At 44.9% G+C, this 244,667-nt stretch overlaps 4 protein-coding genes and 1 long non-coding RNA gene across 7 annotated transcripts; 2 read left to right on the forward strand and 3 right to left on the reverse strand.

Moving 5' to 3' along the window:
* Positions 1 to 19,770: 19,770 nt before the first annotated feature.
* On the reverse strand, positions 19,771 to 91,537 carry LMX1A (LIM homeobox transcription factor 1 alpha). 2 transcript variants are annotated; one of them, XM_053391374.1, is made up of 9 exons: positions 91,316 to 91,537; positions 90,586 to 90,714; positions 88,246 to 88,435; positions 41,072 to 41,304; positions 28,774 to 28,943; positions 25,761 to 25,838; positions 23,386 to 23,455; positions 21,529 to 21,702; positions 19,771 to 20,603 (listed from the first exon to the last, which is right to left on the reverse strand). In XM_053391374.1, the coding sequence occupies exons 2-9, from the start codon at positions 90,671 to 90,673 to the stop codon at positions 20,443 to 20,445; spliced, it is 1,164 nt and encodes a 387-aa protein (XP_053247349.1). In that variant the 5' UTR covers positions 90,674 to 90,714; positions 91,316 to 91,537; the 3' UTR covers positions 19,771 to 20,442. The 2 variants fall into 2 exon arrangements, with proteins under 2 accessions (XP_053247349.1, XP_053247348.1); XM_053391373.1 differs by lacking the exon at positions 91,316 to 91,537 and adding an exon at positions 90,972 to 91,219.
* LOC128415318 (uncharacterized) lies at positions 27,748 to 33,810 on the forward strand. The gene is made up of 2 exons (XR_008330912.1): positions 27,748 to 28,067; positions 33,483 to 33,810. It is a non-coding gene; the product is annotated as an uncharacterized LOC128415318 (long non-coding RNA).
* A 13,727-nt stretch (positions 91,538 to 105,264) lies between the features above and the next one.
* RXRG (retinoid X receptor gamma) lies at positions 105,265 to 187,697 on the reverse strand. Of its 2 annotated transcripts, none has more exons than XM_053391371.1 (10): positions 187,625 to 187,697; positions 135,278 to 135,534; positions 127,441 to 127,585; positions 124,813 to 124,992; positions 121,493 to 121,662; positions 116,391 to 116,520; positions 114,022 to 114,154; positions 111,379 to 111,470; positions 109,856 to 109,961; positions 105,265 to 105,514 (listed from the first exon to the last, which is right to left on the reverse strand). In XM_053391371.1, the coding sequence occupies exons 1-10, from the start codon at positions 187,689 to 187,691 to the stop codon at positions 105,367 to 105,369; spliced, it is 1,428 nt and encodes a 475-aa protein (XP_053247346.1). In that variant the 5' UTR covers positions 187,692 to 187,697; the 3' UTR covers positions 105,265 to 105,366. The 2 variants fall into 2 exon arrangements, with proteins under 2 accessions (XP_053247346.1, XP_053247347.1); XM_053391372.1 differs by lacking the exon at positions 187,625 to 187,697 and adding an exon at positions 156,089 to 156,381.
* Positions 187,698 to 203,338: 15,641 nt separating this feature from the next.
* Positions 203,339 to 217,925, reverse strand: SELE (selectin E). The gene is made up of 14 exons (XM_053391369.1): positions 217,277 to 217,925; positions 215,866 to 215,967; positions 213,835 to 214,221; positions 212,226 to 212,333; positions 211,915 to 212,100; positions 210,762 to 210,947; positions 210,443 to 210,628; positions 209,382 to 209,567; positions 209,083 to 209,268; positions 207,916 to 208,101; positions 207,021 to 207,131; positions 205,689 to 205,710; positions 205,516 to 205,573; positions 203,339 to 204,234 (listed from the first exon to the last, which is right to left on the reverse strand). The coding sequence occupies exons 2-13, from the start codon at positions 215,900 to 215,902 to the stop codon at positions 205,525 to 205,527; spliced, it is 1,830 nt and encodes a 609-aa protein (XP_053247344.1). The 5' UTR covers positions 215,903 to 215,967; positions 217,277 to 217,925; the 3' UTR covers positions 203,339 to 204,234; positions 205,516 to 205,524.
* Positions 217,926 to 229,085: 11,160 nt separating this feature from the next.
* LOC128415316 (14 kDa phosphohistidine phosphatase-like) lies at positions 229,086 to 233,970 on the forward strand. The gene is made up of 3 exons (XM_053391379.1): positions 229,086 to 229,490; positions 232,487 to 232,611; positions 233,758 to 233,970. Exons 1-3 carry the CDS (start codon positions 229,232 to 229,234, stop codon positions 233,842 to 233,844), a joined length of 471 nt encoding a protein of 156 aa, XP_053247354.1. The 5' UTR covers positions 229,086 to 229,231; the 3' UTR covers positions 233,845 to 233,970.
* Positions 233,971 to 244,667: the final 10,697 nt, after the last annotated feature.

Here is a 244,667-nt window from a genome sequence, read left to right on the forward strand (position 1 = left end):
CCTTTTTACCTATGTGCCAGTTGTAAGGAGTAACATTTTATTCCTCACTCAGTCTTGTGCCCAAGTCAGAACAGATTTAACTGATTTTATCTGGGAAAGGTTTGGCACAGGGGTAGGCAACCTAAGGCCCGGGGGCCGGATGCGACCCAATCACCTTCTCAATCCGGCCCGCGGACAGTCCGGAATCAGTGCGTTTTTACATGAGTAGAATGTGTCCTCTTTTTTTCTTTTTTTTTATAAGATATTTATTAAGATTTTTTAAGGTATTACAATAAAGTGGAAAAAAAGAAAAAAGATAAATAACAAAAATACAAAATAACAATAATTAAAAACACATAAATTTTCCATTACATATTTTCCTTTAACTTGTTTCCCGGACCTCCTCATACCTCCCTTTTTTGTATTCCACCACAAATTGTTGGTTCAGCAAATCCTTACCATTATATCATTACCTATTTATAATCCTTTTTCCATATTCTCTTAAAGCATTACAGCTGGAAACCACTTAATTTCAATCCAACATCATTCTAGCATTCATTAATTTTACAATATTTCTGTAGATAGTCTTTAAATTTCTTCCAATCTTCTTCCACCGACTCTTCTCCCTGGTCTCGGATTCTGCCAGTCATTTCTGCCAATCCCATATAGTCCAGAATGTGTCCTTTTATTTAAAATGCATCTCTGGGTTATTTGTGGGGCCTGCCTGGTGTTTTTACATGAGTAGAATGTGTGCTTTTATTTAAAATGCATCTCTGGGTTATTTGTGGGGCATAGGAATTTGTTCATTTCCCCCCAAAAAATATAGTCCGGCCCACCTCATGGTCTGAGGAACAGTGGACCAGCCCATGGCTGGAAAAGGTTGCTGACCCCTGGTTTAGCAAATTGGTTGCAGTATGATGCCGAGGGCTAAATTTAATTGATTAGTTGGAAAGCAGATACAACCCTCTGTTAATAACCCCAATAAATATAAAATCTTATCACCTGGTGGTGCAGTGAAATTAAAGGTCATCACTGAAAAAATAATAAAGAGAGTTGGCCTGTTGATTCTATTGCATCTTAAATTAATTTTATAAAATTATTGTCAGACCACAGGTAATCTGCAGAACAAATCCTCCAGTTTGGTTGGACTCTACTTGGGCTACAGTTGACCCCTGCGGCCAGGGACTGAGAGAGTACACTTAAGAGAAAGGAACAAAGTTCCACGCCTGGTGTGTCAACCTTCTGCGGACAGAAGCCTTGAACCACCCAGGAGAGATACTTTGAAATCAATTGGGCACTAGGACACTGGCTAAGGACTGGGCACGATGGCTAGGAATCACCGTAAGGACAAGTGACGAAAGAGGCAGCTAAGATTTCGAGTCCATTCTTATTTAATGCGGTCTTTACTTACCCCTTGCTTTGTTCTTGCCATTTTGCACTCTGCCTCCACTGACATTTTCCCAAGAAACAGGATCCTTGCAGACATACAATGCTTCTTCTGTACCGGGGACGATGTTATCGGAGCGAGCTTGGCCTGGAGCACACAGTCAGACAGCCGCTAAGCTGGGGTGGCCAAGGCTGACAGACTGAAACAAGACTCCTGATCCTCCGTCTAATACACTCTGGGCTTTGTGAGGCCTTTTGGGAGCCAAACACATTTCTGTTTGTGTGTTGTTGGTATTTAGGGTCACCAACTCGCCCGAGAGAGTGAAATATTTTTTTGTTGGGTGGGTGTGTGCGCACACATGTATACATACGTATGTGATAACCATAGCTGTCAACCTTCCCTTTTTTTTGCAGGAAATTCCCTTATTCTAGCGCTGTTTCCCGCTGCTTCCCGCTGCTGTTCCAGATTGTTAGATATCCCGTAGACTGTCCCTGGGACGGGTGAGGCTGCTGATCCCTTATTTTCAAATCTGAAAGTTGACAGCTATGGTGATAACCAATGGCTGCACTGCGCATGTTGATCCATTTAAGCCTTTGCACATGGAACAAGGCTATTCCCCCAAATCAAGCTACTCCACACACTCCACTGGAAAAAACCATTAGCATGATTAATATAACATTAGTCAATTTCGTTTAGTCTGACAGAAGCCTGCCTTTAAAGCTCTTTTGTTCTAGACCCCCCCCCCCATCTGTTTGTGTTACACGTACTGCATTTTATCACCCATCGCCAGAGAAACGTTCAATCTGTCTTTTTGCTCTCCTACTACACATGCTTGATAAATGCAATTACTTCTGTTTACACCATCTCAATCCTCTCTGCGTTTTCTGTTTCTCGTTGCCCTGGCTCAGCTATAAAGGGAAGCCAAGGCTTCACATTCCCCTCCTTCGTACATGAGAAGTAAGGATAAAAGCTGTTAGGACTATGGAATATTTGGTGCTTTTTTTCCTGTTTCTAGACAAGGGTTTCCCATAGTGCTCAATATTGACCCCTGAGGTCTATGGGACTGTGCAGGGGGTGAATAAGAAGCCAGGGACTGAAAGGGGGTTGAAAACAGTCTGGGGGTAAAAAAAAGAAGTTTACGAGGTACAGCGTGAAAAAATGTAATTAGGTACTATGAGCTTCAGAAATAAAGGGCATTCACAGGTACTGAATGCACCTCCTTTGCCAATGAAGAACACCTGTAAGATTCCACAATACAACAGTAGCCTTATTTTTTATGATTCCTAGTTATGGTAATTGATGATTAATAAATGTTGATAGTACATGGATTTTTCTTGACCATTTTACTATTTAATTTTAAAGGCTACTCGGTTTTGTTTGTGTGCTCCATTGGCAAAATCAAAGCTATGCTAGCTTGTAGCTCCATTTGTAGCAAAAACTTTAAATAATAAATTTAATTATTGACTGAATAACCTGTACTTTTAATACAGCTGACATTATAATTGAATGCAAAAGCAAACGTAATGCATTTCCTCCCCAAAGTAAATTTTCTGGAATAATTGCCTCTCTGCATCAGAGATTAGTGTTTAGGATTGCCGCCTTAGCTTTATGGAATTGTGTATCGAATTATGGGCAAGGAAACAATCACACACACACACACACACACACATCACAACAGATATGTTAATTCAGAATTGTTGATCCCATTCATACCTGAAGACTGAATTTTACCTGTTTTGAAAATGAACTACTCTTGCTGTAAGCTGTCCAGAGTGGTTGGGGAAGCCCAGTTGGATGGGCGGGATATAAATAATAAAAATTATTATTATTATTATTTCTAAGAATTTGGAATCAATGATGAGGTATAAGTTCATCAAGGGGTCAATGAACTCAGAAGTTTGAGAAGCCCTGATCTAGACCATCTCCCTGGCCTGGTGCAGATATAACGGGAATCTGTGGTTTTCCATGATGAAGGCATGCCCCAAACCCTGGCAGCCTTCTGTGTTCATAGTTTCCTATTACATCTGGACCAAGACTCTAAAGAACTGGATGACGTGGCCGCACCTGCCAAAGGCTATTGACTATCCATCCAACAGCTGAAACGAACACTACAAACAGTTAGTCTTGCCTCAAAAGCCGGCAGCCCTGACCCATATGGCTAGCACTATAAAAACTGCCCATTAAAGGAATCAAATTATTCACAGGCAATGTCATCCAACAAGCAGTAACGCATATGAGCGATCATGATCAGATACTGCATGTAAAACGATGCTCTTAAACAATGGGAATGAATCGTGCATGTGAATCAATTTGAATAAAATATCAGGGGGAGGGGCAGGTAAGCCCCGCCCCGCATAATCAATAACAACACACGATGCACCATTTGAATGGCAATGCCCCTCAATTATTTTATGGGCTGGGGAGAGACTCTAGGAGCTGGCTCCTATGAATTGTGCTTCAAGCTTGTGAAAGGATCTGTAAACGCAATGGAAAGGAAGATGTTCAAAAGCTGAGCAAAAGGGATGTGAGACAAACTGCTTGCTTGCTGGGGGAGTCCCTTGGCACAGATGTAGACATCAGGGGGTTGGGCAGCCGCCCCCTGATATTTTAAAGAAGGGCGTCACCTCCCCCCAAAGATCTGCAGTGGTCCTTAAAAAGACGTGCCACGATGAAGATGTTTGGCCTACCACGTCCTTTTGAGGATTGCCAGGGATGAGGCAGGGGAAAACATTTTCACCCCTCACATCCTTTCCACAAGGTAAGGCAGTGGCTGGGTGGGGGATGGCGGGCCGAGCTGGCCTGACTGGACTGGGGTGGGGGGCGTTGTACGTACGACATCATGCACATGCGATGTTAGGTAAAGGGTAAAGGGACCCCTGACCATTAGGCCCAGTCGTGACTGACTCTGGGGTTGCGGCGCTCATCTTGCTTTACTGGCCGAGGGAGCCAGCGTACAGCTTCCAGGTCATGTGGCCAGCATGACTAAGCTGCTTCTGGTGAACCAGAGCAGCACACGGAAACGGCGTTTACCTTCCCGCTGGAGCAGTACCTATTTATCTACTTGCACTTTGAGGTGCTTTTGAACTGCTAGGTTGGCAGGAGCAGGGACGGAGCAACAGGAGCTCACCCCGTCGCGGGGATTCGAACCGCCGGCCTTCTGATCGGCAAGTCCTAGCCTCTGTGGTTTAACCCACAGCACCACCCGCGTCCTGACATGGGATGTTACTTCTCCAAAAATGTTGGGCACAGCTTGGTGTGCCTGGTAGACATGTACCCCCCTCCCCGTCTCCCTATGTACAACCTTTCCCTTCAACCACCCATCCCACATCAATCAGGCATCAAAATAAGCCTTTTCTAGCTCCTTGCAAGTACTGGCCTGAGGTGAGTGGGGCTGTATGAGAGCTGGTACTCAAGAGAAACAGATGTGAAACTGCAGGAGCAATTAATTAAGTGATAGCCCCATCTTCTTTAATAGGCCTGTTTGCGTTTAAAAGCATTCTGGAATAAGCGATAATTACTTGATTGATGGTAATTTCTCCTGCTAAGGGATGCTAGGATATGGTACCCTGAAGAATATCAGCTAAGTAAATGGTTGCCAGCCTGAGCTATGGCTATCATGCACATTATGTTATTTATCTGGGCTTATTAGCTGTCGTTACAATTTTTTTTAAAAAAAGTCCAAAGTAGCTACAAAAGCAATGAGGGAAAAGAGTGCCATAGAACATTGGCACAGGAATAGAAGAGAAAGATGCCCTGATGTAATAGGATGCTACATATGACCTCATATGATCTTCAAGAGGCCAAACACCGGGTAAGAAATAAAATCAATTAATCAATAGTATGTGTGAAAGATTCTATTTGAGAAGGCATTTTGTTGTTGTTGTTGTTTAGTTGTGTCCGATTCTTCGTAACCCCATGGACCAGAGCACGCCAGGCACTCCTGTCTTCCACTGCCTCCCGCAGTTTAGTCAGACTCATGCTGGTCGCTTCGAGAACACTGTCCAACCATCTCGTCCTCTGTCCTCCCCTTCTCCTTGTGCCCTCCATCTTTCCCAACATCAGGGTCTTTTCCAGGGAGTCTTCTCTTCTCATGAGGGCCAAAGTATTGAAGCCTCAGACTTCCGGAGGCGGCGCAAAACCGTGATGGCGGACCTCTTCGAGCTCTGAAGAGGGGCACCGCAGGAAAGGGTTGCTCGCGACGGCGCAGCGGCAACCCATTAAGATAAACCACGGGCAGAGTGAGTCCGTGGCCGTGGGACCCGGCGGGCACCTGGAGCGACCCCGAAATCACGAAAGGAACCCCGTAAGGGGCTCCGGAGTGAAGGAGGGGGAGCGGTGCTGTGGGTTCATCGCTCTTTCTGCGGAGGCGAAGCCGCGCGGCTGTCACGGATGAGCGCTGACCTTTCTTCCAAGAAACATCGGGCTGAAACATCAAACCCGTGAGTAAGGACTTAAGACTTTACAAATTAAATCGGAAAATTCGGCTAAAAACGGGAGACGAGAAAGAGGAAGTCCGTCTTCCGACACTGCTTTCAAGATCAAAGCAGACGGTCTAAAGAGCGGAAAGCGCTGTGAACAGGGAAGCTTTGAAGCTTTAAATCGGGACTTTCGTGCACATTTGAATTTCACTTTTAAAGAATAAATACAGCATAAAATTGACCTGGAGCGGACACCCCAAGGGCAAGGGAAGACTCTAACCCCAAATTCCCGGGTGGCCGGGCAAAGTTGTTTAAACTGCGGAACTGTTGCAAGCTTCCAGATACTTTTGTAACTTTTGAGCTCATCTAGCTGAAGTGGATACAATTGCAGGCACCTTGCTGGAACTTTGTTATATGTTGAGAAGGGCTCTGCAGGACTTTTTTTTTTTTTTTTTTTTTAGCGTGCTGGAACTAATTTGCTTTTAAAATTGTTTTTAAAGTTGGAACAAAGAGACTTTAATTGTGGAAGGTTACCTTCTTCTTACTAAAATTTTGGTGGCACTCCCCCTAGAGGACATTGGGAATACAGAGGCCTGGGAAAGTTTTTTTTGTTTACCTTCTCTCAATAGACTGTTTTTAATTCTGGACTTGCCTTTCCCATGGGATTACAACACTTGACCTTGAACGTTGACTGATGAGTGGCACAGGAAAGACAAGAGCAGCCAAAGCTAAGGAAGCTAAGGAGAAAGAGAAAGCAAAAAAGCAAGCACAGCTTTTGCAAACAACTCTAACTCAGGGACGTAGATTATCAGTTCCAGCTGTGCTTGCGACACAAAAAGTAGAAACCGAAAAGCCTGAAAAATCTGAAGAGGAAGATATGGCAGCAGGAGGAGCGGAGGCAGTACTGAAACAAGTTTTGGAACAACTGTCAGCAATAAATCAAAAAATTGATAATCAATCAACAAAAATTGACCAAGCAACATCCTCGATTCAGAAATTGACAGATCAGGTTTCCCAACATACTCAAGCAATTGAAAAATTGCAAGGAGCAACAGAAGAGAATCGTAAACTGGCAGGGGAAGCCGTCCAAATTGCAACATCAGCTAAAAAAGAAGTCGAGGAAGTTAAAGCGGAAGTCAAGCCTCTTCATAAACAGATAGGGGACCAACAAACCTATCTCTCGTTGGTGGAATTGAAAAATCGCGAGACCAACCTTAGACTAAGGGCAGTCCCAGAAATTGAACAAGAAGATTTGAAAGGACTTTTGACAACAGAGTTTACAAAGTTCTGGGACTTAAAAGAAGAAATTGATTTTAAAATTGTATCGGCTTTTCGGTTGGGAAGATTAGTAAGAAAAGATAGATCCAGAGATTGCTTAATAGCTTTGAGATCAAGGGAGGAGAGAGACAAAATACTAGGCCTACACTTCAAAAACTCAATTGTGATACAAGAGAAAAGGGTGGAAATTTATCGAGATATTCCTAAACAGTTATTGGACTTGAGAGCCACCTACTCAGATTTGGCTAAGTTACTGAGACTCAACACAATTCCTTATAGGTGGGAGTTCCCACAAGGGCTATCATTCACTTACAAACAGAAGAAGGTTAAAATAAGATCACCAGAGGACTTACAAAAGTTCCAGCACGACCACGGAGAAGACCTCCAAAAAGAAGCAGCAGCTAATTGGCCTATACCCAACCCAGGTGGAGCAATACCTGCACCTTCGGAACCAGAAGAGAAAGAAGATACACCGCTCTAGGAGTAGCAGAATAGTTCAGGATGTCTCTGCGGCTACTCAGTTGGAATATAAATGGCGGAAATTCCCCGGAGAAAAGAAGGAAGTTATTTTACATATTGAAGAAAGAACAATTGGACATTATTTGCCTACAAGAAACCCATGTGACCAGGCTCCACAGGAAGGTTTTGGTAAATAAAAGATTAGGCCAGGAATTTATTTCGTCTGACAAAGTAAAGAAAAGAGGAGTGGTGATCTATGCTAAGGAGAGCCTGATACCTAAATTTCTATTTAAGGATGAACAAGGAAGAATTTTGGCAATTGAAATTCAAACCCAAGGAGAAAAAATATTGATATTAGGAATTTATGCCCCAAATGACGGGAAATCAGAATTTTTCAAGAAGCTGCATGAGACGTTGCTGGACTATCTGGACTATGCTAACATCATAATGATGGGAGATATGAATGGAGTGGTGTCTACACATATGGATAAGTCTTACAACCAAAACTTAACATCTGATGGCAGACTGCCCAAAACTTTTTTCGAACTGACTGACAATCTGGATTTGATCGACATATGGAGGACAAAGAACCCCCTAGGTAAAGAAGGAACTTTTTTCTCTGAGGCCCACCTGTCTTGGTCAAGGATCGACCAAATCTGGACCTCCAGGGGGCTGGCACCCAAGACTAAAAAGGTGGAAATCTGCCCAAAAACATGCTCCGACCACAACGCCTTGAAAATAGAACTTAGATTAACTCAACCCGGTTCCTTCAGATGGAGAATGAATGACACACTACTAAGAGATCAAGAGATTGTGAAAAAGGCCCAAAAAACATTAAAGGACTATTTTGAGATAAATCTGAATACTACAGTTGAAAAAAGAACGATCTGGGACGCAAGTAAAGCTGTTATGAGAGGGTTTCTGATACAACAGAATTCAATCAAGAAAAAACTCTGGAACGGAAAGAAGGACAAAATATTGGAGAAAATACACCAAGGAGAAAAAAAACTGAGAACCAAACCAAAGTCCAAGGAGGTGCTGAGAGAAATTAAATTCCACCAAGCAGAATACTCAAAATTGATCAATCAGGAGATTGAATGGAAAATAAAACAGATGAAGCAAAGATCTTTTGAATCAGCAAATAAATGTGGAAAGCTGCTAGCTTGGCAGCTGAAAAAAAGACAAAAGCTAAACACGATAACAAATCTAGAGATTGATGGAAGGACCGTACAGAAACCAGAAGAAATTAGGAGGTGCTTCCACAGATACTTCAAAGAACTGTATGCACAGGGGCCCCAGAAAGAATCAGAGATAGATCAATTTTTAAAGATAAATGGACTATCAAAAATAACTCAGGATAAAAGATCAATCTTGAACTCTATAATAACCACACAGGAAATTGAAGGTGCCATTCAGAATATGCAACTAGGCAAATCTCCAGGCCCGGATGGACTTACCTCCAAATATTACAAGGTTCTGAAGGACTATTTGATACAACCTTTGTTGGAGGTATGTAACCAGATTATGGATGGGAAGAGGGCACCAGAAACGTGGAAAGAAGCCTTCATCACATTGATACCTAAGTCAGAATCTGAAAAGACTCAGCTTAAAAACTACCGTCCCATCTCACTCCTAAATGTGGATTACAAAATATTTGCAGACATTTTGGCAAATAGACTTAAAAAAGTCTTAAATGAAGTAATTCATAAAGACCAATCTGGCTTTCTCCCTGGTAGACATTTATATGAGAACACTAGAAACATCATTGACATTTTAGAACTTTTGCAGACTAACAGGAACACAAGGGCGGTGTTAATCTTTATTGATGCGGAGAAAGCATTTGACAATATATCTTGGATGTTTATGAAGAAGAACTTGGAGGGGATGGGAGTGGGACGGGGGTTTGAGAATGGATTATATGCAATCTATTCAGAACAAAAAGCTAAATTAATAGTGAACAATGTGGTGACGGAGGAATTTAAAATTGAAAAAGGGACACGACAAGGGTGCCCTCTATCCCCTCTGTTATTTATTTCAGTCCTGGAGGTGCTATTGAATATGATCAGAGAGGACCGGTTGGTACAAGGGATAGAGGTCGGAGTGAAACAATATAAACTGAAAGCTTTTGCAGATGACCTAGTTTTGACACTGCAGGAGCCAGAATCCAGTACAAAAAGAGTTCTCGAACTTATATCTGAATTTGGTCGGGTGGCGGGATTTAGGTTGAATAAACAAAAAACTAAGGTTCTGACCAAAAATTTAACAATTACAGAAACAGAGGGGTTTCAGAGAGAAACAGAACTGAATGTGGTTAAAAAAGTGAAATACCTTGGGATCTATTTGTCCTCCAAGAATTTGAATTTATTTAAGGATAATTATGAGAAATGTTGGTTGGAAGTTAAAAAGGATTTAGAAATTTGGTCAAGATTGAAACTTTCCTTGTTGGGAAGAATTGCAGCTATAAAAATGAATGTGTTGCCGAAAATGTTATTCTTGTTTCAAACCTTACAGATCGTAGACAGAGTGGATTGCTTTGGAAAATGGCAGAAGGATATATCTAGATTTATCTGGCAGGGCAAAAAGCCCCGAATAAAGTTTAAAATATTAACAGATTCGAAAGAAAGAGGGGGGTTTGCCCTGCCGGACTTGAGGTTGTATTATGAAGTTGCAGCCTTCTGCTGGCTGAAAGATTGGTTTTTGTTGGAAAACACCGATGTCCTAGATCTGGAAGGTTTTAATAATGCTTTTGGATGGCACGCATACCTATGGTACGACAAGGTTAAAGCACATAAATTGTTTAAAAGCCACATTGTCAGAAAAGCAATTTTTGCAGTCTGGATGAAATATAAAGACTTACTAGAGAGTAAAACTCCGAGGTGGCTATCACCAGTGGAGGCCAAGGCCCGAAAAAGACCCAATATGGAGGCCTATTGGCCGAAATATTGGGAATTGACTGAAAAAATTGGAGACAATTGGAAGTTGCAGAGCCAGGACAAACTAAAAAATAAGGTGCGAGATTGGCTACATTATGCTCAAATTCAAGAGGTTTTCAAAATGGACAAAAAAGTTGGTTTCCAGGTGGAAAAGTCGAAACTAGAGACAGAATTGTTAGAACCAAAGACAAAGCTGTTATCTAGAATGTATAACTTGCTGCTTATGTGGAATTTACAGGATGAGACAGTTAAATCTGCTATGATTAAATGGGCACAGGATGTTGGACACAACATTATGTTTGAAGACTGGGAAAGGTTATGGAACACCGGAATGAAATTCACGGCCAGTACGGCCTTGAAGGAAAACATTATGAAAATGATATACCGGTGGTACATGACCCCAGTCAAGTTAGCTAAGATACATCACCTGTCTGACAATAAATGTTGGAAGTGTAAGGAAGCAGAGGGGACTTTCTTTCACCTCTGGTGGACATGCCCAAAGGTTAAGGCTTTCTGGGAAATGATTTACAATGAGTTGAAAAAGGTATTTAGGTATACCTTTCCCAAGAAACCAGAGGCCTTCCTGTTGGGCATGGTAGACCAGAAAGTGTTAAAGAAGGACAGAACTTTGTTTATGTATGCTAGTACAGCAGCAAGAATACTCATCGCAAAGAACTGGAAGACACAAGATTTACCCACGCTGGAGGAATGGCAGATGCAGTTGATGGACTACATGGAGATAGCTGAACTGACCGGCAGAATCCGAGATTTGGATGTAGAAACAATTGAGGTGGACTGGAAAAAGTTTAAAGATTACTTGCAAAAGTATTACAAACTGTATGAATCTTAAGACGGTGCATGATTTGGAAATGATACGCTTTAGCAATTATGATTAAGTAAATAGTAAACTAAGTGATAAAAGAGAAAAGGAGATAATATGAAATTGAACATGTTATGTTTATTTTAAAGGTATAAAAATTGTGACATAATATAGATACATAACATGTAAAAGTTACAATAAGGTATGACATAAGGTAACAAATTGCTGACATTGTTAATATAAAGAACGCAGAATCGGAAGGGGTGGGGAAGTCCAAGTTGGGATTTTTGTTAAAAAAAAAAAAAAATGGTTTCTTGTAAACTCTTTATTTGTTTGTAATGTATAAAATTTGGAAAGAAACGTAATAAAAAATATTATAAAAAAAAAAAAAAAAAACAAAGTATTGAAGCCTCAGCTTCAGGATCTGTCCTTCCAGGGAGCACTCAGGGCTGATTTCCTTAAGAATTGAGAGGTTTGATCTTCTTGCAGTCCATGGGACTCTCAAGAGTCTCCTCCAGCACCATAATTCAAAAGCATCAATTCTTCGGCGATCAGCCTTCTTTATGGTCCAGCTCTCACTTCCATACATCACTACTGGGGAAGCCATAGCTTTAGCTATACGGACCTTTGTTGGCAAGGTGATGTCTCTGCTTTTTAAGATGCTGTCTAGGTTTGTCATTGCTTTGAAGGCATTTTAAGCCTAGCCGAATTTCAAAGGATGCCTTACACTGTGTGAGAGAATAGGCTATCTTAAGACCTGTACAAATGTGCATTTATATTATCATGGCAGATACCATACTTGGAGATTCTTCCTTATCAGCTGATAGGCAATTGATGCCAGGTATAAGCAGGAAAATACTTTGTGGGCATTTTTAGGGAACGTGACACCTGGTCTGTCCTTCAAAGGACAGATTTTATGATTTTATTGTTTTTACTCGTTATTTTAAGGGTACTCAGCAGAGTTGCTACAAGTTTACTGGCACTGGAGCGAGCTTTGCTAAACAGAGTGAGATGATCGTATCACAAATATTTGATGGTGTTATTATTTTATTGCTTAACTGTAAAAAAGATTGTCGTGTGTGTGTTTTATTTGTGTTTTCTTTGGCTTAACTGTAAAAATCTATCTCTCTGTGTGTGTGTCCCGTCATGACTAATGCCTAAAAACAATAAAATGAGCTGAAGTTTGAAATTCTCATAATGTTATGTAACAATATACAATGCAAACAATATGTATCCTCACCTCTCTTTGTGGTGAATGCAAGTGAAGTGACTTGTCTGATTCTGTATTTATGTGTTCTTGTCCATTTTAACCACTGCAACAACCCTGTGTATTTGTGTGGGCATGCATGCCCTTTACCTGATTAAACAAACAAACAAACTTAAAAGTGAAAAATCACTATTAGAGTTGGAAACTAAAAGCTAATGGTGAAGAGAGCCTTTCTAGGAGGTGGAGCTCTGCTATAGTAAAAAGATGCAAACTTTATTCATAAATACCTGGAGGGAAGAGGCACATTTATCCCTGACCCCAAGGTCACGCAACAATTTGAGCCCCTCTTGTGATGAGTGTGAACTTCTGTAGCAAGGAGCCTTCTGAATCCATGGCAGCTCCCTGTGTGACTAGGTACCCTAGAAGACAAGGTTTAAATATCAAGACCCCCACCTTAAATTGTCCCCAGTAACTAGTGAGGTGATGTTGCTGCGAAACTGGAACTTCCAGGTGAGTCCTGGACCAGCTATAATTTCTGAGCATGTTTTAAATACAGCCACGCTTAAAGCATGTTGCAGTAACCTAAGGCATATGTTCATACATTACCAATACATGAGTAAACATAGAGAGACTAGTGCCATTCGCGTCTTCCAGGTTACAGAATGATGAACTGCCGAGAGGTTGGAGAAACAGTGAAGCAGAGGGTCTAGCCCAAAAGAAGATGTGCGCATACAGTCGAATCTTATGTCAATACCAGCAACATGATAGTGTCGCCTAGCACACTTGAGAGGAGCAGAGTAGTGATGGGGATTCATGACAGGGTTATGGCACCCAGAGCTTTGATCTCCATCAGAGGAGAATGGCCACAGGACTTGTGGGAAGAAGAAGAAGAAGAGTTTGGATTTGATATCCCGCTTTATCACTACCCGAAGGAGTCTCAAAGCGGCTAACAATCTCCTTTCCCTTCCTCCCCCACAACAAACACTCTGTGAGGTGAGGGGGCCTGAGAGACTTCAAAGAAGTGTGACTAGCCCAAGGTCACCCAGCAGCTGCATGTGGAGGAGCGGAGACGCAAACCCAGTTCACCAGATTACGAGTCTACCACTCTTAACCACTACACCACACTGGCACTGGGGGGGGGGATGGCTGGAAGTGGGGCTGCTGCCATCGCTGCCCCCAGGATCTGGCACCTGGGGTGTTTGCTTCACTCTCTCTAATGGCAGGACTTCCCCAGTGTTGACACATGTTCAGGTAAGGGCAGCCAGATGTTTCAAATCAAGCAGTTTCTGCACTTCAAGGAATCCCAAAGCAGGGAACTGACCCAGGGGACAGGTAGCTTAGCTCTTGGCCTTGTTTTGCCTTTCCTGCTACATACTTGGGCAAAAGTATTTAGACAGGATAGCAAAGGCAATGACAATGCAGCTATGGTTTGCAAGGAATCTGCAGGTGTCCTGGCAAAGGTGAGGCGCCTTATAAGGTCCGGTGCTCCTTTTCTGAGGTTTCAAACCTCCAAATGGAGTCTTGAAATACAAAGCTTTGGCCTAAAACTACTTGAACATATAGTTTTACATTTCTTTTCAGAGTTTTGGCACATCCACATACTAGTGTAGTATGTTAAGTGTATTGGGAATTGTAGCTTCATGAGAGGTAAACTACAGTTCCTATGATTCTTTGGGCGATGCCATTATCTGAGTCCGACTTCGGCTGGGGAGGGCAGGATATAAATAAATTATTATTATTATTATTATTATTATTATTATTATCCTTTAAATATACAGTGAAGGGGCTGATTTTACAAGATCTCTGACAAACCCAGTCCAAGGACTCCAGGTAAGCAGGAAGGTCTCTGGTTTAGCTCTGCCTAGCTTAATTTGATTTATAATCTTCCCAGCAATGATATTTTATTTTTTTTAAGGGGGTTGGGAATCCTTTCTTCCGACCATTCCTCTCTTTCCATAAGTCTTTTCATCATTAACTATCCTAATGTCAGCCCATGTCAGTGGTTGACTTTGGCCCAGTCTCGATTTCCAGGTTCTTTCTCTTCTCCCTCTTGCCAAGATGTGGCATAATCTCTTTTGCTGGAAGCAACTTAAAATTAACATAATATTAGTTAGAGCAAGCTTGTTCCTCCCTATCAATAGCATCTAATCAGCATCCTTACCTGAAAGGTAATCTCTGCTGATCTCCCCTTGGCCATCACACAGCTTCCAGGAATAATGGATGCTTTGTTTATTCAATGTTACAGCTGATACAGGAAGGTCAGATCCCTCAGGCCCCCCCCCTCCTTGTCCTTGGCTGCCGCAGCAAAGCAAGCAATGTCCAGGTATCTGCAAAGATACGGCCCATGCCCCCCCCCCACAGTTCCCAGTACGGACCCATGGACGATACCCTTGCAGGGAAAACGAGAGCTGATGATGTACATCACAGAAGAAAGCACCAGGTTTCCAAAATAGTGTCACTCCTGTTACTGAGGCATCTGTTGCAGAGCCCAATTTCCAGTGTCTTGTGGAACAGGAGAGGGGCATGAGCTTTCCTGAATCTATTATTTGTTTTCCTTTGGGCCCTGCTGCTCAGAGCCTGGTAAATGGCTCCCTGAGCTCTATTAAAGGTAAAGTGACCCCTGACCATTAGGTCCAGTCGTGGCCGACTCTGGAGTTGCGGCGCTCATCTCGCTTTATTGGCTGAGGGAGCCAGCGTACAGCTTTCAAGTCATGTGGCCAGCATGACTAAGCCGCTTCTGGTGAACTAGAGCAGCACACGGAAACGCCGTTTACTTTCCCACCGGAGCAGTACCTATTTATCTACTTGCACTGTGACGTGCTTTCGAACTGTCCTGATGAGGAGATAAGGCTACATAGACCAGATGAACAGAAAATGTTGGTACTGGCAGCCCAGTTTCCTGGAAGCTTTGTCCCCCGAGAGATACCGTATTTTCCATGTATAAGACTCCCCCAGTATAAGACGCCCCCTATGTTTTAAAGACAACCCCTATGGGACACGGGTGGCATTGTGGGTTAAACCACAGAGCCTAGGACTTGGCAATCAGAAGGTCGGCGGTTCGAATCCCCACAACAGGGTGAACTCCCGTTGCTCGGTCCCTGCTCCTGCCAACCTAGCAGTTCGAAAGCACATCAAAGTGCAAGTAGATAAATAGGTACTGCTCCAGCGGGAAGGTAAACGGCGTTTCCGTGTGCTGCTCTGATTCACCAGAAGCAGTTTAGTCATGCTGGCCACAGGACCTGGAAGCTGTACGCCAGCTCCCTCGGCCCATAAAGCGAGATGAGCGCCGCAACCCCAGAGTCGGTCACGACTGGACCTAACGGTCAGGGGTCCCTTTACCTTTACCTTTAGGTATGTTTTATGTTATGAAAATAAGGTAGTGTGTTGTGTATGTGCATTGTATAAATGTAAATGTATGTGTTTTATATGTTAATAAAAAAAATCAAAAATCAAATAAAATTGAAAAGACACTCTGTTCCATTGAGGTTTGAGCGATTGAGAGCAAAGCTACAACACTCCTGGGGTGTGGTCAGTTTCCCCCGGTCTGTGGATTATCCTTTAGCAACAAGTAGCAACAAGAGATTCTCCAGAAACTGTTTTCAGCAGCACAAATATTCATGTTTCCTATGTAATATCAGCATTCACTGAGACTTCCGCCTCGCAGCTGCAGGCTTGCTAGAGAGACATGTAGGTCTGGCCATGTGCAAAATGCATTTGTTTCACCACTGAGTACTGAGTAGCCATTTTTGTTTAAATCTATAGTTGCACTGGATGCTGTAACACATCTGATGTGATGTGCAAACTGGCACAGAAACCACCTAGATAATTCATTCTGCTGTGAACTTTGAACCGGGGACTTCTGGGCTCAGAGTCTTAGCTACTATTCTACATCAACTGTTCTACAAACTTTCACAACAGATCAGTCTTTTTCATATTCTTTATTCTCATACCCCTCATTTAATCTCATAATCTTACTTCCATTGATGCAGCAATTCCAACAACTTGTCACATTCTGTTACATTCAGTGTATAATCTTTAGCATGGCCCAAACCTATAGCATCACAACTACTTTTCATTCAGTTTCTTTTCTTTACATAATTTATTAATGAAGAGCATAATATTTTTATACAACACAAACTATGATAGGGACAACGAGGCTGTGTGTGCAACTAACCTTGGCAAAGGCTTTAAAGGGACATGACTCATGAGTCCCATGAGAAATTTCTGTTTTAAGAGAAGACAATTTCCTTGTATGTATGGCTTTGCGTGGACAAATGTTTGCAAGTTCATTCTGTGTGGTTCCAAAAAATTACCACTACTGAGCAATAATAGATTTTTCATGTATGCTTTCACAGTGTTCACAGTAATTTCCCTAAGTTAGTGTCAGGGACAGGGCAGAGGAAGAATAGTGGAGACCGCCTCCCAATCCTGACCCTTCCAGGGAAGAGGAAGAGGAAGACAGTATAGATTTACAACAGGGGTTTGAGGGAGGTAGCAGCTCAGAGGCAGATGAGGGGGAAATAATGGGAGAGGAGGAGGCAGAACCAGGTTAGCAGCTGGCTAACATAGTGTCATTAGAAAGCATCCCAGACCTCCCATCTCCCAGAACCTGGCGAGCCTTGAAAGTAGGAGAGCAAAGAGATCAAAGACAGAGGGCGCGTAGCAGGACCCGTAGAGGACAGGATGAGAATGATGAACAAGGAAGTGGGAGAGACGGGGGTGGAGATTCACTTGGGACAACACCATTATCCAAGAGGCTGGGTTCTATAGCCTCTGTCTGTGAAGACTGAAATAAAAAAATAATGGTAAGATACTTTTCATTGTCTTTATACTTTCCTGGGCAATGAGCCGGAAGTTGCTGACAGCATCCTGACAGTAAGGGCTGCAACCCTGTTGTCCCTACATGGGTAGAAAAGTAGAGAGACACCCCACACCAAAGTAGTAGAGTCCTTTGGTCTCCTACCAGGCCAACCCCATGCAGCTGGGCTTGACAGTGAACCAGTGCATTCATTTCTAACTTCCTCTGAACTGCGTTCAGTGGCTCATTCTTCCTCAGATGCTGTGTCCGACTCCTCTTCTGCTTCCACCATGAGACACATCTTTGTACTAGGGCTCTGAGGAAGAAAAAGCTGCAGGATACAAGACCTCACCTTGGAGAGCACAGGGAGGTTGCAATACTGCATGCCTAACAGCGCGATGGCCAGCAGAGAAGTAATCTGGTGAGGAAGGGAGAGCTATACTGTTATTATGGGGTGCCTTAGCATCTTCCAAGATAGCCCGCCTTGTCATTCTGAAAATGGACTTACCATGTGAGCGCTGCAATCATTACTTGGAAAACATGATGATGAGAACCCATGCTAGGTCTTATTATCCCAAAGTCTCAAAGTTGAGAGTTGCTAACTCAACTATCCATATACCTCTATGCCATTCTTGGTCATTCCAGTGGACCACCAGTGGCCTCAGGATCACAGTGGAGATATCATTTCCTGGAGCTGGAACCTGACACCTGGTAGTCATTGACAGACCTGTCTCCACATGTTCACCCAATCTGTTGGGGGTGGGGGTAACCTTTATACTCATTTGCCTCATGGCATCTTATCTTATGGTAGATTGCTTGTGAAGTACTACGTTCTTTTAGACTGGAGATAGACCGTTATTTTTCAAGAGCTGAAAGTGATCTGAGAGAAGCTTCATATCTTATAGTATTACTTTTGTTCTATTGTTGACATGGATCAAGCAGGTTTTTGAAGCAACACCTAAACTTGCAAGGCATGTTTCAGTAGAGAAAAAAGAAGGGTCAGGGCACACATTATGGGCAGTGCTCCCTCTTATCATGATCAGCTCTGAAATATTGTCTGTCTCCAGTTTTAGACAAACTGAATATTACTGATCACCATGTTTTAGGGAAGCTGGGGGAGAAATGTTACGTGCTTCCTCCTACTACACAGAGGAGCATGGTCAAGTCAGCACCATCAGCACAGAAGGACGTCAGGCCCACCAACAGAGACAGGGAAGAAGAGCAGGGAGCTGGATTCCTACAGCTCCATGTCAGAGGAACTTGAATCTGCCTGGGTCCTCTCCAGTTCCCTCTCAGTCAGCCCATTATGAGTCTTCTCTAAATAAGAGGTGGAACTCAGCATGTTAAAGACATATATGTAGCGATCCTTCACTCCGGCCAGTTCAACAGAAGATTTCTTGGTTACATTGGAAGACTCCATTATTTAAGTGGCAGAAGAATAAGCTAGTCTAACTCATCTGGAAGGCACATGAAGACCAATGTCCATTGCCTATGGAGTTCACCGGAAGTCCTTTCTATTGCAACAAAGGACTTTAGAATGGATACCCATGACAATTGTCGATGTTATTTTCTCAAATTCTTTGTGGTGTTTTGTAGATCCATCTATTCTATTCTTCACCAACAGCAGTGGAGGTTCTGGTTTCTGAAAGGAGTCAACCATTTAGTTTCTTAAGTGTTCCTACATCATCCCCTTGCGAATCTTGATAGTGGGGTTCTTAAACTCTCCACAGCCCATGAATGTACTCTGGAATTGTTAGAAAATCCAGAGGCAGCTTTTCCATTGCTTTGAAAGATGCCTTCATTTAGAATAAGGGCTTCCTCTACGTGTATGTACAAGGCTAACCTCTGTGCTGCTGATGGGACACGAAGCATGATGCGTCTCTTTCTTGGGATGACAATTCTCTTGTATAGAACTAATGTTGGCTGCAACCCGAATTGCACTGAAGTCAACAGCAGAGTTTTCCTTTATTCTAATGGAACTAGATTGCATGCATAAGGGAGGATGGGTAACCCTGATATTTTCAGACGTGGATTTTCATTTGAAAACCAATGAAGAAATGGAAAGAAGCATCAAATTGCCTCCAGCTGAGACTGCTACTCTAACTCTGCTTTTCCGACTTTGCAAACCAAATGTGATATTTTAGAAAACCCAGTTCTTTCGTTTCATAATTTAAGTGCATTGAGCAATTTCTTAAATATAGTTCACTCAGAAAATAAAGTTATTTTTTGCTGTGCAGAACTTTTCTATCATTAGGGATAAACCTGATGCAACATTAGGTGCGCTTGTATCTTGTATATAAATGCACACGCCCTTACATGAACACACTCAAACATCTTGACACACATGTTTGCCAGGCACCAAGAGCTTACAGCTTTCTAAATTGATAGCTATATGAACAAACCATGAACCTTCCCATCCCCCCATACATTTTTTGGCAGTGTCAAAAATGCCTCCCATGTCAATTATTTTCTGTCACTCATTGCAAAATAATAATAATAATGTTCATTTATTAGTTTAAATTGCTCTCACTCTCACATGCCCAGATCTAATTGACTTCATTCTGATATCATCCTGTTCACTGTGTGATTCTGATAGGGTGGGTTCACTTACGTGATTAATCCAGGAAGGAGAAAGAAATAGCAATCAAGGAAGAAATGATAGCAATGCAGAAACCGCAGAAGCCACCAGGAGGAACCACGTTGCCAAAAAGGATTGCAAAATGCGCGAATTATTGAAAATTATCTAAGTTTTTGTTTTCCCCAGAAGGGTAGTCCACCCAAATGAGGAACTTTTGTTTCAGCCCCAAAGTTCAAAGTGGGAAATATTGCTTGCCTATCTAGTCTAAGCCTAAAGTACTGATTTTTGCAACTTGCCTTCAAGACAGCCTTAAATAAAACACGGGGGGGGGGGATAAGTTTTTGTCTTCTTTCATGCATTCCTTGACACTTCAAAATTTAAAACTCAGTTTCAAAAAGTCGTTCCATAAATGGGTTCGCGAAAGGAGAACGGAGTTTTGAATTCTTCCTTCACAAATGTTCCTGATTTCCGCTGAATTTTTCAAATGGGAAACGAAGCTAGCAACTTCAAAATCCTTTCCTCTCCTTCTCTCCAGGTGGCACCTGCAGTGAGCCCAGCCGTGGTCTGCTCAGAGCCTCAAATGCCTCAAGATGTGAAGTAGGAGCTCTGCATGGAGTACAGGTGGTCAATGGGGTTGCCGACTCTGGACTGCAAGGGCCCAGGTTCCACAGTTGTTAAGAAACAGTCGCCCAGGTTGCTGAGGGAGGTGTCGTCACTGTCCATCTCACACAAAAGGTGCTCAGAACCTTCAGAACAGAGAGAAAGATTTGTTCCACTCAGGCACAATCCACTCACACAACACTGAAATGAGCGGGAGCTGCTTGGGTGCACAGTCGAGCACTTGCGCCAATCTTTTTATTGGCGCTTGCACGTGAGAACTTCTTTCAGAAGTGTCATCAGAATTTTGACTAAGCAACTGTAATGATGATGATGATGATGATAATAATAATAATAATAATAATAATAATAATAATAATAATAATAAAACAGTGGTACCTTGGGTTACATACGCTTCAGGTTATATACGCTTCAGGTTACAGACTCCGCTAACCCAGAAATAGTGCTTCAGGTTAAGAACTTTGCTTCAGGATGAGAACAGAAATTGTGCTCCGGTGGCGCGGCAGCAGCAGGAGGCCCCATTAGCTAAAGTGGTGCTTCAGATTAAGAACAGTTTCAGGTTAAGTACGGACCTCCGGAACGAATTAAGTACTTAACCCGAGGTACCACTGTATCTCTCATGTGTTTGAGGTAGCTAAACAGACATACAATCTGAATCAAGGATCTAGACCAGGCATAGGCAAACTCCAGCCCTCCAGATGTTTGGGACTACAATTCCCATCATCCCTGGCTAACAGGACCAGTGGTCAGGGATGATGGGAATTGTAGTCCCAAACATCTGGAGGGCCGGAGTTTGTCTATGCCTGATTTAGATGGAAACCAGAGACGTTTAAAATCTCAAGCTCCACTAGCTTAAGCCTGGAAGCCCAAGCCCAGCACGGATATTGTCTTCGAGGGCTATGGGCTCTTGACATCCTAAATTCACATTGCTAAGGGGTTCCTCTTAGTCTGTCTGAGACGTTGCAATGGGACATGCAGAAAGAAGCCGTTTCAAACTCTGACTCAATTTACGGCTCCCTCAAAATGTGCAATATGCAGGGTTTCCGTTCTTACCATAAGGGTGCATGTGGTCTCCTGGCATTTGTGGCGGAGTGAGCCCTTGCCGGAAGGGGTCTGAGCTGTAAACACTTTGATCAATGACCAATACTTGTTGTGGAGGTGGTTGCAAGGTGGTATAAGAGTTCATGATTCCTTCAAGGCCTGTGTTGTTGCCACTGTTTGTCTGAGCTGGAAGACAATGGCAAATAAAATGCATGAGTTCATAAGATCAGTCTCCCAATACCTTATTATTTCACTTATGTCAGCAAGACCTGGCTTTTCTATACTGGTGCCTTTTTTCTTAATGAACTTTTTTCTCCAGTCCCAGGAGGTGTGAACTCTTTCCCAGCTCCCCTATTTTCAAAGCCATACCCAACCAACCCATATACGACTTCTCATTTTTCAGTCTCGGAATAAATGAATTAAACCATCAGTCGACTCAAATATATGAGCTGCTTAAAGGGTCACAGCCAGCCAGACCTACATATTATCAAGTTCATGAAAAATATAACTATAAGCTCCTTTGGAACTCGGATGCCAAGTTCACTGTAAGACAGGACTCCTGTGATGATGATGATGATGATGATGATGATGATATTTATACCCCGCCCATCTGGCTGGGTTTCCCCAGCCACTCTGGGCGGCTTACAGCACACACAAAAATGTAAACCATTAGATATTAAAAACTTCTGTAAACAGGGCTGCCTTCAGGTGTCTTCTAAAAGTTAGATAACTGTTTATTTCCTTGACATCTGATGGGAGGGCATTCCACAGGGTGGGTGCCACTACCGAGAAGGCCCTCTGTTGCACAATTTCCCCCCCCCCCCATGTTCAACCCCCTTCTCTCTCCCCCCCTCTCTTTCTTTCATTCTTTGACATGCAAAAGAACCCTCAACATGTTCAGTCTTAGAGTCAATCCAGAAAAGATGCTGAAAGATAAATGTATGGATCTCAGACTTGTGGGGGGGGGGGTTTGGTTTTTTAGTTCAGTACATCTGAGGGGGTTTCGGGACATTGGATCAGGAAACTCCTCTGCTTTTTGTCTTGCAGAAGGAAGTGTACACACTTTAAAGTAGATGGATGGCGGCTAACAGACTGAGGTTGAATCCTGACAAGACAGAAGTACTGTTTTGGGGGGACAAGGGGTGGGCAGGTATGGGGACTCCCTGATCCTGAATGGAGTAACTGTGCCCCTGAAGGACCAGGTGCACATCATGCAAAAGAGGGGCCATTGTGCTAGAAGAATGATCTAAGCATGGAAAGAAGAGTTGAGATGGGAAGCATGTTCAGCCTTGTATAGTAAAGGGAAATTGGGAAGCAAAGCTAAGGACTGAAAAGTTATGGAGATTACAGTGGAAAACCAACAACAATCTGAGGAGAGTTCCCAGGTAGGACATGGCAGCCGAGATGTCCTAGGAGCCAAGGAGAAGTGAATCATAACTTTTCCATATCAATAAATTCTAGTTTTTCAAGGTAACACCCAAGAACTGAGTGTTGACAAAACCATGGGATAAGTCAAATCAATATTGTGGGGAGGACCATAGCTGTTCATGGCATACTATTAAAGACTCCAAGGAAATGAAGTCTTGCCCATTGCAGAGGACTGGTTCACTGGCCGCCATATATTGTTGTTGCCCTCCCTCCTACAGCATGGCATATTCCGCCTTCTGGCTCAAGTAGGATGCACAGAACCTGCATTTGAAAGGAGGGGAGCTAGGAAAGTATTTGGTCCTCCTGTCCAGCAACTCCTGGTGCCTCCATGGAAAGAGAATCCACTTTCCATTTTCAGAATCCTGGCTGTAGGTGGTGGAGTTTCAAGGAAGAGGGAACTGGCAGGTCCTGTGACAGAAGCGGGTTAGGAGACAGGCTTACCAGAAGTGAGCCTCTGTGTGGTTTGTTGATCTTGCTGTTGCTGCTGTTGTCGTCTTGCTAATTTCTTCATCTGTTACAGAAAGGGAGGAAAAGTTAGAACAAGCCAATATCCCCTCCTCTTCTTTTCCTAAATGGTGGAAAAGCATCGACAGGGTTAGCAGAAGCACGATGCTGCCGTTACACTTTGATAGTTATTAAGATGGGCATCTTAAGATGGGCTGAGAGAGAGCCCTGTCTGAGAGAGCCACTTCCGCCCTAAGGAGGAGGTGGGGTTGCGGGCTTCATGGCCCCTCCACACGTGTGGTGGGTGAAGGCCAGCCCCTGCGTGATTGGGGGGATTCCCAGCCACGTCACCCCCTGGCCGACCAATTGGCTGGTTCAGGGGGCCTATAAAGGCAGGACGTGGCCGGGGGTCTCTCTCTTTGCCGCTCGCCAGCTGTTCCTGCTTTTCCAACCCTCCCGCCCTATAAGGTTGTCGTTCTTTGACCTTGCTATGGACCTTTGTTGGTCGCTGTTGAGGAATTTTTCCACTTGGCAAATTGGCACCAGCCACTTGGTTTTCACCTAAAAGGTAAAGGTAAAGGGACCCCTGACCATTAGGTCTAGTCGTGGCCGACTCTGGGGTTGCGGCGCTCATCTCGCTTTATTGGCCGAGGGAGCTGGCGTACAGCTTCGGGGTCATGGGGCGAGCATGACTAAGCAGCTTCTGGTGAACCAGAGTAGCGCACGGAAATGTCGTTTACCTTCCTGCCGGAGCGGTACCTATTTATCTACTTGCACTTTGACGTGCTTTCAAACTGCTAGGTGGGCAGGATCTGGGACCGAGCAACCAGAGCTCACCCCGTCGCAGGGATTCGAACCGCCGACCTTCTGATCAGCAACTCCTAGGCTCTGTGGTTTAACCCACAGTGCCACCCGCGTCCCCTACCTCGTAGTTTTCATCTACCTCGTAGCAAATCATCACAACTTTTCGGGTATTGGCGGTTAGGCTTTGGTATAGTTCTGTAGATGGAAGAGGGGAGGTAGCACCATCACCTGCCCCACATATTGAAGGGTAGTCCGTTAAAGGATTCTGGGGGGCGTGGCCCTGTCTGAAGCCTAGGAAGGTGAGGGCCTAAGGCACGCCCCCTAGTGGTGACCCCGGGGGGAGTTCCTAGTTGATGTGCATCAGCAGGACTCCCCCTATTGGTGGTTAACCCTTCCCGGGCTTCGAGCGGACGGGCTGAAGTCGGATATACCGTATTTTTCACTTTATAGGACGCACTTTTCCCCCTCCAAAAATTAAGGAGAAATGATTGTGCTTCCTATGGAGTGAATGCAGGTTCCTTGGCTTCAGCGAAAGCAACACGAAGCCTCCAAAGTGCAGAGGGAGTGCTCCCTCCGCGCTCCGAAGGCTACGCATTGCTTTCGCTGAAGCCTGGAGAGCAAGAGCGGTCGGTGCGCACCGACCCCTCTCACTCTCCAGGCTTCAGGGATAGCCGCCTGAAGCCTTTGGAGTGCAGAGCGAGGTCCCGCTGCACTCCAAAGGCTTCGGGTGGCTATCCCTGAAGCCTTTGGAGCACAGCGGGAACTCGCGCTGTGCTCCAAAGGCTTCGGGGTTAGCTGCGCAAAGCCTCTGCAGAGCAGCAGGGTGCCTTCACCCCGCTGCCCTGCAGAGGCTTCACAGGCTGTCCCAGAAGCCAGAACAGCGACACGGAGCTGCACAAAGCCTCCCCAGGGCAGCGGGGTGCCTTTATCCCGCCGCCCTCTGGAGGCTTCATGGGCTGTCCCAGAAGCCTCTGCAGGGCACGGGGATGAAGGCTTGCCGTACCCTGTGGAGGCTTTGCACGAAGCTAGAACAGCTAGAGGGAGCGCTGCGCAGCTCCCGGCGGCTATCCCAGAAGCCAGAACAGCAAGAGGCTATCCCAGAAGCCAGATCCCTCTTGCTGTTCTGGCTTCTGGGATTCAGATTTCCCCCCCTTGTTTCCTCCCCCCCCAAACTAGGTGCGTCCTATAGAGCGAAAAGTACGGTAGTCAGCTAGGACCAATGCCTAAGCCAATACTGCTCATCACCTGTAACCAATAAAGTTGTGGCCTTTTTTAGCCCATTAACCTTAATAATTGTGTCATGTGTCATTATTTCCACCTGGGGGGGGGGGTGTCGGGAACTCACCATGCAACTTCTGCCAGCCTGTGCAGCTCAGTGCAACTATGTAGACGGACCAATGGTCGCTTAGACAGCTTCCCAAATCCAAAAATGCAGTCTGCAAATTGCCTATTCCTACTCCAAACTAGGACTACATTTTCTGTTTAGATAGGTAGCCCTCCTATCTAAAAATGGATGAAAGGCCCCATCGTCATTATGTAGTAAGTGATTCAAGGAGAAATGTTGTTACCTTAGCTCTTTGATTCTGGAACCAGACCTGAACAACTCGGACACTCAGACCCGTCTCGGCCGCTAACGTTTCCCTTACCTTCATGAAATGTCAGAACAGCAGACATGATTATTCGTTTAAAACAGAGGCAAAAGGATCAGCAAAATACGAAATGTGTAGGACTCTCAACACAAATTTCAACATTTTCATAAAGGGTTTTTTCATTTTTCAGCACAAAATCTCAGTGTTTGCAGTTGCTCCCTAGATTTCTCACCAAAATCCAAAACCACCAGAACTGGAAGTTTTTGGAGTTCGGCAGTCGGATTTCAAGCATGTGTCTCCAAACAGGGGAGCTGTGAAAACACGCAGAATACTGATCAGTGCGTATCAAAAGTGATCACGGGGATGAAGCAACTCCCCTAGGGAGGAAAGTTGCAGCATTTGGGACTTTTTGGTTTAGAGCAAAGGCTAGTAGCAGGTGACAGGATAGAAGTTTTAAAAATTATGCATGGCGTGGAGAAAGCGGGTGAAGAAAGGTTTTCCTTACTGTCTCATAACACTGAATGTTGGAAGATGCAGGACAGTCAAAAGAAAGCGCTTCTTTGCTCAGTGCGTAAACTATGGAATTTTATCCCACAAGAGGTAGCAATGGACACCAACTTGGATGGCTTTAGAGAAATGGCTATTAGCTACAATGACTATGTCCTATCCAGGGGCAATATGCCTCTGAAGAGTAGCGGCTAGGGAACTGAAGTGGGCGAGGACTTGCCACGGGCTCCTCATTAAAGAAATTGGAGTTCTTGTTGGAAATACACTAAAAAGGATATACCAAGAGCTCAGGCCACAAGTTTCAATATAAGGAATAATTCCTACTCGAGAGTTGAAAAGAAAAACGTGTATATTCTGCTAAGAATAACAGTTTGAAGCTAATAGTAAATTTAAACACAACGTGTAACTACGATAGTTTTAAGGTAAAACGTTTAAGTACAGAAATAATGTAGTTTCAAATATGCAGTGATATAGTATAAAGGTACATAAAATATCAGTACACAACAATTATTTTGTACAAGTCTCAATGGCAGTCAAAATAAGTCCATATTATATAGAATCAGAATAAAGAATAAAGAATCAAATTGGGCCGAAAAGGAGTATCCGGAGTGTGAATCAGATGTACGACTCAGTCTGATTCTATATAATATGGACTTATTTTGACTGCCATTGAGACTTGTACAAAATAATTGTTGTGTACTGGTATTTTATGTACCTTTATACTATATCACTGCATATTTGAAACTACATTATTTCTGTACTTAAACCTTTTACCTTAAAACTATCGTAGTTACACGTTGTGTTTAAATTTACTACGGGCTCCTCATTGGCCATTGTGAGAACAAGATGCAGGAATAGCTCAGCCTTTGGTTTGATCCAGCAGGGATCTTATGGTTTAATGTGGGATTATTATTTTTCTAAAGAACCCACAACTCTTTAGCTTTTTCCTGTAAAGGTAAAAAAGGTAAAGGACCCCATGACAGTTAAGCCCAGTCAAAGGCGACTAGGGGGTTGCAGTGCTCATCTCGCTTTCAGGCAGAGGGAGCCGGCGTTTGCCAGCTTTCCGGGTCATGTGGCTAGCATGACTAAACCGCTTCTGGCGCAACGGGACACCATGACGGAAACCAGAGCACACAGAAATGCCGTTTACCTTCCCGCCACAGCAGCACCTATTTATCTACTTGCACTGGTGTGCTTTTGAACTGCTAGGTTGGCAGGAGCTGAGACAGAACAATGGAGCTCATCCTGTTGCAGAGAATCAAACCACTGACCTTCTGATTGGCAAGACCAAGAGGCTCAATGGTTTAGACCACAGCGCCACCCACATCCTCTGAACAGTAGCTGCTGGGGAAATGAAGTGGGGGAGTGTGCTGTGCTGCTCAAATCCTGTTTGGGGCTTTCCACGGACATGTGGGGTGTGAAACATAGAGCAGTCAAATACAACATTCCTAGAGTGGACATGTTGAGACATAAAGAGGGATGTTTGTCCAGACAGTAAATAAACTTCCTGTTTCCTCCTGTGCTGGGACAAACTTCCTCTACATGTGACCAGAGGTGGGCGTGACCTTACCTGTGCAGGTAACAAAATAGCACAGGGCAGGCAGGCATCTCTCTCTCTGACTCCATTCCTCAAAGAAGCAACATCTCCTTAGCCTGAGATGCTCTCTTGGCTTCCAGCCAAGAGAGGACAAAGGAACTATCTCCTTATGGGATAGATTCCATGTGTATATATTTTGTAACTTAAGTCTGCCTTCTGGGATCCATTTGTGAACAGAATGTGTGAGTAAACTCTTTTTATACTTTTCTACAAGACTGTGCTGTGTCTATTCTTTTTAGGAGAGAATAAAAGGGGTATTACCAGGAAACTTATTTTAGAGGCTTATGCAAGCTTGGCAAACCGATCCGCTGTGTAAGTTTAAAGAGGGAATGTTACTCTGCTAAATCATAGAACTGGTTAGGAAGGATATTATTAAACAATATATCCTTTCCTGCCTCCCTGAACATTCCCACAGGGCACCTCACTGGTCATTGTGAGAACAGGATGTGGGAATAGTTGGGCCTTTGGTTTGATCCAGCAGGGAATCTTTTTTCTAAACTAAACAACCCACAATTATTGAGTTTTCCCAGCAGGTAAGGGGCTCTCAGACTTGAGTAGGGCTACACAACTTGCAGTCCATCAGCCTTTCATTTACATACAGTGGCTCATGCCTGGGTCATTAAATCTCTCTTGTCCTTTTGCTGACTTCTCAGGAGTGATGGTCAAGTGCCTGGGAAATCACAACACTTGTCTGTTGGGCTGCATTCTGTTTAGCGGACCACACGCCTGAATCTGACTGCCACCGACAGAGCACAATGTCTAGGAGTTATTAAGACAGGAGTCACTCTACGGCCATGGAATTCAACAACATCCTAGGCAGTGTAAACTGGCTACCTCTGGTGATTCCAGTGTTCATGGTGCCAGTTTCTTCTTATGATCAAACTGTACCTTCCTGCATGGTTTAGAAGACACTTCAAACGATGCCTTGAATGCCCGGCGCTGCTGGGTTGTCAAGATGGTCCGGGGTCGTTTCGGCCGCTTGTGGTCCTTGCTCTCCTCGGATGTTTTCCCACTGCCATCTCCCATTTTGCATAGGCTCCCTTCATCATCACTTTTACCTTGAAAGATTGGGGAAGGGGATAAAATCCCACACAGTGCAATTCACAAGCCAGCCTTTGCTTAAAACGAAATCACCCCAAATTGAGAAGACGCATGGAAAAGCTCCATACTAACAGGAAGATGCTCAAAATTCCTTTCAGAATTTGCACAAGTAGGGCTACAAAGCACTCAGAAGCATTTGGTAAGGAAAGGAAAGACAGTGGAGAGAAACCAGGGATCCTGTGCTGCAACTTTTACAGGGGTGTGGCTGGGGTGGTTGTAAGGAAATAACAAAGCAGTCAAAAGATTTTAAGTTCAACTCAAATCTGGTTACACAACAAGTCAGCAGCCATCTCCCAGGGGCCGAAATGCCAGTGTGGTGTAGTGGTTAAGAGCGGTGGACTCGTAATCTGGTGAACCAGGTTTGCTTCCCCACTCCTCCACATGCAGCTGCTGGGTGACCTTGGGCCAGTCACACTTCTTTGAAGTCTCTCAGCCCCACTCACCTCACAGTGTTTGTTATGGGGGAGGAAGGGAAAGGAGAATGTTAGTTGCTTTGAGACTCCTTCGGGTAGTGATAAAGCGGGATATCAAATCCAAACTCTTCTTCTTTCTAAAGAAGGATATTTAAACATCCTTCTGCAAACTAGAAACAAGATGGCCAGACAGGCTTCTCTGGGCAAAGGTTTCAAAGGTTTCAAAGTGGGAATTAGCCTTGCTCCAGTTGCCACTAATGGAACCTCAGACAGCCTAATCCTAACCCTAGATTCAGACCATTTCAAACGTTTAAAGTCAATAGTAACACTTTGAATTAAGCCCAGAGATTATATGTACAGGTATCATATGGTGTTTTTAGCTAACACCCAACCTATAGCACAGCTCCAAATGATCTTTAAAAATGTCCCCATTGCACTGGAGAAATCTCACCTCAAGGCTCTCAAAGCAGGCATCATGACAGCCAGAACTCCACTGAAGAGTAATTAAGCAGGCTTTTCAATTAGCATGTGTGTGAAACACCGGGACACTTTGCCTGGGAGGTGTAGAAGCTCTTAAGCCATCGGCCTCCATTACTCTAAGTAAATGTCTGGAATAAGGTAGTCCTAATTGGCAAGGTTAGCATTCCAGTAAAATGTTTGGCACTAGAGTGTGTGCCTTCAATACTATGCCGCTTCAGGTTGCACATGGAGCGGGGCGCGCCATTTTTAAAAAATGTTCCCTCATATTAACAGTTCCTTGCAAACAGAAAATGAGCACAGCAATGGAGAATGGTTCTGGCCCTAAACCAAGACCCGGCTGCGATAATTTTCAGCTTGCACGGTGCATTTAAAAACGGTAACAAATCTGTGGAGTGGTAAAAGCTTTCTGGGAAATGATATATAATGAGTTAAAGAAACTGTTTAAGAAAACTTTTGTTAAAAAACCCAGAAGGTTTTTTTGTTAGGTATACAGTGGTACCTCTAGTTACGAACTTAATTCGTCCCAGAGCTCCATTCTTAACCTGAAACTGTTCTTAACTAGAGGCGTGCTTTCGCTAATGGGGCCTCTTGCTGCCACCAGCACACGATTTTCATTCTCATCCTGGGGCAAAGTTCTCAACTAGAGGTACCTCTTCCAGGTTAGTGGAGTTTGTAACCTGAATCATTTGTAACCTGAGGTGTTTGTAACTCAAGGTACCACTGTAAAAGGTGAAGAGATACCAAAAGAAGACATAATACTTTTAATGTACGCAAGGACAGCAGCAAGAATACTACTAGACCAGAGATGGAAGGAGGGAAAGGGTCAACTAGAGAAGAATGGCAGACTAAATTGATGGAGTACGCAGAGATGGCAAGACTGATAGGAAATATCAGAAACCAGGAAGACCAAGTATTTCTAAAGACTGGAAGAAAATTTTAATGTATTTAAAAGACCACTGTAAACGGTTAAAATCATTGGCAGGGATACAATGACACTTGTAATGTGAAATGAACGGTGGTAACTATGGATATATAACAGATAAAGGTAAAGGTAAAGGTAAAGGTACCCCTGCCCGTACGGGCCAGTCGTGACCGACTCTAGGGTTGCGCGCTCATCTCACTTAAGAGGCCGGGAGCCAGCGCCGTCCGAAGACACTTCCGGGTCACGTGGCCAGCGTGACGAAGCTGCAACTGGCGAGCCAGCACCAGTGCCGCACACGGAAACGCCGTTTACCTTCCCGCTATAAAGCGGTCCCTATTTATAATAATAATAATATCTTTATTGTCATTGCCCCCTCTCAGGGACAACGAAATTACTTCTTGCACTTAGGGGTGCTTTCGAACTGCTAGGTGGGCAGGAGCTGGGACCGGACGATGGGAGCTCACCCTGCCGCGGGGATTCGAACCACCAACCTTACGATCAGCAAGTCCTAGGCACTGAGGTTTTACCCAAAGCACCACCCGCGTCCCTATATAACAGATAGATAACAGTAAAAGATGCAGAATATTTTTTTTTTTAATATGGAACTTTTGAAGGGAGAGAAGAGGGTCTGAAAGTTTGAAAGAACCTTTTACTTTAATGTTTTGAAATGGTTAAAGTTAAAATGTATAAAAGTATGTAAAACCAATACATTTTTTTTTTATAAAAAATAAATAAAATAAAAACAACAAATCCTCACTTGCAGTCTGGACTAAGTATGGTCCATACTTCCACCGCAGTCCCATCTCCTGATGTGTTGCATGTATGGAATAGGCCTCAGTAGAGTGCAAAATAGTAGCATTTTATCAGTGAATAGTATTTGAAAACAATGAGTCGATTGCTCTAATAAAGCCAGTGCATGCAAGACTTATAGCTCCTGAGTCTGAATATCTTTTTTAAAAGGCACCTCACACTATGTTGTGCATGTGTTTTCATACATCCTACAGTTTATTTTACAGTGCATAATATGGGATAAATGGAGGCAATGAGACAAAAAGGAGTCAAGTTTGCATTGTGCAAACACATGTTGTGCATTCCCACACGTTTCAGAAACTAGGCAGACTCCTAGTTTGGACCAACTTCTGAAAATGCTCTGTATTTTGCAACTTTTAATTGAAACGGCAACAAGTCCCAAGACTTGGAGTCTATTCAGAATATACGCCAACTGAACCCATTTTCTAGTTGCTGGCAAATCACGGTCTCATTTTTACCAGTGGATGATGTTTTGGTCAAATATAGTGTGAATATTGTTATTGTTCAGGATTTTGTTCCCTCCACAGAGTCTCTTGAACTTAGAACTCCAAGTGGGCAACAGTGAATGTATCTTGTCCCTATGTTTGCTGCAGGAAACAGCACAAGTGCTCGATAAACACATCTGATTGCTGTATGTAGTGTGACACTGTTCCTAGACAAAGGTGCTTAAGATTTTTTCTGAGCCTTCTGGCACTTTACAACACAGGTTCCTCAACTGCTAAATTTGCAATGAATTTATGATTCAAGAAAATGCCTACTGAATTTTTCAAATTCTGATACCCCACGTTGGACTTCAAATTATTATGTTGGCCACTCTGAAATCAATCGCATTGGAGAAGTGACAATTGGTTGGTTTGTGTTTGGGGGCCAATCATTTGGGTAAGCATGAGATTTCAGAACTCGGCACTGTCTCCATGCGCCTGTCTGGGCTCCTGTCTGGGTTTGTGCCGTATTTTTCGCTCCAAAAGACGCACCAGACCATAAGGCGCACCTAGTTTTGGGAGGAGGAAAACAAGAAAAAAATTTCTGAATCCCAGAAGCCAGAACAGCAAGAGGGATCTGGCTTCTGGGATACTGTGTGGCTGTTTTGGCATCTGGGATAACCGCGCCAAGCCTCTTCAGGGCAGCGGGATGAAGGCTCCCCCTGCCCAAAGAGGCTGCGCAGGGCTAAGGCAGAAGCCAGGACGGTGCGTCGCTGAAGGGGCGCTGCACAGTTCTCCCTCTCTGAGAGGGAGAAGTGCGCAGCGCCCCTTCAGTGAAGCTGGAGTAGGAACAGAAGGAGTCTCTTCTGTCCCTCCTCTGGCTTCGCATGACAGGTGCGTCGCTGAAGGGGCGCTGCGCAGTTCTCTCTCTCTGCGCAGCACCTCTCCTTCACTGTTCCTCCTCTGGCTTCGCAGGACAGGCACTACGCAGAGAGGGAGAGCTGCGCAGCACCCCTTCAGCGAAGCGGGAGGAGGAACAGAAGGGGCTCCATAAGACGCACTCACATTTCCCCTTACTTTTTAGAAGGAAAAATGTGCGTCTTATGGAGCGAAAAATACGGTAGTTCAGTGTCTACAATGTTGCCAGATTCTTAACTAGAGCAAAACACCTCCCTGATGCTGCGTTTGCCCCTCAGTGCATTATTGATAGGTGGCATTCCTGTTTCTCTTTCGCAGGATGACTAGAGAAACGGGCGGATCAGAAGGAACATTTTATCATATGCGGTGGGAATGTAAGAAAGTAAAAAACTTCTGGGAAATGATATATAATGAGATGAAAAAGATGTTGAAATATACATTTCTTTAAAAAACCAGAAGCATTTTTACTTGGCACTATGGGTGGGGAGATTAATAGAAAGGATGTAAAATTGTTTTTATATCCAACAACAGCGGCAAGAGTATTGTTGGCTCAGAAATGGAAACAAGAAGAAATACCGACGAAAGAAGAATGGCAGACAAAATTCATGGACTACGCAGAATTGGATAAAATGACAGGAAGGGTTTGAAACCTGTGGAACCAGAGATTTACAAAAGATTGGAAGAAATATACAAACTATTTGAACAGCAACTGTAATCAGCAAATTACGCTACAAGAAGTTCTGTAAGGAGAAATATATGAAATATTGCAAAGAAGAGAAAGAAGAGAGATATTAGTTATGAGATTTAAATGTAATAATGAAAATAAGAAATGTAAATCAAATAAATAGATTGGAAAATTTTCAGATGTGATAGAAGTCAAAAAAATTGTATAAGATGTTAAAGTACGTTTAATTATTGTTGAAAATGATATGTTGAAAATTAATTTTAAAATTATATACGGGAAAAAGAGAGAGAAATGGGCTGATCAAATATTTCCCACATCTATCCACATAGGAGAATGAAATAGGGAAATGCTTTGAAATGGATGGGGAAGGGGGGAGAAAACAGTGCAGAGAAGTCTGGGGGAATCCCATCCCATGAAAGAAGAGTGGCCGTGTTCCCCCGCCACCCCAGACACCTGCTCGCCAAATCCCTCCAAATGATGGAAAGTTGATTCTGCTTTAGCGTGGCAATGCTTTTAATTAACTCTGCCTTTCAAGCCTTCCTCGAACAGGGTAGGAATTAATTAATCTTTAAGACTCCTCCTGGTGTCACATGGGAAAGGACTACAGGCGGTTTATATTGTCTGCTGTGACCTCTGCGCAACCCCAAGGCTCACTGGGGGAATGATGAAGAACCGGCTTCGTGTATGAAGATGAAGAAATTCTTTGGTTAGAGGGAATTAGGAAAAGGAGGGATGTTAGTACACTTTTAATTGGAAAGGGGGCTCCTCTTTCACAGGCGCCTGTTTACTTAGGCTTGGACACTGGGGCTCAAGGGAAGGAGTCATTGAACTGAGGGCTTTGCAGATTATGGGCAGCATATGGCTTCCAGTGCTTTGCTCTTTATTTTCATTTTCTCATAAAGTGGTCCTAAGTTTGCATTGTGCTCCTTGTTCCCTTATGTTTCTGACTGGGTCTTTAAAGATACATCTATGCTGACTGGTCAAGTATATGCCATAATCTCATAGCCTCAGAATTAAATGTCTCAGGGAAATAGTCTGTCCTTCCTCTTAGGCACAGAATGATAGAACCGTAGAATTGCTGAGTTGGAAGGGACCACAAGGGTAATCTAGTCCAACACATTTAGTCTAGTTTCCACGTTTATTTTGCTTTTTAGAAAACTTACATTCTGCCAGTCAACCAAACAGGTTCTCAGGCCAGCTTGTAGCAAATCAGGACAGCCCTTTGAGAAGTTAAGCTGAGAGGATTAGACTGCAATATAGAAAATATACTGGTGCTTTTAGTTTACATGTGAGAGCTTAATGGCCCAATCCTACTTATGACTAGACTGTACTGAAGATAGTGAGACTTATTTTTGAGTAAATGTGGTTTAGGGTTGGATTACACAACTCTGTTGTTTATCATCAGCATCTACGTAAGAAACAACAACCCCAATCTCTATTCAGGCCCAAATAAACAGAACTGGACTCCTTGATTAATTGTAATTCAGCAGCTTCACACCAGAGAAGCCTTTAAAATGTCTTTGTTCAAGTATGATTACCTTAAGAGTGTGGGGTGTGAAACACAGGGCAGTCAAATACAACATTCCTAGAGTGGACATGTTTAGACATGAAGAGGAATGTTTGTCCAGACAGTAGATAAACTTCCTGTTTCCTCCTGTGCTGGAACAAACTTCCTCTACATGTGACCAGAGGTGGGCGTGACTTTACCTGTGCAGGTAACAAAAGCACAGGACTGACCACCACTTCTCTCTCTCCTCCATTTTGCTTTCGTCGAAGAAGCATCAGCCTGAGATACTCTCTTGGCTTCCAGCCAAGGAACAAAGGACAAAGGAACAAAGGACAAAGGAACTATCTCCCTATGGGATAGATTCCAGGTGTATATATTTTGTAACTTAAGTCTGCCTTCTGGGATCCATCTGTGAACAGAATGAGTGAGTAAACTATTTTATACCTTTATACAAACTGTGTCTCATCTATTCTTTTTTAGGAGGGAATAAAAGGGGAATTACCAGGAAACTTATTTTAGTGGCTTAAGCAAGCCTGGCAAACCTATCCGCTGTGTAAGCTTAAAAGGGGACTGTTACTCTGCTAAACTGTAGAACTTCTTAACACGTGTTGGGAAGGATATAATTAAACAATATATCCTCTCCTGCCTCCCTGAACATTCCCACAAAGAGTGCTCTGATTTCTGGATGCTGCCATTTCTCATGTCAGATTTGGGTTCGTTTATTCCAGAGGTAGCGAACCTTTCTGTTCCAATGGGAACTACCGCAAGCCAGCTTTGACAGGCAGACAGGGCCACCCAGCTCTCAACCAACTGAAGTCATAAGTGTGTCAGGTGATTCACAGGTAGGTCACTCACCTGCCAAAAGTAGTCCATGGGGCTGGGGGGGATGGCTTTAAAGCACCGTACAAGACTTGCAAAGAGCACTGTGCAGTGCTTTTAAGTGCCAATGATCAGCAGGCTTGAATTGCCTACTCATCAGCAAATGGGCAGGAAGTTCAAGTCTGCAAGGATCGGCTGTGTGCAAGTTGCGCATGAAGAACTCAGTCGCACAGCCAAACCAAGCATTCCTTGAACTGATGGGTGGAAGGTCCAAGCCTGTTTCCTGCACAGATCAGCTGCACAGAACTTGCTCTTGCAGCCAAATTATCCACACCTCTCCCTGGCCAATTTTGCTCCATTGGTCTATCGCATGAAGACAGGTCTGTTTCTCCATTCCTGGCAGGTGATAGCACATATCACAGAGGAAGATGAGCAAGTGAAGCAATCTGTGATGCTGTGGCTGACACTGTTAGGTCCTGTAATAGTGTTGCCCGAGTAGATATGGGAGCAAACATGGCATCTTGGTTTGTGGTGGGGTTTAGTCTCTGTGTTTGTGCCTTTGTTATGTGGTCTGTATGTGGTCCAACTAGCAATGGAAAGAGTCTGAGGCTCAAGGGAGACTAGCTGTCTACAACCAAGTACAGGTCAACTACCCAAGACCTGCAAGAGGGAAGTGTCATTGGCAAGTATTGGCTATAGACCACTGGAAGTATGTTGGAGCAACTTCGGCTTTGAGCTGTAGATGACATCAAGTTGTGCTCCATTGTCTTCTCTTCTAGGTCTGTAGTGTAGCAGAGATCTAGGTTTGTGCAATGAAAGTGGATTAAAGCACATTTTCTTTCTTTAGTGGGAAAGAAAGGTCAGATTGTCCTTAGGAAAGGGACACAGATGGAATAGATATAAGATATATGTTCAAAAACACAGTAAAGGTTTGCTATCTATGCTAGCATTCGATTGACGTTGGAGAGAGACTGAGTTGAGAAATAAGACCAAGGGTACATATTGATAGAGGAATGTATTAGATAAAATGTAAAGAAATATACAATAATAAGAGTACATTCATTTGTAAAAAAAAGGAATATACAATGGGATAGACAGGAAGTCCAACGTGTTGGTGTATATGTGATTTTGGAATAGTTTTTTGTCCTTGTGTTTTGTTTTCCTTTAAGTATATAAACTTTGTATACATGCTGAAAATTACAGTATAATAAGCCTTGTGATGTAATATGATAATGTTTACTGATGTAACATAAGAACTTTAATAAATAAATAAAACTGCAAGCAAAAAAATAAAAGGAAAGGGACACAGACAAAAAAATGTGCGATAATGACACCACCAGGCAGATAAATCAAAATAAATACCTGTTGTCACATGATCTCCTCACTAACAAATCAGAAGCAATGCTCTGTAATGAGGAGACACCACATAACCTCGACATGAAGCTTTGTGCAAGCAAATCAGGACAAATGCTCCCTGAACAGGTCGTCTGGAGGAGTCCTTAATGTCTATTGTTTTTGCATTTCATTTCCATTTGGCTTCCCTCCTTTACTTTTTCAACCACCATATCTTTCCAATTTAGAATTACAATACATGCATCTGATGAAATGGACTGTGGTCCTCAAAAGTTTCTGCCATAATCCATTTCTGCCACAAGACTCTTTACTGCTTTTGCCTCATTCTACTCAGTGCTCGGCGTGATATCAGAGTTGGGGCGTTGTGTTCAATTTCAGGAAATATTCCTGGAAGAAACCTGTGAATGGTACCTCTAAGGGGCAATCAGAGACGCATGACAACCTGGCAACTAGCCATGGAATGGGCCTGAGGCTCAATAGGCCAAGTCTGGCAGTCTCGGTCTTCTGCTCCACTGAGCCCAGTCTCCTTCACAGAGAACGTGATGCAACTGCTCTCACTTCTGAGAACTATCTGGGCAGAGCAACTGAGTCTTTTCAATCAAACCTGGCTCTTTCTCATTGCGTATCTAGTTACTTCACTCTATTTACCGCCCGTCTGCCAGAAGATGGCAGCATTTTGCTGGTTTTGTTCTACATGGCAGCTGTATTTTCTAATGTCACCTCTCTGTCAAAACTGTCATTATCAAAGCCATCACGGTGCTGTTTGTGATGTGGGTGAGTGTGTGAGAGAGTCCGGTCCGTCCTACAATCCTAACCTTTCTCTGAAAAAGGTCTCATCCCCACTCTTGGATTGTTGTTGTTGTTGTTTAGTCGTTTAGTCGTGTCCGACTCTTCGTGACCCCATGGACCAGAGCACGCCAGGCACTTCTGTCTTCCACTGCCTCCCGCAGTTTGGTCAGATTCATGTTTGTAGCTTCGAAGACACTATCCAACCATCTTGTCCTCTGTCCCCTTCTCCTTGTGCCCTCCATCTTTCCCAACAACAGGGTCTTTTCCAGGGAGTCTTCTCTTCTCATGAGGTGGCCAAAGTCTTGGAGCCTCAGCTTCAGGATCTGTCCTTCCAGTGAGCACTCAGGGCTGATTTCCTTCAGAATGGATAGGTTTGATTTTCTTGCAGTCCATGGGACTCTCAAGAGTCTCCTCCAGCACCAGAATTCAAAAGCATCAATTCTTCGACGATCAGCCTTCTTTATGGTCCAGCTCTCACTTCCATACATCACTACTGGGAAAACCATAGCTTTTACTATACAGACCTTTGTTGGCAAGGTGATGTCTCTACTTTTTAAGATGCTGTCTAGGTTGGTCATTGCTTTCCTCCCAAGAAGCAGGCGTCTCTTAATTTCGTGGCTGCTGTCACCAGCTGACAAAAGAAGAAAACTTTTCCTATGTACACTCTTACTCAATCCTGCTCTCTGCCTCTTATCTCTCTCGTTGCTCCAGCCAGACCCAAGACTCTGACATGGAGGGAGAGGAATGCCAGGAGGGCCAGTGGCAGAGACTGCACAAGTGTTAAGCCACCAGCACCCAAGCAAACAGTCTTTCAAGCCAGAGACTGGTACCTCTGAAGGCAGCACCCACTGAATCAGATTCTCCCAAGGGACTGGCACCCTCAGAACCACAGGGGGTATGGAAAAGCTCATGAGGTGCCAAGAACCTGCTGAAATTGTCTGTTCCTTGTGATCTGTCCAGGGTACTGAAGGACCAGTTGCTAACTTTGTTTCCACGTTTCTTGGTTTCTGATTGGATGTGCGGTTCCTGCCCACTGCTCAGCACTGCCCGCCCCTGACCCCAACCAAAGATTTGGAAGGTGATCTTGAGATGGAGGAAGAAATCAAGGAGATGACTAAAGGATAAAGTGTTGCAACAATGAATCTCACACTGAACGGATAGATGCATGCTTGAGTCATGACAAAGAAACAAAGGAAATCGTAAGAGGCAAGAAGGCTTCCTTTGGAAAATGCGAGTCTTGACCGAATGAGAACAAAAAAGGGTACAAACTCAAGGAAAACATATAACAGCTGAAAATAAGGCAAGCAAATAAGAAAAAAATAGGAGGATATTGATAAAAACACTAAGACCAATATTTAAAAAAATTAAATACATGAGAAGTAGTAAAGAGGTCAGGAAGACCATTGGGACATTAGATAACAAGGGACTGGCTTTGTTGATTGTGCCGCAATTTGTGGAACATCATCTGGTCACCGTATAAAAGTGAGTGTTCTCTATAGTTGTGCCTGTCCTCTGAGATACCTTCCATCCTTGGACTCAGGAGGCATCAACCTTTGGGTGCTTCTGGCATTTATTAAAAGCTCGTTTGTTTGTTCAGGCTTCCCCTGATTTGTAGCACTCATCCTACTGCCTTGAATGGTATAAGATACCTGTACTATTTTTGAAACTGAAATGGCTTTGAATACATTTTAAATTACTTCTTTATAAACTGCTTCAAGATTTATTCGCAATGATAAGTGGAGGGGGGTAATTGGGCAGTTCAAGACAATGCATGAGACTTGACAGAGTCCGAGACCTAGTTTTAACTGAGTTTACAAAACTACCTTTGGGCTGAGGCTGGGCTGCTTCAGAACTCGGACACAGTCCAGAAACAGGTTAACTGCTTGCGAGGGAACATTCTCCACAGAGTTTTTTGATGGATTAAGCAGATATGGAGTTATTTTAATCAGATACAGGTTTGTTTGTTTCCTTGTTTCCTTCCTTGTTTCCTTCCTTGCTTGCTTGCTTGCTTGCTTGTTTTAAAGTTAAGTGTATTTTATTCTATTGCTTTTAAATATTGCTCCCTAGAGCTTCAGCTGAAGCTCAACATCAAAAAAACAAAGATCATGGCCATTGGACCCATCACCTCCTGGCAAATAGAAGGGGAAGAAATGGAGGCAGTGAGAGATTTTACTTTCTTGGGCTCCATGACCACTGCAGATGGTGACAGCAGTCACGAAATTAAAAGACGCCTGCTTCTTGGGAGAAAAGCAATGACAAACCTAGACAGCATCTTAAAAAGCAGAGACATCACCTTGCCAACAAAGGTCCGTATAGTTAAAGCTATGGTTTTCCCAGTAGTGATGTATGGAAGTGAGAGCTGGACCATAAAGGAGGCTGATCGCTGAAACGATTGATGCTTTTGAATTATGGTGCTGGAGGAGACTCTTGAGAGTCCCATGGACTGCAAGAAGACCCAACCTATCCATTCTGAAGGAAATCAGCCCTGAGTGCTCACTGGAAGGACAGATCCTGAAGCTGAGGCTCCAAGACTTTGGCCGCCTCATGAGAAGAGAAGACTCCCTGGAAAAGACCCTGATGTTGGGAAAGATGGAGGGCACAAGGAGAAGGGGGCGACAGAGGAGGAGATGGTTGGATAGTGTTCTCGAAGCTACCAGCATGAGTTTGACCAAACTGCGGGAGGCAATGGAAGACAGGAGAGCCTGGCGTGCTCTGGTCCATGGGGTCACGAAGAGGCGGACACGACTAAATGACTAAACAACAACAACATTCCTCCCTTCCCCTGGGGTTGGTGTGAATCAGAAATAAAGAACAGATATTTTGCAGCCCAGAGGATTTCGAATTATGAAACTAAGAGCAGATTGGGGAATGTCACCGGGGAACATTTGATATCCTGACCCCCAAATATCACAACAAGAGCCCTTCTGTGGCAGACAGTAACCAGCAGCACCCTTAAGACTCCCTTACCAGAATCAGACGCAGTTGGGCTCACTAGGCTGAGTAGTTCACGCTCCTTCTCATAGTCGCTCTTGCAAAGCAGCTGGTCCTCCTTCAGGACAAATTCGTCCCCCTTCTGAAGCTGCTTCTCGCAGACGCAACAGCAGAAGCAGCCCACGTGGTAGACACTTTTTTGGGCTCGCATGACGAACTCGCTGGGGGCAATGACTCCAAAGCAGCTGCTGCACTTCACTGCAAAGAGTCTGCCATGCAAAAGGCCCAAAGCAGAGTGTTAGGTTTAGGCCTCGATTGGGGTGGTCAGCTCAGCAGTGGGTTTTGGAACAGACCCCATTACTCCCTTACGTTGCCCCCCAAAAGTGAAGGCTATCTTGTGCTGGAAACGGAAGGCAGAAATTGCTTGTTTTTCTTTCTCTGCGTTGACATTGCCCCAAGCTTGTGCTTTAATCTCGCTTTTACTGACAATTTTTTGTGTCACTGAATTTCCGTTCAGGGCAACTAGGGTGCCCTCTGGCTTTCTGAGGAAAATCTCACTCTAGAACACAACTAGCCAAACACCCACCAGTTTGTAGCCCTTATGTCATGGGTTGGAGGGAATATCAACCTTTGAGCTTCTTGAACCTTGCAACAGCCATGTTGCAAGGTGGCAAAGCCCTGAACTAGTCTGAACTAAGGCGCTAAAATATTTCCTGGACTGTGTGGCGGGGCAGAAGGGGTGGGGAATGACCCAAAGTTTCTCCACTTTAAACGACACACAGCTTTCTCATAAGAGGCAAGCAGGCCACAGAGAAGAGAAGGGCTCGTCTTGCAGAGACAGGGTTGCCATTGCAAACTTTTGATTTCGAACATTCTGGCAAGTGGGCTGAACCTGTGACAGGTTGAGGGTTGAGGCAAAACAGGTGTGAGAGTAATCTCTGTGATCTACTGCTGCCCGATCACCATATAGCTTTGCCCTCCCAGCACAACAAACACACATACAGTGCGTGTATTTGGCAGCTCACGAGAGCCAATGGGAGAAATCACAAACCTGCAGACTTCAGTCTCACATGCAGCAATGTGTGAAAGTATCACAGTGGCTGAGCTCAGAAACCTGAAGGGGCCGTAACATGTCTACCCAGAAGCAAAAGGTTGCAGCAAAGACAGGAGTTCATGACTGACTGTTGGACATGTACTGATCACATTTCAGAAATTATTATGAAGTATAAATAAAGAGCACAACAAAATTTCTTAGAATACACTGCTTGCCTTCTAGTTAGATCTTGAATTTATCCAGACCTGGGCACCTAAACACTGGTTGCCGTAAATCTCTGCTGACTTAAAACACTTCCCTGCCACCTGAAATATCGCACATGATCTTGTACTGGATTGCCAGCCTAAGATCAACTGATGAAAGACCTACAACTAGTTTAAGACTCAAGAAACCTGAATTCTTGACATGGTTTAAGGTTGCCAAGGCGAGAGAGCAGGGCTCTTGTTTCTTTAACAGCTGTGTGACTGGCAGAAATTCAACCGGTTGGCCCTTTTTCTAGATTTCGTTTATGGGTTTGCCTGTAGACATGCTGTGCCTATCAATCATATTGCTCATGTTCAGCTCCTGGTTGATCCCCTCCAGCCCATAAGTCAACGACCCTTTATGGGGACCCTTTATGGGGTGGGCACTGGGGATGGCTTCCTATCCCTGCCATATGCTTACTGAAACCAAGAGGGTCCAAATGGGGATTAGAGGGGATCTCACCTGGTTACGGGATGTGGGTGGTGCTGTGGGTTAAACCACAGAGCCTAGGACTTGCCGATCAGAAGGTCGGCAGTTCGAATCCCCGCGACGGGGTGAGTTCCTGTTTCTCGGTCCCTGCTCCTGCCAACCTAGCAGTTCGAAAGCACGTCAAAGTGCAAGCAGATTAATAGGTACCGCTCTGGCGGGAAGGTAAACAGCGTTTTCGTGCGCTGCTCTGGTTCGCCAGAAGTGGCTTAGTCATCTCGCTTTATTGGCCGAGGGAGCTGGCGTACAGCTTCCGGGTCATGTGGCCAACATGACTAAGCCGCTTCTGGCGAACCAAAGCAGTGCACGGAAACACCGTTTACCTTCCCGCCGGAGTGGTACCTATTTATCTACTTGCACTTTGACATGCTTTTGAACTGCTAGGTTGACAGGAGCAGGGACCGAGCAACGGGAGCTCACCCCATTGCAGGGATTCGAACCGCCGACCTTCTGATCGGCAAGTCCTAGGCTCTGTGGTTTAACCCACAGCGCCACCCGCGTCCAACGGGAGCATAATTTATTGTAATTATTGTAAGTTCTTTTCTTCCTGATGATTATTAGTGTTGAGCTGAACATAGCATGCACAAACTTTTGTGGAGCCATTTCCAGCACCTTGGGCGGGGGCTTAGCAAATGCTTATACTTGTCTATTAGGTGGGGGTCTTACCATGACTGAGGCAGCAGAAGCCCCCCCCCCATCCAGTAAAAACGCTTTCCTACTCCTTCAAACTGTGGCAGAGCAGCACAGCAGAGTGCCCTTAGTTTTGATGGCAATGTCCGAGGCGGGAGAAGAGCAGACATTAGATGGTAATGTTTTCATTGTGGAAAAGCAAATCAAAAACCACGGCAGCCTTGTCAATAACGCCCCCCGCCCCTGAAAAGTATTCAAGTTTTCACCAAGCTCTCCAAAATCATTCCAGTCTTGGGGTGCATTTTCAGCTTACCCACCAAAACAGCCTAGGCCAAATACTCCAGCCTTACCCCATGGTATGTATAGTGGCACCGTGGTTTACGAACTTAATCTGTTCTGGAAGTCCGTTCTTAAACCAAAGCGTTTTTAAACCAAGGCGTGCCATCCGCATAGCAGCGGGAACTCAATTTACAAATAGAACACAATCAAGAGAAAGCAAAGCATTTTCTTATTCCAAGGCAAGGTTCACAAACCAAAACACCTACTTCCAAGTTGTTTATAAACAAAGCTGTTCTCAAACCAAGGTACCACTGTATCTGCTTTTTCATATTTAAAGTGCCCCCCAGACCTTCATTTCATCTATTATTTATTGTTCCCAATAATGAAAAATTGAAATATATTACTGATTGAAACAACAAGAAGAAGCCGGGCTGATTAAGAAAGGGGGCTTCTTGTCCCTGCAAAATGGACCACCAGTGGTTGTTGCTGGAAGAAAAGAACAATGAAAATGTAGACAGACAGCCGCAAGGCGCTGCACCACATCATATCTCAAATTCAGCCCAGGGAGGAAGAAAAGATAATCTTCCAGTCCTGGCCAGGGATAGCAGCAGGAGGAGGTACGATCCTGTGGTAGACGCAGCACTGAGCTGCCTGGTAACAGGAGACATGAGAACGAGCTTGACCCACTGACGGATGGGAGATTCCTTCGCTGACTTTCTGAAGCACCACTTAACTCTGACAAGCCTGTGGTTTTTGTAAGATGAGCTAACACCACACTGGATATTGTGCTATGCCAGATATTTGGCTCTTATTCTGCCGAGAAGATGCAGAAAACAAAGCCCACCATATGGGGAAGCTAATTGCAAACACTTGCTGCTCTTACTGAGGGTCCTATTTTTCAAAGGTCTGCTGAGATCCAGCAACAGCAGCAGTGAGAGCATCCAGCAAAGATGCATGCTCTTTTCATGCAGCCGGGGCCCTGCCACACCGGAGACAGAGATCAGCACTCCGAATGGTTCATAAGGACAAAATGTACCGTATTTTTCGCTCTATAGGGCGCACTCTATAGGACGGATAGCAGCCTGAAGCCCGGGGAGTGCAGTGCCAACTCCCACTGCGCTCCCCGGGCTTCAGGCAGCTATCCGCAAATCTTCGGAGCACGCCCCCAGCCCCGCAAGCTCCGGGAGCGGCGGCAAGGCTGCGCGCAACCTTGCCGCCGCTCCCGGACCTGTTCTGGGGGATGGGGTCTTGGGAAGCTCGGGCTTCCCCTGCCCCAGCCCCACAGCTAAAAATGAAGCCAAGACAGCAAGTGGCACTGAGCCATGGAAAGCCACCTAGACCTACAGAACGCAGGTCATGGTTTGTTGCGTCAACCAGTATTGCATCGAGCTCCGGTTTTCTTCTGTAACCCTGTGTGTATGTGGTACCTTGTGCCTTACCTGTCAAGCTATCAGCTACTAGCAGCCCTGACAGACAGAGGACTTCATTCCCTCCTTTGCTTCCTTGAGCCTCTTATTCTTGCGTCGCCCCAGCCCGCCATTCCCAGAAACATTCCCGGCTGGAGAGGTTGTGCGTGGCTAAAGAGAAAGCCAAGACAGCCAGCGGGATCCGTCCCCTTTCCCCCCTTTTCCCCCTTTATTTCCCCCCCTAAAAACTAGGTGCACCCTATGGTCTGGTGCGCCCTATGGAGCGAAAAATACGGTATCTCCTCTCCCTTCCTGACCCTCTCAAAACACAGATGGACGAGTGCTGCTACAGAATCTTCACTAATAGTGACTTCACAGACTACTTGAGGGTGAGATGAGAAGTCAACTAGCCTATTCCTCTCTGCCCCCCAGGCCTCGTTTTCATTTCATTATTTCATTACTTGATAGGATAGAGGCCACAGGCTATCACCAAATCGAACACCTGATATAAAACTATCCAGAGCAACTGAAGGAGTTGCAATCAGGTGCGGCTGATGAGACATTTGCCTTCTTTAACTGACTTTCCTTGGCACGGAGCATTAATTGTGAAGTTATCACAGATGGAAGGGGGTGTGTGGAAATAGATGGGATTTGCAGGGCTGCCGCTCCCAACGAACAACATTTTTCTGACATGACAGAACAGAAAGGAACGTGATTGACAGGGGCTTCTAGATTGTTGTTTGTTACCATGATAGTTGCATGTGACGCATTTGAATAATGACCTTCAAATCCCTCCAGAACATGCTGTGGAGAGTCAGGGATTCCATGATAAATACTGGACGGACACAAGAACTCCCTCCATCTCCTTATCCCACAGCTTTAGCTGCTGTTAATGTGCATAATGCGTTTTCCCCATCTAAAAGGAAATGGAAACGGGGGGGGGAGAGGAGAAACAAACTGCTCCCCCCAAATCAGGTTGCTTGGAGGGTGGTCCCCCTGCCCCCCCCACCAGTGCAGTGCTTAGAAAAACATAGAAGCCCAGGCTGAGAAAGAGGCAGTTGGTGGGTGATCCTATCCTGTGAGCTCTGGGCAGCTTATAGCAATTGCATCAGAATCCATTGCTGTCTCCAAAGGACTCACCGTTTATTAAGTTTGAAGGCTTAAGGAAACAAAGACGGGCAAAGAGAAAACAATAAATTCCACCCACACCCTATTCCTTCCTTGCTGTGCTGATTCTCTTAAGTTTCTTTCAAAACACAAAATTTCTTCTACGGTAGTTTCATTTCCTCATCTAATTTTTTTTTTACCACAAATGCGCAATTAAAAGGAAATGAAATAATACATTAAAACGATGATAAAACTTTGGTTCGTTTATGCTTCTTTTACCATGTTGGAACGATCAACGATGTGGACATACCGTAAACAATGCCGTCAACCTTTCTTTCTGATATTTGGTAAGTCTTGAGGTGAATCTGAGTTTGAGATAATAACAGCTTGCGTTGGTAATACCCTGGTTGGTTTTATGGATTGTGGATTGGAGGTACAGTGGTACCTCGGGTTAAGAACTTAATTCGTTCCGGAGGTCCGTTCTTAACCTGAAACTGTTCTTAACCTGAAGCACCACTTTAGCTAATGGGGCCTCCTGCTGCTGCTGGAGATACACTGATAGCACCCATCTTTATCTGTGTTCCCAAGCTGAGCCAAGTTTGGCACAGGGGACATGTTTGGAAGCAATAATGCCCCAGATGAGAGTAAAATAATACTGAAACTCAATCTTGACAAGGCGGAGGTTCTGTTGGTTGGTGGCTTGTCTGGCCAGAGATGTGATATGCAACCAACTCTGGAAGGGCCTTTCCTTGAATAATAAGGAGTGCAATCTGGGAGTGCTGTTAGGTTAGAAAACCACTCATGTTCCACAAATTTGTCAAATCCTCTTTTAAACATTCTAAGTCAGGATCACCACAATGTCTTTTTGGCAATTAATTCTGAAAGTTAATTATGCACAGTGTGAAGAAGCATATTATCTCGTCCATCCAGAATTTACTGCGAATCAACTTCATTGGTGACTGTGAGTTCCAGTACAGTGGTACCTCATGTTAAGAACTTAATTCGTTCTAGGGGTCCGTTCTTAACCTGAAACTGTTCTTAACCTGAGGTATCACTGCTGCCGCCGTGTGATTTCTGTTCTCATCCTGAAGCAAAGTTCTTAACCCGAGGTACTATTTCTGGGTTAGTGGAGTCTGTAACCTGAAGCGTCTGTAACCTGAAGCTTCTGTAACCCGAGGTACCACTGTATTAAGAAAGGGAGGGAGAGAACATTACTCTGCTCCTTTTTTGCACTTCATGCCTAATGCTGTGACCTTATGAATACTATTTATTATTTTATGTTTCTGTACCCCGCCTTTCCATCAAATGGTGCTCAAGGCAGCTAACAAACACGATAAAACCAAAGGAGGCAAAACACCACTAAAATCCAATTTTAAAATCAATTGCAACATCTTTTTCAAGTCAGCCTATGGGCCAAAGTCCTGTCTAAATAAAAGCATGTTTATTCTGCCAACAGAAGGTGAGCAAAGGTATGGCCAGCCTTCCTTGCAAAGCTGATGACAACACAAACAACATAACAGGCTGTATGCAACTATATAAATTCTTTTCAAATGCAATTCAACATATCATATCAAAATATATGGTTCTACAGACCAACTTATCATATAAACAAAACATATTATGATAAATTAAAGTCCAGCAGATAGATCAGGAAATAAAATCTATTCAGTTCTTACGTTGGCAATATCCATGGTGTGGAATTCTTGTATCAATCTTGTAGCGTTCCTTTGAAAGCTGGCAGGGGAGGAAATGCTCCTCTTCAGGTACATATGAGGATCACACCAGGGTTGGAGAGGGAGAGGGGCAGATCACCTTATCAAGCCCCCCCCCCCCCCGCTTACATTCACTAGACCAGGCTTCCTCAACCTCGGCCCTCCAGATGTTTTTAGCCTACAACTCCCATGTTCCCTAGCTAGCAGGACCAGTGGTCAGGGATGATGGGAATTGTACTCTCAAAAACATCCGGAGGGCTGAGGTTGAGGAAGCCTGCACCAGATTATGTGTACAGACCCTGCAAGGATACTAACTGTATGTGTTTAGCCTCTGGTGCATGGTTGAGAGCTCACTGAATGCTTTTTGCTTTTTGCTTTTACAGAGGTCTTGGCCGTGAGTACAGTGGACGCTCAGGTTGCGAATGTGATCCGTGCGGGATGCATGTTCACAACCTGCAGCAGGCGCATCTGCACACACGCGGGTTGCGATTTGATCTTCTGTGCATGCGCAAAGCGCGATTTAGCACTTCTACACATGCGCAACCGCCGAAACCCAGAAGTAACCAGTTCCGGTACTTCCGGGTTACGGCGGGTGCGTAACTTGAAAAAACACAACCTGAAGCGGCTGTAACCCGAGGTATGACTGTACAGAGTTTATATATGTCCCACTTGTATACGCTGTGGATTTGTGCAGACAGTACGTCAGAGGGGGCGATGCTGCCATCACAATCCTGCTCCCGCTCGCTTGCTTGCATGTGTTCACACCAGTGCTATTTTTCTATAATAATAAAAGAGGTGGTGGAACTCACCATGAACTCACCTTGTTCTCTTATAATGGCAAGGGTGCCCACCTGAGAGGTGCCAGAACTGAGTTCTGGCTGGGGGGGAAAGCCCCGGTTCACAACTACAGGTTTGAAAAAGCCGTTCTGTTTTAAGAAGGGTGGACCCAAGCTAGACAGAGAGGCTCTGTCATTGCTGGCGAGGTCTCCCTGTTTTGTTTTCTTCTTCTTCTTTTACAGAACGAAAGTACAGCAAAATTAAAAGGTCCCTCTTTTACCTCTCCAACCATGGTCATGAGGCAAATAGTCTCAGTCTTGAACCATCAATGGAACATTTCGAGATTTAGATATCTGAGGCTTGCCATAGTCATTCCTTTAAACCTTTGTAGTGTGCTCTTTCTGTAAATAAAATATCGCCATTGTCAAGTAAACAGATTGAAGAGGGACAATTTCTGAGGTTGTTAGCACAACCCTTATCTCCCTTTGCCTTTCCTACCTCCTCCCCCCCCCCCCCCCCCGGTGGTGGACAAACGTCCATTTTACTGCCTGGCAACGGGTTAGGGGCTAAGCCTGCAAAAATATGAGTGTTTTTTGGCTGGAGTACCGGAGGGCCTGCAGCCCTACCGAGAGAGAAAAATTAAACACCCCATGCCATGGCTCCAGAAAGGGGAAGAATTAGGTTTCATACCGTGAAGGCTGGACCATGGCATTCTTTAGCTAATGCTTAACAAACCCTTCAACAAAAGGAGCCAACTTAGCTGCATGTTTGTAAAATGTATTCTCAGCAGAATCAGGTTTATTGGAGAATTTTGTGGTCCACCCACCCCTTTCTCTGCATCCCTTCCTTGACTAAATTCATGCCCATTCATGCCAACAGCGCAACATTGAATGCTCTCAGAGGTTTAGCTACCAGGGCAAAAATTAGGTATATCGGAAAAACTCCATTAATTTCAGCTAATGCCCTAGCACATGGATGCACTGCAAAGAAGACAAGAAATAACACCTGTATAAAAACCACTTTATGTTTCCCTACTTGTGGCTTGAAATGATGCATGAAGAAATATTAGAAAACAAATAACACTATTGCCGCTAATAGGCCATGTTATGCTGGGAAGAACTCCTGCACTCACCACACTGGAAAATAAAGAGAATATATGCGTGAGGTGTTTGTGGAAGGGCAGGTATTGAAGCCTCCCATCCCCAAATCAAAGACATAAAATGCACACCAGCTGAAGACAGACAATAGATTTTAAGGGAGAGGACAATGTTACAATAAAGCCGCCATTGCCTGGATTATACCTACTCATTTGGGTAGGGAATTTATGTGTGTATGCCCATGTCCTATGAGCCTCTCTTGTAAAATAAGTCATGCAGGTTTGTACAATAATAGGGAAACCTAAAGAACCTATTGAAACCATAGTAAGGCAAAATAAACATTCAGGACAACTTCCTAGAAAGATTATGGTTCTTCATTTGCATGCACGGTGATTAAGCTGTTCTCGTTTAGTTCAGACTGAAGTCCTGGCCTCTCCCTAATTACAGTGGTACCTCGGGTTAAGAACTTAATTTGTTCTGGAGGTCCGTTCTTAACCTGAAACTGTTCTTAACCTGAAGCACCACTTTAGCTAATGGGGCCTCCCGCTGCTGCCACACTGGTGGAGCATGATTTCTGTTCTCACCCTGAAGCAAAGTTCTAAACCCAAGGAACTATTTCTGGGTTAGCGGAGTCTGTAACCTGAAGCATCTGTAACCTGAGCTACCACTATAGTATCCAAACTTCCCCCCAGCCCCACAATCCCTGCTACAGTGAGCAGGAGGTAAGTTTCATGCCCCCTTAATTTAATTGGGGGGGGGGGGCAATCTGTTGCCAAGAAAACAAAGATAACTGGAAAATATAACACCGCTAGTCAAATTTATTATCAGAAAACAGGGAAGAAGCTGGCGGTCAGAATTAATTACTCCCAGGCAATTTGCAGCATAGCACAGCATAAAAATGCCCTTCCAGGGTGGCGCTGGGGGCTGTCCAAGAGCGTACAAAGGGAGTCCAACAGGCCTTGCTAATTATTAAGTCCTAGTTTAAACGTATCCCCAGAAGCTTTTGAATGCTCTTCTCAGAGCTTCTGCTTCTGCTGAGATTTACAATTAGGCAGAAGATATAATCAAAGTGGCCCATTTAGGAGGCTGAGTGTCCCTTCAGTCGGATCATAGAATCACAGAAGGGTAGACTTTGAGGAGACCCTAAGAGTCCTTTGGTCCAGCCCCCTGCGATGCAGGAATCTCAGCTAAAGCATCCATGACAGATGGTCACCCAACCTCTGCTTAAAAACCTTTAAGGAAGGAGAATCCCATAACCTCCAAAGTGAGGGGGGAGTTGCTTGGGGGGGGCAAAGAAGGCACACAAGAGTTACACACAGAACTGTGTTGAGAGCAGCCTTGACATTACAGCCTTTAACAGATTAACTGGAATAAATAACCTTTGTGAGGAATTTGAGTGAAAGTGTTTTGATAGCTATTTTGAATCACTGGAACTGGATCTAGTGGAAAATCTGGGTGATTTGCAGTAGTTCAGCCAGGATTTCTGATAATAGCAGCAGCAAAACAGCTACCTCCTGACTAAATTATAGTGATAAAATAAAGAAAGCTTGGGGTAACCAAGAGTAGATTCACATACGGAAGGGCTGGCAGTTCAGTTCTGGTACACAAAGTAAATTGCTGGGCTCAGAATTCTTGAGATATATGCTTTGGTGGATGTGTGTTTTTATTTCATTCATTTGGGATGTTAATCCTGCAAAACTACACCAGTACCACTAGAAGAGAGCCAACTTTTAAAATTTCTATTTCTGTATCAAAATATGCACATTTGATAAGGGAGGAACATTCATTTACCAGCTGAACAAGACAAATTTAATAAAAACATTAACAGCTGGAAGGCATGCAGAAATATAAGAGGTAGTGCGAGGTTGGGGAAAGGGTATGCTGCCGTGGGGGTTTACACATGCCAAAATTTCTTCTTTTACTTAGTTATTAAATGAGCAGGAGCTCAGCCTTCCTTAAGATCTAAAGCAGGGGTCAGCAAACTTTTTCAGCAGGGGGCTGGTCCACTGTCCCTCAGACCATGTGGTGGGCCAGACTGTATTTTGAAGACGAAAAAATGAACAAATTCCTATGCCCCACAAATAACCCAGAAATGCATTTTAAATAAAAGGACACCGGGGAAGTAACAGAGGTGGGGTAGGGGGTTGCCACCGTTCATGCATGCGCAGAAGCGGGCAATCGCCACCCGCACCTGCGCACAAAGAAACCTCTCCCAGTGACCCATTTTGACGTCCGAACGGGCCACCGGAACGGATTGTGGTCATGAGTAGAGGTTCCATTGTACAGTGGTACCTCGGGTTAAGTACTTAATTCGTTCCAGAGGTCCGTTCTTAACCTGAAACTGTTCTTAACCTGAAGCACCACTTTAGCTAATGGGGCCTCCTGCTGCCGCCGTGCCGCTGGAGCACGATTTCTGTTCTCATCCTGAAGCAAAGTTCTTAACCCGAGGTAATATTTCTGGCTTAGCGGAGTCTGTAACCTGAAGCGTATGTAACCTGAAGTGTATGTAACCCGAGGTACCACTGTACTGAAATTCTGATGCAGGGGTCTTGCACGGGACCTTTGCATTATAATTTTTTAAAAGTCCAGATGGTTGTACTGCGATTCCTATCTCCTAGGTAAAGGTAAAAGGACCCCTGACCATTAGGCCCAGTCGTGGCCGACTCTAGGGTTGCAGCGCTCATCTCGCTTTATTGGCCGAGGGAGCCGGCGTACAGCTTCCGGGTCATGTGGCCAGCATGACTAAGCTGCTTCTGGCAAACCAGAGCAGCACACGGAAACGCCGTTTACCTTCCCGCCGGAGCGGTACCTATTTATCTACTTGCACTTTGACGTGCTTTCGAACTGCTAGGTTGGCAGGAGCAGGGACTGAGCAACGGGAGCTCACCCCGTCACAGGGATTCGAACCGCCAGCTTCTGATTGGCAAGTCCTAGGCTCTGTGGTTTAACCCACAGCGCCACCCGCGTCCCGAGATAACCCTCCACAAATGCGGACATCTTGAAAGAATAGCTTCACTGGGTTCAAACATACCTCCAGCATGCAGTCAGCAGAAATTGGCACACAGATGTTGTTTCGGCTGCCACAAAGCACCGAGGTTGTGCTCCAGTGAGGAGCAAAGGGAATCAAGGGTGTGGAAATAGGGGCTACCCACTAGAATCACCACCACACACGGCAAAAAGAAAAATGTTCTAATGAGCCGCCACACCAGTGCTGACTGCAGATGTATAACTGACTGTTTTTTCTTAGCAGCTTTGCTGTGGTAAGAGGAAATCTGAATTAAGTGTTGTTCTTTTAATTATTGAAGATTTTCATGAATTACAAAAGAGCGTGCAATGTCTCTTTCTGTTGTTGTTCAGATTATAAAGTCTTTTGGTTACGTTTGACATAAGACAATGCAGTTGAATTACTGTATTTTTCGCTCTATAAGATGCACAAGGCGCACCTAGTTTTTGGAGGAGGAAAACAAGAAAAAAAAAATATTCTGAATCTCAGAAGCCAGAACAGCAAGATGGATCACTGCGCAGCCTGCATTCGCTCCATAAGATGCACACACATTTCCCCTTACTTTTTAGGAGGGAAAAAGTGAGTCTTATAGAGCAAAAAATACGGTAAATGTTTTTAAAAAGCAGCCTGACATTTTGGTGACAATGATGTCATGTAGGCAGCCTGTGAGCAGCACTGATTGCGCAAGAAAACCCCATCTGGAAGCCCCCACAGAGGTGCCAGATGGCTGTATCATTTTTTGATTAAGCAACGCAAACTGTATTATTTGCTGGGTATATTGTTTGAGGGATTAGGCGGAGATAACTTGAGCGAGTGGCTAGTAGGAAGCAGATATATTGGAGCAGATCAGTCCTCCAACTGGGGTCTAAGCGGTGCTTTGTCTCCTCAGCTGCAGTCAAGGACTCTCATTTCCCTTCCTTATGACCGGAAGCCAGTTGGGGAGAGCTGGAAAAGGACATAGCACTTTACAGATGCTCAGTCTGTGTACAGGTGTGCCAGTAAAGAAGCTGTCAGGTGCATTCAAGGTGCCGGTTCCTTGTCAATCTTGGTCTCCCATCACTGATAATTCTAAGTAGCTCAAAGGCAATATCCTTTTAGGACGAGGCATGGTTTGTTATATTTCCGTAGGAATTAGCTGCCGTAAAATCAGTGGGCAATATAGCACTGAATCAGAGTAAACTATACTCAATGAGCAAAGCGGCTGACAAACAGAGTTGCGGGGGGGGGGGGCTGAGATTGTAAAATGGAGTTATCCGTTTCCAGTTAGACTCTGACTTCATGATCTAATCTTTCATCTTTTCATTTATCAGCTCATTCCCCTGTGGCAGGTGGGAAATTATTTTTGTTGATCCTCCTCCTCCTTTTTTTTTAAAGCTCTATAGCCGAAACGTGCAATCCACTGGTTTTCAAAATTTAATTTATAAAATGAAAAACAGCTGTTGTGGTATCAGTTACAAGCCAGATGAGAATCTCCCAAACCCCAACTGGACAGTGGATCTAAGTGTCTCAAAAGAGGCATTCCTCATTCATACAACCCTTTGCTCCCTCATCTACGTGCATGCGCTTCCTCTATCCTGCTCAGGATTTGCTGAAGAAATGTATCTCGAATGAGCAGGAAATGCTCAGCCAAAAGGAAACGGGCTTTGTATTTTTACTCAGGAGTCAGCCCCACTGAACTGAGTGAGCACGCTCAGTTATGGAGCAAAAAGATTTCCACAGAATATTACCATTGTTGTCTACCTGTTCAAACACAGTCAGATAGTCTCGCAATAAGCTTGCCTTCAAATGTGTAACAGTACTTCGTGGGGTGAATGGTGCAAGAGTTGCTAGTGGTACATACTGCACAAAACTCAAAGGTGACCAAATAATGTAGTGGTGTCACATATCATTCGCAGAGCAGTTGTTGGTTATGACTCAGATGTGCTGGAATTGCCTTGTGCCCATAACGAAGACTAGAGATGCAAGAAGTGTCATCAAAAGAGGTTATATTTCTTAAATTATAACAGCTTAGGATCTGTTTTTTAAAAAAAGTTTTTTAGAAAAACAAAACAGTTAGCCAAATTAGTCAAATCAAAATAGTCCAGGAAGCAGTTACCTAGGAAAGTGTGTTCTGTGTCAGAGGGCAAGGGGAGACACCAATAATATGATTTCTTCCCCCCCCCTTTTCTTTAAAGACACTTTGTCCTGCTTCAATCCACACGTGACAGAACTGAACAGGGCATAGTGTACTGTACAGCATGGTAGGCAAACTAAGACCCGGGGGCCAGATCCAGCCAAATTGCCTTCTCAATCCGGCCCGTGGATGGTCCGGGAATCAGTGTGCTTTTATTTAAAATGTATCTCTGGGTTATTTGTGGGGCATAGGAATTCATTTTTCCCCCTTCAAAATATAGTCCGGCCCCCCACAAGGTCTGAGGGACAGTGGACCGGCCCCCTGCTGAAAAAGTTTGCTGACCCCTGGTGTACAGTTTAGGTGGTTTCGTTGGGGGGAGGGGGACAGGTGATTGCTGCTGCTGCTAATTTTTTTGTACCTTTATTTTGGATCTTATGATTTATGTAGAAATTGTTCCAGTTGCTTGTGCCCTCTTTGCCAACAAAGGTCCGTATAGTTAAAGCTATGGTTTTCCCAGTAGTGATGTATGGAAGTGAGAGCTGGACCATAAAGAAGGCTGATCACCGAAAAATTGATGCTTTTGAATTATGGTGCTGGAGGAGACTCTTGAGAGTCCCATGGACTGCAAGAAGATCAAACCTCTCCATTCTGAAGGAAATCAGCCCTGAGTGCTCCCTGGAAGGACAGATCATGAAGCTGAGGCTCCAATACTTTGGCCACCTCATGAAAAGAGAAGACTCCCTGGAAAAGACCCTGATGGGGACAAGGAGAAGGGGACAACAGAGGACGAGATGGTTGGATAGTGTTCTCGAAGCTACCAGCATGAGTTTGACTAAACTGTGGGAGGCAGTGGAAGACAGGAGTGCCTGGCGTGCTCTGGTCCATGGGGTCACGAAGAGCTGGACACGACTAAACGACTAAACAACAACAACAATGTTCATATTTCCTTAATATGTTGTAAGCTGCCTTGAATATGGTTTTAACTCTGTAAAGGCTGCAGTCAAATAAAATGACTGATCGTCTGATCAGATGTCATATAAGTCAAAGGGAGGATTCAATAGGAAATCACTGAATTCATTTCTATCATCTGTAGCTTGAATCAGAAAAAGATGTGTTTTTTAATTCAATCACACTCTATGTGTGTAAATTAGCTAACCAATGCCTGGACGTCATCGAAAACTGTTCTGTGAATGACTGCTAATAATATAATTATTCCGGTATGTACTTTTTGCATTTCATTTTCCCCGACCTTGCTGTTTAAAAATTCCCACCAATCATGGGTTATGCTGAAATTCAGAATAACACTTCATGTATCTCATGAAATGGAGTGTAATCCATGGAAGTTTATCACAGAACAGATCTCTTAATCTTTGAAGTAGCACAACTCTTTTTTTATTGATAATTTGGGATCTGTGATTGTGTGTACAGAATATGGACAGCCCTATTTTATAGCTGTTCAGAGCCAGAGCAGAACAACTTGTACCAGTGATGAGCAGCATGAGTTTGTCTATGCCACCAGGGTGAAGAATCTGGTCCATTTATTGTTGCGTGAGATGTAAAGACTGTTCATACAAGCAACTCAGAGAGAGGATATTACCTTTAAACCTATTCGTTTTATTGCTTCTGCTCTGCAAATGTTTGCTCAGCAAAGGAAAGGTTTCTTTCCATGGTATCTGTGTCAAAACAGGCCCCATTAATTTCTGATTCTCTTAAATCTTTCTTTCCCATAATTTCAGCTTACAAGGCAAATATTGATCATACCAATTAACTGCTAGCTAAATAATGTAAAGTTGCATAATGTTTTCCATTCTGCATGGATGGCAACATGAACGTTGAGCACGACACCAAAAACTAGCCTCACAAACACATCTGGTGCAACGAAGGGCTGCCTTGTTCAATTCAGGAAAAGATGCCCTTAGAAGATCCCTAGCAACTATTTCCTGCCCAACACCAGGAAGAGTTTATCTTGCAATCTCTGACAAAGGCAAACGTCTTCTTCCATTCTTTCACTCGTGTAACTGCATGTAGGGAAATACTGGGCCTACTATACTTCTGCTGAGCACAGCTTCTCAAATAGCAGGAGCAACATCTGCATTCTCAAAAGCCACAGTATTTTCTAGGTAGGAAACCCCGGCCTGTGAGGCTCACAGATCAACCACCTCATGCAAGGTCAAGACTCTGTTATGAAACTGATGCCATCTAGCAGTGTTTTATAATTGTGAACCACACAAGTGCAGGCATGTTATTTACAAATAACCTCCTTCCCTGGCTTTGAACTTGAAGCCATTGGTTTTGTAAAGGTAAAGGGACCCCTGACCATTAGGTCCAGTCGTGGCCGACTCTGGGGTTGCGGTGCTCGTCTCGCTTTATTGGCTGAGGGAGCCGGCGTACAGCTTCCGGGTCATGTGGCCAGCATGACTAAGCCGCTTCTGGCGAACCAGAGCAGCGCATGGAAATGCCATTTACTTTCCCGCCGGAGCGGTACCTATTTATCTACTTGCACTTTGATGTGCTTTCGAACTGCTAGGTGGGCAGGAGCAGGGACCGAGCAACGGGAGCTCAACCCATCACGGGGATTCGAACCGCCGACCTTCTGATCAGCAAGTCCTAGGATCTGTGGTTTAACCCATAGCGCCACCTGCGTCCCCCATTGGTTTGAGTCATACCCAATTCCTCCTTGAATTGTTTCCAGGATCTTGAGCATTTTGGTTGCCCCCCTCTGCACATGTTCCAGCTGGTCAACATCCTTCTTAGACTGTGGTGCCCAGAATTGGACACAGTATTCCTGGAGGGGTCTGATCAAGGCAGAATAGAGTGGCACCATTACTTCCCTTGAACTGGACACTATACTTCTGTTGATAGGGACATGGGTGGTGCTGTAGTCTAAACCATCGCACCTCTTGGGCTTGCCAATCAGAAGGTCGTCAGTTTGAATTTGTGCAACAGGGTGAGCTCCTTTTGCTTTGTCCCAGCTCCTGCCAACCTAGCAGTTCGAAAGCACGCCAGTGCAAGTAGATAAATAGGTACCGCTGTGGCGGAAACGTAAACAGTGTTTCGGTGCACTCTAGTTTCCATCACGGTGTCCCGTTGCTCCAGATGCGGTTTAGCCATGCTGGCCACATGACCTGGAAAACTTTCTGCGGACAAATGCTGGCTCCCTTAGCCTGAAAGCAAGATGAGCGCCACAACCCCATAGTACCTTTTCCTGGACTTAACCATCCAGGGGTTCTTTAGCTTTACCTTTTACTTCTGTTGATGCAGCCTAGAATAGCATCAGCCTTTTTTTGATGCTGCATCACACTATTGACTCATGTGAAGTTTGTGGTCCACCAAGACCCCTAGATCCTTTTCACATGTACTACAGGTGTTCCCCATCTTATTTTTGTGCCGCTCGTTATTCCTGCCTAAGTGTATAACCTTGCTTATAATCTATCTCATCCACACTTACATTTTCCCCTGCGCTTCCTAGGCACAGGTCCATGCTTTAAAGCGCTGTGTCCGAACACTGTTGGTTTTTTTTTTTGCCACAGAGCTGTCCGCCTGCTCTTTAATGCCACATTGGAACAAACAGCAATTTGTGTTTTCCTCATATTTGCTCCCATTTGCCATTAGCTCTAGCTGAGTTGTAAAGAGTGGGTTTTCATAGGGAAAACATTGCGGGGGGGGTGAGGTGCTTGGACATGGCCCTATAAAGCATGGATCTTTGGCTAGAAATGCACCACAAATGGAAGTTTGGATGGACCACATAAGGCAACTTTGTGTGCTCACTGTTGGGTGTAAGCAACCTTGCATGTTTCCATTTAGTAGAGGGCAGGGTTGAGACCAACAGATAACCCCCAAGCTTGCTCTCCCTCTCTGCCTCTTGCATGAGGCAGCTACAAAACCAGCTTCTACCATGTAGGCTTAGAATCCAAAGCCATCCTTGTAAATATTAAGAAACTGCAAGTATAGAACCTTTTATTTACCTTTTCAAGCAAGCAGTGGTGGACCTGGTCCAGGTTCCAAGCTTTTTAATGCTGCTATTTAAACTATAAAACCAACCAATTTTATTTCTAAAAACACAAGAATCACAAGGGAAAGAGCCAAGATAAAATGAGGCGTGCATTTGGGATTTTGCATTTGGAAGTCAAACCTACTTGTTGCTACTGTATTTTAATATTTTGTTGGAAGCTGCCCAGAGTGGCTGGGGAAGCCTAGCCAGATGGGCAGGGTATAAATAATAAATTATTATTATTATTATTATTATTATTATTATTATTATTATTATCATCATCATCATCATCATCATCATCATCAAATAGAACTAGTAAAATGAAATGGTCTCCATCCACTAAAGAGGTGCTTTGAGACATAAAATATGCCAGGTTTGAAATTATCTAGGTGGAATTTAGAAGAGGAAAAATGAAACAAAGAATAGAAATACACTGCTAAATATGTACAACTGGTGTCAAAACTCACAGCATAATTCAAAGGTGTCCTTGGAAGGTTTTATAAAACCTCCACTAAATTTATCTCCAGAAGCAGAGGATGTGAAAAGCAAAATGTTAAACACTATAATACTTGTTACAAGATCACTACAGAGTATTTCTCCCTCTTCCAGACTCAGTCACAAAATGATAACTTAATGATGTCGACTCCCAGTGAAAAGTAACGAGTCTGTCCACCCACAATGCCAGTGAACAGCCAGCTTGGGCAGATATCCTATGTGGGTTGACTTTGTAAGAACAGCTGATTCAAGAGTTGAAGCCAAAATATACCCATTGTGCAAGATAGTGACTTCATTCAAACAACACATTTCTAGCCCTCCAATCCAAACCATGGTTTGCAGGATCAGAAACAAGACCTGAGTTTTCCTAGCCCCCTCACTCTTGCCTCTTCCCTTGTACCCTCACATATTTATCCACTTATTATTTTATTTATTTGCAGTGTTGATAGCCCACTCTTCATGGAATGTTTTCAGTCCCGGAATGCAGAACAAAGTAATAAAATTAAAGACAGAAAGACAATACTGTATACAAAAATTGCAAAATCATGTAAACAGGTCTAATAAACATCTTAACAATTCTATCATAAGGTAAACAAGCAACCAAAATATATTTTCAATTTCACCAGCTTATCTTAATCAGTTTTATTTTTGCTTCATGGAACACTTCCAGTTTGCTCAAACCACAGTTTACTCTTACATCGGAGCTTGCAAACTGCAGTTTGAGCGAGTTGTCCAAACTGAGATTTGCAATCCTAGTTCAGAGGATTTCCTTGGATATGATAGCAAACTTTGGTATGATCAAATGGGGAAGAATTTCTGTAAGCAACGCAAGTGGGGGAAGCAGGAAAGGGATGCGGAAGGAGGGAAGTAACAAACTGGGGTCTCATTCCTGATCCTGGTTTGGGGGTTCAAAAATATGAAACAGAAATGCAACCACTAGATGGCCTAGTCTCCATGTATGCCTCTCTCATGGGGTGTACATCTGCAATGCATCTCGATGCCCATTGCAATATGCAATATGTAGACCCTCAACGCATAGCACACCCACAATAAATGAGTGATGTTTCAGTCTAAAACAAACCAGAATGTGATTCTATTTTTTGTATTATTTTTTCCAAAGTTTAGCTAGATTCTGTATTAATCCTAAAGTGATTTTTTTTAAAAAAAGGAAGTAAAAAGGAAGAAATACCAAGGATACTTTAGGCTGCTGTTGGTCCTGTCTGGCAATCTCCTTTTAATCTGTAACTTGATTAGGTAAGGTTGTTATATTATACGTGACATTAACTGATGCTCCCCAATATCCTGTACGCTATTCCCAAATCCGGCTTGGAACTGTAAATTCTCTTTAACTACTGAGCATCCCGGCCAAATATAGCACTTGCTCAGATTTCTAGGAGCAGCAGAACCATTTGGAAATGATTAGTGTTGCACTATAACTAAAGACTGATGGGAAAATATTAATCTGGATAATGACGAGTGATCACAGGACTCAACATATACCCGCACAGCCCTTGCTTCCACAACTGTTCGGTTTGCATTTTTCCTATTGTATTCAGCAATGGCACACATATGGGGAATCTGGCTAAGTTTTTGAATTTATAATACTGCATCCATTCAGTAGTTATCTCTGACCATGTGCAGTTGCAAGGTTTTTCCTGGGTGTTTGTGTTGTCTGACTCAAATAGTTGCTCAGCAGGATGAAGACAAAGCAAGAAACTGGAGAGAAAGGACAGAAAAGAAATAAAAATGAAGTAAGTTATGAGAAAGAGGGGAAACCAGAAAGTGGTGTTATCTAGCTTGTGGGAGTGGGTTAAAAAAAATAATCAAGGTCAAAATCAGAGTCAAGATACAGAAGTTTGTAAGACCAAGCGCTTTCATGTTGTAAACCAGTCATTTTTAAATGTTCTACCTTGAGGAAGAAGCTTCCAAGTTACCGTATTTTTCGTTCCATAAGACGCACCTGAGAATAAGACGCACCTAGCTTTTAGAGGGGGAATGCAAGAAAAAAATATATTTAAAGGGAACGCTGAGCAGAGCCTGTATGCATTCCAGGCTCTGCACAGCGCTCCTTTTCACGAGCCGTGAGGAGCGTGTGTGCGGCGCTTGCAGGCTTTTCCCCAAGGAGGGAGAAGGGCAGCCCCTCACTGACAGGCTGCCTTTCTCCCTCCTCGGGGAAAAGCCCCCAAGAGCAGCACACACGCTCCGCACGGCTCTTTAAAGGGAGCGTGGCTCTTGGGGGCTTTTCTGGGAGGTGGGGGAACGGACAGAGTTGCGAGCTCTGTCGCAAAAGCCAAGGATGGCTGCGTGAAGCCTCTGCTGTGCCCTGCGGAGGCTTTGCGCAGCTAAGCCAGAAGCTAGAACAACTAGGGGGAGCACTGCGCAGTGCTCCTTCTAGCTGTTCTGGCTTCTGGGATAGCCTGCAAAGCCTCCTCAAAGCAGCAGGATGAAGGCTCCCTGTGCCCTGAGGAGGCTTCATGCGAAGCTAGAACAGCTAGAGGGAGCGTTGCGCAGTGCTCCCTCTTGCTGTTCTGGCTTCCGGGATAGCCATGCAGCCTGCATTCGCTCCATAAGATGCACACACATTTCCCTTACTTTTTAGGAGGGAAAAGGTGCGTCTTATACAGCGAAAAATACGGTAACCCAATCGCTTAAATACCCCTGTGGGCAAACCAGGAAATCAGCAGATGCATCAGCAGAGTGGAGTGTGGCAGATGGGGGCAGAGAAGCAGAGTGGCAGATGGTGATGCCAACCTGAGGCTTCCTGATTTTGCCACCACCTTACCCTGCCCCATCAAATGCCCTGAGCCAAGGGTATCCCATAGAACACACCCAACACTCTGCTACAGTTCCTCGGAAAGTTCTGCCTGCCACTTGTGAACTTCCCGTTGAAGGACCATCCGATAAGCTTAGAAGTTTTTTTGAAACATGGTTGAAAATCGTTGTGGTAGAATGTATGAACTGGCCGATACATATTTTTTCTTGGAAACTACACTTCTTGACAATGTGAAAGAAGCATCTTCCAAAATACTTTTGGGTTTAGTCACTGCATCCTGCATTTTCCCCTCCAAGATGGCCTTCAAACCGTCGTGATGCTGGGGTCAGAGTTCCCTTTTTCTTCCAGGGATGAGTACTTCCCAAAATGATACTTCCCAAAATGATACTTTGGTACTCCCCAAAATGATACTCCCACAAAAAATTGCAGACTGTGATTTTAAGGCAAGCAGTGTTTGTGTTTCCCCGCCAATCATTCCAAGCTGTAGATCCTTACAAACGGCTGGAAACATACTGTTCTGATCTCTGCCTGCTTTGAAATTCATAGCTACCTGCCAAGTATCTTCCCAAACACCCCAAACCCTTGTTACTCTGCACACCTTCATGTCAATGTTCTCAGCTCCTTGTGATTTGAATGGCTGCTCCACATTCTCGTCTGCTGCTTCTCCTCCAGTGTGCCTCTGAACATCTTTTACCACATCATCCTCAAACGTCCCAGTACAATTGTCCCCCAGTTTCAACTAGCCTGGAAGTGAGGTGGTCAGCTATGATCCGAGGCCTCTTCTCTTCCAGGCCTTGTGCAAATTCATCCAGAGAGGTGGACTTACAGGAGTTAAAGGCCTCATTCTCAGAGGGAGCAAAACTGTTTCAGACTGCAGGACAGAGTGCACATGGCAATGCTCTTCTAAACTCTCCAGTTCACTGCACACTGAAAAGTGGCTGCCAGGGCATCTCCTCCTCCCAGAGGGGAGGAGTTGTGAGCGGGAGCAACTTCCCGCAGTGGCAGAGAGGCGTATTCGGCTCCCTGCTCCTGATTGCCTCTGCTGCTGCGGCCAAGCCTTCCAGCCGACCAATAGGGCTGGCTGGTGGGCGGGGCTAGCCACATTTAAACAGCCACGGCAGCGCTCAGTTCCCAGTCGGTTCCTGCTTGCATCAGATCTCCCGCCCGCCCTCCCTCCCTTTTAGGTCAGCTTCCTTTGCATATTGACCTTACTATGGACTTCAGTTGGTTGCCTTGGTTGCCCAAGGGGCCTGGTAGGACTTTTTTATCCATTTGGCAAATTAGCACCAGCCTCTTGGGGTTTTTTGCCTACCTCGTAGCAATTCGTCACAACTTTCTGGTATTGGCGGTTAGGCATTGGAATAGGTGTGCTGTGTTGGAGGATTGGGTATGTGCCATCATCTACCCCTCCTCTTTTGGGTATTCCAGTAAAGGAATCTGGCGGTCATGGATCCTGTCCGATGCCTTGCTAGTGGCTAGGGCTGTTATGTACTGAAGTTCTCACCCTGGGCCAGCAGGGGGATACTGTAGATAGTTATGCAAATGAAGGATCGAAAAGTGACGTTCAGTGATTGGATAGTTTTTGTATGCAAATGAAGGATCGAAAAGTGACGTTCAGTGATTGGATAGTTTTAGAAAATGGCAACAGTTACATTGTTCTGGAGCTCTATATAAGCAGGCTGACTGAGCTCCTCAGCTCAGTTCTATTACAGCTTACAAATAAAGAGCTGCTTTGGAAGAATTGCTGTGTCGTCTGATATGTTCGCCCACAACTTAACACTGGCGACGAGGATGGGATCGATGGACATCAGAGCACAGCCAGATGCGGCCATCCTCTGAACTGAGCTGAATCACAGAGCGAAATCACTGAGCGAAATCACTGGACAGAACCAATTCAGAGCTGACTGTTCTGGCTAGAGCACTGTGTTCCATCCATCGCCCTTCTCTCCGGTATCGGAATCATGGCTTCACTTGTGCCTCTACCACCGTTTGCGCCAGCCTCTGAATCATGGGACTCCTACCTCGCTCGGTTCGACTGCTACCTCCAAGCCAACGAGCTGACAGTAGTATCAAAGGAACGGAAGCGGGGCCTATTCCTCAGCCTCTGTGGGCCTGAGGTGTTTGAGACGGCCCAAGCATTGGTTGCGCCTGAAGCAGTCCAGGCAACACCATGGGACACGATCCAAGAGAAGCTCCGCAACCACTACGTGCCAAAGCCGTCCAAGATTGCTGCCCGCCATGCGTTCTACCACCGGAACCAGGCAGAGGGGGAGTCAATCAGCAACTACACCACTCCCCTCAGACAGGCTGCCATGCACTGCGAGTTCCGAGACTTAGACGATGCCCTGATGGATCGAATCGCCTGTGGGGTCCGGGACATCCATCTGCAACGGCGTCTCCTCGCCAAGCCAGACCTCACGCTACAGAAAGCCATTGAGGAGGCTGTGGCCTCAGAAGCTGCTGAACGCTCTGCCCAGGAGATCCACAAGTCCAGCAGCCCGCATCTTGCTAGGAAGCCAGTTCCAGTGCATCACGAAGAGGCCAGCAGTGATGAGGCATCCTCCAGTGAAGACAATGACGTGCACCAGACAAAGCGGGAGCGCAGGAAGTTCCAACAGAAGTCCAAGGGCCAACCGGAATGTGCCGGCTGCGGAGGCAACCATTCCCGTGCCAAGTGTTGATTCAGAGACGACATCTGTCGGACGTGTTCCAGAAGGGGCCACATCGCTAAGGTCTGCCGATCGGCTCCGTCTGACAAGGGCCATGGCATGACCCCCAGTGACATCATGGGGGAGCTTCCAGTTGTATTTGCATCACCAAGCTCCTCCCATTGGTTGTTAACCCTGATATGACTCCCGGCTGAGCGGGGTGAAGTCTGGTATTGCTGTTCCCTCCAATGCCTAAGCCAATACTACTCACATGCTGTAACCAATAAAAGTTGTGGCCTAAAATAATGTGTCTTTGTGTCTTATTATAATCCTATGCGGGTGGCGGGTCCTCGACTCACAACCTGGCTGTATCCCTGACATGCAATTCCCTTCCATATACTCCCTGTTCTATAGGACATATAAATAAAACACCCAAACGTTCATCTGTGGGCACAACATTAAGATCATCAGTGTCGAAGCAATGACAACTTCATTGTTCAGATGCCTGATTATCGTCTTCCTAAGCAACTACTCCATTCCGAACTTAAAAATGGAAAGCGTAATGCTGGTGGTCAACAAAAGAGGTTTAAAGACGCTCCCAAGGCAAATCTAAAAAATGTAGTAGAAACACCGACAACTGGGAAACACTGGCCTGCAAGCGCTCCAATTGGAGAATAGCCTTTTCCAGAGGTGTCATGGGCTTTGAAGACTCAGGACAAAAGGGAGACATGTGCTAAGAGGAAGGCACGCTTGGCAAACACTCACCATGATCACTCACCACAGGTTGAGAAAGGCTGCGTTAAAGGAATCTGGGTGTGTGGATCTCGTCCGAAGCCTAGGAAAGGGCTAGGGCCATTCCCCGACCCCATCAGAACCCAGGGGATGCTTGAGTCGATCCACATTGGCGGGGCTCCCCCTACTGTTGGTTTGCCCTTACCAGACTTCCTGCAAGGCGGGCAGGAGTCAGATATAGTCTGTTGATGCCAGTGCCTAAGCCAATACCGCTCACATTCTGTAACCAATAAAGCTGTGGCCTAAATTTTGCCCATTAACACTTAACCTAAAATTCTGTGTCCTTGTATCTTTATTCTGCTGGGGGTGGCTTGGGGGCCTTGACACGCAAAGGAGATTTTAACTAAACATCATGGAGAACTTTCTGTCGGAAGGAGCTGTTTGACAGTGGAACGGACTCCCTTGAAAAGGTTGTGGGCTATCTTCCACTGGAGGTTTTTAAGCAGAGGTTGGATGGCCATCTGTCAGGGATGAATGGCAGGGGGTTGGACTAGATGTCCTTTGGGGTCCCCTCCAACTCTTCAATTCTATGATTTTGCCACACTGCAACAAAAGGCACAGGCGCCCTAGTCAAGTTATGCAGGGTCAGGAAATGTTCACAATTTTAGCTTGTTAAACTGCTGCTCATTTTTAGAAGAACTGGCTCCTGTTTGCTTTTCATTGTGGTATTAAATTAACATACCTTGGCTTCAAATAGTAAATAGGCCTCAGCTCTATCAAATCTAATAATAATAATAATAATAATAATAATAATAATAATAATAATACTTTATTATTTATACCCAACCCATGTGGCTGGGTTTCCCCAGCCACTCTGGGCAGCTTCCAACAAAATATTAAAATACAGTAATGCATCAAACATTAAAAGCTTCCCTAAACAGGGCTGCCTTCAGATGTCTTCTAAAAGTCTGGTAGTTGCTGTTCTCTTTGACATCTGGTGGGAGGGCATTCCACAGGGCAGGTGCCACCACCGAGAAGGCCCTCTGCCTGGTTCCCTGTAACCTCACTTCTCGCAGTGAGGGAACCGCCAGAAGGCCCTCGGCGCTGGACCTCAGTGTCCGGGCTGAACGATGGGGGTGGAGACGCTCCTTCAGGTATACTGGACCGAGGCCATCTATCAATTAAAAATTGTTCCCATCAATCAGTCAAGGTTTTGCTGTTTAATCTATCAGTTGCACTGATGTACATGTTAAGCCCTATGATGGTTACAGTGTTTTTGTGTGTCAACCTGGGAGGTTGACACACAAAAACACTGTAACCTAATTGAATCCATCATAGGGCTTAACACGTACATCTGTTTAGCAGAGAAGCAATGGGAGAACTTCCCCCGGAAATGTCAGGCTGATGGAAAGGAATCTCTGTCTGTCTCATGCACAGCTGGGAACCATTGTATTCCATTCTGCCAGACACAGATACACCTCTCTTCTATTGGGTCAGTCATTTTCCTCTCCATTTTTAGGCATGGTAACGGTTTCCTCGACTGCTGTTGCATCATATGTTCATTGCATTCACTCTGGGAAACAGTAGCTTTCTACTGAAGTTATTGGGTGCGTGCAGATAGCAGGGGTTTGGTAACTGCTCTTTTGAACCAGAAAGAGAAAAGGGTAGCAGCAAACCATCAGATTTGGTGAGCAAGCACAAGGGGCTTTCTGCTGGCAGCAAACAGAACCACACGCCGCCACCCACCTGTGAAATAACTCTGCAGCAAGTTGGCGTGGTAGTGGGTGTCAGAGATAGCAATGAAATGAGAGCATATACTTCAGACTTCCTAAAGACTTTTTAGGTAACAGATGAAAGGGCAAAATAGCCATGCCCCAAGTTAACTGAATCACAGGACCCAAAGGCATCAGATGTTAAATTTACTATTTTAAGATGGGATCTGACTAAAGCCGCTTTTCAGCTGGACGTTCCTCAAAGTAGTTTACAATAAAATTGTGTTGTAATAGCAATTATAATATAATACTATTCTACAGTAAAAAGGTATAGGTAAAGGACCACTGACAGTTAAGTCCAGTCGCGAACGACTCTGGGGTTGTGGCCCTCATCTCGCTTTACTGGCCAAGGGAGCCGATGTTTGTCCACAGACAGTTATTCCAGGTTATATGGTCAGCTTTATTTATTTATTTATTTATTTATTTATTTATACCCCGCCCATCTGGCTGGGTTTCCCCAGCCACTCTGGGCGGCTTCCGACAAAATATTCCCTAAACAGGGCTACCTTCAGATGTTTTCTAAAAGTCAGGTAGTTGTTTTTCTCTTTGACATCTGGTGGGAGGGCGTTCCACAGGGCGGGTGCCACTACCGAGAAAGCCCTCTGCCTGGTTCCCTGTAACTTGGTTTCTCACAGAGAGGGAACTGCCAGAAGGCCCTCGGCGCTGACTTCAGTGTCCGGGCTGAATGATGGGGGTGGAGAAGCTCCTTCAGGTATACTGGACTGAGGCATGACTCTGGTGAAACCAGAGCAGCGCATGGAAACGCCGTTTACCTTCCCGTCAGAGCGGTACCTATTTATCTACTTGCACTTTGGCGTGCTTTGGAACTGCTAGATTGGCAGGAGCTGGGACACAGCAACAGGAGCTCACTTCATTGTGGGGATTCGAACCGCCAACCTTCCGATCGGCAAGCCCTAGCTCTGTGGTTTAGACCACAGCGCCACCCGCATCCCGATACTGTACTACACTAGAAGTTTTTAAAAGTTGGTTTTAATGGAATAAAAGTATATTTACATCAGTCTTCAAGATCACAATCAACTGAGCTTGCTGGATATTCCCAGGAACAAAAACCCACAGTATAGATATCAGGAAAGTGAATTCACTACAGCTGAAACAAATAATCGCAAATATTGAAACATGAACTAACATTGCAGTTTCATGGCTTAGATTGTGATTGAGACCATTTCAAAATCAAAATCCGAATTCACACCTTGTATGTGAATGCTTGCTTTAAAAATAAATCAATCAAAACGCTGATGTTTTAGAGTTGTTGGCATTCTTGGTTGTTATTGCAAATATACACTGAACCACCATGGGGAATAGTAGGTAGAATGCTGGACATGGACAACTTTCAAATTGTTACTCAGCCATGTAGCTCATTCAATGACCTTGGGCCAGACATGTTCACTCTAAGAAACCCACCTCAAACAGCTGTCATGGATAAACTATGTACAGCATCCAAAAAGCTTATTGGAGGGGTGCTGGATTAAAATGAATGAAATCTACCATTTACCAATACGTTCCATTTCAGCTTTCAGATACAATCTGGTACTAAATGCTGTTGCATGCCAGCTACGATATGCTGTGATTCCTGTATTGCAGGGGATCGAACTAGATGATCTTTGGAGTCACCTCCAATTCTAAAATTCTACGATTCAATATTCCATCAAATACTAAAGCACAACCCTTCAGATGTTGTTGGACCCAACTCCCATCAGTCCAGCATGGCCACAAGTCAGAGATGGGGAGAGATGTGGTCGAGAAAAATCGGGACAGGCCAAAGGTTAGTCACCCCAGCTATATGCTTGGAAGGAAGTCAGCTTTCCGGGTCATGTGGCCAGCATGACTAAATAATAATAATAATAATTTATTATTTGTACCCCGCCCATCTGGCTGGGTTTCCCCAGCCACTCTGGGCGGCTTCCACAGAGACCAAAAGTACACTAAAATGTCACACATTAAAAACTTCCCTGAACAGCGCTGCCTTAAGATGTCTTCTGAATGTCAGGTAGTTGTTTATCACTTTGACATCTGATGGGAGGGCGTTCCACAGGGCGGGTGCCACTACCGAGAAGGCCCTCTGCCTGGTTCCCTGTAGCTTTGCTTCTTGCAATGAGGGAACCGCCAGAAGGCCCTCGGCGCTGGACCTCAGCGTCCGGGCAGAACGATGGGGGTGGAGATGCTCCTTCAGGTATACTGGGCTGAGGCCGTTTAGGGCTTTAAAGGTCAATGCCAACACTTTGAATTGTGCTCGGAAACATACTGGGAGCCAGTGTAGGTCTTTCAAGACCAGTGTTATGTGTCATAAAGATCAAGCGGGATTCCTCCCTAACAGGCAATTAAAAGATAACGTTCGGCATATACTGGACATTATTGAGTACTTGGATCTTAGGACCGACATTCCTGCGGCGATGATTTTTATCGATGCCGAAAAGGCTTTCGATAATGTTTCTTGGAGGTTTTTAATACAATGTATGAAAACAGTAGGAATAGAAGGACCATTTTTGGAAGGTATTAAAGCCCCACATAGAGCGCATTGCAGTAGTCCAAGCGGGAGATAACTAGAGCATGCACACCTCTGGCGAGACAGTCCACAGGCAGGTAGGGTCTCAGCCTGCGTAAACCGCTTCTGGCACAATGGGACACCATGACGGAAGCCAGAGTGCACTGAAACACCATTTACCTTCCCGCCACAGAGGTACCTACCGTATTGGCCCAAATATAAGCTGCACCTGAATATAAGCCATACCTTTAAAATTCAAGGGGGGGTAGAGAAAAGACAATACCTGAATATAAGCCGCTCCCTTAAAATTCTGCAGGCACTCACACCCATTCCGTTTTACCGTATGTCTGTTGCAGCAGCGATATCGTAAAAGTCAATTTTTGTAAGATCATGAATTTAAGCCACACTTTAACTTTTCACGGTCAGAATTTTGGGGGAAAGTAAGGCTTATATTCAGGCCAATATGGTATTTATCTACTTCCACTGGCGTGCTTTCGAACTGCTAGGTTGGCAGGAGCTGGGACAGAGCAACTGGAGCTCACCCCGTCGCGGGGATTCGAACTGCTGACCTTCTGATCGGCAAGCCCAAGAGGCACAGTAGTTTAGACCTCAGCACTACCTGCAAGCTAAGCACTAAAACTCACTACATAAATCACTCTTTGGTGAATTCGCTACACCTAAAAGTAATGAAGGAAAGAATTGGGGGTGGAAAGGCGGTAAAACTGTTGCAGGATTGGTGCAGCCATCAGTCTGGAAAGTAGAGAACTGCTGCTCATTTAAGATTTTCCATTCCGAAGAAAGGAAAGTGCTTTGAGGTTTATTCTTGTAATGTTTATACAGTGTGCATCACTTAGTGCATAAAATCCACTGTGAGTTTCTGGTGAACACCACAGGCAAAAAAAACACAGTATCACAATGCCACATTTATAGCAGTTGAAAGGTTTTCAGAAAAGCTTGTGCCCAGAAGGTTTACTGCAAACTATTATCTAATCCACTTTCATGCATCAAATTACTTAAAGATTTACAGTGGACACCTCTTGCTGAAAAGCTTTCTGGTAAATCTGTTGAGAGAGCTCTGTTGCATCCACAAGGTTCAGGGTCAACAATGCATTAACAACAGCAAAGTATTCAGTGACTGGCTAACTTGTTCCCAAGCAAACTATTTTATTCATGTGTTTTAACTTCAGGAAGCAATTAATCGTTGCCACAAAGGTAGCATGCACCTCTGGAAAGAGAAGAGATGGAGGCAGACAGGAGAGCAATGCATCCATCACTTTGCCCTAGGAGTGAGCAAAAAGATCAGAGAGATTTGGAAAGGGCTTCTTCTAAAAAATTGCAATTTTCACAGTTTATCCCTATACATCCTTAGAAGAAAGACCAACTGAGTTCAGCGAGACTTACTCTGAAATGAGTGTGCATAGGATTGCAACCAGGATGTGGAAGCAAGTTGGCATCTGTTTAAAGGTTATGACAATTCTTTATCTCATTAGCCATTACACATCACCCTACCCCACAGTTTGTGTTTCTCCAATTAAACAAATTAAGAAAATGAGAGGATGCGACTTGTCACCTCATACAAGGTGCAGACCCCACTCAGCTACAATTGTGGAAGGAGAACGTGAAAGCAGGCCTTCTTAGGTAAAAAGGTAAAGGACCCCTGGATGGTTAAGTCCAGTCAAAGGCAACTATGGGGTTGCGGCCCTCATCTCACTTCAGGCCGAGGGAGCTGGCATTTGTGCACAGACAGCATGACTAAACCGCTTCTGCTGCAACAGAACACCGTGACGGAAACCAGAGCACACAGAAACGCCGTTTACCTTCCCGCCAGAGTGGTACCTATTTATCTACTTGCACTGGCGTGCTTTCGAACTGCTAGGTTGGCAGGAGCCGGTACTGAGCAACGGAAGCTCACCCCGTCGCGGGGATTTGAACCGCCAACCTTCCGATCAGCAAGCCAAGAGGCTCTTTGGTTTAACCCACAGTGCTACCCACGTCCCTCAAGGGTGTAGTAAATGGCATATAAAGCTGGGTGTTTTCAACCATGAGATGTTAGAGAATACTGTCACTATCACAAGTATTTTTGACAGAAGGGACCACGGCTCACCAAATAACGCCTGCATGTGTGCATGCAATTGTACGTAGAATATCATTTTGCCGTCAGACCCTTGAAGAGATCTTTCTTCATTCTCGAAGTGAACTGCACTTTCTTTAGAGCTCCCTAGCTCTGCCGGCCAACCTCTCTTCCATTACTTCCTCCATCCATCTGTCTCTATGATACAAGCCCTCATTGAGCAACCATTTGTGGCTTCCCTACAGGTAATGTGTGGGTGTACGATAAAAACTCTTTCCTTTCTTTCTGGTTAACCAGCATTCTCAGGGCCAGATCAGAAACAAGCCCAGTCCTAATAGTCCAACGTATAAGCATTTTAAAGCGTCATTAAAGTTTTAAGCCGGTCCGTCGAGATCGTCCCGTAAGCTTCTAATTATTATGGATGGAAGCGGGGAAAGAGAGCTTTTACCTGAGCTTGTCTTAAGTAGATTTGCCCCCTAATGGTTTTCATACCATTGCACCGTGTCCATGTTGCTGCTTAAAAGGACGTCTCCATTTCATATGCCCGCCCGCCCGCCCCCCCCCCCCCAAGCTCTTTAACTGTCAGCGGAGAATTCAAAAGATATAAATAATTAAATCTTTTCTCTCTTCCCCCAAGCGGTGAGTATTCTTAGTATTCCTATCAGCCGAGCAGCTTTGCACTGCAGAGTAAAATAAAGAAGTTAAGTTGCATCTGCGAGGTGTTGGGGAGCTTTAGGTAAAAAGGTAAAGGGACCCCTGCCCGTACGGGCCAGTCTTGCCAGACTCTAGGGTTGTGCGCTCATCTCACTCTATAGGCCGGGAGCCAGCGCTGTCCGCAGACACTTCTGGGTCACGTGGCCAGCGTGACAAGCTGCATCTGGCGAGCCAGCGCAGCACACAGAACGCCGTTTACCTTCCCGCTGGTAAGCGGTCCCTATTTATCTACTTGCACCCAGGGGTGCTTTCGAACTGCTAGGTTGGCAGGCGCTGGGACCGAGCAGCGGGAGCGCACCCCGCCGCGGGGATTCGAACCGCCGAGCTTTCGATCGGCAAGCCCTAGGCGCTGAGGCTTTTACCCACAGCGCCACCCGCGTCCCGTTGGGGAGCTTTACAGACATGCAACTCTGCGAGAAGGTAAGAAAAAAGTCTGCTTTGTAGACTTTGTAGACGGCCCTCTGTTTGACAAAGTCCTGTATCTGTTCCAAGACAGATTTAAGCCTAAAGCACCAAAGGATGGCAGCAGGCGAGCAGGTCAGCTGACCACAGCTTTCCCCGCTAGGATGAGATGTATTGCATTTTTAGTTAAATTATAGCAATTGCTTCAACATATGCACTTATTCAGACAAAAAGAATCAGGGAACCCCCACCCACACAAAGAGTCTTCAGAGAGAAAAACGAAAGCAAGTAACGCACAAAACGTTAGGTGGGTGGTTAGGTTAGGTGGGAGGTGGGTGGGAGGAGTGCAATTTGGATCATGGCAGCAGTCCCAGAACAACGAACGTTTAAACCACACTCACACACACAAAATTCCCTGGAACGAACCCATACCCCCAAAGCTTCGATCAGTGCTACTTGGGAGGAAAAACAGCTAACCCTTATTGTACTTGCCTACAGTTTGTGCATGGTGAACAGCTAACTGCCCACACCCAAGGCAATCCTATGATCAATCAGCCATAAAACAAGCAAATTATTTGAAATTTGGGAGATAAAAAGTGGCCATACAATCATAGAATTGTAGAGCTGGAAAGAGTCCCGGGAGTCCAGCCCCCTGCGATGCATCTAAACCACTGAGTTTCTTGGGCTTGCCAATCGGAGGGTCAGCGGTTCGAATCCCTGCAACGGAGTGAGCTTCCTTTGCTCCGTCCCAGCTCCTGCCAACCTAACAGTTTGAAAGCATGACAGTGCAAGTAGATAAATAGGTACCACTGCAGTGGGAAGGTAAATGGCGTTTCCGTGCGCTCTGGTTTCCATCATGGTGTTCCGTTGTACCAGAAGCGGTTTAGTCCTGCCGGAAAGCTGTCTGTGGACGAACGCTGGCTCCTTCAGCCTGAAAGCAAGATGAGTGCCATAACCCCTTAGTTGCCTTTGACTGGACTTAACCGTTCAGGGGTCCTTTACCTCTTTACCTTCATCAGGCAACAGTGGCTGGTTTTGACCAGAGGGGTCTGGCTGCTTTGGGAGACAAGTATTGCTCAGCTGGGGGACGCGGGTGGCGGTGTGGTCTAAACCACAGAGCCTAGGGCTTGCCGATCGGAAGGTCAGCAGTTCAAATCCCCACGATGGGGTGAGCTCCCGTTGCTCGGTCCCTGCTCCTGCCAACCTAGCAGTTCGAAAGCACATCAAAGTGCAAGTAGATAAATAGGTACCACTCCGGCAAGAAGGTAAACAGCGTTTCCGTGCGCTGCTCTGGTTCACCAGAAGCGGCTTTGTCATGCTGGCCACATGACCCGGAAGCTGTCTGCGGACAAACGCCGGCTCCCTCGGCCTATAGAGTGAGATGAGCGCACAACCCCAGAGTCGTCCACGACTGGACCTAATGGTCAGGGGTACCTTTACCTTTACCTATTGCTCAGCTGAGAGGATTTGTGGTCCTGCTTCTTCAGTAAATGTGGGTGTAGTACTCTGGAGCGAGCTTCTCCCATGGGAGGAAACAGACAGACAGGCTTGATTTTCATGGCTATCACTGAGGGTGAGGGAGAAGGGACAGTGGGAAGAGGAATGATGGCTCTGTTCAAAGCGATTTGTTCCGCTGTCAACAAGAGAAAGCTCTCCCTAAGAGTAGCATTAGGAGACAGAGCCCACAGGGGGAAGACTGGGACAGACAGTGTATAGTCAACCATGACAGGTCAGCAGCTGGGCAGAATCAATACAGGGGCCTGAAGGACTGCAAGAGCACAATTAGTGTCTTGGGGACAGGCAGCAAACACGCTAAGCTCATCTCGGAATTTGTGCCTTAAAAGTTGCACAGTGACAACCGACAGAGGAACCCAGGAAATCCTTCTCAGAAGAGCACGAAGGAGGATCGATTAGCATACTGAACGGTTCGAGCAAACGCTGTTCTTTCCTCATCAAACTAGTAGCAATCTGCTTTTTCAACTCCAGTAACAAAAGAGGGGAAACAGAGAGAGTGGGAGAAGGAACCGTGGCATATATTCAAAACATCAACTGGCTGTAGCATGATTTTGTAACGCTACCCATATGATATGACTTAATATCACCATGTAATATTATAATAGAAGTTTTTCTGAGCAACTAAAATTCACAAAGTGGTGAGTAAGCTCTCAGTTCACCACATCCCTTCTTCAAGGGAGGAGATTAAACAAACCAAAGAGCAAAAAGGAAGGGAGCAGAGAAAAAAGAAACTCTTTCTTGGCGTGATGAAAACCTTCGTTTTCAGTCTATAACAATCTTAAAATGGGAGGAGGATTTTTGCTGAATTCCTAAAACTGGATCATCTGTGTCTGGCACAAAAAGATCTCAAGAGTCACCTAGAAACGCATGAGGAATTTGTTCAGTTCGTATTCAGGTATGAATTCACCTGATCTGCCTCTCCTGGAATATAATGTACATCAGAACATCCTTGTCCCTCAGTTCCACACACTGGCGGGTGGGTGTTAGGCCTCTTCCATGGGCTGCCTTTTAAAAATTATTTCCCTTCTTGTTTTATAAGTAATAGCTACTCCAGGCGGCTAGAATGCCCAACTGCCACCACAACTGAGGCATTAATAATGGGGTGCAGATGCTTGTGTGAGTGGCAGTACATCATGGGCCCACCATACATTTGCAAAGGAGGTGGATGGGGAGATGATCAGAACCTGGTGTTGCCCCCATAACCTCCTAGCAGTCCTGTTGTTGGTCCAGATGCCACTGGACTTTTCTGTAGAACTCAGCAATACGAGAAGCAACAGACAATTATCCTTCAGAGAGCTGTAGGTGGTATGATTGAGTCATCATCACCTGTGGTGCATAAACTCCTTCCTTTTGTCTCTGGTTAAACAGGGATAGGGGGGCCGCTGCAAAAGCTGTTTGACCTGAGGTGATACAGTGGTACCTCTGGATATGAACGGGATCCGTTCCAGAGCCCCGTTCGCATCCTGAAGTAAACGTAAGACGCGTCTGTGCATGCGCATGACATCATTTTGAGCATCTGCACACGCAAGCCACAAAACCCGGAAGTAACGCGCTCCGTTACTTCCGAGTCACCGCAGAGCGCAACCCGAAAATACTTAACTTGAAGCTACTTCAACCCGAGGTATGACTGTACAGTGGAAACTCGGTTTTCGAACATCTCAGAAGTCGAAAGTTTCGGCTTTCGAACACAGAAAACCCGGAAGTAATTGCTTTGGTTTTCAAACACATGCCACGCGACTTCTGTATTGAGTTTTCTGGACGTAAATGTTTCCAGAAATGCCTGCTTCAGTTTCCAAACATTTTGGAAGTCGAACGATCTTCTGGAACGGATTATGTTCGAAAACCGAGGTTCTACTGTACTGGGATAAATAGGCAGCTTGTTGTAACTTCTTCAACACTCTTCAAAAGAAAAAAGGGGATGAAAGAACCTATTGATCCCCACACACACACACAACCTAGCTGTAGTTTAGTACGTCACAACTATACCATCCAAAACCACTCTCAGCTTAAGTCCTAGCTGAGTCCTATGCCTGTCAACATGGGACACAGCTGAGGTGTTTGCTTGGCCTGTCTGCCTCATCCATGGGACTAAGCCAAACACTGAGGCTGCCAAATATCCATCATCTCTGCTCCTTCCTATACAATGATAATTGCTAGACACAAATATAATCAGGGATGAAGTGAATGGCGGGAATCCAGGGCTATTCTTTGCTCTTTCTAAAATAGAGTTCTTAAACTGGGTGAGAGCAGCCCGTGTTCCATATGCCCTTCAACCAAATGATTTAGAAGCCTGTAACTCCATCCAGAAGGGACGCGGGTGGCACTGTGAGTTAAACCACAGAGCCTTGGGCTTGCTGATCAGAAGGTCGGTGGTTCGAATCCCTGCGACAGGGTAAGCTCCCATTGTTCGGTCCCTGCTCCTGCCAAAGCACGAAGTACAAGTAGATAAATAGGTACCGCTCCAGCGGGAAGGTAAACGGCGTTTCTGTGCGCTGCTGTGGTTCACCAGAAGTGGCTTGGTCATGCTGGCCACATGACCTGGAAGCTGTATGCCGGCTCCCTCAGCCAATAAAGCGAAATGAGCACCGCAACCCCAGAGTCGGCCACGACTGGACCTAATGGTCAGGGGTGCCTTTACCTTTAACTCCATCCAGATTTTTGGAGGGCCTTGAGGGACAGAACTTCACTGAGCCCCTTACTGCAGTGGTTAGAAAGAGGTGGGTAACCTATATCTATTCCTAGCCTTAAACATGTACCGTATTTTTTGCTCTATATGACACACTTTTTCCCTCCTAAAAAGTAAGGGGAAATGTGTGTGCGTCTTATGGAGCGAATGCAGGCTGCGCAGCTATCCCAGAAGCCAGAACAGCAAGAGGGATTGCTGCTTTCACTGCACAGCGATCCCTCTTGCTGTTCTGGCTTCTGAGATTCAGAATATTTTTTTCTTGTTTTCCTCCTCCAAAAACTAGGTGCATCCTGTGGTCTGGTGCGTCTTATAGAGCGAAAAATACAGTAGGTTCCTAGGAAAGGCAAAGAGCCGAAATACCGTATTTTTCTTTTTTTCTTTTTAAATAATCTTTATTGGTTTAAAATACAGACATAAAATATCATTTACAGCAGAAACTAAGAAGAAAAAGGAAAGAAAGAAGAGTCAAGATAAAGAGAGAAAAGAAAAAACTATATACAAAAAGAAACTGCAACTTCTCAAATAACAATCAAATAAAAAAAATGGATATAAAACTTCCAGTTGTTCTCATTATACTGTTTATACTGTCATTGTTTTCTCGCACAGCTTTACGTTATATCATATTTTTTTCCATATAATCCAACAAAATATTTATTACTTTTTTTACTTACAGGTATCATTCAAGTTCTGCTAGTATGGTGTTATTTGTACAGTATAGTCTTAAATATTTCTTAAATATTCTCCATTCTCCATATACTTTCTGATTTAAAGCTCCTCTAACTCTTCCCATCAGTTTTGCTAGTTGCAAATACTCTATCGTAAGTGTCTGCCACTCTCTTATTCTTGGTGTTGTTTCACATTTCCAGTTTCTCGCCACGAGCATTCTAGCTGCTGTAATTGCATACGTGAAATACCGTATTTTTCCATTTATAAGACTAGGTTTTTCCCCTAAAAAATAAGGTCAAATATCAGGGGGCATCTTATACACGGATACTGCCAAGGGTGGACAGGCGATTGGTTGTTGCCGCGAGCAAGGGGTGCGTCTTATACATGGGGGCATCTTGCAGACAGAAAAATACGGTATATTTCATTTATTTCTCAACAAATCTTGATATAGATAGGAATGATTGAATGAAAGGTTGGAAAAAGGTCCTGGATGTATGAATCTGTGAGGGCTTGTGCATTTGTATGAGTATGAGGTGCAGGGCTTTTTTTCGGCTAGAACTCTCCAGAACTCAGTTCCGGCACCTCTCAAGTGGGCGCCATTGCCACTCTACGAGAACAAGGGAGGCGTTCATGGTGAGTTCCAGTACCTCTATTCCTAGGAAAAATAGCCCTGATTATGAGTTCTTGTTTACTTGTGAATCCTTTGGGTGTGTGCTTTTGTATTCGTGAGCTTGTGCGAAGTGTTCCCATGTGTTGGCGTGAAGTTTATGGGTGTGTGTGTGTTTGTATGAAGTCCTTGCGGTTTTGTGAGGTGCTTTTCAGTTTGGGTTTGTGATGAACTGCTCACATCCTTGGTTTATTAGATGAAAGCCAGAAAGAAGATGCAGTGTCCTTCAGTGAAAGAATGGTGTCGGGATATGGATGCCTTCAATCTTCTGCTTTACTTGTTCTGTTTTAATTCATTGTATTCTGCGCAGGCACTGAGTTAAAAAAAAATCTTGGTCAATCATTCATCCAAAGCATAGCTGTCAAACGTCCCTTATTTGGCGGGACAGTCCCTTATCCCAGCGCTGTGTCCCACTGCTGTCCCTTATTAATGATGTCCCTTAAATTTCCCGGGTTTCAAAGGAAGCAGCTCCTCTCCCTCCCTCCCTGCCGGCCAGGGAGGAGGGAGGCTCCAACTGTGTTGCTTGGCTGTGTTGCTCACCCAATAAGGAGTCTAAGAACGACTGCGGGGTGGAGCTTGCATGCTTTGTGCTGATCAAATCGGCCGCGTTGCCTGGGGACTCGCCTTTGCTCAGCGCTTTCCAGCGGAGAGGTGACGGTGGTTTTCCTTGCTGCATCCCCTTTGCCGGGTTGCTGTGCTGTGGGAACCACCGCTTGAGGCTTCGTTTGGCTGCTGGTTGACTAAAATCCCTTATTTTGGCTGCTGATCCCTTATTTTTGATGCTGCTGGTCCCTTATTTTCAAATCTGTAAGTTCTGTAAGTTGACAGCTATGATCCAAAGAGCATTCAGAACTGAACCAACAATTGACTAAACCGGAACTCAAGATCCTGCTCTCTACCTTCACAAGGGCTCTGGGACAGCATGCTTCAAATCATCTGGAACCTTAGCTACAAGTGACTAAAACTTACAAATGTGGTTTTTATTTTATTCCCCCCCCCCAGTAAAATGGAAGCCTGAGTAAATGATTGTGATTGCGGTTTTGTAAAAGCAGTTCTCGGAAAAGCAGTCACAGCTGTCATTTTTATCTCCAAGTTGGTACCCAAACTTCATTCCCGCTCACACAAAAACCGACCGCGATGAAACACAGCCCTGTTCCATCTTCGTTCCTTCTGCTGCAAAACGTAAGCGTTGCCAGTGGAGGGTTTGATCGAACAATGTTGGCAAAGGCACACTGCACTGCAATGGAATCATTCGTTTATCATGAAACAACATATTACATTTCCCAAACCACTTCTTTGGCAGTTAGCCAGCTGAACTCAACAGTAGAGCAGCTCCAAAGTATTTGGTGCAAGAACTGCAGACAGTGCCAGTCCAACGACAGGCAAAGAGGCAGCTGTTTCAAGAGCTCAATGTTGGCCGCCATTAACAAAGTGGCAGCTCCCCATCAAAGTGATCACCCAAAGGGTTCATAGCAGTCTATTTTTTTTATTTTATATACAGTGGTACCTTGGTTCTCAGGGATGCGGGTGGCACTGTGAGTTAAACTACAGAGCCCAGGACTTGCCGATCAGAAGGTTGGCAGTTCGAATCCCCGTGACGGGGTGAGCTCCCATTGCTCGGTCCCAGCTCCTACCAACCCAGCAGTTCAAAAGCACGTCAAAGTGCAAGTAGATCAATAGGTACTGCTCCGGCAGGAAGGTAAACGGCATTTCCGTGCACTGCTCTGGTTCGCCAGAAGCGGCTTAGTCATGCTGGCCCATGACCCGGAAGCTGTACTCCGGCTCCCCTGGCCAATAAAGCGAGATGAGCTCCGCAACCCCAGAGTCGGTCATGACTGGACCTAATGGTCAGGGGTCCCTTTACCTTTTATACTAATATGGGGATGCGGGTGGTGCAGTGGTCTAAACCTAGGGCTTGCCGATCAGAAGGTCGGCAGTTCGACTCCCCGCGACGGGGTGAGTTTCCCTTGTTCAGTCCCAGCTCCTGCCTACCTAGCAGTTTGAAAGCAAGTTAAATGCAAGTAGATAAATAGGTACTGCTCTGGCGGGAAGGTAAACGGCGTTTCCGTGCACTGCTCTGGTTCGCCAGAAGCGGCTTAGTCATGCTGGCCACATGACCCGGAAGCTGTACTCCGGCTCCCTTGGCCAATAAAGTGAGATGAGCTCCGCAACCCCAGAGTCGGTCACGACTGGACCTAATGGTCAGGGACCCCTTTACCTTTACCTTTTTACCTTTGTTCTCAAACTTTATCCATTCTGGAAGTCCGTTCCAAAACCAAAGCATTCCAAAACCAAGGCACGTTTTCCCATAGAAAGTAATGCAAAACGGATTAATCCTTTAAGACTTTTAAAAACAACCCCTAAAACAGAAATTTAACATGAATTTTACTATCTAACGATACCATTGATCCATAAAATGAAAGCAACAAACAATGTACTGTACTATGAAACATGATCCAGCCAAAGCTGAGGACTTTCAAATAACATCGATTTCAATGGGCGTGCCAAACATGCCTTTTAATATGCTGCATTGAAATTGGTGGGACTTTAAAAAAAATAAAAGCTTAACTTCAGCAGAATTTGTATTTATTTATTAGTTAATGCTTAGCATTGTTTATTTCAGGTCTGTGTTACTCTTGCGTGTTTTCATGGCTAAGCCCATTTCATTCTCTTTTTGCATTAATCTGCAAGGTTTTCTGTTTTTTTTAAAAAAAGAAATCAGTTTAAATGCCATTTAAACACAAACTTTTCAACCTATATTGCCCTAAATTTGCCGTGTAATTTCTCTCTGTCTGCATTTTTAAAGGCACTTTATCTTAAAATATACATTTTTAAAAGCAGCTTTTTAAAAAGTTAACATTTTATTGATTTGTTAGGGGGGAAAGTAAAAACATTACTAAAAGAAAGTAAACCAAAAAAAAAATCTGAAATTCAAATCATGAAGTGACAAAAATACAAAGATACAGCACAGTTGCAAAGGGATAATAGCAAAGATTCCCTTTACAAATGATACAGATATATAAAAATAAAAGTACGCCCTGCCTTTATTGAGAAAAAAGGTTCTATATAGTCTTAAATAAGCCAGACATTTGCATATACCGGTGTGACCATGTGCCTCGATATATGAGAAATAAAATCATTCAGTATAGGTCATTTGAGCTCTGCCCTTTAGATACTTTTAGTATATGAGGTGTTTTTTTCAAGGAGGGCAGTAAACCAAACCCTGTTATGCCCGCAATCCAAGCAGCTTTCTGAGTGAAGAACTGCATTGCACAATATGGAGAAGTTTGAAATCTGAAGGATACCTATGTTTCAAACCAGGAGGCCAGCTCAAAGTGGAATTTGGCAAGAACCAATATTTTGAGCATCCCTACATTAGTTGCTTTAATATTTGATTCTGTGGCCTGTGTAATTAATTTCAGCTCAACTGCTTCGTTCAATCTGGCATGTAGCCTTTATCTAACTCTTGTGCAAATGAATATGCTGTCTTCTATTACCTTTGCACTGTTTATGTCCCATATCGTCTAAACCACTGTAACCAAATCTGTCTCGTGGAAGGAACCAAAACTAAAATCCGAAAGTTGCTATGAACTAGTTATCTAAACTATACAGCTGAGTCATTAGCAAAGAAACCAAAGGCGACAGAAATCAAAGACCATTGGGCTGCCTCTGCGACTCAAACGACGCGCGATCTTAATCCCCACCAACAGAACTTAATTTTCATTTTTCCTATCTAAAGAAGACACCAGGCTGCAGTCTCCTGCTCCTCAGCCAGCCTTTGCTGTTTCAGCCCTGACCATGTAAAATAAAACAGTAATTACAACAAACAGAACATTCACAACAGCAGTTAAATCTAATCTGTTTGCAATGCTGCTGGGAAAGCAGAAAAGTGGTTCAAACTTTAGAAGACGCCAAGTCGAATCCTGCCACTGTTAAGAGAGTCAATAAGCCAGCAGAATATCAATCTGGTTTCACCCTGGATAAACTTGCTTGCATTTTTGTAAAGTAGTTCCCATTTCCATTCTTATCACATCCCACACACCCCTTTGCTTAATGGGTGGTTAAACGGGCAAATAATAATAATAATAATAATAATAATAATAATAATAATAATAATAATAATAATTTATTTGTACCCTGCCCATCTGGCTGGGTCTCCCCAGCCAGTCTGGGCAGCTACCAACAAAGATTAAAAATACATTAAAATGTCACACATTAAAAACTTCCCTGAACAGGGCTGCCTTGAAAGAACAATCCGAGAAGAGTGGTCCCAAAACAGCTTCACAGTCACAATCGTCAACCTGTTTAATTCTCACGTCCCGCTGAACGCGTAGGAACAGAACGTTTTTCCAATTGCTTGAGGGCTAGGTTATATCTTACTGTAAATATATATATATATGAGTAAAAGAAGACATAAAGAAAGAAAAGAGGAATACTCTTTCCTTCACTCTAATAACCAATGGCATATAATTAACAATATATCATGGGGCAGTGTGGGTATAGGGAGCACAGCATAAACCCTGCAACTGGAAAACTATAAGGTTTTGGGAATCAGAGGCAGTTCTACCACACAATAAGATTATCTGAGGCACAGAGGTGTAGGAAGGTCAGGTGGTACCCGGTGTGTGAAATTTCTTGTCACCCCCCCCAATTGATTTTTTATTTTTATTTTTTGCCTGCAAAAATGGTTTTACGTTATTTCATATTTTCTTACAAAGGAATGTGGATTCTGAGCCACTGATAACAAGAGTAGTTGACTATGGACAGATACTTAAATCTACAGGATGGATTGTGTTTTGGCTTGTGTTATTTTATTTATATTTATCGTTTATTTATTTAACAAAATTTATTTTTAAAAACCTGCAAAGCGGTTTACCAAAACAAAACAAAAAATACCACAGCAGTAAAATCAAGAAAAATGAACAATCCTACTTTAAAACATACAAAAGCTAAAACGTTAAGATTAAAATTACTTCAACTTCCTAAGCATCTAGGTATGTTTGCCTAAAGAAGGATGCTTTCAGCAGGTGTCCGAAAAGAGTCTAGCAAAGGCACGTGCTTTGTTGAAATTTCAGCCTTCACGACATAGGAAAACGGCCAAGTAAACAGCTATTTTCGTGGAGGAGGGTCAAGATATTAACTGATATGCATGAAATTTCACATGTAGCTATATAATCCCTGGTGTAGTAAGATAAGACCTTTGGAGCAGGCATTTTTTTTTAAAAAAGTTTTTAATGTAATTTTTTAGTTTTTTAGTAATTGTTCCTTGATAATTTGTCACCCCTCTCCATGATGGCACTTGGGGCAGCCCGCCCCCCCCCACCCTTTCCTACAGCCCTGCTGAGGCAGACACCTCAGCTAGCAGATTTGGGGCACCTTTGAGAGTGGCAGAATGGAAGAGACAGATCTGACTCACCACTAGGAAGCTGTCATTTGTTTCTTTGTTTGTTTGTTTGTTTGATTGATTGATTGATTGTTTTTGCACAAGCCCTGTAGACATGGCAGCGCTTTCGCAGAGCCATTGCTCATTTCAATGAAGTTTCCACAGGAAAACTTTCTGTTTGTAGATCGTTCCCCAGCATGCCAGTTAGTGGAAGCAAAAGGGCCATCTAGATTTTCTGTATCAGATACCAAAATGTCCCAGGCCAGTTGATGGAAGTAATCATAGTGGTATAATTACAGATATGAGATAAGTTAGGGGTTTTTTTAATTTATTTTTTTATGCTGGAAGCCTCCCAGAGTTGCCGGGGCGACCCAGTCAGATGGGTGAGGTGCAAATAATAAAATTATTATTTATTATTATTATAGGTTTGTTCTGAAGCTAGTCACCATAACTCAAAATAAACAAATAGTGAGAGTTTAGCCAGAAGCAGGAGAAGAGAAAATTATTCTTTTTTATCATACAGCACAGAAAGTTGATCCTGCAATCAATGGGGAAAAGTGAAAATTTCAGACAATGGGAAACAGGCAAAAGGTGCAATAGTACATCTTAACAACATTACCCTTTTGTCTAATTATTTGGTTCATACAGAAGGCACACTGCCTTTCTTTTTTCTCACAAGCATTATGCTTTAATTATCACTTGCAAACATATATACCTGCCATGTGACATTTGAAGGCCATGCCTCACAGGCAGAGAATGTCCTTGAGCAACAACTGTCTGTTGCAGTGGCCCCTCAAATGAGTGAACTTTCCCTGCACTCTCAATTCACTGTCTACATTTCCCAGCACCTGCTCAAGGTCTCTTTGCAATCTGGCTCTGCAAAGGAACTCAGGTCGAGAGAGAACAGAACGAGTAACAGTATAACTCTGACCCAAGAACATGCCAATTTCCCAGCTACACGGAGCTCATTCGCAAGCCAAATGGAACTAAATCTCTTGCTGCACACACAGCAAAGATATTGACAAATGCTATTTTGAACAACAACAACAACCAGGTATTCACAAAACGTTCGTCCATTCTAATACTTCCAAAGGGGTAGTCATGTTACTCCATTGCAGCAAACACAACATAAGAGTATTGTAGGCACCAAGCTTTCCTATGCGAAATAGCAATGGACATAAACTCACACAGAACAGCAGGCCTTTAATGGAGGCAAGCACCCACAAATTATGAGTGATAGGTTCTCCCTCTACCATGCCCACTGCAAATCCAGCCCTTAATCTAACCAGGAGAACTACCATTTGGATAAGTCTACAAAAAAGGGGTACAAGCTGGGTTGCGCTATGTCAGGAGAGGGGAAGAACCCCAAAGCAGGAACAAAATATTTACTAAAAAAAAAAATTCACGCCAACACAGATGTTATTAATAGCTGTAATTCCATTACAATTAAATGCAAATCGACATTACATATTTATATCAGTTTTATGTCACTTTAATGGTAGTGACCTCCTGCAAAGAATGCTGAGGGTTGTAATTTGGCAAGGTGCTGAACATTTTCTGTTAGCAATCCCTACATTTCCCTCAGATTCTTTTGGGAGACAATACCAGGGTTAAATTCAGTGTATGGCGCAGAGCTTAATGACAAGCCCTCTGGCTAAGATTTAGAGGCCTTCCTAAACATTACTTTCTCTCTGTAAAGAAAGTATTCTGCCACAAAAGTGGCTTCTGGGTTAAAATGGGTTGTTACTCCTTTTTAAAAAAACAACTATCATTTTCTTAGTATGGAAACACAAAGGATTACTGGTGCTACCCGCTCCTTCTTATTCAGCTGCCTGCAATTGCATCTGCTCAGCATCACCAAAACCGCCACTGTCTCCTCAGTCTAAACCACTGAGCCTCTTGGCTTGCTGATCGGAGGGTCGGCGGTTCAAATCCCCGTGACGGGGTGAGCTCCCGTTGCTTGGTCCCAGCTCCTGCCAATCTAGCAGTTCGAACGCACGTCAAAGTACAAGTAGATAAATAGGTACCGCTCCAGCGGGAAGGTAAACGGCGTTTCCGTGCACTGCTCTGGTTCACCAGAAGCGGCTTAGCCATGCTGGCCACATGACCCAGAAAAACTGCCTGCGGACAAATGCCAGCTCCCTTGGCCAGTAAAGCAAGATGAGCGCTTCAACCTCAGAGTCATTCGCAACTGGACTTAACTGTCAGGGGTCCTTTACCTTTAAGTGCTTTAAAAGGACAATCTCAGGTTGCCTCCAGGCTGTCAATATTTTGCAGGAGGGATTCAACTGCATACCAGAAAATTTAGGTTGCGCAATTAAAGTGGATTCAAGTGCTCTGGCACAACACGTCCACTTTTTTTAGAAAGTGCATTTTGTGGTTAAGAAAGTAGCAAGGGAGTGCATTAAAAAGTGTGGGGTAGCAGCAATTTGATGGAAATGCATATTCCTCCCCCAAAAAAATCAGGATGAATACTCACTGTCATATAACCTCCCTGCAAACAAATAAGAATCTATGCTCAATAAATAGCAGACATCATATAACCCCAGTGTAAGCTTTGTGCAAGTAAATCAGGGTGAATACCCAGCAAACAGGTAATCTGGAGAAGTCCTAAATCTCTTATTATTACAACCGTTGTGCACATGGTTTTAGTCAGAGGAGACCCATTGAAATAAGTTCACCTAAGCAAGTAAAACTTAGTTGAATACCACCCATTCTTGCCAATCCACATTAACTCTGTAAAGCCATGGGAGAAAACCCAGGTTTCTTGTAGGTGTGTCTGGGCATTCAGTTACGCCAGATGTTTCAACACTATGATATGAGCAAAACACTTCCACAAATCACTGAATGAAACCAGTTAAGGAAATTCTAACACAAACCCTTTCCAATTCAGGGCTACAGAATATGATACCAGTTTTGACACAACCCCCACTATTCTGAAAAACTGCTTTGTTTCTCACAGATAAATCCGTCGTAGAACCATGTGCCTTGGAAGGACAGGAGTCAGCCTTGGCAGAGTTTGAAACTGGGTGCCTCCCTTGTCCCACCCTGTAAAACTCCACTAATGGATGGGTGGGTAGGGGCTTTCTGTTTAAAGCACTTAGCTAAGGTGGAAGGCAATTTGACAGATTAACAGAGAACTGCTATATAAATAAATCACTATAGGTAACTGGAACATCCATTTTGGAGGCAGTTCTTGGGGAGGGGGGAATGTGTGAGGATGGTTGCCCCCATCCTCTGCTTGTGGGTTTCCTGGAGGAGTTTGGATGTAGCAGGATGCTGGACCCACATGACCCAACAGGGCTCTATTATGGGTTGCAATGAGAGACAGCTCAACACTGAAGTGAGGAACATAATGGGGCCATCCGCCCAGTAGGGCTTTGAAGGAAACAGGAAAGAATGCGGCTATATATATATATATATATATATATATATATATATATATAGGCACCGTTTTAGCTGATCCCTCCCTTTGAGAGTTGCACCCTTGCCTCAGTCTGGGCACTCTCCTTCACAAAAGACATGGGTATCACTTAGATACAGAAGCTGTATACAGAGGATAACTTGCAGCAAGATCACATGTCTGCAGTGTGAAGCCATGAGCCAAATTGTGACTCCTGTTTATTCTCAAGCTGCCCTTAATATGAAAGGGCAGCATTCATTCACCAGCACTCACTCAAACCGTGGGGTGGGGAGCTGTTATCCCCCCCACTCAGTTTCAGTGAGTTCCAGAGAGTTTTGCCCCATTGTCCTAGAGAAGATTTGCTGAGGTGTTGTTGGGTGGGCACCTGTCTATCTGCAACTGCCAAGTTGGTCCTTACTGGGGGGGGGGGTGCAGGGACTCCAGCCACGACGAGAAACCTTTTCCTTCCCTCTAAAGCGAGATGCGCCGCGTTCAACCGGGAGCGCGAAGAGGCCCGCAGGATGCCGGCACAGGCCATCCCTCATCACACTCCTGGTTTTGCAACTGGCAGACCAAGCTGTGCCTCGAGTCTAAGACTGCAATCCCGCGTCTCCTGGCAGCCTGACCCTATTCATATCCAAGTCCTCCCGCTGCTTTGGCCCGCCAAGTCTCCTAGGACTGCAGCCTTGAGAGGAAATGCGAGCGCTCCGGGCGGGTCTGGGCGCCTGGACCCCACTGGCCGCCCGGGTTTCCTCGGCTGCAGCCCCGCGCCTTCGCTGCGCTTCGCTCGTGGGAACAGGCTCCGACGCGCCTTCCGCTCGCGGGTCTTGGGTTAAGGTGAGCGCGGGGCCCCGCTGCCCGCCCCGACGGCGCGCACTTACTTCTCGTAGTCGAGGCGGCAGTAGAGCTTCTGGTCGCGGAAGAAGCAGGTGCCTCGCAGGGGATCCTGGCAGACGGCGCAGCGCACGCAGCGCTCGTGCCACAGGCGCTCGTTGAGGCGCAGCAGGAACCTCTCTGCGATGATGCCGCCGCAGCCCTCGCACACCGAGCGCGCCCGCGCCGGGGCTCCCCCTGCAAGGAACGCGAGGGCCGTGAGGAGCCGTCCCGGGATCGCCCCATCCCCTCAGCCTCGCCATCCAAGGCGCACCTCAGCCCGACGGCCAAGCAGGCCCCCTGCTCCCGCTGCCGTCCCCTCGCGGCAAGCACCATTTCCTTGCCCCCGGCGCAAGGGAGCTGAAAAGTGGCGCCCGCCCCTCCGCCGCCCGCTTTCCCTGCGCGCTACAGACTGGAGAACGAGGCGCGCGGCTCTCTAGGCGCGGGGCGGCTGCGGAAGGCCGCTTGTACAGGCTCCGCACGAACGAACTACTCCAGCCTGCGGAAGGGACAGCCCTTGGCAGCCGCCATTCGGGGACTCAAACCCGTTTTCTCCGATGGGGCGGAGGCGCTTGCGGTTCCTCGGACGCGCCAGGACGCGCCTCCTCCCCACCTCCCGTGCGCCCCGGCCTTAGTTCCACGGAGCCCGACGGGACTCCCGGCTAAGAACGTGCGTTAGGATCGGGCTGTGGCTCGGAAGTAAACACCGGCCTGAGGGCAGTCCGAGAAAACAAGGCTATGGCCTTGAGGTGGGAATCTGCGCAGCCCCAAATGAACTTGCGACGGGCGCCTTCGAACGCCGATCCCTCTCAACCCACAAGCTTTATCTCGTTTCCCTACATCTCCCAAACTAATCGCGTGCCTTGCTAACCCCGACGGGGATTTCTCTCTTCCTAAAGATGTCTGTTTTCAGCAAGGGGCGAGCTGATCTTTAATGTCCTTTCAAAACAAAGGCGCGGGATCCTGAGCCGCTGTCGAAACCCTCTTTGGTTTAGATGCAAAGCATCCCGCCCGCCATCGTGGCGTTATGAAAAGAAAGTTTATTTTTTTAAAAAAATGCAGTTGGATTTTAGACAACAAAAACGGGGCTCTGTGGTTTTCTTTTTTGTTCGTTTGATTTTCTTTTTTCTAAGGCTGTGACTAATAAAATCCTATTACACTTGAAGAAAGGAGGCAAGATTCAGGCTGAGCGAATGTTTGCCGCCCCCGGGCCAAAGCGAAGCGAAAACGAAAAAGGCCTCGAATTCTAAACGAAAAATTCTTTTAAAATAAGGTGTCTTATTCATATCTGCTTCTCTTTCGAAATATAATGTGAAATATACTTCTGAGATTCGGTCATTTGAACAAACGATTCAAAGGCGCGCTTCTCCCCGAAGTCCCCTTCCGCCCCTTTCAGGCTGGAAAATATTGGGCACCAGGGGCTGTATATTTGGAAGGGCAAAGGCAGAACCACGATTTTGCTCCCTGGAAGGGGCGAAATATTTCAAAATTTATCCATGTTTTCTTAGGTACAGAATCGATCTTTCCAGCCTAGAATTTGCGTCCTGTTATATTACCATTTAGAGATGATTCGTCGAGACAAAAGTTGCTTTTTGTCCTCGGGTGGGACACCTGTGGTCGCGATGTTCTCCATCTGCCCACTGCGCGACCCTCGAAACTTGAAACGCGCAACGTCCAGGACAAAGAGGCTTTCATTGCGCGGCGCTGCTGAGTGAGCCGACGGAGAAGATGCGCCGACGACGACGGCAGAGGAACAACTGCCGTGCAATGTGCGGGCACACAGAAGCGGAGGAAAGAAGTTCTCCGCTATTCCCTTCCAAGAAACGTTATTAGCCCTGGCGCGATGATTATCCGCTCCAGCTCCATGCAGCGTGTACAGAACAAGATTTCTGTACTAGTTATTACCCTCATAGATCTCTCTATGTTTGTGGGCTTGGGTAAGTAAACTAATAAAGACATAGATATTGCTATTTGGGCAGGTTCGTTCTTAAATTCTATGGGTGATGGTGAAGATTGCAAGGGGTCCCTTCTCTCTCTCCTTCCTCGCGAAGGCACTTGGGCCGCTTCTTTTCTTCCCACTACGGAGAAAACCGCTCCCCCCGCCCTCTTTTCCTCCCACCTAAGACGCACCCCAGAGCTGGTCGTTTGAACCCCGCCGGGCTGGCGAGACTGCAGGCGCCGCCTGTCCTCCGTTTCTTCCTTCGGGATCGGGATCAAACGGGCAGCTCCCGCTGGACAGAAAGGCAGGCGGAGCAACTCCGGCACCCGAAGGGATCCGGCACGGAAGCAGAGCTCGCTTTGGGAAGGGGCTGCCTCGGCGGCGTTGCGCGGGAAACTTTGGCACTCACCCAGCAGCGAGGAGAGGGAGGTCGGCTGCGGCGGAGGCGGCTCGAGCGCGTCGTGCAGAGTCTCCTCCATTTTCAGGCCGTCCAACATGGCCCACAGAGACAGGGTGGGCAGGTGCGCCCGCGACTCCGCTTTAAAAAGGGCCGGAGGGGGGAAAGTCAGGGCCAGGGCGCTTGGGATCTCACCCTCCACGCCTCCCGGTAAGCTGGGGCCTGCAGCTCCCTCCCGCCGCGCGCAGCTTCTTCCCTCTAGCGGTTGCTGGACGCCCCGAAGGCGTCCGCGGGAACTGGCGGACCCCGCAACCCGGCAAGCCGCGGAGAGGGGCCGGGTTCCGGGTGCCTCCTGGCTTCTCCGTGCGCGCGGGGCGCACGCGGCAGAAAGCGCTTACCTGGCTGCTGCAGCGGGCCGAGGCTGCCGTCGGAGCCCGGGTTGGGAAGCCCCCTGCGCCCAGCCTTCACAAGGGCGCCACGTCCTTCGCTGCGCTCCGAGGCGGGAGGTGGGCGCCGCCAGCAAGGGGCGGCGGGCGGTCCCCAGCGGCCCGGAGCTCGGCCCGAGGTAGCCGCGGTGCCATCCCCGGCTTGCGGAAGCCGGGCCAGGCGCGCGGGTCTCCTGCAGGTGGGCTCGGCTCGGCTCGGACTGGGCTCTGCCCCCTCCCCGCTGGGCGAGCCCCGCAGTCGGAGGACGGAGGTTTCCTCCCCCCGGTGCGAGGCGCATCCCTGCCCCCCACCTCACCTCAAGCCGGCAAACCCGGCGCTGGAGCAGGACAGGAGCCCGTGCCGCTTGGAGGAGACGCGTTCACACGTCAGGGCGGGGAGGGGTTGTCCTTAGCCGGCCAAAAAGATCGACAGAGGCCCCAAGTTGAGATGAGGGAGTGACGGAGGGAGGAGGGCAAGGGCGATCTGCAACTTGCAGAAGCCGAAGTATTTCTGAGACCGACGTCGCAAGGCGACGTATTGTTTAGAAAAACGCATACTTTGGCTCAACAGGGTTAGCGCTATATTTGCTTTGTTGTTACTGCTATTGCTGCCGCTCCTGGGACGATTCTCACCCGTTCTTCCCTCTAGATCCGGCGACGCGACCGGGTGGGGCGGCGCTGAGCCGTCGGGAAAGGCAAGAGTTCTTCGCTGCGCCAAGCGCTTTACGCCCGAGGCACCTTTACTCAGGAGTAAATGCCGCTGATTTCAGGATGCATCGAATGGGAGCCTTAGCTTCGCTGTGACTGTGACCCACAGCCCAGTTAAGGCTACATTGGCTTCGACCCCTATCCACGTGCGAAGGAACCGGTATGCGAAGACCTCTGCACCAGGGATTCCTGGTTTTGGGGAGACCCAGCCCTAGGCACCCTAATATACGCATTTCGCAGGAACCGGGGGTGATCAGAATCCGACCTTCCTTCCCAAGGCAAGCAAAACACCCCCACACACATAAAGACAAAGAAAGCAGGCAACCTCCGCAGCCCACCGAAAAATCAAGAAACTCCGCCTCAAACCAACCGTGGAAAAAAGTTTAACACCCCTATATCTTTTTAACAGATAAAACGGGGCTTTGGCAAGCACCAAGGCTGCCCGACGTTGGTATGATGCCCGTAGACGCCACCATGGGCGTAGCCAGGAATTTTGTTGTGGGGGGCAGCCAAAGTGGTTGAGATTTTTTTCCTTTTTTATCTCTCTTTTAAATCAAAGTTGTTGGGCAGTTGCTGCAGGAACGTCGACGCCACCGGGTTTCGCGTCAGTCCAGGAACTCACGCAAGCCTTTAGGAGGGCTCATGCATACGACCAAGTTCTACCTTGAGGTGCAGTCACGTGTGGATGCGCGCGCCAGGCGCTTTAATGTTGATTCACAAGGAAGTCCCATTCATTCCCATGGGGCTTCCTTCGTTCCAAGTAACAGCAGGGAATCTAAGTGCGCTTTTGGAAACGCCAAACACCTCAACAAAGAGATGCTAATAGTTCATGATCATGATGATTGCGTGATAAAAGCATTATGTTGTTGTTGTTGTTTATTTCTTGCATTTATATCCTGTCTTTTCTGCACCAGGAGCATGGGCGTAGCCAAGGGGGCAGCTGCCCTCCAAAGTCCATCAAAATCAATACAAGGTTCTGCCGCCCCAACAAAAGCCTGCCCCCCTAACAAAAACCCTGGCTACGCCCATGACCAAGGTGGCACACATGGTTCTCCCCCTCTTCATTTAATCCCCACAACAAACCTGTGAGGTACGTAAAGGTAAAGGACCCCTGACAGTTAAGTCCACTCAGGAACGACTCTGGGGTTGCGATGCTCATCTCCCTTTACTGGCCGAGGGAGCTGACGTTTGTCCGCAGTTTTTCCGGGTCATGTGGCCAGCAGTGAGGTAGGTTAGGCTGCGGCATTGACTGGCCCAAGGCCAGTGAGGATTCCAACCGTGGCCTCCCAGGGCCTAATCCCACACTTTAACCACTGCACCCCCACTGCCATCGCAGCTTGCCACGATAAGTGACTGACTGAGACTTGAAATGCATTGCTTTTTCAGCTCCCATCCTCTCTCCTGCTCCATCATTTCCCGCTTTGATTGTTCTTGACCAACAATCTCACAGAATCCAACTCCTAGGGTCACTTCGGCCCTCGCAATAAAAGCCATTCCAGTGGTGCGCGTGGGCCAAGTCGTGTGATCCATAACGGGAGGCGGGGCTTACCTGCCCCCACCCTATATTTTGTTCAAGCTGGCGCCCCTGAACAATATAGACGCTTACTCAGAAGTAAGTTCCCACTGATTGCAATGGGATGTATTCACCTGTGAAGTGTGCAGAGCAATAGACTCCAACACGCTCTAATGAGGGCGTTTTAACAGCAGGTTTGGCCCAATATACGAAAGAGGGATGTGTGCCGGAGCGAGGTTGGGACTGGAGGAGCCTTGTTGCCTCTCGTGTGGCCTTGGAGCAGGGATGGCCACGCTGGCTGGTGCTTGGAGTCCAGCACCCGAGGGGGAGGGCACCGCACTGTCTACCTCTGGCCTCGCCTTTGCGTTATAGCTGATTCTGGGGAAGGGGAAGGCAGGGGAGTTGAGAAGAGCTCTCCAGGAAGAATTGCGCGATGGCGCGAGAGACCTCGGGAAACTTTGCTCCTCTCCTCCTCTTGGCTATTGCGCGCAAAACCTCCAAGGGTGCTTCCAGACAACCAAGTCAACCCTCGCTCTTTCCTTCTCTGTTTCCACATCCTGCCATCTGCAGCGCGCGAGGCGGTATACCAACTGGCAAAAGTAATTTAAAGAGCAGAGGGGGGCCACTAGGTGGCGCATCGGAAGATGGCTGACAATAACATCACTCCGACACACACGAGGTAATTTGGAGGCTATGATGGGGGTAATTAGCCTCCTTAACCCCCCCAGGATTGGGGGGCGGCCCTTGCCTGCTGTGCCCTATACCACCCCCGAATTTGTGGGGGTGGGGGCACTAGGCACAAAGCCCTCCTGTGGGTTTCCGGCACTCCTGGACGCCGTCCCTGATCTGCGCCACTAGTTGCAAGAATCTTCAAAAGAAACAATTTGGACGAGATAAATTGCACATACTTCAAGGAAAAAGGGGGAGTAAAGACTGCTGACAGAAGAGATCTCTGATAACAAGACAAGAATAAAATATGAGAAGATACGTCAAGATACGGTACGACAAATGACTGAGGGGGGAGGGGGGGAAAACCTGCCTTTCCTTTTTTTTATGTGATTAAACAAGAATCCCCTCCCCTAATGAGTCAGAAAAGGACTTAAGCTGTGGATTTAAGGCTGTGTGGAGATAAACTTTCGAACCAAAGCAATGTTTCAAGACGAAGCTGGAAAGCTAAGAGTTTTGGAATGACGCAGTTAAAAATGCCGTCGCCATTTTGGGAGGCATTGTTGGAGCTCTTGGGTCTGGGAGGAGAAAGAGAGAAATAGAGCTGTTTATCAACTCCTCGGTGGGACTTAAGAGTGACAAATGCCTAATTTATGATGGAAAGAGCGATGTTATCTACGAAGGAGATATATGGAAACCATCTGAACTTAGACTGGAGGAACGGGAAATTCACACAGGATTATTATATTTGCTTATCGGCTTAAGGAGACTAACAGAAGAGATCGTAAAGGAAAAAGAGAAATTATATGAACAAGATATGATGTGGAAACACCAAGATAAGACTGGATAGAATTAGGAACTTTGTCTGGACTGATTGGGACTGATTTGGACATTAACGCAGTAATAAGAAGATGATCTGAATCCCCCTTTAGATCTTGAAGTATGGGTTCCCCCAGCAAAATTTAAAAATTTGGCTTTGTAATTTGGAATTTATGTGATGTGATTTAATTTGATGTGATTGGCCAGTTAATAAAAATTATTTTTTTTTAAAAAAGTAATTTAAAGAGCAGAGTTCTGTTATCGGCTGCCCGTGGGTATGCAGCCAGTCCCCGCGCCGCATCAGTGGCGTGGCGCGTGGACCACAACCAAGCCACGCCGTTTACGCAGCAGGGCGGCGCAGCTTTGGGGAAAGCGACGCCTCCCCTTCGCCATGCACGGCGTCAAGCATCCACAAAGCATTGTTGCAACGAGGAGGTGGGGGGGCGGAGATTCTGGGGAAACGTGGGAACTGAGAAGCAGAGCAGCGCTTTGCGCGCAGAGAGTTGGGGCTCTGGCTGAAACATCTCAGGCAGCAAGTCTAGGGTAGCTCCACGGGAGCCTCTGCCACGCCAGGCAATACCGGGCGAAAAGGACCAAGGCGCAAGGTGGCTTCAGGGGTAGCTTTTAGAGCTTTTGAGAAGGAAGAGGTGCTCCAGCCGCTGCTTGGGCTGGGCTGCCCCTTCTCAACATCTTGAGGAATGTCCGCAATTCGCTTGCTGACTCATCAGAGGAGTCTTTGGGTGCCTCCATGTGGGCAATGATGGAACTTGGGAAAGGAAGAACCGGCTCTGGTCAATTGCGCCACCAGCAGCAGGTAAAGGTAAAGGGACCCCTGACCATTAGGTCCAGTTGCGCACGACTCTGAGGTTGTGACGCTCATCTCGCTTTATTGGACGAGGGAGCCGGCATACAGCTTCCGGGTCATGTGGCCAGCAAGACTAAGCCGCTTCTGGCGAACCAGAGCAGCACACGGAAACGCCGTTTACCTTCCCGCTGAAGCGGTACCAATTTATCTGCTTGCACTTTGATGTGCTTTCGAACTGCTAGGTTGGCAGGAGCAGGGACCGAGCAATGGGAGCTCACCCCGATGTGGGGATTCGAACCGCCGACCTTCTGATCGGCAAGCCCTAGGCTCTGTGGTTTAACCCACAGCACTACCCATTCAACAAGTGGACATTTACTGAACAGGGTCGTGGTAAAACAACAACAACAACAACATACAGCTATTTAAAGAAAGCCAACAAGGCGGGGAAATGCATATAATTGGGTAGTCATCAAAAGACACATTCCTATATTGCAATGCAACAGGTTCCTTTTTCTCTCCTCAGCTGTTTCTAGACTGGAAAAAAAGGGAACCCAGACTTTGAGAAAGTTGCCTGAACCTGAGAAGGACCAGCTTGGCTGCCTCTTAGGCAAGACCCAGGTCATCAGCCTGAGTTTCCACAGCCCCCACCAAGCTTGAACCACAATTGGTAGCAAGTCCAGCAGATATGTTCTGTGCCTAAGATAATATTTCATTTTCTTGCTAATGATGCTGTTTTAAATGTACCTTTTATATTTGACTTCCTTTGGTGAAATGTTTCATTTTGAAGTGTTTGAGATTTTTTAAAATTAACTTTGCTGCATTAAATGTGCATTCTGCAGTTGGCCTTGGTAATGTTTTGTTTTTAAATCTTTAAGATAAGATTTTAGTTTCCTTCTAATTGTACTGCTTTGAATGTATACTTTATATCTGACTTGCTTCTTGCAATATTTTATGTTGGATTGTTTTATTTGGTGTTTTCATGTAGGTTGCAAACCAATTTTAGATTTCTTTCTTAAAAATGTAAAGCAGTATAGAACTGAAATGAGTAATAATAATAATAATAATAATAATAATAATAATAATAATGGACTTTTGCCATAGTTATAATTTTTCAAACTTTACTAATTCAGTCCCTGTAAGAGGGTGTAACCAAGGTCTACAGTGTGCTTGACCATACAGTTTTGGCTGGGAGAAATACCACAAAACTTTTTGAGAATATGGCTGTGAAAACAATACATTTTGTTCTAGAATCCATGGAGACTGGGCACTTTTTTTCCCTATGTGGTCCTCACACATTTTAGATTTATTGTATATTTTTTGCTCCTGAACAGCAGTAAACTGGTTTCATTCCAAAAACAAAAGCTCACTGCACTGTGTCCATGGATGACCTAATCAAGGGGAAGGTCTAGACTCAATCTAGATGTACACAAACATTTCTGTATTGAGAAAAACTACATTCTGTGCTACAGACATGTTAGTGTGTACACAGCCTACAGTGCAAGATGTGGTTTCAAGATGTGTAAGCCACTGATCCCCAAATTTTGGAGTTTTAGGGTGTTTCCATGTAGGCATTTTTGTGGAATTCATGCTGGTCACGCGCACAAGTTTTTTGCACTGATTTCTAAGGTGCTACTGGAAGGAATTTTCTTATTTTGTTTACATAAAACTCTCACCATCAAAATGCCATAGGTAAAGGTAAAGGGACCCCTGACCATTAGGTCCAGTCGTGGCCGACTCTGGGGTTGCGGCGCTCATCTTGCTTTATTGGCCGAGGGAGCCGGCGTACAGCTTCCAGGTCATGTGGCCAGCATGACTAAGCCGCTTCTGGCGAACCAGAGCAGCGCACAGAAACGCTGTTTACCTTCCTGCTGGAGCAGTACCTATTTATCTACTTGCACTTTGACGTGCTTTCGAACTGCTAGGTTGGCAGGAGCTGGGACCGAGCAACAGGAGCTCACCCCGTCGCAGGGATTCGAACTGCTGACCTTCTGATCGGCAAGCTCTAGGCTCTGTGGTTTAACCCACAGCGCCACCCGCGTCCCTCAAAATGCCATACTGTACCTTAAAAAATTTAATCTGGATTTTCCTCTTCCTGCAGGAAGTCCATGGAGTGAAAAATAGCCTGTTATACATCTGCAGTTCCCTCTGCTGTGGAAACTTGTTTGCACGTTTTTATTTTTTGTCATAAGTATGATGTTTTGGAAGGTCACTGCAGTCTGCAATATTTTCTCACCTGTTGCAAGCTCTGTCATCCAAAAATCTTGCACTCGTGGGCATTCATGACAGTGTGAAACTGCTTGACCACAATGTTTTCCACATTAGGAGAATATACCACAGGGATTCTGTTTTGTATTCCCACCATCGCAATATACCAACTGAGACATCGATTTAAAATTGTGCTTCTTAGAAATTCTTTAAAATAGTGCTTGAAAGTAAATTCCAAAGGTTCCCCCCCCTAAGCACTATTTTTCAATCACTTCTTTTGTATTAATTGTATTTTCCTGCTGTGCTTTCATCCCATAGCACTGGTGTGAGACCTAAAGGCTAGCAAGACCAACTATATGAGTCTTTCCCATCAGATGGTTGTCTGCAACCCCAGACAGGTGACAACTGTGCATGTTAAGGACCCAACCTGTATGGTGCTTATCCTTTAAATTTTGCATGGGGTAAAATATGGGAGGGCCGCTTTCATGCTGCTTTTGTGACGTACCTTAGGCTGCAATCCTAAACAAACTTAGCCGAGAATATGGCCCGTGGACATTTGAAAAACAGGTAAAGACTGGATTCCCAGTGTAAAGCTGTGGAGAAAAACACAAGCCACCAAGTGGTGGAGGTTGGTAGTGCACTCATTGTAAGTGACCAAAGAAGCATCACCAAGACAGAGCCAGAATGTTTGCATATTATTATTATTATTATTATTATTATTATTATTATTATTATACCCTGCCCATATGGCTGGGTTTCCCCAGCCACTCTGGGCAGCTTCCAACAAAATATTAAAAATACGATAAAACATTACAAACTTCCCTAAACAGGGCTGCCTTCAGATGTCTTCTAAAAGTCAGAAAGTTGTTTATTTCCTTGACATGTGATGGGAAGGCGTTCCATCTGCCTGGTTCCCTGTAACATCACTTCTCGCAGTGAGGGAACTGCCAGAAGGCCCTCGGAGCTGGACCTCAGTGTTCAGGTTGAACGATGGGGAGAGAGGGAACCTTCTTCTCTGAGGCCAAAATGACATGGACAAGAATTGACCAAATTTGGATAACTAGAGGGCTGGCTCCAAAGACTAGAAAGGCAGAAATATGCCCCAAAATGTGCTCCGACCATAATGCTGTAAAGATGGAATTGAAATTAACACCAACTGGTTCCTTCAGGTGGAGGATGAATGACACATTGTTTAGGAACAAAGAAGTGACCAAGTGACCAAGAAGGCCCAAAAAACTTTGAGAGACTATTTTGAGATAAATATGAATACCACTGTAGAAAAAAGAGTAATTTGGGACGCAAGTAAAGCGGTCATGAGAGGATTCTCGATACAACAGAATGCGATCCAAAAGAGAGTCCAAAATGAGAAAAAAGACAAGATTTTGGAGAAAATAAAGGAAGGAGAGAAGAAACTGAGAGCGAAGCCAAAATCGCAGGAGATTTTGAAAGAGATAAAGTTACATCAAGTACAATATATGTAAATGATACATCAGGAAATAGAATGGAAAATTAAACAGATGAGACAAAAGACATTTGAATCGGCAAACAAATGTGGAAAACTATTGGCTTGGCAAATGAAAAAAAGACAGAAACTTAACACTATTACAAATTTGGATGTAGAAGGGAAAAACATACAGAATCCAGCGGAGATTAGAAAGTGCTTCCAGAGGTATTTTAAACAACTATATACACAGGAAACTCAGAAACAAATGGATATAGACAGTTTTTTTGAAAATAAATGGACTACAAAAAATCTCTCAAGAAAATAAGTTAATGTTGAATTATACAATAACGGAGCAAGAGATAGAAGGGGCCATACAGAATATGCAATTGGGTAAATCCCCAGGACCAGACGGTTTGACTTCAAGATATTACAGAACCTTGAAAGAATGGATAATACAGCCTTTAATGGAAGTGTGTAATGGAATATTGGAAGGGAAAAAGGCACCAGAGTCGTGGAAGGAAGCTTATATCACACTTATACCGAAAACAGAGTCTGAGAAGACACAGCTTAAGAATTACCGCCCCATATCTTTGCTTAACATCTTGGCTTAACTATAAAATCTTTGCAGACATCTTGGCTAAGAGACTAAAAAAGGTATTAGTAGAAGAAATCCATAAAGACCAAGCTGGCTTTCTCCCGGGTAGACACTTGTCTGATAACACGAGGAACATAATTAACATTTTAGAAAAGTTACAAGTGAATATTAATACCAAAGCAGTTTTGATATTTGTGGACGCGGAGAAAGCTTTCGACAACATTTCTTGGAGTTTTATGAAGAAAAATTTACAGGGGATGGGGGTTGGTCAAGGTTTTGAAAATGGTATAGGTGCAATTTATTCAGAACAAAAGGCCAAATTAATTGTGAATAATGTGGTGACGGAAGAATTTGAGATAGAGAAAGGAACACGACAAGGTTGCCCAATCTCTCCATTGCTTTTTATATCGGTCCTGGAGGTTCTTCTGAACATGATTAGAAGGGACCAAACAGTTAAAGGTATACAAGTTGGAGCTAAACAGTACAAACTGAAAGCATTTGCTGACGATTTGGTATTGACATTACAGGAGCCAGAATCTAGTACTAAAAGAGTACTGGAATTGATTCAAGAATTCGGACAAGTAGCGGGATTTAAGTTGAATAAGATGAAAACTAAAGTCTTAGAGAAAAATCTAACAGTGATGGAGAGAGAAAGGTTTCAGAAGGAGACAGGGTTAACACTGGTTAAGAAAGTGAAATACTGAGGGGTTAATATGACTGCCAAGAATGTGAATCTGTTTAAGGATAACTATGAAAAATGTTGGATGGAAGTGAAAAAGGATCTAGAAATATGGTCAAACCTGAAGTTATCATTGCTAGGCCGAATTGCTGCGATAAAATGAATGTATTGCCAAGGATGTTGTTTTTGTTTCAAACATTGCAAATACTAGATAAAACGGAGTGTTTCAAGAAGTGGCAGAGAGATATCTCTAGATTTGTCTGGCAGGGCAAGAAACCTCGAATAAAATTTAAGATATTAACCAATGCTAAGGAAAGAGGTGGATTTGCCCTGCCAGACTTAAAACTTTATTATGAATCAGCCGCTTTTTGCTGGCTGAGAGAATGGATGCTTCTTGAGAACACTGATGTGTTGGATTTAGAAGGTTTTAACAAAGTTTTTGGGTGGCATGCATATTTGTGGTATGATAAGGTCAAAGCACATAAAGCGTTTAAAAACCATATTGTCAGAAAAGCACTGTTTAATGTTTGGATAAGATACAAGGATTTGCTTGAAAATAAAACCCCAAGGTGGCTGTCACCAATGGAAGCAAAGGCTCAGAAAAAGCTCAATATGGAGGCCAAATGGCCGAAATATTGGGAAATTTTGGAACAAGAGGGAGACAGATTAAAACTGCAGAGTTTTGAAAAATTAAAAAATAGAGTGCGAGATTGGCTTCACTATTATCAGATAATGGATGCATATAATTTGGATAAAAAAATTGGCTTCCAGGTGGAAAAATCAAAATTGGAAACAGAACTGTTAGATCCCAAAACTAAGAATTTGTCAAGAATGTATAACTTGCTGTTGAAATGGAATACTCAGGATGAAACGGTGAAATCTGCTATGATTAAATGGGCACAAGATGTTGGACACAATATCATGATGGCTGACTGGGAACAGTTATGGACCACAGGTATGAAGTTCACGGCATGCAATGCCTTAAGAGAGAATATAATGAAAATGATATACAGGTGGTACATGACACCAGTCAAGCTTGCGAAAATTTATCATCTGCCCGATAATAAATGTTGGAAATGTAAAGAAACTGAAGGTACATTCTTTCACCTTTGGTGGACATGCCCAAGGATTAAGGCTTTCTGGGAGATGATCTATAATGAAATGAAAAAGGTATTTAAATATACCTTCCTGAAGAAACCAGAGGCCTTCCTCCTGGGCATGGTCGGCCAATTGGTGCCAAAGAAGGATAGAACTTTCTTTATGTATGCTACAACAGCAGCAAGAATACTTATTGCAAAGTATTGGAAGACACAAGATCTACCCACCCTGGAAGAATGGCAGATGAAGGTGATGGACTATATGGAATTGGCGGAAATGACTGGCAGAATCCGAGACCAGGGAGAAGAGTCGGTGGAAGAAGATTGGAAGAAATTTAAAGACTATTTACAGAAATACTGCAAAATTAATGAATGTTAGAATGATGTTGGAATGAATTTGTGTGACTAGCAGAAATGTTATAAAGGTTTAGGAAAAAACAGACTGTTAATTGGTGAAAGGAGGGAAAGTAAAGTTATATTAATATCAAGATAAATTTACAGGACAAAAATTTGAAAGGAGGGAAAGGATTTGCTGAAATGGAAAAGTGACCTAGAATACAAAAAAGGGAGGTGTGAGGAGGTCAAGGAAATAAGCTAATGAAAAAAAACAAATGGGAAGAGTTGCTGTATTTTTTTTTCTTGACTTTTCTTTTTGTTTAAATGGATTTTAATTCTTTGTTTTTTTTTCTTTTTGATCTTTCTTTTTTCTTTTTTGTATTTCATCTTGTTTTGTTTAAAAGGATGGTTTTTTTGATGTTGCTTTTTGTACTTTAAAAAAAAACTTTAATAAATATCTTATTAAAAAAAAACAAAAAAACAGGTTGAACGATGGGGGTGGAGACGCTCCTTCAGGTATACTAGGCCAAGGCCATTTAGGGCTTTAAAGGTCAGCACCAACACTTTGAATTGTGCTCGGAAACGTACTGGGAACCAATGTAGGTCTTTCAGGACTGGTGTTATATGGTCTTGGCAGCCATTCCCAGTCACCAGTCTAGCTGCCGCATTCTGGATTAGTTGTAGTTTCTGGATCACCTTCAAAGGTAGCCCCACGTAGAGCACATTGCAGTAGTCCAAGCTGTAACTGTTATAATACGTTGGCCAACAAATGGCTGCTGCAACAATTGTGCCTCCTCCCCAGATACCCCCAGTAAGTAAGAAAAGAGCCTGTTTCACCTTGAACACAAGCAATACTGGGAGCTCAGAGGTGCAGTCAGAAATGGAGATTAATATTTTAAGATTAAGACTGAAACTTTCTTCCCCTTTGTGGAGTGAAGCACTGAATGGTTGCTGTTAGACTTATTTGCAACTACAGTGGTACCTCAGGTTAAGTACTTAATTCGTTCCAGAGGTCCGTTCTTAACCTGAAACTGTTCTTAACCTGAAGCACCACTTTAGCTAATGGGGCCTCCTGCTGCTGCCGCGCCACTGGAGCACGATTTCTGTTCTCATTCCGAAACAAAGTTCTTAACCTGAAGCACTATTTCTGGGTTAGTGGCGTCTGTTACCTGAAGCGTCTGAAACCTGAAGTGTCTGTCACCCGAGGTACCACTGTATGTAGTAAGGTACTTGCAGCAGAGTCAGCCCCTACTGGCTGAAATTGTCCATGTGCAGCCCCAGAGTTCCTGGCTGAAATCACTACTGGGGTGGAGTATTTCTTTGCCACACGAATAATCAGGGTCCTACTTGCACTTCTGATTGGCTGGTGCTATGGAGAACAGAAGGAGCTACAAGCAGCCTTCAATTTTGCTGAAGTTCCTTGAGAAATAAAAGACCCAAATTCACTCTTGCCGCCTGCTGGAGAGTTTACAACACAACACTCTTACATGTTTGCATTATGTATTTGTGGGATGTGAACAGGGCTGGATTTAGGTTTGATGAGGCCCTAAGCTACTGAAGGTAATGGGGCCCTTTATATGTCCAGCTGTCCTTTGTCAACAACAAAATGCCGCTGTTTTTTGTGTTGAATATACGCAATATGGTAATTTGTGGACCTAATAGGTATCTAAAGCGGTAGTCTCGTAATCTGGGGAACCGGGTTCGCTTCCCCGCTCCTCCACATGCAGCTGCTGGGTGACCTTGGGCTAGTCACACTTCTCTGAAGTCTCTCAGCCCCACTCACCTCACAGAGTGTTTGTTGTGGGGGAGGAAGGGAAAGGAGAATGTTAGCCGCTTTGAGACTCCTTAAAGGGAGTGAAAGGCGGGATATCAAATCCTAACTCCTCCTCCTCCTCCTCTTCTTCTTCTTCTTCTTCTTCTTCTTCTTCTAAAGCCATTTGCACATAACAAAATATGTATTTTATCAAAGTACAGTGATACCTTGGTTTACAACCATAATCCATTCTGGAGGTCCGGTTGTAAACCAAAACAGGTTGTAACCCAAGGCGCACTTTTGCCAATGGGGCCTCAAAAAAAAAAAATTGGTTTGTAATCCAAAAAAAAATGGGTTGTAATCCAAAAAAAGGGACACACACTTCAGGGTTTGACGTGATTGTAACCCAAAATGGTTGTAATCCAAAACGGTTGCAAACCAAGGTACCACTGTAGTTGATATAGAAATGAGCAAAGCAGTGATATTTTAGGGAGCAGGCTAGCAGGCGGGGCCCATTACTTACATCATAGGAGCCTGCACAACACAAAACACTGCTGCTGTATGTAAGTTTTATTTGATTTTTATCTTATATTTTGGAAATGTACATCCAGTTTTTTCCCCTTTAATTTTTTTGGGGGGGCTCCAAGAGAGTGGGGCCCTAAGATATAACTTGTTTAGCTTATACGTAAATCCGGCACCAGATGTGCAAAGAACAAAACAAATCCAATCAAACACACACACACAGCAAAAAAAGAGAAGAAGCTCCATTTTGAAAATAAATAATGGGGGTGTGGTGCCTGAGGGTGGGTGCCATAGTGTCCACAGGCACAACTTTAAGGATCCCATGCTGCATACCAGCCAGAGCTGGCTCAAGACATTTGGGCATCTGAGGCGAACCACAAAATGGTGCCCGCCCGCCGCTAAGGAAAGAAGGGGTGAGTGAATTATCTTTGGCGATCACTCGTCGCCAAGTGAGATTGTCTTCCATAAACACGGTTTGAACAACGAGTCCGTAAGGGACTGTGGAGGCCAGTTCTGGATCCACACGTCCTTCCACAGTGGGGACATTGGTTCCTGGGTGGGAGTTGATCACGGTGTGGATTTGCCAAGCATGCCTTCCTCTTAGCATGTTTCTCCCTTTCGTCCTGAGTTCGAGCGTCTTCAAAGCTCATGACACCTTTGGTAAAGGCTGTTCTCCAACTGGAGCGCTCGCAGGCCAGTGTTTCTTAGTTTCCCACTTAGGCGTACTGACACTTCAGCCTGAAAGTGAGATGAGTGCTGCAACCCCATAGTCTCCTTTTGACTGGACTTAACCGTCCAGGGCTCCTTTACCTTTACCTTTTTACCTTCCTCCTTCCTTCCTTGGGTAAGAAGGAACCCCAAGCAACAGCAGCAATTTCCACACCAGTTCCTCATATATTATTTTATTTCTCATTTTTATTGGAAGTGAAAAAATAATTTAAACTCATTTATTTGTACAGGTGGCACCAGTTTTGTGACTGACAAGCTGCAGGATGTCCTGGCCCACCTTGCTCCCAGCCAGGGGTAAAAGCAACACAGCCACAGCCACAAAGGATCCTGTCTTTTGGAGACTAAATGCTCGCAGAGATGCCACCATCCCCTTATTACTCCCCCCACCCTGGGCACAAGTAGACCAGGACCACACCATCCTAAGTGGAAACCATCATTAGCCTTCAACCTCTCTGTCTCATCCTTCATTTCCACACCTCCTCAATCCGTTTTCAGGGTCAAGTAATCTGCAGAGGTGTCTCCAACATTTCCATGAGGAAAGTGTCGATGGGGGTGTCACCAATCAGCTTGAAGAAGAAGAGGTGCTCCAGGCATTTCAGGCCGATAGATCGCAAGGCCGGCAGCCTCAGAAGGAGCTTGGCAAACCTGAAGGAACCAGAGATGTAGAAAACCTGAAGTTAATGACAATTGGGGAATGCCAAGGGGTGTGCTATGTTGAGAGACAAAAAAAAGAGCTCCACCTCATTCGCTGGATCTGAAGTAGGGCCTCACGCAAGGCTCTTACTGCACCTGGGCCCACATCAGCCGAAGTCAAATGTGTTGCTTGGAACTTTGGATGCCACAAGTTTTGTTACCCACAACACACACACACAGAGCCAGCATACATGATTACAATTGTGGACAGAAACAGCTGTTTCAGCATTTTAGGCTTTCCTTTGAACTACATTGGGACGCGGGTGGCGCTGTGGGTTAAACCACAGAGCCTAGGACTTGCCAATCAGAAGGTCAGTGGTTCGAAGCCCCGTGATGGGGTGAGCTCACGTTGCTCGGTCCCTGCTCCTGCCAACCTAGCAGTTCAAAAGCACGTCAAAGTGCAAGTAGATAAATAGGTACTGCTCCAGCAGGAAGGTAAACGGCGTTTCTGTGCGCTGCTCTGGTTCGCCAGAAGCGGCTTAGTCATGCTGGCCACATTATAAAGGTAAAGGTAAAGGGACCCCTAACCATTAGGTCCAGCCATGACCGACTCTGGGGTTGCGGTGCTCATCTCGCTTTATTGGCCGAGGGAGCTGGCGTACAGCTTCTGGGTCATGTGGCCAGCATGACTAAGCCGCTTCCGGCGAACCAGAGCAGCGCACAGAAACGCCGTTTACCTTCCCGCCGGAGCAGTACCTATTTATCTACTTGCACTTTGACGTGCTTTCAAACTGCTAGGTTGGCAGGAGCAGGGACCGAGCAACGGGAGCTCATCCCGTCGCGGGGATTCAAACCGCCGACCTTCTGATCGGCAAGTCCTAGGCTCTGTGGTTTAACCCACAGCGCCACCCGCATCCCATCCTCGGACTTATAGGATGCACCAATTGCCATATCTCCAGTTCCCCAGCCTTTCAGGGCACACCAACTTTAAAATCAGGCAAGAGCCTTTTAACAACCCAGCCAACTCCTCTGGGGATGTGGAACCAACCGCAGGACGGGTCTTGTCAGCCTACAGTTGGCTGCATTTCCCTGCCAAGACCACAACTTCCTACAACTACAGCAGGAGAGAGCTTTAGCTAGCAGGCCTCATTTTGAGCTATCCAAGGTCCTGGTCTTCCACAAACGCTGCCTAAGAGAGCTTGAACAGGCTTTATCTGTTTGATGTGACCTTGACCCAACTTCACCAGATACTGGATGTTTCCTCTGTGCGCCTCAAGCACCCACAGAACAGGATATAGCTAAACTCTGGTGGAATTAAATTTGGTTTTTGAATAGTTTAATGCTGGTTATTTTTACTGTGCACTTTTGAAAATGTCTTGATATTGTGATATGTGACTTGTTGGGCTGTGTGTGTGTGTGTGTGTGTAAATAGCTCTGAGCAGGATATATATACAGAAAGGTACCATATCAATTCCTGCCAACCTAGCAGTTCGAAAGCATGTCAAAGTGCAAGTAGATAAATAGGTACCGCTCCGGCGGGAAGGTAAACGGCATTTCCGTGCACTGCTCTGATTCGCCAGAAGCGGCTTAGTCATGCTGGCCAAATGACCCAGAAGCTGTCTGCGGACAAACGGCGGCTCCCTCGGCCAATAAAGCAAGATGAGCGCCGCAACCCCAGAGTCGGTCACGACTGAACCTAATGGTCAGGAGTCCCTTTACCTTTACTATATCAATAAAATGCCAATGTAACAGGGAGGAAGCAGGTTGTGTGATGGTCTCTAGTCTAGGTTTTTCATTTTAGCTTTAAATCCACTGCAGATCACAGGAAGACGTAGGAAAAGAAACTAAACTTCATTTCACTCAGAAACGATACCCCCCCCCCCCGCTTTCACCAAAACATTTATCCATGTTTTAGAGCTTAAAATGGGTCAGCCTTCTTAGACTGACAACTGCATAATGTACCTAACATGGGGTTGGACTTAAAGAGAACTCAGGTGCTTCCTGACTTTCTTTTGGATATTGGTAATAATAATAATAGTAATAATAGTAATAATAGTAATAATATTTATACCCTGCCCATCTGGCTGGGTTTCCCCAGACACTCTGGGCGGTTCCCAGCAGAACACTAAAAGCAGAATAAAACTTCAAACATTAAAAACTTCCCTAAACAGGGTTGCCTTCAGATGTCTTCTAAAAGTCAAAGAGTTGTTTATTTCCTTGACATCAGATGGGAGGGCGTTCCACGGGGAAGGTGCCACTACCAAGAAGGCCCTCTGCCCGGTAACCTCACTTCTCGCTGTGAGGGACCCGCCAGAAGGCCCTCGGTGAATGTATCCCACCACACTAGTTACCAGAGTTTGCTTTCAGGCCCAAATCCAAGGCACTGAATCCCCTCCTGCAAGTTTTTCACACCTTGGATACACATTATTTATAAATTCCACTTTTCTCCACATGAATCCCATTGGCATTTACATCCTGTGGACCAGGCCCTGCCAACATATGTGGCCAGGAGCAGAACCTTGACTGCAGTTGCTTTTTAATGGAACGGCAAAAGGGCACCCACGAGGTGGAGAGTTGTCCCACTCGTGACCTCTTGGGGGGTATAAAATTCACCTTTCCCCAAAAATGTTTGGGTGACCATTTAGGGACATCTGGTGGCCTCAGCTGTGTGCTGTTGGTTTTGCTGTACTGTTGGTCTTTACACTGTTAATTTAAAATATTCTACTTCATCCCTTCCAGCCTAGAGGCAGCTGACAAAGCATTAAAGCCATTAAACAGCATACACAATATAAATAACCACCGTTCCACATTTGCCCCAATTCCTATCAAATCTATTCCATACCAAAATCACCCAAAAAGGGGTGGCAGAGGAGGAGAGAGGAAGATGTAGGAGAAATACACAGAAGATAACTTTTAATGACTTCCCATTTGCATGTTAACCAGCAGATGGCAGAATTGGATAACGTAGTTATTCCAAAGGCTACTGGAAGGAAAGAGAAAGTGAGATCCAGAAGAAAAGTCACATCCAAAGTTGCCTCTCCACTGTCAGCCTGTACTTCCTCCCCTCTCAGTCATTTCCTTATCTAGAGGTTTGACAGAGACAGGAGGGCACTGCAGTCTTCTTAAAGAGAGATTGCCAACTTGGGAGTGGCTGAGATCAGGAGGCAAAGGCTCTGATCTCCGGCCACCAGAACAGAAAGTTGCTCCATCTAACTCATGGGTATGCAAACTAAGGCCCGGGGGCCGGATCTGGCCCAATCACCTTCTAAATTCAGCCCACAGGTGGTCAGGGAATCAGAGTGTTTTTACATGAGTAGAATGTGTGCTTTTATTTAAAATGCATCTCTGGGTTATTTGTGGGGCATAGGAATTTGTTCATTATTTTCCTTCAAAATATAGTCTGGCCCCCCACAAGGTCTGAGGGACCAGCCCCCTGCTGAAAAAGTTTGCTGACCCCTGATCTAACTTCTCATTTCCCTGCTGAAATCCATGTCCCTGGTTCATTTCTAACTTGTTGCTCTGGAGTAAATAAACGAATGAGATGTTGGATAATTCCAACAGAAACAGAAAAACAACCAGTGTTTGTTCACATTGCTGTTGGCTTTTTCAGTTCAAAGGTGACTGTTTTTCTGTTGTTTTGACATTAGCTTCCTTTCCACTGAGATGAATGTAAGTTACCTTAAAGAGAGACGTGCAAGACTCAGGGCTCACTCAGACTTCCTTTCACACTGTTCTTTCCAGGCACAGATCTGGGCTTTAAAGGTCTGCATCTGAACAGTTCCTTTTTCATCCTGACACTTTCCCTGGGAAAACCCGATGGTTGTTTGCTAGGATCGGTGGTAAAACACAGGTTTTCCTAGGGAAAACAGTGGGTGCGTGTGTGTGTAGAGTGCTCAGACACGGAGCTTTAAAGTCCAGACCTGTGCCTAGAAATGAGCCAAGTGAATGTCATATTTGGTGGAAACCAAACCGCAGCAGAAAGTAAGCGGCGGTGATTGTGATGGATACAGGTTGGAACAGAAACAGCTGCCTTCTCACATCCCTATTTGGGATTGGCGGTCAATTCTGGATCTAAGAAACATAGACTTTTTATTTGTTTAATAAATTTAGATCTCGTTTTTCCTCTAGGAAATTCAATGTGATGTTCAAGGGGTTTTAGGTTGTTACTGATCCAAGTACAGGTCATCTCTAGATCTAAATCTATAACGGTTGTTGCCCACTACTGATTTTGGATCTCTTTTGGATCTCTTGTCCTCTGAATGTTTCCGAGCCAACCAAACACACAGAAGCACCATCATTGGTATTCTGCACTTTCCAACATCATTCTGTGGTGCTGAGCCTCTTTCTATTTACCTTCCCGGTTGATCAGGATACTTTTGTTTGGTGTACGCCTCCAGAGCTGCATAAACTTTCTCACGTAGTGATTCCACCTCTGCAGGACTAGACAGACCCTTGGCATCTGACGGGGTGAGAAAGCAAGGAGGGGAGGGGAATCATGATTAAAAAACAGCACAGCTATTGCCCACTCCTTATCTGTAGGTTGCAGAATGGCCAAGTGAACTGTAATAGCATCGTACTCCATGGTGTATGTTAGCTGTGAAACCGTAATTAACTGGAAAAACAGGCAGTGCAATAATATTACCCATCTACCTGAAAGAGACCTCTGAGAAGACACACTGCTGTCCCTAATATATACTATGTGGTAAAGATGGACACGGGTGGCGCTGTGGTCTAAACCACTGAGCCTCTTGGGCAGGCTTCCTCAACCTCGGCCCTCCAGATGTTTTTGGCCTATAACTCCCATGATCCCTAGCTAGCAGGACCAGTGGACAGGGATGATGGGAACTGTAGTCTCAAAACATCTGGAGGGCCAAGGTTGAGGAAGCCTGCTTTTGGGCTTGCAGATCAGAAAGTTGGCGGTTCGAATTCCTGCAATGGGGTGAGCTCCCATGGCTCTGTCCCAGCTCCTGCCAACCTAGCAATTCAAAAGCACACCAGTGTAAGTAGATCAATAGGTACCACTGTGGCGGGAAGGTAAATGGCATTTCCATGCGCTGTGGTTTCCGTCACGGTGTTCCATTGTCATGCTGGCTACATGACCCAGAAAGCTATGGACAAACACCAGCTCCCTCGGCCTGAAGTGAGATAAGTGCCACAACCCATAGTCACCTTTGACTGGACTTAACCGTCCAGGGGTCCTTTATCTTTTTTACTTTACTATGTGGTACTGGCCAGAAACCAAAAAAGACTGCCTCATGGCCATTACATGGCAACAGGATGGCCTTAAAAAGGTAAAGGGACCCCTGACCATTAGGTCCAGTCGTGACCGACTCTGGGGTTGCGGCGCTCATCTCGCTTTATTGGCCGAGGGAGCCGGCGTACAGCTTCCGGGTCATGTGGCCAGCATGACTAAGCCGCTTCTGGCGAACCAGAGCAGCGCACGGAAACGCCGTTTACCTTCCCGCCAGAGCAGTACCTATTTATCTACTTGCACTTTGACGTGCTTTTGAACTGCTAGGTTGGCAGGAGCAGGAACCGAGGAACGGGAGCTCACCCCGTCGCGGGGATTCGAACCGCCGACCTTCTGATTGGCAAGTCCTAGGCTCTGTGGTTTAACCTACAGCGCCACCCGTGTCCCTTAGGATGGCCTTAGGCAGGCTTAAAGTGGTATCCCCTTCCTTACAATATGAGGCCTACACATTTTATTCATCTTTTCTACTGCCATCCCCATTCATCTTTTCTACTGCCATCCCCATTCATCTTTTCTACTGCCATCCCCATTCATCTTTTCTACTGCCATCCCCATCACCCAGCATTTCTCCCCATTCACGAGTTGATTTGACCCTGGACCAGCTTCCCCAGGCATCCACACATACCTGGGTTGAACAGGACAATGGCTCGTAGGCACCCCAGCTCGGATTTGTCCATCTGCATGTCTTTCATTTTGGATACCAGCTCAGTAAGGACCCTGTATTAGAGACACGAGAGGGAATTGGGGAATCAAAGTCTGCAGTGATGCACTCAGTGTGCAAATAGCAGTCCGAGAAGAAGAAGAAGCACCGGGGGAGAGACAGCTAAGAGATTCAGTGTCTTGGAAAGCATTCCTGACCCCCCTCTCCCAGGACCCGGCGTGCATTGAGAGTAGTAGAACAGAAAGCTCAGAGGCAAAAGGCTCCGATTAGCTGGCGCAGGTCTCTTAGGGGCAGTGCCGGATTTATATATAAGCTAAACATGCTATAGCTTAGGGTCCCACGCTCTTGGGAAGCCCCCAAAAAAATTAAAGGAAAAAAACTAGATGTACATTTCCAAAATATAAAATAAAATTAAAATTAAATAAAATAAAACCTACATACAGCCACAGTATTTTGTGTTGTGTAGGCTCCTATGTGCAAATGGCTTTAGATACCTATTAGGTCTATAAATTACCATATAGCATATATTCAACACAAAAAACAGGGACAATTTGTTGTTGACAAAGGACAGCTGGACATATAAAGGGCCCCATTACCTTCAGTAGCTTAGGGCCTCATCAAACCTAAATCCGGCCCTGAATAGGGGAGATGAAGGGGGGTGGGACTTGACTTGGGACAACACCGTCATGGCATAGAGACTACATCTCTTTGTCACTCTGTGAATACTGAATAAATTACATGGTAAGGACTCTTCATTTTATCTGCTTGTGGAGGGCTGGCTGCCACTGGGGGAGGGATAGTATTCCCTAAGCCTTGACACATATAGAGCCATCATCCAATCATCATTATCCTGTGTTTTCCATCTTGTTCTTCCACCTTTTCTCAGAGCACAGAAAGCTCACTTTCTTTTGAATTAAAGAGTGGCACAATGTCTCCAGGTGCAGGTGGCTTATCCCATCATTCTTGACCATTGGCCATGCTGAACAGGGCAAATGGGGAGGTGTTGTTCAATGTGGTTGGCACGAAGGCACTGAGTGACTTTTCCTAAGCACTACCCTTCTTCCGTTCAAAAGGCAGTGGCCTAGCAGGAAAGTGAACTATCACAGCTCAGCACACATTAATCAGGTCCATTTCTGCAGGCGTCATTTTACACTCTGCTCATTTTTAAATTAGTCTTCTGATTAACACTAAAAATGTTTTTTAAAAATTTGCTTTCTTGTTGTTGTTTAGTCATTTAGTCGTGTCCAACTCTTCGTGATCCCATGGACTAGAGCATGCCAGGCACTCCTGTCTTCCACTGCCTCTCGCAGTTTGGTCAGACTCATGCTGGTAGCTTCAAGAACACTGTCCAACCTTCTCATCCTCTGTCGTCCCCTTCTCCTTGTGCCCTCAATCTTTCCCAACATCAGGGTCTTTTCCAGGGAGTCTTTTCTCTTCTCATGAGGTGGCCAAAGTATTGGAGCCTCAGCTTCAGGATCTGTCCTTCCAGTGAGCACTCAGGGCTGATTTCCTTAAGGATGGATAGGTTTGATCTTCTTGCAGTCCATGGGACTCTTCCAGCACCATAATTCAAAAGCATCCATTTTTCGGCGATCAGCCTTCTTTATGGTCCAGCTCTCGCTTCCATACATCACTACTGGGAAAACCATAGCTTTAACTATACGGACCTTTGTTGGCAAGGTTATGTCTCTGCTTTTTAAGATGCTGTCTAGGCTTGTCATTGCTTTTCTCCCAAGAAGCAGGCATCTTTTAATTTTATGACTGCTGTCACCATCTGCAGTGAACTGCATATAGCATTTATTTTTTTTGCTATAATTCCTTAAATGAAATAAAGTTATAACATTCCTTTACAAAAAAATGATGGAAGAAATCCTTGCCCACCATATTGTTAAAAATTGTTTTCTCATCTTTTTTTTTTTAATCGAATGATATAACCAGAAAACCATTTAAGCAGTAATTAAAAGAATGATTAAAAATAAATAAATTGGGTGATAAAATAGCATCCGCCACCCTAAAGTTTATGGTGAAGGTGTATTTTGTTTCAAAAGCCGACTCAGGTGATTTTTTCCCCTTTTTTTTGCTCGTTATTAAATTAAATTAATGATTAATCATACATAAATAAGCAGGAAAATGTGCACCCCACCACCAAAACCATTCCATTATAACTCCAACCACCCAAAATTTCAACACCTCTCGTGCCTCCATTTTAGCAATACACATTCTACAAACACCCATCATATCTCTTTAAGATCATTTCTCCTACATATTCCCCGTCTTACCTTAATTGCACATGTTAATTTATCATTAATAGCTATATTTCCAAACCTCTTTGTACGATTCTTCCATGTTATATTCTGCTTGCCTTTTCCACTTCCTGGCTATAATAATTCGTGCAGCTGTCAATAAATTTGTGAGCAAGTCCTTCGTCGCCTGTGAACCTTCCACCCCATCGTAAATGGATAAAAATGCTACCTCTGGACTTTTGGTCAGCTTTAACCCCGTGATTTCTGCTATCTCCTAACCGAGCTTTTTATTCCACCAAATCAACTCAAAGAAGCCGTGAACGTAGGAAAGTGCAAACGTCAAAACAAGAGTTCAGAAACATGCCTGTCGAAAATGGAGCCCACTCCGGCGCTGTGCGCACTGCTCCGCTGCACATGTAAGCCTGTGGCCAGCAGGATGCCGTCCTGCACGGAGACAGAGCGATGGGAAAAAGAGGCAATCAGCAGCTCATTCCAACCTGGAAGAGAAAACAGGAGTGAAACAGATGCATATTATGGGACTTGCCTCTTACAAGCCCTTAATGTGAGCTGGTTTTATTTGTGTTGGGTGTAGGAAAGCTATCGCCTGCTTGCTTGCTTGCTTGTTTATTATTCAGTTCTTAAATTTGTATACTGCCCTGTGACATTAACATATGAGAGTGCTGTTAGTTTAACTTAACAAATCAGTTAAACTAACTGGAAATAGCTTGCAGATACTTAATGGGCTTAGGATTTTATTTATGTTAAGTGATGAATTAATATGTTTAATTCTATAAGGTGAAGATTTAAGGGTGTTAATGTTTAAGTTAAATTTCATAAAAATTGGGATTTGGAAAACCGTTAAAAGGACATGCAATGAAATTCAACCAAGGGGAAGCGAGGAAGTCACTTAACAAATTTAATAACTGTAATTTTCAATAAGGCTATAATTTATGTTTGTCTTGTTTGTTTGTCTTGTGTGTTTGTGTGTTTGTGTGTTTGTTTGTGTGTTTGTTTGTTTATAATATTGTGAAAACCAATAAAAAAAATTGGGGGGGAAACATATGAGAGTGCTGGAGGTGAATTAGTTAAACAGGTTACCCAATCAGAACCCAGGGGGTGAAGTCAGAGGGACTATAAAACCAGCTCTGGAAGGCGTGAAAGGAGAGTTTGTTGGGAGTTGGGTGGTTGGTTGGAGTGGGAGTGAATTGGGATAGAGTCTGTGGGTAGCTTGAGCTAGTGTAGCAAAGTAAGTTGAGTCAGGAACAGTTAGGAGCTAGGAAGACAAGTAAATATCTGAGAGGTGGTTTAGTGAGTGAGAGCAGGTAGCGGAAGTTATAGGTCTGGATAGGCACCCCGTGACTGTAATTGACCAATACCGTTTATGAAACCACACGCTTGTTAAACTGCAATAAATAAACAGAAGTTTATGTTCCAATTTAAACTTGACTGGACACAGTATTGTCCCAGGTAGGGCCTGGGTGGTGGCAGCGAGAAATAAAGTGGTGGCACAAGGATCAATAGATGGTGAAACGTCCGGGGACCCTGTGTAATCGCCACATGACCTTCCTCTCAAAATCACAGGGTGGTCAACAACATAAAAACACAAAATAGCAGCACAAAATACATAATAAAACAAAAGCAAACAATAACTCACTTCCCACAAAGATGTTTAAAAGACAATATAAGGATTTATACAATTTTACAGTATGCAGAGAATAACATGTGTTGAGAAATCAGGCAGAGGAGCTGAGGGAGGTCTTGGGGGGGAGGGAGGGTTCGATGGGGAGGTGGGGGGAAAGGGAAAAAATAATGAATATGATATGTTTTGATATTTTGTTATGTTGAAATTGTTAATAATTTTTTATATATAAAAAAATGAATACAGTGGTACCACTGGAACAGTACCAAACTCAATAAAATATCCAATGGAACAGTACCAAACTCAGTAAAATATTGCCATCGAGAACTCTGTTGCCAGATTATTAAACTTTCTCCGTAAAGAAGTGGTAATGGAGTAGGAAACAGAAAGAAGTGGGAAAAGTGTGATTAGGAAGCACAGCAAGGCAGTTTAGGAGCACTGCCAGGCAAGGAAAAAGGAGATAAAAACATATTTGTGGCCATCTACACCTAGACCATTTTGCTTTGCTGCATAGAAGCTGGGGAGATTTTCTCCCAAATTGCTGGCACTCTAGTATTAAACCTGTTTGATCCCATGATCCATGTGAAGATTGAAGTTGCTGCCTTACAAAAAAATATATGAAATTGATGTTTTTCTAACCAAGGTAAATCCGCATGTAACTTGCCCCCAACAAAGCCATGTATCAGAAGATTCATGCAGCACATTTGTCACAGCTACGTGATGATGCTTAAAAGCCAAATCAGAGTGAGAGGAATGAGTCAGGATTTTCTCCCCATTTTGCAACCTGGATCCCCTGCCCAGTCCCTCCTCCTCTAAAAAAAATAAACCCTATTGCCAAAACAGAGTGGCTTATTTCATGGGGGCAAAGGTGTCCACAGAATGCCCTCTTCCTTTTCGACACATCCCTATTTATTTATTTTCAAACGAGGGAATGGTTAAAGTGCAATCTCATCGTCACCTGCAGTCTGAAATGGTGCAAAGCAGTAAAATCAGCATTACATGAGCCCTCTGGATGTTGGGTTCTTAATAAAAACTTGCCTCAAGTGATTGAAGGAAGTACAGCAGTGGCAAGGTGAGAGGGCCAAGATCCATACCTGCTCGGAGGAGGATAACTTGGTCTTCCAGCGTTAAGTCTGAGAAGTGTGGGATTCGCTTGGCCCATTCCACCAGCGTGAAGAGTTGCTTGTCAGCCGCGTGGCATATGTTGGTGACAGGATCATTGGTCTAAGTGAGAAGCAGGCATGTGGGTGAGTAAATTCAACCGCCGCCACCTCGTCGTCATAGCCATCCTGCTCCCCGTTACTGAAAGCAAATACTGAACCCATAAAAATGCTTGCAGGCAAAAATGTTTTTGAATCAGGCATTGGTGTCCATAGGACGGACACAGTGATCCTAGAATGCCTCCAGTATACCTGAAGGAGCGTCTCCATCCCCATCATTTAACCCAGGCACTGAGGTCCAGCTCCGAGGGCCTTCTGGCGGTTCCCTCACAGCGAGGAGCAAAGTTACAGGGAACCAGGCAGAGGGCCTTCTCGGTAGTGGCGCCCGCCCTGTGGAACGCCCTCGCATCAGATATCAAGGAAATAAACAAATACCTGACTTTTAGAAGACATTTGAAGGCAGCCCTGTTTAGGGAAGTTTTTAATGTTTGATGTTTTATTGTGTTTGTAATATTCTGGGAGCCGTCCCGAGTGGCTAGGGGAAACCCAGCCAGATGGGCGGGGTATAAATAATAAATTATTATTATTATTATTATTATTATTATTATTATTACTACTCCAATAAACAGCATCTGCAAGTTTCTGCAGTGCTTCAGAAGCCCACAAAATCTCTTTGACTAAAAGTGGCCGTAGAACAAAAGTGATTTGTGTACACAACATAGGGAGGAATGCTTTCATTTTATCGCTTTTTGCTCTCATTTAAAACTCTTGACTGTTGCCACCTTATCAGCACTTTTTTCATCCTCTGTTTATTGGACAATAGCGGAGCACTTTCTCTCAGGCACTTTACAGGCAATGACCAGCAGAGGAAGCTTTCCTCTCTGTTATCCGTTTTAGCAGCGACACAGGCTGCAACCCCTTGGAATATTGGTAGGTGTCACTCACGACCATGTTTTGGTAATGGCCATTTAATAATTTGCAGGCAAAAGACTCTATACGTGGAGACTGTGCAAACCAGAAATCATTGGTGTTAATCCTGCCAACCTAGCAGTTCGAAAGCATGTCAGAATGCAAGTAGATAAATAGGTACCGCTCCGGCTGGAAGGTAAATGGCATTTCCGTGCACTGCTCTGGTTTTGCCAGAAGCGGCTTAGTCATGCTGGCCACATGACCTGGAAGCTGAACGCCGGCTCCCTCGGCCAATAAAGCGAGATGAGCGCCGCAACCCCAGAGTCGGTCACAACTGGACCTAATGGTCAGGGGTCCCTTTACCCTTTACCTTTAATCCAAAATCTAGTGGTTGTTTGTAATGCACACCTGCTAGGGTCTTTATTTTCATAGTACACACCATTTCTGATTGGTAACTCCAGCAAAGCTAAATAATACTGCAACTCAATCAAGTAATTCTTACCTGGATAGATGAATGTGCATATTGCATTTGCAATATGGACTGAATATGGACCCGCCCTGTGGAACTCCCTCCCACCAGATGTCAAAGAGAACAACAACTACCAGACTTTTAGAAGACATCTAAAGGCAGCCCTGTTTAGGGAAGCTTTTAATGTTGATGCATTACTGTATTTTAATATTTTGTTGGAAACCGTCCAGAGTGGCTGAGGAAGCCCAGCCAGATGGGCGGGGTATAAAATTATTATTATTATTATTATTATTATTATTATTATTATTATTATTATTATTATTATTTTAATTTAGACACTACTGAAGGCACACTTTTCAGTGCCTAGCTCTAAGATGAACATAGCTGGGTGCCACTATTGAGTTCTCTGAAGGAAGGCGGTTCTGAAAGGTCCTTTTTGGGAGAAGGAAATATGTCCTTGGCTTTTACCGCCTGCTCTTCTGCACCACCAAGAGTGCTCTGTTCCCACTGGAATTCAAACCGGGAGTACCTATAGCATCATCTCTGTCCCCAGCATAGCTGTCAACCGCCCCTTATTTGGCGGGAAACTCCCTTATCCCAGTGCCATGTTCCGCTGCTGTCCCTTATTGATGATGTCCCTTAAATTTCCTGGGTTTCATACTCGCCCGGCTCAGGAGGGAAGCAGCAGCTCGGGATCCTCCGCCACGTGAGAGAGTGCGCACACGAGCTGCCGCGTCTCCATCTCTCCCTTTTCCCCCTCAGGGGTGCATCGTGAGGAGACGGGTGGCGGTGGGTGGGCAGGCAGCCCCTCTCTTGTGAGACTTCCGCCACACTGCCAGGGGAAGCCAGAGGCGGCGGAGGCGCTGAGGAGGCGGCCTGAGGAAGGAGGAAGAGGAGGGGATGGGGAGGGACGCAGAAGGGCGCTGCCGCAACCGCCTCATGCCGGGCTCGCGGGCGGCGTGGGAGAGAGTCTCCCTCCCTCTCTCCCTCCCTCTCTCTCAGGCAGGAAGGGCCGATGGAACTCCTCGCGCCAGGACGACGGCAGCCCCGACGTGCTGTTTAGCATACCCTCCAACCAGTGCAGCATCTTAATGTAGTGATTTCCCCCTCTGCATCCCTTTCATAATTCTATTTTTATAAATCATTTGTCCATCCATAGTTCAAATTTTTACTACAAGTTATCTGTCAATCCTACCAATGTATGTAACTCTTTACAACAGCTTTTCAAATAAATTATAAACTTTCCCCATTCTTTATTAAAGAGGTCCTCTTCCTGGTTTCTGCCTGTAAGCTTTGCCACCTCGACGTCGTTCATCAGTTTTGTCTGCCCCTCTTCTTTGGTCGGAGTTGGAGACCCTAGGATCATCTAGTCCAACCCCCTGCAAAACACAGTCAGTTGCAGCAAAAGCAGCATGGCTCCATGAGTGGCGGATTTATGCATAAGCTAAGCCAAAATCCCTTATTTTGGCTGCTGATCCCTTATTTTCCAGGCTGCTGGTCCCTTATTTTCAAATCTGTACGTTGACAGCTATGTGTTCCCAGAGAGTCACATATTCAGGCAGCGGTGGTGGCTTTTGGTTGAACCTGAAGCAAGAACGTGGGCTTTTGTCTGCCTTTGTTTTGTGAACTCTCTACCCCCTCAGACAAGGTCATAGGATTAAAGGCCCTGTGTTGCGGCTGCTGACAGCCAACACCGGCCACAAAGGCACGCATGGGGGAAGCAAAATGTCAGCCCTGAACTGCCACCAGCATGACTGTTGTCCTCCGAGTCCTCCATCTCCCACCCCAACCGTCCCTCCCCCTCTTTCCTTTTTCCTTTCTCCTTCTGTGATGGAACTCCTATTTGGGGACTTCCCTGGCTTTTTTTCTGGCCCACGTACGACCAGTCTGGATAGTTGGCCTTGGTGAAGATTTGACGTTTTCATTCCCAAAAAAGTTTTTGAATTGAGTTTCTACTGAAATGAGGCTGCATTTTAATGTATTTTAATTTTGTTTTTAAGTTGTATTTGAATCAATTGTTTTTAAACCTGGTGTTAGCCGCCCTGAGCCCGGTCTTGGCTGGGGAGGGCGGGGTATAAATAAAATTATTATTATTATTATTATTATTATTATTATTATTATTATTATTATATCCAGTCGGTTCCTCAGGGAGAAGACTGGAGGCAAAATGGTCAGAATTCTCTGAAAAACAACCAGACCCCCCTTGCTGCTATTCTTTGCCAAAGAATACCATTTATACCCAGCCTAAGTTCTCAACACAACCGATCAACCATCTCCCCTTTAGACTGCAAATCTGCAGTGCATATGCCAAAAGAGGCCATGCCGTAAGTGTTTATTCTTTGTAAAGCTCAACAGGCACTTCACATAGAACTGCTGGCACCTTGCCCAGCTTAAATCAAGTCTGGTCTGCGCACAATGGTTCAAATGCGGCATATTCGTCAAACCCAGCATAGCTCTGGACTGGGGCAACTTCTGCCATTGACATAGGATGGCTCTGCAGGTTTAAGCTCCCCAGCATTAGGTGGGCTGTGCCTTGACCTGGCAGGATCAGGCCAACGGCATGTTATGTTAAACCTGCTTTTTAAGAAGTGGGTGCTTAAGCGGACCGCTTTTATGCTGGTGCAAAAGAAGCCACGTGGGTGCTCGGCCCCCAAATTCCCCCCGTCTGCTATTTATTTTGTGAACCACCCTGAGACCTGTGGGTACAAATTTAATAAATAATACTAATATTAATAATAGTTCCGCACCACAAGGGTGCAATTTAGTGCAAACAGTACCTTCGAGACAAACAGAAGTCAGGGGTTATGTACTGAGTTGAATAGGATCCAAAATGCAGCAGTCTGATTGGTCCTAGAACAGTAGGATTCAGAATGCAGCAGTCTGATTGGTCCTAGAACAATAGGATCCAGAATGCAGCAGTCTGATTGGTCCACAGGAGCCACCCAATCCAGCTCCAGGTGGAAGTGAATCTGCAACCTGATTGGCCTACAGGAGAATCCCAGAATTAGCCAATCACGTGGGGCCCATTGCGTAAATAATGTATATAAAGCAGAAATTCTGGGGGAACTCCCGTTCCTCCTCACCACTAAGAGCTGAATAAAGAGCATGAAATCCACTCTCGACTCCGAGTATATTTCATCAGGGGTGTGTGAATTTCAGCAGGGTCCTAGTTTGGATCAGCGGCTTTACTTTGCTTTTTAAAAAAGGCCAGCTTAAGCACTTTTTTAAAAGCCTGTTTAGCAAAACATGTAGTTTGGCCCTCTGGGCATGCATGTCTGAATCACTCTCATTATTCTTCACTCTCAAATTTACCGTATTTTTCATTCTATAAGACGCACCAGACCGCAAGACGCACCTAGTTTTTGGAGGAGGAAAACAAGAAAAAAAAAATTCTGAATCTCAGAAGCCAGAACAGCAAGAGGGATCGCTGTGCAGTGAAAGCAGCAATCCCTCTTGCTGTTCTGGCTTCTGGGATAGCTGTGCAGCCTGCATTCGCTCCATAAGACGCACACACATTTCCCCTTACTTTTTAGGAGGGAAAAAGTGAGTCTTATAGAGCAAAAAATACGGTAATAAACAGAAATTTAATTAATACTACTACTACTAATAGTAATAATAAGTTGTCCAAGTAACAGCCCAGTCCCAAGCAGCCACCTACTGAATTGTCAGCGTTCACATCACTGTAAGATTCGGTTTTCGGCTCAACAGCCATTTCAGCCTCTAAAATCCTTTCCACAGGCATGTCTTCATTGCTGCTGCCACAGCTGCTTGTAGACTCAGCTTCATTCTCACTCCGCTCTCTGCTTCTCTGCCTCTCCTCTTGAACCGCTGAGTAGGAAAATATATATATATATATATTTTTAAAAAAACAGGTTTTGCCCCAGTCCAAAGTTGTGGGTGAACATATCAGACGACACAGCGATTCTTCAGACAGCTCTTGTTTATTCAGAAGGCCAGAACAGAACTGAACTGAAGGGTTCAGCCAGCCTGCTTATATAGAGCTCAACTACAACGCAACAGTAACAACTTTCTGTAACTATCCAATCACTGAACGTCACTTTCAATTCCTTATTTGCATATGCGGGCCTGAGTGAAAACTATCTACAGTATCCCCCTGCTGGCCCAGGGTGAGAACTTCAGTACATAACAAGGCACCCCACCCCCGTGCCTCTAAATACACCCGCTCCTTTTTCCTCCTCCCTTTCAGCTTGTGCCACGAACAACCTTCCTCTGTCCACCATGTTTCTTCCCTTTCTGTCTTCAAACAGGTCTTCTACAAGGCCTTTCCTGGACGAGGATATATATTTTGTGACACAGAGAAAAGTAGAGTTTTAGAAACCCGCATGAGTTAGGTCAGGGGTCAGCAAGGTTTATCTTGCCTGGGCTAGATCGGTCCCATGGAGATCCCTTTGTGGGCCAGATCTCTCTTGTGTGTGAGCATGCGTGCCCGCAATTTCCAGCGTCTGCGCGTGCACTGACGCGATTTTCGGTGCCGCAGAAATGAGCTGGTTTAGCGCAGCACGAGAGCGGGCAACTCAGTTCGGAGCCGGCTAGTGAGCTGGTCAAATGACCTCCGTGGGCCACTTCCGGCCCATGGGCCTTAAGTTGCTGACCCCTGAGTTAGGTAAAGGTAAAGGGACCCCTGACCATTAGGTCCAGTCGTGACCGACTCTGGGGTTGCGGCGCTCATCTCGCTTTATTGGCCGAGGGAGCCGGCGTACAGCTTCCGGGTCATGTGGCCAGCATGACTAAGCCGCTTCTGGTGAACCAGAGCAGCGCACGGAAACGCCGTTTACCTTCCCGCCAGAGCGGTACCTATTTATCTACTTGCACTTTGACATGCTTTCGAACTGCTAGGTTGGCAGGAGCAGGGACCGAGCAGGGGGAGCTCACCCTTTTGCGGGGATTCGAACCGCCGACCTTCTGATCAGCAAGTCCTAGGCTCTGTGGTTTAACCCACAGCGCCACCCGCGTCCCTTCCTGAGTTAGGTAAATCAAGCCAATTCACATTAGCTTGCTTATTTCGCACGATTTCTTCCTCTTTGCTAGTCGTGGGGAGAGGAGGAGGAAATCTGTGTTGACGTATAGGTAAAACTCACCGACAAGGCTGCTGATGTCTAGTTTGACACTTGAAAGTAGAGAGTAGGCAAAAGACAAGGCAGAAATAGCAATGCAACCTCCTTGTCTACTAGTAGGCTTGGAGATTGCAAGGCTCGGCTGCCGTCGCCACCGTGCGAGTGCAGCAATGCTGCCGTGAGGTTGTACTGAAGCTACAACTCAAAGCAAATCTCAGGCTCTTCTCCATGTCAAAACCTTGGGAGGAATTAAGCCAACCCAATTAGAAAGGGTGGGTGGGTGGGTGTGTGTACAATACATTCTCCCTTTCTCTTCGCATATACAACTCAAGAAGCACCAAATCCCTATTGTGAGAAATGTTACTGCGGCTTCAACATCGACGCCCTCCCATCAGATGTCAAGGAAATAAAGAACTATTTGACTTTTAGAAGACATCTGAAGGCAGCCCTGATTATGGAAGTTTTTAGTGTTTGATCTTTTATCGCTAATAATAATAATAATAATAATAATAATAATAATATTTTGTTGGGAGCCACCCAGAGTGGCTGGGGAAACCCAGCCAGATGAGTGGGGTATAAATAAATTATTATTATTATTATTATTATTATTATTATTATTAGACTGATTATTTGGGCTCCATCCTGGATCCTCATGGAAACCCTGAGCCAGTGGCGTAGCGTGGGTTGTCAGCACCCGGGGCAAGGCAAGTAATTTGCGCCCCCTAACCCGTGGATTTGCGCCCCCTAACCCTAACCCCCAGATGTTGCGGCCAGTGTGGCCGCCCCCCCCCCCCGCATCCCCCATGCTATGCCACTGCCCTGAGCGGAACTGCTTATTTTTTTGGAAGAAACCAGCCTCGGTTTAACACCTGGCAATTCACTTTGCACTCTTGCAAGAAATGAGTGCTCTGGTTGGAATGAGATTTTTGGTTTGCAATTTGCATTTTGTTTCCTGCTACTAGCAGAGGGAGCCTAAGGTGGGACAGCCAATAGCTTTCCTGTTCTCTTCTGTACAGACAGTGTGGAGGACTGAAGTGTCTGCTTCTATTTTAGCTGTACACCACCTTGATTCCCTGTCAGGGGAAAAGGTAGGATATAAATACAGTCATACCTCGGGTTACAGCCGCTTCAGGTTGCGTTTCTTTGGGTCGTGGACTGCTGAAACCCAGAAGTACCAGAACGAGTTACTTCCAGGATTCGGGGGGTCACGCATGCGCAGAAGCGCTAAATTGTGCTTTGCGCATGCACAGAAGCGCCGAATTGCAACCCGCGCCTGCACAGACGCACAGACGTGGGTTGCGAATGCTGCGGGTTACGAATGTGCATCCCACACGGATCACATTCGCAACCCGAGCATCCACTGTATAAATATCTCTGGCCCAGAGATGGAAAGAAGATAAAGTGTCTACCAGAGAAGAATGGCAGATCAAGTTGATGGGTTATGCCGAAAAGGGGAAAATGACCGGAAAAATCAGAAATCAGGAAGACCAAAATTTTAGTAAGCAAAAGGGAAAATTTATAATTATATAAAATATAAATATAACTGTGCTTTTTTCTGGGGGGATGCAGGGGTATGCATACCCCTAAACATTCTGTGAATCTTTGTACTTTTGTCCATTTACTGTGTTTATTTTTCCAGATTTGAACTAAAAAATGGTGATTTTCTAGAGTCAAAATGAGAGTACCCCTAAACATTTTTAAAGAAAAAAGCACTAAATAATAGAAATAATAGAAATAATAGAAATATGTTTGCCCCACTGTGAATTCACTCCCAACTGCTGTGGGACTGGTTCATCCAGTGCAGTGATAGAGCAGGAATTCTGGGCTACCAATTGTCCAGATTATTCTGGCCAGCGCAACCAAGGATGGAGTGTGTGTGTTGTGCCTCCCCAAACGGACATACCTTCCCTCTTCATCCCCATCGCTAGACATTTCTGGTAGCGGCAGTACTGGCAGCGATTCCGTTGGCGCTTGTCAATTAGGCAGTCCTTGTTATCGCGGCATGTGTAGATGAGGTCCTTCCTGATGGTCCGCTTGAAGAAGCCTTTGCAGCCTTCGCAGCTGTATACCCCATAGTGCTTCCCTGGCAAGAAGGCAGAAGCACATGTCAGGAGACGAGAGCAAGCGATTCGAGGGAGGTGCAGAGAGGCAGTGGTGGACTTTGGGCTCTCAAATTTCAGCGGCACCCTGGGCAACACTAAAATTCACCTCCCTCGCTCCATTCTATGGAGTTGATTTAGCAACCCCTGCCCATGGAGTAACGAAGAGTCGGACATGACTAAACGACTAAACAATGTGAAAGCCACTGTCAGGGAACTGCCATCGGAACTAGGGGAGGAGGCGAGGCTCCACAGCAATGCTGGAGAGGGGCCAAGCAGGGAGAGAGGCAGGTCTCCGGCTGGGGAAGAAAATCAGCGCAACACCAGGGATAGAGGGGGGCCGATGGGGGAAGCAGAGAGGAGGCTCCAGGACTCTTCGCAGGAGACCAGCGAGGAGAGCACAGGTCCTCCGCTGCCCACACCCACCCTGCGCAGAAGACTTCCGCGCAGGGAAAGTAGGCGGTGACTGGGCGTCAAAGAACTTCTTTGCTGGAAGAGGTTCAAGAAACACCCACTGACGGATTCTGCCAGCGACTGAATAGCCACGGAGTGGATGGCTGTCCAGAGAGAAACGGTTTAACCAGGCAACCTAGCCCAGAGCGGCGGTAACTTACGCACAAGCAACCCCTAAAGCCATTACAGCCACCATGGAGTTTTGCGTTCTAGCAACGTTTTATATCTATTCCATACCTCATAAATTGATTTCCTTATAGTGTGGTTTAAGAAGCCTCTATGAATTTTAACCTTATCATACCACAAATAGGCGTGCCATCCGAATCTGTTATCATATCCTTCTAAATCCAATACATCTGTATTGTCCAAAAGTATCCAATCCTTTAACCAGCAGAAACAGGATGCCTCATAGTATATTTCTCATCTTGAGAAACCCCAATTCCTGGCAACATTCAACCTGTCTGCCAAGCCAAACTAAGGTTGGGGACAGAAAGTAGTTTTTAAGAGACTTAAGAACATTAGAGACCACCCTCCCCCCCCTTGCTGGATTAAGCAAAAAGATCCGTCCAGTCCAGTTTCCCAAAATAAGATCAAACAGATGCCTCCAACTAGCCCACTAAAAGCAAGGCCTGGAGGCCATAGCCCCTGAACATGTTGGCTCCATTTGGCAATGGGTTTGTTAAATCACCCTTTTAAGGAGAAGGCCCCATGGAACTCAATGGGACTTGATTCTCAGAAGAAACGTATAGGACTCTGCTATAAAGTCATCTAAGATGGTGCCTGTCACCATGGGTGTAGCCAGGGGGCAAGGGGACAGCTGCCACCCTAAATCAAGTAAATAAATAAAAATATTTAACTAACTGACCAAATGCATCACAGCTCAGTTTTGCCCCGCTCCCCAACGTAAATCCTGGCTACACCCATGTCTATCACCTTGTCTTGTGGCAGTGAATTCAATAAATTAATTGTTTGTTGTTTGGTGGGGGGGATGCTTGTCTGTCCTCAATCCATCAATCAGAAAGTTTGTGTGTAACATGCCGAATATGCATTGCTGAATACTGTGCTTTCAAAGAGTTTGGTCTTTGGGGAGAAGATTTTTTAAAAGGCCAGGAGCAGGAATTACTGACCTCAACTAGAAAATCAATGAGGCAAGGTCATGTAGAATGAAATAGCCAAGGCTTCTGGCTGCTTCCATATATTATACAGCTCAGGGGAGCCTGAAATTTGCCTTGACAAAAATTTAAGTGTGAGATTCTCAAGTTCCCATGTTAACACCCAATTCCATAAAGAATGACAGTGCTCAGAACTGTAATACCCTGGAATATCTGACTACAGATTAGGCATAAAAGTAAAAAAAGGTAAAGGACCCCATCCAGCCTCAGTTGTTGGAGCTAAGGGCCCTTTTTCTTTAAGATGATGGCAGGGGCAGGTAGTGCACAGGCTTTGCAAGCGAAAGGCTGCAGGTTCAATCCCAGGTTCAACCTCTTTTAAGGTAAAAGGTAAAAGACTCCTGGATGGTTAAGTCCAGTCAAAGGCGACTATGGGGTTGCAGTGCTCATCTCGCTTCAGACCGAGGGAGCCAGCGTTTGTCCACAGACAGCTTTCTAGGTCATGTGGCTAGCAGGACTGAACCGCTTCTGGTGCAACGGAACACCGTGATGGAAACCAGAGTGCATGGAAATGCCGTTCACCTTCCCGCCGCAGTGGTACCTATTTATCTACTTGCACAGGTGTGCTTTCGGAGTACTAGGTTGGCAGGAGCTGGGACAGAGCAACGGGAGCTCACCCCGTCGCGGGGATTCGAACTGCCGACCTTCTGATCGGCAAGCCCAAGGGGCTCCATGGTTTAGACCACAGCGCCACGCGCACCAAAACCAATCAATACAATCTTATTTTGTGGGGGTGGACACAATGCCCTTAAAGATGCCAAGTATCTTCATATACAAGCTGCTGTCAAGAGCTTAAAATAGGTTTGGTACCTGATGACCTGTCCCCACAAATCGCACAGATGTGCTTGGTCAGCGATCCTGGGCTTGTGGATGCGTAATTCATGGCTCCCATCCCTTGCAGTCCCGGCAGAGGCTTGACGTCTTCAGAGCTACTGACACTATTCATGACATTAAGCTAAAAAGAGAAGGTGGACACACAGAGAGAACGAGAGAGAGATGCTTCTTTGGGTTGATGCTATGACCGTGACCCAACATTCACATTAACAGTTCTCATGGAAAGGATTCAGCCAGCACCTCTTCCCCATGGGAGCTGTACGCACGACCACCCTGATTTCCATGATCGGGTGGCAAGTTCTGAAGCTGTTGCAGCCACTTATGTCCATGTGTAAGTGCCTGCCCGTTCACCAGCAAGATCGTAGAAGCAGAGTCTGGCTGTGAGCCTGCAAGCACACGTTCAACTATTTGACTATTTGAGGCAGCGCAACCAGACATTTCTAAGCTTAGTTGCCAAGCCGCTGCCACAGATTCAATGCATAACATCAAGTGGGAAGAGGGGACATAGCACAACTCACTTCTCTCTAAGACTCTTGGTGAAAGTGCTTCTTGGGAGAAGGTTGAGTGCCTCCTGAGATTCTGGGCTTCTGAGCTGCAACCAGCTAAGCTGTGTCTTAGAATCATTTTCCCCCCCAAAAAAGAAAATGATAAGCATCCTTCCCTCGTGTGATACCCACCATTTCCAAATCTTTCGTTTACAAACCTTGCTATCTGGGGACTCTGGGAAGTGAAATTTCTTCAGATTCTGCCTATGCACCTTTGCAAATATCTCTTTGTAAGGTCGTGTGTCTTCTGCTGATCGTATTTGCTTTAGTTCTGACATTTCTGCACACTTTCCAATTATACTTCTTCATTTGCTATGTGTGCTAGTGATTTGTGCATCCTTCAAATAGCCTTATATGGTAGTAAAAGCACCAGCCTTCTATGTTTGATTTTGTATGTATATTCCAGTAGAGAATTTGATCATCCAAATACTTAAAGGTAAAGGGACCCCTGACCATTAGGTTCAGTCGTGACCGACTCTGGGGTTGCGGCGCTCATCTCGCTTTACTGGCCAAGGGAGCCGGCGTACAGCTTCCGGGTCATGTGGTCAGCATGACTAAGCTGCTTCTGGCAAACCAGAGCAGCACACGGAAATGCCGTTTACCTTCCTGCCTGAGTGGTACCTATTTATCTACTTGCACTTTGATGTGCTTTCGAACTGCTAGGTTGGCAGGGGCAGGGACCGAGCAACAGGAGCTCACCCCATAACGGAGATTTGAACCGCCCACCTTCTGATCGCCAAGTCCTAGGCTCTGTGGTTTAACCCACAGCGCCACCCGCGTCCCCATCCAAATACTTAGTGATGTATAATAACCATGTGATGTTCAAAAACTCATACACATGTTTCCTATAGGGGTCTGCTGAAGCCTCCTGCAAAATATCCTTAATGTGAAATCTCCAAACACATCCACTGGAATTCCTTGGTAGTTTTGCTGAACCTCAGAGGTTTCCCTTCAGACAAGAATTGAGAGAACTTTTAACATGCTTACAAGGAACTCCAGCATTCCCTGGAACTGCTCCAACCTAATAAGTTTCCATATTGGGGCCAGATGCAACTTTAGAAAAGCTCCTGACTGATATCCAATTATACTGCTGGAAGTGGTATTAAGATCAATCTACTGCTTTAATGCAAGATCCTTCATGCACCAATTAACCCATTAATCAATCCATAGGCCATGAAGCACAAACAACATTGATCAAGGTATGAAAACCATTTGTTCAGAGCATGTAAGCCAAAGAAAGTTCCCAAGACTTCTAGACACTTTGGTCAGCTCCAGAACGCTCTGAAAGTTTTCAGCACTCAAATGTATGACCGTGAATGTCTCCAAATGGTGCTTATCCCATTTTTACTAGTGTATTCCTTTGGGCTTAGAAAAGTTTGATGTGGGGGGGGGGGTTTAACTGAAAAAGCACCAGTAGAAGGGAAGTCAAGAAGTCTAGCCAAATCTGTTGCACTTTGCTGGTTTGGGGCAAGCCTCATCTTGTGGCTTTTGCCGTTCAACTGGTTTCCTAATATTATTTCAGCTCTATAAATTACTCTTGTAGACTTACACACATACCTCTCAAGAACAAAGGATAGCGATATTTTGGTGTTTTTTATGTATTTTTTAAAAGCCAAACCCATGAAAGATCAAAATCTACATCCAAGCATGTAGCAGCTCATCAAGAAACTTATATTGATGCTTTGGAAAAGATCTAACATCCCCTCTGGCCAGGGAGGGCGGGGTATAAATAAAAATTATTATTATTATTATTATTATTATTATTATTATTATTATTATTATTATTTTATTACAACCTTGCAAGAGATTTTAAGCAGGCGAAGTTTCCTAGGAGTACGGGTGTTCGTTCCTCTTCCTGCCCTTTGTCTCTGCTCAAAATGGCACACCCAAGGAAATTCCCCTCGCTCAGCAGAGCTCAAAAATGTCCTGTGTCTGAAGATGCAATTTGCAGTCCACCTAAAAGAAAGTCTTGTGAAGGGGACGAGTGATACTGGAAAAACAGCAGGCAGGGAAAGATGAAGCCCCCATCACCAACACATGGCTACTCCAACTTCCCCTAGCTTCACCTCTTCTATAAAGTGTGGGGGGGTGTTACATGAATTCATACAGTTTAGGTAAAGGTAAAGGGACCCCTGACCATTAGGTCCAGTTGTGACCGACTCTGGGGTTGCGGCGCTCATCTTGCTTTATTGGCTGAGGGAGTCGGCGTACAGCTTCCGGGTCATGTGGCCAGCATGACTAAGCCGCTTCTGGCGAACCAGAGCAGCGCACGGAAACGCCGTTTACCTTCCTGCCGGAGTGGTACCTATTTATCTACTTGCACTTGCACTTGGACAAGTCAAGGACAAATAGACTGAAAAACAGTTTTTACCCGAGAGCTGTGGCCCTTTTGAATGCTGTAACTCGATAGTGTGACCTGGGAGATTGATGGGTGTGGGTGTGGCTGGAATGTGGTTTGTTGGTTGTTGTTGTTGTTTTGCTTTTGTTGTTTTTAAGGGATGGCATCCAATTTCGTTGCACTTGTGCAATGTTGCACGTGTGTAATGACAATAAAGAATCTATCTATCTATCTTTCAAACTGCTAGGTTGGCAGGAGCAGGGACCAAGCAACGGGAGCTCACCCCGTCGCAGGGATTTGAACCGCCGACCTTCTAATCGGCAAGTCCTAGGCTCTGTGGTTTAAGCCACAGCACAACCCATGTCCCTATATTCATGCAGTTTACTGTACTGTTTAATTTCTGGAAACGAAGGGAGATCACATTCCAGGGTGTCCTTTTTGTTTTTTAATTAGGGAAGCAGAAATCATTGGTGCATATAAGACATAAGCTCTTCTTCAGGGAGAAAGGCTGATGAGAACAGTAGTATAATCAGGATGTACTTATTGGCTGTGTCTATTAGTTACTAAATAGCTAAAGTTCTCTAGGTATCGGGCAGCTGAATAATAATAATAATAAAAACACCCCACAAAATAGGAAATCTGGACACAGCCTGGGCAGGGAAACAAAATGACAACAATTTTGCAATGTAGTTAGTTATTGTTTGAAAAATAATTCTTGTGGCATATTTGGTATGGAATAGTTAAGTGTGTTTTCAAGGTGGCAGATTAAAAGGCCAGAGACAGCTTGCTCAGAAGCCCCAGTGAGGGCAATGAGCTTTCGGAGACTGACACCACTATGCTGTGCTGCAGCCTAACTCAGTACAGTGCATATAATAATTATTATTTATTTATACCCCGCACATCTGGCTGAGTTTCCCCAGCTGCTCTGGGTGGCTCCCAAAAGAATATTACAAACACGATTAAACATCAAACATTAAAAACTTTCCTAAACAGGGCTGCCTTCAGACGTCTTCTAAAAGTCAGATAGTTGTTTATTTCCTTGACGTGTGATGGGAAGATGTTCCACAGGGCAGGTGCCACCACCAAGACGGCCCTCTGCCTGGTCCCCTGTAACCTCACTTCTCACAGTGAAGGAACTGCCAGAAGACCCTCGGCGCTGGACCTCAATGAATGTATCCCACCACACTAGTTACCAGAGTTTGCTTTCAGGCACAAATCCAAGGTGCTGAATCTCCAGAAGGCCCTCGGCGCTGGACCTCAGTGTCTGGGCTGAATGATGGGGGTGGAGACGTTCCTTCAGGTATACTGGGCCGAGGCTGTTTAGGGCTTTAAAGGTCAACACCAACACTTTGAATTGTGCTCAGAAATGTCCTGGGAGCCAATGTAGGTCTTTCAAGACCGGTGTGATGTGGTCTCGGCCGCCACTCCCAGTCACCAGTCTAGCTGCCGCATTCTGGGTTAGTTGTAGTTTCCAGGTCACCTTCAAAGGTAGCCCCACGTAGAGCGCATTGCCATTGAATTTGGACAATGCAATTGCACTCATGAACTGCTGTTGTTTGGAGGGAGGGGGGGGATCAGAGACAGATCACGCTGAAGAGCAACAACAGTCAGAAGATGTGGGGGTTTTTTGCACCACAGCTTACCAGGAGCACTCTAGTGATCAGCAGTTGCCTCACGAGTCCACCACACATTCCACTTTGAAGAGCAGGATACAGAATCAGCAGCCACTGAAGGATAACCCTTCTACCTGAGGCAGCTCAGTGCCATGAGGCACCTTAACCTTCTGAGCATAGCTGTCAACTTACAGATTTGAAAATAAGGGACCATCAGCCTCGAAAATAAGGGATCATCAGCCAAAATAAGGGATTTTCAGAGCACAGGTAGGTTAAACTTCTGAGCCCCACCGAGCCAAAGGCCCAAAGGCAGAAAGCCCAGCCAGCAGCCAAACGAAGCCTCAAGCGGTGGTTCCCACAGCACAGCAACCCGGCAAAGGGGATGCAGCAAGGAAAACCACCGTCACCTCTCCACTGGGAAGCGCTGAGCAAAGGCGAGTCCCCAGGCAATGCAGCCGATTTGATCGGCACAAGGCATGCAAGCTCCACCCCCCAGTCGTTCTTAGACTCCTTATTGGGTGAGCAACGCAGCCAAGCAACACAGTTGGAGCCTCCCTCCTCCCTGGCCGGCAGGGAGGGAGGGAGAGGAGCTGCTTCCTTTGAAACCCGGGAAGTTTAAGGGACATCATCAATAAGGGACAGCAGCGGGACACGGCGCTGGAATAAGGGACTTCCCGCCAAATAAGGGACGGTTGGCAGCTATGCTTCTGAGCATTGCCTTAAGGAAATGCTCACTTGGCTAGTGCTGAAACCCGGTCAATTTTTGTGGAGTTTGGGTTGCTGCCCTCTTGCTGCACAGTTTCTGGGAAGCAGTTCGTTGTTTTGGGAGGAGGAAGAGGAGGAAGAAGAGCAAATATTGTCTCCAAGCGCTCTGAGTTGTAAAAGCAAATGCGAAAACCCAGCCGACCACCCTCTTAGCTCCAGGGACTTCTGGAACAGCATCTCCACGCTATGAGAGTAGACCTGCAATCTTGCCACCCACTTGCAAGTTGGGGGGATAAGGGCCACATAATTTGGGCAGGGCTTCCTTCAAAAACAAAAGCAGAATTTGGTAAGCAGGTCTAGCACCTTCCCCTCCCATATTCCCCAGCCAAAGTACAGGGTAGGGGGAACCGGCGTCTCCTTAAAAGTCTTTGGAGTTTGGTTCCTGCACATTAAGCTCAGTGATGTATGATACTTGGGACAGCTGCTTGAACCCAAATCCATTAGCTGACTGCTTGCTAATCCCCAAAGACCAGCTGCCTCATCCCATTAGCAGGAAAGCAAGTGAACCGCACTCCTTCGAGCTACTCAGCACGACAGCTTGGAACTGCAGCCCCTGTTCAGAGTCCATGTTTTGCAAAAGGGTTTGGGGGGGGGTTGTTCACATTTTACCAGATGATCTGCCCCAGCCAGGTGATACCGGGGCAGCAAAAGCAACATTTGAACACCTCTTCTAAATCTCACGTCGCAAACCACACAAAGAATGTGAGAACAAGGGCTTGTTCACACTTCTGCTTGTTGCAGCCGCTTTTTCCAAGGGAAAAATCACTCTTCACTGCTGAATAGCATCAAACATCCATCTGGTTTTCTGCGTATCATTGTTTGCTCTGATTCAGTGAGAAAGGGCAGGTTTTCCCAGGGAAAGCTCTCTGGCCCTGGGACAAGTGGAAGTGTGGATGAGCTCTAATAATTCAGTCAACACTTGGGATATATCATGGAGGCCTGTTGAAAGGCAGGTAGGCACTTCTTCCCTTTCACACCTGGGGATGCAAAGATTTTAATACTCCTTCAGACCACCCTGGTGCAAAGCCCATCTTAAGCAGCAGCAGCACTCTTTGTAAAAGGAACCCAGTTCTTCCAGGCCAGGTAGAAACGGCCAGTTGCCAGATTGAGAGACAGGGACATTGTTCTTACAGGACTCACAGCCAACAGCAAACTGCCTAATCTTGGCTTAAGGGGGGTGGAATATGCTTCACGGAGGACAGAGAATGGTTGCAAAAGGAGAGAACAAAATTTCCAAGGCTGGGTTTGGATTTGTTACATCTGTGGTTAGCAAGAAGGCAGCGTAATCTGTTACAGCCTTATAAATAAATGCTTTGTGAGACCTGCAATGAATTGTTTCACTGTGCGCCCATCCCTCACTGCCATGTACATTCGTGGCATGCAGCTCCTCTGCCTCTGAGTGTGCCGGCTGGGGCTGAAGGCGGGGGCACCAGATTTGCAAAGGGTGCACCATACACAGAGATGAAGTTGAGTGGGGGCTGCTAAACATGCTGAGAGGGGGAATCAAATCTCTTAGGGAGGCATCCAACCAAACAGTTCCTTGCAGCAATGGGAGTGGCCGCCGAGACAATATAATACTGGTCCTGAAAGACCTACATAGGCTCCCAGTACATTTCCGAGCACAATTCATAGTGTTGGTGCTTACCTTTAAAGAACTAAACAACCTCGGCCCAGGATACCTGAAGGAGCATCTCCACCCCCATCGTTCAGCACTGAGGTCCAGCGCCGAGGGCCTTCTGGCGGTTCCCTCATTGCGAGAAGCGAGGTTATAGGGAACCAGGCAGAGGGCCTTCTCGGTGGTGGCACCCACCCTGTTGGAACGCCCTCCCATCAGATGTCAAGGAAATAAACAACTACCTGACTTTTAGAAGACATCTGAAGACAACCCTGTTTAGGGAAGTTTTTAATGTTCGATTTTTTATCGTATTTGTAATATTCTGTTGGGAGCCATCCAGAGTGGCTGGGGAAACCCAGCCAGATGGGCGGGGTATAAATTATTATTATTATTGCATTATTATTGCAAGTGCAAGGAGTTTTAGTTGTCTGTTAGAACTTCTCCTCCCTCTCCTTTCCCCAAACAACTTCTAAATCTGTTTCAGCATTTCCCCCTGACTTTCTAGAAGAGATTTACTTGGTGCACTCCTGAAGCTAGCTGAACTTCTTTAGCTTTTATTTCCAAATTTCAAACTGGGGCAATCTGTAGAACAGCAATGTGGAATCTATAGTCCTTCAGATCTTATTGGATCACAGCTCCAGTCACTCCTGCTTCTCCATCATGCTGCCTGCATCTGATGCATCTGAATTTAACCACATCTGGAGGGCCACTAGTCTCTAGAACATAGCAGAAGTGTTCTGGAATATCTGGAGCAGAATATCTGTCTGTCTGGAACACAATAGGGACGTCAACTGCTTTATTCATCTATTGCAGAAAAACCTCCTGCCACATGCAAGAAATTCCACAAATAATTGAGAACTGGGCCTAACATACGGCATATTCATGAAAGCTCCAGTTTACCAAACTGCATAAAAAAAGAATATCAGTTGATACCGACCTGGGGGCTAGTGTGTGCAGCAAAATTCACGCCCGCTGGTGAAGACAAAGGAACGGAATGCGCTCCCATAGAGGACGTGAGCACTCTGTACGGAGAGCTCATTGTATTAACAGATGCTGCTGAGCTCATAGGCGACGAGAGAGTCCTTGAAGCACTGAGGGGAGACTCAAGGTAGTTGGACGTGCCATCTAAGGAATTCCCTGTGGGAAGGCCTGATCCCAGATTTGCAGGTGCAGAATTGCTGTGAACTGGAGAATCTGAAATGAAAGGAGAGACTCCATGAAGGTGGGAAACAAAAAGGTAAATGCAGAGCACTTTGGAGGTAATAGGTAAAGGTAAAGGTACGGGCCAGTCGTGTCCAACTCTAGGGTTGTGCGCCCATCTCACTTAAGAGGCCGGGGGCCAGCGCTGTCCGGAGACACTTCCGGGTCACGTGGCCAGCGTGACGAAGCTGCTCTGGCGAGCCAGCACCAGTGCAGCACACAGAAACGCCGTTTACCTTCCCACTATAAAGCGGTACCTATTTATCTACTTGCACTTAAGGGTGCTTTCGAACTGCTAGGTGGGCAGGAGCTGGGACCGAACGACGGGAGCTCACCCCGCCGCGGGGATTCGAACCGCCGACCACGCGATCGGCAAGCCCTAGGCACTGAGGTTTTACCCACAGCGCCACCCGCATCCCTTTTGGAGGTAATGGCCCCCATCAAATGGCGCCCCTTTTGCATGGCGCGTGCAGCCCCCCCCCCATCCCATGCAGCTCCCAGCAGTACAGCCTGGATTCGCCCCCCCCCCCAGGCAGACACCTGGAGGTAGCCACCTACCTCTGCCAGTTAACCAATCCCAGCTGGGGAGGTGTTGCCAGAAGAGAGTTGGCCAGGTAAGGGGAGGTATCACCCAGCCCACACAATATTGGGTGGAACTTACCTGGGGGTTCTCAGTCGGCTTCAGAGCTTCTCCCACTCTGCCCCCCCCCTCAGTTAAGCCTTCTTTTGCAGGTTAACCTCTTCTCCACAGGTATGCGGGCGCTGCTACATCAGGGTCGCTGTTGAAGGGCAGGAAAGGAATTTTCCTGCATTGGCAGGTTTGCCTTTCCCGTAGCAAAACATCACAACTTTGGCGGTTTCAGGCCTTGGGCGGAACCCTTTAGTCTATCTTCTCTAAATTGGGGGGGGTCTCTAAATTTGGGGCGTGAAGCGGTAACCCACGCCCCCCCCCCCTGCGGCGGCAATCCCAGGGTTCCCCGCTAAAGGGGTTGTTTTGAGGGGAGGCATTGGCCATACGCCTGGAGGTTGTCATTGCTCTCCCGTGCGACGGCGGCAAAATGGGGGGCAGGCTCTCTGCTTAGACATTCTCCAGAGCCAGCCCAATCCCCACACATTCTGGATAACCCTGATGTTCCCCAGATCCCCAGCCGGGGACTGGGAGGGATAAACGCCCAATGCCTAAGCCAAGGTCTTCCTACATCTGAAGCTTTAATAAAGTTGTGGCCAAATTTTAATCCCATAACACGTTTTCTTGAGTCGTTATTCCACTTGGGTGTCTCCCAGGGTTGGGGGGTCTCCGCCTGTCCACGCAAACATAATCCTACAGCAGGCAGCGAAACTACTAATTTTGCAACAGATTCCCAAACAGCAGCAACTACATGCCAGCTTTCACCCAACTACAGCTTAAATGCATAACTTTTACCATTCTTTCTGTGTGTCTGAATTCAAAACTACAAACTCTTCCAGTTGTCTCTCTGTCCTTTTTCCTCCCCCCCCCCCGCTCTTTCCAGGCACATATCTGCTCTTTAAAGCTCCATGTCCAAATGCTCTATCTCTCTTTCTCACCCCAGAGCTTTCCCCACGTAAACCTGCTCTTTAAATCGGAAGCACAGCAAACAGCAATTCAGGTTTTCTGGGGAGTTCCCATTTGCTCTGATTCAGCTTTAAAGAGCGAGTTTTCACAGGGAAAGCTCTGGAGCAAAAAAAAAAAGTGCTCAGACACTGAGCTTCAAGTGTGGACTATGCCTGGAAAGGGGATGCGGGTGGCGCTGTGGGTTAAACCACAGAGCCTAGGACTTGCCAATCAGAAGGTCAGTGGTTCGAAGCCCCGCGATGGGGTGAGCTCCCGTTGCTCGGTCCCTGCTCCTGCCAACCTAGCAGTTCGAAAGCACGTCAAAGTGCAAGTAGATAAATAGGTACCGCTCCAGCGGGAAGGTAAACAGTGTTTCCGTGCGCTGCTCTGGTTCGCCAGAAGCGGCTTAGTCATGCTGGCCACATGACCCGGAAGCTGTATGCCGGCTCCCTTGGCCAGTAAAGCGAGATGAGCGCCACAACCCCAGAGTTGGTCACGACTGGACCTAATGGTTAGGGGTCCCTTTACCCTTTACCTTTATGCCTGGAAAGAGCAAAGGAAAGGTAAGTCTGGACAAGCCCTTCCTTCCCCCCGCCCACCCCCAAAAGAAACTTTTCAAGGACCGTACAAAATAGTTGCCATGCAGAAGTCACTTTTGTTTTTGTTTTTGAGATGAGCTTCTTGTGGTGCATGCATCCTCACGAGTCATTTGTGCACAATGGCTCATCGTGAAGATAATGCTATTTTTTACCCCTAAAAACCAGCCACCGTTAAATAGGTTTATCAGATAAGGAGGATTTGATCAGTTTTCTATCGTTCACTGTTGCCGGATATTTGCAAACTAGAGGGGACAATTGTCAGCTAGAAAACAATGAGAGAGGAAAGGCTTCTGTCTACCTCTGCCCCCCAATTCAATCTCAATCTCAATGGTGCCTATGGCTTCAAAGGTTTAAAACAAGCATCTTAATTGGAGTCACCAAGTTAAAGGGCACTGACTGAAGTTTGCAGAACCCTGCGAACATCAGTTTATTACAAAGAAGCATTTATCCGATGCACATGCTTCATATAACAGCCCAAATGGTGAAAATAACAGGGCTCTCTGAAAGGCCATTGTGGTTCGATTCCTTTGCCATTCCATGCCTAGTGGGAGAGCTGATTCAAAGGGAGAAAGACAGACAGACGAGGACCTTTTCCATTCCATGCACAGAATTAAACCTGAAATGGGTTGATCGCAGGAGAATCTGGACTCCATTGACTCTGACAAATGTCTTTAACGTTATTCAAGAAGCTGACCTTTTGTTATCTTTTATTGTGCATCTTCCCTTTGAATCAGATTTGACTGTTACTTCAGGTAAAATAACAAACACTGTCACAGGAACCATCTTTGCAATAAATAAATATTGAAGTTGTGGGGGAGAGGGAGGGGGAGAGGCAAATCGGACTGGCGTGCCATCACAGCAACTTCGCGGCAGCTACAGAGAGCAAGTGGTGACCTTTCTGCTGAGCAACTTCTCCTCTGCAGACCGAACTAGACAATATGCTAGATGTGTAATTGTATTTAATGTGCCTAGCTCCCCTCCCCTCCTTTTAAGAACAGCTATGAGGATACTGGAAGGACAGATTGTGAAGCTGAGGCTCCAATACTTTGGCCACCTCATGAGAAGAGAAGACTCCCTGGAAAAGACCCTGATGTTGGGAAAGATGGAGGGCACAAGGAGAAGGGGACGACAGAGGATGAGATGGTTGGACAGTGTTCTTGAAGCTACCAGCAACTGTGGGAGGCAGTGGAAGACAGGAGTGCCTGGTGTGCTCTGGTTGATGGGGCCACAAAGAGTTGGGCACGACTAAACAACAACAACATGAGGATGGGGAGGAGCATCTGCAGAATCTTTTCCACCCTGAAACCATCTCCCTCTCTCTGAAGCTGCTATTTGACTCAAGAGCGAAGCCACAAGACAAGGCCATGATGGCATTCTTCACTCATAAAATCAAGCGAAGGAAATACTGCTTGATGGAAATTGCCAGGGCAGGACAAAGGCCTATATGGTGGGGGGGGGGGTTGAATTTCAATAGGGAGGAATGTAAGGTTCTGCACTTAGGCAGGAAGAACCAGTGGCACAAATATAAGACATGGGACACCTGGATTGCCAGTGGCACATGTGAAAATGATCTAGGGGTCTTAGTAGGCCACACGCTTAACATGAGCCAACAGTGTGATGCAGCAGCAAAAAAAGCTAACACTACAGAAGTATGGGTTGCGGGTGGCGCTGTGGGTTAAACCACAGAGCCTAGGACTTGTCAATCAGAAGGTCGGCGGTTCGAATCCCCGCGCTGGGGTGAGCTCCCATTGCTCGCTCCCTGCTCCTGCCAACCTAGCAGTTCGAAAGCACATCAAATTGCAAGTAGATAAATAGGGACCGCTCTGGCGGGAAGGTAAACGGCGTTTCGGTGCCCTGCTCTGGTTCGCCAGAAGCGGCTTAGTCATGCTGGCCACATGACCCGGAAGCTGTACGCCGGCTCCCTCAGCCAATAAAGCGAGATGAGCGCCGCAACCCCAGAGTCAGCCACAACTGGACCTAATGGTCAGGGGTCCCTTTACCTTTACCTTTACAGAAGCATAGTGTCAAGATCAAGGGAAGTAATAGTACCACTCTATTCTGCCTTGGTCAGATCACACCTGGAAAACTGTGTGCAGTTCTGGGCACCACAATTTAAGAAGGATGTTGGCAAGCTAGAACATGCGCAGAGGAGGGCAACCAGAATGACCAAGGTTCTGGAAACGATTGAGGGGAAAGAGGAGACTGAGAGTGGATATGACAGCCATCTTCACATATCTCAAAGGCTGTCACATGGAAGATGGAGCAAGCTTGTTTTCTCCTGCTCTGGAGGGTAGGACACAAACCAATGGATTCAAGTTTCAAGAAAGGAGATTCCGACTAAACATCAGGAAGAACTTTCAGCCAGTAACAGCTGTTTGACAGCGGAGTAGACTCCCTGAAGAGGTTGTGGACTCTCCTTCCATGGAGGTTTTTAAGCAGAGGTTGGATAGACATCTGTCATGGATTCTTTAGCTGAGATTCCCGAATTGCAGAGTGGGGTCCCTTCCAACTCTACAATTCTGATTCTATTAGCTTTCAAGAGGTTTGCACTGAGACGAGGAGCAATTTTGGAAACAGCACTCTCTCCTCAGAAAAGATGTTGTGTGGTCTCAATAAAAAGCTAGTGTCTTTCTGAATTCCTCAGATGTTTTGCCTTAGAAGGAAACCCAAACTTTCCTTCAAATTTCTTATGCAAAATGCAGCAATACATCAATGTGCAGAACTCTGAGGAAATTTTCTATCCTTATGGAAGCCTTTTGTTTAAGAATGACTAGACTTTATACCAGGAGAGCCACCCTCCACATTTCCCCCTTCGAAGTTAAAAGCAACTGAAATGTACTCTGATGGATGAGGGTTGGTCACAATCCATTCATACATCCAGTGATACAAACACTCACACACACACACATCCATCTAACTATGCCCTGCAGAGGACCTTAAGGTCCATGAATAATCATAGTTTAGAGGTCCCAGGCCCTAAGGAAGTCAGATTATCCTCCACCAGGGCCAGGGCCTTCTCAGTGATGGCTCCAACCTGGTGGAATGCTCTGTCCCATGAGACCAGGGCCCTGCAGGATTTAACTTCCTTCTGCAGGGCCTGTAATAAAGAGCTATTCCACCTGGCTTTCCATTTGAACTTAGCCTGATCTTTTATTCCCCTTCCTTCCCTCCCCCTCCCCTTTTTATGAAGATTACCCGCTCTGGGATCCCACAGCTAATTCTTCCCTGGTCTCCTCGCTGGCCCAAATAGGACTCATTTAGCCAGCAAGCCCTGGTGAGATCATCCAATGTTTATTGGATGGATTTCCCCCCTAAATTGATTTTTGATTTTTGAATTTATTGTTATTCATGTTTTATACTGTACAATGGTACCTCTAGATACGAACGGGATCTGTTCCGGAGCCCCGTTCGCATCTAGAAGTAAATGTAAGTAGCAATGGCACGTCTGCGCACGCACGCATCGCTTTTCGCTGCTTCTGCGCATGCGCGTGATGTCATTTTGAGCGTCTACGCATGTGCAAGAGGTGAAACCCAAAAGTAAGGCGCTCCATTACTTCTGGGTTGCCGAGGAGCGCAACTCGAACGCGCTCAACTTGAAGCGTATTCAACCCAAGGTATAACTGTATTTTATGCTGTTTTTTGTTGCATCAATTAAGTGTTTTAAATTTGTTGTTAGCCGCCCTGAGCCCGGTTTTCTGAACTGGGAAGGGCGGGGTATAAATGAAAATTTATTATTTATTATTATTAACTGGCCACTGGCCAGACAAAAACAAAACTGATACCTGTCGTCTCCCCCACAACCCCAAGGCACTTTTCCCCATTAATTTTTCACTTCTGCATCCAGACATTCGCTGTCCCACGTTCCCTAGCCTTTTGCCCCAAATGCAGCGAAACCCACCCACAACATATTCAGTTCTCCATTTTCCACCCAGACACTCCGCAGCCTGGATACGTACTTGTCATGTGAATACAGGCAAATTTAAGAACTCTACATCTAGCCCCAACAACAACAAGGAAAATACTGTACCCTCCATGCAGAAATATCTGCAAAATCTCCCTTCCCCAAAGATCCCTTTTCTTTATGGCTGCAGGGAGAGCCAGTGTGGTGTAGTGGTTAGAGCAGTAGACTCGTAATCTGGTGAACCGGGTTCGATTCCCCGCTCCTCCACATGCAGCTGCTGGGTGACCTTGGGCCAGTCACACTTCTTTGAAGTCTCTCAGCCCCACTCACCTCACAGAGTGTTTGTTGTGGGGGAGGAAGGGAAAAGAGATTGTTAGCCGCTTTGAGACTCCCTAGGGTAGTGATAAAGCGGGATATCAAATCCAAACTCTCTTCTTCTTCTCCTTCTTCTTCTTCTTCTTCTTCTTCTTCTTCTTCTTCTTCTGGTCCCCTTTGATCCTGCCCAAGCGCTGTCGATGAACACGGTGTACCCCAAAAGCTTAGCCTAGTTTTCTTTGCCAAGCTCTGCAGAAGGGCATGCGGGTGACCAAGACAGGGAGGTGGGGACTGTGTGTGCAGCAGCAAACAGCCTCTTGGGTTTCCTATCACTGCTGCCACAAGATTGCTGTGAAAAACCTGGGGGAAGGGAGTGGGACTACGAAGAGGGCAGAGAAACTACTGGGCCAGTTAGAAAGGATTCAAGGGCCATATCCAGTCCATGGGTCACCAGCTTCCCATCTCTCTTAGAATATTGATGCACAGCACCCCATTCTCTAAGCAGCAAAGATTCCAGGGGCCCAGGCAGTTACCCAGGGTTTGCGATTGGAGACTGTGGTTCCTTTATGATATATGGTTTATTTACACATATATACAGTGGTACCTCGCAAGACGAATGCCTCGCAAGACAAAAAACTCGCTAGACGAAAGGGTTTTTTGTTTTTTGAGCTGCTTCGCAAGACGATTTCCCCTATGGGCTTGCTTGCAAGTTTGTTTCCTTTTTCTTAACACCGTTAATACAGTTGCGACTTGACTTCGAGGAGCAACTCATAGAACGCGGTGTGGTAGCCTTTTTTGAGGTTTTTAAAGACTTTGGTGATTTTTGAAGCTTTTCCAAAACTTTCCCGACACCGTGCATCGCAAGACGAAAAAAATCGCAAGACGACAAAACTCGCGGAACAAATTCATTTCGTCTTGCGAGGCACCACTGTAGACAGCATCTTAAAAAGCAGAGACATCACCTTGCCGACAAAGGTCTGTATAGTTAAAGCTATGGTTTTCCCAGTAGTGATGTATGGAAGTGAGAGCTGGACCATCAGGAAGGCTGATCGCCAAAGAATTGATGCTTTTGAATTATGGTGCTGGAGGAGACTCTTGAGAGTCCCATGGACTGCAAGAAGGTCAAACCTCTCCATTCTGAAGAAAATCAGCCCTGAGTGCTCACTGGAAGGACAGATCCTGAAGCTGAGGCTCCAATACTTTGGCCAACTCATGAGAAGAGAAGACTTTCTGGAAAAGACCCTGATGTTGGGAAAGATGGAGGGCACAAGGAGAAGGGGACGACAGAGGACGAGATGGTTGGATAGTGTTCTCGAAGCTACCAGCATGAGTTTGACCAAACTGCGGGAGGCAGTGGAAGACAGGAGTGCCTGGCGTGCTCTGGTCCATGGGGTCACGAAGAGGCGGACACGACTAAATGACTAAACAACAACAAACACTATGAAGTCTGAGCCTGTGATGGAGGGGCTTACAGAATTGACACCCCAATATGTTCTTGTTTCTCCCCTAGCCGCAGCAGTCTTGGAGCCACAAAGACACCAGTCATGGCTCGGACTCCCTCCAGCTTGCCGAGTTTCACAGACTGCAGCTGTTTTCCTCCAGCTCACAGCATCCCCAATTGCAACCCTAAACTCTCCAATCAGCTTTTTCTCTGCTAAATATCGTAAAGTGGAGTGGAGAGCACAGAGCCTGATGGCCCATTAGCTTCCCTTTGCCTTTGATTAATGGCTGGCCTCCCAGGCGATTTCCTGAATACAGGAAGTCGGTTTGGCTGGTATTTTAATGTTTTGCTAAATCCAGTGTCTGGCAGCCTTATTAACACTTCAAGAATTGATTAAATTCTAACACCTATCAGGCCCAGGAATTTAGGGAAATCTGCCACCCACAAACCCTGGCACCCATAACTCGTAACAATAGGTTATGCTATGTTTATGATGTGCTGTGTGTCTTATATGATGAGCAATGAGATATGTTGAACTGCAATTATATGCATGCACAAAGGCTTCACAAGTTCAACACAGAAAAAGCAGCAGAGGAAGGCACTGAAACAAGGGTAAACGGGGAATATGCTATTGTTTCATTTTAATGATTTTTCAATTTTATACAGTTCACTAACTTTACAATCATTTTACCTTTTCAGAACTTGACTTCCTTCCCCCCTCTTTCTGCAGTTTCTTAAATTTATTTTTAATATCTTCTGCATATCCAAATGAACTTAATTTGCTCATTTATTCATCTACTTTAAATATATACTCTTATAAAACTGCAGGTTATTACAATAATCCTGCCAATGTTCTTCTCTGTTTACAGTTTATCTGTAAATATTCTAGGAACCATTTCCATCCTTTTATAAAAAGTTTGTTATCTTGATTTCTTGTTTTTCTGGCAAGTTTCGCCATTTCTGCATGCAGGAATATGCTATTGTTTCAGTTATGTGTGCTGAACAAAACCTTCCTAGAAAAGATGGGTTTTGAGGAAGGATTTGAAGGGCCTAGCATTGTGTGGGTACTTGGGAGGCAGTTCCAAGCATAGGGCTGCAACTAAGGGCGGATTCAATTGACGGAAATGAAAGGTGATGCTACTCAGAGTGGCATGTAAGCAGCCAGAGAGAAGAAAACTATAGCACTACTCTAAGGATTAACAGAGGTGAGCTTTGGAAACCCTGTGGGAGAAAGGAGCTTCACTTGGCATGCGTTACAAACCTGGACCAGTATCATGGTAGTTTTTAAAAAAGGGGGTGGTGCTGTTGTCTAAACCACAGAGCCTAGGACTTGCCGATCAGAAGGTCGGTGGTTCGAATCCCCGCGACGGGGTGAGCTCCCGTTGCTCGGTCCCTGCACCTGCCCACCTAGCAGTTCGAAAGCACGTCAAAGTGCAGGTAGAAAAATAGGTACCGCTCTGGCGGGAAGGTAAACGGTGTTTCCGTGCACTTCTCTGGTTTTGCCAGAAGGGGCTTAGTCATGCTGGCCACATGACCCGGAAGCTGTGAACAAATGCCGGCTCCCTCGGCCAGTAAAGGAAGATAAACACCACAACCCCAGAGTCGTTCATGACTGGACTTAACTTTCAGGGGTCCTTTACCATTTTAAAGGACCCCTGGACGGTTCAGTCAAAAGGGGCTATGGGGGGTTGCAGCGCTCATCTAGCTTTCACCAAGGGAGCCGGCGTTTGTCAACAGACAGCTTTCTGGGTCATGTGGCCAGCATGACTAAACCACTTCTAGTGAAACGGGACATCGTGATAGAAACCAGAGTGCATAGAAACATTGTTTACCTTCCCGCCACAGCGGTACCTATTTATCTACTTGCACTGGTCTGCTTTCAAACTGCTAGGTTGGCAGGAGCTGGGACAGAGCAATGGGAGCTCACTCGGTTGTGGGGATTCGAACCGCCAACCTTCCGATCAGCAAGCCCAAGAAGCTCAGTGATTTAGACCACAGCACCACCGGCATCCCTTTTCTTGCTACTACAAGTGTAGATTGAGCCTGCACCCAACAGCAAAGTAATCTCTGTGGAGGAAGTGCACCAAGTTTAATGGTGATCAATCAACCCAATGAAAATAATTGTAGTGGTCAAGGCTGTGGAAGGTTCAGGTGCTGACCAATTGCCTAGTCAGAATATTTAACTATTACACTTCTCTTGGGAACCATTGTTCCAGGAGTGGGATAGTAATCATCAGTGAAAATTATGTTGGAGCTCACCAACCCCACTTCAAAGACCTATAGTTCTCAAAAGAAAAAAGACTGTAATGTGACTATATTACCACTTACGTTCCGTTTAACTGCATGCCTTGCAATGTCAACGTGCTCCTTGCAGTTACTGCAATGTATAGAGAAAGACCTTTCTATTAAATAAGAGTTCTTTTGGAATGTTTGCTTGGCAGATAATGATGTTGTTATCCTGAGAGTGAACAGAAGCCGTCTTCAGAATCCACAGCAGCGGCCCAGAGGAACTGAAATCCAGTCTTTGCAGAAGGCTCCAGCACACATGACATTTAAAAATGGGCTATCACATTCTTAGTACCTGTCAAGTAATGCAACGTGACAGATGAATCCGGTTCCTGGTGCACTGCATCAGCGCAAAAAGAGGGAGAGTTTCTCCCACTAAATCCAGATTTGTTGCACTTCCTGTCTTGGGGACAAACTTTTCTCATTTGTTCCTAACAATGCTTTCTAATGGGCTCTAGAGAGGCTTGATCTCAGCACTGTGCTATTGCACACCCTTAATCACAAGTTGCACGCAAACATGCACATGCATTCCACTGTACCGACGCATGTAATAATATATTTAGCTCAGAGTCAAAGGGTATCACACGGAGATTCCACACATACAGTGCCGGATTTACATATAAGCTAAAGAAGCTATAGCTTAGGGCCCCACTCTCCTGGGGGCCCCAAAAAAATTTAAAGGAAAAAAACCTGGATGTACATTTCCAAAATATAAGATAAAAAAAACAAATAAAATAAAACCTACATACAGCAATAGTGTTTTGTGTTGTGTAGGCTCTTATTTGTTATGTGCAAATGGCTTTAGATACCTGTTAGGTCCATAAATTACCATATTCAACACAAGAAACGGTGACAATTTGTTGCTGACAAAGGACAGCTGGACATATAGAGGGCCCCATTACCTTCAGTAGCTTAGGGCCTCATCAAACCTAAATCCTGCATATATATGGGGGTAACTGGGTGGCGCTGTGGGTTAAACCACAGAGCCTAGGACTTGCTGATCAGAAGGTTGGCGGTTTGAATCCCCACGACGGGGTGAGCTCCCATTGCTCAGTCCCTGCTCCTGCCAACCCAGCAGTTCGAAAGCACGTCAAAGTGCAAGTAGATAAATAGGTACTGCTCCAGCAGGAAGGTAAACGGCATTTCTGTGTGCTGCTCTGGTTTGCCAGAAGCAGCTTAGTCATGCTGACCACATGACCCGGAAGCTGTACGCCGGCTCCCTCGGCCAATAAAGCGAGATGAGCGCCGCAACCCCAGAGTCGGCCACGACTGGACCTAATGGTCAGGGGTCCCTTTACTTTTACTAAAGGCAATAGACCAGAGGTTGGAATAAAGGAACATACAGGTTGCTGTTTGTTTGTTTTTATACACAGGTTGTTATAGAATGAAAAAAGGTTGGTTAAATAAACAGCACCCAAGTCGGGATGGCAGCTTGGTTATACCTGTGGCAGTGTGAGATAGGCTGAGCTACTTTCATTCCGGAAGACCATTCGACTTCCGAAACGTTTGAAAACCAAGGCTCAAAGGGCGGCCTGCAAAATCAATTGAGAAAATTGAAAAACACACAGCGGAAGCTGTTCAACTTCTGAGGAGCGTTCGAAAATGGAAGCATTTATTCCCGAGTTTTCGGCGTTTGGATTCCAAAACGTTTGTCAATGGAGACGTTCGAGAACCGAGGTACCACTGTACTTAAATAACTGGCCAATCACATCGGTTCTGCCCCCCCCCCACAAAAGTCCTGCCCCCTCAACCAACATAGCCACTTCCCAAATATGGAGGGAAAAGGGCAATGAAAGATGTAAGATAAGCAAGCAAAACTCAGTTTGTGTAAGGAGAGGAATTTGGTAAATGAGACTAAACTCAGAAAGAGGTAGGAAAAAGCAAGGTTGAATAAGTTAAGAGAAGTGCCAATATCACCTCTCCCTGAATCTGAGAGTCTAAAGATCATCCTTGGTACAAACTTCCTGGAATTTCCCCACTTGGCTGATTGGCTGTTGCCATTTGGGTTTCGCCTGCAAATCGTCACAACTTGTGAAGGGTATAGCAAAGATATATCATAACTGTGACAATCTATGTTGGAAATGTAAAGAAAAGGAAGGAACCTCTTATCATATGTGGTGGACCTGTCCCAAGGTGAAAGACTTCTGGGGAAAGATTTATAACGAATTGAAAAAAATGTTGAAATATACATTTATAAAGAAACCAGAGGCCTTTCTTCTTGGAATAACAGGTTTGGAATTGCCCGAGAAAGATATTAAATTATTTTTGTATGCCACAACTGCTGCTTGTATTTTGTTAGCTAAAAAGTGGAAAACCCAAGAATTACCAACGATAGGAGAATGGCAGATGAAGATGATGGATTTTTCAGAGCTAGCTGACCTAACTGGAAGAGTCTGCGACCAGAAGGAAGGAGGAGTACAGTGGTGCCTCGCAAGACGAAATTAATTCGTTCCGCGAGTTTTTTCGTCTTGCGATTTTTTTCGTCTTGCGAAGCATGGTGTCGGAAAAGTTTTGGAAAAGCTTCAAAAATCACCAAAGTCTTCAAAAACCTCAAAAAAGGCTACCACACCGCGTGCTATGAGTTGCTCCTCAAAGTCAAGTCGCAACTGTATTAATGCTGTTAAGAAAAAGGAAACAAACTTGCAAGACGTTTCTGTCTTGCGAAGCAAGCCCATAGGGAAAATCGTCTTGCGAAGCAGCTCAAAAAACAAAAAACCCTTTCGTCTTCCGAGTTTTCCGTCTTGCGAGGCATTCGTCTTGCGAGGTACCACTGTATCAGGAACAATTGATTAAATTTAATGATTATTTAGTTAAATATGTTAAGTTAAATTAAATGAAAACAGCTTGCAGATACTCAATTGGCTTAGGATTTTATTTATGTTAAGTGATGAATTAATATGTTTAATTTCATAATGTGAAGATCTGAGGATGTTAATGTTTAAGTTAAATTTTATAAGAACTGTGATTTGGAAAACCGTTAAAAGGATATGCAATGAAATTCAACCAAGGGGAAGCGAGGAAGTCACCTAACAATGTTAATAAGTGTAATTTTCAATAAGGCTATGATTTATGTTTGTTTGTCTTATGTGTTTGTTTGTTTATAATGTTGTGAAAACCAATAAAAAATTTTTTTGGAAAAAAACAACAACTTGTGAAAGGCATTCCATTAAAGGAGTCCAGGGACTCAACTTGGTTTGGTCAACCCTTGAGAGGGGGTTATGACCATGCCTGAGTCCAGGGGAGCATCTGGGGAGTGGACATACTCTGTTCCTGAGCTTTTCACCTCCCTCAGGTGTTCACCCTTGGCTGACCTATGATGGAGCCCTGGGTCAGCGCTACCTGCAAGGGTGCTAGTCAAACCAGAGCCTATGCAACCACTCACTTTTCTGTAATCAATAAAGTTGTGGCCTAAATTCTGCCAAAATATGAAACTAAAATTTGAGTCAATTGTGCGTTTATTTAGGGGGAGGTCTCTGGGTCTGAACACGCCAACAGATGAAAACACTAGCAGGATTGCAATAACACCTGTAATGTGGCAAGTCCTATGGAGATAATGGAGTTATATAAAACATGGACTATTGAAAAAGATGTGGAGGGGATGTGGTTGGCTGTGCCTGCCCCTCCAATGCTGCTGCTGCAAGGATATTCCATTAAAGGAATCCAGGGGCTCGCCATGCTTTTGTCCGAACCCCTGTCAAGGGGCCAGGGCCACGCAAGAGCCCCTGGGAGCATTTGGGGAGAGGCGAGAGCCTGACGCCCAGCTCTATTCTCTCCCCAAAAATGTTTACCCTTACTGACTTCCGCAGGGGTGTGGTTGTCAGTTCTGTTCCTACCTCCAAGTGGGAACAGATACTGTATTTTTTGCTCTATAAGACTCACTTTTCCCCTCCTAAAAAGTAAGGGGAAATGTGTGTGCGTCTTATGGAGCGAATGCAGGCTGTGCAGCTATCCCAGAAGCCAGAACAACAAGAGGGATTACTGCCTTGACTGCGCAGTGATCCCTTTTGCTGTTCTGGCTTCTGAGATTCATAATATATATATATATATATATATATATATATATATATATATTTGTTTTCCTCCTCCAAAAACTAGGTGCGTCTTTTGGTCTGGTGCGTCTTATAGAGCGAAAAATACGGTAGTTGCTAACCAATGCCTAAGCAACCACTCACATACTGTAATTCAATAAAGCCGTGGCCAAAATTATGCCAAAAACCAAAACAAAAATGATGTGTGAACCGTGTTTTTATTCAGGGGTGTCTTGGGGGTCCTTGACACGCAAGTAGAGGTTTTCCCAAGTGATGTCCTTATTTTTATCTGCTAAATGTCAGAATCGGAGCTATAAACCCATCTATAAAAGTGTGAAGACTGAGAAAAAGAGTTGGGAGGGAGACACACTAAGGAATATTTGCACATAAGAAGAGGAGGAGCAGGTGATGAAGGCTACCACAGCCTCTCTAAGCATATGTAAGGCTGATAAATGACTCCAGTTTCTCAATTGCCTCAATTTTTATCCAAGCTTCAATGTTTCAACTACACATCACATGCAAGAGTGTGTAAGGAAAGCCCAGTGGCCCATTTATTTGCTGCAAAGCAGCGCTGGGAAGGGACAATTTGGAGAGGGAAAGCAAGGGGCAGGGCGATTGCTTAACTCTTCCAGCCCACCACTTATTTCTTCATAACTAGCAAACTACTCGAATCATAACATGCAAATTATACTGACCCGATTTGGGGAACTGAAAAAGCCAGCTCATTCACAGGCTGCCACTGGTTACGCTCTGAAAGCATCCTTCGAGTCCCACATTTCTTTCGGTTTCATTGGGAACGGCGGTGGGTCTTTCTACCATCACACAGATGGAGTTTGGGCTTCATTTCAGACCTATCCATTGGCTTCAGTTTAGACTATGGGCAGGCAACCTAAGGGGACGTGGGTGGCGCTGTGGGTTAAACCACAGAGCCTAGGACTTGCCGATCAGAAGGTCAGCGGTGCGAATCCCTGCGACGGGGTGAGCTCCCATTGCTCGGTCCCTGCTCCTGCCAACCTAGCAGTTCAAAAGCACGTCAAAGTGCAAGTAGATAAATAGGTACCACTCCGGCGGGAAGGTAAACGGTGTTTCCGTGCACTGCTTTGGTTCGCCAGAAGCGGCTTAGTCATGCTGGCCACATGACCCGGAAGCTGTACGCCGGCTCCCTCGGCCAATAAAGCGAGATGAGCATCGCAACCCCAGAGTTGGTCATGACTGGACCTAATGGGACCTAACTGGATGCAACCTAACCAGTTTTAGAACCAGCAACTTCTATGTACTGGCCCTGTTCTTGTGCCTTGAACGGAAACCTGACACACAGAAATTCAGCAAGCGTAGCTTTTCCTTCCGTTTTAGGCACAGAAAAGCTTTACCTGTTGAATCTCTGCGCGTGCCGGTCTGCTGATAAGAGTACAGGAACAGTACAAAGACACGATGGAGTTGATGGGACTTATTTCCCAGGGTCGACGGCAGCAACTCTTTGCAGCCAAGGGAAGAGCTTGATGAAATCCTGAAGCGTTGCATGAGCTGAACGACAGGGAGCACGGCCCTTTCTCAATCGCAGTGCATGTCCCAGAGTAACATTGGGAGCAAGCAGCCTTGCAAAATGTTTTATTTGTATTTAAGCAAATAGAAGAATGCTCCATCCGGCACTTCTGTGCCTCTAACAAACATGCCTACGTATGTAAAAAGAATTAGGGAACTTGCATCTATTGTACCCAGAAGGACAGGGCACAGTGGCTGTAGCTCCCACCAGTTGAGGGTCAAACTTGGAGGAAGGTGATGAAAAGAGGAGGGACAGGGCAGGAGGTATAGCTCAGCATACTACCTGCCTTCATGCCAATATAACTATCTGAATGAATGAATGAATGTTTTTTAATTTTTTAATATTTTAATGTTGTATTTTAATCTTGTTTTTTATTGGTTGTTAGCCACCCTGAGCCTGGTCTTGGCTGGGGAGGGCAGGGTATAAATTATTATTATTATTATTATTATTATTATTATTATTATTATTATTATTATTATCACGGCCAAACAGCCAGCAGCTATCTGAAACTACCAGACATTTACTTTCCAAAACTCCCAGTCACCAGAATATTTGAGTGTCAAATGACCCATATTTTAATTTCATTTCCAAAGACATAGTGGCAGGTGGGTTTCACCCAGCCAGAACCAAACATCGCATGCAACTTACCCGCTCTCTTTCAAGCAGGGCACCCATGCATTTCAAAACTGAATGAGAAGCAGGATTTTAGCAAAGGAAGCTTCCTCCTGTCACTGTATTTACATTCCAAGAGGAGTTTTACATGCAGAATTTCCTGTAACTGCTAACATTACAGGAAATCCCGACAAGGAGAAAAAGTTGGCTACTCTATTAGACCAACATTATCCATCACTGGATACACAAATGTATTTTTTTAGTGGTGCGGGGGCATGGAATTACTACTGAACAGTTGCTGGTCCTGTATTATTCTACCTCTTTTACCTTTTAGCCACCCTATGATCAGATTAACACCCCCCCATTATCACCCCACAGCCAATAATATGGGTGAACTTCAGGATAGAAGACTTCTGCTGAAATCTCTTGCCTGACTCTGCCATCACGTGCAGTACTGATTCCAATAACTCTGGCTTATCTGTGCCTCACACAATATCCCCAACTCTTGTTAACTGAGAACATCCATTTAATGAGTATCTTACAGTGTTTTTCCCCCTGGAGGTATTCAATGGTAATATAATAATAATAATAATAATAATAATAATAATAATAATAATTTATTACTTACAGTATACCCCGCCCATCTGACTGGGCCTCCCCAGCCACTCTGAGTGGCTTCCAAAAGGATATTAAAAACACAATAAAACATCAAACATTAAAAACTTCCCTAAAGAAGGCTGCCTTCAGATGTCTTCTTAAAGTCAGATACAGTGGACGCTCGGGTTGCGAATGTGATCCGTGCAGGAGGCACGTTCGCAACCCGCAGCGCCTCATCTGTGCAAGCGCGGGTCAATCAATCAATTTCCTTTATTCGACCGATAGTCAGAAATAACATTACACAATAATTATAAACTATAACATCATAGGGGTACATAAATAAGGTAGGGCCACAGTACTAGACCTCTCACAGATAACCCACATCAAAGCAATCAGTTATACGTTTCCGACACTTAAGTGCCAGGAAAAGGAATTTAGCCACTGACAAAGTTGTTTTCCCAGAAGACTTATTTAGCAGATACGCTGTCTGCTTTCCTCTTTGTCGGGAACTGAGCTGGGGTAAGTGTGGAGTTATAAGGTACTGTCTTAAATCGTTGTAAATGGGACAGCTCAGTAAAATGTGCTCTGTGGATTCTACCTCACCCAATGCACAGTGGCATAATCTCTGGTCATATGGGACTCCTCCATATCTTCCCTTCAGAACCGCCGAGTCAAGAACATTCAGCCTAGCCGCAGTAAATAGTCTGCGGTATTCCACGTAGTGGATATCCGCCAGGTAGCGAGCTGGAGCAGCCCGATACAACTGCTCCCCCAGAAACAACCCAGGTTTCACACAGGCTATGTCCTCCTGCCTGGCAATATCCCTTAATCTTTGAGCGATCACCGCCTTTGCGTGGCTATACGTCATGGACTCTATATAAAGGGAGGACAACCCGCACTTCTGCACTTCCTCCACTATCTCCCCTTCCCATGGAGATTTAAAGTTATCCCTCAGAATTAAGGGGGCCAAACCCACCGGTCTGAAACAGAGCCTGAGCCATAGCCATAACTTCGCTTTCAGGGCCACATACCTAAAGGCTTGACAACCGGTTTCCAATCTCATGATCGCGCCTGCCACGGAGGGGGGGATCCTGAGTATGGCCCTGAGGAATTGGGTTTGGATAGATTCCAATTTTTCAAAGTCCCTACGTGAGCCCAAGGCAATGCCCACCAGCAGAAGAGGGAGGACTTTCATTTTAAAGAGTCGCAAGGCAACTTTGACATTTTGTGCCTGTTTCTTGGAGTACAGGGTTCTAATCAAGCGCGGGTCACGATTCAGCGCTTCTGCACATGCGCAGAGCGCGATTTAGCGCTTCTGCGCATGCGCGAGTGTCGAAACCCAGAAGTAACCCGTTCCAGTACTTCCAGGTTCGGCGTGGTGTGCAACCCAAAAACACACAACTGGAAGCGTCTGTAACCCGAGGTACTTGTTTATTTCCTTGACTTCTGGTGGAAGGATGTTCCACAGGGCGGGTGCCACTACAGAGAAGGCCCTGTGCCTGGTATACAGTACCAGCACAGTTCTTTTCTGGAAGGAAAACACTGAGTATCTAACATTTTATGAAGCACATGCTCCTCCAAACAGTCATCTGAGGCAGGTCATTAGCATTCTCAATGGAGACATCATCAGGGCCCCAGGACAGGATGGAGATGAGCCAAAAGTCACCTTCCTAAGCTGCTTAAGGATCCCTTGAAAGGCACTCCTGCCACTGCTCCAGGCCTCTCTGCCCCCTGGTCCCCATAAAACCCAAATGTAAATGCAATGAGTGGTACGTGACATCACTGTGCTTTGTCGCCTCATTTGTTGACTGGGGGAAACACAAGGCGCAATGACGCCTTGCCACGCTGTATCCAAGGCAGCGCTAAATAACACGCTCTGTCGGCGCAAGGATTTCAATTTGTGCAGTCAAACTCTCCCCCTTCTCCCTCTCCCTACACACCACCTAAATCTGTTCTGGGGTTTCCCACAACCCTTCGGAGCATATTTTGGGAGTGCAAGGGGATGTGAGAGGTGGGAAAGTTCTGTTGCTCGTGCAGGAATCCTCGCACGGACAGAACGAATTGGATACAACCCTATGCACGACAGAACGTGTTAGCTGGATATTGCCTAGTAAGTTTGATCACATTTTAAGAGGAAAGAGAGGCAGAAACACATGGCCGAGATGGCTTGGACTACTGCAATGCACTCTACGTGGGGCTACCTTTGAAGGTGACCTGGAAACTACAACTAATCCAGAATGCGGCAGCTAGACTGGTGACTGGGAGTGGCCGCCGAGACCATATAACACCGGTCTTGAAAGACCTACATTGGCTCCCAGCACGTTTCCGAGCACAATTCAAAGTGCTGGTGCTGACCTTTAAAGCCCTAAATGGCCTCAGTCCAGTATACCTGAAGGAGCGTCTCCACCCCCATCGTTCTACCCGGACACTGAGATCCAGCTCTGAGGGCCTTCTGGCGGTTCCCTCACTGCGAGAAGCCAAGTTACAGGGAACCAGGCAGAGGGCCTTCTCGGTAGTGGCGCCCTCCCTGTGGAATGCCCTCCCACCAGATGTCAAAGAGAACAACAACTACCAGACTTTTAGAAGACATCTGAAGGCAGCCCTGTTTAGGGAAGCTTTTAATGTTTGATGCATTACAGTATTTTAATATTTTTTTGGAAGCCGCCCAGAGTGGCTGGGGAAGCCCAGCCAGATGGGTGGGGTATAAATAATAAATTATTATTATTATTATTATGATGATGATGATGATGATGATGATGCAAGCCCACATCTCTCCTATTGTCTGAGTAAGCCCAGAGAAAGAAGGCTGGGGAGCATCCAAACACAGGACTTTGATGCTCTCAGTCCAAAAATACTTTGGCGCTCTCTGCCTCTCTCTCCATATTATATTTAGTGCTCCACTATGTACTTCCTGTGGCAAGTAGGTCACATATAAATATAGCACCTTTACTTACCTCACTAAATCTAAATGCAACAAATCCATGGTACGCTCTCTTACTTTGCCCAAAGTCTAGTGTCTAGTCCTCAGTAAGGGGATAAATGTGTCCTTAGGCCAGCCAGGCTGCAGGTTTGGCACTCGCAAGATTACAGGCTGCTCCATTTAACAATAACAGCAACTCTGTACATAGAAAACTAGGCTTTTTGCCCTTCTCTTGCCACATACCAGTTTTCTTTGTGAAGATAAGTTTTTGAGGCCTCCCGTATACAATCTGAGGCAGTACGCTGGTTCACTATTTCCATGAGACGGTTGTGGTTCTTGCGGGTGCCCGCCCCCCAGTCTGAATTTGTTTAGCACAAAAGAAGCTAAGAGATGGCTTTCATTCACCTGTTTCTGACAAGCAAGTATTTGGTAAAATCGCTGTAAGATGCTGCAACATCACTCTATCACACTGACTATTTGCATAACAAACTCACCATATACAAGCCAAAAGCTCTCATCAAACTTTAAAGAAACCCCACAGAAACACCCTCTAGGAATGCATTGCCTTCCCCGTTAGAAAGCAGCTTCTGATTTAACAATGCATAAATTTAATTCTCTTCTCTTCTGCTCCCGACCCCCGCGCCACCTCTGCATTTTTTTTCCTGTGCCTAGGTTGTTCAATTGCTATTTGCATCCAAAACCAGAAATCTGAAACCATTCGTGAAATACTTACTCCCAAAGCCTGTGGGAAACTTAATGAAGTGTGGATAATTCCCGTACATCTTTAATCTTCAGTTCATCTCTTCATTGCAATGGCAAAGGGTGCCTCCAAGATCCTTAAAGTGTTCCGTTTTGCTTAGCAAACCTGAAACTCTCTCCGGCGATTCCAGGCAAGCTGCCTCCTCAAGTGGAGAAGAAATCGTGTAGAGAAGCTCTGCTTACCCTGAAGACAGTGGCTGGAAGAATCAGGCAGTTTTCAGCTGCTGTTCCTTTTCCATTCTGTTATGGGCAGGGCTTCTCTCTGTGTGTGTGTGTGTGTGTGTTCTCTGCAAACTTGCAGTGTGTTATATTGGTAGCTTAATCCATCAGCGACAAGACCAATCAATGCATCACAGCACTGGTATAGGTCACAAATCAAAAGCTGGGGGAATTAAATGGGGAAGGGGAGGATGAGGGTATTATTTGAAGTATGTACTAATAAAAAAAAATCAATGCTGTGTGGAGTAATTAATTGAGGGGGCGACATATGGCTACACTTACAGGCAGCTGTTTCTGTGTTGATGTCAGAGAACAACTGTCATACAAAATTGGCAATATTTATCAGTTATGATTAAACCAAACTTTTCTTGATGTAATGCATTGTGTGAGTTCCACCTATGTTAGGGCTGCTGCCTTTATTTTGGCATGTTTTCCATGTCCTTAACACATGCCTGAAAGGCACAAATTGAACAAGAAAAGCCATCTCCATTTTTGGGGAAAGGCAGACATGTTGGAGGTGTTAATATACTGTTCAGGTGTTAAAAGTACAGGAATCCTGTCCAGATTTTTTTTTTTAAAGTGGGGATTAAAGTGCTTCTGTGCATTTACATTAAAAAAGTGTTACACGGAAATCTAAAATTTGGTAGAATGCAAACAAGGAAAATGGATTTTATTGGCCAGTTGTTCATGTATTTATGTTACTATTCTAAATTGGGCAAAATGGAAATACGGCTCATTTTCATCTAAAGAAAGATATTAACTGCTAATATTTAGAAATCAGTAAACCTGCTGGCTGATGTATTGTAAATATTTGTAGTACAGTGGTACCTCGGGTTAAGTACTTGATTTGTTCCGGAGGTCCGTTCTTAACCTGAAACTGTTCTTAACCTGAGGTACCACTTTAGCTAATGCGGCCTCCTGCTGCCGCCGCGCCGCTGGAGCACGATTTCTGTTCTCACCCTGAAGCAAAGTTCTTAACCTGAGGTAATATTTCTGGGTTAGCGGAGTCTATAACCTGAAGCGTATGTAACCTGAAGCGTATGTAACCCGAGGTACAACTGTACTAATGATCTATGCTTGAAGTGATTTAAAAACATTTGCATTTAGAAAGTTACTTTCTGCCATGTGGCAGAGATGTACATAACATCAAAGTTCTCAACCAGGAGATCTCTACCTATGCTTTAAACATATCAGGCACCAGGGCAGAATGTGATGGTTGTTCTTTGATTATCTGGCTCATCCTCTAGGGGAGGCATGTCCAAAGTCCGTTCCGGGGGCCTAATCCAGCCCGCCAGTCAGTTTAGGTAAAATCCTAAAAAAACTTCAACAACTTCAACCCTGAAAAAAGCTCAACAAGTTTGGTCGGCCCTCATGGCCCTTCACTTCATCAAATCTGGCCCTCTAGGGCATGGGTAGGCAAACTAAGGCCCAGGGTCCAGATCCGGCCCAATCGCCTTCTAAATCCGGCCTGCGGACGGTCCGGGAATCAGCGTGTTTTTACATGAGTAGAATGTGTCCTTTTCTTTAAAATGCATCTCTGGGTTATTTGTGGGGCCTGCCTGGTGTTTTGACATGAGTAGAATGTGTGCTTCTATTTAAAATGCATCTCTGGGTTTTTTGTGGGGCATAGAAATTCCTTCATTCCCTCCCCCTTCAAAATATAGTCCGGCCCCCCACATGGTCTGAGGGATGGTGGATCGTCCCCCTGCTGAAAAAGTTTGCTGACCCCTGCTCTAGGGCTACGGTTTTGCCCCATGGGAGGCAGGAGAGGACTGGGGGAATAAGGAACTGATGAAATAATGGGTCAAGAAATGTAGGTGCCATACCCTAACCTGTTGCTTCAAAAGCATAACACAAGGATCATTTGTCACGCCAAACTTGTCCTCCATCATCTAAAGGTTACAAAAGCAAACAAATATCGCTTCAACAAATGATGTCATCTCTCATGCTGTGAAAAAAAGGACTTGCCCAGTTATCCTGCAGGACAAGAGAAACCACCAGCACTCTGTGGTCCCTCCGCTTCCGAGTCAGTTGACCTGACTGCTGCTGAAGACCAGGGCGATCACATGCTTATTCCTTGCAAATGTCCCAGGTGAAAGGACAGAACATAACATCTGCAACTCCTGGCTAGCTCTCCCATTGGCTCCTTCCCTTATCTTCCTCTTAACTTTTTTTTTCTATTAACAATGCTATTGTCTGGTTGGTTGACATTCATCTGTTTTGGGAGACCACGGAAGAGTAACACCTTCAAGGGTGAAGTCAAATAGTTGGAGGGTGACAAGTGTACAGAACAAGTTAATAACAAGTTTACAGAAATAACTTTCAAATGGTTATATATCAAGCAATATATTCTGGCTAACATCTAGGCAATTTAGGGACACGGGTGGCGCTGTGGGTTAGACCACTGAGCCTCTTCAGCTTGCCGATCAGAAGGTTGGCGGTTCGAATCCCCACAACGGGGTGAGCTCCCGTTGCTCGGTCCCTGCTCCTGCCCACCTAGCAGTTTGAAAGCACGTCAAAGTGCAAGTAGATAAATAGGTATTCCATTTTATTCCATCTCAAGCCCTCCCACAAAAAACCCTGTTGAGATAAAAACTTTTTTTAAAAAAAAACCCTAAACCTCTGGAAGCCGCCCAGAGTGGCTGGGGAGGCCCAGCCAGATGGGTGGGGTATAAATAATAAATTATTATTATTATTATTATAAACATGTCACAAAGATAAATTATTATTAATGATACACTATAACAAACATAAAATAAATAATAACGACATTCAGAAACATCTGAAAAAAGGGAAAAGGCACTTCCTTGCCAAAATAAGCAAGAAATTGTCTAATAATCCAAAAACATACTTCTAATTTCAGCTGTAGTAATTTCAACTTGTATGCATTTCTGAGGCCTCCAATAAACTCTGTGAATAATTTCAAACTATATTCATTGCAGTCTTATATCAAGACTTTCATCAGCAGCAGTAATATTTACCTCCATTGATTAGGATGAATGACCTTATTAAAGTCCTTATTCCAAACCTCTATATTCTTCCCTAGAGATTTCATGCTACCACCAATCAGAAATTTATAATAATTGAAAGTGGGAGAAGTAACTTCGAAATGTCCTGAAACAATAGGCGCTGATGGAGTCTCCAAAACTGTGCAGTCCACATTTTGTTATCAGTAGGTCCCTACTGCCACCAGGCCAAGTTCAAAGTTCTTGGATTGATGTACTAGTCCCTTAACAACTTTGGTGTAGGATAGGATTGCAGATTGTTACAGTTGCTTATCTAGACCTTGTGCAAAGTAGATGTGATTTCCTCCCCACCAGCTTCAAAGCTTTGCTGGAAACAGTCTTAAAATAGTTGCAAATACAGTAAATGTTCCAGAATACAAAGTAGCACATTGCTCTTAAACAATCAACCAATGCAGTCCAGGCTTCTTTTTAGTCCTTAATACAGTTCAATATTGTTTTCTCTCTCTGGTACCAGACAGAGATCCTAAGCAACTTGCTTGTTAAAGCACTGAGCTGAGCTCAATTGACTGACAAAGGCGCTGAGTTCTCAGCTTTCACCTTCCTGATGTGAGAGATCCCTCAGGATTCCAGTGACAATGCAAACCTCTCTGCAAAGCGTGTTTTTTTTAAATACAGTGCATTCAAGCATAGCACTTTATGCATATTAAACTTACATCTTTGACTGATTTTATCTTTTCTCTCTCTTTTGTAACCTCATTGTAAGCCACTTAGAAACTAAGTTAAGTGTTGAATAAGTTGTTGAAATAAGCAAATAATATAAGAAAAACTTGCGAGTAATGTAAGTTTTCCTGATATGAGAAAGAACCCCACCTGCCAAAACTTAGAAGTTGCCAAGATAGTGCCATTATCATTCATACCCTCCAAACATTGTATCCCAAATCAAAGATATATATTTCCAACTAAAGTCTGCATATACACCATACATTTAAAGCACACCCACCCATACCCAAGAACCTAGAAACTGTAGTTTGTTAAGGGTGCTGGGAATTGTAGCTCTGTGAAGGATAAACTACAGTTCCCAAGATTCTTTATGGGAGCGGATTGTGCTTTAAAAATAGGGTGCGTCTCACAATTTTCATATAGGATCAAAATTAGGGAAATACCTATATCCCGTTGCTACCTGCGTTCATATGTCCCTTCCAGCATCAATTGTTGGAGCTAAGGGCCCTTTTTCTTTAAAACGATGGCAGGGGCAGGTAGTGCACAGGCTTTGCAAGTGAAAGGTTGCAGGTTTGATCCCTGTTAAAGTCTCTCATTTAAGGTAAAAGGTAAAGGACTCCTGGACAGTTAAGTCCAGTCAAAGGTGACTATGGGGCGGTGGCACTCATCTCACTTTTAGGTCAAGGGAGTGGCGTTTGTCCACAGACAGCTTTCCGGGTCATGTGGCCAGCATGACTAAACTACTTCTGGCACAACAGAAACACCATGACGGAAACCAGAGAGCATGGAAATGCTGTTTGCCTTCCCGCCATAGTGGTACCTATTTATCTACTTGCACTGGCGTGCTTTTGAACTGCTAGGTGGTCAGGAGCTGGGACAGAGCAACGGGAGCAGGGCCAGATTTACCTAAGCTACTGAAGGTAATGGGGCCCTTTATATGTCCAGCTGTCCTTTGTCAACAACAAATTGTCACTGTTTGTTGAGCAAACCAGTGATATTTTAGGGAGCAGGCTAGCAGGCAGGGCCCATTACTTACATCATAGGAGCCTACACAACACAAAACACTGTTGCTGTATGTAGGTTTTGTTTTATTTGTTTTTTAGCTTATATTTTGGAAATGTACATCCAGGTGTTTTTTTCCTTTAAATTTTTTGGGGGGTCTCCAAGAAAGTGGGGCCCTAAGATATAGCTTGTTTAGCTTATATGTAAATCTGGCACTGAATGGGAGCTAACCCCATTGTGGGCATTCGAACCGCTGACCTTCTGATCGGCAAGCCCAAGAGGCTCAGTGCTTTTATGCTCACCCAGTGAGCATAGCCAATGCTGAACTAGTTGGACCAGTGAACATCAGTTTCCTATGGTCATCGTCTTCCCATTTACTTGTTTGTGTCAAAACAAATTCTTCATTATAATCTCATAAACCTGGCACAGCCATCCCATCTTGCTTGACTGTCAGTTGTAAATTGGCATAAACTATGCTATATCTTGGGATGCGGGTGGTGCTGTGGGTTAAACCACAGAGCCTAGGACTTGCTGATCAGAAGGTTGGCAGTTTGAATCCCCACAACGGGGTGAGCTCCTGTTGCTCTGTCCCAGCTCCTGCCAACCTAGCAGTTCGAAAGCATGTCAAAGTGCAAGTAGATAAATAGGTACCGCTCTGGCGGGAAGGTAAACAGTGTTTCCGTGTGCTGCTTTGGTTCACCAGAAGTGGCTTAGTCATGCTGGCCACATTCCCTCGGTGAGATGAGCGCCGGAACCCCAGAGTCGGCCACAACTGGACCTAATGGTCAGGAGTCCCTTTACCTATGCTATATCTTACAGTAGTCCGAGAGAGAGAGAAAGAGAGAGAGAGAGAGAACAGGAAAAGGAGAGAGAAAATGGATGAAACCGCTCTTTTGACCTATAAGCATATAGACTCCCCAAAATCATTTTGGCATCAGTAAGGCATTGCTTCATGTCGTTTCTTATGACTTTTTTTTTTAAAGGACGCCTGGTGAGAATTTGGACTTTTTACATTTCACCCTTAATTTAACTGCATGAGTGCTCTGCAGCATGTGACCCGTGTTCATCCAATTGGGTTTCCAGGTGTTAAGACCATTAGACAAGGACTTTAGTACAGGACCTGAGGGATAGTGTTTGGGCAGGCAGTGAGTGGGTGCAATTTAGACAGGCACGGAGCCTGGAGGAGGTGGAACCAAGAGCACAAGCCGAAGCCCAACAGTATTGCATGATTCGAATGCTCTTTCGGTTCACCTCTTTGGGAGTGTGGTGCTGCAAAGGGGGTGGGCTGTCAAGAAAAACAGCTTGCCTCTTGCTGACAAGAGATTTTATTCCTTGACCTGCAGACTCTAAATATGTAGAGTGTCTAACCAAGGTCCTTGCTCACATGCAAGAACTCTGCATGCATATACAGTGATACCTCGGGTTACATACGCTTCAGGTTACAGACTCCGCTAACCCAGAAATAGTGCTTCAGATTAAGAACTTTGCTTCAGGATGAGAACAGAAATTGTGCTCCGGTGGCATGGCAGCAGCAGGAGGCCCCATTAGCTAAAGTGGTGCTTCAGGTTAAGAACAGTTTCAGGTTAAGTACGGACCTCTGGAACGAATTAAGTACTTAACCTGAGGTACCACTGTATAGCCTCACCGATGTGGGGATACAGCGCACAGCCCATAAATGGCTGTGCTCATTTATCTCTGGTCGGGGACAGAGGGTGGCGCTAGGGAGGGAGATGTCATCGCGCCACTCCTTGGTGTGTGGAGTGCCGCAGGGCGCAATCCTCTCCCTGATGCTTTTTAACATCTTTGTGCAGCCCCTTGCCCAGATTGTCCGGAGCTTTGGGCTGGGCTGTCACCAATATGCCGATGACACTCAGCTCTATCTGCTGATGGATGGCCACACCGACTCGGCCCCGAACACACTGACCAGATGCTTGGAAGCTGTGGCTGGATGGTTTCCTGGGAGCCAATTGAAATTTAATCCTTCAAAGACAGGTCTTCTGGCTGGGTTGGGATGGCATGGGGATGAGGGACCAACTCACTTCTCTTGCGGGGGCCCAATTAGTGCCATTGCCTTCCGTTAACAGTTTGGGTGTAATCCTTGACGCTTCCCTTTCCGTGGAGGCGCAGGTTGCAGCAACAACTAAGGCAACGTTTTTCCATCTTCACCACATTAAGCAGTTGGTCCCTTACCTTTCCCGCCCCAATCTGGCCACAGTGAGCCATGTGACGCTCACCTCCGGGCTTGACTACTGTAATTCACTCTACGCGGGGCTGCCCTTGAAACTGTCCCACAAACTCCAGCGCGTACAGAATGCTGCAGCGAGGCTCCTCACAGGGTCCCTGTCATGGGAGCATATTCACCCAGTGCTTTACCAATTGCACTGGCTCCCGGTGGGGTATAGGGTCAGGTTCAAGGTGTTGATTTTGACCTTTAAAGCCCTTTCTGGCTTAGGGGGACCATCTCTCCTGGTATGCCCATGAATAATATAGTTTAGAGGTCCTGGGCCCTAAGGAAGTCAGCCTATCCTCCACCAGGGCCAGGGCCTTTTCAGTGATGGCTCCAACTTGGTGGAATAATCTGTCCCATGAGACTAGGGCCCTTCAGGATTTAACCTCTTTCTGTCGGGCCTGTAAGACAGAGCTATTCCGCCTGGCCTTTAATTTGAATTCCGCCTGGTCTTTTATTTCCCTTCTCTTCCCTCCCCCTCCCTTTTTAGGAAGATTGCCCTCTCTGAGACTGGCCTCATTGGCCCAAGTAGGACTAATTCAGCCAGCTAGCCCTGGTGACTACCTAATGCTTATTGGATGGATTTCCCCCAAACTGATTTTTGAACTTTGGGTTTTATTGTTATTCATGTTTTTATACTGTATTTTATGCTGCTTTTATGTTGTATTACAATTCAGTGTTTTAAATTTGTTGTTAGCTGCCCCGAGCCCGGTTTCTGAACCGGGGAGGGCGGGGTATAAATAAAAAATTATTAGGATTATTTACTATAGGCAAACTCGGCCCTCCAGATGTTTTTGGGACTACAACTCCCATCATCCCTAGCTAACAGGACCAGTGGTCAGGGATGATGGGAACTGTAGTCCCAAAACACCTGAAGGACCAAGTTTGCCTATGCCTGAGCACCAAATGCACAGCTGCATCTTCCTGCTTCCTCATCACTTGTTTGCTGAATTTATTGTGGGGGGGGGGGGGGAGGGGAGGGGTCAGCTGCATAGAGCTTATATAAATTGGGCAGTCCAACCTAGATCAACAATGTCCTGTTCGCTCTGTGTGTGAGCGTGCAGGGCACTAAGCAGATGCTAACCTAGATTCATTTAAAAAAAACAAAAAGGAAGCCCAGTGTAATCCACTTACTTCCTTGACACATCAGCCTCTTTAAGGCGTTTGGATTTGTTCTCCATCCAGAAAGGCTGGCTGCACCAGATCAAATATGATTGATAATTATTCAACCCACTCCTCTCCATTAAGTTACTCCAACTCCATGACATCACAAATGCTGCAGAAATCAGGCACTTATTACATTTGAAGTCAAAAGCATTCAGTTTTATTCACCTGACCAAAAACTGGTCACCTAAAATGTACTAGATCCACTATTTGCAGGCTTCTATGTCCAATGTAGAATCTATTTCTATTAACTCTCTCTCTCTCTCTCTCCCCCTCTCCCTCTCCCCATAGCTTACAGATTTGAAAATAGGGACCAGCAGCCTCGAAAATGAGGGATCAGCAGCCAAAATAAGGGATCAACAATTTCTTTGATAAAATACATATTTTGTTGCGTGCAAATGGCTTTAGATACCTATTAGGTCCATAAAGTACCATATATCATATATTCAACACACAAAAAACAGCAACAATTTGTTGTTGACAAAGGACAGCTGGACATAGAAAGGGCCCCATTACCTTCAGTAGCTTATTTAAGGGACATCATCAATAAGGGACAGCAGTGGGACATGGCGCTGGGACAAGGGACTGTCCCGCTAAATAAGGGACGCTTGACAGATATACCCTCTCCCTATCTCTCCACTGGGGTGGATAAATCTGTCGCTTTCAGTTTCTCTCCATTTCTCATTTTTCCATTCAGTTTGCCCAATTTCTGCCTCAGTTTGCTCTTTGTTGTCAGCCTGAAAAGTTAACCAGCATTTTAGTGCTTACACATCCCTGTATGCAATATTGTCCAATACTCACATTTTAACAAATATGACGCCTTTTGTACATTATCTCATAGAACAGAATCATAGAGCTGTAGGGTTGGAAGGGACCCTGAGGGTCATCTAGTCCAACCCCCTGCAATGCAGGAATCTCAACTAAAGCATCCATGGCAGATGGCCGTCCAACCTCTGCTTAAAAACCTCCAAGGAAGGAGAGTCCACCACTTTCCAAGGGAGACCATTCCACTATCCAACAGCTCTTACTGGCTGAAAGTTCTTCCTGATGTTTACTTGAAATCTCCTTTCTTGTAACTTGAAACCATTGGTTCAGGTCCTACCCTCCATAGCAGGAGAAAACAAGCTTGCTCCATCTTCCATGTGGCAGCCCTTAAGATATCTGAAGATGGCTATCAGATCTCCTCTCAGTCTCTTCTTTTCCAGGCTAAATATGCCCAACTCCCTCAACTGTTCCCCATAAGGCTTGGTTTCCAGACCTTTGATCATTTTGGTCGCCCTTCTCTGCACATGTTCCAGTCCTTACTTAACTAACATCACTAACGAAGCTTATAGATGGGCTTTCTCTAGAGCCCGCTTTGAGACAATGCCCTCAGCAGTGCTGTACGGCAAATTCACGCGGGTACCAATGCATGCGCGTCTCTGCCCCTGTATGTCTAATAAGGTAGAATCTGTCACACACATCCTTTTATTTTGCGAATTTTATAGTGAAGAGCGAGTTCAACTTATTTTGCCGCTTTTATCAAAATTTATACCCCTACAACATTATTTGGAATCCTCCCCCGAAATTCTACGAAAATACCTTCTGGAAGATTCCTCAAGCTCAATATCATATGAGGTGGCCAAATTTTGCACTTTAGTAATCAGGAAGCGTAAATCTCCTCTGTTGAATGGCACACTGTAATCCTTTTTTTTCCTTTTCTTTTCTGATGTTGTTGTTGATTTCTTTTTGTTTGATCTTGTGGTGTTTAGTGTCACTGGCTTTTGCCGTAATAAAACTTGAAACTTGAACATGTTCCAGCTTGTCAATATCCTCCTTAAATTGTGGCACCCAGAACTGAACCAATGTTCCAGATATGGTCTGACCAAGTTCTATTACTAACATTGGTTGGGAACTATACAGTGGATGCTCGAGTTGTGAACGTGATCCGTACGGGATGCACGTTCGCAACCCACAGCATCTGCAACCCGCAGTGGCGTGTCTGCGCATGCGCAGGTTGTGATTTGGCGCTTCTGCGCATGCACAAAGCGCAATTTAGCACTTCTGTGCATGCGCGACCGCCAAAACCCGGAAGTAACCCGGGTTTCGGCGGTCCATAACCCTCAAAAAACGCAACCTGAAGCGTCTGGAACCTGAGGTATGACTCAGGTTCTATTGAGGCAGCCTAGGATAATATTACCTTTTTTGCTGTTAAGCTTCTGGTTCACTAAGACCCAAACATCCCTTTCACGTGTACTGCTAGTAAACCAGGTGTCCTCCATCTTATATTTTTGCACCTGGTTCTTCCTGCCCAAGTGCAGAACCTTACAACAGTCCCTATTGAAATTCATTTTGTTAGTTTTGGCCCAGTTCTTCAATCCATTAAGGTCATCTTGAATCCTGATTCTGTCTTCTGCAACATTAGCTACAGCTCCCAGTTTGGCGTCATCTGCAAATTTGATGAGCATCCCCTCAATTCCTTCATCCAATTCCTTCATCCAACAACGGGCCCAGGACAGAACCCTACAGCACCCCACTTGTCACTTTTTCCAGGATGATGAGAAACCATTAATGAGCACACTTTGGGTTTGGTCGATCTTCCCTTCCTCCTTTGGGCGTTCCCCAGCTGCTGCCTTCCACCAGCCAGTCCATGGCATCAGGCTCTTTGCATTTCAGATGCGTCCCTTGACCATATTCTAAAATGATTAGCAAATCATAAATAACTCCTACAGAGTTGTCAAAACTACAGCTTTGAGAGCCCACTTCTTCCATCGCCCCCATCTGATCTGCTACCTTGGGCCATTGTCCTGCCCTCACACTGCTTTTCAGTAACTGAGCATAAATGCATGGCAGCTAGGAACTGGCGATAAGTAATAGAGGCAGCTTGGTGGACATAATGAAGCCCCAGGGGTCTCCCAGTGAGGAGTAAGGGATCTAGAGGAAATCTGGAACACAGATTTCAAATCTAGTATGCAGCGTAAGAGTTCAATGAGGAAAATGGTTCAAGTAGATGTTATTTGCGGTTGTAGAGAATGCCTCTAACACTCCCATTTACTTCATATCTAGTGAATGCCCGCCACTGTTTGGGATGTGTTGTTGTTGTTGTTGTTTATACCCAGCCACTCTGGGCGGCTCCCAACAGAATATTAAAAGCTCAGTAAAACATCAAACATTAAAAGCTTCCCTAAACAGGGCTGCCTTCAGATGTCTTCTAAAAGCCAGATAGTTGTTTATTTCCTTGACATCGGATGGGAGGGCGTTCCACAGGACGGGCACCACTACCGAGAAGGCCCTGTGCCTGGTTCCCTGTAACCTCACTTCTCACAGTGAGGGAACTGCCAGAAGACCCTCGGAGCTGGACCTCAGTGGGGTGGAGACACCCCTTCAGGTATACAGTGGTACCTCGGGTTAAGAACTTAATTTGTTCTGGAGGTCTGCTCTTAACCTGAAACTGTTCTTAACCTGAGGTACCACTTTAGCTAATGGGGCCTCCCACTGCCGCCATGCTGCCACCGCATGATTTCTGTTCTCATTCTGAAGCAAAGTTCTTAACCTGAGGTACTATTTCTGGGTTAGCAGAGTCGGTAACCTGAAGCGTCTGTAACCCGAGGTACCACTGTACTGGGCCAAGGCCATTTAGGGCTTTAAAGAGCCAGTGTGGTGTAGTGGTTAAGAGCGATAGACTCGTAATCTGGGGAACCGGGTTCGTGTCTCCGCTCCTCCATATGCAGCTGCTGGGTGACCTTGGGCCAGTCACACTTCTCTGAAGTCTCTCAGCCTCACTCACCTCACAGAGTGTTTGTTGTGGAGGAGGAAGGGAAAAGGAGATTGTTAGCCGCTTTGAGACTCCTTAAAAGGGAGTGAAAGGCGGGATATCAAATCCAAACTCTTCTTCTTCTTCTTCTAAAGGTCAGGACCAACACTTGTGCTCAGAAACGTACTGTGAACCAATGTAGGTCTTCCAGGGCCAGTGTTATATGGTTAGCCACAATCCATAGCTATCCTGTTTCTATCCTGTCATTTCTTACGAAATACAGACAGCAACCGTATAAGGCACATCTGATATGTGCAGAACCACACACACAACCATCACCCAGACATGACCTGAAAATGTCACCAAAAAATGTCACAAAAGTGGTGGAATCGGGCAAGAGTGGCAGCGGAAAGGGGCCTTACATGCACCCCGCCAATGTGTGCAGGGGTCCGGAAGGTAACCCCCATGCAAATCGCTTGCTGCCTGTACTGTATTCTGATACATTCCTCCCAAAAACAGCTTCCATCAGAATTGAGGAAAAGAACGACCTAGCTGTGTTTTAAGCCGATAATACAGTAGACGCCCTATATCACTCATTCCAAGTCCTAGGTTTATGGAGGGGGGGAGGGATGCATTAAATAAATATATCCTGGAACCTACAGAAAAGAGCAGAGATATTCTAGATGCCCATATGCTACAGGACCTGCTGCAGTAGCAAGCAGGGTCTGGCGTTTATTTGTGCTTCCGAGTTTGATTTCAAGGAAGGCTACTTCCTTCTATTGAATGTGTTTAGGACATGGGTGTTAAAGAGATACCTGCTCAAAACACATTAATGAAATTAGCACCAGAAACCCCAGGAGCTAATTCAATTACCAAGTGCTGCATTCAATTACCAAGGGCATCCTGAGTGTACCTGTAAACGGAGTAGTCCGCTTCCCCCAGAGTCCCCATCTGCTGAAGCACATCCTGCTTTCAGAAAATAATATCTGCTTGACTCCCCGCCACCGTTCAGAGCAAAGTCCCTTCCTTTCTACAAGCACATCAACAAAGCAAGATTCCACGAAGATGTAGGGAAATTCCTACCTTGCAAAATGCACCCATTCCACCAAGGAAGACAGCCGGATAATTCAGAGGTTCTTTAAACCTTAGGGGACCTTTGGTTAGAATACTAACTCCCTAATGAATCCTCAGGGCGCTAATGAGTTGTGTCACTGAGTCGTCTTATACCTGCCTAAGAACCTCCAGCAGATTTGCCCCATTGTGTGCGCAGCTGCCTATTATTCCCAGCAAATTATCTCCATGATAAATGACACAGGTGGTGCTATAAGGCTATTTTGGACGCCGACTCAGAAGCCACAACTGCAAGCTTTATCTGTGCTAGCCAACTTTTTACTTGAAGCTCCAGAGGTATTTGAAACAACTAGAAAAGATACCTTTTTCCTTCATAAATTTTTTAAAAATTGTAGTCTACAGTCTCCCTGCTGTCCTTATCTTACTATTACAGTATATTTATTACAAAACCTAATAACACAGAATCCAGATAATACATACAGTGGAACTTCAGTTGTCGAATGTAATTATTATTATTATTATTATTATTATTATTATTATTATTATTATGTACCCAAGGGTCATCTAGTCCAACCCCCTGCAATGCAGGAATTTCAATGAAAGCAACCAAGACAGATGGCCACCCAACTTCTGCTTAAAAACCTCCAAGGGATAAGAGTCCACCACCTCCAGAAGGAGCCTTTTCCGCTGTCGAACTGCTCTTTTGAGATTTCACAGGGCTCTCACAAGATTTTGCTGGAAGATGCTTCCACTTCTCCTCAGTTCTCTGCTGTGATTGGACAGGCGGGGAGCACATGGGCAGCAGCAACCCTTTAGATTCTGCCGCCTGAGGCAGCTGCCTCAGTCCACCTCATAGGCAGCCCAGCCCTGGACAGCTCAAGCTAACCAGATCAGGAAATAAATCTACTAAGTGTACTAAAATAATCAAACAAATGCAAGCGGTTAAAACAATGGGAGCAGACTGAACAATAATCAGGGGAGGAAGACTACTTGCCCCCCCTTGCCTCTTCTTCCAGCTCCCCCCCCCCCGTGGTGCCACTTCTGTGGCCCGCCACAAGGTCTGAGGGACAGCGGACCAGCCCATGGCTAAAAAAATTAGCCAACCCCTGGTCTAGAGGGACATTGCTGTCATTGTCACAAAATGCAGGTAGCAAAATTAACTAATAAACTGAAACTGACACGGGGACAAACAGAAGAAGACGCCTTCACCCCGGTATGGCTCCCCTTTATCACATACACAGCCCAACAGGACAATGACAATAATCCACCAACAGCATACAAATCAATATGGCTAACCTGATCCAAAACACCCACCCACCTCACTCACACACGAAAACAAAGATCACCACAGCCAATCACAAGCAAACAATCACACCCTAGGCCAACCCCAACCTCTCTCGCCACCAAAGGAACACAAGTGAACAACACAAGCAACGCTGACACCAAACTCTACATACATTAAACATAATAGAAACACCGCCACCCGACCCCACCCCCATCCATCTTCCCTCTCTCCACCCCCCTTTCTTTTTTCTTTCTTTTTTCTTCTCCCCCTAATGCCTCAACAAATGAAACGGATTTGTAAAAATGTTACATGGAAGAAGAAGAAAAAATACGAGGCACTACACTTCTGTAAAACAAGAAAATCCTTAATAAAAAATATTTTTAAAAAAAGAAAGAAAGCAAAAAACAAAAACAAAATGCAGGTAGCAATGTGAGATGAAAGGATAGGTATTCTGGGTCCCCCTTTTCACCATTCATCCCAAATTTATCTGAAATAATAATAATAATAATAATAATAATAATAATAATAATAATAGTACCATTTATACCCTGCCTATCTGGCCAGGTCTCCCCAGCCACCCTGCAGGGTCCACATTGCATCTAAAAACATTTTTAAAATTCAAGCAATAAAAACTTCCCAATACAGGGCTGCCTTCAGATGTCTTCTAAAAGTTGTGTACCGTATTTTTTGCACCACAACACTCACTTTTTTCCTCCTAGGAAGTAAGGGGAAATGTCTGTGCATGTTATGGAGGGAATGTCTACAGGTGGCATGCCTACGGATTTTCCTACTCTAAAAACTACGTGCGTGTTATGGTCAGGTGCGTGTTATAGAGCAAAAAATACGGGTAATTCTTTATCTCCTTGACATCTGAAAGCTCTTTCTGGAGACTGGTGTTCCTCCCTTTCCATTCCTTTGGCTCATGCACTGAGGAAAGGTAGTGGCCATCTTGGTTTTCTCTGACTCATCAAACAGTCCTTCGTGCCAGGCTTGTTGTTCCCTTCACCCACTCACTGTTTTGCTCTCCAGCCCTGTGTGAGGGGCGCTTGTTCCGAAAATGATCTGAGCTATTCCAGAGACTGCCCTGCACATGGACATAGCCCCAGCCTGTGACAGAACAAGACATTTCCCATCCTCATAGAGGGCCACTATAATGCTGAGATATACCCTGGGGCAGAAAACACATTCAGAGCCCAAGCAGGGAAAGTTGAGTCAATTAGATGTTTTCTGTGCCACAGGGCTGCCAACAATCCCATCTTTTGTGCTAGCAGAAGAATCGGAGCCTATGTGCTTCGCTAACTCTTTCTTGTTGGAGCGGAAAGGTCACGAACAGGCATGTAATGGAAAAGCGTGTGGCAAACTTTCCCTGGGAAGGGGGGCGGGTGGAAGAAGAGGAGAAAATAGCCAACTGGGGGGGGGGGGGAGGCCTCCATTTCCTGGCTTTTGGAGGAGGTCATGGGTTGGGTGAACCTCTTCCAGACATGGGCATGGGAAATATCACAACCCAGGCGTAAAAGGCAGGGTCCTTTGGCCAGATACGTACCAAGGCCAGAGCAAGGTTTTGGACAATGTTCAACCATGGAGCTGCCATAAACTGTTCTAAACGGCAGTACAGAGAGACAGGGGAAATGTGTCCCTATTCATTCTCCTTGACCTCTCAGTGGCTTTTGATACTGATGTAAAAATTGGGGTTTGGCTTTGGCTGCCCAACTCTCCATGGGGCTCTGAGTCCCCTAAGTCCATGATGGGTCAGAGAAGAATGGATAGAGGCAGGATCCGGTGGAAAGCAAGGCAGATCTTCCATTTCCGGTTGCAAGAGAGTTCCCTCCCCTCCTTGAAGGAGGGAGAGACCCTGAACAAAAGTGTGCAGGGACCTTTAAAGACTTTGGACATTGCCCAACCCCCTTAGCCAAAGACCACCCCAAAGTCATCATACATACAGCATAGGAGGCAGGTCTACAGCAGAAACCCTGCCTGCCAGGATACCTGATAATGGCTACTGATTGCATTACCTGGGCAGCCTGGCCATTCTTTGGTGATGGTTAATATTTTAGTTCCTGAATCCAGGTCACAGGCTCACCCTATTCCTACACAAAGATGCCCTTATGACTGGATTTGTAAGCAAAAGGACAGTGGGAAGGCTTTCCCCATTTGCCTCCCTTATTTGAGGAATATTTGAGGTCACTGAGAGAGTCAAAATGGCTTCAGGTTTGCTCTTCCATACTCAGACAGACAGTTTATGTATTTAGATAGGTGTGCATTTATGAATATTTATTCTATATCTGAGACCTTAAGATTCTCATAACAGCATCCTTCAGAAAATGCAGTCCAAGTTGGGTGTGGGTGACACCACTTTGCACTGGTTCCAGTCCTACTTGGAGGGAAGTGTCAAGAGAGTGAGGCTTGGGGAGAGCAGACAACCTCTCATCCATTCAACCACTAACAGCGTCTCAGTCTTAACTGGATTGAGCTTCAGTTTGTTGGCTCTCATCCAGTCCATTACGCAAGCAAGACAACAGAGCAGCTCATCCATTGCCTCACCTGAAGGTGTAAAGGAGAAGTAGAGCTGCGTGTTGTCAGCATATTGCTGACAAAGTACTCCAAGCCTCCAGAAAACCCCACTCAGTGCTTTCATGTAGATGTTAAACAACCTAGGGCAGAGCTTTCTGCAACTGTGTGTTGCGACATGTTAGTGTGTTGGCTGCAGTGCGTAACTGTGTTGTGCAAACGCTCCCTGCACTTCCTGGAAGGCAATCAGTTTAACCTCCAGTTTGGTAGTAAAACTGAATTACTGCGTCATGAAATGATGCATGTGTAAAAAAGTGTGTCGCCAACATGGAAAGTTTGGAAAGCTCTGGCATAGGAGATAAAATTAGACAGTGAAGGCTCCACAGGGTTGAATAGCACTCTCCAAGCATCACCCTCTAGAAACATCCCTCCAGGTAGGACCCCACTCGGTGATTTCATGTAGATGTTAAACAGCATAATGGTAAAGCTAAAGGGACCCCTGACCATTAGGTCCAGTCGTGGCCGACTCTGGGGTTGCAGCACTCATCTTGCTTTATTGGCCGAGGGAGCCGGCATACAGCTTCCGGGTCATGTGGCCGGCATGACTAAATCGTTTCTGGCAAACCAGAGCAGCGCACGGAAACACCGTTTACCTTCCCGCTGGAGCGGTACCTATTTATCTACTTGAACTTTGATGTGCTTTCAAACTGCTAGGTTGGCAGGAGCAGGGACCGAGCAACAGGAGCTCACCCTGTCGCGGGGATTTGAACCGCCGACTTTCTGATCAGCAAGTCCTAGGCTCTGTGGTTTAACCCACAGCGCCACCCGCGTCCCTTTTAAACAGCACAGGGGATAGAATTGAACCCACATTGAAAGCTCCACAGGGCTGAAAAACACTCCCTCTGGGAACAACCATCCAAGTAGGACCAGAATCACTGCAAAGCAGTGCCACCCACACCCAACCTGGACAGCTGCTCCAGAAGGATACCATGGTCGGTGGTCACAAAAGCCACTGAGAAGCTGAGGAGAATTAGCTGGGACCCATTTCCTCTGTCTGTCTCCCGACAGGGGTCATCATACAGGGTCACCAAAGCAGTTTCCTTACCAAAACCAGGCCTAAACCACAATTGAAATAGATCAAAAATCAGTTTCCTCCTAGAGCACCTGGAACTGGTCCATGACCACCCACTCAAGTAAAAGTAAAGGGACCCCTGACCGTTAGGTCCAGTCGCGGATGACTCTGGAGTTGCAGCACTCATTTCGCTCTATAGGCCAAGGGAGCCAGCATTTGTCTGCAGACAACTTCCAGGTCATGTGGCCAGCATGACTAAGCCACTTCTGGCAAACCAGAGCAGCGCACGGAAACACAATTTACCTTCCCGCCAGAGAAGTACCTATTTATCTACTTGCACTTGACGTGCTTTCAAACTGCTAGGTGGGCAGGAGTTGGGACCGAATAATGGGAGCTCACCCCGTTGTGGGGATTCGAACCACCGACCTTCTGATTGGCAAGCCCTAGGCTCTGTGGTTTAGACCACAGCGCCACCCGCATCCTAGAAGGCAAATGCATAAACCTGAAGTTGGCCAACATTGTATTGGAACTTTGGTGCTCTTCCATTTAATAGGATTTGAGGGAGTTATTTTCTAGATTGTTTGCAGATTTGATCATAATATGTGCACTAGTGGCTCAGTTCAGATGTCACACCAAGGTCAGCTATGGTTCAGCGTGGTATTTGGACTGACAAACCATGGTTTCCAATTTACGGGCAAACTAGAATCAGAAACGCTCTTTGAAATAGCTTTGCAAACTATGGCTTGACAGCTGTAGTTAGCTTAAAAACTGGAAGTGGGTGCTTCTGATGTCCTCCTCTAGTATACCCAAGAGGAGAGGAGCTGGGAAGGATTCAAGCCCAAGTCCATTCACCCCTTTTGGTGCCGCAGCATTGCAGGATGGCAAAGGCTTCACCGGGGCCCCGTCGAGGGAACTGGAACAGTGGTGCCCTTCCTGATAGGCGGTGGGGGCTTAAGCCCCCTCCATCTATCAGGAGCTGGATCCTGGCCTGCACCCAGCTTTGGCTAATGGGGATGCAAGCTGGGAACTTGGCCTGTGCCAGGGGGTGGCACCAACAGAGCAGGTAGGCTTCCCTTGGATTCACCCCTTGCCCATTTAAGCAGCCCACACCTGGGGCACTACCTGTTTGTTCCTTTGCCGGGTTTTCCCCCCTGCCCACCCACCCTTGGTTTAAGCTTTGACTTAAGCAGTGACTTTGCTGTGTTTAAGCTTTGACTTAAGCAATGACTTTGCTGTGGCTACGGTGGTCGCCATTCTTTAAGGGAGCCAGGTAGGAATTTGCCCACTGGGCTAATTGGCACTGTGAGCCGCTGGTTTTGCCTACCTCATAGCAACCCTCACAACTGATTGGGCATTGGGGCAATCCTTTGTTTTGGATGGAGGGGAGATTGTAGTCTCCTCCTGCCCCTCCAAACTCTGGAGTATCCCATGTCCCAGTGGCCATGTCCGTGTGCCCTGGGGGGCCAGGGCCAAAGGCACTCCCCCAGACGGTTTTCCCTGCGGGGGTCACCCTATTATTTGATGTAAGTCTTAGGTATTAGGATATAGTTCCGGTCCACCTTAAAAAGAAGCAGGCATGACTGTTGTGTGTCACATGCCTGTTTACTTCCAGCACTTGCTGGGAACTTCCGTTTGTATATAGCTTTTGTGCTGTTGCTGTTTTGCTGGAGACGAAGGGAAGCAGACATGTTTTCCTCTGTTCCTGAACTATTCTGAATAAATGTTGTACATTATGCTTACACATTTCTCTGTCCACCACTTCTGCTGTGAGAAGATTTACACACTCTGCTGACAGAGCGTGCAAGGGTCTCTAAACGTATCTGAGGCTTGTGTCGCTGTTTGATGCTGTTCCAAGGGAGACCGGCTGCCGGCTGGTGGCTGGAGCCAGCTGGGGGCCTGCCTGATGCCCCCATCTTCCTGCCAGTATCCCAACATTAGGAACCCCCATCTGCATTGACCACGCATCACTTCCAGTGGGCGGGCCGGAAGTATTTCGATTGCCCCATACCCAAGCTAAACCTCTTTCATCTGTATTCAATAAAGTTGTGGCCTGTTTTGACCCAAAACCAGTCTCATTGGTCTCTTATTATTTGGGTTGGTGTAAGGGAAGTCCGATGCCTGCAGCTCATTCACCTACCGGAGAACCATTGTTTGCTGTTATATCTGAATGGGGCCAGTGATTCCAGATAATTTTTATACTCTTCTCTTAATAGAAAATAATGGAGAGATATTTCTGTTGAGTGCCCATTCTTCCAGTTTCTGCAGGGAGCAATAAGTAAGGAAAGGTCAATTGCTGCAATCAATATGCAAGTGGCTGTGAGTTGGACCGTGACTGAATGAAGACACACTGGTAAGGAAGTGGCCAGCATTAGAGACATCTGTGGAGATGGTTATTGGCAGAAATGACACTGCCATCATATCACCCTCTGTTACGCAAAGGAAAGGAAGCTGGCCTCTTTTGCTGCAGAAGCAGCACTCAGCCATCCTGCCTGGGCTCCAAGAACAACTCAGAATGTCACCAAGAAAGGTCACCAAAGAAAGACAGCGAAACCTCATGTGAACTCTTGTGTCTCTTATGCAGGCTCTGGTTGGATTTGCTACAGGTGCTTTCAGCAAGGCACAAATCTAAGAGACTCCTGTTTTATACAAACTCAGCCAACCTTCACAAAATGCTAGCTGAATTAGGATGACCTTCCACAGCAGGAAACAAGGCAGAGCAAAGACTTTGAACCAACTTGGAGCGCTCATCCACATTTGCCTCCCCTCTGCATTTCTAGGCAGGTTCATGTCCAATCGAGAACCAACCTTCCTTCCTTCCTTCCTTCCTTCCTTCCTTCCTTCCTTCCTTTCTTTCTTTCTTTCTTTCTTTCTTTCTTTCTTTCTTTCGCCTTGGCACTTTTCTTGCAGAAACCCCCTCTATAGCACTGAATTGGACCAAGCAACAATCCACAGGCTTTGGGAGGATTGCATAAACCTGCCTGACCAGAGATGACAGTGGGACAACAACAACAGAGTTGTACCCACCGAAGCCACAATGGCTGTACTGTGCCGCACAGCTTCGAACACTACGGTCTGATTTCAGCCAGTGTGTCCACAGCTCACCAGCTTCTGCGCATATGCCCTTTGCTGTGGCCTCATGGATGGGTTTAACAATTTGCTGAACTACATTGCCCAGCTAAACTAACAAGAGCAACAAAAGGAGGAGGAACAAATGCAGCAGTATACTGTAATTAGAAGTGAAGGAAGAGATGAATGGATAATCGGGAAGAAGAGAAGTGGCAGAACAGAGCTAAATCAGCCATGCACCCGGTTGTCGTTCAGAAAGAAAGCTAAATGCCAAGCACAGCAGAGAACAAGTACTAAGAAAGAGCTGGATTTAAGAGCTATTTCAATCAGCATTTGGACCTTTGCACCCACTCATCCCCTTAGTTGCTTCCTAAGCAAAGATTTATTAACTACAGTTTCCTTTGTGGACAGTTTACCCGGATGATAAAATCATGGATGGTGGTAGGAGAGTTAATCTAGATTCAGAAATAGCTTCATTTATTTAACAGTTTGTTACTGGAAGGAATTTACACAATTGTCTCTGTGTTAATTAATTTTTGCATAACAGTCATATTGATTTATCTGGCCATTTGAATCTGGATTTAACTCTTTAGCTGCTGCTGCTGGAGATGCACCGTTTACAGAGAGAACATCAAGCTGCAGGCAAAATGGCCTTCTTGAAATTTTTTGATTAAAATATAGTTGTATAATTGGGGAGATAATATTTTCTTTTTATCATTTACCTTTTCACGATCCCTGTGTGGCTGCTATTAGAGTCATAGTATTCCGGCTCCCTCGGCCAATAAAGCGAGATGAGCGCCGCAACCCCAGAGTCGGCCACAACTGGACCTAATGGTCAGAGGTCCCTTTACCTTTTTAACTGGGGGATACATGAGATCATTAATTATTATCTCTGGAATGGTTTGAAGCCAACATTTCCACGGATTCCTTCCTTCCTTCCTTCCTTCCTTCCTTCCTTCCTTCCTTCCTTCCTTCCTAGTTGAACTTGCCATCATCTTTCCCCATGGTGTCAGATGGGTCTTTCGTAGGCGAACATTGAACAATGGAGGGGCCACTACTGAAAAGGCCCTTTCTCTCATGATTTGTACCCCACTTTGCAGGGGCACTTAGAGAAGATTGTCAGATGACAGCCTCAAGGGTCAAGGAGGTACAGGAGAGAAAATGTGTTCGATCAGATACATCAGAGGGCCCAAGTTGTAAAGGGCATTAAAGGTCAGAACCAGCACTTTGAACTGGGAGCCAGCTAAGATAACAAACAGATGAAAAACTGATAGAAGATATCCCACACCACAGAGATTGTATAAGCCTTGAGCGAGAAAGATCAATGAGCGCCACCAAACTACGAACCTGGTCCTCTATGACAACTGTTAGGAGAGACTCAGAACTTACAGGGTTAAGAGTTCTGAGTGATGACGCCTCACATTCTGAGGGCGGGTTTAGAACACTGAAGGGAGTGGTTTCCTGTGTTCTCTCAGTCAGTGTGCGTGTTTGCTCCGAGGAGAGAGCAGCAGCCATGGGCGAACTGTCGCCAGGAGATTTATAGATGTTGTGTTTTGCTAAGGAATAAAGTTTTTAAAGATAAGGAGACTGCTGCGTTTCAGCCTGAGTTATTGCCTTCACATGAAGAACGTTTCTGCTTCTGCTTCCGCTGTGTTTACGCTCTGCTGAGTCAAAGGTCCCAGGGGGGAAGACCAGAGCTACTCAAAGGAAGTGTGCCGGACCCCCGGACGCCATTGACCTCCAAAGGTTATGGGAGATCAGCAATAAAGATAAGCAACGTTCGTGTGTGAGATGACTGCAGGCAAAGAGGCTGAGGAGCAGCCAAAGGCCAGCTAAGGAGTAGCTGGAGCCAGCCGGGAGGAGCTCGCTGGGAAGGATCTGCCGGACCGGGAGGTGCTACTGTATCGTGAGTAGGCCGGGCCCCGGGGGAGAGATGGCAGACAGCCAGAAATTGTCAATCCCTCTTGATAAGGTGGACGGGAGCAAGCCCTGGGCCGGGAGAAGGCAGGCACTGAAGAAGACAGTGGGAGCCAGGCCAGAGGGGGCTGAGAATTGCTCTGAGGAAGCACCAAGCCCAGGAGGGGCTGAGAGCTACTCAAAGGAGGCACCAAGCCCAGGAGGGGCTGAGGGATGCCCAAGAAGCCCAGAGGGGGCTGGAAGCCCAGAGGGGGCTGGGACTGTGTTGGAGGGCTGCCAGAATGCCCCTACGTATGTGCTGCATGCTGGAGAGTGGCTGAGAGAAGAGGAGAGAGATGCACCTGAGAGTGGGGTTGCAGGCCATTCCAAGAGTCTTGAGAGTGCCCAGGCTGTTTGGCAGGAGCTGGAGGGGGTTTGCAGAGAAACCACAGCAGAAGCCAAAAGCCATTTCCCCAACAGCAGTGCTGCTGGAAAGGTTGGGGGGGCAGAGAAGACCAAAGGCAAGTTTGCAAAGTTTTCCACTCGGCGATGTTTTGTTTGTGCCTCGGCTGAACATCTGCGTCGCAACTGCCCACAGAGAGCAAGGGAGCCAGGGCAGGATGTGTCCAAGGTCGCTTCCCATGGGAACCAGCCGGGTTTCCATGGCAACTGGGCCTGCAGGGAAGGCAGGCGTGGGAAGGCTTATCAGCTGACTGCTTCGATGGCTGTTTTGGACAACAACACCTGCAGCGAGAGCCCCAAGGTCGGGGGCAGCAGGAAGTCAGTTGCTCAGGCAACAAAGAAGGACAACTCCGGAGGGGGGAGAGTCCTACGTTGGGTTGTTGACTCGGCTGCGAATGCCCATCTGGTCACAGCGCCACCTGATGGACAAATGTGGAACTGCAAGGCTGTTTCAACTGAGAAAACAGTTAAATTTGCTACAGGTTCACAGGGACGTATAACCCATGTTGCTAACATGTTTATCTCTTTCTTACAGGCTGAATTGAAGGTTTATGTTCTCCCTGAGATAAAACATTGCCTGTTGTCTGTACCGTGCCTTTTACAGGAGGGATATTCAGTGAGTTTTGAAAAAAATGTTTGCACAATTTCCAGAGATGGGGTAAAGCTTATAAGTGTTGCAAAAGATCAGAACAACCTCTTTGTTCTGGAAACACCTCTGGAGGGCGAGGGGAATACTGGGAAAGCCACTGATCACACTCATGTGTCGTGTGCTTGCGTGTGGCACAAGAGAATGTCACATGGGTCCTGTGAGGACGTTCAGATGTTATCAGAGTGCACCAAAGGTTGCAAGGTAAAAGAATGTGGTAAACCTTTGAATTGCAGGGCTTGCAGGAAAGCCAGAAACAAGGGATTTAATCATCCCAGGGTGGAGAGAGTAACCACAAAGCCTTTTGAGCTTGTGCATGCAGACCTTTTTGGTATGCCACAGCCAAGTCTGGGCAAGGCCAAGTGGCTGATGGTGCTGACAGATGATTATACGCGGAACGCATGGGCGTTCACGCTGAGAACGAAGGACGAGGCAACTCAACTTATCAAAGATTGGGTTGCAGAGGTGGAACTAAGGTTCTCCACCAAGGTGCAGGGGTTCAAATGTGACCGAGGTTCAGAGGTCACTGGGTCTGCTCTAAAGGGTTTCTTTCGCCAGAGGGGGATACGTCACAAGGTGACTTCTCCTCAGGACAGTGGCGTGGCAGAGCTTAGGAGTAAAGCTCTGGTTCAAGCATCAGACATTCTACTGGATGACTCTGGTTTGCCTCAAAGTTTCTGGGGGGAGGCGGTAAAGACAGCCAATTTCACGATGAACAGGTGCTACAATGCAGAGGTAGGTGACACCCCGTATTTCCTGCTTCATCGGCAGAAGCCGCTTGTGCATTTCTTTCGCACTTTTGGTAGCAGAGCCATGGTGCCTGTACCAAAGTTTCTGCAGCAGGAGGGTGGCCCAAGGTACCAGGAAATGATCTTCTGTGGATATGAGCCTGCGACAAAAGGGTGGAGATTCGCATACCCAGAAGGTGATCAGACCAAGCTTCTGGTCAGTAAACAGGCTGAGTTCTTTGAGCAGGATGGTTGGGCTAGGCGAAAAGTGAGCTCTGACGTTCACTCAGATTGTCTGTCTGACTCTGAGGAGGAAGGAGAGCCAGAGCCTGAACCTGCTGGTGGAGACCAGGTCCCTGAACAGAGTAGGGCGTCTCCACAGGTTGTTAAGGGAGTGTCCAAGAGTGAGCCCTCATCTCCTGTGCGCATAATGGAGAAAGCTCACAGACGTGTCAAGTCAGAGGGGGAGTCTTCTGATGAGGAAGACGCACATGCTGGCCCCAGTGGGTCAAAAGGAGCACCCCAGTTTGTGCCCAGGCGGTCATCGCGGGCTACAAAGGGAATTCCACCTGAGAGGTTTCAGGTCACAAATGCGTGGGTTGGTTTCGCACAGTGCGAACCTAAGGTTTGTGAGGTTCAACAGGTGCCTAACAACGATGCCAGGAAGGGGCGGAAGGCAATGGGGAAGGTGCTGAACACTCAGAGGTCCTCTCAGAACGTGATTCGAGAGGGGGTGTTAGGAGAGACTCAGAACTTACAGGGTTAAGAGTTCTGAGTGATGACGCCTCACATTCTGAGGGCGGGTTTAGAACACTGAAGGGAGTGGTTTCCTGTGTTCTCTCAGTCAGTGTGCGTGTTTGCTCCGAGGAGAGAGCAGCAGCCATGGGCGAACTGTCGCCAGGAGATTTATAGATGTTGTGTTTTGCTAAGGAATAAAGTTTTTAAAGATAAGGAGACTGCTGCGTTTCAGCCTGAGTTATTGCCTTCACACGAAGAACGTTTCTGCTTCTGCTTCCGCTGTGTTTACGCTCTGCTGAGTCAAAGGTCCCAGGGGGGAAGACCAGAGCTACTCAAAGGAAGTGTGCCGGACCCCCGGACGCCATTGACCTCCAAAATGCCTCCTCCAGAACATGCCTTGCCTGAGCAGATGGATCTCCTCTGCGTCACACAGAGCCTGCTTCCAGTGATCCAGTTACAAAGACTTCATTCAGCATCTCTGCAGTCTCCTTTCCTCCTTTAGCACACCTGTAAAGGTAAAGGGTAAGGGGACCCCTGACCATTAGGTCCAGTCGTGGCCGACTCTGGGGTTGCGGCTCTCATGTCGCTTTACTGGCCGAGGGAGCCGGCGTACAGCTTCCGGGTCATGTGGCCAGCATGACTAAGCCGCTTCCGGCGAACCAGAGCAGCGCACGGAAATGCTGTTTACCTTCCCTCTGGAGCGGTACCTATTTAACACTTTGACATGCTTTCGAACTGCTAGGTTGGCAGGAGCAGGGACCAAGCAATGGGAGCTCACCCCATCGTGGGGATTCGAACCACCGACCTTCTGATCGGCAAGTCCTAGGCTCTGTGGTTTAACCCACAGCGCCACCCGCGTCCCACACCTGTAAAGAACCTCAAATGCTCCATTTCCTCAGGAGCGCATCTGATCTATGTTCCTTCTCATCTCTTGGTTAAGCCACTTAGTTTGGTTTTGTCCTTGCAGTGTTTTTAAACATGACTGGGCTCTCGGACAATAAACAAGGCATATCTGTCAGTCTCAACAGGGTACAGTGGTACCTCGGGTTACATACGCTTCAGGTTACATACGCTTCAGGTTACACACTGCGCTAACCCAGAAGTAGTACCTCGGGTTAAGAACTTTGCTTCAGGATGAGAACAGAAATCGTGCTCCCGTGGCGCGGCGGCAGCAGGAGGCCCCATTAGCTAAAGTGGTGCTTCAGGTTAAGAACAGTTTCAGGTTAAGTACGGACCTCCGGAACAAATTAAGTACTTAACCCAAGGTACCACTGTATATCCAATTCCACTCCATCTTCAGCAGTAAAAAAACCAAAAAACAAAACACCCTCACAGAAACACAAATAAATATATACCAGTTAAACCAGGGGTCAGCAAACTTTTTCAGCAGGGGGCCAGTCCACTGTCCCTCAGACCTTGTGGGGGACCAGACTATATTTTGAAAAGAAAAAAAATGAACGAATTCCTATTCCTCACAAATAACCCAAAGATGCATTTTAAATAAAAGCACACATTCTACTCATGTAAAAACACCAGGCAGGCCCCACAAATAACCCAGAGATGCATTTTAAATAAAAGGATGCATTCTACTCATGTAAAAACACCAGGCAGGCCCCACAAAAAACCCAGAGATGCATTTTGAATAAAAGGACACATTCTACTCATGTAAAAACACACTGATTCCCGGACCGCCCATGGGCCGGATTTAGAAGGCAATTGGGCCAGATCCGGCCCCTGTGCCTTAGTTTGCCTACCCATGAGTTAAACAAATCTTTAGACCTACAGATGGCGAAGTGAGCACAACTTAAAATTATGGAGAAAGGTTATCTGATAAAAGTCAGTCTTGAAAAGACACGGTTTTATTGACAAAGGGGGAATTGTGCTGCAGATCTAAATGTCAGGTTAACTCTCTGTTGTTCGTTTGGGCTATGTAGTGTTTTTTAGGCTTTGCCCTAACAGCAGCTTAAAGAACAATAATGTGGTCCGTAAACGCAGGGTGAGAATCTGGTCGTGGTAGGACAACATTACGGGCTGGGATGGTCTCACACTTAGCAACTGTGTTAAGTTGTGGGTGAACATATCAGACGACACAGCGATTCTTCAAACAGCTCTTGTTTATTCACAGACCAGAACAGAACTGAACTGAAGGGTTCAGCCAGCCTGCTTATATAGAGCTCCACTAGAACGTAACAGTAACCATTTTCTGTAACTATCCAATCACTGAACGTCACTTTCAATGCCTTATTTGCATATGTGGACCTGAACTATCTACAGTATCCCCCTGCTGGCCCAGGGTGAGAACTTCAGTACATAAGAAACTATGTGGACCAGCATATAAAAATGTTCAAGCTGAGCACTCTATGACTGCATTTTCATCCACACAGATCCCCAGTGCTATGGAGCTTAGCCACACTGGAGCATACTGTGTTTCTGCAGCTGTTGGCATTCCCATTTAAATTGCATTTGTCTACCTAGCAGTTCGAAAGCACTCCCGGGTGCAAGTAGATAAATAGGGACCGCTTACTAGCGGGAAGGTAAACGGCGTTTCCGTGTGCGGCTCTGGCTCGCCAGAGCAGCGATGTCACGCTGGCCACGTGACCCGGAAGTGTCTCCGGACAGCGCTGGCCCCCGGCCTCTTGAGTGAGATGGGCGCACAACCCTAGAGTCTGTCAAGACTGGCCCGTACGGGCAGGGGTACCTTTACCTTTTTACATGTCATTACACTCAAACAGCACCAGTCTTCATGCTTTCCCCCTGTAAATTTGGGTTGAAGCTCACTTTGCCACCTTGGACCCATCAGTATGAGTCTTGGACTACTGCAATGAGCTCTACGTGGAGCTACCTTTGAAGGTGACCCGGAAACTGCAACTAATCCAGAATGCGGCAGCTGGACTGGTGACTGGGAGCGGCCGCCAAGACCACATAACACCGGTCCTGGGAGACCTACATTGGCTCCCAGTACATTTCTGAGCACAATTCAAAGTGTTGGTGCTGACTTTAAAGCCCTAAACGGCCTCGGCCCAGTATACCTGAAGAAGCATCTCCACCCCCATCCTTCTGCCCGGACACTGAGGTCCAGCTCCGAGGGCCTTCTGGCGGTTCCCTCACTGCAAGAAGCGAAGTTACAGGTAACCAGGCAGAGGGCCTTCTCGGTTGTGGCGCCCTCCCTGTGGAACGCCCTCCCATCAGGTGTCAAAGAAACAAACAACTATCTGACTTTTAGAAGACATCTGAAGGCAGCCCTGTTTAGGGAAGCTTTTAATATTTGATGAATTACTGTATTTTAATCTTTTGCTGGAAACTGCACAGAGTGGCTGGGGAAACCCAGCCAGATGGGCTGGGTATAAATAAATAAATTATTATTATACATCTCCCTAACCTACATCATCCAGGTGGTTAGGTGGTGGACTGGATACTAACATAATACTGATAATAAGGAATAAAAACAGAAGTCTCACTCCAGCCTTCCTGTCCCTGATTTTGAATGGGGGGGGCAGGCTTGGAATGTTGAATCGTGGGTTGCGATTTGGCGCTTCTGCGCATGCGCAAAGTGCGATTTAGCGCTTCTGCGCATGCGCGACCGCCGAAACCTGGAAGTAACTTGTTCCGGTACTTCCAGGTTTCAGCAGTCCGTAACCCAAAAAAACTCAACCTGAAGCGTCTGTAATCCGAGGTATGACTGTACTTTCATATCCTATTTCCCGCCTGCTATTACTAAATCCAACAAAGAGTCCCTACAAAATCAAATGAGGAGGATTAGAATTTTTTGCAACCAAATTCAAACTGGGAAGATTTGATTGAAATTTCCCCCATGACAATATTGCATAAGTGGTGGGAATGTAAGAAAGTCAGAAACTTTTGGGATAGTATCTATGAAGAATTTTTTAAAAAAAGTCTAAACAAACATTTGTTAAAAAGCTGGAAGAATTTCTCTTGGGTTTACTAGCACCAGATATCCCAAGCGATAAAAGAAGGATATTTTTATATGCCACAACAGTGGCAAAAATACTTATAGGAATGTATTAGACAAAATGTAAAGAAATATACAATAAGAGTACATTCAATTGTAAAAAAAAGGAATATACAAAGGGATAGACAGGAAGTCCAAAGCGTTGGAGAGACTTGGAGAGATGGAGTCCCCTTGGGATTGGAGATGTCAAGTTGGTCAGACCCCCCTATGCAGGGATGTTCTGGCCTTTGGGAACTGGTTTTGGGCCAAGGGGAGACTGGAGTGGTCGAGGCCCTTGACTTTGGAGGGACATTGAAGTATGCTTCGGAATATTTTTTGGATTTTGGTGCTGACTATGGAGAATGGGCTGATGTGTCGAGAAGGGATAAGACATTTTTAGATTGTTTCCCCGAGAGCCACTCCTCAGTGATAAAGGAAGGAAACCAAGAACAAGACCAGTTGAAGATAAAGTAAAGTGCGGGTACAAATATGAAGAAGATCTGCAGAAGGGACATGGAAAAGAGTTAAGAGCCTCGGACATAAGATCACCAGGTTGATGGACTAGATGGTACAGGCAGAAAGGACAGACAGAACCCGAGACCAGGAAGAAGAGACAGTGGATGAAGATTGGAATAAATTTAAAAATTCATTTAGAGAAATATTGCAAAATTAATGTGTGTTAGAAAAATCTTGGAATGGAACTATTCGGCTTTAGTAGAAATGTTATAAGGAGTTATGTATAAATATGTTTTTAAGTTTTAGGGTTTTTTATGGTAAGATAAGGTTAAAATAAATTAAGACAACTAAAGGACAGAAAATGTAAAAATTAAGGTCAAATTGTGTTAAGATAAATTATAGAACAAAAACTGAGAAAGATGGAAAGGATTTGCTGAAATAGCTAATTGAATTAGAATACAAAAAAGGGAGGTGTGAGGAGGTCGATGAAACAAGTAAATGAAAGATAAAGATATGGAAATTGAATGTGTTTTTAAATGTTTTTGCTTTTAAATGTTTTTTGTTTTTCTTATTTTTTTGATATACTGTTTTTTATTGTGTTTTTTTTTCTATTTTTGAAGTATTGTGACCTTTTATTGTCTTCTTTTCTTTTCTTGGTAATTTGTTAAACTTTTAATAAATATCATTTAAAAATAAAAAAAAGGAAGTCCAAAGCGTTGGTACAGATATGACTTTGGAATAGATTTTTTTGTCCTTGTTTTTTTCTTTTTCTTTTCTTGTTATCTTTAGGTATATAAACTTTATATATAAATTTTGTATACATGTTGAAAATTATATGATAATAAGCATTGCAATGCAATATGATAATCTTTACTGATGTAACATAACAATGTAAATAAATAAATAAATAAATTAAATTAAATTAAATTAAATTAAATTAAATACTTATTGCCAGAAAATGGAAGGGAGAGGAGATTCTAACAAAGGAAGAGTGGCAGATAAAATTATCTGAATACACTGAGCTTGCTAAAATGACAGCATTAATTAGGAATCGAACTAACCAAAAGTTCAGTAAGGAATGGGAGTGTTATAAAATCTACTTAAAAAAACATTGTTCGCAAGTAAAACCTTTATTATGCTTTGACTGATTTTTGCAAAATACAAAACAGTTACTATAATTAAATCATATAGTACCCAGAAATGAGAAACATCTAAAGAAGGCAGTTAATTATGGAAAAGTATGACACACATTGAGGTGGACGGAAGTCATCTCAAAAGAATGGAACAATAATGATTGATAAGCTAGAATATCAATTATTGGTAATTGGCAGAGGAAAAAATATTTAGTTAATACGTGTTTTATGTTTTTGCTTATCTTGATTTGAGGTTTGAATATAGGGCTGTTTTTTTCTCGTAAGAAGCAAAATTCAATAAAAAGAAAGAGAAAGAAATTCCCCCATGAATTAATTCTGACTGCTTTCATAAGCAGCTACCTTTTCCCTGAGTCACCTTGCAAACGCATATCTCTCTGCCAAAAACTTCAGCACAAAGGGGAAGTAATCATAACCTTTCATAAACTCAAAGACTGCGAGAAGAACTTACAGAAACAAGGAAACCGATCTACCCTCGTGGAGTGGCTGATCCAGGTGTATTGCTGCTGTGTCTCCATCTTCAATCTACTCCTTCTTTAAAGTTGTGTTGGACCAAAACAATTCTGACAGACAACGCTGGCGGAAGGGCAAAGAGTATGATGGCATGTTTACACATCTCAGCAGTCTCATCCAAGTTACAAATTTATCTTTCAGACCTTGACCTGCCTGGAATAGTTTGTGGATATACCTGCTTTGGGGTCTTTCTTTCTCTCTCCCTCTCTCGACACTAGCACAAGAAAGACAGCGTCTGACAAACACAGTATCTCCTATGTAACGTATATTATTATTTTGGCAAAGAGTTAATTAGAATCTCTGGACTCACCTAGGTAAAGGTAAAGGGACCCCTGACCATTAGGTCCAGTTGCGGACGACTCTGGGGTTGCGGCGCTCATCTCGCTTTACTGGCCAAGGGAGCTGGCGTACAGCTTCCGGGTCATGTGGCCAGCATGACTAAGCCGCTTCTGCCGAACCAGAGCAGCGCACGGAAAGGCCATTTACCTTCCCGCCAGAGTGGTACCTATTTATCTACTTGCACTTTGACGTGGTTTCGAACTGCTAGGTTGGCAGGAGCAGGGACTGAGCAACGGGAGCTCACCCCATTGCAGGGATTCGAACCGCCAACCTTCTGATCAGCAAGTCCTAGGCTCTGTGGTTTAACCCACAGCGCCACCCACGTCCCATGACTCACCTATACAGCTGCAAATGTCACGTTTTAAGTGCATCATACAAATGTGACACTAGATGGCGCTGGTGAGCTACTGGTAAATTCCATATGTATTTTTAAACGGTTTTTTAAAAAACAACAAAAAACATACATTTTTATACCTTTTTTATACATGTGAAGATTCAGCCTCTATGATATTCCCTAAAATTATGTTTCATTTCCTGGGTTGGGTTTAAAAAATAAATAAAATTATTGTTACAGTGACTTTTTATTTATTTATTTATTTATTTATTACTATTTTAAGTTAAAATACTAAAACAGATTAAAATTACTTCAAGTTTCCAAGCACCCAAGTAGGCTTGTCTAAATACAGGCCTCGGTCCTGTATACCTGAAGGAGCGTCTCCACCCCCATTGTTCAGCCCGGACACTGAGATCCAGTGCAGAGGGCCTTCTGGCGGTTCCTTCGTTGCAAGAAGTGAGGTTACAGGGAACCAGGCAGAAGGCCTTCTTGGTAGTGGCACCCTCCCTGTGGAACACCCTCCCATCAGATGTCAAGGAAATAAACAACTATCTGACTTTTAGAAGACATCTGAAGGCAGCCCTGTTTAGGGAAGTTTTTAAATTTTAATGCTGTATTGTTTTTAACACTTGATTGGAAGCCGCCCAGATTGGCTGGGGAAACTCAGCCAGATGGGCGGGGTATTATTATTATTATTATTATTATTATTATTATTATTATTATTTAAGCAGGCACCAAAATAGTACAGTGCTTAATCTCAATCGGCAGTGAGTTCCACACTAAACAAGAGGCGACTGAGAGGAGCGGAGACTGAGATCAGTAGCGTAGGTGGGGGGGGGGCAGGAGATGGCAATTCCCTTTCACCCCAAGTGGTAAGACGGGGCAAGCCACCTCTGCTTCTACCTCTGAAATAAATAGCCACTGGATTTTTCAGAGAGTCACTAGATTCTTCAGAGAGACAATAAACCGATCTCTGGAAAAACCAAGTCTAATATATTGTGCTATGGTTAAAGCTATGGTTTTCCCAGTAGTGATGTATGGAAGTGAGAGCTGGACCATAAAGAAGGCTGATCGCCGAAGAATTGATGCTTTTGAATTATGGTGCTAGAGGAGACTCTTGAGAGTCCCATGGACTGCAAGAAGATCAAACCTCTCCATTCTGAAGGAAATCAGCCCTGAGTGCTCACTGGAAGGACAGATCCTGAAGCTGAGGCTCCAATACTTTGGCCACCTCATGAGAAGAGAAGACTCCCTGGAAAAGACCCTGATGTTGGGAAAGATGGAGGGCACAAGGAGAAGGGGACGACAGAGGACAAGATGGCTGGACAGTGTTCTTGAAGCTACCAGCATGAGTTTGACCAAACTGCGGGAGGCAGTGAAAGACAGGAGTGCCTGGCATGCTCTGGTCCAGGGGGTCACGAAGAGTCGGACACAACTAAACGACTAAACAACAACAACAATATATCTTGTGCAAATGCCGTTGGAGAAGTTTTGGCTGCTGATGTCCAAACTCCCCCGCTTCATTTCCTTATGTAACAAAACCAAAACAAACCTGACACAACCTTGTTCTGGAGGAGATGGCAACGCTGGTTGGAGCTTATATATTAGTCTGTGAATGAATGAGCTATATACACGGAGTATCCTTTGGAGAGCAGAAACCTGCCTGGTTCAGAACTTTATTATGAAACCAGAGAGGCCCCCAGCAATAATAACAAGCTCCCTCCGTTCTTAATAATCATCATTTCCTAGCCAAGCCTGCGGTGGTTTTGCTTCGTCCTTGCAGTCTCTCTCTAATAGTTTCTCTTCTACGGAGCGGCAATTGGAGCTGCACTGTTAAAAGCATTCATATGTCAAGTAGCTCTGGTTTCAGAGGAAAAAACCCCCGATGTTTTCATCTGAGATGGGAGAGTTTGAAAGCAGCACATTCCAAAAGGTCAATTCTGCAGGACTGAGGGTGGAGGAGCAGGGAGGAAATGGGTTGCTATGGGAACCAGAGGACTTGAACATCCAGTAACTTCTCACCAAAACGCGAATCCTGCTCTGGGAAAATGCAGCAAAGAGCTGGTGAAAACGGGGGCAGTGGTTTTGTTTCTCAGAAGAGACCACTGCTATTTCACCCATTGTTTGGAAATACTATAGGATGACTAGGCCCTCCTGGAAATGGTGGCTGTGCATTTAAATGCTCCAAGTGGGAAACCACCAAGGCTGCAGGAACAAGACACTCTTCCCGCAGGTAATGTGGCCAGCAAGATGCATGAATCTTTTAACAAGTGGAATCTGTGGCACGGCTACTCTTGGGCAATTTGTTTTCTATATACCGTATTTTTCGCTCTATTGGACGCACCGGACCACAGGACGCACCTAGTTTTTAGAGGGGGAAATCAAGGAAAAAAATATTATTCCCCCCCAGCCCCAAAGAGCAACGGACAGGCTGCGCGCTTCCTCTTTAGCCTTGAGCAGCATCTTTTGCCTTGCACAACGGGATGGATCGTGCCTGCTGTCCACCAGGGCTGGACTAGATGACTCCTGGGGTTCTCTTCCAACCCTGCAATTCTGTGACCTCGGAAGTTGGTGGGGGTCTCCACCACTGGAGGCTTTTAAGCAGCGGTTGGGGGACCATCTGCCTGGCGTTCTTTAGCTGTGATTCCTACATTGTGAGGGGGCTGGGCTAGATGACCCTCAGGTGGCCCTCCCAACTCTATACAGTCCTACACTTCTGCGGCAGGAGATCCACAGCCACTTCACACAATGCCTAATCCCAATTTTCATTGGAGAGACATGTGGCTTCACTGTCTAGGTAGGTACCCCCCTACCTGCCACTCTTTCCTCACCCCACTTAAGCCGAGGGAATTCCCGTCCAGAGAAGCTCCCAGGTGAGGCAAGGATTAAGATCTACCTCTGGTAAATGGCTTTGTATCCTCCCTCTTTCCCTTTTCTCTTCTTCTTCTATGCTAGTTCCTTCTCTTGTGTTTTGTTTAATCTGTTTTTATTGTATACTAAAATAAAAGCTGCAAAGTTTCCTTTTTTATAATATTCCCCCCCTCCAAACTAAAACGTTAATCTAGATAAAAACACTGATCCAGAGGAAAATAAGGGGGTGGAGAAAGGACGAAAAAAGAAAAAGAGGTAGAGATAGAGAGATTTTTTAAAAGTTGGCTTCTTTAGCCTTGTGCAGCCTCCCGCGGCTGGAGAGGCGCGCACGGCTAAAGAGGAAGCCCGGGCAGCGAGCGGGATGGATCGCACTCGCTGCCCGGGCTTCCTCTTTAGCCTTGCGCAGCCTCCCACGACTGGAGAGATTGCGCAAGGCTTTTCTAGAGGAGGGAGAAGGGACTGACTGGCCGCGTCAGTCCCTTCTCCCTCCTGGGGAAAAGCCCGCAAGAGGCGCGCGAAGCTTGTGTGTGGCTCTTGGGGGCTTTTCCTGCTTGCCTTCCCCCCTGCATTCACTCTATAGGACGCACAGACTTTCCCCCTTAGTTTTTAAGACGGAAAAACTGCGTCCTATGGTGCGAAAAATACGGTATATCTCCAGCTGACCGATTCTTCAGGCTTCTCTATTTCCTTGTTGTAAGAAGAGAAGAAGGATTTTGCTGGAAAAGATTAAAGATCCATCTGGCCCAGGAACCTGTTCCCTGCGACTGTGGCAAACCAGTTTTCTTTTTTATTCCTCTTCCTTTTTTATTCCCTGGCAATGGATTTGCTGTTTCACCGCTGTGGCACGCAGGGTTAACGTTTCCATGAAGCTACCGTTATAGGAATTCTAAGGTCTCAAATATAGAATCAATCTTGATAATTGCACAAGGTAAGATAATTGTACACAAGATAATTGCACACATACGTAAGTATGTAAACCACATGTCTGAAATACAGCCATACCTCGGGTTACAGACGCTTAATTGCGTTTTTTTGGGTTACAGACACGCCAAAACCCAGAAGTACCAGAACGGGTTACTTCTGGGTTTCAGCGGTCACGCATGCACAGAAGCGCCAAATCGCAACCCATGCATGCGCAGATGCAGCGCTGCGAGTTGCAAACGCTGCGGGTTGCAAACGTGCCTCCCGCACAGATCACGTTCTCAACCCGAGCGTCCACTGTAGTACAGGAGAGCAACCCAAAAGCCATCTTGGCTCTCCTAAAGACTCTCAATATTTCCTCTGTCTCCTTAATCTCCCTTGCCTGACAACACGTAGGCAGTTAGTAGTCAGGGGGAGTTCCTGAAGGGATTCCTCTCCTATATCTTTGACAATATCTTGGTATTGTCATTGTTTGCTCAGATGCTCTGCATTGAGGGATGTCTGGTGGCATCCCAATTGTCTTATCAAATGCTAATGTTCTGTGTAAACTGTGTCTGGAACTAAGTGAAACTTGCTAAATCCTCAGGAATATCACACCTTGGCCTGCCTGAGCCACAGTAACCCCACCTTACGTGTGAGGCAATTTCTGACTGTTTGTAGAGGGGATGTTCTTCTTCTCCGTGCCAAAATGGCAACCCTTCAAAGAGATGTTTCTTCTTGGTTCTGGGTCTCTCTTGCCTGCTTGCAAGGAGGGGAGGGAACTCTGTTGCAACAGAAAAATAAAGATCTGCCTTGCTTTCACTGCATCCTGCCTCCATCCATTCATCTCTGACCAATTATGGACTTAGGGGACTCAGTCCCTTGGGGAGTTATGCAGCAAAAGACAACCACCCTATTTTTCTAGATCACTACCCACAATGATCTCAAGATCCTTCCCGTTGCATCACCATCAGTTCAGACTCTTGTGTATGTACACTTATTCATCCAGATTGGAAAGGGACCCCAGCTTTCTTTTTCACCTTCCTGATGAATTTTGCATAATTTACGAACTTGGCCATCTCAGCCAATGTGTATTGAAGGCACATTGTAAAGGGGCACACTAGGAAAAAGCAAGAATTGGTAGCCAAAGGTTCTGGGGTTCTCTTTTAATATACTGTTAACTCCCAGTGCAGGGGCCCTCAGGTGGAGGCACCGCACCAGTTCCTAGTACCCAGATTTCCTAATCCCAGCTCGTGTCCCACGAGGGAAAAGAACAGGCAGCTCCCCATTTGCGTGTTCAAACCCAGAAACCTCCCCGCTAAATAAATTCGCACGTGACTCAAATTTTGGTTTTGGTTTTTGGCAAAATTTAGGCCACAACTTTATTGATTACAGAAAGTGACTGGTTGCATAGGCTCTGGTTCGACTAGCTCCCTGCCATGCAGGTAGCGCTGACCCAGGGTTCCAGCATAGGTCAGCCAAGGGTGAACACCTGGATAAGTGGAAAGCCGGGAACAGGCTAACTCCACCACCCAGATGTCCCCCTGGACTCAGGCACAGGCACAACCCCCTCTCAGGGGTTGACCAATCCATCGAGTCCCTGGATTCCTTTAATGGAATACCCTTCACACAGGAATGGCGAGAGCGTTCTTCCATCCCTATCACCTGAACCAGAGCCTATCCGCAACCTTACAAGTTGTGACGATTTGCTACGCGGCAGGTGAACCCCAAATGGCAACAGCCAATCAGCCAAGTGGGGAAAATTCCTGCCGTGCCCCTGTCCCAACGACAGACGACACACGACGGCATAGCAAGGTCAAATGCAAAGCCCTAAAAGTAGGGAGAGGTGGGCGGGTGTTCTGAATGCACATGCTGAAAGAGGAAGCTCTGGGTCACGTGCATGGGCATAAATAGGTCCCTCGAACCGTCTGGACTGTATCCCATTGGCCAGATTGCTCCCAGCTATGAGGGACCTACCAATCGGGTGTTGTGGCTGACCAATCGTACCCACCCACAACACTCGGTGTCGGTTTTCCAGGTATCACTGCAATATGTGTCCTCTTTAAGGGAGGTCCCAATTTACCCAGCAAGAAAGGCACTGACAATTGTTGTTGTTGTTTAGTCGTTTAGTCGTGTCCGACTCTTCGTGACCCCATGGACCAGAGCACGCCAGGCACTTCTGTCTTCCACTGCCTCCCGCAGTTTGGTCAGACTCATGTTTGTAGCTTCGAAGACACTATCCAACCATCTCGTCCTCTGTCGTCCCCTTCTCCTTGTGCCCTCCATCTTTCCCAACATCAGGGTCTTTTCCAGGGAGTCTTCTCTTCTCATGAGTTGGCCAAAGTATTGGAGCCTCAGCTTCAGGATCTGTCCTTCCAGTGAGCACTCAGGGCTGATTTCCTTCAGAATGGAGAGGTTTGATCTTCTTGCAGTCCATGGGACTCTCAAGAGTCTCCTCCAGCACCATAATTCAAAAGCATCAATTCTTCGACGGTCAGCCTTCTTTATGGTCCAGCTCTCACTTCCATACATCACTACTGGGGAAACCATAGCTTTTACTATACGGACCTTTGTTGGCAAGGTGATGTCTCTACTTTTTAAGATGCTGCCTAGGTTGGTCATTGCTTTCCTCCCAAGAAGCAGGCGTCTCTTAATTTCGTGGCTGCTGTCACCACTGACAATTAGTAGCGTAGATATACAGTGGTACCTCGGGTTACAGACGCTTCAGGTTACAGATGCTTCAGGTTACAGACTCCGCTAACCCAGAAATAGTACCTTGGGTTAAGAACTTTGCTTCAGGATGAGAATAGAAATCGCGTGGCAGTGGCGCGGCGGCAGCGGGAGGCCCCATTAGCTAAAGTGGTACCTCAGGTTAAGAACAGTTTCAGGTTAAGAACGGACCTCCAGAACAAATTAAGTTCTTAACCCGAGGTACCACTGTAGATGCAGTGGGAATTCCCACTGTAGGGACATCAAGAAGGAGAAAGGCAAATTGCTTACTAGGTCACGATAACCAGAATACATTCTGGGCTATGTGAGAAAGCATTGCAGAAATCTCATCTTCTGCTTGCAGGTGACTGGCTGTGTGAAAGGACAAACATGCCTCCCAGTTAATGTCACTCACGGCTTGCAGAGGTCAGAGCATCAAACAGTGCATGCTCACCTCTCAAGCACGCCGTGCGACACCTGTCAAAGAGCACTGGCTCTTCTCTACGCCATGCCAAAAGAATATGGGGAGTGTGGAAAATTAAGCCTGGCTCACACGTTCAGCTGGGGCAGAAAAAGGGGAGGATAGCATGGTGGAATACGTCAGTTATGAACAGAATTCCTAGCATGAGCTGGCACCAGTACCAGGTACCCTTTGGGGGGCAGCAAGGCCCACCCCACATGTTTTCCTGGCGCACCATTCCAAGCAACACAAGGCAACTGGATAGGGACACCCTTTAAACTTCCCACAATCCCCTCAACTAGCATCACTCTGGGATATTGTGGACTATCCAAAAGAAGGCTACACACAGCCCCCACTTAAAGCACAAAAAGGGTCAAGGTAAAGGACCCCTGGACGATCAAGTCCAGTCAAAGACAGTGATGGGGTTGTGGCACTCTTCTCACCTTCAGGTTGAGGGAGCCAGTGTTTGTCTACAGACAGCTTTCCGGGTCATGTGGTCAGCATGACTAAACTGCTTCTGGTGCAACGGGACACCGTGACGGAAACCAGAGTGCACAGAAACGCCGTTTACCTTCCCGCCGCAGCGGTAGCTATTTATCTACTTACACTGGTGTGCTTTCGAACTGCCAGGTTGGCAGGAGCTGGGGCAGAGCTCATTCCATCGCCGGGATTCGAACCGCCAACCTTCCGATCAGCAAGCCCAAGGGGCTCAGTGGTTTCGACCACAGCACCACCCGCATCTCCACTTACAGCACTACCACTGCAACCAAGTAAGCCCACTGGTAGAGGAAGGGTCTCACCAGAGGGCATGTTGGTCGTTAAACCTGGAATGACTCTGGAAGCTGATCACATCAAGGCCTGGTTGGAATGATCTCTCTCCCTCCAAATAAGGAATGGGGAAATCACATAAGCCGGGCCTCCGTGTGATGATGGAACCACAAAGAGAACATGGTTCATGGAGGGGTGCATCCCCCTCATTCCCAAGAGGAGGAGGAGCCAGGCACTGAAGAGCTCCATGCTTGGCCCTGATTTTTTGGAACATTGGGGAGTGCCCCCCCAAAAAAAAATATTGGGGAGGGGGGAAAAAGAGTTGGGTCCCCAGCAGTTGGTGCTCCTGATAACAAGTCTATAAAAATAAAAACACACTGAGCTTCGATATCTCTTATTTTCCACTGGGGCGAGCTGCATTTCTAGTAAACCTTAGTTTGTGAAATAATAATAATAATAATAATAATAATAATAATAATAATAATTTTATTATTTATACCTCACCCATCTGCCTGGGTTTCCCCAGTCACTCTGGGCTGCTTACAGCACATAAAAAAATTGTCAAACATTAGACATTAAAAGTTTCCCGATACAGGGTTGCCTTCAGATGTCTTCTAAAAGTCAGGTAGTTGTTTATTTCCTTGACATCTGATGGGAGGGCATTCCACAGGGCGGGTGCCACTACCGAGAAGGCCTTCTGCAAAAAATAAAATAAAATACAAAATATATATTTAAAAAATATACTCCTATTAGTTGTATCATCCCCAGCCATTTATTGGGCAGAGAGAGGAGAAAATGGTTCTGTTCTCCATTATTGATCTAAACAATAAAATCATGCCAAACAGAAAGAAATTTGTCCTTACTTTTTTGACCTCTAGAGGCTCTCAGTTTATATGTCGGTTTTTCTACTTGGGCTGATTTCCATACCTTGCAGAAGAGGGAATGAAGAGGGAATTTCAGCCGATATAACTTGCAGAAAGCTGTGCCAACGGAAAGTCCCTCTTCTAGACAACTGTTAAAAAACTGCTTGAGCCCAGTCCTCTTTCGCATTGTATGCCGCCCTGGTATCTACACAGAGGAAAGGTCGGCTGTAACTATTTACAGGAAATAACCACTCTTATACTGAGACGTTTGTGAAATTATTACATGATCAGAAAACTTGGCACCTGCGCATGCAAGGTTTGTTAAAATGGCACGGCCGATCTCATAAACAGAGACATGTCAGTGAGGTCATTTTTCTCAGCAGTGCAGCATAAAGCTTCTGTCTTGCTCTTTTCCTCTTCTCCGCCAGATGTTTCTACAGCTGTGGAGACATAAAAGTAGCAGCACTGGCAACAAAGCTGATGGGTAGCTGATGTAGGGCTGCCACCTTTTAATCTGGCAAGCTCTAGACAGTCTAGACATTCATTGCTTCAGTGGATTATTACATCACTATACAATCTTGGGCATTGAGTCACGCTGTTTTAATTATCTTAACTATGAAATACAGAGCTGGAAAATGGACAAGTAAAGCATATAACGGCAAGATTCTCCTCGCCTAGCCAAACATTTTATAATATACAGCAAAACCTCAGTTTTCAAAGTGTGTGGGGCAAATGAAATTGCAACCATGAATTGTGCTGCTGCAAAACAGTTTACCTTTTGCTTTGAACCACGTTTGGTATCGCTCTTTCCCGTCTCCAGAAGTCTCTCTTCGCATCCTTTTGATGCACCAAAAGTTCGGATTCTGCCTTCAAACGCAAAAATGGACGGACTCCCATCCATCCTGTTATCTCCTCCGTATTGTCCACGAAGCTTTCAGTATTCGAATAATTCGTAAAAATGATGCAGAGACAGCAACTGTAAGCTCTGGAGGGACTTTAGTCTTGAGAACAGATTCAGTGGGGATTTTTCATCGGGCATGTAGGGCTAATCTACAGGGCACCTCAGGGAACCGGGGGGGGGGATTAACATGTTCCATCTGATCATCCTCTGGGGGCTCCATCCTGCCTGAGGGTGGGGTGGTGGGGAATGGCCATTTATTGCTTACTCTTTAGTCGATAATCACTAAGTCATAAGCATTACCTACTTAGATCTCTGACCCAGAGGTCAGTCCTTGTTATGGTGCTCCCATTAGACATGCTGTGACCATCCTTGGCTCCCTGTCTGCCTCCCTATTTTAAGCAGAAAGCCCCATCAGGATGGAATAGCACACCAGTAATACCTTGAGGTTTCACAGTGTTTACAAAGCGGTTTATTTCGTGGACCTTTAAGGAGGCGTAGAGGCAGACAATCGTTTTGTGTGGAGCCAGGTGTTATTTTCCATGCCTGCGTTTAATCATGTTCTTGGGACAAGCTGATTAAGATGAGATCTCCCCCTGTCCCCATCTATATTAGAATTATTTCAGAGGAATTTCTGTTTTTTTAAGCTGTTTCTAATGTTTTTATTGTTCTATCTCAGGCATAGGCAAACTCGGCCCGTCAGATGTTTTAGGACTACAACTCCCATCAACCCTAGCTAACAGGACCAGTGGTCAGGGATGATGGGAATTGTAGTCCCAAAACGTCTGGAGGGTCGAGTTTGCCCATGCCTTTTCTATCTTTTCTTGTTTGTCACTTTGGGCTCCTTTAGAAGGAAAGGCAAGATATAACATTAAAAGACAACCATACAAACAACAAACTTTGATATAAAATTACCGTAAATAAATAAAATCTGCAACTTCTTACAAAGGATTTTTTGAGTCCTCTGGCTTTGTATAGGCAGGAATTCAAGGAGTGCTAAGTATCAGCTAAGCAGGTCCAGCCCAAGACATTTGGGCACCTGAGGCAAACCACAAAAGGCCACCTCTCTTCCCTGCCGGGGAAGAAGGGGTGAGTGATGATCTACAGCAGGAACAGGTCGGGCAATACAGATCTGCTTTGTGATCTGCTGCTCTGTGGATCCTGCCACCTGAGGCAGTCGCCTCATCTTGCCTCATGGGTGGGCCGGCCCTTCAGCTAAGTAACTTTCTAGCGCAGAACCTCTTGCCCTAGGCCCACAGTCCCCTGCACTGTTTCAACTGCAGATGTTTCACAAAGGGAGGGTATTCCTCCCCATCTGAAGCACTAATTCTTCAGGAGGGGGGAGCTTGCTTTTGGTGTTGCTGCCACCACTGTTTTAAAAACAACCAGGCATTCTGATTTGTGGCATGATAGCTTTACCTTTACCTTAAAGGTAAAGGTAAAGGGACCCCTGACCATTAGGTCCAGTCGTGGCCGACTCCGGGGTTGCGGCGCTCATCTCGCTTTATTGGCCGAGGGAGCCGGCGTACACCTTCTGGGTAATGTGGCCAGCATGACTAACCCGCTTCTGGCGAATCAGAGCAGTGCACGGAAACGCCGTTTGCCTTCCCGCCAGAGCGGTACCTATTTATCTACTTGCACTTTGACGTGCTTTTGAACTGCTAGGTTGGCAGGAGCAGGGACCGAGCAACAGGAGCTTACCCTGTCGCGGGGATTCGAACCACCCACCTTCTGATCGGCAAGTCCTAGGCTCTGTGGTTTAACCCACAGTGCCACCCGTGTCCCTCTACCTTTACCTTAGCTTCCATTTAAACAATGCGGGGCTTTCCGTTCGGCGGGTGGTATCCTCTCAAAGAAGGCTCCCCATGGTTCAAAGTGCATTTTTTCCAAGACCTTTACCAATATTGCCATGCTTAAGCCATTTTTTGGGGGGGAAACTTGCTTCTGCCTCAGGAGTGGCGAATCCCTACTTTGGGAGCCTGATCCAACCACCCAAGCATTCCCCCCCCCCCGTCCTACTCCCTGTTATAAAGGTAAAGGGACCCCTGACCATTAGGTCCAGTCGTGACCGACTCTGGGGTTGCGGCGCTCATCTTGCTTTATTGGCCGAGGGAGCCAGCATACAGCTTCCGGGTTATGTGCTTCGCATGGCGAACCAGAGCAGCGCACGGAAATGCCGTTTACCTTCCTGCCAGAGCGGTACCTATTTATCTACTTGCACTTTGATGTGCTTTCGAACTGCTAGGTTGGCAGGAAGGAGCTGGGACTGAGCAACGGGAGCTCAGCCCGTCGCGGGGATTCAAACCGCCAACCTTCTGATTGGCAAGTCCTAGGATCTGTGGTTTAACCCACAGCGCCACCTACGTCCTTACTCCCTGTTAAGACCCTGCCAATTTTGGCAATGCTCTGATATGAACTTCCCTCCCTGGCCATCAGGTCAGTCATTTGATGATCAGAGACGACAATGATACCCTTTCATACCTGACGTGTGTGGATCAACTGAGGAAGGGGCTGCTGCCTGTGTGTGACTCTGGTGCACAGTCAAGAGCGAAGGTGGAATTTTTCAGCTGCAATCAGAAGAGTTGAGAACAAAGAGAGAGATCTCTCCAGAGTAAGGCACAAAGGGATCAGGAATAACTAATATGGACATAATATTTGATAAAGAGTTAAAGGAACAATTTATGGAAATTAAAACCTCACACAGGAAGAACTTCATTTGCGAATTTGCAAATTACTACAGTGGTACCTCAGGTTACATACGCTTCAGGTTACAGACGCTTCAGGTTACAGACTCCACTAACCCAAAAATAATGCTTCAGGTTAAGAACTTTGCTTCAGAACAGAAATCGTGCTCCGGCGGCACAGCAGCAGCGGGAGGCCCCATTAGCTAAAGTGGTGCTTCAGGTTAAGAACAGTTTCAGGTTAAGAACAGACCTCCAGAACGAATTAAGTACTTAACCTGAGGTACCACTGTATATGTGTTAATGTGAATTGAAGTTAATCATTGTAGCTGTGGTATAAGGGTTTTTATCAAGAATGGATTTTATTTGGTTTGAGCAATGGTCTAGAGGCAGAATGAAAGGGAACAAGACCTTGAAGTACAGCACGTGGGAAGCCACAGAAAATTTATAGTTGGCTATGTAATTGATTTTTATTTGAATTGTTATTGCTATTTGGTGTTGATATAATCTGGCACATATTGGATTTTTGGAATTGAAAATTAATAAAAATTATTTTAACACCCCCCCCAAAAAAAGTGAAGGCAGCTCTTGAACCAAAAAAGGGGAAGGAATTCACTCCTGGACTGTGAGCATGGTAAGGTGCTAAGAGATTGGCAAATCAAATTACAGGAATTGGTGGAGATGGTTCAGTTGACTAGCAAACTCAGAGGAAACTCAAAGCAAAAATTTGCGGAAAAATGGGGTGCTTATAGAAGATTATGTTCAAAAATACAATAATAGTTTTGACTCCATGCTAGCATTCGAGTGACAAAGGAAGTAAAAGGAGGTGGATAACAATTAAGGATTTATTATGTTTTCAGAATGTATTGGAAAAGTTATATAGGTTTATTGTTTTGTGTGCATTCGATTGTAAGATAAAACATATGCGAAGGGACTTGACAGGAAGTCAAAATTGAAGAAAATATTTTGTAAGATAAAAGGGGGGAAATATTTACTTTCATTATTTTCATTTTTGTGTGTGTGTCTGTACATATGTGTGTTTTGTATGGAATGTTTGGTAGTATGGTTGTAATGTGTTTTGTAACATAAAATCATTCAATAAAAATTATTTTTTTTAAAAAAGAGAGAATTTGGGGTGTTCAGCTCTACCATGACTGAAGCACCCTCTCCATCCGTCAGACACGGAGTCCTGTGCAAATGGCACCATCTGCCGGTCACTGTGTTTTCTCACTCTTAATATTTCAAGGGAAAAATCTCTGCAAGAGTTTCATTCCATGGAAGCTCTGTGGTGGCAGGAGAGCACTCCCTCTGTGAACTGCTCCCTTGTGGCAGATGAGCAAAACAAGATCATAATCCAGGCAGCCGAAAGTTGTGAGTTCAGACTCAGGCAGTTCAGACTTAATAATGCAAAGTTTCAACAGGCTTTGAATTCAGAACTGTTTTATTGGGAATGCACGTAAACAAAAAAGCACAATAAACTTCTGCCAACGGTCAAATTAAATACATAACTTTGAATAAATTAAATACATACCATATTTTATTATGTTTTAGATTTAAACTATTTGTGTGCTTCTAGGGAGGATTTGAAATATAAGGAAACCCCACGCCACTGTTTGATGGGGTAAACACTAATACCCTGATCTGAAACACATTGCTTGGTAGACAATCTCACTCACTCATTCATGGTCTATGCTTAGATCAGGATTTAAAAGATTTGGATGCCCAGGAAGCTAGATTTAACCATGTTTACTAGGAAATACAGTACATTGTGTCACTGATTTTAAGGGAAACATGCCTAGGGTTACTGCCACGGATCTTACTGGAAGCTACCCATCAACAGGCTACTGAAATTATATCCCAATTGTCTGAACATATACCAAATAACTGTTAAATTTTCAGTCTCTACATTTCAGGTACTCAGATTTTGCATATTTTTGTACTTCATATATAACAGGGTATCATTTCTAGTAGAGAGCTTTGTGCAGGTGCAGTTATAAGGTAGTTCAAAGTACTTCTTAGATGTGACTGATATATTCATTCTGAACAAATGGATATAATGGAATGTTTATAGAGGAAAATAAGATCAGGCAAACCCGGGACAGGACATGGGCATCATTTTCAGAAATTAGCAGTGCCTTTTAACTGTATTTGATAGTATCGAAACATCCCCCCCAACCCCCCCTAATTTAAAATATGTAACTTAACTCTTCAAAGGAAAATTCAGAATTAAGAAGTGACAGAATTTCTGGGGATGGACGTAACCATCTGCACCCTTTGAGCTGTTGGCCTGATATACAAGAATATAAACTATTTAAACAATATTGAATTGGAACAAATTAAGTAAAATCGAGGTATTCCAAGACTGTGGATATAAGCCACAATAAGGAAAATATGCTTCCATTTGTTTCAACATTTTTTAGCTTTGCTATTTATTAGGAGGATTTTTAGTAAATATAATTAATTTTACTACTTTTTTCTTTAGATAATCTTTTTTTTTTTGTCCTGAAATGAAAATGCCCAAGCAATAAATATAATCAATATAATTGAAATTACAGTACTAAATCCCATAGGGATGAAAAATTTCTAACGCCTTGGATTTAATTACACTTTTGCTTTCACAAAGATAGTGAAAACACTCTGTAAAACATAGCAGCCAAAAAGGAAAAAAATCTACATTGTTATAACTGAATTAAGGTTACGGTAGCTTTGATAAATGTTTCAAAGTCAGCATTTAAGAAATTAAACAGGTGCTACTATCCTAAAATTAATTTCAGTGCTAGCTAGATAATATATATATATATATATATATATATATATATATATATATATATATATATATTGCTGTAAGTCACTTGGAGATCTTCAGGCCACAAGCAACTAATAAGTTTAATAAATATAAATAAATAAATAGAGCACACTTAAAACAAAATAATATCTTCCACACCAGGAGGAAGAGGTGAAACTCATCCACATTTATTTTTCGGCAAATATCGGTGACTATAAGAACTTGAAGTCTGGGTTTCAAAAAACACTTTTAGGATGTGAAACAAAATGTTTCCCATTCAAAGGTGCAAATCTAAAACCCATCTCCAAGCAGAATCTAAAATCAAAACAGTCATCTTTTTATATATATATTTGGACTTTGGCATAGATCAACTATTTTGTATGGCAACCAAAAAGCAAAATTCTGGGTGAGGATTTCAACATATGCATTTAAAAGTTAAGAAGCGGAATGTGAATTTTTCCACTACTGCATTTGAACTCTAAGCATTATACAAAGAACTATTTTATCCCACGAAATGTGGGTAATTATCCACAGGAAAATATCTCCCTGCTAGACTCATTGAAATGAAAGGGAACTAGCTGTTCAAATATCTTCCACACTGACTATTCAGTGCTCTTCCTCATCTGACGCAACTTCATCAATAGAGATGTCCAGTAGGTGGCAGATGGCTTTGGTGTAGCAGGAAGATTTTTCTCAGGTTTCTGTGGTACCTTCTCTTCAGTTCCAGGATGACAGATCTCTCTGCCAGAGGCGCCATGTTTGATCTTTGTCCATGCTCTGAGAAGCCTGATGGACACTGGCACTGCCATATTCTCTTGCAGAAAGCAAATGTTTAGCTCAGGCTGTTCTTACTGATAAAACACAAGAACTTCTGATGCCTGACTTGTGGCCATTCTTCATTCTCCTTCCTCACATACTCCAGAGAAGACAGCTTGAAATCCTACAAAAATAACAAGGTTTGCAATTTAAAAGAGGCGCATCCAGGAAAAACCTTGTACACTGTATAATCCTATGCATATTTACACCTTTCTGTCCCACTGAAATTCAGTGGCGCTTGCTCCCAAGTAAGTGTGGATAAGGATCGCAACCACAAATTCTTATTACATATACATCTGTGGCCAAGGGGCTCGGATCAGGGGAAGAGGCTGAAACAAGAACTTGAATTATCTAGGAGAATGTGGTTAGCATCCCTGGATATCATGGGCTGGTTGCTATGATGTCACTGGTGGGAAAATATACTGAGTGAGATGACCTTGGAGTTCCTATCTTAAAGAGAGAGAGAGAGAGAGAGAGAGAGAGAGAGAACGAATACAGACTACATCTGAAGTTGGACAAAGGAGCTGAGCAATAAGATTGCTATATTTCTAGACACACAGAGGGCTGGAGAGGAAGTTTTATTCTATGTTCATTAATATTAATTTTTAATATTTTATTCTATTAAGTTTTATTCTATGTTCATTAATATTAAAATCAATGATTTATTAGGGATTAACAATCTGATAAGTGACCTCACTTGTTGAAACTGGAAATGTTAATTTAATATACGCGCAGGAATTGATTGATGGATAGTTGTCTGAAAAGGAATTAAGTAAAAAACGCAAGTATATTGTAATGTAAGGTTATCGGTATTATTTGAAGTTAAACTAGAATTAATTGGGGAATATGATGCAGCACTAGAAGGGACGCGGGTGGCGCTGTGGGTTAAACCACAGAGCCTAGGACTTGCCGATCAGAAGGTTGGCAGTTTGAATCCCCGCAACAGGGTGAGCTCTCGTTGCTCGGTCCCTGCTCCTGCCAACCTAGCAGTTAGAAAGCATGTCAAAGTTCAAGTAGATGAATAGGTACCGCTCCGGCGGGAAGGTAAACGGTGTTTCCGTGCGCTGCTCTGGTTCGCCAGAAGCAGCTTAGTCTTGCTGGCCACATGACCCGGAAGTGAGATGAGCGCTGCAACCCCAGAGTCGGTCACGACTGGACCTAATGGTCAGGGGTCCCTTTACCTTTACTTATGATGCAGCACTAAGGAGAACTGTTGACACATCTAGTAAGGTGTGCAAGAAGTCAGATTTGAAAAAAAATTTACATTTGTCTTAATTTAATTTAATTTGCTTAAATTAGTGACCAATTTGAAAAAACTTAAAAATCAATAAAAAAGATTTAAAATAAAAAGGCCCTTACTCTCAGCTTTATATGTCTTTTCCAGATGAACTTTCTCATATCTTACCTGAGTGAATTAAATCAGGTGACCAAAAGTAGCTTCCGAATTCACGCTGTAGCAACTGCTGCGAAACACAAATTAAAAATGCATGTATTAATAAATCAGTCTGCCATAAAACAGTGCTATGTCAACAAAATATTACTTTGAATTTTCCACATAAGTTTTGAAACACAACGTACCTGGCAGGAGAAAATTTCTTCACTGCAAAAGAAGAAGAAGAGGTATTAGTATTTGGACACCAAGGCTGAAATTCCATACACAAGTACCTAGGGAAAATGTTCCACATTCCCAGGAGCTGGCTCCACGTTATTTTGCTAATATTCCACTTTCTTAGCTGTACTAAGATGGACAAATTTGACCTGGCCTCTTGCACTCTTTTACACACTAGTTCTATATGTGGAATTTTGTGTCCACTACTTAATAGCCAGACTTTTTGGGTCAGTGAACACATGTGGAATTCTGAGAAAGTGCTGTAAGGCACCAGTCACAGAAACAGAGAGGACGACAATATTATGCAGGCCTGCCCCATCCCCATCCCCAGGCCCCACCCCCAATCAATGGGGAAAACTGGTCCCTACATCTGCCATCACATTGCTTACATCACACTTTTTGCACCTCTCCTCTGTGCAGAATAGAACGGAGGGTATCCACTCCTGGCATCCCATGAAATGTGGGCAAGCTTAAGGAAGAGTGTTTAATACAAGGATGCCTAAAGGTAAAGGGACCCCTGACCAATAGGTCCAGCCGTGACCGACTCTGGGGTTGCGGCACTCATCTCGCTTTATTGGCCGAGGGAGCCGGCGTACAGCTTCCGGGTCATGTGGCCAATATGACTAAGCCGCTTCTGGCGAACCAGAGCAGCGCACATAAACGCCATTTACCTTCCCGCCGGAGCGGTACCTATTTATCTACTTGCACTTTGATGTGCTTTCGAACTGCTAGGTTGGCAGGAGCTGGGACTGAGCAACGGGAGCTCACCTTGTCTTGGGGATTCGAACCACCGACCTTCTGATCGGCATATCCTAGGCTCTGTGTGAGTGCAAACAAGTACTGAGCAGAAAGAGCAACCTGCCTCTTGTGCAGTGTGGATTAATGAGGGGATATTAACTGAGACCTTTCATGGGTGTCATAGGAGAGACCAGCAAGTGCATTGGCAACCTCTGATTTAGGTAAGTGTTAATGCCTTTAGTTGAGATTCTTGCATGGGGGGGGGGGTTGAACTAGATGACCCTCAGGGTCTTTTCCAAGTTTACAGTTTTGTGATTCTATCATACTCTGTATTTCTGCCTCAACCCTTTAAGTGCAACTAGGGTGGAATCTACACACATATAAAAAAAGGCTGTGAAAGTGCTTTTTAAAAAAATCGTTTTGAAAACGATATTGAATTTGCCATAGCTCACTGTCGCCATCTGGTGTCACATTTTGTATATTGCACTTTGCTACGCATTTAAAACTGTGCACTTGAGTCCTAGGTGTAGCTTGGTAACAAACAGATGAGGGAAATATCTCACCTTTCCTCCGAAAACGCTTCATGAGCCAAATAAGGAACGATCCTATTGAAAGCAACGAGGCCGAAGTGACTGTGGCTGCAGTTGTCACGTTTCTTGAAGATGCTGAAGGAGCTGAAGTTGGAAAAAGGAGTTTGAATGAAATCAGTGGTAAATCGCTATTATTATAATACTTTATAGCTGTCAGAGCTTATAGCACAGGAGGCTTCAAATCAGCACTTCTGTAATCTTGGTTCCTCCATTGCAGCGCTTTGCCTGGGACCATGTTACCAGTATTCCCCCTTGTGGATAAACTCCTGTTTACGACTGGTTCCTTATCTCCCATAATTCATATAAGTGTTTCCCCTATCCAGCCATCTTCAGAGAGCTGCATCAGAAGACACCCTCCGTTAAAAGGCAAAGGTAAAGGGACCCATGACCATTAGGTCCAGTCGTGACCGACTCTGGGGTTGCGGCACTCATCTCGCTTTACTGGCCGAGGGAGCCGGCATACATCTCGCTTTACTGGCTGAGGGAGCCAGCGTACAGCTTCCGGGTCAGCATGACTAAGCCGTTTCTGGCGAACCAGAGCAGCGCACGGAAATGCCATTTACCTTCCCGCCGGAGCGGTACCTATTTATCTACTTGCACTTTGATGTGCTTTCGAACTGCTAGGTTGGCAGGAGCAGGGACTGAGCAACGGGAGCTCACCCCGTTGCGGGGATTCGAACCGCCGACCTTGTGATCGGCAAGTCCTAGGCTCTGTGGTTTAACCCACAGCGCCACCCGCGTCCCTAGCCCCTCCATTATGTGTTTCTAAAAATGCTTCCTTTTCCCACCCTGATTTTCAAGATCACTCAAAGGTCTCTTCTACACCGCTGGCACTACAAGAAAGGATAGCAATGAGACGAGTGGATACCTCCACATGCGGGAAGACTTGACGTCCAGTTTCCTGCAGCCAGGCAATGGAGTCTGTGGGGACCATTCAGCGCCCATCCCTCTGCACAGCTGACCTCACAAATTGTGCCGTAGACAAAATGTCTACCAGGGTCCGAACAATTCAAGAAGCCGTTCTCAGGGGGTGTCAGTATTTCACACTGTATTGCTGAAATACAATGATGCAGATATTAACCTAAGGACTCAGCTATACAGCTGCAAATATAACGTTTTAAGTGTGTTTTAAAGTGCAATATACAAATGTGTCGCTAGATGGTGACAGCGAGCTATGGCAAATTCAATACATTTTTCCAAAATGTTTTTATAAAAAGCATTTTCACAGCTTTTTTTTATATGTGTGCAGATTCCACCCAAGTTTAGTAAACTGCGAGTTTCTGTGAACATTGATCTATTTTTCATGTAACAGCAAACTAAACTAGTGTAGTCTAGAAAGAGGATTGCCTGCTCATCTTCCTACTTGTACGAACTAGCCACTTGGGATATAAGTAAAGAGCAGACTATAAATATAGCAAAATAAATAATAGGCCTGAGATACAACTCTACTACAGACAGGGGAGAAATTTGGTTTGGTTCTGATTTAAATGCAATCCTACATCATTCATTTGCATTTCCCAAAACAAGACACAAACTGAAACAAAGCTATCCTTCAAAATTTCCCCTCCTCTATATTTTGTGATTCAATTCTCCTATCAAAAAAAATTGATAAAAACATATATTAGTGAAAATATCTGTGCATTTATTGGCTCTTGCATATACCGTGGTACCTTGGGTTAAGAACTTAATTCGTTCTGGAGGTCTGTTCTTAACCTGAAACTGTTCTTAACCTGAAGCACCACTTTAGCTAATGGGGCCTCCTGCTGCCGCTGCTGCACGATTTCTGTTCTCATCCTGAAGCAAAGTTCTTAACCCGAGGTAATATTTCTGGGTTAGCGGAGTCCGTAACCTGAAGCGTATGTAACCCGAGGTACCACTGTATTAGTTCTTGTATATATTGTGCAAAATTGTACACAAAAATGTGTACGTTAGGAGAAATGCATACTACAATGCTGATGAATTTTCCTGAGGGCTTTTTATTTCAAAGTATCTGCAAACTGATTTGGAAATGTGCTGAGATGGGCTTAAGTCTCACCTTCACAAACAGGAATTGGCTCTGACCAGTGTCCCTTGGATGTGCATTGAATTTTGGATGATCCTCTCAAGGTGTAGCCCTCCTCACAACTAAATTCGCAGACTGAATTGTAGCTTGGATCTGTGTCCAGGGGGGAGCAGTTCACAAAGCCCCTTTCGGGCTGATGTACCACCTCGCATTTCACTGCTGTAAGAGACCGTTGAAACTTAGGGTTAGTTTGCATGTCACAGGGACACCAGAAATAAGAAAAAAATAATCCTGTAATGCAGACAAAGGCAACAGCCCAAAGGAGATAGTACCTTCACACTCTGGTTTTTGTCCATCCCATTCTCCATAGGCACCGCACTGGAGCTCACTGGACCCTCTCAGAGCAAACCCTTCGGCACAAGCAAACTTGCAGGTTGAATTCCAGGAAAAATTCCCAGGAGCGTGAGAGCAGTTCAAGAAGCCATGAGCCGGAGGTTTCAGTTCACTACACTCCACAGCTGTTAAATGACATATTCATCTGCATTAGTTCTGTCTTGGAGGTAACAAGAAAAAATACACCTGGCGACGAGATGGGCTTAGGCTTTCTGAGGATGGGAAAGGGAGCTGCAGGTGAATGGACTGGGAGACTTGAAGGTTTCAAAGTGTTAGACTATACCGTTAGAGGCAAGATGCTAGAGAGAAGCAAGATTCCCTCACTCTGAAATTCAGGTGGGGAAAGCTCATAAGTGTAAGGTTGCATTAATGAAAGGTCAGTCGTCACTACCATGGGCAGGGAGTGTGAAGGGCCTGCATGTTATGGGAAAATATATTCCCATGTTTCTTTGTGCTGAACTAAACACTTACATGCTTGACTATATCTTGCCACATGAAAGGCAATACCTGTTTTTATAATAGTTGGAGCTAAAATGTAGCAGTAGAAAGTCTTGATAAGCCTTTAGATGCGTAAGTGGGACTTCTGACCTGGGACAAATAGCAGCTTTGGGGAGGGAGGCGCCTTTACCCACTGGCAAAAGAGTAAAAAAGCCTCACCTTGTGGTTCTGATCTGGATTGCCCCTCCCATGACTGCTATTTGAAAGAAGCGTAAAGGAACAGTGGTTCACAATGCTTTCTTTCTTTTCTGATTTGGTTTTTGAAAACACCAGGGGCCAGAATCAGTTAGTAGGAACAGAAGCAGGCCAGCCAGCCTGTTTCCAGCTCTTTCAAAGCAACTATTTCCAGAGATAAGTGTTGAAAGCTTTCATTACAAACCATTTTAACAGATTAACAAGTTAGAGAGATGAGTGGGATTCAGCTCAATTTAAACCAATGGGATAAAAATCATAACTGCAGATTTTTCAGAACATTTTCTTTCCCGTGAATAGGAAATCTTACCTTCACAGGCAGGGATTGGCTGTGACCAGCGTCCCTCGGATGAACACTGAATTTGAGGTGATCCTCTTAAGGTGTAGCCCTGCTCACACACGAAATCACAGGTTGAGTTGTAGGTCAGTTCTGCGTCCACATGGGAGCAACTCACAGAGCCATTTTCAGGCGAAGGTACCACTTCACATTTCACCGCTGAAACAGACACAGATCGTGACTTTGGTTAATCCAGATACATTACAGGAGAGTGCCGGGGGGCAGGGTGTGTGCACAGAGAAATATAATGAGCTCTGTGAAGGTAAGCAAGGCAATGGAACAAAACTAGTACCTTCACAGGCTGGCTGTTGTCCGTCCCACTCTCCAGATGCCTGACACTGCAGCCTGCTGGAGCCACTCAAGACGAAGCCATCTTTACAGCCAAACTCACACGACGAATTCCAGGCAAAATTCCCAGAGGGGTGGGAGCAGTTGAGGAACCCGTGAGCAGGTGTCTGGAGCGCATGGCATTCCGCAACTAGAAATGCAATCAAAATGCTTTAGGTTTGTCTTTGTTCTCCAATCCATAAAATACATGGTACCTGAAGCCAAATATGGATTCTTTGCCTAACTATCAAAGACGTAACAATTTTTTCCAGTTTGATGACTATTACAAAATTAAAAGTGGGACCTGAAACAAATTGTTGCTGTGTGGAGTGCTCCTGTTCAGGGTTCCAGCTGGCCAAGCACTTTTCTAGGTTACTCCATTACAGAAACACACCCACCCACACAGTTTTCAGATACTCCATTCCATCTTCACTGCTTGCATTTCTTCCCTTCCTACAGTTAGTCATCATTCTGTGGCTTTTGAACATACCCTGGGCCGGTTTTGGGGAAGTGTATTCCCTTAATTTTTTAAAATGTGGGTTGTTTTCTTTTGTTTGTACTGCTGCAAACCTTAGGGCTCTCCCAAGCCTGCCTGATTCCTCACCTCTTAAGTATGGGTGGTGCCATTTTGGCTGTCTCAGGGAACACCCCCCAGAGAAAGAGAACTTGGGATTTGCAGGTGGTTCAGGCTATCCTATTGGGTTGTACAGTTATACCTTGTAATCCGTTCCGGAAGTCCGCTCGACTTCCAAAATGTTCGGAAACCAAAGCACAGCTTCTGATTGGCTGCAGGAAGCTCCTGCAGCCAATCAGAAGCTGTGGAAGCCTTGTCGGACATTTGGGTTCCAAAGAAAGTTCGCAAACTGGAACACTCACTTCCGGGTTTTGTGGTGTTTGGGGGCCAAAACGTCTGAGTACCAAGGCGTTTGGGATCCAAGGTATGACTGTATTGTCACAACTCCCACAGAATCTAGCACAAAACAATGTCCTTTGCCAACTTAGCAAAGATTTTGATGCTGTATGGCTAGTGAAGACTCACTTCCCTCATCACTTCTAGGGTTAAGCTAAGAGGTTCTGCATTAGTTTTCATTCATTTAGGACTCGCTCAGTTCACTGACCTTTACACAAAGGGGTGGGTGCAGACCAGTTTCCAGAATCGGTGCACAATACGGGTTCCAGTCCAGTGGATTTGTAGCCTTCGGTGCATTGAACATGACAAGACGAGTTGTAGCTAAAATCCTTCACTGGGTGGCTGCATTCTAAGGTACCATGATCTGGTTTTTTCAGTGTGTCACAGGTAATTACTATAGAGAAGGAACACAACAAGCAAGGAGTTAAGCAAGGCCGTTGTTTCAAGCAACGTGCATTAAAGCTACAGGGTTAGAGATGAACTGTCCAGTTTGAAAAAGAACTATACGATTAATCCTACCATGTTCACAATTGCGCCCGTAGAATCCTGTATCACACTGGCAGGTGTAATTATTAATAGTCTCCACACATTTGCCATGGCCGCTGCAGGAATGCGGATTACAGGAGGCTGCAAGACAATTAACAGGCTATAAATCACCCCATCATATGTAACATGCTTTAAATGAACTATTACAACAAGTGAGTGGAACAGGCTCTTGGCCCTGAAGACATTGATGCATTAAACCACTTTGAGTTTAATATTGCATCATATGTAGGCCACATCCCCAGGCTTCACATCCTCTTTCTTGGCCTCATGCCTTTTGGGTGCTGCCCATCTGCTCTGTGGGTCCAAGGGGGAACATGTTCCACAAGGCAGCAAAGAACAGAGAAATCCACAAATTGGAGTTACTGTAGGGTTCTCCATTCTCTTCCTTTTATGCAAAAGTTTTATTTTCACCAGTCTTTGATATGGTTTCACTATAGAGCACTGCACCACTGCATAACACTTGGCTATCACAAGGTGTCATCTGCACAGTTGTCCTGTGCTTATTTTCCCAGTTTAGGCCACTTCCACACTATTGCTGTTTTGCAGATGGGATTCAATCACACACCGGCAAAATCAGATGGATATATCCAAAATTGAAGTGGATGTATATGCTCTTGTGCAGCAAACCTGCTCCCACCACCCAAGATAAAAATAAACATCATACTTTTTGCAATAAGGGAATTAACAGCTGTGTGGGATTAACAGCTGTTAAGACTAAGGTTACCAGATTTTTGTCAATGAATCCGGGGACACTTTTCAACTTCAATGGATTTTGTATGGGGACTGATTTGAAAATCCGGGGACTGTCCCCGGGAAACGGGGAAATCTGGTAACCTTAGTTAAGACCTCCTTGTGAACAAATCAGAACGAGGAACAGCTGACTTTGCACAACCCCCTTACAAACTTTGTGCAAATGAGTAAAATGAACAGCTTAACTAACTGGCCCTCTTGAAGTGATCTCAGGCTTACAGACACCAGCGACAGTTTGAGCAAGAAACATACTACTATTTTTTATTTCTTTATCAGTTTATTAGTTTATTGATAAACTCACTGAAACACTCTACTGACGATCAAAATGCGTTTACTGACATTCTGTCCCTAACCCATATTACATTTACACCCCATAGACAGGTTGTATTATTATAGTGCTGATATTGAAGAGTGAATAGACTGAATAGAGAACAGTGAAACTGTGGTGCAAGCCTGCGACTATTTAGGGTTCATCCCTCTTTATCATTGAATCAGAGCAGATATCAGCTGGGTTTACCAGCGACTGACGTTTACTCCAATTCAGCTGTAAAGTGCGTTTTCCTGGGGAAAGCAGTGATGCAAACGGGAAACCTCTTGGACCCGTGCCTAGAAAGAACGGGACAAGCAGGAAACCACTCAGACCCATGCAATCAGGGCACGGAACAAGTGAAGTAAATTTTAAAAATTGTGGACGATCCCTGAACATTCAGCAGCCTGCATGCCATACAATACAAGATGATGCTCTCTTGCACAGAAGCCAGTAGGATCTGCCAAAAAAGTTTCTAGCTGTTTTAGAGGCAAATATATTAGTCAGAAGGATCCCATCCCATACCTGTATAGCACAAAGCCCTTTTCTTATTGCTGCAACGTTCATCATTCCACTTTCCTGCATCTTGTATTCGGTTGATGTAGATTTCCACGCAGTCCTGGTTTTTCCCTTTGTTGTTTGGTTCACCTTTTGCCCAGTTTTTAGCTTCTTCAGTCAATGCCTTGTTCGTTCCCACCCACCTCCACACATTGCCAATTTTTCTGATCCCAATCCAGTAGTACGATCCATTATAAGGGATCTCTTTGTTTAAGTACTCGTTTTCCTCCTTATTTTGAATCGCAACCAGGTGGGTAAAGTGGGTTTTACACCATTTCTCAGCTTCTATATAATTCATGGTTTCAAGTGAATAATGATATGTCCAGCAGGTGCTTTCCTTAAGCAACAAAAGTCCTGGAAAAAAGAACACGTCATCAAGTTGCTATGTATGTCTATTTTTTTAGAAAATGTTGCTCAGAGAGCTCTCCAAGCCTTGAGGGTTCAGAAACAAGGTTTATGCTGGAGTAAGAAGACAAAATAGACAGATGGCCATATCAAGGGGTAAACGGTGGAAGGAGCAGCATCCTGGCTCTAAAAGTGGTGAACAACCATGTCATTCCCAGTGATGGACCTGAGACGCAGGAATAGAAACTTGAGGCCCTTTGGGAGTAAAGAGTCTACTTGTGAACAAGGGGAAATTCATAGCTATGAAGATGGGTGGAGGAGGAAAGCAAATGAGCTTGGAGACCGGCCTATAAGTGCTAAGAAAACCAGTGAGCAGTTAAGGAGGAAAGGTCTCCTGAATTCTCTAGGCTAGAGAAGACAAAGAGAAGAAATAACATGACTTTGGACAACTGGTCAGAGAAGTCAAGAAGGAGAGGCTACACTCTGTACTCCTTTTTTAATCAAAATATGATTTCTGTCCATTTCTGACTTTTCAGTATACTTTTTTTAAATGTCTGCAGAATAAGACTGCCGCTTACAGAGGAAAGAAAAACCAAACAAGGAATGTCAATTTCTGAATTATTCCCCCCCCCCCCGTATAATAATTTTTATTAATTTCCATTTATAAAAATCCAATAAAAGCCACATTAATACAATACCAAATTACAATACAATTAAAAGAGCCAATTATTCAGTACCAAATTAAACTATTTTGTTTGACTTCCCGTGCTCTAGTTTCCTGAATTATTCTAGAGCAGGACTGGGGAAAAGGTAAATGGAAATAGCTCTCTGGTTCATTAAATTGGCAAGCTTTCTAACACAAGCAACAGCAAAATGACTTTTCCCATGTAAGCCCCGTTCCGCACCCTATGTGTGTGGGATGCCTTTGCTTGGTGGTGCTGTGGCCCGTAGACTGAAGCAAAATACTGGGCAAGGGTTAGAGCCTTCACTGAGCAATTTTGGGTCAGTGGTTGACAGGGACAGAAAGGAATTTTTCTCTGTCAATCTGATTGGCACTTGGTTGGTTTTTTTCACCTTTCCTTCAGTGAAATTGTGGCCTTCGTTAGGCAGAAGAACGTTGTTTATATGAAGGTGGAAATGGCACTGGGCAGGATCAACATAGTAGGGGGTGGGACTAAGGGGAGGATTGACCTGCCTGGTTGGAATCTGCAGCCTGGTCACCCATTGAGACCTTGCTTGCTTGGCTTACACCATGACAAGGTTCAACACATGGCTGACTACCATAGGACAGGTTTGGAGCGGTCCAAACCTGGTGGATCTTTCCCATCAATATGGGGGAAGGATGAACTAATCCTGGGACCCAATGCCATGCCAACCCTTGCCCTGCCTGCTGCTGTCAATAAAGATTTGGCCTGATTTCAACCCATCACCATTGTACGGTCTGGTTATTTTGCTGCTCTCATGGGCCACATAAAGCGCCTGCCTGGGCAAATAAGGCAGCCAAATATGAGTGAGCTGAATAATTCACCCAATAATTGTAGGCTGCAAACAATTCCGTTTGGGGCTCTATTAAAAACCAAAGGAGTTCCCAGAAAGCTGAACTGCACCCGTCCCTTTTCTAGAGGATTTCCCATTCGGAAAGACATTACTTACCATAGGTGAGAGCAGATAGGAACCAAAGGGCGTTCATTATGGCAGGAACTGACTATAAAGCTTTTTTTCTTCCTCCCTTGAGTTGAATTTGCAGAATTATTACTGTATAAAGAAAAAAAAGGAAGCGCAGCACATTTATGGTAAGGAATGGGTTTTAAAGCAGAGGAAAAATATATTGAGGTTGAACACTGGGACATGGTTTTAGGCTGTGAGGTTTGATGTACTTTTCTGAGACTACAATCCTATGTATCCAATAATTACTTGGTAGTAATTGAATTAAACAGTATTTACTTCTGTGAGGGACGCAGGTGGCGCTGTGGGATAAACCACTGAGCCTAGGACTTGCCGATCAGAAGGTTGGCTGTTCGAATCCCCATGACGGGGTGAGCTCTTGTTGCTCGGTCCCTGCTCCTGCCAACCTAGCAGTTCGAAAGCACCTCAAAGTGCAAGTAGATAAATAGGTCTCCGGCGGGAAGGTAAACGACGTTTCCGTGTGCTGCTCTGGTTCACCCACCAGAAGCGGCTTAGTCATGCTGGCCACATGACCCAGAAGCTGTACGCTGGCTCCCTTGGCCAGTAAAGCGAGATGAGCGCCGCAACCCCAGAGTCGTCCGCGACTGGACCTAATGGTCAGGGGTCCCTTTACCTTTACTTCTGACTGAGGGCTGCCCACACTTCAACTTGACCTGTGCCTAGAAAACACAGGCCTGAGTGATTTTCCCCTTGCCCCACTCCTTTCCTAGGGAAAACCTGCTTTTTAGCTTTAAATTGAATAGATGAAAATCCTGAGAGCAGCAGGACAAGAGGAAATCTGGCTAAGCCCCGTGGAGATGGGCATAGGAGGATTACACCGCAAATAACATAATGAATGTACCTAACAATGAAGGTGAACACTTGACAGTTAATCTCTTCTTAGCGGTTAGGATAGTACATGCTCAATACTGGAAAAATGGGCAATCCCAACTATTACAGAATGGGTATTGGAAATAGACACGCATGAACACAGTAACAGGTTCTTAGAAATAAAAATTTAAAAAATTGTCCAGTAGCACTTTATAGACCAACTAAGTTTGTTCTGGTATAAGCTTTTGTGTGCATGCTTATACCAGAACAAACTTAGTTGGTCTATAAGGTGCTACTGGACAATTTTTTTTTTATTTCGACTGCGTCAGACCAACATGGCTACCTACCTGAATCTAGGTTCTTAGAAGAAATGGACAAATCACACACATGGAATTCTTTTCCAAGTGGTATTGTTTCGTTATGGGCAAGAATCATCATTTTGAGTTCGGCACCTTATCCATTTTTGCATTTCAGCAATGGTACAATATACCGTATACATGGCTTACTATCTGTTTATTAATATGCAATAAAAATACATAAACATGGACGCAGAGCCTTGTTTACTTACCAACAATGGCTGCAGAATCCTGATTCTCAGAAGTATGCTGGTGTAGCTGCCTTGATATAGAGTCTGTGTTCTTGGTGAGGTCAGTATTCTAGGTTTTGGCCGATGACCCGTCTTACAGCTTTCACTTGCTGATACTTAACTGTGAGCCATGAGCCCTGTGCCTTTTATACTGTGCCCAGCAAAATGTTACTGAGGAGGCGGGGAGTGAGAATTTCCCTAGGTAGGAAAAAAAATGATTTGCCCGGAATAGCCGTGTTTCTAAATTAGTCAGACAGCCTCCCTGCCTCTTCCTTCTCAAAACACTGGTGAGCATCTGTGCTATTTTTTAAATTCCTGGACATAGAAATCAGTCCTAACAGTAAAAAAAAAAAAAAAAAAGGCATTCAAGTTTCTTTGCTGCTGTAGCTGCAAATGGAATTGTGTTTGTTTCATAAGCAAGTTCTGTATTCTAAACTAGGGAAATTCACATGGTGGAATCAAAATCTGCTATTTCAGTGAATCAAATTTACAAATTGTTCTTTGTGTTATTTTCTTCCAAATCCAAATTGTCAAACTTTTCTTTATAAATAGGTTTCAGAGGGGAAAGGGTTTATGTAGGTTGCTCAGGTTTGGGCTGAGTTGTTATTATTATTATTACATTTGTATACCGCTTACAGTGGTGCCTCGCAAGACGAAATTAATCCGTTCCGCGAGTCTCTTCGTCTTGTGGTTTTTTCGTCTTGCGAAGCACGGCTATTAACGGCTTAGCGGCTTTAAGAAAAAGGAAACAAACTCGCAAGAACTCGCAAGACGTTTCGTCTTGCGAAGCAAGCCCATAGGGAAATTTCTCTTGCGGAACGACTCAAAAAACGGAAAACCCTTTCGTCTAGTGAGTTTTTCGTCTTGCGGGGCACCACTGTACATGAATGGGACGCGGGTGGCGCTGTGGGTTAAACCACAGAGCCTAGGACTTGCCGATCAGAAGGTCGGCGGTTTGAATCCCCGCGACGGGGTGAGCTCCCGTTGCTCGGTCCCAGCTCCTGCCAACCTAGCAGTTCGAAAGCACATCAAAGTGCAAGTAGATAAATAGGTACCACTCTGGCGGGAAGGTAAACGGTGTTTCCTTGTGCTGCACTGGTTCGCCAGAAGTGGCTTAGTCATGCTGGCCACATGACCGGGAAGCTGTACGCCGGCTCCCTCGGCCAATAAAGCGAGATGAGCACCGCAACCCCAGAGTCAGCCACGACTGGACCTAATGGTCAGGCGTCCCTTTACCTTTTACCACTTACATACCCAAATGGCTTCTAAGCAGTTTACAATGATAAAATTGTAAGAAAGGAAAATGTAAATCAACACATGATTACAGTTGGATGGTCCAATTCCAGCCTCGGAAAGTGGCACAGGGAGGCACACTCGCAGGCCCAATACTGCTGCTGTAACCCTCTCCACCGCTTCCGCCCCGGGGTCAAGCCTGAGCCGGGGTCAAGTGGAGCCGGCTGGCAACATTGGGCCATTGCGTGAGAAAGCTACCTCGGCAGCTCCCTTGTGTGCTTTAGCCAGACCCCAAAGGCCCGCAGCTCCGGCCTCAACGAGTGAACCTGTCGTGGGGGCACCTGGTTGCGCGCCCCCTGAAATAAATATGCCCGGGGCCACAGCCCTGCCAGACCACACTCCCCCTCGACTATGCCACTGTGATTATCCACATTGACAAGGCAATGTCTGATAACCCCTAGCCACACCCAGGACTTCAGTAATTGCCAATGTTTTTACATGTTCGGAATCAAGCCCCCTGCCGCTCCTTTCCTGGCCATGGAGAAAATCCCTTAATCTGGATTTTTAGATATATTTTTTGGCAGAGTTACAAAAAGAAAAGCATACAGGAATATATCGATTTTAGAAAGGGGCAGGATTACACAGACACACAAAGCATTTTTTTTAAAAAAATCGAGACACCTTGTGCTCTGCTCCACTCCCCAATTGTTCCTGCCCAGGGCGGCCTGGCCTCTCCCTGCCCCTCGGCAGTGGTAGCCTCTCCTGCTCCTTGCCTGCCCCCCAGCAGCCGCTACGAGCTGCCCAACGGAGGAGGCCAGTGGAGGCAGCCACGGGGAGGCAATGGGATGCTGCCTCACAGCCAGGGTCACTTGGGACAAGCATCTCCTCCCTGAGCTTGGTGGCGGCAGTGCTGCTGGAGGAAATAGGGACATCCTGGGATCAAATCAGAAGCCAGGATGGCTTTTTGTAATTCCAGGACTGTCCCTTGAAAGTTGGGGTACTTGGCAAGTGCCAAGCGGGCCTTGGCCAGCAATGAAGGAGGCGATTTTGAAATACATTTCTGTGCCAGAAGTAGACCCAGTGTGTAAAGAGTTTCTAAGCTCTCCACCTTGCTTTGACTTAACTTGCGCAATTTCAACCGTGGCAGTTAAAAGCGTGCAAGTTAACTGCACGTAAGATACCATCATCCTATGTACATGTTTGCATATGCTGTTTAGGCTGGCCCTGAAAAGGGGCCCTATATATACTGAATGCAGGCATTGGGGTGCCAACTTGAATAAATTATTATTATTATTTTTAATTATTATTACCCCACCCATCTGGCTGGGTTTCCCCAGCCACTCTGGGTGGCTTCCAACAAAATATTAAAATACAATAGTCTATTAAATATTAAAAGCTTCCCTAAACAGGGCTGCCTTCAGATGTCTTCTAAAAGTCTGGTAGTTGTTTTTCTCTTTGACATCTGGTGGGGGGCCCCTACTGAGAAGTTCCTCTGCCTGGTTCCTTGTAACTTGACTTCTCGCAGCGAGGGAACCGCCAGAAGGCCCTTGGCACTGGACCTCGGTGTCCGGGCTGAACAATGGGGGTGGAGATGCTCCTTCAGGTATACTGGACCGGGGCTGTTTAGGGCTTTAAAGGTCAACACCAACACTTTGAATTGTGCTCAGAAACATACTGGGAGCCAATGTAGGTCTTTCAAGACCGGTGTTATGTGGTCTTGGCGGCCACTCCCAGTCACCAGTCTAGCTGCCGCATTCTGGATTAATTGTAGTTTCCGGGGTAGTTTCAAAGGTAGCCCCACGTAGAGCGCATTGCAGTAGTCCAAGCGAGAGATAACTAGAGCATGCACCACTCTGGTGAGACAGTCTGTGGGCAGGTAGGGTCTCAGCCTGCGTACCAGATAGAGCTGTGTTCTGCGTACACAGAATTGACCTGCACCTCCATGGACAGCTGTGAGTACAAAATGACTCCCAGGCTGCACACCAGTATTAGAGGGGCCCAGGTAAACCCCACCCCGCACAATCAATCACAAGACGTGGCACACATACACACACACCATTTGAATGACAATGTCCATCAACTTTGGAGGGGCCCAGCCCCCTCAAATATTTTATTGGTGGGGGGGGGGGCAAAGGGACTTTGGCCCCTAGGAGCTTGTTCCTGTGGTAGGCATCATTTCTATAAGAATACCAATATAAGTTTCCCTTTGAAGTTTGCAATTGGAAATCATGTAGCATAATAATCTTTGACATGTTTAATGATGCAACCCTTTTCAATCATACCCCCCCAAGTCTGAAAATTCATTTGTGATTTGAAATGTGCGCTTTATTATGATTTGATATTTTCCCCTTAGTGGATTTTATGAGCTTCCTACTAGGCATCACTAACACTGAAACCTACTTTTATTGACTGAAGTTTTTTTAATGCCATGTTGGAACTTTACTGGAATAATACATCATTAGCAAAGTTCCAGAAAGGAAGGAAACTCCACCAGGTTGTAAGCTTCTTGGTTATGAAATACCTTTCCTGTCCAGTGTCCAAACAAGACTTTACATCTGATGATAATCAGGAAAAAGGTCACTTTAAAACTTCCAACAAGTTGCTTGTTTTGGCTGCTTACCCAGCTTCACTGGAAAGTGGGTAATTAAGATTATTAGCAATAATCTTATTGTTCAGATTTGATCCTTTCCATTAAACCCTTTTCCTCCCCTATGATATTTTCCTTCTCTCTTTCATTCCTTTTTCTTTTTGTGTTGTGTATCTTAGATTGTAAGCAGGGACTTTCTACTGATATTTCTTTGAAAGTCGCTCTCAGTCTTTGGTAGGGGCATGTTGAGGGAGCAGTGTTAGAGGAGCATTGCTGTGTGATTGTTTTAAAATATAGTACGTATATTTCTACAAAAAAAAGCATTTGGAGAAGTTGTTTTATATAGTATTAGCAGGGGCGGACTTGGGTAATATGGTGCTGTGAGTGAGGACAAAATTTTGCACACATGCATACTAACATAAAACATAACATAACCACATAACATAACAACAATATAAGCCCTACATGTGAGTTCTTTTGGAGAGAAGGGAGTAGGGTTGTCATAGGCCCAGGAAAACCCAGGCATGTTCTCCTTTTGGGGGCCAACATGCCCATCTGGGATGGCAGCGGCTTGTGATGCCCTCTTTTGTGATCGTCAAGATATGGCAACCCTAGAAGGGAGACCATCAAGGGGCAGGTTTGGCAGGGGGAGTATGCACAGACCAAAGGATCTACTAGGACTTTATTTACACCATTTTTTCCTAAAATGACTGTTAAAGTCATTTTGGTAGGGAGAAAAACCTACTTTTCTGAAAAGTATGTCATTCTTTCTTATGATTTAGGTATGGGCTCAAATATATATCCTGAAGACCCAGAAACAAAACTTTTCCTGATCTGAACAAAGCTCAGAAACATGGAGAAAGAAAATAGAAATCTTTACCGTTTCAAGGTAGAAATGATTAGCAATGGAAAAGTGGGAAGAGGTGGCAGCAGCCAACATAAGATGTTTCCTGTTTTGTGGCGCTTGTATGAGAGAGTGTTGCTTTAATCTTTTGGTATTAAGTTAAATGACTCCTTTGTGTGTAGAAAAGAAGAATTGAAATCTATGTTTGGCACGACATTTCTACGAGGAAAAAGTCCTTTGGGTATGGAAATAAGAAGATGCTGAAACATCTTTTTGTTCTTGCCCGGGTTTTACGTTTAGTGGAAAGTGAGGAAGCCCTGGATCCTGCCAGCCCCAAGAGGCTGGGAAATTTTGTTTCTTTGACTCAAGTCTCCAATCTGTCTGGCACTCTCTATTGTCAGAACTTGGAATTTTGTGCTTGAATCATACAGGCTGCCTCATTCAGTTCGAGGTAAAGAACAATGTTTTTGATATGGCTGGAGACACACTGATTTGAAAGAAGTGTCACTTCCTGTGCTGTATCTACACACTTTCTTCTTGTCTCTCTGTTGTCTCTACTCAAATAGGTTTGAAACAATACAAAATGTGTTTACATGAGGCAAGTGGAAGAAATGTGTTCACACATCACGAGCAGCTAGCTCTCTTTAATACCTTTTGTTTAAATATGGATGCAAGAGAACTCTAAACTTAGGCCAACAAGACAGAATTTTACTTTTCAACAGAAACAACAATTACAATCATAAAGCTGTCATTCTGTCCCTTCCTAAATGGGAGTAAGCAAGCCACATTGAACTTGATGCAGCTTTGCAACTTTGATGAACTTGATGCAACTTTGAGCAGACCTGGACTGGACTGTTGTAAAATCAAATCATAAATGGTATTTTGATGCAGGGTGGCATCAAAGCACATCTTACCACAGATTTTTTCACATGCTCAGTACCAATAAGTACTGAATATCTGAATGGAACTGTAGAGGAAGGAATAAATGAGAGTGTCAAATATAGAGGGAGGTAATCCAGGGCTCAGTACAAACATATCTGGACTCATCACCAATTGCAAACAGCATGTTACTTCCAAAGGGTGGTCCAAAAGTTGCACACTGTACAGTTTTTTTAAATTGTGGAACAGCATTTCATACTTCTACCCTACAGTACACAACTGCACTATAAAAAGTGGGCCATCACTCTGCAGAAATAAATCTCAACAACGACAATGAAAACGGCACCAGTGGAGATCTTTTGCTACCAGGGCTATAAACGTGCACTGCTGCAGACAATGGTGTAATGCTGCACTTCCTTACAAAGTTTACATTCACATGTCTAAAATGTGTTTAATGACATTTCAAGATAAACCCAAGGCCACAAATCCATTGTTTGAATCCCAGTTCTTCAAAGTTATTGGTAAGTGTTGCAAAGGGTCCAGTAAACACTTGAAAGGGTATTTAGTTGCGCTTCGTTTATGACTGTAAATGCTAAGCCAGCATTCTTACTCTGCTTCTGTGGCAGATTCCAGAAGGGCATCATTTTTAAAGTTTAAATTATACGTCAGATTTATACATAAATATATATTTGCACTAATGTGGTATTGTTTTGGTCAGACTGGATCAAACCACGACTTGCCCCCCAGGCACTGATTTTTCAAAGGTTGTCCATTGTGGAGAAGAGCTTGAAAAGAAAAATACCCAATTATCATTTTTTAACTGTTGTCAATGGCCTATTTGAAATATTAACCCCCCATATATATGGAAGTGCTCTAAATATTGGCGCACTGCTCAAACACATATGATGGAATTCCTCCTTTTTGAAGTGTCTTGTCTACCAGGTGTAAAGAGGAATTCCCCCCCCCCATGGCTCATCTTAGCTGCCCAGTTTCCCCCCAGGTCTAAGTAGGCCACCTCTGATGTATTTATGGGAAGTGCTGAGAAAGTGCTAATATCTCATTTCCACACAACCCCATACCAATTTACTTCCAAGGATACTGTCGAGGCCTATGGCTACACCTGACTGATGGATTCTCTTCTGCCTGTCAACCCCTCCTCCTTTGACCTTACAAGATAAAAGATGGGCCTTTCCCTATGTATTTTTTTTAAAAAATCATCCTTTTTATCAGCTTTGTCATTGGGTGATGCATGTATTTTGCACATAAGATTTTGAATCTCTCTGCAAGAGTGTCTAGTACAGGTTATCTAAGCAAGTAAATTATTGGATTTCTTTTTCATTTATACCCACCTTTCTCTCTCATCCCTTTTTCTTAACAATAATAACACTTATTAATTGGAATCTGGATTTTGAGTGTATAAAAACAAATAGGCTTCCTTACATCACAAAGAAAAAGTTCCAGGTGCCCCACCCTTTTTCACTGGAAGTCCCACCTATATGAATTATATATCAAAGAACATATGTTTAATGAAATTCTTATATTAATTTTCTAAAAGTTAGTTCTAGGGTATTGTGTAGCCTATATACATAGTTGGAGATTTTGAGTCCCTCCGACCAACGGTGTGGCTCCAAGAGGGCCCTGGTGCCAGAAATGTTTGGGAGTATAATTTGGGAGTATAAGCCTGTCCTCTCAGCCCCAGATTCTAAGGAATGTGTTTTATTATTATTAATTAAATTTCTATACCACCCTGCATCTGAAGATCACAGTGTGGTTTACAATATAAAAAGTCCTTATTGTACTCCTTGTCCTTTCGCTGCAGCCTCTGCTGTTGTAACCCCTAGGATGAAAGGACTCACATTTAGAATTTCCCATGGTGTTCAGTTATGTTAGTGGCCCCTGCCTCTTGCCCAAGCCAATAGGAATATGAGGATAAGCACCTCATATTATGCTCATGTGTTCGCGATGTACCTTTTTCAAACTAACAAACCAGTGTGACTGCCCCCCTCCCTTCACAAATGGGGGGACATTTTTATTTTGTTTGTGCGCGATCTGAAAACTGCAGGTAGTGCAGAAGGCTGTGGCACGATTATTGGCAGACATGAGACCCCCCCCCTTCAGTTTGCTACCGGGCCAAGTTCAATGTGCTACTATTATTAGCATACAAAGCCCTTAAAGACTTCAGTGCACCCATCTCCCGCATATGTGCAAAACAGGAAAAGTTCAGAATCCTATATGACTGACTTTTCCCCATGGCAGCTCTTTCCACCCAAGACAAAACATAAAAGTAGCTAGTTTTGAACATACTTATTTCTCTATGTTCACTGCCTGGGGAAAGTGCAATATCTCCCTGTCTTGATGTAAAGACGGATGTTTTGCTGGTATGTGAGTTACTGAAACTAACTTTAGAATCTAGATCAAGGATTACTTAAGTTTCCTTGGTTATCTTTTTTCTTTTTAATGCAACTTACCATTTCTCTGCATTTGTCTGGAGTCTTTAAAAAAATGCTGGTGGTGACTGACAGGCTTGAAAAGTGCAATGCAGCCCTGTAGCTCTGAACGAGGCTTCTTGGACTTCAAAGGCAGGGAGATATTGATGGTGGCAGCAGTGAGCGACCAGATTCCTCAGAGGTACCTCTCCCTTGAGTGAACCCTCTGTTTGCCACACCATACTTGGGCTCAAGCGAGGATTGTTTCTTGTGAGTAAAAAGAGCACACTAAGGGGATCTTTCCTCCATACAAAGCAAATCTTTTGAACATAGAAAAATAGATGTCAGAGAATGGCTGGCCTTCTCCTGCTATGTATTTTATTATCATTTTGATGTCTCCCACCCTGCTTACCATGTGGGACACTACTGACACGGTTCAGTAGAAAAAGCACTCGGACCCCAGAGCAAAGAAAACCAATGCTGTTTAAATGCACATTTCACTTAGGCAGTGAAATAAAGTAGAAATTCAGTTTTACAACTCCTCTCTCTCTCTCTGTGTCTCTGTGTGTACATGCCTTGTGAGTCATAAGTGGGCACCTCTGAGAAGTTTCTCTGCAGATTGGCCCTTAGTCACTGAATAATCAGCTGAAGTGCTGTCCCGTATATGAGCCATTAACACTTCCTTTTCTTTGAAGAAACGTTCCATTAGATGTCCTGTTGAGCAAATAAGAAGTCTCTTGGGCGTAATGAACAAAAGAACAATGCCTCTAGAAATGCAAGCCAGTGACTAAATATTAACTATCTATAGACAGTTTGCATGCTTGGAATGCTGATTTCTAAAACCATCTTATCTTTCTGGTACCAGATGTACTTCCCATACCCATATCCGCATAGATTTCAGACTACTTGGGCAACAGAGATATAAAATTGCCCACAAATGGTTTGCTCATAATTTTTCTTGAAGAGGGGAATTATTCATTGGTGCAAAGCCAGCTATCATTTGAAATGCCTCCATCTATCCACTTTGTCATAGGTTATGAGACTATCCATCAAGCCAGAGGTTTAGAAGCAACCTAAGCAAGGAAGTAACTGTTTACAGATTACTATAAAAATGTAAAGGACCCCTGACAGTTAAGTCCAGTTGCGAATGACTCTGGGGTTGCGGCGCTCATCTCACTTTACTGGCCGAGGGAGCCAGCGTTTGTCCGCAGACAGGTTTTCTGGGTCATGTGGCCAGCATGACTAAGCTGCTTCTGGCGAAACCAGAGCAGCGCACATAAACACCGTTTACCTTCCCGCTGCAGCGGTACCTATTTATCTACTTGCACTTTGACGTGCTTTCGAACTGCTAGGTTGGCAGGAGCTGGGACCGAGCAACGAGAGCTCACCCCGTCACGGGGATTCGAAACGCCAACCTTCCGATCGGCAAGCCCAAGGCTCAGTGGTTTACACCACAGCGCCACCCGCGTCCCTACACATTACTATACTGAAGCATAAATTTTGGACCACCCAAATCTTATACCCCTCCTTCTGGAAGACTATTTTCCGGTTGCTGTAGCATTGTGTCCAGTTCAAAGTTTTGCTTTATGTTCCATCATCCTCAGACATAAGGCACCTAAGTCATACACTAGTAAAACGGAAACTGAAGCCTTGCACATCAGTCTTGGGCCACCCAAAACCATAAACACACTAGTCCATAGAAGATTGCGCTCTATGAGCATTAATGACCAGACCAGTCCTGTTTATGAGTGAACTTTACTTCCTTTTCTCCTGCTCACCACCTTCCACCTTTGTTCTCTTCTCAGGATCTCCCACCAGTTCTCTCTCTCACTGCAATTCCACCCACCATGACTCTGGCCCTTGGGTGACTTTCCGTATGGGTTTATGGCCCTTCATAGAAAAAGGGTTCCCCTTTCAACCTACCATAAGGACTTGACAAAATGCTATGGGCATTTCAAAGGAGAGTTTTTCTGATGGTAGGGATGTATGATTTGGGATGTCCTCAAAGTTATCTTGGCATACCCTCCAACATTTCTCTGTTGAAAATAGAGATATCCCATTCTATCATGATATTTTTACTGTTTATACCCCACACATCTTACTGGGTTGCCCCAGCCACTCTGGGCAGCTTCCAACATATATAAAAACATAAAAAAACATGAAACATTTTTTTTAAAAAAAACTTCCCAATAAAGGATTCCCTTCAGATGGCTCGAGAGGCAGATAACACCACCACCACATTTATCTGATGAAAATAAGGACATCCTAAGGAAAAGTGGGACATTCCGGGGTCAAATCAGAAGCCGGGATGGCTTCTCTAAATCCAGGGCTGTCCCTGGGAAATAGGGACACTTGGAGGGTCAGTTTTGGGGATTTTTTTGCTGAAAAGGATCTGCAAACTAGAAACCAACTTCAGAATTTCATTAAACCAGCTCAGGTCATTTTGTGTGTGTGTGTGTGTGTGTGTGTGTGTTTTAATAGTATTTACAGTCTCTGTAACATAATGGTGCAAAACTTTCAAAATTTTGGGGAAGGAAGCCATTCCATCATTTATTTATTTATTTTAAGCCCTAAGCACTATTTACTCTGAGGTAAATAAATGTGCCACACTGCATAGGATACCCAAATAGGTAACCTGTTCTGTGAGCTTGCTTATTCATTCATTCATTTATGCATTTATTTATTTGTCTTAAACACCACCCTTCACCCAAAGACCACAAGGCAGCTTGCAGTGTCAAAAAACAAAGCAAAGCAAAGCAAAACAAAACCATTCTTCTTCAGAGAAGAACGGCAGATTCAAAGTTGATGGACTGCCAATTTGGCAAAAAATGACCAGAAGGATCAGAAATCAGGAAGGCAAAAAATGGAAAAAAAGTCCCAGCAAAGGAAGAATGGATACAAAAACTTACCAGAAATGGTGAAACTTACTGGAAGAATAAGAAATTACGATAACATTTTGTTTAATAAAATGGAAATGGTTTATTGACTATTTACAGATAAATTGTAAGCAGATAAAAACATTGGCAGGATTATTGTAATAACCTGCTGTTTCCTAAGAGTATATATTTAAAGAAGACGAATAAATGAACAAATTAAGTTAATTTGGATATGCAGAAGATATTTAAAATAAATTTAAGGAACCACAGAAAGTGGGGGAAGTCAAGTTTTGAAATGTCATAATGATTATAAAATTAGTGAAATGTATAAACTTGAAAAGTATAAATTTTTTTAGACCAAAATTTCAATAAGGAATGGGGAAAATGTATAATTTACCTTAAAAACCATTGCAAACAATTGAAATTATTAATTGAAATGGAATTATATTTGTAGTGTAATGTTGAAGAAGAGTGAGAAGAATCTTTCTTCTGATTCTTGAAATTATTAGGATTCGAATGACACTTGTAGTTTAATGTTGATTTTTTTTGCGTTTGGACTTTTAAAAGATTTGGATGAACAGACAAGATGCATGAGGGAAAGGTTAATATAAAGACCCACAAAGGGCAGGAGGGAAGTTCAGGAAATTCTACGGGATTCTCTTTTTATTTTGGTTGTTTGATAATTGTTTGTAAACTGTCAAAATCTGTAAAAACTAATTATTTTAAACAGAGAATTTCTTTTTCAAAATGACAAAAAAGCAAAAGAAAACCAACGCGCCAACGGCAACCACGCGCGCGAGCGCGCCAAAAAAAACCGCCACAGAGGCGCCGACCGTTACTCGAATCTTTCTAACGGCCCTTCGCGCGCTTTCTGTCCAACCAGGGCCTCGCGCGCTAAGGCGTGAGCCAATGAGCGCTCGCCGTTTTGCGAGGGCCGTTTGTCTCCATTCCGAGCGAGGCTATTCCTGAGGGGAGTGAGGGAAAGAGAGGCGCCGTTTTCACCTCGCTCGTCATTTTCTCTCTGCGCGCAAGCGGGGCTAGTGGGGGGCGGGAGGCATCCTGCGCTACTCTCCCTTTGGGCAGAGCTGGGCCATGGCGTCGTCGTCGCCGCCTAAATCAGGCTGCTTTGCGGGCGAGTTGGCCGAGGTGGAGATCGACTCCGACGGCTGTTTCAAGTACATCCTGGTGCGGGTGCAGCGCGGAGGCAGCGGCCAAGGCGGTGGCCAAAGTGGTGGCCAACAAGGCTGCAGTCCAGGCCGCATTGGCAGCCCAAGCCGCGGCGGCGGCAGCCCAAGCCGCGGCGGCGAGTGCAGAGACATCGTGAGGGGGACCGCTTCCGCCGAGTTGCACAGTGAGAGATGAGATTTTACACGACGCCTTCGCACACACCCCCGGCCAGGCGGCTCACAAATCGGAAAATAAGACATAAGCGTCTCTCGCTCAATCCACCACTTTGCGAATTGTTATTAGGGACTCTTTAAGAGATAAAATAATAACAGCTAGAAACATTTGGCGGGGGTCGGGAAGGGGAAATCATAAAAAAGCCACAGATAAAAATAATATCTAGAAACTTTGGCGGGGCGGGGGAGGGGAAATGATTTAAAAAAACCCCACAGATAAAAATAATAGCTAGAAACATGGGGGGGGGGGAGAGAACCATTTTTTAAAGCAAAAAAGTAACAACAGAAACAGGGGAGGGAGAGGTGGGGGACGACGACCATCATTTAAAACAGACATAGGCAACCTTTGGGCCGCCAGATGTTTTGGACTACAACTCCCACCATCCGTGACCACTGCTGTTAGGGATCATGGGAGTTGTAGGCCAAAACATCTGGAGGGCCAAAGGTTGCCTATGCCTGATTTCTAAAAACCATTGATAACAATAACAGCTAGAAATTGGGGGGGGGGTTGTTTAAAAAAGCCACACAGATACAGAAACATTTGGTGGGTTGGAGGTGGCAACAATAATTTTTTAAAAAAACAAACACCCACAGATAACAGATATATCATCCATTTAAACCAGTGGTTCTCAACATGTGGGTCCCCAGATGTTGGACTACAACTCATCATCCCTGAGCTCTGGCCTTGCTAGCTAGGGGTGATGGGAGTTGTAGTTCAACAACATCTGGGGACCCACAGGTTGAGAAAGGCTGATTTAAACCATTTGAATATGGGCATAGCCAACAGCCCCCCCCCCCGAGCCTTAAAAATTACTGAAGGGTGCTAAAAAATAAGTAACGAGGTTCTGCACCACCACTGCCCTAGCAGAAGCCTGACCCCCAAATGAAAGCCTGAGCCCCCCCCCCTGTGTAACATGGGCGTAGCCAATGATTTTTATATCAATAAAAATGCACAGCTAACAGGTTGGGGCCCCCCAATAAAAGGCCTGCCCCACCTAGCAAAAATCCTGGTTATGCCCATGCCCCGGTGGGGACATCCCCCCCCCAAAAAAATATCAACAACTTTTATCTTGCCCCACCCACAAAACATAATTACAATAAAAACGGCATGGTGTCCACCCTTTAAATAAAAGTCTGTTAGTTTCCCAAAGCCTGTTGGAAGAAGAGTGCAAACGTGTCTGCATTGCCACCCAGCAATTTTTGTTCTGTTGCTTTGTCTCGCTTGTGGGAAGAAGGAACATGGCTGGGCTTCTTTCTGCTTGCTGAAGATTTGCATAAATACACTTGCCAGCACCTTGGCTGGGGATAATTCAGGACTTCTGTGACACCTAGAAAAATGAAATTTGATGCACTGGAGTCCAGCAGGGTACTACAAACACTAGAAAATGGAAGTATGATCGTTTTTTTTAAGGGTGGGGGAGAGATCCCAAAATAAATTGAAATATGATAAACTTTGTAGTCCCAGTTAGAAGACTTAAATACTAGGCCATATGTATGGTTCACGTACAAGAGTATGAACTAATGCAGGTATAAAGTTAGGGAAACCCAGCCAGATGGGTGGGGTTTAAATAATAAACTATTATTAAAATTTGAAACTCCTGCCCTAAAGGAAAGTGTTAAGATGCCTTCACAACCCCCTCTATGTTCCTAAAATGCTTTTTTAAAGGGGGGTGGGGAACCATCCAAACCCCCCGATATTTTTCCTTATTTTGAGCCAGCCTGAATACACCTGTTTAGCTGCCCAGCGTATTACATATAGCAGTAGAAATAAATAAAAAAATTGTCCAGTAGCACCTTAGAGACCAACTAACTTTGTTCTGTGTATAAGCTTTTGTGTGCATGCACACTTCTTCAGATACACTGAAACAGAAGTCACCAGACCCTTATATATAGTGGGGTGGAGTATTTTTCAGAAGTAGTAGGAGATGGGTGATTGACTCAATGGGTATAGGAAAAAGCAAGGGATAGTATGCAGATGACAAAAAATAGCTTTAGCATGTATAATGAGACAAGAATCCAGTATCTCTATTCAGACCTGGTCTCCATAGTTTTCAGTTTAGTAATAAGTTGTAATTCAGCAACTTTTCTCGTCTATTTCTGAAATTCCTTTGTAATAAGACAGCTGCTCTGTGATTTTGTACTGAATGTCCTGGGAGATTGAAATGTTCTACTGGTTTCTCTGTCTTGTGATTCCAATCTGACATCAGGAATCACAAGACAGAGAAACCAGTAGGAAAACATTTCAATCTTCCAGAACGTTCAATAAAAAGGTGCTTTTAGTGAAAAGGTGCTTTTAGATAGGGGTGTAATGCTGTAAAAATGGGTCAACGAGATATCACAATTGGGTCATAAATAACAGTTTTTGTTTAATGTACTGAACCTTCCCCTAGAAAGGGTAGATTTGGACGAAACTGGGGAGGGAGGGAGATACAGACTGGGATTTTGATGGTATTGACAGTGAGATACTGTGGAAATCTTAACGCATGAGTAGCACTAATCCCATATTGAACACACAACTTGAATCACTCAAAAGTCCTTTACAACCATACCTTATTCTTCTGATAATCCTAGGAAGTAAGTCACTGCTAATGCCATTTTACAGAAGATGGACTGAGAATAAAATACTGTACGCTTGACCATGGCCATTCAGTGAAATCCAATAATAAATGCAGTTCTCCCAGGCTCAAGTACAACTAGTCACTGAATTTCTCTATTCTAGTGGGGGTTTCCCCCTCAATTGATAAATAAGAAAAGATGAGGAGCACCAACCTTTGTAATAATTCCTGACGTCTTTCAGCCTGAACCACCCATGTTAAAAATGCTCCAAATCTGTACAGCTGTAACGTATTAAATGCTAACGTTCAAATGAGGCATAATTATTTTTGTACTCCAGGTATTTCCACCTTTATTTTTATAAGGTATTCTTAGTACTATTATTGTTTTGTAGATCACATATATGAAAAGATATGTTCTGAAATTGAAAAGATGGGCTGTATGTGCAAGTGTCTTGGAGGAGGAAAAATTGAGCACAATAGCAGAGACAAAAAAATCCATGTATCTGGTGTTTCTCCAGTAAGTGTTGTATACATCCAGTTTCTAAATATGACGATTCACTTTGCAAATATGTTAGTAATTAATGATAATGTCACAAAAATGTGTTTCATATTGGTCTCTGAGAAGAAGCAGACAATTTTACGAATTACATAATACTGAAAGAACTTGAATATTTGTTTAGTATGTGAATGTCAGTCATTTCATAATCCACTAAGAAATATACTTTTACAGGAAACAAGAAATTACTTGTATTATTTTAAAGCTTTATGAATAAAACACCGAATTCTTCAAAATAAATCCCTATGAAAATACATTTTTTTAATCAAGTTGCTACAAAAGCTCAGGGCAGGTGACAGCATCCTAAAACAAGCTAGTAAAATGACCTGTGAGAAGAGCCACAGAATCAGTCAAGACTGGTTTGCTGAAGTCCAGCATCTACAACTATATTGGCTATTTAAAGGTTGCTAATAAGAGGTCTAGACTTTTCACATGCAAGGGAGAGCCAGTCTTACCACAATTTTAAATGAGCTTCAAAAAAAAAACCTCTCTTTAATATCTATTATGAGGAAGAGTTCTGGAGATCTTAAAAGCTTGCAAATGGTTTTGTTAAATTTTGATTGCCCTAATACGTATTTAGGATGGTGTAGGAACTGTTATATATTCTTACTGCACTTGTTTTCCCCACTACTCTTGGAGAAAACACAGGAGAGATTTTCCTCCCTCATTTTTCTTTTCGTTTCCCAAGCATGTCTTACTATCATAGGGGGGGAGTAATCTGGCCTTTTGGGTAGAGAACAGAGAGAAAAGATCCCAATTGATAAAAACTATGTGGTGCACTTAGGTACTTATTAAACAAATGAAAAATGAGATTGGTAATCATATGTTGTCTGCCCTCCCACCAGATGTCAAAGAGAACAACAACTACCAGACTTTTAGAAGACATCTGAAGGCAGCCCTGTTTAGGGAAGCTTTTAATGTTTGATGTATTAGAGTATTTTAATATTTTTTTTGGAAGCCGCCCAGAGTGGCTGGGGAAGCCCAGCCAGATGGGCGGGGTATAAATAATAAATTATTACTATTATTTGAAGAAATTCTAGCAAGAATCTTTAGCACACACATTTTCTCTTTAGGAGTAATAATTTTGTGCATTCTTCTTTCCTACAGGCATATGGTAAAGCTGATCATTCCATGACTGTGGCAATACTGAAGAAAACGTTTAAGGATTATGACATTAGTTGTTCAGATGACTAGTGAACCATTGCTTTACAGTCTAAAATTTAAAGTCAGTTTGTTCTTGGTTCTTTTCAACATAATTCTAAGCTTCCACCAAAATGTGTAATGTATTTAGCTTAATGCTGAATAAAAACTTTGACTGAATTTGTTGGTGCTTGATTCAAAAAACGTTTTAAAAGTACTTCTGATCTTGTGAAATTCCACTATAAGCATTTTAAATATTGTAAGAGGCAATTCCTACCCACAACCTAACCCAAAGTGGTGGGATCAGTTTAAAAACAATGTACTGTAGAGCTTAGTCTGCTCTTAGTGAATGGGAATACAGTACAGTACTTTCATGGCGTGAAATAGATTCTTGAGTTCTGTCTACATCTTTCCTGTGCAAGCCCTTTCTAGTTGGCGGAACTTTATTAATCATAGAGCGGAGATCAACTTTTCCTTATCTGCTTGATTAGATAGGGAGAAGGGGGAAGGTTGTGGCTCAAGTGGCTGCAGTATCAACAATTCTTTATGCTTCTTGGACAGAGAACGAGAATCCAACTTCACCCTGCGTTTCTTACTGAGGGGAGAAGGATCATGGATGGGAGAAGATCCCCTGGGCACTAAGAGCCAAGGAGCAAAGCTTGGTCCGTTTCTGACTTCTAATGGCATAAGGACTACAGTGGGCATGGTGGACATATTAGGTCAAAGCCTAAGAATTCTGTTCATGGATTTGCAAATTGATGGTGAGAGGCCTTGAGGCAAGCATGCATCCTAAAATTCAGGGATCACCAATCTATCTTAAAAGGACACAAAACACATCTAACTCAACAGGCTGCCCATACTTGTTAGTTTAGGCCTTAGGGCTACCAATACAGTATACTTTTTAAAGGTCCAGATAGTATCCCAATAATTATTAAGCCTAAAACAGTTTTAAAAAAACTTATGATAGGTTCAATCCCTAGTAACGTGAACCAGAACTAGTTTGGGTAGGGATAGAATGTGGAATTAACCTCTCATAGCAGAGCCTTGTAGCAGTAAAGATAATTTATTAAAATTAAGCATTTCAAAGGTAAAAAGCTGAACAAGATAATTTTTTTAAAAGTCCACGTAAATAAAAATGGGTCTGAGCAAATGCTTTGCCACTTTATGGATTGCAGAAAATATTTTTCAAAATTCACTCTAAAAGGGGATGCGTTCCAAAAATAATGTCTTGAAGTTGCAGTCCATGCTGGCAGTCAAGGTGAAGTCTCCCAAATCCAGGCAGTCGATTTCTACCTAAGATTACCTTCACCTATGGAATCAGCTGATCGTTTCCCCTTTTCATCTGCATTTCAGAACCTGAAGGAGTGGCACAAGGTAGACTGCACAGCTCTTGTGCTTCAAGTACACAAGGGAGTTCTGGCTAATTTACTCCAGTCTCTAAAGCAGAGGTGGGGAACCTGTGACTTCTAGAAGTTATTGTACTCCCAGCTCCTACCAGTCCCAGCCAGCATTGCCACTGATCAGAGATTATGGGTGTTGCAGTCCATCAATCAGCATCTGAAGGACCACAGGTCCTTCATCTAAATCCAAGCAATCTAGGCAGATTAGGGACTGCATGTCATTCTCTCAACTCGCAGGGCATGTAAGAACATCACTGCTGATTGAAAACATGATGCAACTACTTTAAGAAGAGCCTGCTGGATCAGGCCAATGGCCCATCTAGGCCTGTATCCTGTTCTCACAGCTGCTGACCAGTTGCACATGGGAAACCAGCAAGCAAGATCTGACCATGAGAGCACTCTCCCCTCTTGTGGTTTCCAACAACTGGTAAAAAAGGTAAAGGACCCCTGACAGTTACTGCTATTCAGAAACATTGCTGCCTCAACTTTATTTCTGTTGAAGCACACCTCTGGGAAAGGGTCCCCCCCCCCCAATTTGTCTTCTGTCTGGCACAGGCAAAGGTCCCGCCTTGGGGTGGTACTGCTACTGAAGTTCCTAGTCAATTTTGCCTTCCGCTGCTAAAGGAGAAAACATATACCGCACGAACATTCTATATTATGGTCCAAAACCCCACAAAAAAACAGATTTGAAAGCAAAATGCAGCAGATACAGGGAAAAGATTCTAAGGCAGTCACTATGTTTTATCCAGAGCATGTTGATTTCTTTTTCTTATTACCTCCGAGAGAAATTTTGCCACGGCCAGGGTAATATCATTTGACTTACCTTTGAGAAGATACTTGAGACAGAAGGTATCAGAATTTCTAGGTAAATTTACCAATAAGGATTTAATTAACTGATCCCTGCCTTGTTCATACAGCCCACAGTGTAGTAGAACATAAACAGTCTATTTTGATAAGGCTTTTCAGCTGATAAGGCTTTTCAGACCATAGTTTTTGACCATGAGCTGATTGACTCCATTGGTTAAACTTAAAAGGTAAAGGACCCCTGGACGGTTAAGTCCAGACACAGGCAACTATGGGGTTGCGGTGCTCATCTCACTTTCAGGCCGAGGGAGCCAACGTTTGTCCACAGACAGCTTTGACGGAAGCCAGATTGCACAGAAACACTGTTTACCTTCCTGCCACAGTAATCCCTTTCCCAGGCCAAATACCGAAATCTTTAATCAGTATTTCAAGGGAGCCCACCACATTTTGATGGAAAGTGGGCATTCACATGTGTTCAGAAATAGAATTGAATTAGGAACACAGTTTGGAACCTGAAGTAGGGACCAAAGGAACTTTGCCTGGAACCCTAGCTGCATTTTCCCAGCCCAAGTATGGGAGAACCATTTTAAAACAGTATTTACTGACAATTTCCCCTATTTGTGATGATTACTCTGCAGAGCTGACAAAACTTCCACTTTACTCCGGTTATGGTAGAAGAAGTCTGTGTATTAATTAGAAACCTGAAGAGCAGTAAGGCCCTGGGAAATGACTTTATCCCAGCTGGGTTGATCACATCAAACCAGTTATCAAACCCCCCATGACTTGGCAGAAACCACTGCAGACTGTGCAGTCACCTGGGATCTTGTAGCGTGGATAGAAAAGGAGTGGGTTGTAGAAAATGACTGGGTGGGATTTGTCTTTTCTCCTGAAACACTTCTTTCGATTCAGAGTTTATGAGTTTCCTGTCTGAATGTGCTTTTAGTTTAGCTTCTTCAACAATTATTTCTTCTCCCTTAATTGGGCTTGAAGATACTATCTTATTGGGGCTGTTTCAATATAGGCTTCCCCATGTTTTATATGCTATGTGAGATGCTTGTTATGTCTTGATACCTGTTTGGCAAACAGTGGACTGTTCTGCCCAATTGCAAAATTGAGAGTGCCCAGAAGGCCCACATCATCTGAAGCGCAGTTCAAAGGAACATCAACAACAGAACAAGAAACTGGCCTCCAAATATTTAACAAATATAAATGCAAAAATGCAAAACCCTTCAACAGTGAATTCTGGATATATTCTTCATGTGATAATTAAAGTAGGATTAGGCATTCACACTGGATTCTAAAAAGTTTTTCTAAGATAATAGCACTAAATGCATTTCCAACTACCTACTGTCTTACTCCAGTCCTTAATCTGGGACAACTGTAAAAGTAGCTGTTAAACTGCCTCAGTGGTTGCTTCAATCTAAATTTAGATTCAGTTCCTGCCATCAGCAGATCAACACTTAACACAGCCCAGGTGACTAAACTAGGCAAATGCTTGTCCAATTTGAACTATGCCCCTTTTCCTTCCTGCACTAATTTCCAACAAGGCTTATACCACTTCAGTGTCCTGTTTGGTTACTGGAAATAAAATGAAACCAGGCTGGCTTTCTTCCAAGAAATGTGCATCTCTGAGCCAGATGTAGAGTGAAAACTGACTGCATTTGGAACAGACCAAATAAAGTACAGTGGTATCTTGGGTTACTTACTTGGTGCAGACAATTTTCCATTGTTTGTCTGTTTCCATTGAAATCGATATTGAGAAAGCCTGAATACAGTTTTGTTCAATAAATACTATCCTAATACAGTGGTACTTCGGGTTACATACGCTTCAGGTTACATATGCTTCAGGTTACAGACTCCGCTAACCTGGAAGTAGTCCCTTGGGTTAAGAACTTAGCTTCAGGATGAGAACTGGGAGGCCCCATTAGCTAAAGTGGTGCTTCAGGTTAAGAACAGTTTCAAGTTAAGTACAGACCTCTGGAACGAATTAAGTACTTAACCCGAGGTACCACTGTACTTCTTCACACAGTACGAAGTAAAAACTACAGTCATGGGAAAAAGAAAGCACACCCTCTTTGAATTCTGTGGTTTTACATATGAGGACATAATAACAATCGCCTGTTCCTTGGCAGGTCTTAAAATTAGGTAAATATAACCTCAGATGAACAACAACACATATCACACTGTGCCATGATTTATTTAACAGAAATAAAGCCAAAATGGAGACGCCATGTGTGAAAAACTATGTACACCTTATGATTCAACAGGTTGCAGAACCAGCTTTAGCAGCAATAACTTGAAGGAATGGTTTTCTGTATGGTTTTATCCAGTGGTTGCCAAACTTGGCCCTCCAGCTGTTTTGGGACTACAATTCCCATCATCCCTGACCACTGGTCCTGTTAGCTAAGGATGATGGGGGTTGTAGTCCCAAAAGAGTTGGAGGGCCGAGTTTGGCCATGCCTGGTTTTATCAGTCTCTCACATTATTGGGACGCGGGTGGCGCTGTGGGTAAAAGCCTCAGCGCCTAGGGCTTGCCGATCAAAAGGTCGGTGGTTCGAATCCCCGTGGTGGGGTGCGCTCCTGTTGTTCGGTCCCAGCGCCTGCCAACCTAGCAGTTCGAAAGCACCCCCAGGTGCAAGTAGATAAATAGGGACCACTTACTAGCGGGAAGGTAAACGGCGTTTCCGTGTGCGGCTCTGGCTCGCCAGATGCAGCTTTGTCACGCTGGCCACGTGACCCGGAAGTGTCTCCGGACAGCGCTGGCCCCCGGCCTCTTGAGTGAGATGGGCGCACAACCCTAGAGTCTGTCAAGACTGGCCTGTCAAGACGGGCAGGGGTACCTTTACCTTTACACATTATTGTGGAAGAATTTTGGCACACTCTTCTTCAAGTTGCTTCAGTTCATTGAGGTTTGTGCCATCGTATTTGTTTATGCCCAGCTCTCTTTAAGGTCCCACAACATTTCAATTAGGTTGAGGTCTGGACTTTGACTGGGCCCTTGCGACACCTTGATTCTTTTCTTTTTCAGCCGTTCTGTTGTAGATTTGCTGGTGTGCTTGGGCTCCTTGTCCTGTTGCATGGCCCAATTTCATCCAAGCTTCAGCTGCCGTCACATTGACTCTAGAATACTTTGGTATACAGTACAGAGGAGTTCATGGCTGACTCAATGACTGCAAGGTTCTACTTGACAGTTGGCATGAGGCGATTGTGCTGATATGCTGTTTGGTTTTTGCCAAAGGTAAAGGTAAAGGTACCCCTGACCATTATGCCGACTCTGGGGTTGCAGCGCTCATCTCGCTTTATTGGCTGAGGGAGCCAGCGTATAGCTTCTGGGTCATGTGGCCACCATGACTAAGCCGCTTCTGGCGAACCAGAGCAGCGCACAGAAACACCGTTTACCTTCCCGCCGGAGTGGTACCTATCTATCTTCTTGCACTTTGACATGCTTTCGAACTGCTAGGTTGGCAGGAGCTGGGACCGAGCAACGGGAGCTCACCCTGTTGTGGGGATTCGAACCGCCTACCTTCTGATCGGCAAGCCCTAGGCTCTGTGGTTTAACCCACAGCGTCACCTGCGTTGCCAAATGTGGCGCTGTGCATTATTGTCGAGTATCTTCATCTTGTTTTCGTCTGTCCAAAGGGCCTTGTTCCAGAAGTCTTGTCGTTTGCTCAGGATGCAACTTTGCAAACCAAAGCCGTGTTGCCATGTTTCTTTTTTGAGAGAGGAGACTTTATCCTGACAGTCCTTCCAAACAAGGCGTACTGGTTTCATCTTTTTCTAATTGTACTGTCATGAACTTTAAAATTTAACACGCTGAAGCCTGTAGAGCCTGAGATGGACTGTATTGACCCGGTTATAAGCTGCACTTTCCCCCCAAATTCCAACTGTGAAAAGTTAAAGTGCAACTTATATTCATTACCTTACGACACCGGCAAAGCAGTGCGGCTCCCTCCCTCCCAGGTAGCAGCCCAGGAGTGCGGGGTAATGGCGCCCAGCCCGCTCGCTGCTCCCAAACCTCCGAGCCTCTGAATTTTAAAGGTGAGGCTTATTTGCGGGTGGGGCTTATATTCAGGCCAATACGGTAACTCTTGGGTTTCTTGCAATTTCTGAAAGTTGCAGCGTCTGATTTTGCTGGGACATCCACTCCTTGGAAGACTGGTAACTGTTTTGAATGTTTTCTACTTCTGAATAATCTTTCTCATTGTAGATAGACTTAACATTGGTTGGAGATGGCTTTATAACCTTTCTCAGTTTCATGGGCAGCAACAATTGCTTCTCTAAGAGCATTCCTGATGTCTTTCCTCCTTGACATTGTGTTGAAACGGCCTCGGTCCAGTATACCTGAAGGAGCGTCTCCACCCCCATCGTTCTGCCCGGACACTGAGGTCCAGCTCCGAGGGCCTTCTGGCAGTTTCCTCGCTGCGAGAAGCCAAGTTACAGGGAACCAGGCAGAGGGCCTTCTCGGTAGTGGCACCCTCCCTGTGGAACTCCCTCCCACCAGATGTCAAAGAGAACAACAACTACCAGACTTTTAGAAGACATCTGAAGGCAGCCCTGTTTAGGGAAGCTTTTAATGTTTAATAGATGATTGTATTTTACTGTTTTGTTGGAAGCCGCCCAAAGTGGCTGGGGAAACGCAGCCAGATGTGCGGGGTATAAATAAATTATTATTATTATTATTGAAACAAACTTGAATGCCAGCAAACTGCTAAAACTTCAGGTTTTATAGAGGTGGTCACACTTGCCGTTTAAGCAAGGGCATTTGATTATCAGTACCTGTCTGCTACTTAGCCTCTTAATTCCTATGGCAGCAGTGTATTTAGTTTTTCACACATGGCTTCTCCATATTGCCTTTATTTTTGTTAAATAAATCATGACACGTTGTCATACGCCGTGTGCTGTTGTTCATCTGAGGTTGCATTTACTTCAATTTAAGGCCCAAGGAACATGTGATTGTTATTATGTCCTCATATGTAAAACCAGAGATTTCAAAGAGGGTGTACGTTCCTTTTTTTCATGATTGTATATTTTGCTCTCAAAAAATGTACTAACTTGGATGACTTTTAAAAGATAAGACAAATGCATGTAGGATAAGGATACGGGTGGCCACCAGTTATGTTATTTAGGTTCTGTCTCCATTGTTGGAGACAAAAGGTTTTGAAAATCAGTTATTGGGAATCACAAATGGAGAGCACTGTTTGAGGAAGTACAGTAAGCCTGCAACTTACCGTATTTTTCGCCCTATAGGACGCACTTTTCCCCCTCCAAAAATGAAGGGGAAATCTGTGTGCGTCCTATGGGGCGAATACAGGCTTTCGCTGAAGCTTGGAGAGCGAGAGGGGTCGGTACGCACCAACCCCTCTTGCTCTCCAGGCTTCAGGAAGCTATCCGCAAGCCTGGGGAGCCCGCGGGAGTTCCTGCAGGGCTCCCTAGGCTGCGGATAGCAGCCTGCTGCACGGGGCGCGCTGAAGCAGAGCGCCCCGCACTTCGGGCAGACATCGGCCAGCCCCACAAGCTCGGGGGACAGCAGGGAGGCGCAGCGCCGACATACCACTGTTCCTCAACCTGGTTTGGAGGCTGGTGCTGGGGAGAAGCGCACTTCTCCCCAGCGCCTGCCCCACAAGCTCGGGGGAGAGCGGGGAGGCGGAGCGCTGCCATACCACTGTTCCCCGACCTGGTTTGGTTTCCCCGACCTGGTTTTTTTTTGGGGGGGGGGGAAATAAAGGAAAAAAATGTTTCCTTTATTGCCCCCCAAAAAAACTAGGTGCGTCCTATGGGACGAAAAATACGGTACATGCGGGTTACATTCTGGAGATTGTGCCTAAAGCCAAAATCACGTATAGTCAAAACACACTGGGTTAAATGGCGGGTGGGATTGACAAAATCATTTTCCCCAGCCCTTTTAATTATTATTATTATTATTATTATTATTATTATTATTATTATTATTATATTATTATTATTATTATTATTATTATTATTATTATTATTATTATTTTAGCCACATGCGTAAAGCTGAATGCACACAAGTTAAATGTGCGCAAGTTGCAAGCTTAGCGTACCTTTTTCGTACTTTTAAACATTAAAATTCTAGAAACCTGGGTAATCAGGCACCTTTGACTTCTCAGGCTCAAGCTATAAGCATTTAGTACAACTATTTAGAAACCACCTAACAAGGCTAATTACAAATGTGCACATTCATAGTGAACAATGTTAGAGAACAATACAAATGTGACCGACTGCAGCCATGTCTGAGTAGCTGAATAGTTCTTTCAGCTTTTATATATAAATTTAATAAATAAATAAATAAATGTATAAATAATGACAACTATGAAAGGTTAAATCATGTAACACCCTGAATTCGATAATGGGGAAGTTCGGTGGAATTTAATGCCACACTCTTCCCTTCTGCATAAGCATTCCTGCTTGCCAGATGGAACAATCCCCCTGCTTGCTGCTGTGAGGGTCCTTGTGTAGGTCATCTGCTGATGTGGCTGGTTAGTTGAATTTTTCTTTCCAGGATGTTTTCCATAATTAAAATAGTCTTACTTAGATTAAAAAAAAACAATTCATTCCCGACACTCTTTGGAGTTTGTGACAAAATTACTATTTTAAGTTGCTGGTGCCCGTTTTATTTCTACTTTTGTTTTTAAATCTAGTTTGTGGTCTGTATCAGGTGGGGAGCTTGTGGCCATCCAGATGGTTCTGGACAACAGCTCTCATTACCTGACTGCTGGGTCATTCCGGTTGGGGCTGATGAGCGAAGCTCTTCTTACATCCTGGATGGGGCTGATGTGAAAAGGAATCACACTGCCAGCATAATATAAAAAGGGGGCTTAAGTCTTGCTCAAAGGCCATCAAAAGTGGGTGTGGAGAAAATGCCACCATCACTACGGTTCTATCCACAATATACATTAAAAGAACGTATATCATTATAAAGTCATGGCGTCCCCCCCTAAAATCCTGGGAATTGTAGTCTGTTCAAGATGCTGAGTATGGTTAAGAAATCTCTATTCCCTTCCCAGAGCTCCTTGGGAAGAGGGACTGAACATGCTGAGAACTGTGGAAGACTGATGGCACATGCATGCAGGCCATCAGGGCTGTGTGTAAAAAGAAAAGAAAAAGAACCAATTATTAGTATTGCAAATTGTTTGCGGCTTTTCCACGTATGTGCTCCCAGAGGTGCTCATAAAACAACACTGAGCACTGAAGCTCCATCTTCACTATACAGTGGTACCTTGCAAGACGAATGCCTCGCAAGACGGAAAACTCGCAAGACGAAAGGGTTTTTGGTTTTTTGAGTTGCTTCGCAAGACGATTTTCCCTATGGGCTTGCTTCGCAAGACGGAAACGTCTTGCAAGTTTATTTCCTTTTTCTTAAAACCGTTAATACAGTTGCAACTTGACTTCGAGGAGCAACTCATAGAACGCAGTGTGGTAGCCTTTTTTGAGGTTTTTGAAGACTTTGGTGATTTTTGAAGCTTTTCCAAAACTTTTCCGAAACCGTGCTTCGCAAGATGAAAAAATCGCAAGACGAAAAAACTCGCGGAACGAATTAATTTCGTCTTGCGAGGCACCACTGTATAAAGCAGTACTGTACTTTAGCAACCATCCCTTCTTCCCAGGCAACTGTAGCTGTGAGGGGAATCCACATCTCTAGCAGAAGCTTGAGCAAAAATATTTGCATACTCTTGATTATCATTGGCAAAGGACACATAGGACAGCTGTTACTATTTAGCTCTGCTTACAAATGCATCTGCCTTGGTACTCCTGGCTAGATTTACCTTTGTGTAAAATGAATCTATGTGTTCATTTGATTTGAACATACGCATACAACATTATTGTAGAAGCAGTGTCAATCTAGACAAAATAGGTAAAAAAAATAATTGTTGGGAGATATGCTTATCTCCTAGATAATAAAACGGAGGTCCATCAAGTATTTATGAGCCATATAATAAGAAACTCTCTTATCAAAGTATGGAGGAAATATCACAGGTACTAGAACCAAAGCCGCCCGGTGGGCAGCTCCACTTGAAATGTTATCAATAAAAAAAGAAAAATATGGAAAAATTAGGAGCAATGTACAAGCAAAACTTAAAGGAAGAGCAAGGAAACTGAAACCCTATGAAGAACTTAAACAGTTTTGTACCACTTGGCTATAATATCATTAATTATATGATAAATTTAACTCTGATAATAAAATTGGTTTCCAAAAAGAAGAATAAAAATTCCAGTTAGAACTCTTGAAAAATTCCAAAAAGAATCTATCAAAAACGTATAATTTACTACTTGAATGGGAACCCAAAGATGAACAAATTAAAGAAGTAATGATCAAGTGGGGACAGGATTTCAGATACGCGATTCCATTAGATCAATGGGGAAAACTTTGGAAATCAGATATTAATTTCACCACATGTATTACTATCAAAGAAAATATTATGAAGATGTTTTACAGGTGGTATTTAACCCCTGTAAAACTAGCCAAAATTTATAAATTAACACTGAATTTGTGTTGGAGATGTAAGGTATTAGAGGGATCTTTGTATCATGTCTGGTGGGGATGTGATAAAATTAATTTTTGGGGGGGAAATATACATGAAGAATTGAAAAGAATGTTCAGAATAACAATTGGTAAAAAGCTGGAAGCATTCCTTTTAGGAATCGTAACAAATG

This window comes from Podarcis raffonei, chromosome 6, assembly GCF_027172205.1.
Source record: "Podarcis raffonei isolate rPodRaf1 chromosome 6, rPodRaf1.pri, whole genome shotgun sequence".
NCBI lineage: Eukaryota > Metazoa > Chordata > Lepidosauria > Squamata > Lacertidae > Podarcis > Podarcis raffonei.

Excerpts from the sequence above, each read along its gene's own strand:
- LMX1A (XM_053391374.1), bottom strand. The coding sequence starts at position 90,673 with ATGTTGGACGGCCTGAAAATGGAGGAGACTCTGCACGACGCGCTCGAG. Across the intron at positions 28,944-41,071 it reads CCCAACTGCGTCTGATTCTG|GTAAAAGTGATGATGAAGGG; the intron begins GTAAGGGAGTCT and ends CAATCTTTCAAG. Across the intron at positions 21,703-23,385 it reads CACACAGAGGCTCACTTCTG|CTCAGACAAACAGTGGCAAC; the intron begins GTAAGCCTGTCT and ends ATTGTCTTCCAG.
- SELE (XM_053391369.1), bottom strand. The coding sequence starts at position 215,902 with ATGAACGCCCTTTGGTTCCTATCTGCTCTCACCTATG. Across the intron at positions 212,101-212,225 it reads CGGGCGCAATTGTGAACATG|TAATTACCTGTGACACACTG; the intron begins GTAGGATTAATC and ends CCTTCTCTATAG. Across the intron at positions 209,568-210,442 it reads GCCAATCCCTGCCTGTGAAG|CTGTGGAGTGTAGTGAACTG; the intron begins GTAAGATTTCCT and ends GTCATTTAACAG.
- LOC128415316 (XM_053391379.1), top strand. The coding sequence starts at position 229,232 with ATGGCGTCGTCGTCGCCGCCTAAATCAGGCTGCTTTGCGGGCGAGTTG. Across the intron at positions 229,491-232,486 it reads CGCTTCCGCCGAGTTGCACA|ATCACATATATGAAAAGATA; the intron begins GTGAGAGATGAG and ends ATTGTTTTGTAG. Across the intron at positions 232,612-233,757 it reads ATGTATCTGGTGTTTCTCCA|GCATATGGTAAAGCTGATCA; the intron begins GTAAGTGTTGTA and ends TCTTTCCTACAG.
- RXRG (XM_053391371.1), bottom strand. The coding sequence starts at position 187,691 with ATGGAGACACAGCAGCAATACACCTGGATCAGCCACTCCACGAGGGTA. Across the intron at positions 124,993-127,440 it reads TTGTGGGGACAGGTCATCAG|GGAAGCACTATGGGGTATAC; the intron begins GTACCAAACCTA and ends CCTTCTTGCCAG. Across the intron at positions 121,663-124,812 it reads GATGGGGATGAAGAGGGAAG|CGGTTCAAGAGGAGAGGCAG; the intron begins GTATGTCCGTTT and ends TTTCCTACTCAG.